The sequence below is a fragment of the Lepisma saccharinum genome, chromosome 22, assembly GCF_977018435.1.
Source record: "Lepisma saccharinum chromosome 22, izLepSacc3.1, whole genome shotgun sequence".
NCBI lineage: Eukaryota > Metazoa > Arthropoda > Insecta > Zygentoma > Lepismatidae > Lepisma > Lepisma saccharinum.
The window spans coordinates 29,652,380-29,940,737 of record NC_139250.1 but is presented as its reverse complement, the minus strand read 5'-3'; the positions used below and the strand labels follow the sequence as shown (position 1 = coordinate 29,940,737).

Sequence of the window (288,358 nt, the reverse complement as noted above, 5' to 3'; positions counted from 1 at the left end):
TTACGAGGGGCATGTCAAATAAAAGGGCAGATTGGTTATTACTAGAGTTGCAAAAAAGCCTGCTTTTTTGAATGGACAATTTTTTTTCGATTAAGAGCCGGCTTTTTTTGGGGAAAAAATCGGAAATTTTGGCTTTTTTCTAATTACAGCTAACCTATTTCACTTGAAGTTACTGTTAGGAGTTTACTGGTTTGTAGCGACATATTTTACAACTAGGTAAAAAAATTTACATGATGTAGCAGCGAAGAGACAGATATTGGCCAATCCCAGTTGACAAATATTGCATAGTGGTTCAGATACAATTTTAACCCTAGCTTACAGAGGGAAGAGGGGGAGGGAACTTGCAGGTCCACCACATCTACTTTTTTAGATGTTTGAAAATAAATTACATTGTTCTCTAGGATGCTACCCATGTTTCTGCATTACTTTTGCTCATAAAAACATAAATGGAATGTAAATAGGAGGCAAAGTGCACTTGGTGGGCTTATCAGGCGCCATCTTTGAATGCATCTCATTCGAAACACTCATGCCAGTGACAGTGTACAATTGGTTGGTAATTATGATAATTATTATATTTAATAAACAACTGCACTTTTAGACAAAAAAGCATTAATAAAAAAATATTATGGATTTTGAGAGTTTTAGTGATTGATAAAATACACAGTCCATCCAGTAGGAAAGGTGACTGATTTTTTTGCCACGGAACTACCAGTGCCATCTATGGAGAAGTATATATAATACGTAGCGACACATTTCGACTTTCTTCCGGCAAATTTGCAAAGCACTAGCGTCGACTGTCGACGCATATGGATCTTGTGACTGACAGTACCTGTTGAACGTCTGTCGGAAATGGAGCAATGTGCCAACATTAAATTCTGTTTCAAGTTGGGTAAAAGTGCAACAGAGACGTTTCAAATGATTCAAACTGTTTACGGTATTGAGCAATAAGAACGTGTTTAAGTGGTATGCAAGATTTCGTGATGGTCCAGTGTCCAGGCTCTCCAAAACCGAAGAAAGTGCGCATGCAGAAGAGCCGAATCAAAATCCTGCTCATGGTTTTCTTCGATTCCAAAGGCATCATCCACAAGTAATTCACTCCAGACCATCACACTGTGAACGCTGAGTGGCTGTTTGGCATCGTCTATTGGCCAGGATTCGTAGAGTTCGGCCTGAATATCGGGAACAGGGCTCATGGTCTCTGTTGCACGACAATGGACCCATGCACAAGAGCAGGTTGGTACGCCAGTTTTTGACCAAAAAAGGGATAGGGGAGCTCAAGCACCTCCCATATTCTCCAGATTTAGCTCCATGCAACTTCTGGCTATTTCCAAAACTGAAATTGGTATTGAAAGGAAGGCATTTTGACACCATTCCAGACATCCAAAAGGCTTCGACCACAATTTTGGAGGCAATTCCAAAACAGGAGTACCAAGACTGCTTCACAAAGTTCTACAACCGCTTCAGTGCATGTATTGACTCACAAGGTGTCTATTTTGAATAAACATTATTGTAAACTACCAATCCAAGTCTTGCCTTTCATTTCTCATTAGTCACCTTTCCCACTGGACGGACTGTGTATATGCAATAATTGGTTATTATTTTTTATTAATTTTAATAATTACAAAAATTACTAACTGCACATAATCAGCAAAGGAAACAGTGATTCAATAATAAAATGTCTTCTTGAATTTTAGTGATAAAGTATGGGCTTGTACTACAAGCTTTTACATGTTTGTGTCTCAATTTAAATGTTGATGTCATAAAATATGAAACAAATGTTAATATCAAAATATTCGAGGTTTCGGAATAATTAAAAATCTTTACTGTTCACAACACATATGCAGAAGTATACATATTACGTGAATGTGTGTATATATCCTGTTTAACGGAGCTCCGAGACTGAAGCAACACCAACCCTTAGAAGTAAATGCAACCTTTCGAAACGAAGCAACATAAGCTGCAAGTGTCGCTTGATCTGTAGAGTTTTCTCAGAGAACTTTCAGACCGAAGCAACAAGTGGCACGTGTCACTTTGAAGCAGACACTCAGTAATCCATTCAACCTTTTGAACCAAAATGCAACAAGCTACACATGTCACTTGCATCTTGCTCTGACTATACTGTTCTCTCAATGGTGTGCATCGTGCCACTTTGGTCTGTTGTTGTTGCATGCACGGTGTATGTCTTGCTTTATACTGAAGAAGACTGCATCGCTTGTTATCTGCAACTTCAGTCTGAAATTTAGCCTGTAAATCACACAGAACAAATTGCAAGTACTGTTGTTGGAAAAAGGCTGGCTACTGGGCCTCTGGAGTGAAATAAAGTAATGCTGTTGCCTTGTAATAAGAAGGGGTCTGAGGTTCAATGCTTAGTGGTCCGAGTGCTTCGGATCTCATTTCAATCTGTAGGTCCAGTCCAGATTTCTTAAATAGGATTTTTTTCCCATTTGCGGCAAGTCTTATTTGCTTCTGCTTCAGCTTTAGTGCCAGTGTTTTTCAACCACAGAGCTGCAAAAAAGGTCCATTGCACCAAGGGGTTGACAGCTAATTTAAATCTAATTTTATATTTGACAGCAAGGCTATATATCATTGAACTTTGGTTATGCCAGTTGATATATTAATATTAATTGAGTGTGCATATTAATTTCCATATAAACTTTAAAGATCAGAAATGTATTTATGAGTAATTGTTGGGATCAGGGCATTGACTTGTAAGAATTAAATTTACTGGGCTGTGGTCTCACAAAGGTTGAGAATTTTGCAACAAGCAGCCAAAATGCATCACTAGCTGCTCCGTGTCCAGGTTTAGCGGGCATTTAACCAAATTATACATGTACTGGAAAGCCAGAATACAAATAAATTTTACTGACAAAATTTAATGTAGAGAGATTTGATACTAGATTTTCAATGGTAGAGCAGTATTTTCTTTTTTACTTCATGTACGTGTTCGTATAACAAATTCAAACATCGAAAATCTTATAATATTAGGATTTATTAAAAACCCATGCAAAACTACTCTAGTTATTTGAATATGTTTATATTACATAGATGCATTTAATAAGCATTTCGAAATATGAAGATAACACTGAAAGAACCGCCCATTCAAAAAAGCCAGTTCTCTTTAAAACACTGTCTAGCTATGATTTGATTTGATTTTAGTTTATTTTACTTCGCGTTTTGTGCCTCTTGGCAAATTTGCGAAGATAGGGATGAGTGATGAAATGATGAAATTGATGAATGGACATTCACAAACAACCAAGCCCGACCGGGATTCGAACCCGGGACCCTTGGCGTCGCAGCGCGATGCGCTAACCACTCGGCCACAGGGTCGGGCATCTAGCTATGAATTTCATATTGTAAATTGTATTTTATATTTTGAAATGAATGTCTATTTTACAATAGGGAGATAAACGAAAACCATGGAAGAGGAAAAATACTGCTAACTACTGTATTTTCATTGATTTGAGACACTTTGTGAAAAAAACTGAAAAAAGCCCAACCCAAAAAGCCACGGAAAAAACCGACCACTTCCAACTCTAGTTATTACAGAATAAAAACAAGTGAGAAAATTTTTATTTTGATGCTATACAAGTGCATATCCTGGCTATTTTTCTACAGTCATCATGACGCTCCAAGCATTTTTGGTACCATGGAACAAGTTTACATAGACCCTCTGCGTAGAAATCTGCTGCCTTGGATCTCAACCAGTAGAGAACTTCAGTATCATCGAAACATTGAGAAGCAAGTCACTTTTTGAGATGAAGGAACAGAAAGTAATCACTTGGGACAAGATCGGGACTGTATGGTGGGTGATTAAAACGTTCACATTGGAATTTTTGAATTGTTGCAACAATAGTCAGCTAGCTGTGCATGGGTGGGTGTTGTCATGAATGAGCAGAATTCCAGACCGTAACATTCCTCTTCGCCGGTTTTGGATGGCACATCACAGATTAGACAGTGTTTGGCAATACACATCTGCTGTGATGGTTCGTCCCGGTTCCAGGAATTCCACGAGGTCCCAAAACACGGTTGCCATGATTTTGCGATGTGATGGTGTTTGCTTGAATTTCTTCAGTTTCGGTGAACCGGAGTGACACCATTGCATAGATTGCTGCTTCGACTCACCAGTGACGTACGATATCCAGGTTTCGTCTCCAGTCACTGTGAGAAAACATGTCATTCCAATCCTTCTCCCACCGGGCCAAAAAATCACGTGCGGATTTCATTCTTTCATCTTTGTTAGTGTTTGTCAACATTTTTTGCACCCACCTCGCGCACAGTTTGCGATAACCCAGATTGTCAGTTACAATTCAGTGGAATGTTTTATCAAGACACTTCAGGAAACTCCTTGCCTAGATCAGTAATGGCGAAATGGAGATGGATCCCACATTCTCATCAACACGTTGCACAAGGTCGTCCGTCTGAACACTAGGCCTGCCGCTCTGCTTGTCATCATGAACATTTGAATGTCATTCCCGAAAAGCACGGCACCATTGTCTTACCTTTCCTTCACTTATTACTGTTGGACCGTAAATGGCACACAATTCCCGATGAATGTCAGCTGCACTCTGTCCTTTTGCATTGAGAAATCTAATTACAGACCTCACCTCGCATTTGGCGGGATTTTCTATTACCAGCAGCCATTTCAACTTCCTGCTACTCGCACGTACGCACCTCCACACTAAGAAATATACCTCTGTTGCAGGCACAAAATAATAAATAAAGCATAAAGCAGTCCCAAGTAAAAAATTATTGGCCGTTTTTTTTAACATGCCTCGTATGTAGAATACCTCATCAAAAAGTTGGATTAAGGTTAAAAAAAAAAGGATTTATTTTCATTCACAAACCCTTATTAGTACAGTGGGATCCATAAGTATTACCAAGCAAATTGTCCATCACCACGTTTACTCCCTTTGTTTTATGCATTGATAGCTTCAAGAACTGACACAAAACACCAAACAATCTGCTTACAACCTCTGAACCAGTATAAGTAGAAATAAACTCCTTAAGAATATGTAGGAAGAAGATAAAAAACAACGAAAATAGTCATGGACAATGTGCTGAGCAATACTTATGGATCCCACTGTACAAACACCACTTGATGTCCTCCAAATTTTTCCATTCTTTCTAAAATATCTGAATTTGCAGGTCAATGGGAACCTTATGCAACTACATCAGTTAAAAATTGTAATTAAGAAACTTTTTAATGAGGTTATAAAGGTGGTGATTATTCCATTTAAAAAAAAAATCCATTTACAAAAACCATCCTCATATTTTATTTCTTGAAAGTGTACATATATATTTGTGACAAATATGTTCATCCTATAAAATTCTTTACAATGTACGTAGATATAGAGTTTTGATTTGTAAAGAAAGAGCACTTTATTATATTCATATAAAATCTTTTTTTTTTTTTTAGAATACTGGGATAGCTGTACAATGTAAAACAAAAGGAGGGAAACAACTTTAAAAAAAAATTCTGTTAAAATTAATTAGCAATAGATGAAATATCTAATGAAGTATCCAATTTAATACACTGTCATTAGCAACAAAAAGATTCATTTAAAAATATAGCAGATCTGTACTATGGAAAGAAAATTACAGGAAAAAAAATTACAAAGGTACAGCCTTAAAAAGATATGAAGCAATTTTTAAAAGTGAACACTACAAAGATGGCAGAATTAAGCAAATTATCGTTAACTTTTTTTCTCATTTTTGTTTCAGTTGATATATTTTGCAATGTACACCTTTGGTTTCTCTTTACAAATGTGAAGCATCCATAATTTCTCACCTCTGGATACGAACTAGACTAAATATCATACTTGCAGCATACATGCAAACAGTCGTTTTAAAAAAATAGTTCACTCACAGCTCCTGAACACGTACTCTATAACTTAAAATTACCACATTGCCATTGCAATGATTAGGCCCCCAAAAGATTTGCCCACAAATCTTGAAGTCTTTAAAATTCAGCATCCAAGGTGAACACCATGTCATCTTTCTTCGCCATTACACCACACTTCTGATATTCACCCACTTTCTTTTCGAAGAAATTGGTCTTGCCTTCAAGGGAGATGTGTTCCATGAAGTCAAAAGGGTTCTCGGATTTATAAACCTGGAAAAACATACAAATCCATTAATGACATGGAACTGCATTATGGGTATTGTCATTCTGTTCTCTTGTTTGCAGTATTAACTAGAGATGGCTAAATCCAGATAAAATTTTATCCAGATATTGGATATTTTGATATCTGAATCTACGGATTATCCACATATCAAAATATCAAAAATCAGAGTTGCCCAGCTATCAAAAATCAGAGTTGCCCAGCTATCAAAAATCAGAGTTGCCCAGCTATCAAAAATCAGAGTTGCCCAGCTATCAAAAATCAGAGTTGCCCAGCTATCAAAAATCAGAGTTGCCCAGCTATCAAAAATCAGAGTTGCCCAGCTATCAAAAATCAGAGTTGCCCAGCTATCAAAAATCAGAGTTGCCCAGCTATCAAAAATCAGAGTTGCCCAGCTATCAAAAATCAGAGTTGCCCAGCTATCAAAAATCAGAGTTGCCCAGCTATCAAAAATCAGAGTTGCCCAGCTTTCAAAAATCAGAGTTGCCCAGCTTTCAAAAATCAGAGTTGCCCAGCTTTCAAAAATCAGAGTTGCCCAGCTATCAAAAATCAGAGTTGCCCAGCTATCAAAAATCAGAGTTGCCCAGCTATCAAAAATCAGAGTTGCCCAGCTATCAAAAATCAGAGTTGCCCAGCTATCAAAAATCAGAGTTGCCCAGCTATCAAAAATCAGAGTTGCCCAGCTATCAAAAATCAGAGTTGCCCAGCTATCAAAAATCAGAGTTGCCCAGCTATCAAAAATCAGAGTTGCCCAGCTATCAAAAATCAGAGTTGCCCAGCTATCAAAAATCAGAGTTGCCCAGCTATCAAAAATCAGAGTTGCCCAGCTATCAAAAATCAGAGTTGCCCAGCTATCAAAAATCAGAGTTGCCCAGCTATCAAAAATCAGAGTTGCCCAGCTATCAAAAATCAGAGTTGCCCAGCTATCAAAAATCAGAGTTGCCCAGCTATCAAAAATCAGAGTTGCCCAGCTATCAAAAATCAGAGTTGCCCAGCTATCAAAAATCAGAGTTGCCCAGCTATCAAAAATCAGAGTTGCCCAGCTATCAAAAATCAGAGTTGCCCAGCTATCAAAAATCAGAGTTGCCCAGCTATCAAAAATCAGAGTTGCCCAGCTATCAAAAATCAGAGTTGCCCAGCTATCAAAAATCAGAGTTGCCCAGATATCAAAAATCAGAGTTGCCCAGATATCAAAAATCAGAGTTGCCCAGATATCAAAAATCAGAGTTGCCCAGATATCAAAAATCAGAGTTGTCCAGATATAAAAATGTATGCTTTATTCACACATTTATTGTTAATCTGTTTTACATGCTATCCACATATTCTTTTAGCAGTCATTTTATAATTTCACGGCATGGATTTTCTAGAAATCCTTCATCAAATCTGTTATATTTGGAAATTTCGATTATCCCGATATCTGTACTATCCAGATATCCAAATTATCAGTTGCATCCAAAATGGAGATTGGATAATTTGAAATAAGGATATCTATTATCCAGATTTTGTGGCCATCCCTAGTATTAACCTCAAAGTCTGACCTGCTTTCCAGCATACAAATTCAAATAATGTAATGCTCTAAATAAAATTGTATATCTCAAACCAGGGTTCTAATGGGTTCCGCTGCAGGACGGGAACCTTTTCTTCTCGCACAATTTAAATTTGGTCCAAGTTGCATATTGTTACATTGAAAAAAGGTTCCTGCACCGTATTTAAATTCTTCCGAAAAAAGGTTTCTGGACCAAATTGAAATTTAGTCTAGAAAAAAAGGTTTCCGGACCGAAATGAAATTCATTCTGGAAAAAAGGTTCCTGGACAGAATTGAAATGATTTAAATATGAAAAGGTTATACTGGCTAAAACTAGTTTAAGTGCTGATTTTCTCTCCCAGTCCGGGATTGAATTTATTTACAATTACAGACCAGACTTGACCGATTAAAAGTTGCCTTCAAAAAATGTCCGCTAGTACGTTTTACATTGGAATGTCACACTGCGGTTGTAGAAAACGTAGCGCAGGGAATAAATCAAAATGCTGTTGTTCTCTCGTCGATCAGATTCAAAAACTCCCTTGTCGAAGAGTTACTGTACATAACGCAATGGACTATATTAGTGTGGCGTCACATTGAGTTCAAACAAACCAGTCACGTGTTGGTCCGGCATCCGATCCAGGAACCGCAGCCAATAGGAGCCATCGATGAGGTAACGTGAAGTTGCTGTGTTCCCAGCAGATATTACAACAGGAAATGGCAGTGCTGCTACAACCAAATGAAGGAACGCACGCGAAAGAACGGGGCTATATGGAGAGCGGTAATGTGACTGCAGCGTTTGAGTTTCGCCCATTTCTACCTTAGATTCTCGAGACAGCCAGCACCTGGATTAGTCTTTCATGCTCACAAGTGGATAATTGTTTAACGTCAGGTCCGTATTCAATCCAAGTTGTGTATTGTTTCATTTCAATACAGAACTTGGACCCTATTTAAACTGATTCGGAAAAAAAGGTTCCTGGACCCTATTTAAATTGATCGGGGAAAAAAAGGTTCCTGGACCCTATTTAAATTGATCGGGAAAAAATGGTTCCTGGACCCTATTTAAATTGATCGGGAAAAAAATGTTCCTGGACCCTATTTAAATTGATCGGGAAAAAAATGTTCCTGGACCCTATTTAAATTGATTGGGAAAAAATGTTCCTGGACCCTATTTAAATTGATCGGGAAAAAATGTTCCTGGACCCTATTTAAATTGATCGGGAAAAAAAGGTTCCTGGACCCTATTTAAATTGATCGGGAAAAAATGTTCCTGGACCAAATTGAAATACTTTACAGATAAAAAGGTTCTTTACAGTCCAGAACCCATTTACGCTTGCAGATTTTCTCTCCTGAACCAGAATTGAATTTATTTAAAATTCCTGGACCTTTAACAACCCTGTCTTAAACTAATGATGATACAGTAGTCATTTCATGCGAAATCAACAAAGCACACAATCTGACCCCCTCCTTTCATGACATTTGGGGAGTTGAAACTATGCATGGAACTTACTATGAAAATTTTTAGTTTCGTTTGTATTGTAATTGTTAAATTATTCAAGGTCAGTTGCAGAAATTGCCCTTTCTGAGCTCGTTAACTATACTAAATGTGCTCTAACTCTGTCCCTATTTGACCTAGGAAGCTGAAATAAAGATTATTGTGTACGAATGGAACAAGCTTTCTAATGATATGTAACAAGCCTACCTTTGTATAAAAATAAAATAGTCACGTGACCTTCCCCTTTGACCTTTAATATCTCAAAACATGTCATCACCAAAAATCGTGAAAACATGTATTTCGCACATAATGCGAGATTGAACAAAGATTGAAGAGAGAACTCGCATTGATCTCTTCGTTCGAAAAGAGATACATGCTCGACATTTGTGACGAGAGTTTGTTTATTTCGTCACCAGAGGTAGCACTTGGAGCGTGTTCTACTCTGGGTACGGCTGGTATCGCCGCGCAGCGGGCACTATCAGAACTCTTTATATGATACATTCCTTGATACACTGTATGGGAACTATTTACGAGAGCCGGATTGGACTGTGGACTTTGGACTTGATGTGTCAATGGTGGGAGAGAAGGAGATGGACACTGGTTGTATGGTACAAAGTGCTGAGTCAGGTGTGAGAATTACTGGGGAGGGGGGAATAGACCTGTGCATGCGAACAGCTGTGAAGTGGTGACGGGGTGAATGTCTGGGGCAAGCTCGCCTGAGCGATTGCCTGATCAATTTCCAATTTCTCTTCCAACATACGTGAATTAATTAATTAACTCTAAAAGATATGAAAAATCAAAACTCTGACATGGGATCAGAAGATACAAAATAATATGTATAGCTGTGTGACAAAAGGCCTCATTACAATGTACTAGGGTGAGTCAAAAGTCCCTTAACAGTCCCTACAAAATGTATAGGAGTTATGCTGGGTACAATTGGTCATTACAGAAACATGTTAAGCCCAGGGGGAACCATAGTTGTATGTCAAGCAGAACTCTGAACTTTAATAATTTAACAAATACAAGACAAAAGAGACTAAAAATTTTCATAGTTACCATGCATAGTTTCAACTCCCCAAATTTCATGAAAATCTGACATGGTCAGGTTGAAAATTGAACATTCTGTGTTGATTTGGCATGGAATGAACTCAGTAGTTACAGATAATACCTAATTTTGATGAGTATCGATCAAGCTGTAAGGGGAAAAAAATATGAAATTTGAATTTTATAATGTGTAATTATTATTTCCCGTGGGTACCCCACCACCACATGCAGAGCGGAACATTTTTCATGATTGGCTACAGCGGTGCTGAGCATGATGCTTGCCGGAGCTAAACAGACATGCAGAATTACACAAGAGGGCATTTTGGGACGCAGCCAATGAAAATTTTCCACCCTAGAAACCTTGAAGTATCTGGCACTGAAATCCAGCTCCAATTTCAATACAAATCAATGGATGGGTCCAGTTGTGTCTTTAATCCCATTAACAGTTCAATAAGTAACCCCAGTGGCATATTTTGGCACACATAGGATATATACATTGTGGGTGACAAACTAGATCATGGTATGCCAAGGTTTGAGGGCCTCCCCAATGGAACAGTGGTAACGTTGTCAACTTGTAATCACACAAAGGGATGTGTGAAGGCACACAGTGGTTGATACCACTTTAAACTGCAGATCCAGTCCCGATTAGCTCTTCTGTACACAGTGAACTTAAAATCACCTTTCATTACATTCACAAACAAGTAAAAATAATAATTAACACACACCTTTGGACAATCCAGTTCAACAAGTAGCCTATCTGCAACAAATTCAATATACTTCTTCATGAGATCACAGTTCATTCCAATCATAGCTACAGGAAGGGCTTCAGTCAGGAACTCTTGTTCAATTTTCACTGCATCCTTGATTATATCTGTTATGCTCTCCACACTGGGCTTTTGCACTAAATGTTTAAACATCAAGCAGGCAAAGTCACAGTGAAGACCCTGAAAGTAAAAGGAGCATTTAACAAAATGAAGAAAAACTTAGGCACCAAAAATCTCTTGAAGATTGAGATCTGTCAAGCAACACTGATTTGCATTGTTTCTTTTGCAAATAGACAACAGCAAAATCTAACCATGTGAACGCTCTAGAACAGTGGTTCTCAACATTTTTCAGCCCAAGACCCACCTTGAAGGATATTACACTTCATGGGACCCATAAGCATGGGCGCTGACAGAATTACTTGTAGAGGTGTGCACCCAGTTAATAATTATACTAGCTGATTACACGGTGTTGCCTGGGTATTTATTTATCCCAATCTAGTATTAGACAGGAAAATAATGAATTCTAACTATAGTGTAACTCATTTTAAATGTGATCGTGAATGTCACCAATAAGCTTACACACTCCGAAAACTATGGATTCGACACTGATCTAGCTCATTTGTGGCATTTTATTTTTCACCTCCCATGACGATAGGTGATGAACTTGGAGTTGAACTGCATTGGGAGTGTCACGAAAACTATGGATTCCATTCGCGACACAGCCTGAATGTTAGACAACCCAAGAAACACTATTGTGCAGATTGCATCAAGTCGCGGATGTCTGTCTGTGCGGAATTTAATATCTGTGGTTCTAGATTATTTTCACACGTCACCCCTTCCCACCCCACCCCTAGGGATGCCAGGGGTGTCTTACCCCCAAAGTATTTATTTCCAGAATGCAAGTGATATGTGTACCAAGTTTGGTTGAAATTGCTCCAGGCGTTCGAGTTATGCCGGAACAAACAAATATACACATCCATCATTTGTTTTATATATATAGATAGATTTTTGCTAACATCAAGTACTTTAAGAAGCCCTTTTTTACGCTTGCTTAAAAAGCTGTAGCGCACGTGAAATAGTAAAATGAGCAAATTCCCAGTGAACTCTTAAAACCGCCGCAATCCATTTGTTCATAGGCACTTAGCTTTGTAATCCAAGTAGTCTCGCTAGCAATGTGAAATTAGGACAGTTGACACCTCTCTGCAACTCCCATACACAGGGCGGTCAGAAAAATCAAGCAACATCTTCAGTCAACATGCATGTGACACAGTAAGACAAACTAAAATGACATATCCCATTCACTTGAGTTAGCACCAAAGAAATGTCTGTAAAATCAATGGTAGTGTGAATAACAAAAATGTAGAGTTTAGACTATGTGCAATACGGGTTGAATTTAAATGATTAAAATAATATATCTTAGTAATTTAAGTGTAATAGGTTTTTAAGACACAGTAGTAGAAGAAAGCAAGACCAAAATTATGTTATGGATTTGCAATGCTCAGGAAGTTATTTTCTATTTCTTCCCCGAGAAACACATCCTATGGACGGGAGGTGTATGCACAAATTCCACTAGAATGGTGCGGTGTCACAAAACTTTCAGTTACAAAGTGAAAAATTATGGGAAACTGCCATTTCACTTTTAGTATTTTTTACAAAAATATTAACTAAAGAAATCCAACCTGGTACGTAATTTGTATTTGCGCCTGTTGATATATGTATTATATGCAGTGACATAGTGAAAACATGTGGGGTTTTAATATTGACTAAATTATTCCGTGCATAATACGCACTACAGTTTTTGGGGCAAAAATTTTGGAAAAAAAGTGTGCACATTATACATGAGTAAATACGGTATTTCAAAAGCAAAGGCAATTTCAAAAAGGCTTTGTAGCATCGGCCAGAGGTCCAGCTGACCCTTAAGTGCTAAGTTGTACTTGTTATTCAAGAGAATAAAGTTTACTCAACAATGATAAAAATAAATTTCAAGAAAAAAGGGAAATTAATTTTTGTTTCCTCCTGGCAAGTACAGAAAACACTTTATATTCAGACTTTTTCAAGGTTTCAGGACAGTGGAAACAGTGTTCGAAATATTAAATTAATGAAGAGATTCTTTCGGGATATTAGCCAGGCAAGTTCCAGAGAACTAACTTCACTCATCCTTAGGGATTGAAGTGAAAGCCTATCAAGAAGTAATGTGGCAGATATCCTAAGAGAATCTTCATTCCCCACCATAAAAGCTTCCAAAACTATTAAAATATGTAATTTTAATTATAAAATTCACTTGGGCCAAATAATGTAAACTTGAACAAAATTACAAATTTTGCACAATTTACTGGATAATTAATCAGCGAACGAGTTATGCTGTATTTTTTCACACTCTGATACCCAGAATTTGGAAAAGCATTTGAATTGATACTTCTGGTATCTAAATGATATGCAGTGACAATTTCACAAATAAACTTATGGTTCATTCTTCCTTGCATTTTTTTGTTCTTTCTTCTTGTGATAGATTTCACCACCTGTTCGGTAGCTTCATCAGGCATGTACTGTCCTGCTCCAGGTGGAGATATTCCTTTTTTCTCTGCTTCTTCAGCATGGGTGAAGTACTTCTCTTTTTGGTCATGCATCGGTATTTTGGCACTGTGGATTCCCGGTCCTGTCGTCTGCATCCGGGGAAAGGCTTTTGCTTTCACTTGAGTGTGCAGGCAGGCTTTTCATATGCGCTTATGGTTCGTGCTTGGATTTTTGAGGTTGGCGTGCGGGGAGAATAGATTGGGCAGGTACGCATATTTCTGATGGCAAGAACGCAAAAAACAAACCATAAGCACATTGCGATTGAAAGCAAACTCGTTCCATGGATGCAGATAAGACCAGGAACCCACAGCACCAAAATTCTGTGACCAAAAAAAGAAGCAACAAACCCATGCTGTAGGAGCAGAGAAAAAATTCCGCATCGCCACAAATGCAAGTGGGAGAAAAAGGAACTACACTACCTGCAGCAAGAGTGTACATACGTGACAAAACTAGCAGACAGATAGCAAAATCGATCACAAACAAAAACTGCACAGAAAGATGAACCATACGCTTATTAGAGTGATACTGCTAGCATCAGCTAAGCTCTAAGACAATCGATATGCATGTTATGCTGCTATAAATGCTCAAGACAAAGCTAACAAGATTGATATTTTTGGTTTGTTTCACTAAGCTTTTCGGCCATTTTGGCTAATTGTACAGATGAGGATGAGAGATGATAGAACACCCATGCTCAGGCTGGGATTCAAAGCTAAGGCACCTGACATCGTAGTGCACAGTGCTAACCACTCCACCATGGAGGCAAAAAGTTAACAAGAATGGCCAGATAGCTATGCAAGTTGGTTTTCCTTGAATCATACATGCAAACAATGTAAATATAAACAACTTACCTCGTCTCTTGAGATCAATTCGTTGCTAAATGTAAGCCCAGGCATGAGTCCTCTCTTCTTAAGCCAGAAAATAGCTGCGAAGCTTCCAGAGAAGAAAATTCCCTCAACTGCTGCAAAGGCAACGACTCTCTCCCCGAAGCTAGCCGATTCGTGGCTAATCCAGTTCAGTGCCCAGTCTGCCTTCTGCCTCACGCAAGGAAGAGTTTCAATTGCATTGAACAAGTACTCTCTGAAACAGGAAAGTCAACAACTCTCAGCACAAGCTCATCATCATGTAAGGAATGTACATAAAACAATCACATCTATCTAGCATCAAAATAATTCAAAAGAAAAAAAACTGTACTTTAGTATTATACAGACTACCTCATTTGTCTACGTTAAGTTAGGTTATATATAAATCATACAATAAGCAACCTAACCTAACCTAAGCAAATGAGGTAGTCCGTATAATACTAAAGTACCAAAAAAAACTATTAACGTAGTTACCAAATGTTGAGCAAGTATCAGTTAAGTTTTTCAGCACATGCTGGGATTCGATAAAATCATCAGAATTACACAAGATTGTATCTTGGAACATCAAAAAGTAGCTGATTAGTTTTATCTTCCTCAGGGTGGCCACCCTAGGGTCATTATAAAATTCAAGTATAATTCCCGGTTTTCAAGGCAAACTTTCCAAAAATTCAAGGGCACCAGCACATGTTTTCTCTATTTCAACCTTATGTATTACCGTCTCTCACCACACACACACACACACAAATATATTAACAATATAAAGATTCTGTGAGATTCCAGTGTATCAAAAAATTCTAATTCAATTCAATTGAACGGTTATATATTTAAGGTGCGGAATTTACATATGCCATTTCACATACTCATACTAGAAATTAGGAATGGGCCGATATGAAATTTTGGCCGATACCGATAAAGTACAGATATAAAATTTACCGATACCGATAACCGATATGCTACCGATCCGATTAAAATTAGAAATTGTCCTTGAAGAATCTGAAATGTTAATTGATCTACTTAATAAATGTGTGTTTCGAGGTGACCGCAGTGCAAAAGAGGTTGAATATTTAGACATTTACTTTTTTAGAAAGAAGGGCATTGAGATTATCCATAAAAATACAACAAAATGGCAGAATTTTGCACTAAAGTATAAGATATTTATTGATATATCAGATCGGTAAAATAATCTGTAATTTTACTGAAAAACTGATATGCCTATATCAGCCGATACCGATAGAGTACCGATTAATCGGTCCCATCCCTACTAGAAATACATCTACAAACACAAGTCACAAATGATATGGGATATAGTAATCTACAAAAAATTGTTACTTGTATAAGAATTTCAAATTTACCTAATCAACATCAATGTATTTTATCTTGTAATAATCTTCCATCAGATACAATTGTAGATTGTTCTGTAAAGGACACTAACACAGCAAACGGATTGAAAGAATTCTTTTTTATTTTCCAAGAAGCTTTTTCTTTTCCTTCCTTGATAAAAATAAAATCTAAACTGTGAAAAACTTGCCTCAGGGCATCAGTAAATATGTATAAATTCAATGGATTTGGAATTTTAAAAAAAAGTTGTAACTTTTCACGTCTACGGAGAAAAATTCAAGCAGAATTCATGCATCATTCCTGGAGCCAATAATTCACACAGAATTCCCAGAATTCAAGAAATTCCCGCTGAGTAGCCACCCTGTTACTATGCGTTTCAGCCACTTTTGGCTATCGCAAAGATGAAGATGAATAATGCTAAGATGAAATGACAATCACTAGGGGCATGCATTTTGTTTTTCACATGAATGTTCAAACAGTACCATTGAGCGAGTTGAGTGTGGTAAGAAAAAACAGAAAGTATCCCTCATAGTCTGAGTTGACTGATTTTCTAAACGGCAAGAAGGACGAAGATTTCTCCAGAGATGGTGGAGATACATCCTCCACTTGGTCCTACTGCCTAAAGTCCATGACTATACTGAAGAGGCAATTCGACAATAAATGGTTGTACAATAACAACAAATTCCGTAGATTAAATTTATTTGTCCCCCTAGTGGCAACCAAATAATTGTTGAGTCTTCTCGTAGATACCTTCAATCACTGCTCAGAAAAGCTGCCCAAAATTTTTCTTCGTTAAACTCAGGAATGTGAAATAACACATTGTAGTGTTAATTTTGCATGTTTTTAAAGGTGTGAGGTCAATTTTACAACCATGTCTTGTCAGAAAATTAGAAATAAACATGAAATTCAGTGTTTATTTACTGATGCAACACCTTCTGATGTCCGAATAATGAGTTATACAAATATCATAAAATTGATTAATTCTGATGTAAATATTTGAGAAGGAAAAATAGACCCCTTTACACAGGAATAAACTAAATAATTTGGTATGTAAATGTGCTCTTAGGAATGAAATGTTAATTTTGTGCAATAAGTATAGTTTTTAAATAAAATTTAGGTTTATGTTCAACATTTTAACACAAAAATGCCATTTTATATACCACTTTTAATCCCGAAATATGCAAAGTTTTTGTACCAAAATCTTTATCTTTTATTAACCTTAAATATTTGGCTCCAACAAATCTTTTATTTCACCACAAATACGTACGTGGCTAACAATCACAAATGCTCATAGACAGCACACAGGTCTCTCAGAGGATGTTAATGGGTGACAGCCCAGATGCCAGAGCCTCGTTATTCTGGAAAATTTTGTCCAGATTGCCTTCTGAAAGGTCACACCACTTACACCCTTACATTAAAAAAAAAAAAAAAAAAAGTTTTCCATTGCAAATTCACATTCTTATAAAAAAAAATTGACCCAGTCTTTTAGACTGGGTTTAGTTTATTTTCTTTGTATCTCCTGAACCTAGAGACCGATTGCCGCATTCCCCAAAGTACCTTCATATAGACTCCCCAACTGGCCAGGTTGTTGTTCCATTCCTTACTCAAAAAACTTTATTTCATCTTCCTAGGCCAAATAGGGCCAGAGTTCGGGCACATTTAGTAGAGCTAAACGGGCTCAGAAAGGGCAATTTCTGAGAACTTTGATTAATTAATTTAACTTACAAGACAAACATGACTAAAAATTTTCACAGTTACTAAGTTCCATGCATAGTTTCAACTCCCCAAATTTCATGAAAATCTGAGATTGTCAGGTTGTGAGCTGTGTTGATTTGGTATGGAATTACTCATAATTTGTTTTATATATTTGAGTATAAAAAATAAATAAAAAATATTCAAAATTAATTTTTTACAAACTTTTTCGATGCAAATCACTTCTAATTTTGCATAATTTCCAGGATAATTATACTCTCGAAAGTGTCTCACGGCATTCTTGCGGAGTCCGTGAAAAACCATTGCATTGATCAGCTCAACCCTTAACTTTTCACTTTATAAGAGAATAATGGCACAGTTATACTGGGTCTTTTAAAAGAGGCCCCGTGGAAAATGTGCTCCTTACATGTAGGCAAACCTGGTACACCGAAGAGAAGAGCGGGGTAGAGAACAGTTCAGGATATCTGTGCCAAGCAGTTTAGACAATTTGACATAAACGTAAATGAATTAAACATCTCTTCTGTCAATTCAGTACAGCGTGACAACAACCTACCTAGAAGAGGTGCTGGAAGTGTCCTCCGTTGACCTCGAGGCACGTGTGCAGACGATACCACATGTTCTGAAAAAGCACGGGCGAGGACATCCTGCGGGATGCCCTGGATAGCTGTGAAAATATTGTTCTGGAGTTCTTAGAGTGTGTGAGGGTTGTTGCTATACACTTGTCCCTTTAGAAATCACAGGGTGATAAATCTGGAGAACGAGCTGGCCAAGGTTGGTTCGTGCCACGGCTGATGACGCGATCAGGTGGGAACACTGACTCAACAGTCTCATGGAAGAACACTGGGATGATGCGGAGTGACAACACGGCACACCAGACACAGTTTCTGGGCGTGCAGTGGAACCTCCATGAACACGTGTGTATTGTCACCTGACCAGTGTCGCGTGTTCTGGGAGTTTATGTAGCCTGACAGATGGAACCATGCTTCATCGGAAATGAACAAGTAACCATCCTGCAGCACCTCCGGAGCAATATTGGACAGAAACCACTCACAAAACTGCACGCGAGCTGCGTTGTCCACATCCCGCACCTGATGCATCACTGTAACTTTGAATGCGTGCAAGTTCAAGTCCTGCTTCAGGATCCGCATAGCGGTTGACTGGGTCACCTGCAACTGTTGTGCCAAGCGCCGAGATGATTTTCGTGGACTGTGTATCATTAGCTGCGCTGCGTTGACCACCTTTGCCTCAGTGCAGACAGTCTTTGGATGCACTTTTGGCCTATTCAGCACGGATCCGGTTTCCTGCCATTTTGCAATCAGTTTTTGCATTACTGATCTGGTTGGGGCCTTCGCTGGAACTCCATTCACCGCGAAATCAGTCGTAAACAAATCTGCACACTGTTTCCAAGAACCGAGGAGTGCATACGTCTCGACAACAAAAATACGCTGCTTCACCGTTAACACCATGCCAACCCATGGAACCACACTCAACTTTCCTCGCTGCTCAACTACACTCAACTGACCTGCATGCTGCCTGATTCAAGGTCATCATTGGACACATTCTTTTCAATCCCCCTTTATGTCATGTTGTTGATGGCACCAATATCCTGGACTGTTCTCTACCCCACTCTTCTCTTCGGTGTACCAGGGTTGCCTACATGCAAGGAGCACATTTTCCACTGGGCCTCTTTTAAAAGACTCACCCAGTACAACGTTAACATTTTATGGCCTTTCCAACCACATGCACCATGAAAATGTCCTTCACCATCCATTCTGATTACATGAAAGCTTTCAAGAACAATGAACTGAATACTTATACAGGAGACATGGTGTTTGCATATGGTTACGAGCTCTTCTAATACATTTCTTGTAAAAAAAAAAATGCAGACAGGCTACTATAGTAAATACAGTATAAATAAACACTTTCATGAACCACATATTTCAGTGATTTAAATTTGAGAAAAATCAAGAACTAATCATTAAATTTTATTTAAAAAAGTGTGCGATAAAAATGCTAGAAAGTAACGGAAGAGCATGGTATAATCTTCAACACAAACCTTTCAGCTGGATCCTTTATGTATGTATCAATGAGGAGACTATACATTTCTGAATGTACATTTTCCATTGCTATTTGAAAACCATAAAAACAACGGGCTTCAGTAACTTGAACTTCCTGGCTGAACCTCTCCACCAAATTTTCATTGACAATTCCATCGGAAGCAGCAAAAAATGCCAACACGTGGGAAATAAAATGCTTCTCTTCTGGTTTCAGTGTTTCCCAATGCACCATGTCCTGGAAGGCAAAAAAAGTCTTATCCATTCTAAAAATATAGAAAAAGAGAGCTTTTAAACTATACGTGACGAAGATCAACATTTTAGCAATTTGAACTTGGGCTGAAAAAGTGTATTAAAGTAGTCCAATGAAATTATACTGTTTATTGATTTGGTTTATTCTACTTCGCTTTTCTGCACTTCTGGCTAATCATGAAGGTGAGAATAGTGATGGACTGAAAATGTGATGAAGGGACACTCGCAAACTAAAGAATTATTATTGTAATTTAGTTATGAAATTCACATTGTCACATCAGACATATGGCGCAGTGGTAGCAGCATTGCCTTGTAATCAAGGGGTCCCGGGTTGTGGAGGCACATAGTGGTTCGGATCTCACTTTAAACTGTAGGTCGTCCCGATTAGCCTGATGGCTGCAGACAACCACTCTCGGAGTAGAGTTGCACCACTCACAGACAGCGGTCTGGAGTTAATTAGAATGAAAGTGTCGACCACGCAATGCATCCTTCACTTTGTCGAACAGTGCATAATCCAAGGGGGCTAAATCTGGTGAATACGCAGGGTGTGGGAGCACCGTAAATCCCATTGTTGCAAATGCCTATTGAGTTTGGCGGCTCGTATGCAGCTTCGCATTGTCATGCTGAAGAATCACCCCGAGAGCCCATTTTCCTTGCTGCCTCTGCTGAACTCTGCGTCGCAGCTTTCGTAGAGTTTCACAGTAGCTGTCGCTGTTTACAGTTTGGGTAGTGGGAAGCCAGTCCACCAGCAAAATTCCATCTTCATCCCAGAAAACTGTACCCATTTGCTTCTTGGGAGTGAGAGTGGAATTGCCTTTTTTTCTCTCTGGAGTTTCGAAGAGGAACCAAGATTCGTCGCCAGTCACCAGTCTTTCGAAAAAATGTTCTCTAACGATGTGTTGTAACGACGCAACAATTCTCTGCACATGTCCACTCACTGATTCTGCTGATCTGTCAGATTGCAAGACACCCACTGGGCACAAATTTCCCTCATTTGCAGATCCTCATGAAGGCTTGCATGCAGAGTTGCTCGCCCAAAACCAGTTTCACGTTGCAGTTGTTCAAATGTTACACGTCGATCTCCCATAATCAAGTTGGAATGCTGACACCTTTGTCCACACTTTTGTTTTCCCTTTTGAAATTTTGAACCCACTCAAACACTGTACTCCGTGAAGGCGCTGACCCACCACAAACGGCCACAAGTCTGCGATAAATTTCAGATGCCGAAACACCCTATTTAAACAGGAACCACGTAGTCCACCTCTGACCACGAGAATCACCTTCCATTTCGTAGCTTGTCCAAGTATTCACTCACACCCGTTCACGTTATATGCCAGCAATTCTCTGGTAGTGGCGCTAGCAGACCCATCTTGTGGTCGAATGTAGAACTATGTCCGACCGTTAAGCAAAACAAAATTCGCTTGACAGATGTTATTTGCAATGCAGTGTTACCAGTCAAATTCATTTCCAAATGACCCATATGGCAAGCATATTTAGTTTCTGACGGAAGCACAAAATGTGAAATAACACACTGTAATGTTAATTTTTCATGCTTCTGAAAGGTGTGAGGTGCATTCTCCTACCCTGATTTGTCACAAAATAATACAAAATTAACTGCAAAATGCGAAATAGACTCAAACTGAAATTTAGAGTTTATTTACTGACGTGACACTTTCTGAAGTTTGAATTATCCTGAGAGTTATGCAATTCACAGAAAATTGTTTAATTCTGCTGTAAATATTTGAGAAGCAAAAATCTATTCCTTTACACAGAATTAAACTTAACACTTCAGTAACTACATAAATGTTATATTAGAAGGGATATGTTTATTTTGTGTAATAAGTGCAGTTTTTAAATCAAATTTAGGATTATATTCACAATTTTAAAACTAAAATGTCATTTTACATACCGCTTTTGATCAGATTTTTCACCACTATATCACCAAAATTTTATTTTATTTACCACTTTTGAACCCAAAATTGACTGTTTTTGTACCAAAATTTTGCATTTTTATTTACCCAGTACGGTCTACTTATAAGCTAAGAATCCAGAATCGCTGATATCCAAATATGTCCTATGAACCCATGGAGGTTTGAACATAAAATTTAACACATTTCCAATGCAACATTTGAATTTGTATAACTTGTTTGTACTCTAATATTTACTTCCAATTACTGGAAAAAAATCATTGTTTAGGTGTAAAAATGTGAAAATAAAATACAATTTCCTTAGAAAACTTGGACTAGCCATGCCAGGAACTGTCACCCAGTCAGGTTTTAATCTTTATTTTTAAATGAAGTCACATTCAGATTGCAATAGTTAAAGAATACAAGCTGACTTCCTCAAATGATTCAAATGACTAACCTTAGACAAGTCAACCTCTTCAACTGTCCAGAATGAAGCCTCTGCCTTCTTGTACATTTGCCAGATATCATGGTACTGGATCGGGAAGATCACAAACCTCCTTGGGTTGTCCCTCAACAGAGGTTCAATGCTGATGTCATAGTCTTTTGTGAAACAATTCTCCTTTTCTTTCTGCTCCTGCACAAAAAATATAAAAATTAAGCATTTTATATGTTGTACAACCAGCAGCAATGATACTACATATGAAATTATCCTTGAGATTCTCTACAACATTTTGATGGGCAACTTGCCTATTGCATTTACCACTGGCTGTGCGATTAGCATTAAACTGTTGTTTTCTAAGACAGTGGATTTTTGCCATGGCGTTCCATATTTACATTCTATGTACATCTTTGTACTGATTGGCTGCAAACTGCACGGTTTCTATCCTTCAATATACTGCAGACGATAGGGTACAAGCGACACATGAACCTTCCCTAATGCCTAACGTCCACCTTGACAGGGAGGAGCTCCCTGGTATATAAGCACACAGAGCAACTACGTGGGCACACTCTTGTAAGTTCTTACTTAACCTAGTAGTCATAGCGTTCTAGGACTACCCAGTGCTCAGGGGAGAGTCTTGGAGTTAGGCAAGGTGAGCGAGCGGTGGTGTGCCTTCAATATACAGTCCTTTACCATCCATTCACCTAAATAAAATACATGTGGAGAGATTATCAGTCATTGTGATTTCCTGCTTGCCTTATCCCAGTACGGTATTGGGTCTCCAAGTGGAGTTATGGAATGCAACGATCCAGCATACTCTTGTCCTGTAGCGCATGCCGTTACCTCAGGGAGAAGAGATACTAAAATACATTCACTTACTGTACTCTTTTCTTATGAAATCTTAAGTAAAAGGTGTCTCAGAAATATTTTAGTTTCTAAAATTTAATTTTTTTGTATAAAGATAAATTCATTACCAAAAGAAAGCTTAAACATTAAATTTTTATTTGTGGAAAAGAGTATTGGACAAATGTTGACCGTTCATGTTTTCACAGGGTGGAAATTCATATCCTTGCGAATAATGGCATGAACTGTCAACTTATGCTAATTTAAAGAAGCTGCTTTTTCGTATTGCTCAATTTAAATAATGCTGTCTCCAGTCTCATTGTCATAGTGCTTCCAGTGTTTGCAAACTTTCTCACCCAATATTTAATTAAATTTGCACTTGGGAAGTCTATCATTCCTGCCAAGTTATAATGATGCCAGTACAAACTATTCACCACAACATAAGAATCATCATTTTTAAAAAATGCACGAACACAAAAAGCACATTGCTGCCCCGTAAAGCGCTCCATGGCAATTAACTATTAACAATGTTGCCAAGCATTTGCGATCTATCTCATTTCTCCATAATGTGCGAATTGCTCCAGAGAACAGATTCAAAAACTAAAATATTTCTGAGACACCCTTTACATCAGCTTAGGTAACTAATGCAAAGAAAACTCATGTTCTGAGCTGAGGTTAGTCACTGCAATGGAACAAATAAGCATAATGAAAAAATGCGACATATTTGTTAAGAAAAAAGCACATTAACCATTCATACACATGAATTGCCATTTACCCCTTTAATGTGATTGTTTTTTCAATATTTGCCTTTCACTTGGCTGAGGTTACTAGAAGACAGTTATGAAGACATGTGTCCGACAGTCGATTCTTCAACTTTGATTCAACATATATCATTTTGGAAAAGAGGTGTTCACAGGCGTAAGTGATACCGAATAGAGGACAATGATAGGGCATAATTGTACAGAGAAGGAAATTCTGACCCTTTCACATATTTTGAGTTCACTGGTATGAATTTTTAAAAAACTATTCTGTTATTCCATTGCGGGCTTGAGCAGGCTGCTAAATTACAGCCAGAGTGCCAGACGACAATCCACATGCTTGTACAGGATGAATAAAAAATCACGTTTTTTTCATTGAACCCAGAAAAATGACTAGAACCACCACATCTCCACAGGAACTGTACCCATTTATAAAACCTATAAAAAATACCTTAGAAATTGTATTTCTTTAAAAAAACAAAATTAGTTTGTGAATAATGTATCTGCTTAAACTATTTTTGAAAGCTAAAGGCTTTGGAACATTTTCATTAAAACCAACGAGCAGTGTGCACTGTGTACACACATTCATCAGCCCAATCTAGATGGTTACACATTTCAACACAGACTCGTCTACTCCATCGATTTGGTGCATGCACCACGTTCTGGAGCAGTATAGCATGTGGTGTATGATCATGTGGTGAGTGCTAACTACTGTTTGACCAGCGATCCGAGAGGTCTCGAGTTTTCTGCGCATGATAGAAGTAGCAGAGTCCAGTCGTAAATTGGGGGAGTTTGTGGAGGCGCTTCTCTGAAACGCGAGCAGCGCGAGTGTCACGTGGGGAAAGAAAGCAATGTTGCCAACCGGAGAATATTGACACAAGATATTGGAAGTGCTCTGGCCGTGGAGAGGCATCTTTGCAAATGCTGGTCTTGAACATAGCGCAAGTTCGCCATCTTTGACCCAATCTCAGAGGAAGCCGACCGGACCCGTATCTGGTTTCGGGCCAGGTCTGGAAGGATGGGGGGGCATGAAAAATGAAAGTCAACCAAAAATGATGTATTTCACACATATAATTTCATTTTAGCCACAATAATGTGTGTTAATTATTGCATTATCACCATAAATTCACATTTAAGCAATGTTTTTTTCATGGAACTGCACTATTTTTGGAGAAAATGTGCCTTTTTTTGCCCCACTGGAAAAAAATACCTTGTATAAGTGAAACTGCAATTCTTTACCCTGCTATCGTTCTATTTTAAATTGTAAGAAGGACAAACGACATGATTGTGATACAAAACAAGTCCTTGTCACAATCCTTTACTTCTGTGCATGTCCCTCAGTTTTCGATAGTTATGTTCTGGTGGGTAAGCATCCTCGCAGATTGGTAACACTGTTCAACGTGCAACCCCGAACCGCATTCTCCCGCCTGCCTACCTCTCACGAACTTCTCCTTTTTCTTGGCACTTTGCCAACTGGAGCTCTCGGATCGCTGGTCAAACAGTAATCAAATGAATGTTGAAAGCAGTAGACAGGCATTTGTTGATTCTTCTGAACTTGAACACCGCTATTCGTCTAGTTGGTCGAACGTAATTTTCTTGCACCAGCCTGACACCGGGGTACATCTGCACTAAACAGTGTCAAAAAGTGCATCGAACTAGGAGCTGAACTTTTATACCACAAATAAAAAATTATCATGCTCAACTCATGACAATTCCACATTTTTCGAAAGGAAACACCCATCTCCAACTAGTAACGCAAATTTAGGCATAAGCTTCATTTAAAATTAATTATACTTACATTTCTATTTGTACTATGTACATTGGAATTACTTTCCCCTAGCACCTTAATGTTTTTCTGATGATCCTGCAATGAAGTAATTGTATTAGAACTTTCAAACAGCAAATTTCAAAATATAATTATGACATGAATATAATGGGAGCTCATGACTTGGAACAATGGCAGTTACAGTGAAAATAAAATTGAAACTGTGTGTGTGTGTGTGTATATTACGGATGGGTAAAATGTATCGTTTATCGGTATTAGCTACGAATCAGTAGTATAACCCGGTCATGGGAACCTACAACAATGACTAGGGGTTAGTCTTGCTGACCACACGTCATTCCGTAACTGGTTGGATGATCTTCACGCTGGTGGGAGTGAGGCCAACAGTCAGTAAGTATGTAGACCCTGACCCTCACTGCCTGTTGCACCATGGGTTATTTATTACAGACTTGATAGCAGCATAAACAGCCTGCAATTTACTGTAAATTTGCCTCCCCCTTGGAAGAATACAGTAGCAGGGTGTCTACCAAAATAACAAATAAAAAAATTCTTGACTTTTTCATTAATTTCTCTTAGGCCCTAACATTTATACTTTGAAATTAAGAAAATAATACATTTATTGGTAAATGTCTGTTATATCGGAGACACATTTCTATCTGATATTTTCAGTTTCAAATGGTTCATACTTACCAATTGTGCATTGCGGAACATCGTTGAAGGTGCCATTATACAGTGGCCGCGGTGGCTCAGTCTGTAACGTGTCTGACTACCATGCTAAAGGTCCCGGGTTGGATCCCCGGCCGGTTCAAATCCGGGAATTTTTCTAACGCTGGAAGCAGCCCCAGCACCCACCCAGCGTCAAATAACATTGGTACCTGGGGGAAACATTGGAACCTGAAAGAAAGTGTGGGGCATTACCCCCACACCCCCTACATGCCTTCATGGCATGGTGCTATACACAGGGGAGCACTTTACTTTTTTTTATTATGCTTTTTACACGAAAATAACTACAATTTTTCACATTAAGAGTAATTCTTTTGGGTCCTTTCTTCCGTTGCCGAACATGCAATATGACGTGCACAGCTGTGGAGCGTCGTGCTTGTGTTTCGTCGATTTGGAGTGGGTATGCAGTGTTTCAACGGTACTAGTTCACTATCCTTCGGACATATTTCTTCATTTCTACAGAAGAAACTACTTACCGTAATAAGTTCCTGTAGTATTGTCCAACATCTGGAAGGTGTTTTGTGGGAATGTTCCATAGCGGAAATTCAACCATTGACGCATAGCCCCACGAACCATTTCCGGTAAGGTTAGGTAGGGTCACAATAGGTTACAATAGTTAAAAATTGGTTTCGAAAAAAATATGCGTAGCCCCACACACCATTTTCGCATAGCCCCACAAACCATTTGCGGAAACGTACGTTCTTCAGTTACAAAAACGCTTTTTTTTTTAAAAAAAAAAATGATCAAAAAAACGTGAATACACGTTAAAAAATGATCCACGAAGCAGATAGGTAAGTACAAATGTCAAAAATTGACAAAACTCAGAAGTTATAGGTGTCCGAAGGATAATGAACATTTAACAAAAAAAAAATTGGGACTTTCGACGCTCTTGCCATCTGGAGGTACATAATTGAAACAACGGCATAATGTTGTAGCGGTGAGAAAATACCTCCACGAACTTTCAAAATGCAACAGAAACTCATTTCCGTAAGTAGTTGTGTCTCCAATATAACAGACATTTCCCCTTTTATTTAATGAAAAAACCCAACCACAAAGCCGGTCAAGATGAAAACTGAAGATGTACTTTAACAAGAGATTTAGACTTCCTTTAATTATTATAAATAATATAATAAATAAATAACTATGCTCTTCAGCCTTAGAAGGGCCTTGGCCTATCTCCCTCCCACAATCCTACCTATAGGTGTGAAGATCTTCAACAAGTAACGTGGCCAGTATGTCGAACCCTCAACCATTTAGGAGATTTCCCAGACAGGGTTATGCTTTAATTATTAATGCATGTAAAAATTAATGCTTCAGACTACTTCATCCTGGATGGAGAATGGTCACATTTCATTTAATATTTTTTACAGAATTTCACACATACAAGAATAATCATTAAGAAACCGTGAACAAATCTTCACAACTCAATACCATTTTATATTTCCTAATATTCAATTATATCAAAGGAGCGAATGCAGAATATAGAGAATATCTCCAATTTCGTTAATATTTGGTATACTAACTAAATTTGGCCTTCTAATCACAAATCTGTAGTTAAAATGCGTGGGTCACGTCTGGAAATCGTGAAAAAAGCTGATGTAAGTTGAGATCTATTTTTTTAAGCTGTATCGCATTGTTTTACTAACAAAATTTTAACTAAGCTTGCTTTACCTAACCGGAAATGGTTCATGCGGCTACCTGTTCATAATGTACTGATCAGAAAGCCAAAATTAGTTAATCTACCAAATATTAACGAAATTTCAAGATACTTTCTTACCCTAACCTTACAAGAAATCTTTTCCCAATGAGCACATATTGTAACAAAATATAAGTTTTGTTGCCTCACTGAGCAAGATGCTATTTTTCTAGAAGAACAATCCAACACCGTTGCCAAACCTACCTCTAATCAAAGTCCACATTCCACATGCTCTGCAAGTAAAGAAGGAACAGTGTGGCAATGCTGTAGACAGCCCAACGAATGCCGAACATCACTTGTTCATATCATCAAACATGGTTGTTATGTTTCTGTATGGAGAATGATTGCAGTAGTGAAGAATGTAATTTTGCAACATATATAGACGTAAGTGTACAATTTTTACACATGACCCTCAAATCTTAACTCCAGATACGTTACCAGGACTTCATATTTACAGAGTATAAGAAGTAGGAAAGGAATTTGAGACATTCTTTATATTGTGCATTCATACCATATCAAATCCCAGTACAGGTATATAACAAAGTAAATTCAATGTACTGTAAAAAAGAATAGGGTACCAGTTTCATAGATCACACATATTAAAATTGGATACTTTGTGTTTCGCATGGTTCGTACTTACCAATAGTGTATTGCGGAACATAGTTCAAGGTGCCATTTGCTTTTTACACGAAAACAATTCTTCACAGAGTAATTTTTCTTATTCCTTTCTTTGCTTCCTTACTGCGGGCAAAACTTGACTACTGAAGTGGGTATGTAGCGTTTCCAACCTTCACCGAAAAATACCTACTATCGTGTTAAGTCACGTGTGCAAATTGTACATTATGCACGGATCGCTTAAGGATAGCCCCACAAACCATTCCAATAAGGTTAGGCAAACAAAGTTAAAAAAAATTGGGTTCGAAACACTGACAGGGGGTTACGTCATCAAACGTAAGCAGCATCTGGTTCACGGGTAATGGTTCCAATTGTTTTATGATTTCTCCTAGCACAAAGACTAATTATCGTAGAATTTTGAAAATCATTGTAACACGAAATTTGAACCTGCCTTACAGTAATGAGCACTGTTTGGACTCGAAAAAAGTTATTTATGTTGAAAAAAAAAACTTGAAAATTACCTTACGCACTTCTCATGGACAAGATATTCTCAGTCGACAAGCGACAATAAATATCGTAGAAGCATGGGAATGAATGTACAAGTACATCGGAACCTTAGTAGAATGCATTTAGGGACTTTATTTTAATGCTAAGGGAACCTAACCTAACCACGAAAGCATATATTGAATAAAACCTTAATCGCTAAAACTCCACAGTATGTGTTAACAGACGTACATCGAAATCAAACCATGTAAAAATTGCATTCGTAGCATGATGAAATCGCAATAAAACAAAAGGAACTTGAGCCGATGAACGCTTTTGTATGGTTGGAACTATTTCAAAACATCACAGAAGCCTCCAGAATGAAATTCCTGTAAACGCGCGGAAATAATCTTCATGGGCCCTTCGTACTCTCTTCCACCTACAGGCAGCAAATATTACGGTAAAACTACATTTTTACCAATATTACAAACCACACTGTAATTTGTACCTAACTTAAAGTTAACATTTACAAACTGATAATTGAATGTAAACTATTAATACCGTACTTTCATTTCTTTTCATTCTCAAGTTTTCGGTCCAAGTTGTTTGTATACGAATTGGAATCTGTGTAAATGAACAAAGCTATATCGGAACGTCTTTCTATGTGGAAGAATATATCAATAAAATTAAATTATTGTCTTGTCGCAACACCGTTAGAAGTGAAATTCCGAAACAGAATGACGACCATGTGTGTACAATTTGCACCCTGTAATTGTTAGCAAATATTCTGAAAAGGAATTCTAAACATACAGCTTTACCTTGCTATCCAAAACAGTGAGCCCTTGGAATTTTGAGACAACATTTTCCTTGTTAGTGCCACGAATGGGAGACATGATGAACAGTACAAGTTCTTACAAGGTTCTTCCTTCTGCTACTTTTCAACTGCGACTGCTTGGATTTCACAAATTTTCCGCGCATATTGCGAAGTTGGCGCGTTTTTTCAAAACCAGCCACTCAAATTCAAGGACGTCAGCTGAAAGGTTGGTGAAAGTGATTATGACCGGAAACTCCAACTAAGGTGCGCTCAAAAATTGCTAACATCTGCTCAACAATGTTGAATCTAATACTGATCAGATTGTGGGGAACGGGATGAGAACGGGAAACTTTTAAAATCACAACGTTCGGGACATAAAAGAATCCTTAGCGAGAGTCGGGACAAAAAATATACAAAATACCCCGATATCGAATATCCTACATCATTCCCCACCAAGTCATTGTTTTTTAACAGGTGTGGACCAGTGGCGATTTCTCTGGGTGTGTAAGTCGTGTGTCAACGGTCAAAGGAAAATGAAATAAAGAAGAAAGTATCTGTACTTTTATAAATTACGATTTTGAGCGTTTTTCTTCAATTGTCAGTCTCGAGCGCCCGGTAGTTTTCAAACGCGGCGCAGCGCGCAGTGGTTGTCAGGCAGGCAGATCGGTCCCTGACTGCCAGGACGTTGGAGAGGAAATACAACGTCTTACCACTGCCAAAACATAGGATGACCGCGCATGCGCACCCTGCCACCCACCACCATGGTTAGCTTCTCAAGGCGTTGTATTTGTTTCCAACGCTTTGGCTTTCATTCATCCCGCGTTTTGCGTTGTTTTGCTCGTAATAGTTGTGCATTATTTTTTAAACGTGTGGTGTGAAGTGATGTGATTATTTTAAGATGGAGAATAGTGAAAGTGATGTGCAAAAGTATTTAAATAATTCATTTTCTTCGCTTTCGTATTCAGAGAAGAAACAAGTGATTGACAATGGTCGACCATGTCCGAATCTCACGATGTCAACATGTGTTAAAGGAAAAAGTGGTGCTGGAAAAGGTTTTGAGAGACATTTTCGAAAAGAACTCTATGAAATTTCAGTCTGTCTTTGCGGGTGTGATGTGGTGAATAATTTTTACTGTTGGACATGTTTATTATTCTAGACTAAAAAAGGTGTTGGGAATTATCAAGGGTATGCGGATTTGAATCATCTCAATACTGCAGTGAGAAAACATAGCGAGTCTGAATTGCATCTTTATAGTTTCTTTAAATTTAGTAGTTCTGTTGCCACCCCTACTAGAATTGACGTTCTTTTGGATACTCAACGAAAAGCTGAAATAGAGCTACACAATGAAAAAGTAAAAGAGAACAGGGAAATATTAAAGAGGTTGATTAACGCCGTCTGCTATTTAGCAAAGCAAGAACTGCCATTCCGAAGCCATGAGGAAAATGCAGCATCTCTAAATAAGGGCCATTACATGGAATTCCTTATTGCAAGTGCCGAGTTTGATCCCTCATTAAAAGAACATTTATTAAATTCTACAGTTTTTCGCGGTACTTCGGCAGGCATTCAAAATGATTTAATAAATTCAGTTTCGGATGTTCTGAGAGATGAAATCTACAATGAAATTCAAAACACAGACTTTGTGGCTATCATGGTCGATAAAACACCAGACATTAGCAAAAAATCTCAGGTGTCAACAGTGTTACGTCTCACAGAAAAAAAAATCAATGAAAGATTTCTTGTATTTCATGACATGAGCGCCGATAAAACTGCAGGAGCTCTTTTTAGTCACGTGACTGAAATAATGGATAAATATAAGTGTGGGGATAAATTAATTGCCCAGACATACGATGGATATTCTGTAATGAGTGTTCATTTGAATGGCCTTCAAAGTAAAGTTTTGGAAAATTATCCGAAAGCTTTTTATACGTATTGTTATGTTCATGTAATGAACTTGGTGCTGTAACAATCGTTAGAATGTAACAAAGAGCTTAAGGTGTTCTTTTGTGGTCTTAAATCACTTAAACCTCATTCTCCAAAGAGCTTACACGAACTTTCTGCTTTCATGTCCAGAAAGCTCCCGTCATTAGCTCCTACCAGATGGAATTTTACCTCTAGGCTAGTGTGGACAGTCAATGACAACAGAGAAGCACTGCTTATGTTTTTTGAACATGTTAGTGAAAGTGGAGACTTCGATCATTTGACTGCAATGACTCCAAGAGGATTTTCTAGCTTCCTGAAGGATTTCGAAAATATATTTTTAATAAAGGCTTTATCCAACTTGCTTGCCTTTTTCAGACGTATTATATATATATATATATAATATATATTGCAGTCTAAAAATGTTGATATTTTGTATTGTAGTAATAAAATAACTGAATTTCAACGACAGCTGAAAAAGGAAAGTGAGAATTTCGAAACACTATGGAATTCTATATATTGGTGCAGTAGAAGAGGAAGAGGTTGTTGAAATGAAAAGGAGGCGACTGAACAACGAATCACAGAAAGACCACTGCCGGAGGCTTTACTTTGAAATCATTCATAATATCAGCAACCATATAACTAGATTCGCATCATTTGAAAAATTACAATATTTTGATTTACTAAATCCCACAAAACGGGGCTACTTGAATAAAAGAGAAAACTTTCCTCACCATCTTATGTACATAAATTGCAGGAAATTTATGGCAGTCTGTTTAATTTAACCAAACTACAGAATGAACTTTGTTTGGTATGCTTCCACTGAAGGATCAGAGAAAACACCAATTGAGATTGTAAATTATCTACTGGACACGAATCTAGTGGGTGGGTTTACGGAAATATATAAATTAGCAGTGTTGATCGCAACAATTCCTTCCACGACGTCATCTGCCGAGAGATCGTTCTCATCACTGAAGAGGATCCACACATTCTGCCGATCTACTCAAACTCAGAACCGGATGACGAATTTAAATTATCTCCATCGAGAAAGGATTACTTTCTAAGCTGCGAAAAAGGGATAAATCCCAATTTTGTGAGGCGGTGATCAGCGCATTTCTCTCTAAAGAAAGAATAATAGAGCTGGAATTCAAGTAACTGTGAGCAGTTGATTTTTCACAATTTACTTTTTGGAAGGATAAATGAAGGGTAAGGGGGAAAACCGGGAATGCGCATTTTAGCGATTTTTCAAGGAACGGGTCATTCTTATGTCCACGGTGTTTTTTTTAGGGGTGATAGATAGGTAGGAGTTCCACCAACCCCTCTGGTTGCAAACTCGTGCTTTAAAAATTAATTGTATGGCGAAGTATTGAACATTAATTTTCTCCTTACCCTTCAAATACGAGTATTTACTTCATTTAAAATAATTTATGTAATTTAATGTTTTTCTAAATATTTATAAAATTACACCAAAAAGGTACGGAGAAAATTTGTAATATTGGTTCACAGAAATGAGAGGGGGAGGGGTTAACATTTCTTCTTTGCCAACGCCTGAAGTTCAGGGTCAGGAGACGCCACTGGTGTGGACAATGTGGAAAACTTATCTCGGCTCTTATTTGAATATGAAAAAGCTTGAGGACCCTTTGAAAATATTTGCTGAGAAGTTACATTTTAAGTTTAACTGTTTATTATGTAGCATTAAGGCATCGACTGGTTGACCAACTGAATCTTTCTACTGGATTCATAACTGTAGAAGGGGCCTCCCCGAAGAGGTCTCGGTCAGGGACGTCGGAACCGGGGGGCGACTTACCCCCCTCCTCATCATCGAGGGGGCAAAATAGTAATTCCCCCCCCGCTCGCGTGCTAAATACGAGGCTATATTTTTCCAACTTGTGTTTCGTTTTGATAAAAATTGGAAAAATATTTTTGCACTCAGCAAGAAGTACGTGAGAGAAAGATCCATGTGCAGATAAGAGCCACGTCTCCGCAAATCAAGTGTAAGGTGGAATTATACCCTTAGAAATTCGCCGCTTCGATTTTATGGACAGATGCGGTTGGTGTGAAAGAATAAGCCCCTCGTACCCCAATGGGAAGGGGGCAGAGAGCAGCCTAATTCTAAATCTCTTCGTTCCCATCTGCAACTACCGTGCGTCCATTTCGATCTGCAGCCGAGAGATCGGGAGAAGCGTGGCGGGCGGCACTGACGGAGATGCCGACATTTGCGGCCTGAAATGCCCGCTTATTTTTATGGACATATGCAGACATTTATATAAATATTGCAAAACGAGCACTAACCTGTGTTATAAGAGTATGGTTTTAATTTTAGTAGCTTAGTGACTGTATGTGCCGATGATTTTGACACGCCCACCTCTTGTGAAACACGGCGTAGAGGTTTGTTTGGAGAACGTTCTAACGCTGCACCAATATCATCGAGTTTTGCTTCGGTTAGAATCCGTCGTTTTTGCTTAGGTGTTTTAAAATTTAACGATACAGTTTCTCGTAATTTAAGGACAAGATATCTAACCGTATCTCTGTGTATCCCATCGTCACAAAACTCTTTCAAGGATATAAACTTAAGCAGGACGTTACTGATGAAAACCATGATTAAAATGCTTTTTTATCTGTGGCTCTTAACATCGTTTCTATAGCGTATTTATTTGTGTATATAAGAGCAGAACTTGGATGAATTACAGAAGAACTTTTGCGTGTTATAACACAGGTTAGTGATCGTTTTGCAATATTTATATAAATGTCTGCATATGTCTATAAAAATAAGCGGGCATTACAGGCCGCAAATGTCGGCTTCTCCGTCAGCGCCGCCCGCCACGCTTCTCCCGATCTCTCGGCTGCAGATCAAAATGGACGCACGGTACATTCCATGGATGCAAGGGCTCCGAACAAGGGGGCAAGTAGAGCTTGAGGCTTCTGGGTAAAAAGGAGGAGGTCCCTATACCTCGGGGCGGCTGCTACGCCACTGACACTAATGTAGTACATATTGTAATACGTCTCTGCGTAGTTTTTCAAGAGAAGGAAGATGATTAGAACAGATAATAATGAGGCAGTGATACAGGAATCGAGAGAATATGAGGAGTTGCGGAATCGAAGAGCGAACTCATCAAACGTACATTGTGAGGGAAATGCGTTTCAAGTTGTCAGGCACAGTGCGAACTCCACAAAAAACTTTGGAAATCACGCATGAAACATTCCGATCAGGGACGGCGACAGGGGTGGGCACGGGTGGGCAAGCGCCCACCCAAAAATTTCTGTGCCCACCCGATTGCCCACCCAATCAAATTCAATAAGTACAAATACTTGGGGATATATGAAAATAAGTGTATTCCGGTGTGAAAGTGAAAGTAATTATTAGAGCTATTGAAACAGAAACTTTGATCAAATGAATACTTCCATGATTAAAAGCAGCTAATAGGCTTAGGAGGCTCAAAATTATTCAGGGTATCATCAAGATTAGATCAGAATTTAGGGTGAACTTGAGGTCTTCTGCTCCGGGTCTTTACATACGTATATAAATCCCGACCTGAGTATGGTTAAAATAATCTCTAAATAAATAAATAAAAACATTATCTTAGCGTTACTTCCTCCAGCAACACAATCAATTATTTGCACTTTTTAATTATTATTAGAATAATTTAGTCAAGAAGACTTAGATGGGCAGACCATGTGACACGAATGGCAGAGGAAAAAATACTTTACAGGAATCTTGTTGAGAAACATGATGGTAAGATACCATTAGGAAGGCCAAGACGAGGATGAAGGGATGATGTAGCCATAAACCTTCGGGTTTAAGTATGCTAGAGAGTATAATATAGTTTTAATTACCTCTGCATTGAAATTCCAGAACTGTCCCTTTTTATTTCATTACAATTTTATATACTTGTCATCTTCAAATATCAATATGGTATGCGAAATATCAACTTCATATTCGTTGTACTAATAAGAAGGAATCATAATAATTACTACAATACCGAAGTGAATAAATTTTAATAAACCAGTTATGTATGGAAAAAGGTACAGAATTATTCAATTGCTAATGAATGGCTTGTCCTATTTAGAAATCCTGGTTCCACACATAAATTTTGCCACATGAATCAGCCGAAAATGTCAACAGAAAATGTAGATGCAGCTGAAATAAAGAAGAGAAAGTTATGTCAAGAACTACCCAGAAGACGATTTTGTTAGTTTGCTTTTAAGCCCACTTTTATGCTCAGATAGGGTAATCGGTACTAAACCTACAGTTTAACGTATAGTCCGAACCAGTGTGCATTGTGCTTCCACCAGAGGAGGGGGGAGTCGAACACAGGACATCTTCATTATAATGCAACAGCGTTATGCTATTGGGGAAAAAATACAGAAAGAACTCGCACCAAACGTGTCATTTTATTACCACAGAAGATGCGTCTATTTTAAGAGGGTGATTTCCTGAGACAAATATTTGAGACATTCGGAAAACAACGTCATTGTTCACGGAATTAGCTGCCTTGATCCACTAATGAAACGCTGTGCAATTGAAACTACCACCTCAACTTTCTAAGAAGTATGAACTAATGAATCTCCATTTTTGGAAGAGTAAGTTGTGGTTGATTTGTTGTAAGTCATTTTTCTGCTAATTTTGATAATGACGACGATCAATGGTGATTAGATTAAAGTAACGAAGGGGCGAAAACAAACACATGCTGATACTCAAAATGCAAACCCTCATAAATTATTACTTTGACTGTGGTTCCAGGCGCCAGGGACTCGTTGCCCTGAAAGATTAAAGTTTCCAGGGTATGCTGCACAGGATCGAGGTTGACATTTTAGTGTGTTGGAAATGGTCACGCCATACAACCCAAGTCATCTATGAAAAATAGATGAATTATTATTGGTACGGTGATCAACTTCGATGAATTCCTTGTGTCCTAATCATTTTGTTACCTCAAAGAATATGTTAATGTAACCATTCGTGTATTGCTTCTCTCGCATTAGTAACATGACAGTTCAGAAAACGAATAGCAACTTAGCTAATAATCTCTTCAATTCTGAACAGATTTTTCAATCTTACTTGTTTATTATTTATGATTGATATTTTGTCAAAATAGCCTTTCATTAGCCTAGGAATACTTCATGGACAATGAACAAAGAATTGGTTTTCCGTGTTTGTTTTAAATCATTCCTAATAAGACGTTCATTTTAATCCAAACATTCAGTGGCGGCGATTAGTAAGATCGCGAAGGGAGGGGAGATACAGTTCCCCGCCACATTTTGTCACTTTTTGCGGCCGCACTATGGTCTCTTTATGCTAAGCCTTTTTTACCAAGAAAAAGTATATTGTGCCTGCCCTTCAAATGTTGGCACCCAATCGCCGCCACTGAAAAAAATTAAGAAAAATTTGTCAGTTGTATAAACCTTGTAAGTTAAGAAAAGTGACCCCCAAAGAGTAAGAAAAGTCCTTCAGTCAAAAACTCATACGATGAAAATACTACACTCAGGAACATGTATTTAAATTACGAGAAACTTCACGATTCTCTACCATCTCACTTTCTATCACTGTCGCCGAATACATAAAATCAAATATGTGCCTTGTATTTGCAACACAAGCTTAAACCTAATTCACATATATTTTACTGTATTAAAATGCATGAAAGAATGTGATTAGAATGTATGGCTGCGCATGGGTAAACCTTTCCTTGAAATAATTGTGTGCATCAGAGACAAAGCGAAAGGAAATGGAACAAGATGCGACAATAGATTAGAAAAGAATAAAGAGGAAAACAAGAAAATGAAAGGGAAAAGAAGTAAGAGGAAAATCGGGAGTGTAAGAGAGAGGGGGATATATACTACATACACATAATATACACTATATATGGTCTTACATTTATACTGCCCACCCTAATCTATCACTATGGAGGTTCTGCCCACCCCGTCGAAAATTTCTGGCGCCGTCCCTGATTCCGATCTACTGTTACCAAGTTTTTATGGAGTTTGCACTGTGCCTGACAACTTGAAACGCATTTCCCTCACAATGTATAGTAGACGCGCTAGCTACGTTAACGAGCGGCTGGCTTTGAAGTCGACGGAGCACGCCCACCAGCTCCAACAATACATTCACAGCACGGTCGAGACTCCATGTGGACTGATTAGTTGATTTAGTTTATTTTACTTAACTTTTTTGCACCTTTGGCCGTTTGGTGTTTTTTTTTCATTAAATAGATATTTATTTTCTTAATTGCTAATTTCCAACTTTACGTAAGTAGGGTTCGAATAAATAAAGGTTAAGAAAAACGAAAAAGTAAAGAAAAAGACCTGAAGAACTCAAGAATATTTGTTATTCAACTAAAAGCTACGCAAGATGAAACTTCTGAAACCATTTCATTTACGGAAATTGTTGAATATTTGTTTGCCATTACAGGACATAATGCAAATGTTGAAACACTACTTTCATTACAATCAGCACAACGTACTTACGAGAATTTTTTTTCTTTTCATAAATTCTGTAAAAAGTTTGGTACTGGTCCACATAATTTCAAAGAGTTTGGGAGTCCAATCTCTCATAAATATATTTTGACTCAACCTGAAATTTTGAGAAGTGCATTGTTTAGTATGATTACAAGTTTGGAAGTTTTGCATTAAAGAATTCATTAAGAAATCTTTTTTATACTGAAAAATGTCAATTTTAAATTACTCTCTAACGTGTTTTATAGAATATATATTATTTATTGCGAATGTTTTGTGTCCTACATTTTCACTCAATGTCCTACATTTTGGGGCATTATGTCCTACATTTCTCTTATAGCGATCTGGTAACCCTATATAGTACCCCATGATCTAGGGCAGTGGTTCCCGAAGTGCGCCCCGCGCCTAGCTTACAGGGTCGCCGCGAAATGCGTCCCACTAATTACAATTGTAAATTCAATCAATTATATGATTGTTCCAAATATTTGCTGATTTAGTAGTACTTTTTACATGTAAAATGTTTCTGAATTTGAAATATGTGTTTATTTTTTAACTTAAGGCAAGCAACCTAACCACACTAACTGAGCATTGCAAGTGTTAGATAGGCCTACATTCTGACTTGGGCGCCGAGGAAAAATCTTGAAAAACTAAGGGTGCCGTGAAACGAAAAAGTTTGGGAACCCATGCTCTGGGACAAAGTGAGGAACGAGTAATCTTGAACGATGGTTATAGATCGGTTAATTCATTGAACCCTCCAGCCTAACTATTGCCTATTTTGGGGTGAGTATAGGAAAATGTTCTTAAAGTTCTTACCTTCACTTATTCTCACCCGACAAGTTGGTAGGTGCTTGAAGAAAAGTTTCTTAAAGACAAAGTGAGGAACGGTTGGGAAAGCTTCCTTTTAGTGGCGTGCCCAGGATTTTCGAAAGGGGGTTGCGTAGTCAGCCCTCATTTTGCCATCTTTTCCTGCCTTTGATGACTTTCTTTTTAAGAATTCTGGACCAAATGGGGAGGTTATGACTCCCACCAACCCCCCTTATGCACGCCACTGTCTATGAGAAACTTACGAAGGGTACAATCTCATTCCTAAAGGCCTAAATTTATTTTGTAAGATACTGATAAATAATTTGCAGCTAGAATGAAATGCAAATAAACGGTGTAATATTTTACGACACACGTGGCAAGGTATACCCGGAATTTTCCATATTGGAGGTGCAAGTTTGTGTTTAGGGGATGTAAGGATAAATTTAGGGGGGAGACAAACAAGACACCCCTCCCCCAAAACATTGTTTCAATTTTAAGTTGTGGGTTCTTGGAACGTGTGCAAGTCTTGTAATTTTCTGTAGTAATTAACGCCAATTACTGTTACTGGAATGAAATTACATGTGCGAAATAAATAACTTATATCTGACATACATTTTCCAGGGAGATTTGATTGATTGATTGATTTGCTTTATTTTACTTTGCTTTTTGTGCCACCTTTGGCTAATTTGCGAAGATGGGGATGAGTGATGATATGACGATAGGACACTCACAAACATCCATGCCATCGAACCCGGGACCCCTGGTGTCGTAGCGTGATGTGCTAACCACTTCGCCACGGGGGCCGGCTTTCCGGGGAGGTGAATGGCTCCTTAACCTCCTTTCCGGACTCATATACTGTATTATAACTATTGCAATTTCCCTACTTTAAACAGAAGCCTCGTTTTATCGAAAACGGAAGTGGGTTAAAAGTCTTATCACTGATGCATTCTGTGCAGAGCGAAACTGAATATCTTTCCCAAGGAGGAGGAAGTTGCTAGGGAGGTTATTTCAGTCGATTACCGCGCGAGCGTCGGTCGCTCGGCGCCCCCTTCATGCAACTTGTCCCGGCAAATTGCGTTACAGGAAGTCCGTAACAGAAACCGCTTGATTTGTAATGTTTCCACTTTTCACAATTACAGTTACAATTACAATTGAAATAAGAACGTACCTTGTCGCAAGGATGCTGGAAAAGGTGTCTATTCCTTGCGCTTCCTGAAGTGAATAATTTTTGCCATGGTGCAAAGAGATTGCAGAGTTTATAAATCAGGATGGTATATTAATTCCATCTTTTTCTGAATGAGTAGTACAGGAAGCTTGTTCCTGATTCATTTTTGCTGATTTGCCACCCAGTTCCAGTATCATCATTCTCATCAAACTCTCCCAGCTCCCTTGATCGCGTGATTATCTAATTGTGATAGAATTAGTCTGTTCGCGAATGAAGCGAACAACATTCGCCCGGGGCCTCTCATTTGATTAGCGCCAAAAGCTTTTCTCTGATTATACGCAGTCCGTCCAGTGGGAAAGGTGACTAATTAGAAATGAAAGACAAGACGTTGTGGCGGTGGCCGCGGTGGCTCAGTCGGTAACGCGTCTGACTACCATGCTCAAGGTCCCGGGTTCGATCCCCGGCCGGTTCAAATCCGGGAACTTTTCTAACGGTGGAAACGGCCCCGGCGCCTACCCAGCGTCGAATAACATGGGTACCTGGGGGAAACCCTGGGGGGTAAAGGCGGTCAGGGGCGTGATGCTGATCACATCACCCCCACTCACGACCGGATCAAGAAAGTGTGGGGCGTTACCCCCACACCCCCTATACGCCTTCATGGCGTGGTGCTATGCACAGGGGAACACTTTACCTTTTTTACCTTTTGTTTATTCACTGAAGCGGTTGTAGATCTTTGTGAAGCAGTCTTGGTACTCCTGTTTCGAAATTGCCTCCAAAATCGCGGTCGAAGCCTTTTGGATGTCTGGAATGGTGTCGAAATGCCTTCCTTTCAATGCCAGTTTCAGTTTTGGAAATAGCCAGAAGTTGCATGGAGCTAAATCTGGAGAATATGGGAGGTGCTTGAGCTCCCCTATCCCTTTTTTGGCCAAAAACTGGCGTACCAACCTGCTCTTGTGCACGGGTGCATTGTCGTGCAACAGAGACCATGAGCCATGTTCCCAATATTCAGGCCGAACTCTACGAATCCTGGCCAATAGACGATGCCAAACACCCACGTAATACTCAGCGTTCACAGTGTGACGGTCTGGAGTGAATTCCTTGTGGATGATGCCTTTGGAATCGAAGAAAACCGTGAGCAGGGTTTTGATTCGGCTCTTCTGCATGCGCACTTTCTTCGGTTTTGGAGAGCCTGGACCCTGGACTTTCACGAAATCTTGCATACCACTTAAACACGTTCTTACGGCTCAATGCCTCAATACCGTAAACAGTTTGAATCATTTGAAACGTCTCTGTTCCACTTTTACCCAATTTGAAACAGAATTTAATGTTGGCACATTGCTCCGTTTCCGACCTACGTTCAGCAGGTACAGTGGCGCAGGAACGTTTTTCATTTGGGGGATACAAAATTCAGCCTCCACAAAAATATATATATATACAGGGTGTTTCTAAAGGTCGTTTACAACGCTTGGGAGGTGATTCCTCACACGAAAACAAGCAAAAAGTCTAAGTTCCATTTTTACGACTGAGGCTTCGTTTGCGAGATAGGAGCCTCGCAAAAGGTGACAAAGTGAACGTCACACCTAACTGGGACGAATACTATCACAGATAGAGAGGCGGTTCCAAGGGAATCATAAAGGAATCGTATGTGCTCAGTCCGGAAGTCACTATGAAAAGTTCACTGCACGCATGCGCAATGGAGTCCTCAAAGGAATTGGGGATTTCCAGCAACAACAATGCATGGAAAAGGTATGTAACGCAGCAAGAAGGACCGTGACAATGAGAAATGCGTTCAAGACAACACATCCCGACCTCAAACATCAAAACATGACCACCGAACACAAAATCCGAAAAGTTGAGCACGGTTGCATACCCCAGTTACACGCGAGGAATGAACGAATCATGTCATGTGGCATACGAGAGACAGGAGGAGGGAAAGAAAAACACAATATCAGATGATTGCGACAACGTGTATTTTTACAAGCGACAACTACGTAATATCCCCCCCCCCCCCACACACACACAACAAACAACAAATGCTACAATATCTTACGCACAGACAGTCCGTGTCACTGTACACCAACTGAAGATGTCACTTTCACCACACAAAGGGGGTGGGGAGCAATACCAAAAGTGTTCGCACGCGATCATTGTGACGTAAAAGAGACCAGTTTTGGAAGCGCTGCACAGGCAAGTCTGGCTCTCGTAGTCTACGTTTGACCTTCATGACTGCTGTTCCCGCGAGAGGAGCTCGAAGGGTTGGTTCTCTCCGGCAGTCGTCCCAATCGTGTTGCAGGTGCTGGGATATGATCAGCAGTTCGCTCTAGGTTGTCATACGCATTGAAGAGTACTAGTATGTTGCATTGAAAGAAGTTGACGTGGTGGAGTGGGCAAGTCAAGTATCGCAACAATTGGTCTGTGGTGTTCGTACGGTGATACGGCCAATTTGTGCAGTGTGCCAGTGTTAAACAAAAACAATACTTTGCAGTTCCAGCTCCCTATTACACAGATGGCTGCGTATACGACCCAGCAGCTAGCAGACATGCATCTCATGTATGGGGAGGCACGTGGTAATAGCCGTGAGGCAAGGCGTCTTTATGGAGAACGCTTTCCACATAGACGTTTACCGTCTCACACCATCTTTCAGGTAGTGGACAGTCGACTGCGTGAAACAGGGTCAGTGTTACCACCGCGACAAGAAGTTGGAAGACCCCGAAGTGTACGCACACATCAGTTTGCAGAAGATGTGTTAACAGCGGTCGCAGAACATCCTGGCACCAGTACGCGAGTGCTCGCTCGGGCACGAAACACGTCTCATGTGAATGTTTGGCGAGTGTTGTCAGATGAAGGAATGCACCCTTTTCAACTGCAGAAAGTACAAGAACTGTTACCTCGTGACTTTCGCCCTCGTATGGAGTTTTGCCAATGGTTGTTGCATCAGCTGGACACAAACCCTCACTTCGGGGCAAACGTATTGTGGACAGATGAAGCCATTTTCACCAGGATGGATGTCTTCAATAGTAGAAACAGTCATGTATGGGACTTTGACAACCCACATGCACTTTTTGTGGCCCATCACCAGCACAGGTTTTCAGTGAATGTGTGGTGCGGGATAGTACATGATCATTTAATTGGACCATACATTCTCCCTGTTCGCCTGAATGGTCGCACGTATCATGCATTTCTTAGTGAGGTTCTGCCTGAACTGTTGGAGACCGTACCTTTGGCACTGCGGCAAGAAATGTGGTACCAACACGATAGTGCACCAGCTCATTTCGATCGTAATGTACGACATTTCCTGCATGACGTGTTTCGCAATAGGTTCATTGGTAGGGATGAGCCTGTGCCTTGGCCACCGAGGTCACCAGATCTCAACCCTCTCGATTTTTTCTTCTGGGGAGAAATGAAAACCCTCGTATACGACACACCTGTCACATCAGCTGAGGACCTCGTTGCTCGCATCAACGTCGCCGCCGCGACGGTAGCAGATACACCTGGCTTGTTTGCTCGTACTCGACAATCCTTGATTCGTCGCTGTCATCTCTGCGTAGAAGTAAACGGCAGACATTTTGAAAACCGTCTGTGATTATTGCCCTCGGCAAATACCAGTGAGAACACTTTTGGTATTGCTCCCCACCCCCTTTGTGTGGTGAAAGTGACATCTTCAGTTGGTGTACAGTGACACGGACTGTCTGTGCGTAAGATATTGTAGCATTTGTTGTTTGTTGTGTGTGTGTGGGGGGGGATATTACGCAGTTGTCGCGTGTAAAAATACACGTTGTCGCAATCATCTGATATTGTGTTTTTCTTTCCCTCCTCCTGTCTCTCGTATGCCACATGACATGATTCGTTCATTCCTCGCGTGTAACTGGGGTATGCAACCGTGCTCAACTTTTCGGATTTTGTGTTCGGTGGTCATGTTTTGATGTTTGAGGTCGGGATGTGTTGTCTTGAACGCATTTCTCATTGTCACGGTCCTTCTTGCTGCGTTACATACCTTTTCCATGCATTGTTGTTGCTGGAAATCCCCAATTCCTTTGAGGACTCCATTGCGCATGCGTGCAGTGAACTTTTCATAGTGACTTCCGGACTGAGCACATACGATTCCTTTATGATTCCCTTGGAACCGCCTCTCTATCTGTGATAGTATTCGTCCCAGTTAAGTGTGACGTTCACTTTGTCACCTTTTGCGAGGCTCCTATCTCGGAAACGAAGCCTCTGTCGTAAAAATGGAACTTAGACTTTTTGCTTGTTTTCGTGTGAGGAATCACCTCCCAAGCGTTGTAAACGACCTTTAGAAACACCCTGTATATATATATATATATATATGTCCAATCAAGTGTCGCAATGATAATAATTAGGATAATTATATTTAATTAAATTAATATATTAATTAATTAAATATGTACATTAATTAATATTGTATTGTTATTATTACATGAATAGGTAAAAGATAGTAAAAGAATAGAAATATAACAGCAAGTATTAATTATCTAGCGTACGTGTAGTTAAGATCGCCAAGATTTGCATAAAAACAACTGCCCTGGCAAGGAATTTAATGTCAGATAGAAAAAGAATTGAATATTTATTGAATAACACAAAAAGGAGTTAGATCCAATTAACGAAAAGTAACTGATTAATATTTTATGGATATTATCATTAGTAGTGTGCATAAATCTTTGGAATTCTTCAAAGCCGTATGAGCCAAATTCCTTGCCTTCCAATAAGTTCAGCGGAGAAAACTATCGAGTATACAGGGTGCAGCAGAAATAACTCCCGGATTTCATTCGTGAATAACAAAGCAACGATAGATGTTATGCAAAATTTTATTTCACAGTTGGAAAGAACAAGGATTACTATTTTGTTTCCCATATGTACCGAGACAACTCCATGAACGACTACTTTTTTGAGGAAGACTGCACGCATCTAATGTAACGTCTGACGCAAACCAAATCAATCAATCAAATATTCCCATCTTACTCCCAGACCTTGTAAATCCAATCCAAAATCTAAAGTCGTTTTCACGTTCAGAAGACACAACGGCGCTTATGGAGAAACCGCACAGTGTTGCCAATACAGCGCTAGCTCATGTCGCCGGGAAATGATGACCTTCCTTCACAATGAAGGTGTTACATATTTTGTATATATAATGATAATTATATGTAATTATTAATATTAATATTATCCTGTGAACGTTACAGTTACCCTTTTTACTATGATCCATTGCGATCACTACACACGCGAGTGTAATGCACGAATATGACACTTCAGAAATCACTTAACTGAGAGCTCACACAACTGAAAACGCTTTTTCGAGAGAGGGAAAAAGTCGAAACAGACCAAAGCAGATCTCTCACTCAAGTAAGGGGAACCTGGCACATGGGTTAGATTCAAGTTGCAACCCAAACAAACAAATGAGTTATGGGCCATGTGAACTGATAAGACGTGAATGACTCAAGCAAGGCATGTCATATTTCTATCTTGAAGCCCCATATTTTGTCACGTGTTGGAAAGCCTTTCAAAGATTAGTATGATGTCTACGAATTTATGTGTACGTTGGAAACTGAAAGGTGATCTTCATTTCAGTATTAATGTCGACAGTAATGTAAACAAAAACAACGTGTATTTGCGACAGCACTAATGTTGCTCACAACAGCAGCATTGGAAATAATTGTCAATTATTAAATTTAAGTAATTTTAATTCTATTATAACAAACTGCATGAAGTTCATATTTTTACTGAATGGAAATAAAATAACAACTCGAAAACTTGGTGCTGATTAGCCGGAATGCTGCGGTGAGTCAGCTCAAGATGGCCAGACAACGTCTCCTTACTTCGCGCGCGGTTCGGGTTAAAAAGAAACTCCAAATGCATGGAAGTAATATTTCTGGGAACCTTTGAGTCGTTATAAAAAATAATTTCATTATTTTCTCCACAACTTTGTCGCTGGAAGTTTTTACTTGGAATTACAGAACAAAAAATGGCCAGCGACGACATTTTCTACTGCACGAATATAAAAAATCTCCACATACTTTATTTGAATATTTTTTAATGCAAATATGCTTTAAAGTATTGATAAATTCTGAGTGCCACCGTCACCTATGACAATTAAAAAACAGTGTCAATTTTTTTAATAATGAATGCTTCAATTTTATGGCATGTTGGAATGAAAACAATGTAAAAATTGTGTTTTCACAGAAAATTTGCGTTTTTAATTTATTTAAAATTATGTAAGCAAGTTACCAGTTTTTTGTGTTCACCATCGTATTCTCTACAAAATTTCCTGCAAAACTGCAGGTACCGATTTTACTTAAGCTAAATTTGTAAATCCAGAAATTTCACAACAGCGCGCTCGTATTTCCCATAAGAAAAGCATTGCCTATAAGAGCCCATTGTGTCTCCTGAACGCGAAAACGACATACCAATAGAACCTGCAGTGAGTCTCATTTATCTCGTGCATTCATCTGCCTAAAATGGCGTTGTGTTTGTGTTGCATTCGATATCACAATTAGATTTTAAGCAATTAATGTCCAATTAAGTAGTATAAAAGTATATAGGATAAGGACAGAATTTTTCAGAAAGGAAGAGCCCCTCTCATGCAGATTTGGCCATACTTAAAACTTGCTCAACATGCCCATATGAGTTTTTTGCTCTAGTGTGGAACTCTGCCTAACCCAAGGATTTTGGAAAAATTCCCGAAGGGGATTTTTCAGAAAAGAAGAGCTCTTTTCATGCAGATTTGCTACACTTAAAACTTGCTCAACATGTTCATATGAGTTTTTTGCTCTAGTGTAGCACCCTGCCTAACCCAAGGATTTTGTAAAAATGCCCTCGGGAATTTTTCAGAAAAGAAGAGCTCCCCTCAGATTGATTTGCCTATACTTAAAACAGTGACAAGTTCCCATATGATTTTATTGTTTATAGTGTGTTTTTTCTGTCAAAATCTTGAATTGATATATAGCTCATAGGTATTGGGTCTTAGAACTTAGTGGAGTGTTGTGCATATCAGCTCAGCTATTAACTGCTGTTATGCAGGCAAAAATTGCCTGATCAATATAATAGGAGAGAGGCGGATAAATATAATTTATTGCTTCCATGTTTTTATAATTTTTTGATCAGTCCCATGTTTCGGCCAGCAATAAATTATTGCATGCCCGGGAGTTGTATGCCAGCAGATATAATCTATATTGTGTCTTTTCAGAGAGAAATAACATATTATTCATCATCATTAGTAAATGCCTGGGAGATTATATCTGTTGACATTACCTACACTGTGCCTTTTCCGAGGGAAATTACATGTCATTTGTCATGGAACTCAAAGAGAAATTCGTATCTACACTATGCTCTTTTCAGGAAAATTACTTACCATCTATCATATTGAGGAAATTCCTAGTATTGCCTTCTCGGATATTGTCATGCAAACTGGTTTGGTCTTGTCGCAACAAAATAATTGCAATATTTCTTTATTTAGGCTTTTTGGCAGATGTGCTGTGTTATTTGGGGGTAGGTAATATATATAAAAGCTTTTCTGCCACGAGCAGAGGTGCTATAAAATGGGTAGGTAATATATTTTCTGACGGTAAAGTGTTGTTTTATATCCAAAGGGCCTCTGTGTTTGAATCGGATCTCTAGAATTGTTCTGTGACTCTCTCATTTCTTACATCATAAACATATGATTTTTCACCTATGAGAATAACACTACATATAGTGTCATCAGGTAATGCCTCATGGAATTCACAGATAATTTTAATGTTTGTCCTGTCATTCACCACAACTTGTTTTCTTTTTGAAGTGTTGATTACAAACATGGGTCTCTGTGCTTTGAATTCATCTGGTGTGTAATACATGTCAATATTGCCAGTGGTGACTCTTTTGTATGATGAAAATGCCTCATATAATTTGAGGAAATCATCCTTGGAAATGTCTAAATTATAATTTTCTCTAGGAAATACCTCATTTCTGCCATTTTTAAGATATATATTCTTGATGTTGCAGTTATCAAATTTACTTGAATTTTTTCCCTGATTATTGTGTCTCCCAGTCTGAAACAGTACCACCACAAAATCCGGCATGTCATATTGTATACTGGAGAATGAATTTGTAGCATCAAACTCATAATAAGTACCAGATGCGGGCTTCTGTACACATTGATATGTATAAAATTGCAGAGGAATCTGTGGATTTTTTATTATATCAGCTTTGTATTTAAGAGCATAACTGGCCTCATATTCAACAACAGGGATTCTTAGCTCCATAGTCTGAATAATGCATTTGCCTGCATCAGGTAGGGTATTGGGCAGAGCTTCCCCTGTAGAATTTAATGTACTGTACCTCATCAAAGCATTATTATCATTGGCAGCTCTTCTAAATGTGATTCTTAAACCACCCTTCCACATAATATTTTTGTAATCTGAGAAGAATCCTGGCAACAGGCGCATTGGGAACAGCACTGTGTGGCTCTTGGATAATATTTTATCACCAGCCTCAAATCCACCTATTTTATAGTAAGAAGCCTCGGTTTTGGATAATTTTAATGTGGCCAAAGCTGTGGAGGTAATGCCGGGATAATCCACTCTGTTTATAACAACACCATGCTTTCTGATCTCAATTTCAGAGAACAGATGCGGCACAAAATTATCCACCAATCTTATATTTGAATTTGCCGGATAATCTGTTCCATCGAGCTTTACAACATCAAATTTGATGTATAGATCTGCTCTGTGGGGGTGTATAAAGCCATCCCCTACATCAAGATCAACCTCAATTTCTGTGTTAGGTTGATTTAAATTTGCAAATGTCCTCCTGTTTGGAGGGAATGATTGTAGCTCATAACTCTCAATATTTTCCATTTTCTTCTTGTATGTATTTTTATTTAAATATTAATCTCTATGATTGCAGTTGTTGTGGCTCCAGCAAAATCAACTAATTCTTCTTTTTCATTAGTGACCATCAATTCAATATAATCTATTCTATTATGGCACACAGGAAAATATAATGTTGGGGATGGAGTGTAGATGATTGGCTCCATAAATTCAGAATTAGGTTTGAATGTTGCAATGATGCCAGTTTGTTTGTGAGTGCCTATGCCATTTGATTTGGTGATCATACCCTCTGCCACATTACAGTGAATATTCAGAGTCTCTATGGCTAAGAATTTAGGTATATTAATAGCAGTGTGTTTGATTGCTGGTTCAAGTTTTGTGTTGTTCTCAAAGCCTAACAGCTCTCCTATAGTACCCAGATCCACTGTTTCTGTAGCAGATACAATCTCTACTCTGTGAGTGACAGAATTTTGAGTTAACACTATACCTCTGGGTAATTGAGCATTTAGAGTGGACAGATTATACTGCCCTGGAGTGATGACAATTTTTTGATCCCCTACTGCAATTTTGTTGTTGTGGTGTGTAATATTAGGGATCAAGTACATGCCATAAAATGCTCTGAGAGCTATTGTTTTGGGATATACTATGTCATCATGTAATTTGAGTTTCAATATTCAATTTTGGCTGGTGAGATGGAATACCCCCATGATGTTTCAGATACCACAAGGCCTTTTGAAAATTTTCAATTGATGGTAAAGAATCAGACATGTACACACCTCTAAAATTTTTGATGCCCAGTGGCTTGATTAAAGCTTCAATATCTTGGTTTGTAAGCGGCTCTTGTTTTTTTTAAACTTATTCATGGCTCTCTTAACACCTTTGCCTTGTTTCTCAATGGCCAGGTTATGGCGCTTCAATTCATCTAATTCTGCCTTATTTTTCTTGGCATCTATTACTGTTTTTGCTATGGCAGCTGATCCCCCAGCCAAGCTCCCAACAGCCCTAAGTGCTGCTAAGATGGCAGGGATGGTAAATATAAATCCCCCCACATGTGATTTTTTTCTTGATTGCTGTAATTTTTTTAATTGGGGGGTACTAAGCAACAATTTCATACCATGGCCCTTGGCAATAAAAGAATTTTTTTTCTTGCGCTGCTTTTTGGTTAAAAGGCTGTCAATAGGCCCAAGAGATTTAAGACCTGCATAAGATATTTGATACATAACACCCTTGGCCTTCATTCTAGGTTTATTATATACATATTCACAGCCCCCACCCCAGTTTTTGTTTGGTGTTCATAGCTATGGTGGTCCCCAATGCTGCTATTCTCTCACTCAAAAAAGCATCTTTGCTTACAAATCTACCAAATGCAGCGTCTTCTAATTTCTTGTCTGCAACATGTCTCTTGTCAAGATCAGAATGTGTGTTGTATGCTATGTCATGGTCTCTGCAAGCAGCATCTAAAGGATTAACACCAGGATCACTTCTGTTTAATCTATGGTCCAATTTTGTGCCTGGACCACAACACTGATAGCCTGGAATATGTAGTTCAAATGGCAGCTTGTTTATAATGTCATTAACCAGGCCCCGACCCTCAGAAATATTCCAAAATTTAGGTGGTAGAGTATTAATAATTTTTATAAGATATCCAATCCCCTTAGTGTCATTCACTATAAAATTAGACAATTTTGTGCTTATCATGTCCATAATTCCAACCTTTTCATTGTAAAAATTGTGGTTGCCAGCATTTTCCTCCCCAGCTATCACCAATAACCTATCTACAAGTTTCCTGACATCATCAACCCAGACAAATTCTTTAGGCAAGGTGTTGTATTGTTTGATTCCACTGCCAGTCTTGATCTGTGACCATATGGGCTTGATTAAATTATTGTATTTTGCTCCACTGCTAGACTTGACTCTTTTTTGTGTGGGATCATTGTTCTGGTATAGAGCATCTGATTTTATTAATATTTCTTTGTAATGGTCATAATCTTGATCTGTATAGCTGCCAGGCCTTTTCCTAGTCATCAGTTCCCACAATCCAGGTGTGCCGGGGTACTTAACAAAAGCACCTTTTTCTCCGAGACGAGATTCTGAATAAACAATCAGATCATCCCCCATAAATGTTACTCTGAAATTGCCAATTCTATGTATGATGCTACCATCACGCTCTGTGTCAGCATATAAGCCAAAAACCTCATCTTTGTTGTCTTTAGGTGTGCTTAAATATTTTTGAGCAAGAAGACCCAATTCAATAGGATCCTGTGTAGCTTCAATTCTTCGAGGAGCAATAGGACTAGGTGTATGAATGCTGGAAAGTGGGGTGATTGGATAATCTAATATGTTCCTGGCAGCTACAGGTACAAGCTCTGTGATCAAATTTTGATTTTGCTCTGTAACAGTTTTGATATTTTTACCTAATTCACTAATAGCATCAATGATAGGCTGTTCTGTTTGTTTCTGTTGTTCATAAATTCCTCGGTTCTGTGATTTCCATCCCTTAAATCTTTTTACAAGATAATCTCTTAATTTAAGATCATCAATGATTGGCCTTTTCATGGTTATTTATATATGTTTCAATGTCTAGAAAATTGTTGATTTTATTTCTGTATTTGCCACTATTGGGTGTTCTTGTCATATCAATTGTGACAAACCCATAACTGTCCTGGTTCCAGCACCTGCTGCAAAACTTAGAAAAATCATTGTAGCTCAAGTCCCCACCTACATATTCATCATGTATGTGTTTGAGGTTGGTATGGTCTTGATGAAACACACATATAAAATTGCTGTTGTCTCGGATCAGCTGCTTCGGTATTTTTGAAAAAGTCTGTGCCAGGTAGAAGCAATCAATGTTTTTGTGCCGGCCCTGTGTAAAAAAATTTCTAACCTTGTTTTGATTATCCAGTATAATGTCATCAAACACAACAACAGAATTATCGAGACATTCATGGAGTGGCTTAACATCTGGTTCAAAAGTGGCAATATCCAATCCATCATATAGCTTCATCAGCTGCTGATATTTTAATTGTTCCAAGCTCTTAGAAAAGACATACAAGTGCCTGTTTTTCCAATCTAACCAGTTGGGTGCCAATAAAAAATTATCAACCATTAGTGTAGTTTTACCACAAGCAGATGGCCCAACAATAAGACACCTAATATTATCAGGCAGCAAGTTGCCATTTCTCTTATTCTGTTGTTCAGGTTCTGGCAGCCTTTTTATAACATCCCAGGTGCTCATATTATTATTTTGTGTGCATCGATCCAGCTGTGTTCTGGAAGTCCTAGCCATTTGACAAGTATCTTGTTGCCTTTTCTGCGGATGATTTTTTCTATGAGATATGTGTCAGGCTGTTTAGTTTTGCTGAGTTCTTCTTCATAGAATCTGCCTTTGAGAATTTCTCCTCGGTGGTCTTTTATTATATATGTGTTAAGGGTCCCAGGTTTAATTTGAACCACTGTAAATAATTCAGTGCTCCAGTTTCTTGTAAAGTCTCTTTTGAATAAGTGCTTATATTTGCTGATTCTTACTTGATCACCCACCCTGTATTTGGCCTTTCTTGTTGTTGGCTGGTATCTAGGATAATAAACAGTCCTGATCAATTTTTGCTCATCAGATGAAGTTACTTCAGAGGGTTTCATGTTGATTGTGGAATGGACCGAGTTGTTATATTTATGTAGAAGTTCTGGAAGAATATTAATCCATTTATAATTACCTTGAAGTGTAAATTGTTTATACATAAGATTTTTTAGGGTTCTGTTGAATCTCTCTACAATTGAGGCCTTGAGATCACTGTAACTCGAATAATGTTGTATTGACTGGCTTTTAATAAATTGTTGAAACACTGAATTATAAAATTCTTTGCCATTATCTGTTTGCAAATAGCGCGGTGATCTTCCACTCTGATTGATGATTGTTCTGATGGCTTCTGTAACACATGTTCCAGTCTTGGATTTGAGTGGCACAGCCCAGGCAAATTTTGAAAATGTGTCTATTACAGTAAGTAGATACTTGTAGCTCTTGTTGATTTTGTCTAAGTTTTTCAGCTGTCCACTTGCCATCTCAATCAAGTCGCTCTGCCATAAATCATCTATGCCTTTTGTGACTACTGGCAGTCTCTTAAAATTATGTCTGGCCTGTCTGTGTAATTCATCAACAATAATTTCTCTAGACATAATATGAAAACAAGAATATTGCAACTATGGGGTGTTCAGCAGCTGATACTACAGGATTTTCTAAATATAATTTGTCCCCTATTTGTATTTTAAATTCCAGAGAGCCATCATCTTCAGCATAGGCTGTTTCTAATGTATTGGGATCTGTAAAATCCTCTAATTCTACACTGGTGATTTTTGCTTTGTTATCAGCATTTGTTATTGATAAGGTGGGGTAGTGGAGTGCCTGTGGTTGAAGCCAATATTTGATCTTGATTGGTCTCAATGTGCCCCCAACAAAAAACTGGTAATAAAATTGTGCAGGGGAAAGCATATATATTTTGCCACCTGGTGTAAATGGTGAATCATATTCTTTGTTGGGGATGCTGTACAATTCAAGAATTACTGTATGTTTTGGATTCTCGATTATGCCTGTTATTTTTTTTTCTGCTGTAAGCAATCTGCTTGTTACAGATTCAAGGTGCTCATTGATGGTTCTAACAACATCATCATGGCCTGGCTTTATTTTTATGTCCACAACAAGTTTCTTGTATTGTTGCACAATCTCTTGAAGCTGGGTGGCAAAAACAGACAAAGCATTTGCTTGATTGGATTCCATGGTCCCTAGCTGTTGCTTGATATTAGCTACAATTTGTTGCAAATTTTCAATAACTGCCAATTTTGAATTTTGAGCAGTAAGATCATGGACCTGTCTTCTGATATCCTCAAACAGGGCATGCAGTTCATTAATATGTTGATTGGTTGGTAGAGTGGCCACTGTCTGAGTGAGTTGTTTGATCTCTGTCTGGATATTCTTGATATCTTCTGATTTCAATATGCGATTCACTGCCCTCTTTATATTTTTAAGTTCCTGTGATGTAGGCAGATTTGACACAGTATTTTGCAAAGATTCAAGTGCCAATTTCACATTATTTAATTCAGAAGCATCAGCCACATTTTGCATAGCATTTTGGAGCAGGGCTATATCTGCCTGAGAGGGTGTTGATTGTTGTAAAATTTCAAGCTTTGTTTGGATATCATCGATCAAGTGATGAAAATGAGATAGCTCAGATTCGGTGTTGAGGTTTTCAAGCTTTGTGATCTGTTCCTGGACACTGACAAGTGTGTCTACAATACCAGGCAGGCGGGATTCTAGAGATTCTTGTATATTTGTCAAATCACTTTGCACTGCTGCTATTGTACCCTCAAGATGGGTTATGGTACTTTGAATATTTCCAAAATCTTCATATGTTTCAAGTTGCAGCTTGATATTTGCAACACTCCGAGTTATTGCACTCAAAGCATCAGAAGATGGCAAGTTGTTCATAAAATTTTCAAGTGTCTCAATTTTTTCTTTAACCTCGGCTATGGCATTGTTCAAGGGGTCCAGATTAGGTATTTGGAGTGATTGAATCTGTTCTTTTAGAGTGGAAATCACTAGATCAAAATCTTCTTGTGATTTTATGCTTTTGACAATTGTTTGGAGCTGTGCCTGGACATTATTTATCTGCTCTTCCAATTGTTGTTTCAATTGCTCAGAGTTGGTGGCCTGGCTCTTAAATTTGGCTTGAAGAGCTGCTACAGCTTCTTCTAAACTTTGAAAATTATCTAATGTGGCCAAATCAGTATATTTCTGAAGCAATAATTTGAGTTCTGAGTCAATTTTAAGAAGAGGGTCCATGCATTGTGATTGTAAATTTGTAATTTCTAATTGAAGACTGGCATTGAGTGTAGTTTGTAAAGCTTGTAAATCACTTCTCAATTTCTTGACTCTGACATCAAGCATCAGAATCTCATCACTGTGATCTTCATGTCTTGTATGGCCAAATATATCATTAGGCATTTTGTTTTAGTGGTTATTTATTATTGAATATCTGATTCTTAATTCTATAAAAAAGGGTATAAGCTTGTCATATGACCCAGGGACCTCAATATATAAGCAGTCACCAGCAGAAACAGTATATACAGTGCCAGAAATCATGTTTGAGTGCTTAATTCTATAAATATTTCTCCCTACTGAAATCTTGACATCACCCTCAGGGGTTGTAATAAATTGCAATTGACCACCTACAGGTAATTGGTAATGATTTAAATTATTGTTAAATATGTACAATATTTTGCCGGTTTCATCATCAACATCTGTAAGTATGCTGTTCAGATGAATAATTAAGAAACCACTCAGTTTAGATATTATATCAGGAGAGGCTTGTGGTGTTGGCAGGTCCATAATACCTTGTTTCTTGAACCCAAATAAGTTCATAGGCATGTTTATTTATTTCAAATCATGCTCTGTAATTGGGCATTGATTGCCACTTTTCAAATCACAATGCCCCCATGGTAGAGTATGTATGCCACATGACAAAATGCATCTCTTATCATCATGTGGGTCCAGGGCCACTTTTCTTACAATATTGCTAGTCAATAAGTGATCCACACTCTGAATTCTGGATTCTGATGTTTTGATTAAATTCTGGGATTTGAGGCAATTTTTATAATCTTCAAATTGGAGCTCTTTTTCAACAGTTACTTTGCCAATACCCTTGGCCTTTTTGGCAATAGCGCCACTACATGTTTCAAAACTGTACATCTTGGCACTTAACCCAGCAAATTCCACAATAACATCACCAAGTGTCTCATCTTTTAACTTGCCAGGCACCTTTTTGTTGTGGAGTTGAATCTTTGTATGTTCACTGGTATCAAAATATTTAAACAATTCAGGCTGTGTTATATCTTGATAAACATCTTCTGTTTTAATATCAAGAATAAAACTATCCGTGTCCATGTACATCAATTTTATATTATCACCATAAAAAGGTTTCAACACATCATAATACAATGTTAACATATGTAATTTGGCCAATTCCAATATCACAGCCCCTACATAAATAGGTTTATCAAACTTAATCTTTGTTTTTTTCATGTTGAAAAGTGCCATATTTTCATCATAAATTCTTCTGTAATTGAAATTAGGCTTTGCAACCAATTTTTTGCTCAGGCTGGGGTCAGTAATTATTTTAACATCGGTATGTTTTCTGACATTTTCAATAGTTTTGCCATATACAGAATTGACCATCAATTTAAACAAGCCCTTATCAAATTGGCTTTTTGCAGATGTTCGAAGCTCTGTGTTTGTATCAATGTATGGTTTCAACCATTCTGAGTGCCTGAACCTCAAAACTTTTCCAATTTTGGTCACTTGAACACCATGATTCATCAGGAACTGGAGGTTTTTGTAATATATGACATAGCCCTGTTTTGGCTCCAGAGTTATCATGAGCTTCTTCTGTTTAGAGCCAGGTGAGCACTGAACCTCGGGAATTGGGGGCAGATCAGAAAATTTATTGTGCAAATCATCAGGAATTGTCAGATCAACTTCTAAGAATAGGCCATAATTACTGTCATCAAAGTCCTGAAGATCTTCAATATTGAAATCTTCAACCCATTCAAGCCCTGCATATGGCAGTTTTTGCATCATGGCATAACCATAGAGGCTGTTTGCATCTACATACACTATATAATTTGATGGCCGTGCTGGATCATAATCGGGAATATATTTGTTATTTGCTCTGGCATATCTCTGGGAACATTGCACCATCCCTCCTCTTATACATTTCTCCATAAACAGATACGTATCTTGATCTTGGATCAGATCCAATGGCTTTTTGGTGTTAAAAAACATTGCGGACCATGCTAGGCCCGGGGCACTGAAAAAATATATTGGATCTAGTTTATAATTTTGCATGGAAGATTTTCTGAATGCCTGCAATATATCAGCTAAGAGGGTCACATCAAGTTTTAAATATGCCATGTGATAATCACCAAATGTCTTGCATTTTAAATTGTTCCACATCAATTGGGCATGGTGATAATCTTCATCAGTGATTCCAGATCCTCTGATTTTGCTGTAAAACTCTTCTTGTGGTGGCAGGGAACACTCATCAAATTTAGAAAAATCTGTAACATAGTCATATGGATATACACCCTTCCGCCTAATTAATTTCAGGTCCTGATTTGGAAACAAAGCACTTGTGATTTTGAATTGATCATCAGATAATTGAGTGGCCAGTGTAGCCAGGCTAGCCGATAAAATTCTGTAAGAATCAAGAAATCTTATGTGAATAGGAACACTATTAACTTTAATTATTTTGCTAATAGATATATATTTCTCATCATTTTCAGCTAAAATATTTAAATTCTGCTTGTCAAACCCCTCGTACCTGATCAGATGATGAAAATCATAATTGGATGCTCCATGGCAAAATATGGGGACAAATCTTGGTCTCTTGATCTTAATATTACAGCTATTACACAGGGCCATTTTGAATTTACCATCTGTATGAGAATGGTGTTTCACCTTGATATTTGTATCTGAAAATTCAGAATCACATACCGGGCATTTTTCTGCATTGTTGAAATCTTCAATCTGTTTCTCTGTTAAAGGCAACATAGGCTTTGATTTTAATAAAATATTAGATGCTATGTCACGGCACTCATTTTCTATTCTATCTGCAAATTCTTTGATGGCATTTGGTCCCATGTATAAGTGTGGCTCACTAGCTACACCATCCCGTATAACTATATAACAAAAACTGGAAGGTTCATGTAGCTGGTATGGTGTAATTGAAGATTCTTCAGGATCTGGATTGCAGAATGCAAGAGGTTTGAGGTTTGATTCAAAATCACAGACAATATATGCTGGGTGTTCCAACAAGGCTTCAAACTTTTTGAATTTGCAATTTTCACTTGGCATTGGCATCACCATATGAACAGGTTTATGGTTTTTACAGTATTTTAGATGCTCAATTAACTTGTTTTTGGCAATTTCTGCATTCACTTTACAAACCCCTTTTATTATTTTTTTACCATCAAATACACTTAAACAACTTAAATATTGTATTGGATTTGTCTAGTTGTGTTCTCACCAAAGCTTCAAGATTATGTATCAGAGTGTAATGATTTGTGTCATCCCCTTCAATTAAGAGCAAATCAATCGGAATAGCAGATTCATCATCAATTATACTGATTCTGAGAGGTTCTATCAAGCAATTGCCATGGCCAGTGGAACAAATAAATACATTAATAGATAATTGTTTGCCATTGATATGCTTGGCCCTTTTTTCAAATTTATCAATATTCTGAACAGACATTGGATATTCTAAACCCTCCATTGCCTCATCGAAATTGTGTTCATGTTGCTTATAATAAGTTATTCTCTCAGGATTCCTTGAAACTGGATACAAAGCAGCTAAAATACACCACAAAAAGCATTTCTGGTCATTATTTTTTATATTAACCACGGCTGTTTTGTTTTTGATATTGGCAGGTAATGGCACATAAGTGGAACCTTGTAATGGGTTGAATTCAGAAATATTAACATATAACTTGTGTGGAGAACCGCATAGGCTCCATCCAGACTCTTTTGCTGCAAATTCAGAGTGTTTAATATTCAATTGTTCCATCAACCTGCTTATTATTTTGTCTGAATTTGTATTTGAGTATACAGGTACAGTTTCTGTTATGTGGGGCTGTGTAAATTTTGTGCCATTTGGCTTCTTATATTGTGTAAACAATTTGAGGGATAGCTTATAAGAGCCATTTTGTGCATTTAGAATTGCCTGCAGATCAGAATTTATACTGTTCAAAAAATTCTCAATGCCACATCTTGGCTCTGATACAAACCGATAATCTCTTAATTGGCCGTTAAAACTGCTATGGATAGGTTCATAGCGTGGCTGCTTTGCAGGTGAAGCATTAACAGGTGTTTCATGCTTCCTTTTCAGACCAGATGTAGATGGTTGTGGGGGCAATGTTGATGACTGTGCAGAGCAAATACCTTTATGTGTATATGTGAAGTATTGCATGTTATATTTTCTATGGCATTTGGGGCAAATTTTTGTGGGAGTTCTGCATTTGTCTGGGTTACAAATCTTTTGGTGTCTGGCCCAATTAGAGCTAAATATATTTTTATTGCATTGGTCACAATATTTTTGTTTTGGCATTTTTCTTGTTGTTTATTATATAAGATTTTCTGGGCTTCAATTCAAAACTTTATACTTAATAAAAATATCAGTTAGGTTCAGCTGTGTGATTTGTATATTTAGTGTATATACTTAATATTAATATTATTAATATTATTATTAATTTTTATCCTCGGTTTTATTATATAATTTTTTGGGTTTTAAATCAAAACTCTATGCCTATCTTATGACAAGTTGTAAGGCCAATAGCCCACAAGTAGAAATATTGATCTAAACTGACCCTCCGCAAATACCTGCACGGACATGCATGTCTAGAATAGCCTTGTTATGTATTGATTTTTTGTATAACAGGCTGGGAGAGATATAAGCCTGACCCTAAATATGAGTGGATTACAATAAACAAGCTGGATGTCAGGCAAAATATTGTTCAATATACCAGAAATATAAATTAAAACAAACAGGCCTGTAAGTATGAGAAGGACTGTAACAACACATCTGCTCCCCTCAGCCACTCTCACAATACTGGCTGATGCAATACAAAATCTCTTTATATACCCTAAGCACAAATTAAAACTTCTGAAACAAATAAACCAATCAAAATATAACACATCATCATATTATATCATAATTAAGCAATTAAAAAACAATACATGGCTAATAATTTGTTGCATTGGATAATAATTTGTTGCACAGCATGATGCAATAGCTCTTGCATCATAATTTGTTGCTGAATAATAATTTGTTGCACAGCATGATGCAAGAGCTCTTGCATTACATGTGTGTGTGTATGGGTGTATATGTGTGTGTATGTGTGTGTGTGTGAGGGGGGGATATGTGTGGGTATATATGTGTGTGTGTGGGTGTTTTGCTTAATTTCAGGTGTAGCCAAAAAAAAATATCAATTTTTGACAAGTTTATGGACAAAAATCTGGCTGATGCAACTTTTGTAAGTGCATCAAATCAATCTGAGGGGAGCTCTTCTTTTCTGAAAAATTCCCGAGGGCATTTTTACAAAATCCTTGGGTTAGGCAGGGTGCTACACTAGAGCAAAAAACTCATATGAACATGTTGAGCAAGTTTTAAGTGTAGCAAATCTGCATGAGAAGAGCTCTTCTTTTCTGAAAAATCCCCTTCGGGAATTTTTCCAAAATCCTTGGGTTAGGCAGAGTTCCACACTAGAGCAAAAAACTCATATGGGCATGTTGAGCAAGTTTTAAGTATGGCCAAATCTGCATGAGAGGGGCTCTTCCTTTCTGAAAAATTCTGTCCTTATCCTATATACTTTTATACTACTCAATTATAAGTATACCTAATACATAGGTGAAAAATAGTCCCCCCTGATAAAATCGCAAATTGCACCCTGTTTAAATGTCTAGGAAAGATTTAATTTCACGTAGGAATGATATCGCGATGCGATGAGTCGAGAATTATCACAGCCTCATCTCGTCTCCTGTGTGGTGAGGTCCTTCTCGTTCTTGTTTGTGCTTATTTTTCTTTCGGTTTCCACTCTGAAGTTATGAAAACGTACTCCAAATTCACCTCATTCTCAGATAGGCTAATCGGTACTCTATTTTTTTAAAAGTATATAACTTAATATATAGGTTTAAGTATAGTTTTCCCAACACCCTCTTACAAATTTATGAAAAATATGGGTGAGGTACAGGAGTGGATTGTACCCCCCTTCAAGTTGGTCTGTCATGTCTCGTCTCTTTCGTGTAAGTGTTCCGTTTCGGAAAATTCCATTATAAATATTCAAAGGAAAATGGGGTCAGTCATATACTCTTCTGATGAAGATTTGTATCTTATCTTCGAATCGACCCGACCACTGCTTTAGAAATGTGTACCCCCCCCCTTACGCAAAGCAGCAATCGTCTGCAGCGTAATTGTCTGAGAGTCAATCTGATTCCATCGTTCCACACACATTTTAAACAATTTTCATCTCCTTAAAGAGGTTTCCAAGAACAAGGTCAATGAACTAACTAGTAGCAAGCACAATGTAGTATAATAAGTTTACAATTAAATGTTTTGAATTTCTGTGGTAAGGACTATAATGCTTAAAATTTATAAACAATAATACATTTTTTTATTGGGCGAATTGATAATAGGTAATTTTAACAGTAGCACCTTCCGTCTGCTTTCAAATTACCAAAGGGGGGTACAGGGGGTACAACTGGATTTACGGATTTAGGGGGGTACAGTACCCCCCTTCAAAAATGTGCGGGGGTACAATGTACCCCTGTACCCCCCCCCCCCCGTTCCTGCGCCACTGAGCAGGTACCGTCAGTCACAAGATCCGTATGCGTCGACCGTCGACGCTAGTGCTTTGCAACTTTGCCGGAAGAAAGTCGAAATGTGTCGCTACGTAGTACATATACTTCTCCATAGATGGCACTGGTGGTTCCGTGGCAAAAAAAATCAGTCACCTTTCCTACTGGACGGACTGCGTATAAGCGTGGTTATTTGTTTGTTTGAATTTATTTTAAGTTCATTTTATGCACAGAAAAGCTAATTTGGACTGGACCGATAGTTTCAAGTTGGGATAAGAATCATTATGCGTGTGGCTATATTTCTTGAAAAGAGATTATTGTTATTTTGATGTAATTATGTAGGTATTAAATAAACACATACCTACAATAAACGTGTTTGTCGACAGAAATGCTTAAAAGTATTTCTAAAATAATATATTTCGTCATTAAAACCGAAAATATAGGTACAGGGTGATTATAAAGTCTCTCATGCATTTTATTTATATCGTGACAAAATTAATTTATTTTGCATGTTATGTGAAGCATTGCTAACCATATAAGAAAGAACAGCCGTTGTTTGTGGTAATGCTATGGATGAGGAACGTTCTGATAGGTCAGCCATAACATCACAAATTGTGCAAAGTGTACAGGACGCGATCACACGTAGCACCATCGCATAGACCAGGAGAATCAGTATCCATCAGTGGCGGAGCGTGAGCTTTCCAACAGTGTAAGCCTAGCATGATGAAGGCTATTTCCCGTTGTGCTTATTTTGGGGCTGGCATATTGACACCCCCCCCCCCCTTTCCATTTTTTTTTAGTTCCCTAGAATTGTTCAGAAAAGCCTAATTTTTGCACTAAATTTAACCTTACACCCCTTAAAAACAAAGTGACACTACACCAGATTAAAAGTTCTGGAAACATCCATGAGCGTGGTGTTTTCATTGCTAGGCTGTGTTCTTCTACATTGAGAGGAATGGTTGGTTGATTTGGTTGGTTGATTTGGTGTTTTAAGTCAACTTGATGCACATTAAGGCTAATCGGGATTGGACCTACAGTTTAAAGTGGGATCCGATCCACTATGTGCCTCCACCAGGTATCGAATACATTGAGAGGAGAACTAATAATTACGTCAGTCTTATTCCTATCACTATGAGTAACCTAACAATAAAAAATACGCAAAGTTAGATAAAATATAGAACGAAAATAGTTCGATTCAGAACCTCTTATCTAAATGAATTTAAAATAAACATACCTCTTACATGCTACTGTTCCATTACAACTTGTAGTTCAAATCCAGGCGGCGATTTTTTTCGGCAAAGATGTCAATCACAGCATCATGGAAGGTAGGGCTCTTCTTTAAATCCTTCAAGAGAGTTCTCTCTATTGCCATCAGCGATAGTTTAGTAAGTCTCTCCTGGGTCTGTGTGCTGCGCATGTAGGTGTGTATCCTCTTCAAGGCAGAGAATGTTCTTTCAACAGATGCACTAGTTGCAGGTATGGTTAAAATTAAGGCAGAAAGCTTTGTTGTTTCCGGAAGAGCATTGCACAGGTTTGTTGAAATTAAATATTTATGGAGGTCTAACACTGAAGGTTTCAAAAACTCCTGCGACGAATAAATAGCAGTAAGTTTGGTTTTCAAAATTAAAGGATCAAAAAATCGTCCATATGATTTCAATAATGATTCGTAAGCATTTATTGGAAATTTCAGAGAATAATTTTGAAAATTATCAAAATCTAGCAAGGAGAGCAATTCTAGTTTCTGGATATCGGAGAATCTGTTGGCTAATTGGACTTTCATTGTGTCAATAATTTCATAGTTAAGTCTTCGATAAGAAGCTTTCCTCTCATTACTGATGAGAACAATTCTCTGTCTTTTGCTTGGCACCTTTAAGTGTTCTTCTCCCAACCTGGCACTGTCGCTTTCGGACCACACTTTTTCAAAGTCTTCCCTCTTAGTACTCAAGAAACTTTGATATTCTTGTACTTTTCGAGTACAGTAGCCGATGTCATTCACTCTGGTTTGCAAAATTTCGAAAAGTATTTTAGCTGGTGGAAGAATGGCCGAAAATACAATTAACATAAAATTGAAATCAAAATCATGGAGAGTAGCAAAATATCCACGAGAAGAGAGACGCGTTTCTCCATCCCACTGCTCTTGGTTCTGCATCACTGATTCAAAGAAATTAATTAGATCTGTTTTCAACTGGGAAACAACTTCAACCAATCTCTCTGCATAGAGCCATCGAGTAGGAGCAACTGATGGCAGACGTCTGCTTACCATTTTGTCCAGCGCTGCTTTCCTCTTTGAAGATTTAGAAAAGAATGCTGCAAAAGCCGACGAAGTTTCAAAAAATACTTTACATTCTTTGATGCCCTCCACAGATTGTTTGAGAACTAAGTTTAACTTGTGAGCATAGCAATGGACAAACAGCGCTGTTTCATACCTGTCTCTTATCAACTTTTGCAAACCATTGTGTTCTCCAGCCATGACAGCTGCTGCATCATAGGTTTGAGCGACTAATTTCTCGCCACACTGGAAGTCATTTATTACACCAAGAACATGGTCTGCCAGAGCAGCAGCCGTGCGATCCCCACTGACATCCTTAAAACCTATGAACCGCTCCTCTACGTTACCATTTGAAGTTACATAACGTAGCACCGATGAAAGTTGAGATTTCTGAGAGGCGTCTACTGTTTCATCTTCGATGACAGACACAAATAATGCTTCTTTCACTTCACTTTTTATTTTGTTCATCATCAAAGTTGCAATTGCATCAATCAACTCATTTCGGATATCGTGAGAAGTGCCAGCAAAAACTGTAGATGATTCCAAATGATGACGTAGTTTTTCATCATAGCTTACCCTATAATGAAGCATTTCTACGTAATTACCTCTATTGTTTGAATCTGAACCCTCCAAATGACCTCTGAAAGGGAGCTCTTGTTCCGCCAAAAAACAAGCAGTGTCGATTAAACAACCAACGATGTATCTATTTGCTTTGACTTTTTCGTTGTGTTTCTCTCGGTTTAATTTAAAGGCAAGGTTTAAACAATCTTTAATTCGCGTAGTTCCAAATTTCAACAACGCAATCTTTGCTACGTGTGCTACGGAGATCTCATGTCTTTTCTTTAATAAATGATCATTATTAGCGTCGCCGACACCTTTTGTTGTCCAAGCAGTTTTTTTCTGTTGAAAAGAGAAGGCAGGGCCAACAGAAAAGTGCTGAATACTTTTTACAACGACATAACCAAGTATCAGCTTCGTACCATGAGTCACAAAACCGGCGCACATTATTTTTTGTTTCCGTTACCATGCCTGCTAGAGAAGGAGTGGGCCTACCTACATCCACAAGTTTCTTCTTGGCAGCAAAATCCTTGCTGGAAAACGGCGTCTTCAACAAGTTCTCCACCACACAATCACACTCGTTTTCTTCCATAATGCACTTCGTATCACACCACAGTACAGGGACAACTGCACCACACCGCCCACTTTTCAATAGATGGAATTCGCAAAATAAAAAAAAAATTAAATAAAATAAAAACACGAGAAGTTAACGATGCACACAACAAGAAAGGGGAAACAAACCAAACCCAAAAGCAGCCACGGCCCAAAGCAGTGATATTCCGGAGTCAGAGTGAAATATCCCTTTTGGAAATAAATAAATTCCATCTCTGGCCTTAAAATTCCCTATAATTCGTAAAGAGAGAAAGAGAAAATAAATTCAAAAATAAAATATAAAATAAATGCTCACTAATTGTAGAAGTTTATCCAAACATTTCTATCAAAGGAGATGTAAGTGATTTATATGGGGAGTGTAAAAGAGAGACAGACCATAAATAAGCTTTCCGTGCATTTTCGGAGAGTGTTTAAATTACGGACTATGTAATTAATGAATGATATTTCGTTCACATTTGATATGATAATTTGTAAAACTGGTTCAATCTTAAGTTTTCATCAAACATTTAACTTAAAAAAACAACTTTTTGCACTATTTAGCTCAATTACTACAAGCAGAGTTCAAATTAAAAACAGAGATCTTAATATTTCCTATGTATATACTAATCCTACAAGCAAAAACAAGCGTTAAGCACATTAATGTATATATTATAATATTTTATCATTTTCTCGTTTTTTGCTCATTTTAGGCGTTTCTCTTTTTCCCATTCCTGTTAATTTCTTTGCTTCAAAATTCCCTTTTCCTGTAGAAAAAAAACCTCCTTGAAACACCACCGTCTCAAATTTCCTTTGCAACCACCTCTTCATACATAGTTGCCACATGCTGCAGTTACGATAGAGACTTAGAAAGTCGTCTGCTACTCTTTGACTGAGTGCACTGCATACAGTTCTTGAAGTGAGGAGGGGAGGTGGTGCGGTGGTTGCTAGCTAGCTTTCTGATCTTTCCTTCAGGGGGATGTGCTTATTGGTCTTTGTCAAGTGTGGTCTTGAACAATGTGAGTTGCTAAAACGCCAGCAATATCAAGATCGCTTTACTACAGAATGCACATCTGGCCAGTTTCCACTGTTTCCTGGCTAAAACCCGACAATGCTGTGGCTCCCTCCTCTTGCGGGGCAATCGGTGTCTCGCTGGACCGTATTCACGGTTAGCCAGTGATGCCACCCAAGCATAATGCTGCTAAATCTCGCACAAGTTTAAGAAGTCGTTGGACAGTTGGAGATATAATAAAACAAGAGGGCCGCTGTTCGTAGGGGTTGAATTTTCTCAATCATTTCACGTTAACGTCGAACCCATCCCGTTGGTTGAACCATTCTAATTTATATTATACGGAAAAAATTCCATATTTTACTTAACTATAGCATGTAGCTAATTAATAATGCAATTTTAAAACTCTAAAATAGATGCATATATTGAACTTGAAACTAATCTTAGGAAAATAATAAATTATTGTTTTCTTTATAAATTAATATTAATAATATATAGAGCCTAGAACAATATAGTAGCATGTAGCATAATTTCAGAGTATAAACGACACCATCGATGTTCGGTAAGGGTAAGGAGGGGAGGCCCTTCCTGGAAAATGAATGTCAACCATAAAATTATATATTTCACACATATAATTTCATTTCAGTCACAGCAAATTATGTTAATTATTGTAAGGCCATTGCAGAAAAATGTTAAACTTCAAATTGAATTAGTATCTTTTGAGGAGGCAACTCTATTAAGGGGTAAAATGCCTAGTTTACCCCCACCCTTTGGAAAAAATACTGCGGACGTCCCTGAACAACACTTTTTCTAAACATGAGGTTTGCAACGATGCTGTAAGCCTCTGACCGAAGTAACCGAAGGCTTACAGACCTAGGGTTCTGGCCCGCTCTTCTCCACGCAGATAGGGTAGGCAGAGAGAAGGAGGGTAGGCACTGCTCGCTCGCGGTCAGCAACTTGTAAGGCAAAATTCAGAAGGCTTACAGATTCCCACAGGCAGAAGGCGGGAGTTCCCATGTGCTGTGCCGCCTAGTGCTGAAGTGTTGCAATCTAACAAACAGGATCTTGAACACTGGTGTCGACCCAAGTTGAACTTTTAACTTGTTTACGAATTTTGCCACATAATTACATACATTTTACTGGATGTATTAAACTGTAAGCCCGGCTTACATGGCTTACATGGACGCTCCGCGCCAGCGGCGTATACTCTGGGTCACCTAGGTAATCGGAGATGACCCGACTATAATTTTTAAAAAAAGTTTTTTTTTTTATTTCTTCCAAATATTCTTCCGAACCAATCTTTGATTCGCATATTTCTTTACTTCCAGCGCGCGAATGTTTTTCAAACGTTTGCCGCTGAATGTCCGAGAGGCTTTCAGCCACTTTCTCCAGCTGGTGGAATCTGGTGACGTCAGGGTGAGATTCCACCGGCTCCCTTTAAATCCCTTGACGGGAGGGGAAGGAAACACTGCTTCTCAGGCGCGGTTATTCCGTGGCAAGGGTAAGCTCCTTCTGGAGAGAGTCCATCGGTCGCACTCTCCACCCCAGAGCCTTTGCCGTTCCCTCGGCTGGCACCCTCTTCTGCCATTCTTCCCCGGTGGCCTTTGTATCGTAGCAGGGGGTGCTATTCCGGCTTCCCGCGCTACGGCGGCACGTGAAGGTCTTCTGCTAGAGTGACGTCAAAAAGGGGATCCCTCAGCTGCGGGCCGCTTAATAACATGTAAAATCATACAAGTTTATCGCCTCATAGAGGCGATTATAACTCTTGGGAAGCAATGTTTATAACATGTAGTTCTTCTTCACTGCTTTCCCGTACCTTCTCAAGTTAACTGAAGATGGCAAACGAACAAATTCATGCTGAATTCAGCTAAAAGGGAATCCATGTCTTTGGTTCTTTAACACTATTTGTCTACACTTCTACACGCAGCAATAAAGTTGGTTGGTTAGTTTCTTGGTTGATTTGGTGTTTTAAGTCCACTTTATGCACAGTAAGGCTAATCGGGACTGGACCTACAGGTTAAAGTGGAATCCGAACCACCATGTGCCTTCACCGGGTATCGACCCCGGGACCCCTTGATTACGAGACACAGCAATGAAGTTAAATGATTATTAGATGAGAGTCTCATCTTGAGACGAGCACAATAGATAGAACACCCGAAAAATCGTAAAGTGAAACAATTTTAAATGCCTGTGTGTGCTGGAGGGGGGTGGGATTAGAGTCTCGTGCGCTTATTTTCATGCAAATAATTTACTAACTTAATTAATTATAGCATGGACATAACTGCAACAGGATCGAGAGAGTAAGATTGAACGGAAAGGATTAAGTAAGTTCCTCTACATGTATATAACGGGTCTCCATGACAGCATAACGCTTTAGGAAGCCAGAGGCCCTAGTTTGAACCATAGTAAGGCAAAAAGCAATGCTTGTCTCATTCTCCACTCATTAGTTCATCATTCATCCTCATAGTAGCGACCAACCCAGTAGAAATTCGTATTTAAATGAACGACACATACATACATATTGATTTATTATTATTTCGTTTTTCTGCTACTTCTGGCTAATCGCGAAGATGAGGATGAATCGTGATAAGATGAGGCGGATGAAGGGACAATCATAAACATGTAAGGACAACACAATACGAGCCCCACCAAGGATTATAATGGCCACGAGTTCAGACGCCAGAGCCTCGCTAGTCACGAGTATGTAAAATGCAGTCCAGGGTGTATTACGTGGAAATTAATACAATTGGGCACTCAGGATATATATATATATATATATATATATATATATATATATATATATATATATATATTGTGTGTGTAACGACCCTATATTTAGGCTTTTTTGTAGTCTTTGGGTCCTGTCGAGTTGCATCCACGGGAAGCTCCAAAATTTCGGTGTTGTGTGTGTGTGAGTAAAACTATTATTATTATGAAGTTACAGTTACGCAATAATAAACTTCTAAGCCGTATGAATGCAAATATTGCCATCAGTTTCAATAATACGAATGTCTATAACAGTATCCTTCTTATTTAATTTTTATTTAACACGTAGTGTTTTTTTTGATACGGAAGAAACATGCATCAAATTATGTCAATATATTGTACATATATTCAGGTAGTGTTGTATTTTAAAAATTTCCAGCAGTAGAATTTCAGCAACTTCTTTGCAGGGGCGACTTATTGTTGAGAAGAATTAATTGAAGTTACTGCTGCATAACATAATAAGTACGAGTATATTGCAAAATCATAGAGAAAATGCAGTGGGTGGAGGATGTTTATGCAATTTATCCTAGTGGGGGAATTTTCTTTAAGAGGATTTTCTGAACTAGAGAGATAACATTCCAAAACCTTTCCCTCTTTGAGCACTGCTGCCTCTCCTGTGAAAACATCTTGCGGGCGTCCTTGTCAAATTGCGTCATTACGAGGCAAATATTTTTTTTCTTATTTTTGGGTTGCTTTCCTGTAACTTTTACCTAATTGAAAGGCGAGGATGAGTAATGAATAGATGAAATAGATGGACACCCGCAAAGGGACACAATGTCCAGGCGGGACTCGAGCCTTAAACCTTCGCTGGGTAGCGAGATCGTTACTGAACCAATTAACGTTCTCATCTATTTCTATTTTGAGGGCCTCCCGATGGCGTAGTGGTGGCGTCATCGCCTTATAATCAAGGGATCCCAGGTTCGATACCCGGTGGAGGCACATAGTGGCTCGGATCCCACTTTAAACTGTAGGTCCAGTCCCAATTAGCCTCAATGTGCATAAACTGGACTTGAAACGCCAATTCAATCAATCTGTCTTATTATTTCACGTCGCTTTTTGACATATAGAGCAAACTAGGGCAATGAAATAAAATGAAAGATGAAATAGATAAGACTCACAATGATACACACCCATGCCTCAACCAAAGTTCGCTTCTGAGTCCATAGAGCGTTACGCTAGCGATTCCTCCAGGTAAGGGATATACGATAGACGATTTGACGTACACCGAGGGGGTTCATACCTGCAGTTGGGAACATTCAAATGGAAAGTAATTGCTTCCAGTTTCCGAAAGCGACATGGCTTTCATTGTTCGGTATAAGCCAACTTCGAGGCACAGATTTCTCCCAGATGTCAGAAAAATCTGCAGGTCCAGTAGTAGCGATCAGGTATTCGTTTGCAGAAGTGCTTGTGCTGTTTGTCTTGAATATTAAAGCGAGTAATTTTAGGTCGTATTACGTGTACCATGAATAAGCGTGACAAAGGTAAACATTCTTGTGCTGTTGCAAAGTTTACCAATTGGGGCTTTAAGGAATCTGGCACCACATCTATTTCTATTTTGAGGGCCTCCCCGATGGCGTAGTGGTGGCGTCATCGCCTTATAATCGAGGGATTCCGGGTTCGGTACCCGGTGGAGGCACGTAGTGGTTCGGATATGGAAAAAGTTATTCAATTTGAGATTGTGTTTGCATCCTTCCATGGGTCAACTGTTTCCAAGCAACATAAAGTTATGGACACTCTAAAGACAGTACTTCAGTCAAAATTTCCTGAAGTTAACGAAAAGATGATTTCCCTGTATGTCAGAACAAGAACTTTTATTAGAATTCGACATTTGAATAAAGTAATGAAACTCAAGTCCATGGAAGCAAGTGCAGCGAGAAAAAGATGACAGTGGGTAGCATCGTCTTCAAAATCATAAGTCTCCAGGAAGGGTAAGTTGTAATGAATTATCATTCTTACTGATATTTATTTCCGCCTCGGCGTCCACCGTATAGTGATTAACAAATCACATTGCTAAACCAAGACAGAGGCCAGGCCTATTGTTTATGTATTTGTTATTTGACGTCGCTTTTTTACCACTTTTGGTTAATCGCGGCGATGAGTGTTGATCACATAAAATTGATGAAAGGGCAGGCACAAAGAACATCAATGCCCACGACGTGACTCCAAGTCGGGAACTTCACTGATGGGATTCAAAGTCGAACACTCGGTTGACCAGATTCGCCATCGAGCTGGCACGAGATTCTTTGAATTTATTAAGGGATTACGCTTTCCCACGACACTGCATTTTATCCATTTATTATTTATTTATTAATTTCTAAAAAACATATTTTGATGTTACGGTATTTTAAACACAAATCAGTTTAGGTAGAATATTTCTGCAATTTTACCATAGTGTAAACTTTAATGTAAGCGAAAGCATGTGTGCATCACTAGTTAAAGATTTTCACATCTACAAAAAGAAAATATCCAAAACCCATTTCCACCTCACTCAAGGATTGTTAATTCAATTCAAATTGTACACGGGTTCAGTGCCATGAATCTAACCTTTACTGAACAAAATGAGATTGGTTCATAGAATGTATCGCCGGAAATCAATTTCGCTGATATCCCGTTGTCGCTGTTCTATTTTCATTAAATACGAGCTCCAATTACCATTTTAATCCTTCGTTTTAAAAGTTATTCAAACAAAAAAATAGTTATCGGGGGTCATTTTAAAGTTGTTTTTTTTACTTCATTACTGTCTTCATATGATTTTTTTTATTTTCTAAGAATTTCGGCGGGCTGCAGCCCCTTAAGCCCCCCTGAGTACACCAGTGCTTGCCACACTCATCTAGCCTACGCTCCCATCAAATTTATCATTTCATCATTCATTTTTATTGTTGCGGTTACCCTAAACACGTAGAAAAGCGACGTCATATAACAACAGCGACAGCGACATCCTATGTATACTAGATATATAAATTATAATGAACCAATTATTAATAACAAACATCTGTGAAAATTTGAAGGTGTGAAGGATAATAAGTATTGGTGTGGTTGCGAAATATTTAATACGTAAAATTGTATTTATTTACTCATATGCAACTTCAGATTTCAATGTAGGGGCGATATAAGAGGATAGTCGTGATTACTTTTTGTTTGATTTGTATAACGCCATTTATTGTAATTGCGTGCTGTAAACTTCTTCATATTATTGCATAGGTCTTATTCCTTGCGTTTTGCTTATTATTCTGCTGCAAATGGTTAATAGAACCAAGATATGGACAATGAAAAATGAAAATATTTCCCGTAAGCTTCCATTGCTACGCGAGCCTCGCCACTTGACAGATCCCCTTGGTCACGTCAGAGCTCGTTGCGGCTTCTAGCCAATGGGAGAGCTCCGTGTCTCGGAATGCTCTTCCTAAAATACCTCTATATTCCTTGGTATCGTAGGAGCTGTGTTGTTTACGACAGGGAAATTTCTCAGGAAACAGAATTCTGGGTTCGCAAATTACGTACTGAAAAGAAAAGTAAAGAAAATACATCTGAAAGTGCTCGAGAAACAGGGAAATGTGAACAACATTTGCGAACCAATTCTATGTTAATTCTCATTTTACATTTGCTTCTGTCTTCCTGATATCTGCTATTTCAACAGATATTGTCATAGGAAAAAAAAAGCTTTAATATTGAAGATGGCGGTAATTAAATAAATTAAAATTTTAACTAGAAATTCAAGAAATTACACCGACCTCTCTGGCGGAGTGGTTGCCACAGCTCCCTACGACGTCAGAGCTCCAGGGTTCGAATACCGGGCTGGGCATGGGTGCTCTTTGTAAATGTCCCTTCATCAATTTCATATCATCACTCGTAGTGATTAGCCAAAAGTGGCAGAAAAGCGACGTCAAATAACAATTTAATAAATCGATTAATGAAGTAATTAAACTATTTATATGCTTACTTTTATTCATTTTTGTATTTTAAAATGCGTGATTACTTTCTTTGTAGCCTTCTAAACCAGTGAGAGTATTTCTTTCACAGTAATGAATAATTTTTAAAAGGGAAAGCTATCAGAAATAAATTATATATATACGTACACATATATTAGGTAATTTAAGTTGCTTCTCCCCCTCTCTAGATTAATAATGATCATAATGATAAAAGATGTTTGAATGTAAAATATATAAACAAAAAACGCAATGATTCCAACTTATAACACATCGCGCATCGCAGGGAATATAAAGCTGGGAAAGGGAATTTTTCAGCATCCATAGGGAATTTAATTCTGTGTCAAGCAAGAATGAACCACAATAGAAGATTGTCGCAGGGAATTGAACGCGTGTTGTAGCGATTCGAGAATTTAATATTTGTTTAGCTGTTAGTGGTTTAGTATTCGTGCTAATGCTGTGTTTAAAGTTAAAGGCAATGGATATAATATAATATTTTCGTGTGAAAATATTTGGAACGGGATCTTTTCCGGAGAAATTGCAAATAGTTAATGTAGGTAGGCCAGTAGAATCTATTGTACTGTACCACAGGTCTTGGACTCAAACTTCCGTGTATAAAAACAAAAATCAGGAATGCACGAGTAACTGGGTACTGGGGTAACTTGAATTTTACACTTCAATTAATATTGAGGGTTTTTATTTCACTACCGAATTCCTTTCATATTCTTTGTTACAAGTTTTTTCTTATAGATTTATTATATTATCTTATTTTATTGTTTGAAATTCTAAACGTAGATTAATTGCAAGTGCAATCACAACAATTATTCGACAGTGGTCGCAACAATAAGGTAACATTTTTCACACATACATTCGTAAATCCTGTATGAATGTTGAGGTAAATTTGCAGGGAGACTTCAGGAGTGGGTGGATGAATCAAGTGTCTGAGATTACCCACTAGTTAAAACCAGCATACGCCACTGCTCCGCGCCTGGTATCCATAATCCCATCAGGTACTAACTGTGGCTCATTGCACGATGAACTGGGGAACACCAAGCTCCCTAGTGTGAACCAGCAGGATGAGGCACCATCCAATTTTGCTATCATCATTCGGGATCACCTCAACTAAGTTTTCCCCGGTAGATGAATTTGTCGTGCCTCGCAACGGGGTGTTGCCCAACCCCCTCGTCCTGACCCCCTTAGACATTTTCATCTGGGGGTTCATCAAGTCTAAGGTGTACGAGCATTGTTGAGTTACGTATCATGCCGCAGGCGTGAGTCGTATCTACGACCCGGTCATCATAAATAAATAAGCTAATCATGTTATAAAAAGGGTCCCGCTGAAGCATTGAAAAAGAGCTTCTTCAAACAAAGCTCATAACGACAGCGACCTTCAGCGGAGTTGGAAAACAACCGCTGACATTGCATTAGGCCGACACAGTATGAGAATCAGGAAATCAGCGTTTTTCCTCAGAATTGCCGTTGCCAAAAGACGCGCCCGAGTCAACCGTCGTAACGGCCGATAGTTCGAATTACATTTAAATAGGTCGCGAGAGAAAATCTCTTTCAAGTTGTCTTCCGTTTTCCGTCAGATGAAGTAGTTACAGGGTGTACCAAAAGTCCCTTTACCCGCCCCCTTTGAATTGTAGACAAACCTGCAAAATGTTATTTTAACAGCATGTGCATGATGAGAGGATGGTATATCATTAAATCACACAAATAACTACCACTTACTCCAGAGAACTGTGTGCATACCGCCATTTTCATGGCACAGTATTCCTGTGGCCGAGTGGTCAGCACATCGCGCTGCGACGCAAAGGGTCCCGGGTTCGAATACCGGTCGGGCTTGGTTGTTTGTGAATGTCCATTCATCAATTTCATCACTCATCCCCATCTTCGCAAATTAGCCAAGAGGCATAAAACGCGAAGTAAAATAAACTAAATCAAACCAAACCAAATCATGGCACAGTATTGGTTTGAGTTGGTGTTTTAAGTCCACTTTATGCACAGTAAGGCTAATCGGGACTGGACCTACAGTTTAAAGTAGGATCCGAACCACTTGTGCCTCCACCGGGGATCGAACCCGGGACCCCTTGATTACAAGGCAATGACGCTACCACTGCGCCATGGGGGAGGCCCCCATGGCACAGTATTATTCGCCTCCAGGTGCGATGTGAAATCCTCCGTAACATGGCTGGCGTGATGGATGCAAACGCACAGCGAACAGCTTGTTGAAGTGCCTCAGTTGTCTGATAACGATTATGGGCGACTTTCTGTTTGATGCAGGCACGTATCCAGAGGGGGGGCTTAGGGGGCTCGAGCCCCCCCAGAAAGTTTTAGGTTTACACTAGATAAAATGAGGTTTTTGGTTTCTTGTGGTGTGAAATAAAATAATGTGACAATAATTAAAGGAAATAAATAATTATCGAGGCAAGACGGAGAATGTTCCGTAACCCTGTTATTGATAATAGCACATATCCAAGATGGGGCACAGGGGGCTCGACCCTCTCCCCAGGAAATTTTTCAGTTTACGTTAGATAAAATTAGGTTTTTGGCTTCTTGAATAATGTGAAAATAATGTACGGAGAGATATAATTATCGAATCAAGACGGAGCATGTTTATACCCCTGTTATTGTTAATAGCACGTATCCAAGGTGATGATGAGGTGGCTCGAGCCCCCTCTCAGGAAATTTTTCAATTTACACTAGATAAAATTAGATTTTTGGCGTCTTGAATAATGTAAAGATAATAAATTTATAAATCTGAGAGAAATAATTATCGAGACAAGACGGAGAGCGTTCTATAACCTTATTATTGTCAATAGCACGTATCCAAGGTGGGAATCAGGAGGCTCGAGCCCCCCTTCAGCAATTTTTTCTGTTTACACTAGATAAAATTAGGATTTTGGCTTCTTGAATAATGTGATGATAATTTGGGAGAAATAATTATCGAGAGAAGACGGAGAATGTTCAATAACCCTGTTATTGTTAATAGCACATATCCAAGGTGGGGTTGAGGTTGCTCGAGCCCCCCCCCCCCTAGGAAATTTTCTATTTTACACTAGATAAAATTAGGTTTTTGGCTTTTTGAATAATGTGACGATGATTTAAGGAGATAGAAAATTATCGAGGCAAGACGGAGAATGTTCTATAACCCTGTTGTTGATAATATTGCACGTAAACTTTTCTTACGCTTTCGGTGTTGTCGCAGCGCACTTGAGCACTATGTAGAGACTTGTCAGCATTTGGAAGCTGCACAACAAAGGTAGCGCCATACGTAGGGCGATTCGTTGTAATTTCTAATCTCTGGAAGGCGGGAGAGGGTACGTTCTTGAATGAGAGAAGGATTCAACTACTGGCAATATTAACGAATCGTTTTATCTGCGGAACGTTCTAGAATATAATGAGGATATAAATACGCGGATTCAATATTTCGGTTGATCTGTACAAAGAATCGTTAATGAGATTTCAGAGGTAAGACAATTCATACAGTCGATTAGTGATCAGTCAGCGTCCTCTGGTTGCTTTATAAGATATAGTGATTCGAAAATGAAGACATTGACGACAGCAGAACATCCGGGGCCTCAGAGTAGTGCTAGCTCGGTTCGAGGGCCGAAGAGACAAAGGCCTCTCTCTCTCTAAAGTGAATATTTCACCAGTACCGGATATTGGAGTGGTTTATTAAAACAGAAATGAGCTGTATAGATCAACTGAAAATCAAAGTTTTGAGTGATGATTTAGTTATGCCAGAACTAAATTTCGTATATGCAGTCCGAGAATTTCATGGTAAAAAAACAACAACTTTTGTTTAAGCCTACTGGGTTCGAAACACATTCAAACACTTAACTACCATAAAGAGACAGCCGAAAATTGTATGAATGTCGAGAAGAGAAAGGAAGATGTTGCATATGTAGACATTTTAGGCGGAAATTGCAGGCTCTACCAGGACCCAAATCAGGGCTCTACCAACTGAGCCACCTAGCCATCCTTGACTTCAACCGATTTTTCGTTAAAATGTCTACATAGTACATGTCCTGTGTATATCAAATCGTAAGGTGTTGCCTGTATAGTGAATAAGCACAGAAAATATAGGAGAGAGAAGAAAACTGAGGAGCATTCCCACCGGTTGAGGATATTTTTTTTCTGTGGTCAACAAGAGCTACTACTTCGAGGTGACAATGAAAGTGGCCTAATAAGGGAGATTTCACACCGTGTCGCCTGAGGATTTCACAAGTCGAAATTAGGTTTGTGCGGCCTTTTGTGTCGCTACGGTGTGGAACGTTGCTGTTGATTGGCCCATTCAAATTGACATGTATTGCGTATCCCTTCAGTCTGAAACCTTCCTAAGTCTTGAAAATCCAAGTCACAAGGATGGAAAATTAGGGCCTTGTTAAGGTTAGGCGTGAAGGCAGGCAGACGACAGCACCCTAAAGGATCATATCCAAACCTGCAGGAAGAACGCATCTTACTTCAATCTCCAATATGGAATGATAAAAACTTCTGGTGAGTTGATTTTAAAAAAAATGTGTCCTAGATAAAGAGAGGCGTGCCCAGGATTTTCGGAAGGGAGAGGGGTTACGTATACTATTTTTGGTGGTCAGTCCTGATTTTGCCATTTTTTTCCTGTTTTTGACGTTCCTCTTTTTTTTTTTTTAAAAAAAAAGGAATACTGGGTCAAATGGGGTTATGACCTCACCAACCCTCCCTTGGGCACGTCACTGGAGATAAATGAGTAAGCATTTGATCATACTGGGAAACGAAACATTAGATGTGTTGGGAACGGAAGGGTTTTCACTGTGCATTAATTGTTTCGTGATCCACCTGTATTCGAGTAGACTTCCTTTTTTTCGTGCCGATATATGACAAGACAGCGGAAGCTGTGACAGGCATTTTTGAACACTTGTGAGTGCTAAGGCCTGAATCTGAACAATTTGGTGGGTTTTGGCTTTTATACGAGCTGCAAACATGGGAGGACAAGACAAGTTAGTGGTGTTCAGGCTCGAATCAGAGAGAAATATTCGAGAACTGTCTGTGTCCAACTCGCAACCCACAGTTTGAATCCCGCGTTGTCGAGTGGATTGTCCATCCCGTGCATGTGTAACAGCTTCGTAAAAACACTCAAAGACACCATAGATGTTTTTATGCCAGATGAGAAGAAATGGACAAACGCACATACCGAGATGGTTCCGGCACACAATGTTAATGCATGGAAACAGAGGAGTCGAGTGGTAAAAAATGTTCCGATTTCACATTCTGATTAAAATGACAGCCTTACAGTGGCGACGATTTAAGGGATAGTTGCTCCCTATTGCCTCAACATTATGGCCTCTTAATGTTAAGCCTTGTCTGCCAAGATAAAGTAAACTTTCCTTGCACCGCCCTCCGCACCCCCCCCCCCTTTTTGGAACCCAATTTGCCACCACTGGTCTTGAACACACAATTGTGAGGTTCTTACTATACCCCTTAAAAAAATAGTGTTGAGCCCCCCCCGAAAGGAATTCCTGGATACGTGCCTGGTTTGATGTGCCCTCATAGCGCATTATCACAAGATGTCAGATCTGTACTTCGGGGTGGCCATTTCAGAGGTGCTGGCAAATTTGGCGATCCTCGTCCAATCCATTTGTCTCTGAACACATCATTGAGTACATACCGGAATTGGAACGTTTGGGTCTTCTTGGTCGAATCTGATTCCAACAGGATGGGGCGAAAGTGCACTTCGCAATACGTGTAAGAGAATACATGTGCCATCAAAATGGTGGTGTGCAGACAGATCCTCTGGAGTAAATGGTATACCATCCTCCCATCATACGCATGCTGTTAAAATAATATTTTGGAGGTTTGTCTACAATTCAAAGTAGCCTTCCCGATGGCGCAGTGGTAGAGTCGTCACCTTGTAATTAAGGGGTCCCGCGTTCGATACCCGGTGAAGGCACATAGTGGTTCGGATCCCACTTTAAACTGTAGGTCCAGTCCCTATTAGCTTTACTGTGCATAAAGTGGACTTAAAACACCAAGTCAACCAACCAATCTACACTTCAAAGGAGGGGGGCGTAATGGGACTTTTGGTACACCCTGTACAAAAGAACTCCGTTTCTAGTTGTTTTCAGTTTACGTTGAATTCAGTTATCGCGAGAGAGCTCATAAGTATAGAAAAAGGAGCTAACGAACGATCGGGAAGTTAAAGTTTATCGTTTAGAATATCGGTCTACGAAAGTACAGAGTTTGGAGCCCGGAGTTGCTCCCTCGTCCGTTTTATTACAGAGTAGGGCCACATTGCAACGAGGACCAGCGGAGAAGAGATTGCAGCAGAACCAGTAGCGAAGCGTAGTCTTAGGAAGGAGGCAAGCAATGTTTCAGTATAACAAAACATGTAGTACAACGACATGCCGAGGGGAAAGATTCAAGGTTTATAGCCTCATTTACCCAGTCGCTGGATTTGTCAAAATATCGTAATAAAGTGACTGTACTAAAAATAAACCATATGATCCGCAAACGTCACATTTACTTTTTTAAAAAAAATCCAGGTAACGTTATTAATATGATATTAAACGTTTTGCATATGCGAACTTTCCGCATACGACTAAAGGGAGACGGAATTTCTTACTTACTTATTAGTACCTTTATTTGTTCATTATTATTTAATATGGTCAAACGGTGACCAAACCGATTTAGATAAAAAAAAAATGGGAATCATTTGTTTATTTTACGCTGCATGATGTAATTTAGTATTTTTGGGCACCCTAAAAACCGCATTGGAGTAACTTAAACACTAAATAAAAAGTTAAACACAAACAATAAAAAATTCATTTCAAAGCAAAGAAACACATGCATAGACGATGTACTCACCACAATAAATTTCAAACTCTTGGTGTTGGTCGACCCCCTTCCACGATTTTCATTTTAACACTTATCTCTCTCGAGCTAAACGAAGCAATTTTCAATTGCTCAATAATACACCCGCACTTCACATCAACCGTTCCTAAATACGCGTTCATTCCGATAAATTCACAGCACAAAACACGAAGCAACAAACACTCACACTATCCCACGCGCTTTCCACAACTGCAAATACAAGCATCCACACAAGATCACTTTGAAAATCTCTGAAACAACAGAAAGTGATACCAACCTATTTCCTTAATTTTATCCGTCCCAAAGGAAAGATATATCAGTTTGGAGATAAAAATTACGCGGAGGAATCAGAATCATTTCAGCAGAACGAGTATGTACATTAATATTTAAGTTATAAAGTGTCATTCAATGGCGTGCCCGGGGCGAAGGGGGGGGGTGGATGGTAGACATAACCCCCTTTTGGCCCAGTATATCTAAGAAAAAACGTCAAAGGAAGGAAAAGATGACAAAATGGGGACCGTAAAAAGACCCTGGGAACACCACTTGCGTCATAATAATAGAACTTAAAACATATTCGGGCCTCCCCGATGGCGCAGTGGTAGTGTCGTCGCCTTGTAATCAAGGGGTTCCGGGTTCGATACCCGGTGGAGGCACAAGTGTTTCAGATCCCATTTTAAACTGTAGGTCCAGTCCCGATTAGCCTTACTGTGCATAAAGTGGACTTAAAACAACAAATCAATCAATCAATCATTAAAACATATTCTTGTGCTCATAATATGCAGAATGTATACGATTTACTTCTATGCCATGTACAAATATCAGTAGATAGTTCTTTCTCAGATAACTTTATTTTCACCCCAAGTTTTATTCAAAAGCAGTCAATTTATTGATTGTAAAATTTGGGAAAGAGCTCACTTGAATTACTGCGTAAATAATTTGGCAGTTGCAAACACTGGTAGCGGTCAACATTTCTGGCGTAATTTGAGCTGGACCGACCAGGAAGCAGGGTGCGGGACCAAGGTCCGTCCAATCTTCCCTCCCTCCCTGAGAAAACTCTTCACGGGGGTGCAGAAATTCCACTGCCCCAACTCCCAATGTCAACTTTTTTTACGCGTTTTACATTTCGCGAAATCTAAAATAATTTGTAATATAATATGATATATATGGAATTTAGAACAGTGATAATAACTTCTTTTAGTTATTTTATGACTAACAATTATTATTATATTTGCGATCTTGTTTACGTGTTCATGAAGACAAATATTCGTTACTAGTTTTTTGCTGGCAACGTACCCATAGATGAATCCTTCTGCTTTCGGTTGAACTCGGCTATTTTCGGGAATCACGCAAGCTCGGAAAGCACAGCTTTTTGTAGAAGCTTTGTGGACGGGTTCCACCAAAATTTCACGCTTCGCCATGTGACTCCTTCGGAGGCCTTATTTTCCCGCAGAACGGCCGCAAGCATTGAGGCTGGTGCTTGCTACAGAGCTGCTGGGGGAGTTTGCGGCCGCATTTTTTCGCGAAATCGAGTGCGATGGAAACTAAATACGGTTAGAACATTAAGTTCATTAAATGATATTCGAATTATGCAAGCAGTGCATAATAGTCCCCTCCCCTTGCAATTTGAGTGTAGACGTAGCTCTTAAGAGCTACCCCCTTTTTCTTACAACGTTCCTCTCGCATTACGGCCGCCGTTGCTGAGATTTCTCCAGCTATATTGGAGGAGGTGTTCCAGGCTGTGGTGGATCACTGGCATCTGTGCTTAGACTTGAGGGCTGTTCACATTGAGTTACAATGATTTTGTGTAATTCTGTGATATGTTTCAGTACATCTGACATCTTGTGATAATGCGCTATGGGGACACATCAAACAGAAAGTCGCCCATAATCGTTATCAGACAACTGGGGAACAGGGGTTTATCCAGGATTTTTCCCTTGGGGGGGTGTTGGAAAATTTTGGGGGGTGTAAGTTTGGGGAAGTTAAGTGCATATTTTGGACAGTTTTAAAAATGTTCGCCCTAATTCAGTTTGTTCATGGATGTTTCTAGAGATTAAACCCCCCTCCCTTCTCTTCACGTAACATTTCAGAAGAAAAAACATGGAAAATAGATTAATGTTAACATTTCAGTTTAACGTTTCGAGTATTGCTTTTCTTCCGATAATGTTCAGTACTTGATTTAATCAATCGTTAGACAAAACACAAGGAATGACATTAAAAACACAACATTTTAACATGTTATTACAAGGAATCATTTCATGCAATTCTGAAGCTAGTTATAAAGAAATTAGGAACACTTGCGCAATATTTTATCTGTATTTGTATCGTTCTTGCCGTAGGTGTAACTCGGAGTTCAATTTGGGGCTGCCCAATTGAAATATCAGTGAGAATGCATTGCATGGGTGTGAGTTGACTTGCCTGTCTGAAGTAGTAGTAATAAATTCAGATATAATATGACTTAAATAAATTATGACACTGCCAGCGAAGCGAGCAAGGAAATTTTTAGAACTATTTCTTTGCAAACTGATTGTGCATATTATTATTTAAACATAGCGACAGTATCCCATGATGTTTACTCTTTACAATCTTGCTTTGCTCGTTCGTTGAAGACTTCAATATGAAATTCCTTGACAGATTCCATTCAAAAGCAATATCAAGTATCTATCAAACGTGCATCCCAACTTCCCACTATATTCTAACGTCTTCATGTACATGCTCTAAATACGTATATCGAGTTTCATTACTTTATTTCAGTTTTTGAATCATCGTTTAAACAGAGATTTGAAAACACCAGCAGAATTTGGAACTCACTCGCTACATAGAACTACTCGTATTAAAAATTATACATGCATATTTTTTAACTGTTAGGACAGGAGGGAGCAGGGGGCATGTTGAGAGGTAAAGAGGATGCCGAACGAGCAAAGCAAGATTGTAAAGAGTAAACATCATGGGATACTGTCGGTATGTTTAATTAATAATATGCATATGCATTATACCCTTACAAAACTTTGGAAAATATGCTTGGCGCTTTTGAGAGTTTATCTTTCAAATACTAAATGAGAGACTCTAGGGAATTAGGAGTCACGTGCCTCTTTGCCTTAAAGAAAATGAAATAACATGTGCAAATGAACGCATGGCATGTTAACTGCAAAAGGAAGGCAAGGAATTTTTCACTTCTAAATTGAGGCAATGCTTTATTTTCAATTATTTAAAAATTGAATAGCATTTATTTCACTATCCAACACAAAGAGCACAAATTTTCTCTCTCCACGTTTTCCAGCAGGCAGTGGCAAGCGCCGTTGTGCCTTCACTGGTGCGCCTATGGTCAGATATAAATTTCGGACTTTATGTAAATTAAATTTATTTTATGTATAAGGCCCGTAGCCAGGAATTCTTTGTAGGGGGGCGAAGTCACTCCTAGAGGGGGCAATTTTTAAATATATTGTGTCGCATTGGCAGTTATAGCAGGGTACATAGAGGTACTTGACCCCTCCCCCAAAAGAGATAAGTAACAGAAATGGGATGATATCTTGAAACAGTAACGGACAAAAAAACAACTTCGAGCAACATCAAATGGCATTTTTTCGATAATGACCTTTCCAGATTGCCAAAGAATATAAAGTTTAACATAAATAGGCTAATAGGGACTGTATCTACTTGATATTTACAGGTTGATAATGTTAATAGACGATTAATGGGCCTCTCTACAGAACTGATTAAGGGAGCCCTTTATAAATCATGCTTCATAATGATTTCCTCTAGTTTCCAGTATGCAAGATTTTTCCGCACAAAGGAATCTAACGAGAATCCAACAACACCATTGTGTTGTGTTATGCAAGAAAAATGGAATTAATTAAATAATAATGGTTACATATTATCTACACTTTGATGAATTGTGTAAAAAATTGTAATAATTTTTTTTTGTAGTGGCTAAAACATTGGTCCCTTAGTCCACCATGGACTCTATTTCCTTCAAAGGGGAAACTCTTGCATCACTACATACAATGTTTGCCTACTGGTTACGTTAACCATTTTGCAAAATATTGTGTGAATTGTATTATATTATAGTTGAATACATGTTTTGACACCTGCCAAACAATAGGGCCTCCTCGATGGCGCAGTGGTAGCATCGTCACCTTGTAATCAAGGGCTCCAGGGTTCGATACCCGGTGGAGGCACATAGTGGTTCGGATGTAACTTTAAACTGTAGGTCCAGTCCCAATTAGCCTTACTGTGCATAAAGTGGACTTAAAACACCAAGTCACCAATCAAACCTGATAAACAAATAGGAATACCTTGATTGTTCAATGACTTCTTGGATTACAGTGTCATCATTAATATTTCATATTAAGTTTCATAGAAAGAAATTGTTTTAATAGGGAGCAAATAATTGTACAGGATGCCATGGCATTCTCTTTAACATTTTTTTTTTTCATATAGATCGTTTGGCTCCCAGGGCTGACTCTCACCGCCCCATAGCTATGGCTCTGAACTTGGACTATAAGAACACAAGAGATTTCGAGCGAAGCGAGCAATAAAATTTTACGAAATGTATTTTTATTTGTAGAAAATTTGAAATCGAGAGGGGGCAATTGCCCCTTGCAAGTGCCCTTGGCCGTCTCGAAGAAAAATGCAAGGAACTCGTAAAAACTAATTCCATCATGAGTATCCCATTGTCCTACTATTCTTAGATTCTGCTAGTCTTATTTTTTTTTTACTTCAATGTTTGCTTCCCCTAGAATGGATGGTGGGGGGGGGGACAATGCCCCCTGCCGCCCTGTGGTTGCGGCACTGATTATGAGTGTCTCTTCATCAATTTCACATCATCATTCAGTGTTGCGATTAGCTATAAGTGGCAGAAAAGCAACGCCAAGTAATAAAAATCAAATATCCACTCCCTCTCTTTAAACACATGAATCACTATTACTAAAAAGGAAATTTTTGCCCCCCCCCCCCAATCCTGATACGACATTATACTGAATCCCCCACACCTTCATAAATCACAAAATAAATGTCTTTGTGATGTTGCTAGAAAAAGTTAAAAAGAAAAGTGCTCCCCTGTGCATAGCACCACGCCATGAAGGCGTATAAGGGGTGTGGGGGTAACGCCCCACACTTTCTTGATCCCGGTCGTGAGTGGGGGTGATGTGATCAGCATCACGCCCCTGACTGCCTTTACCCCCCAGGTACCCATGTTATTCGACGCTGGGTGGGCGCCGGGGCCGCTTCCATCGTTAGAAAAGTTCCCGGATTTGAACCGGCCGGGGATCGAACCCGGGACCTTGAGCATGGTAGTCAGACGCGTTACCGACTGAGCCACCGCGGCCACACGATGTTGCTAGAGTAATTGTAAAGATTAGTGAGAATTCCAGGTGTTCTGTATTTTTCACAGGGGGGCAAAGCAGACTCTCAGGGGGGCAGTTGCCCCCTGCCCCCCTCTAGCTACGGGCCTGCTTACACTTCCTTTGTTTCCTCTGAAAAGTTGAATAAAATTAAACATGTCATTATGTCAGGGAACCGACTAGATACAAAGAGAAAGACATTTTTTACTAAAGCTATATCTTTGCAAACTGACAATAACTTTAATTTAATAGGTTGCCAGTAATTTCACAGGGCACCACGACGTTAACGCTTTTCTATTTTTATCTGTTTTGCTTGTTCGGTACCCCATTTGTACTTAGCGCCCAGGCAAGCACCACACGTAGACCCTCCCCCTTTTACAACTCTCTTTCTAATAGTATATAATTTCTTTTACAAAGGTAAGAACTCTTGGAGCCACAAAAATGGTCATCAACTATAGACGTGAATGAATCACTTAGGTTCTTCATGAAATACTTGCCATTTTATATCGAATACTCTGTCAGTAAATTTTATATTGGTACTTTATGAATAACGGTTGGAAGAAATTATACCTACATATAGTGTCACTAATTTTCTACTCACCACTTTTGGTTTCTTTCTATCTGGTTTTCCATTTTCTCTATCTTCTTCAGACAGTTTTGCAGTAAAGTTTCAGACATTGTTATACACTAAACAGAACGACAACACACAAACTGAGATGCTACACTGAGACTGAGCTAAGGCCAAAGGCATTTGACTGTTCTTTTCTCTACCACTCCAAAATCATTCATCTCGCCAAGTTACAGAAAAATAGTGTTGCTAACCATAGTAACAGAATTCACTACAAGGAGTCGAACCTGTATCTCTGAATTTCTTCCCTTACTTTTATCGTACATTTTTCACATGAAAGAATCGAAAGGAAAATGCAACAAAATGTCAATTTCATTGACTCAGGTCTTGAATAATTGAATTTACGAATCTGTAACGTATTTAAGAAATATATAAGGTATTCAAACGCTCAACTGTCAACACTGTGCACGTAATGTGCTCCCTGGAAGGAGGGCGAGAGGTCAGTTTGACATTTTCCAGATGGCAGTGTTCCTTCCCTAGAGCTGACCAAAGCCTTGTCAAGGGAAGTTAGTGTTTACAGGAAATCGCCATGCTGCACATTCCACCCTCCTTCCTTGACACTTTGGTTTTAGTTGATCGAAAGGTCCATTGGACTACGCTTCTTCAGCTACAAATGATTTAATTCTGTTAATGTTGAAGTATTGTTATTCTATTGTTGATATAAACATCCATATTTACACCCCCCCTACATGGGGGTGTTCCACTTTTCTGCTTGGGGGGGGTGTTCACCAAAATTTGGGAGGGTGTTGGGGGGGGTGTTAGGGGTGTGTGGATAAATCACTGCTGGGGAACTTCAAGAAGCTGTTCGCAGTGCATTTGCTTCCCTCACGCCAGCCATGTTACGGTGGATTTCACATTGCACCGGAGGCGAATAACACTGTGCCATGAAAATGGCAGTGTGCACACAGATCCTCTGGAGTAAATAGTGGTCATTGGTCTGATTTAATGGTATACCATCCTCTCATCATACGCATGCTGTTAAAATAACATTTTGCAGGTTTGTCTACAATTCAGAAGGGGGGGGGGGGGTAATGGGACTTTTGGTACACCCTGTGTGTGTGTGTGTGTGTATATATATATAGCTACACACACATACACCTGGAGGCATAAGTGGTTCGGATCCCACTTTTAACTGTAGGTCCAGTCCCGATTAGCCTTACTGTGCATAAAGTGGACTTAAAACAACAACTCACACATACATACACACTACTTTGTGTGTGTGAGAGAGAGTGAGTGAGTGAGTGAGTGAGTGTGTGTGTGTGTGTGTGTGTGTGTGTGTGTGTGTCTGTCTGTCTGTCTGTCTGTCTGGTCCTTCCCCGCACCCAATCTCCAGTTATTTTGCACCCTGGCTTAGTAAACCTATCTTTGTCCATCCAGAAATAAAATGTGCACACTGGTATGCGTTTAGATGTTCGCCTGTTAGCATGGACGTCCGCAGGATTTTTTCCAGGGAGGGGGCAAGGAAGGTATTTTTTTTCAGCGGGGCAAACAAGACACATTTTCCCCCAAAATAGTGTTGTTCCCTAAGAAAAACATTGCTTAAATTTGAATTTATGGTGTTCATGCAATAATTAACACATATTATTGTGGCAGAAATGAAATTATATGTGTGAAATACATAATTTTTGGTTGACTTTCATTTTCCAGGGGATACAAATGCTGCATGTGCTAATAAGAGCATGAATTAATTATCTCGTTATCAAGCGAAGGAAGGAAGATGAACGTCATAGTACACCCAAAGGCAAAAGTAATAGTAGGCGAATTGTCCATCGTCATTGTGATAATCATAAATTGTAATTAAAGCGACAAAACGTAGAGAACAATATCTGCTTCGCATCAACAGAATTCCATTCCTTTCACCAACACAGGATGCAGACTAATAAAGAATGAAAATAGCAATGGACAATTTAATTTGCCGACCATTTTGCCGCTGGCTGTGCATTGAGGTTCTTGAAAGTACACAAGGGATTTGATGACGTGGGTATAATAGGCCCCTGAACCAGGCCCATAGCCAGGCAGGGCTGAGCCGCCCCTGGAACTGCCATCAGCCCCCATTGACATTAGGTAAAACTATTTTGTGTAACTTGTTTGTAGTGTAGAGTGAAAATGTAGAGTGCTCACAACTTTAAGGATAAATGCACAGAACAAGAACAGCAGCTATCACATTCGCTCATCTTGTTTATGAGTTGAAGAACAAGTAGATGCAAGTATTTAGAAGATTCTCTATACTTTAGAAAGTTCTTTCATAGGGGAGCTTCTTTATCTGTACCTTCGCTGCGCCTGTTGCGAAATCTGTGACTTTCATGTCATCATCCAAATTCCTTCCACATCTGCATCAAAGGCCAACAGCTCCCAAGTTTTGGGAACGAAGGAGAGTTTCATTGCTACGGCCAGGGTGGAATGTATGGTAGGCATTTTTCTTGTATGATATAAATATCTGTATCATCAAAAGTAGTATGGAAGATAAGAGCAGTAGTCCACTTCAAGAGATGTCTTAGAAGATATAGATATTTATATAATTTTATATAACTTAATGATCCCCCGACACACACACACACATAATTTACCTTCATTTAATACTGATAAATTATTCAAAAATGGATTTGATTTACAAAGCCCCCCTGATAACCCGTGAGCCCCCCCTAGAGATCAATTCTAGCTACGGGCCTGCCCTGAAACATTTTCCCGCTACCTGTTTGGATCCGAAATGGAGTAGCTGGTCGTGTTTGACGCTGCGACTTGCTTATTTGCGAACTTCCAAAATTCTGTGGGCCACGCCTTTGAGAAACATGTCCTCGACAAATTTCCCCTACCTCTTTCATATACTATATTATAGTCCAGTCAATAAAAGAAGCTGCGGTGGTCTAGTCGGTATGACGTTTGACTGCCACTCGGGAGAACCGGGTTTGACTACAGGGGTGGATGATTTATGGTAGTAATTTTTCCGGCTTTGTCCCCGCAGCTCACCCAGCCTCAAATCAATGGGTGCCTGGGGCAACCTTGGGGGGTAAATGCGGCCGGAGCGTGGTGTTCATCACATCACCTAAAAATAACTGAGATTGAGAATGCGTGGGGCCCTACCTCCACATCTCGTAAATGTGCCTTCTTAGCACGGTGCTATATGCACGGGGAACTTTACCTTACCTTTTACCCCTTCCATAAGAGCACAAGTCAAGCCTCCATTTCCTCATCCATTAGTAAAAAGAGTTCAGATGGTCCTGAAATGATGTTGGCCTCTCATATTGGCTGATTGAATATGAAATTTTGGGTGCATCATCACTTAAAGGCTATTTTGCACCCGTCATGTTATACGGGGTCCAGCCCCTTACCTTACCTAAATTAACTGTAATGTCGTTTAAGAAAATATTAAAACATTCCGACTTCTGTTAATAGCCGAGGCTGCAAAGGAGAGGAGCACACATATGAACAAAACATAAACGCCAGAGCCTCGTTAGTCTGCAAAATGCAGTTCAGTGTGTACTTCGGGGAAGTAAGGTTGACAATTGGAAGTCTTACGTGGAAGAATCACCCCTTACACCCCTCTCATATTGGTATTTTCACTTCTCCTCTGCTGTGGTTGGTGCCTTCGAGCCATTTTGATCCAAGGTAGTGTTTGGAAGTAACTGGCTACTGAATCCCTACCTGGGCATGAATGTTCTTGGCGAGTGTCCCTTCATCAATGTCATCATCACCATTGTTGCGATTAGTCAAAAGTTGCAGAAAATCGACGCTAAATAACAAATATCAATCAATCAATAAGTAAGTAACAGTTACTTTCTTTTAGGAATTATAATTGCAACTAGATGAAAGTAAATAGCTGTAGCTGTAACAGTTACTTTTTTTTGCAATAGAAGTAGTATTATCAACAGTTACTTTGAGTCTTTGTGGCACTAAATTGTTAACTTAGAAGGCTGTAATGTGGGGAAGAGCTAAATTTTTGCAACCCCGTGTCTTCTCGCCTAAGGCAAAGAAGTTAGGTTTCGTTGCATGCTAAATGTATAATTTTATGTACAATTTTATGTATAATTTTATATAATTTATAAATGCACGCTTTATCGCAATTCATTTCTAATTTCCCTTGAAGACTTCAGCATTTGGTTCCATCTTTTTTTGTTATAAAATTAATATATGAAGACATACTATTATGTGAAAGAGACATAAATAAGTCTTCATGTATTTATTTTATTTCAATTAATGATAATTGATTGTTCACTATTGGCTGATATTGGCCTTCTAATTTCAGAACTGTTAATTAGATCACAAATGTAATTTCAAAAGCTATGACATTCTCTCTGCATTTTAAGAGAGAAAGTTAAGGAAGTTGTAAATAAGTTTAAAATATTGGTCAAAGGACAGTGAAGCCTGTTATGGAAGAATACTAGGGATGGTACTGAGTGAGATGAAAGGTTTCGTCCTCTTGAATTTCAGATACGAGTAAGATTAAAGATTTCGTCTTCTCAAATTTCAGATAGTTTTTTTAAAGGGAGAGAATGACAAGACCGAATCCTTCGAAAGGACTGAGACAGAATTCTAAAAAATTGAGACGAGACCAAGACTTTGTGTCCAAGACTCTCGGTTTCATTCGAGACTCTGATATGATATTTGAAAAATGTACCTAAAATTTACTTTACTTTGGGACTTCAGATACACCAATTGGATATATACGGTGAGTCATATAATTATTCAGACAGATAAGATTTCTGAATATTTACTGAGTAGTCGTGATATAATACGATGATAAATGTTTAATATTTATTTAACAAACAAAACACAATATGAGCACACTGTTAATTATCTTCAATTATGTTTAATATAATATATTAGTAAAATATTTTCATTAAACAAAACAAACATTTTTTGTGGGTTAAACAAAATTATTCGGACACATGGAAGGAGAAACAGGAAAACACGCTTGAAAAGCAACGAACAGAAATGTCAGTATCTGGTAGGCATCCCTTTCATTTTTAACACCTCGGATAAACGATTTTACTTTCTACCAATTTTCTGGTGTACACTGGCGATATGTTGGCCCATTCATGTTGAAGTCTCTCCTTGAGGTCTGCCTTCGAGGTTATAGGTGTTTTCCTCACTTCTTTTTCCAACTTACACCAGAGGTGCTCAATGACGTTCAAGTCTGGAGACTGCGGTGGAGGATGGAGCACTTTTGGGCAGTTGTACAATAACCATTCTTGTACTACGCGGGAAGTGTGCTTCGGGTCATTATCTTGATAAAACATAAAGTTACATAGAATGCCCATCATTTCAGCACTAGTCTTTAGATTTGACTTCAGAATGTCAAGGTAACGGTACCTGTCCATTGTCTGTTCGATGAAAGCCAATTTACCAACGCCTTGGGCCGACATGCAGCCCCAAACCATTACGTGACCACCCCCGTGCTTCACTGTTGCTTGCAAATTTTTCCCTCGGAGCTCCTCATTTGGTTTACGCCACACTGTTACCCTCCCATCTGACTCACAAATATTGAATTTACTCTCGTCAGTGAAAATTACCCGATTCCACCATGTCTGATCCTTTCCTAAGTGTTCCTTTGCGAACACCAGTCTTCTTGTCTTGTTTGGCTTACTTACAAATGGCTTTCTCCTGGCTACATGGCCATGATAGTTTGCCCTTCTGAGCACTCTTCGTATAGTTTCAGGATGACTATGCTTTCCACACTCCTCAGCTACCTCAGCACACACCATTGGAGCACTCATCTTTGTTTTTTTTTTTAATTTTCCTCACGATTACTGTCTCTTCTCTGGGGGAAAAAATTCTTGGTCTCCCTGTATGACCGTGGGACTCGATCCTGTCTTCATCTTTAAATCGCTTAATAATATTTGCAACTGTACTTTTTTTTCATTTTCAACATTGAGGCAATTGCACGGTAAGTTTTACCCTTAGCATGGTGCCATATCACTAACTGACGTTGTTCAAATGAACTTTCCTCTTCGCCCCATTTTTACATAGAAAATTTTCTTATATCACAACTTTGTTAAACAAAACGCGATCGTAATTGCTATAGAAACCTACAGGAAACTAGAGTTAATATACACTGCTCTCCATAAATTAAGCAACAAATGGTGATCATCCAATAGAATCAAACACAAGGCCGGAGGGTGTACTTATTTTATTTGTAACGAAAGTGACTGTTGTCTGACACTAATAAGGGATATGATCCCTAACGCATTCATTGCTTTCTTTCAGCGTGCCCAGCACTCTTCTTCTCTTTTCTCCAACTGTTTTCTCTTTTACCTCACATTTTCTTGTTGTTGCTTAATTTCTGGAGGGCAGTGTATATGAACAGAGTATACATACATTAATCAATCCGTAAATCAAAATTGTCACTGTATCGCAAACTTACGTTAACATTTACTATGTGTCCGAATAATTTTGTGGCACTATTTTTGCAACGGTAGGGATTCATCCTTCGTTATATTGTTGCTGATGTTCGTTTTTTAACTTTTTATCGTCCAATTTTGTGTTAAACATGACATTTTTTAAACGAAAATCAACTTCAACGCTGTACACAGATTTCACTCCCTTCCCGCTCTTAAACGTTAGAAATTTACTGTGTGTCCGAATAATTATGTGACTCACTGTACTTCATTTACCTCTTGTATATCAGGATGGGCTAAAACTGCTAGGTGTGTTTGAGAATTTGTTGAATAATGGCATATAACAAGCTGTTGTTTATTGTTCTATATATCTAAAATAAATTGAATTTGAAGAATAGAGCTTTTGGCAGATGATTTTTGCAACACTATGCAGAACTTAAAGCATATAGCTGCTCGAATGAAGATTTAATACCATAATGGTAAGATGTAATATGTAGTGTATATTATTTTCTCTTAGGTCACTAACATGTTTTGTATATACTGTATATTGGGAATGGTCTATCAATATCGGTATCAACCTGCATACGCATATCAATAAAATTGCAAATAATTTAATCAATGCAATATTTGTATTATTAGTCTGAATATAGTGCAGTTCTTTCCATTCTGTTACTTTTAATGAACATAAATATGTGATCAATGTGCCCTGGTTTCATAAAGTAAATAATAATAACTGTGGCGCAATATCCCTTGAGAGCCAGGGCATACCTACTGACTGCAAGCCTCACTCCTACATTCCCCAGCAGATGTGGGAGATCATCTAACCAGTTACGGATGGGGTGACCTGTGGTCAGCACAACGAATCCCCAGTTGTTGTTGCTGTAGGTTTCTGTGACTGGGTTATGCTACACATTTGTACCTCCCCCCATTTCCTTATGATGGAGGGTTGCCACCGGTCCCATACACAGACCAAAATCTCAGGAATAGAGTTGTCACGCTTCTCCCAGGAGACTCGAACCAGTGTTCATCCCATAGCCGGAGCCCAAAGTGTGATGCCTCAGACCGCATGGGTACATATTACATGAGCAACAATATGCACTCTGGTTTGAGTGTCTTAGGGGAAGCATTACATCCATGGGATTTCGGATAGGTTCCAGATACCATGTACAGCAGTTAGTGATGTAGTGGTAAAAGGAAATGTGAGGGTATTATAAAAAACCAAAACTGCAAGCTGGGAAAAAAATGACTGATAGGGATTGGTGAGTGCTGTGACGTGTGGTGAAGTCAAACCGATAGGTTTCATTAAACACTATGGCCACAGACTTTTGAATGGCATCGAGAAGTGACACCAGTACTCGTACCATCAGGCAAGAGTTGGTGGTACTGGAATTCCATGGGAGAGATGCAGCACATAAGCGAATGATTACTACCCGGAACACGGCACGTCGATTACAGTGGTGCACAGAATGTTGCCAGTGGTCCTTAGAAAAATGGAAAACCATCGTGCAGAGTGACAAATCACGCTACATGTTGTGCCGATCTGATGGACATGCGTGGGCATGACAAATACTCAGGGAGCGGTTCTTACCAGAATGTATTGTCTCCACAGTGAAATTTGGCGGAGCTGGAATCATCGTAAGGGGTCGTTTCTTTGTGGTATGGTGTTGGTCCCCTGTTTTGGTGCCTGGAACTCAGAATGCTTATGCCTAACCTGCAATATTAGACACCTCCATGCTCGCCACCTTGTGCCAACAGTTTAGAAGTGACCCTTTTCATTCTCCAACATGCCCATCCATAAAGAAAGGGGCATAACCGAGTGGTTTGACAACACAGCAGTGAATGAACTCAACTGGCCACCTCAGAGCCCTGATCTCAATCCCACTCAACATCTGCGGAATGAATTAGAGTGCCCGTTGTGATCCAGGCCAAACCACCCAAACACCAGCACCGAAAAGTTCGCTATATTGCAGGAGGAATGGAAGCAACTAACAGCCGATATTTACCACAACCTGGTGGAAAGTCCTCCATGAAAGGTAGAGACTGTGAAAATGGTGAATGGCGGACCTACGCCATACTGACACCAGACCAGCTCCAGGTAAGCACATTCCTACGGGTATCCGGTCATTACTGGCAATATGGTGTATCTCACGCTTACCAACATCCCTGTGCATTTCATATACAATTGGATTGTGGCACACTGACTTACCACTACAAGAATGACCTTTTATTCCTGTATTAACTGTCTGCTTTCATTTCAATCACTATGCAAAACTGTAGGAAATATTAAAGTCTATTATCCAGTGCTTCAAGTGGCAATTGTTAGAAACAGATAATTGCTCCAGTCTTGAGAATATGTGGGGGATGTTTCATGGTTTAATGTAGTGGCAACAAGAAACAGATGGGGAATACAACATTTCTTTTCTTTCAGAAGTGACCCAAACCTAACATAAAATGGAGGTGATTGGAGACAGATATCAAATAGCATCAATGCAAACTTTCAATGTGCAAGAGACTCAATCAAATGTTCAGTAAGTTTATTATTGCATTTACATAATTTGTAAAATATATAACCAGAGGTTTAAAGGTAATAAACAAATGAATTGGTTTCATTCTATTTATCTTTATTTCTCATGATCCTTGTGTTCTTATCAATATTGGGTTATCTTGAATAATAATAATAATTAGGACTGAGCAGATAATCTTACCGATTCCGATACTTGAAAATTGTAATAATTAAAATTTGTTCAAAATATTAACAATATTTGTGTGTAAATGTTCTTCTCCAATTGTGTGCATCAATTTACAAAGAAAATTGCTTTAGAATATTCCAGAATTAATCAGAATATTAAAATAGATGTTGTATAATCACAAAATTCAGTTTTTCGTGAAAAATTGTTGCAAAATAAGAATAATGTTCAAATTTTGCATAATTTCCAGGATAATTAGACTGCGAAAGTGTCACGCAGCATTTTTGCGGACCCTGTGAAATACCAATATTCATGAAACGTATCGGTATATTAATACCAACCGATACTGATACCACCGGCCGATACCGATACATGGTTATCGGCTCAGCCCTAAAATAATAATAATAATAATAATAATAAATGAAACAATGCATACTTTATACCCAGGTCCACATGGTAGTTATTCTCATGGAGCTTAATGCACAGCAGATAAATAAACTTAACTACTACACTACATGAATACTGTAATTAATGTTGTTTTGTTACACACTAGATGATCAAGATTAGGGTTTGATTTTATAGGCACTAAGAACTCATACAATAGGCACGAAAATTTATGAACTATAAAATGAAAAAGGTACCAAATAGTCAGTGAACACTGGCTATTAATTTTCTTAGTTGCAAACTTATTGGATTCAATTTTTTGCATTCTATAGTATTTTTCTTACTTTTTTGGATATTCTTTTGTTACTTTTGGCAATCACTGAGATGATGAGTTGTGTTTAAATGAAACCGATGGAGAAACACCAACAAAACAGGAATGAATTAATTAAAAGTTTTGGATGCATTGGCACATATGGTCATCTTGCACCCTTCAAAGTTAACGAGGAAAAATCATCTTATGTAATAACCTGACCTTAAAGTTAAATAAGGAGTGTAAGGAGCCTCTTAAGAAAGGTTGTAAAGTGAACTGTATACGATGTACACAACACAAGGTAAGGAGATACTAAAAACTTCCTCAGAAACAGTGTAAGAGGCCTGTTCTACGTAAAAAGCTAAAAACATTTGTTAAAACACTGTCATCATCTCCAAACATGGTTGATAAACAGTTTGGAAGGTTAAAACTCAGAGGAAAGTAAAATCGGCACAAAACAGGAGATTACCTTCCATAATGTACCAAGCCAAGGGAACAACCAAAGTGAATGAATGAAAGCAGAAATAAGCAAAAAATATTGCCCAAAGTGGCATTTTTAAGCAAGATCATAAAAAATAGGCATTTATAAATTTGTTCTACGAATATGAAAGGAAAACATTATAGTTTATGTTTTAATGCTAGGGAATAATAAGTCAACGAGGCGAAAATTCACACCCTAATCATAACATCGAATGCTCCACTCACAGAGTACTTAAAATAAAAACACATCCTCTCACTGCAGTAAAGTAATTCCATTGCAACCAGATTTCAGTAGCTACACTATCCATGTGCTCAAAGGTATCAATGAAAGTCTGCGGAATTTGTCGCCACTCTTCATTTAGGGCAACCTCTAGCTCTGGAAGGTGTGATGGAGGTGGCCACTTAGCTGCAATACATCTTCCAAGTGCATCCTAGACATGCTCAATAGGATTTAAGTCAAGTGAGCATGCAAGCCACTCCAAATGCTCGATTCCGTCATCCTCTAGCATGCTGTCCACCAACACAGCTCTATGCGGACGGGCATTATCATCAATGAAAAGGAACACATCACCAATTGCACTTGCCTATGGAATGACATGAGGTCTGAGGATCTCGTCTCCTTATCTAAGGGCTGTCAAACTGCCATTTCGAATGATGTGGAGATCCGTCCATCCACCACTGCTGATTCCAGCCACACCATCAGTCCACCACCACCATACGGGGATGTTGCCTTCACAAATGCAGGGTTGTGTCATGTTCCACGTTCCCTCCACATTAAAACACCTCAATTGTCACTCTGAAGACTGAACCGTGACTCATCGGAGAACAGCACCTGCCTTCATTCAGCATGCCCTTCAGCCCAGTTTCTATGGGTCCTATGGTGTCATGCGGTTAATGGCACACACGCCATGGGCCTACGTGCATAGAGGCCATCTTCACGAAGACGACTGTGGATGGTTTGAGATGAAACTCACTTCCTGTAGCTGTGAGCAGGGAATGTTGCAGCTGCGTTGCATTCTGTTGTCTGTTTCGACGGATTGTCAACAGGAGGTACTGATCATCTCTTGCTGTTGTTGCTCGCAGACGGCCTTGACCTTGCCTTCATCGCACATTTCCTGTCCTTTGGAACAGAGGCGGGAAATGACACTTTGTGATACTCCAAGGGCAGCTGCTACCACTCGCTGTGTCTGTCCAGCTTGCATCCTTCCTGCAGCCCTTCATGCCATGGATTCTGGCATTGTACCACTTGCCCATGTTCCTTCACAAACTCCTACACTGGCTGGCTGGCTACTGGCATTCGCACAACTGCACACTTCTCCCGTCTACCACCCTTTCGACCCACCTGCAGATAGCACAAATGCCTGCGTCACGTGTCTTCATGCAACAATCTTGCTGTCAAGGAGCACTTTCATGCCAGCTTCATTCCTCATGTCATTGATGACACATAAACGTACGGATATTTCCCATGATCCCCTAACTGTTTTGAGCAGTGTATGTCATAATAATGCAAAACTGGTGCATTGAAAAGAAAAACATTGACTGCTTTGGGAACTCAAGAAACCATGCCACAACATAGTGCACAAAGAGTTCTAATAACAGTCATGTTTCAAGTTGAAACAGCCAATGTAAAATCGAAATATTTTAAAACAGTGTCCAAACTGGATGTGTCTCATGGAATTGATGAAACTATGGTCTTTCGACAACTGTAGTTGTTTTGCCTGTAATATATGATTATATTAATAAAAGTACTTGCAGCAAGCTTGTCTTTTCACAAGGAAACATTTTTATATGTAGTAATTTTACAGGTCAATTGCTAATATTCAGCAACCTATAAATCTACAGTCTGTACCTATAATGTCACAGCAGAATTGTTGTATCTGTATAGAGGAAGCTAAGTTTTATGTAAGTAAAGAAACACAATTCCAGTAAGCAGTGATTGGTAATATGCACTATTTGTAGTGTTATGGTAGCTATTTACAGAAACTGTAGCCAGAGACCTGCACGAGACCCAGAAGAAACCCGTCACAAGGAGTCGTGCCTAAAATAATATGCAACATGCGCGTGTCAAGCAAGGCGTTGGACATTGCGTAAGCAATCTTCCCTGAAGAAGAATCCACAGGCCTCGATGTCTGGTAGGTTTTTCTCTTCACAGGGAACTAAGAAGTTGCGTGAAACCTGATGTAGTTCCTTCAGTCTGATGCAAGCAACACTGCCAGTGATGTGAACAGCAATTAAATTTCACTATGCACGGAGGCATTTGAATTCACGTTAGTTGCAGGAGCCCTGAAGTTGCATAACTGTTAGATTTTGTAATTTCTCAAATTAATATTTTTCTATAAAAAAATGTTACATTATTATGACGAACCAACGACCACATATTCTCCAAATTTGCTTTGAGGGTCTTGACATACAGGTTTTGCGTTTTGTTCACTTTATATAACTTTTCTGATCATGAAATCACAAATCTTCTCGGTTTCATTTTTACGTCGTTTGATTTGTTAAAATGTGTGGGCCAACATTGCCAGCTATTTGCACCAGGGGCGGTTACTGATATTGTTGCAGTGTTGCACAACAACCGGATATTTTATAACAAAATTTCATAGTTTTTGTTAGTATATTTTTTTAATTTGTTTTCCTATTAAATATATTGAACATAAACAAAGAATTTTGCCCTTCATTGCTTCATAAAGCAAATTCCATTATGATGTGTTAAAAAAAAAAAGGAGGCAACCTTCGAGATTTCACAGTATATGAGTAGACGCACAGGTACGCTTAGCAAAGCCAGAGCAATGGCCTGATCTCTACAGCGAGGAGTATTGGAGCGAAGTTCAACGCTGTTCTTCCTATCCCCTGCTTCAGTCGGCTTGGTCGTTGCAATGGGTTTACAACACATTAAAGTCAGGCGACCCATTTCGGATCCCCCAGTGGGTGAGGGAAGAAGAGGATGGACCAACAACAAACGCTTGATTGCTAATTCTTTCATACACTGTTCGAGAGCAGCAGCCAAGTTCTCACTGTTCTGTGTCGTAAGAGCAACAGACAAAATGTCCACGTTAAGCAAAGATAAATATTTTATTTTGGGGAGAATCTTAACCTAATTTAAATTATGCTTGAAACTTGTAACAATTTGATTTGATTTGTTGTTTTTTAAATCCACTTTATGCACAGAAAGACTAATCGGGACTGGATCTACAGTTTAAAGTGGGAACCGAACATTAAAGTACTTCTTATGTAATCACAAAAAACACAATTCTGCATGCTGCTGAATAAATGGAAATTTCAAATTTTGTATGATGATTATTAATTGTACTCCTCGAAAGTGTCACGTGTCAGTCACATATAAAATTATAAATACATATAATTACTTTATAAATATATACAAATTAAAGTTATATAAATATATTATATATATATTTGCTGCAACCACTAACATTCTGAACCACGAGCCCCCACTGATTTGCACCCATGTCAAGGTACTAACAATTATTTTCCATTGTGTTCAGTGCGTGAGGGGAGGGGGTCGATCTGTAGAGAGAAAACCTGTAACAAAGGTTTTTCAAAGTTCTTCGAAAAATAGTTTAATGTAGAACAACCACCAGCCACATGAGGTTCTAAATATTTATTAATGATGGAACTTTTGCGTAACTTGCTTAATACTCTGTTACAGATGTCATTAATACAAATGTTTTCTACCATGGAAGAAATCTCTGCAATTTCAAATTGATTAAACATGATGAATATTCCAAGTGCTCCTTCAACAGTTTAGAATCTAAAAGTTGGCAACAGTGAATGCATGACTCGTGTATCTGGAGACAGTCTGGTGCATACCTGGGATGAGAGTTCGCTGTAGGTAAATCAGCTGAGTCCTTGGAGCTTCAAAACCCAGGCAAACAGGTCTTACTCGCTAGGCGGAAAGAGGAGGAAAACTCGGCCCGACGACCAGGCAGGCATAGAACGCGAAACTGGTTTCGGTGTGCAGGGCTCTGACTGTAGCAATGCCATAATTTTAACTTTGTGGTTAAAACAGCAGTTTTACAACATAGTGGTTCTGTTTTAATGTTTGAATTAACCTAGATATGTAGAAAAGTAGCAAACATGATCTCTTCACTTGGTTTCATCAAGGAGGATGGAAAATGTAGGGTGTTGGTAGCACATAATAGCAAGGTATTACCTCAATTATATTAATTATAATGATTAATTTTTACTTGCACATGAGGAAATAATGAATGGGGGAATAGGAACAGATGAAACATGGAGAAACGATAGAATGTTATTTATAAATCACAAATCCCGCATACTCACATTCCCTGTGCTTTGTCTGCATTGTCTACAAAATCTCAGCCTTATTGCTTATTATCAGCAATGAATTTATATACAGGGTGAGCAATAAAACAGTCCCTGGTTTTGAAAGTGTATAACTTTAATACCAAAAGTAGTATTCAGCGGAAATGTTCACACTGGTTGCATAAACTCGTAAAGTTTTTGGTGGTGTTCATTGGAATTACAAACACTCGATGTGCACGCCACCTGTTACGCGGGAAACATCGATACGGTAATCCAGCTCCAACCACACATTCTCAAGCGTATCCGGTGTGATGAAGTTGACAGCTGCACTGATGCGTTCCTGAAGATCATTCATGGTTGTGCGTAGTGGAGATACATAGACCTGGTCCTTCATGAACCCACAAAGGAAAAGTCACAAACTGTCATGTCCGGTGATCGTGGAGGCCACTTGCATAGATTTTGATTTTTGGGTTCAGCTCATCCTTTCCATCGGTGTGGGAGGTTGTTGAGAAAGCTGTGTACAGATTGATACCAGTGTGGGGGAGCTCAATCTTGTTGTAGAATGTAGTCAACTCTCATGGAAGGTCGCCTAATCACCAAAAATTGTCAGAAAGGTGTCCTCGTCCTTCATTAAAGTTTAGATAGTCTTGCAAAACTCACGTCGCTTTACCTTGTCTTGTGGATATTACGTTTGAACCAATTGCAGCAGGTACGGGTGAAACCGCAAACGCTTCCGTAAAATCTTGCTTACGGTTGTTTGTGGCACCTGCAACTGCCTGCTAGCTTGACGTGTTGATTTCCTCAGGCTGCGTACAAAGGCTTCTCGCACACACTCCACAATTTCCTCAGAGACGGATGGTCGGCCAGAATGTTCTTTTCTTTGATCACAAATGTTTCAGGCCACTTCAAAATGGATTTGTGTGTTGGTGGATCAACATCAAAATTCTGTTTAAATGCACGCTGCACTCTCACAACACTGCTTGTTTTGGCAAGTTCTAACACGCACTAGCTTCTTTGCTGCAGGGTGAACGCCATTTTCGATGTCACTGCCCTCTAGTTGCTGAAGTCGCAACTAGCAATTGTGAAAAGAAAGATATGAAAATATTTTGAGTTAACTAAGCTTTGGATATCAATTTTATCAACATATTCAAGTAACTATTAATTTTATGACATCTTGAAATCAGGGAGTGTTTTTATGCTCATGCTGTATAAATACATATTTATGTATGAAGCTGAAATAAGTCATATTTTGTGTTATCTTTGCATATCATGGCATGTAGACACGAAAATTTAGTTTTTATTTTCCATATTTGTACATATATTAGGTTTTGGTTTATATTTTACATATTTTAGTTATTTTAATATATTATTTCAAATGTTTCTCAACATATACTCCATATTTGCACAATAACTGCATGTCCCCGTGTGACTGAAAGAATTGGGCGAATTTCTTCTGAATAACTGACCAAGTCCAAAGCGACGTTAAACACACAAAAGTTAACAACCTTTCTTATACCCTCCAATTGCATTAATTACAAGTTTTCTGCCATCCAAATATTTTTGATGTAGCTCATGTAGTGTCTTGTGTATTATTAAAATTGTATTTTTTTTCAATTTCAAGTCGAAATATTGTGGTTAAAATAACTAAATATGTATTTACATTAGGGCTGAGCAGATACATCGGTATTCATCTACTGATACTTTTACAGAATATTGGTGTTTCACGGGGTCCACAAAAATATCGGGCGACACTTTCACTGTCTAATTATCCTGGAAATTATGCAAAATCTAAACTTGATTTTCATTTTGCATCAATTTTACATGAAAACTATATTTTGTGATTAAAATTATTGCAATTTTTCAAGTATCGGCTCAGCCCTAATTGACATATTTAGCATATTTTTACTATATATAAATCCGTTCCATGCTTATTATGTTCCAGTTCCAACTACTATGCCAGGAGATGGAACAGCTCTCTCTGCTTGAACTTCAAGAGCAAAACTTCAGAGAACAATTTGACATAATAGTTGGTACAGTTAATCAAAAGATTCATTGTCTTAAAGAGGTGGCACATGAATTGGAGAGAGAACTCAGAAATAAAATTGAGGAGTTTGTCGAAAGAATGATTTCATCTTGGGAATCAGGATGCTTTGAAATTTCGAGAAAATTTGAAAATGTTACATTGGTGAGCTTCACATCACCAGGTAAGGTTTACAATTTCACCAACATAAAATTTATTGTTTGTTAATAGTTTATAGTGCTTCTGATTACAAGAACATTTTAGCCCATTTATTAACCCTTAACCGGGCAACCAGTGTCTATCAGACACTGTTGATTATATTTTTTGTCACATCCTCCAAACGATACTTTCTGCGAACATGATATTTTTTTACTTTGTTTTTCTCTCTTTTTCTCATTTCACAATATTTGACTTTGTTTGATAAAGGTGGTCAGGCGTAAAAAAATATTTTCCATTTCAGTTACGTAAACGGGCAAGCAGTGTTTGTCTGACACATTGTACAATTGATATGTAAAGAAGTCTACTTGAATATGTATTAACAAATGTTTAATAAAAAATAAAGTATTTAATAAGACACCACATAAAAATATTATTAACACTAAACTAGAAAAAATGAAAAATATATGAGCAAATAAAACAATTTCCTCACGCTACCTTCCAGCCTAACATGTTTCATATACTATGCTGCAAAAATTACAACAACATGCAATTACGATGATGATGATGAAAACAAGAATCATGGACATAACAATGATGATTAGGTTAAATATCATGTTACTCGCTTGCTTTCACAGCGATAAAACATACAAATCTCGCATTAGAAGGGCAAGATCCATTTGGAACAATGCAGTAGGCTTACCATACGTCCGGGATTAGCCCGGACAATCCTGGTTTTTTAGTGTTGTCCGGGATTGCAAAATGTACGGGGTTTTGAGAACCTGAACATGAAAATAGCTACGGGTATTGAATATTCACGACCAGAATTTATGACCGGCAAGGATCGATTATACTTTTTCTTTCTTCAAGATATCTAATTCCGAGCGGTTCAGTTTCCGTACTTCCATGAGCATCTTGGTGGTTGCAAGCGTGTGAAGTAACTTGTCTACATGTTTTTGATAATTATAAGTATTTACAAGTGCTTTGCATTTGGCAATGGGCAAAAGAAAGTGTGTGTGTGTGTGTAACGTTAACAAAAAAGTATTATCCCATAGCAGCACAAGGTTTCTTAGTTTGTTGCCTGCAATAGAAAAAATTCTTGCCATTTTTGATGGGCTAAACTCATACTTCCTCTCTTGTGACAAATGCCCAAAATTATTATTTGATTTTTTTGAAAATCCAGAAAGTGAGTTGTATTTGAAATTTTTGCATGGTTCTCTACAGTTATTTAATAATGTAGTTTTGAAATTGTAAGCTAATTCTATCACAGCAACAGAAGCATTTCAGACATATTCTCAATTAATTTGTCAACTTCAAACTTCAGGAAAGAAAAACCCATAAATTTATACCATCTTCTGCCAAAGAATTGCTATACACTCTAAAAGAAAATAATGATGTTCAGGAACAAATATTTTTATTAAGTGTAGACAATTTTCATAATTCTAGTATATAATACTTAGAGTTGTGGAGAAACAATAATAATAATTAATAACATTAATAATGTTCCAATAAAATGTTAAGTAATTTCAATTTATTTTTGTAAAAACCCTGAAATTCAGCAGTAATGAGTTGATCGCGAATATGTCCTGGGTTGGACCCAAGAAAATATGGTAAGCCTACAATGCAGTGTCCGAGAGACACTGCTTGCCCGGACACGTTACAAAAATAGCTTGCCCGGATAAGGGTTAAACTGATTAATAATAACCCATGCTGCAACAGCCCAGGCCTATCTACCGAATGCCGGCCTCACTCCCACCTGATCCTATTCACTCACTCACCCAAGATGGACGATCATCCAACCAGTTACGAGGTGATGTGTAATCAGCATGACGAACCACCAGTCGTCGTCATAGGTTTCCAATGACCAGGTTACGCTCCTCATTCGTAGCCTCCCAATGGTGGGTGGGCACCAGTCCCATACACAGGCCGAAATTTCAGGAGAAAAGATGTTACACTTCTCACAGGATTCTCATCGGCACGTGTCCCTTAGCCGGAGCTCAAAGCATGTCATCTTAGAGCGTACGGCCACGGTGTGGGTCACTAAATTGATTGGTTTGTTTTACTTCGCTATTCTGCAACTTCTGGCTAATTGTGAGGATGAGGATGACTGATGAAATCGAAGAACACCCATGCCCTGGGTGGAATTTGAACCTAGGACCCCTGGCATTGTAGCTGCTATGCTAACCACTATGCCATGGAGGCAAGCGGTATTTATTAAAGCCCATTTTCATGGTTTCTTGCATGTATTACTCACTATAAAGAAAGTTGAATTGAAAATGGAGCAAAAGATTAGATAAACCACACGTTTAGTATCCATAATTTCACTGTAACCAGGTGTAAGTACCACCACTAGTTAGCAGAGTACCACTGTAGCTAGGTGAAGATAAGCAATATGGTAACCCCAGTCACAAAGGGCGGCAGGGTACCAAACAACTAAAAACAAAATCATGGCAAAAAAGTAAACGACGCAGTGCCTTTTAAAAGTAATTACACCCTTTCAAATTCATGTAGTTGTCCATGATCCCTCATACTCATTTGAGTCTATCATGCTTGAGTATTAACCCTTCCGAGGCAGATGACGAAATATTCATCATCCATGGAAATTCCTCAAGGACGGGGTTTTTTAAGCAAAATGTAACATGTTGGAAAATGTTTTTTTTAAAAAAAGTTGTAATAACACGATAAATGTCAATGAGGGCTAGTTTTATTCAGAATTTCCAAGGCTTTCGTTTGGTAAGGTATACATGTCGATGTGTACCCACTTTTGGAAGCAACAGAGGAATTTCATTTCTTTTTTTTTTTTTTTTTTTTTTTCAAAGTTTGGCTAGCTCCCATCCGGTAGCACTCATTGATCTGGGCAAACCACCACTTGTTGCTGATTGCCCCAAGTTATGTAATGGCGAATACATACAGAGCATTCCCTGACATTCGCTACGAGACTTGGCGGCAAGCTGCCTGGCATCAGCACTTGTCTTTCCCGGTGAATGGGTCAGTGACAGTCGCTAGAGTCGGCTATTAAAATTACAGTTTTCATATTGTGTACTAACCTTGACTACAGAAGGTTTTGAAAATGATGTCCCTCTGCTGCAACACATTCCTGGCATCTTCGAAGGAAATTGGCATTTACACGTGCAAGTTCGTCTACTGTAATTCTCCCGATTTTTCATACAATACTCTCTTTTAACTCACGGATGGTGTGCGGATTGTCTTCGTATACTTTATTTCCCCATTTTCTTTCCACTTTTATTCAGAACTGACCGTTACTCTAAACCGCCACTAGTTGCTGATTGCCCCAAGTTATATAAAGGTGAATACGACAGCACAACAATCAGCCTGGCGACGTGAGAATGACGTCAGAGTCTACTCGGCGATGACAGCAGATGTGAGGTGAAAGCTTGGAGATTAAACCCAAAAAGATTCCGTGTGCTTTTTAAATTCGGTTTCCTGTTTATTAAACTTTTATTATCAAAATATTTGTTTGACGAAATATTCGTCATCCGTCCTTGAGTTACTTCTGACATCTATAGCCCCCGCCCCGAAAGGGTTAATGGTACATCATTTAAATGCGACAATAATCATACACACATAAATAGATATTGACAAAAATCCCTTCTTTGCTTCACATGCAACGCAACCATTTCTGTTTGTCTCGTCAAGTTTACGTCTAATCTTAATAGAGTCACTTGCAGTGTTGCCATTTCTATGTTACCAAATTTTATGTTCACATAGCAAAGTGAAACATTATTCAGCCTAGCAAGAGGAATATAATAATAGAAAATGATCAGAATCGGAAAATACATGTTTTACAGAGACGCACACAAGTAAATGCTTACATAGATATTTCAAATATGAAGGGGTAGGTGGTGGGTGTTTTGTAGCTTCCGCTGCATCTCTTCCAAAAGTACTTGCCATTGTATTTGTGGGACAAACATTATATACAAATCATCAATATTTCTCTGATTGTAGCAGGCTGTTCTTCATTCATAGAATTGTGTATATTGTGAAAATTTGCATCCCTCGAAGAAACACTGAACTGTACCAAAAACTGTCATCATTCATGTTAATTATCATGACCACAAAATTTTCAGTGTTATTTAACACAAACATAAAATAACATGTAATAGTTAACAAATTGAGAAATTTATTTAGTATAATTGTCTTTCTACTGCCAGGACAGGCCCGTAACCAGAATTGGTTATCAGGGGGGGCTTTGTAAATCAACTCAATTTTTCAAAAGTTTGACAGTGTTAAATTAAGGTAAATTATGTGTGTGGGGGAGGGGGTCATTAAGTTACATAAAGTTTAGAAATATCACACAAATACTACATTTTTTCTATATCTTTTAAAATATCACTTGAAGTGTTAATTGGCTGCTACTGAAATCATCCCTTACTACACACTCCATACTACGTTTGATGATACAGATATCACACAACAAAAAAGGGGCAATATTCAATCATAGTGCCTAGCGTACATCCCACTCCCCGGCAGAAACAATAAAACTCCCCTTCGTACCCAAAACTTGGGAGCTGTTAGCCTTTGACGAAGATGCGGAGGGAATTTGCATAATGACATCAAAGTCACAGATTTCTGTATAAATGGGAGGTTGCAACAGGGGCAACGAAGGTACAGACAAAGAAGCTTCCTTGTGAAGGAACTTTCTGAAGTCTAGAGAAGAGAATCTCCTAAATACTTGCCGCTACTTAAGACTTCTTCTTATAAATAAGATGAAGGAATGTAATAGCTGCTGTTCATGCTCCCTGAATTTATCCTTCACCAAAGTTGTGTGCAAAATAATATCGGCTGTCTACATATTCTCTTCACTGCAAACAAATTACACACAATAGTTTTACCTAATGTCAAGGGGCTGATGGTAGTTCCAGGGGGGGCTACGGGCCTGTGCCAGGATCGTAAAAAATAGCACAGGTTTTTGACCAAATAACCAAACACTATGAAAATATTGTATAACATATTTCAGTGATTTTTCTCGATATTTTGGTTACATAAAATCCATGGCTTTAATAATTTCCAATTTATATCGAATCTTAGTTAAGAAATGCAAATGTCTAAGTTTTAAATCACTATTTCAAAGCTATGGTCCTATTTGAAGTTGTAGGTCCTGTCCCAATTAGTCTATCTGAGCATAACGTGAACTTCAAACAAACTTTTAAAGCATAGCTTGTGCCAACATTATTCAGAATAATGAGTGATTTATTTCACTTAATTTTTTCATTGGAATTGTCACACATTTGATTTCCACTGTCTCGACATTCTTCTCCAGGTGATATAACCATCATCATATTCATTATCCATGAAGAATACTGTAACAGTGGATATAGTCTGTTAACAATCAAATGTGGCAAAAACCCCTACCCCTGCCATCATGAGAGAAGGTTTGGGTGATGAGCGCCATGGAAGATTTGGGGAGGAGGAGGGCAAAAGCTTTTGTTTATGGATTAAAGGTGCCTGTAGATTTGCCATCATTCATAAGTTCAAGCAATGCCTTTGTAACCACACAACTTGAATTTATGTAGCACAAGACTCATTCTTTGAGAAACTATTTTTTTCCCAGTTTAAAGCTGGTTTTAAAGTGTTTTTTTTTCTTTTTCAAAATGGCATTGTCTCACCTCTTATAACTAATCTGTTTCTCTCACAGTTAAATTTTATTTTTACACTTAAACCCTTCCCCACCAGACACTTTTCTATTGAATATTATGTTAAGAGTAAATTTTAATAATCTATTTCATTTTCACCTATCACTGTGTATTGGTCAGATAGACTAAGCTACATTTTAATATCCCTCCATATTTGAGGACCCACCACCGCAGACCAACTATGGTTATACATGTACAGTGGGATCATTGAGTATTACCATGCAAATTGTCCGTGACTATTTTCATTTATTTTTCTCTTACATTTTCTTTTGCAAATTCCTCTCCCTGCAGCACTCTGGAGGATGCCATTTCTAGAAATTGCATTTCTACAATGGCAATATGTACATGAGCATACACACATCATAGAAACAATTACACCTGAGTATCTATTCACAAGCAGTTGTGTGAATACTAATTTGTTGACTACTGATAATCCTTTAGCTGTTATTTACTTTCAATACCACCATTGCAGTCCTCTAAAAAGACATTTGGACACTGAATAGTAATTTCTTAAAATTTGAAGGGGAAATTTGATAATTCAATGTTGAAATACATGTCTGTTGATATGCTACATGAAATACAGAAGGTTGTTAGCTTTATATCTGACCATTTTTGACGGGTACTCACCTTAAGATATACCGCGCCACCACCACAGATCATGTTATACTGGACCACCAGCATTGTGGACTATCGCCCGGCATCTCAGTTTCCATTGCAGCAAGCTCCGGAGCAGGACAGGTATGGTAATTCTGTCCCACTCCTCCCTGCAAGCTTTCCATAGACCATCCAGGGTGCGCAGGCAGCGATGTTGAAGACGTCGTTTCAACAGTCCAAATGCGCAAAAATCCATTGGACTGGCATCTGGGCTTTTCACAGGAATGCCTTCAAACGGAATGACACGAATTCCTAATTACTCTGCCATTACCTGATAAAAACGTAGTGATGTTCTGGCGGTATGACTCGAAGCCTTCTCCATATGGATCATCACCTGGTTCGCATCCATTCCATACAATTTTGGGATGTCTCTCCGATAGATAGGTGTCAGAATGGAGTTTTGGAATTATCTGGCATTCACCTTCACGTTTTTGTCCACCGTGCGTATCATCAACTTACCCTCATATCCGAATCCCGTCACAACCATAAAGCCACGAGGGAAACTTTCCCTGCACTGACGAACAAAGTTGCTGCGCCCCTTGCCGTCCATGTCACGTTATGTGATACTTTGCAGCCCTTCTCCTGGTGGTTTTCGTGGGTGAATGTTTCGCAAGGAGAGCCTGTTGTGTGTAACGGGCCACTGTAGCTTTCGCAGTAGTCACCCCGAGTGTTTCACAATGCATACGTATGAAAACTTAGCATGCAAAATGGCCATTATGTAACCCTCCCAATAACGGTTGATTTTCGGCACCATTTGATAACATTCATAACCAACACTCACGCACCTACAAGGTGCGACACAACACTGCTCCCGCCAGCAGACCCATAGTTCCAGCATGATACGCCAGGTGGCAGCACCGAATTGAAAATGGTCGGATATAAAGCGAACAACCTCTGTATATATTGTTTTATGTGCAGTCTCATTTCAAAAATTTTTGTAAGATGAGTGGGATGTTTTCTACTTTTAGATATTTCTCCCGTATTTTCCTGGACTGTTCACTTTTCTATTAGGATAACTTTGCCAAAGGGGGGGAGGGATGATTAGATTTTCATTTCTCTTAAATAATTGGAATTCATGATTTTCTTTATATGCAGAGACAACACTATCTGCACTTGTGGAAAGCGTAAATTATTTCATTGAATCACTGCAATATTACCATCTGAATTTCGCCATGCACTCCAACTGTATGATTTCAGCATCAGAACTGAAAAGACAGGTATAGTGTGTTGGTTAATATGAATAGTTTGATGTAAATGTATTAAATTCCCTTGACACACATTAAATATTCGAAACAACAAATACTATGACCCTATTCCTGCAGTGTTCAATTATACTTTTAGCCTTTGGTTTTCCTGAATCCACTGCTGCATTCAGGGAATGCATATATATACACCCCGTCCCAGCTAACTTTGGAGCAAGGCCATGCATAGCGGCAGAGGAGGAGCAGGGAAATCGAGTGGTGAAAGCTCAGTGTTGCCAACCATATGGTCCTGATCGTACATGTATGGAAATTTCATGGCATGTACAGACGTACGGTCCACACCTTAGTCCGTACGCTAAATGTACGGCTTGTCAAAATTTGTACTTGCTGTTGCACTAATATTTTCCTAAGAAATTCTTAAACCTAGTGTATTGGACCGGAGACAAAAATACAGTCAGTTTGCCATGTGCATACGGGATTATCCTTTTCAAAAGTTGCCAACGCTGACAGAGTGAAGCAGGGGGAGCGAGTAACTCCACTCGTCCATTATGCAATTCTGTTTCTCTCACTGTTCATTGGTGGAGCCGTCTCACGTCACTACTTGCGCAAAGACTTGTTCTCGTTCGCCTGGTCTACAGTTAGCTGGTACAGGGTTTAGTTGGAAAGAAATATGCTCATCTTGTAAGGAGAGAAATGCCCATTATTATTATTATTATTTAAATTATTAATAAGAACAACTTTTCAAGGCTGAAATTCTTTAATATGTTTGGTGTTCTGATGTACTGCATGTGCATATTTTCCAAGAGAAAATGAAATGATATGTCAGCTTCGAAAGATAATAATTGTAATAAAGTTATTACATTGTATTTAAATATATCCATTTGGTGGTTACCAGATATGTAGCAAAATCAATTGTGAACATAAACTGCATGGAAAAATGAAACACGAACTTATTAGAGCGAAGAAAGTTATTATTATCATTATTATTAACAGTATTAAGTACAGTGCCTTATATGACAGTAAAAAACTTCTTACGTCACGTGACGGCAACATATTTGTTTAAAACAATAAAAAACACACAAACAGCACGATAAAAAAAAGTTCTTCCAAGCTTTCCATTCCATCTTGGAATCATCATCAAGGCTGAAGAGATGACGAAAGTAATGCTGTTGAAGTTCTGCTGGCGCTACTCGCTGTGTCTGCCTGAGGATGTCATTGCAGTCTTGCATGTTGAGATTGTTGGTGGGGGAAGATGGATTTTTAAGTTTTACTGTGTTGTACCATGATAAATAAAGATTTCCACATAGATTGTTACTAAGATTATTTGTGTTTTTGATCATGTGTACACCTTCCTTAACATCCTGTTTAATTTTTTCCTTTGCCTGTGCCAGGAATTGGTAATTAGTGGTTGGTTTCTATGATATGTTTGGCCAAACCGGAAGAACTTGCTTTCTCTTTACTTTCCCAGAGACAGCAAGTAGCACCATGTCACTTTCATCATCTCTCGACCAGCCCTAATGATGATTTCGACATAGAATCGAAAGCTTGGAAGAACTTTTTTTATTGTTCTGTTTGTGTTTTTTATTGTTTTTAACAAATACAGTGCCTTCATTTGCTTATTGAGCAGCTTGAAATGCAGCTCGTGTAGTGCCTGGAACTTACCTGTGAAATCGGATGTTTATAACCCTTCAAGTGCATAGTACAGGTAAAGTAGTCACGTACTTTTGCCACAAATAAAAAGTTTACTTTAATAGTCAGCTCCTAACACTTCTCCACAAGTTTATTTCACTTAAGAATCAGCATACAAATTCTTTGTTCTAAAGTGTACTCATGTTGCAACAGTATAACAATGATGATAACACTTAACTGTCTTGCACTTACTTTGCAAACTACACAGAAGTGAATATAAATCTTTCTTCAACATGACACATCAGGCCTCCCAGATGTCACAAAGGTTGCGTCGTCATCTTGTAATCAAGGGGTCATGGGTTTGATACCTGGTAGAGAGTGGTTCTTATCTCTCTTTAAACTGTACGTCCAGTCCCAATTAGCCTCTCTGTGCATAAAGTGGACTTAAAACACCAATTCAATCAATCAATTCATTCATTCAATATGACACATCCACCAGTGTGAAAGCAAACAGTTGACACTCATGCCACAGAGTTGCAATGCTCTGACAGTATTGTCGATGACACGTTGTTGATCAGAGTTAGTTTTATTGCAGTTTTCCATCATGTGATTATTGAAGAAAAACTTGACAAAACACCAGTTTGGAAAACTACCAAATGCGCTCGAGTTGAAGTGTTACACTGATCTGATTTTGCCAGCAAGTAGCACACTTCCACCTTTCGAGTGGCACTATAGAAGAAAATTTAGAGCCGAGGTGGTCCAGTCAGAAAGGCACCTTATGCCATATGGGAAACTCAGTTTAGATTCCCAGAGTGGATGATTTCAGATGGGGTTTTCCTTGGACACACCCTTGTATTTTAATAATTTCTAAAACGTAAAGCTTCCTCTGCATATGGTGTGTGGAGTTAAAACTCACACATGCACAATCTTGGTAATTTCTGCCATTTTTGGTTAATCACAACGATGGCAATGAATGGTGATAGGACGAGAAATGGATGAAGGGCCAAACATGACATGAGCTGCCCTAGGATTATACCGACTGCGAGTCATGACGCTAGAGTCTTTTTAGTCCGCAAAATGCAGGCTACATGGAAGAGAGGTAGACATTAGGGCATTTTCAGAAAATGTTACCCCTTACACCTCATATGGTATAATCAATTTAAGAAATGACTTGAGTTTCTTCTTTAACATGTTCTCTGCCATGTCAGTCATAATGACCGAAACTGGCACATAATCAATCACGCCATGTTGGTCATTATGACCGAAACATGTGGCTTGACTGTGTTGTTCCAAGGGTGCCGTCGGTCGCAAGTATAACAATGATGTGCATTAGGCATGACCAAGGCATGGGAGTCGAGTGCACATTAAACATTTTATTCACTGTTTTGCAAAATAAAATCCAATAACAACTTTGGTGCAGGAGGCAAAATTGGTGAAACCACCCTGGCAGGGAACGTGTTAACCACTTTATGCACAGATTCGCTAATCGGGACAAGACCTACAGTTTAACCACTTGCCTGATTAACCTGAGTTAACTCAGAATTTGTTTTTGCTTTACATATTATTTACCCGAGTTATCTCGTTAAAATCGTGCAACTGCAGTGCAGTTTTCTGCCTACCCGGACAGACTCGTTTGAGCTTTAAAAGGTGTTAATTCCCATTTTGGCTACTAGATGGAAGGTGTAGATAGCTTGCTGCCATCTACCGGATTCCCATGACACTACGTAGTTGTCACCTTTGCAGTGGTACTTGTGGTCGTTGTGTGAGTGTAGTGCCAAAACTTACAGAGCGTTTTTGTGTTGTGAATACATTCTGTTCATGTTTTAGTGTTTTCCATTGTGTGGAGAATGACAAGATGAGTGACGACAAGCTTAGACAACAGTATAGAGGAGGAGGAAATGGACATGAGTGGAAGTGATACAACAGTGGACAGTGTGTGTACTGACGAGACAGATTCAGATAGTTGTGGTGGTGTACAGTCGCCTTCCAAAATCTTTGCTTTGGTATATGATTTGTTGGTGACAATGGACAATTATTATAACTCACCACAACTTGCAGATCTGTTCATTTCGAAAAAGACTGATGTATTTGGAACACTGAAACACAGTAGGAAAGATGTACCACAGGCTCTAAGAACAGCCAAATTGAAGAAAGGTGAAGAAGTAGGGTTGCAATGCGGCAAAGTGACAGTCATGAAATGGAAAGATAAGAAGGATGTGACATTGTTGTCAACCATCCATTCTGTTGAAATGATGACTGTAACACAACGTCACAAAGCAAAAATTAAACTACGAGTGGTGGTCGATTACGATGACAAAATGGGTGGTGTTGATCAGCATCTTGCTTCGTACGCCACACCAACGAAGCGTGGCAAAAGTATTATAAAAAGATTTTCTTTCATCTGTTGGATCTGCCTCTTTGGAATTCAACATTAAAATGTGAAGACATTTTATTTTCCACAGTTTATATGCTATTTTGAAACATTTGTAGTACTTTCCATGTATGTACGAGTTAACTCGGGTTAATAATTATGGAGTTTTTTTGAATAGTTTGGTAACCTTAATTGACCCTAAAAATAGAATTTCATTACTGTTCCTTAATTGCCGATATCTGTACATTACAAACACACAATACAAAAATGTGTAAAATATGGACCACTTTTGGGAAAATAATGTGTCAGGCAAGTGGTTAAAGAGGGATCCAAACTGCTATGTGCGTCCACCGGTAATCAAACCCAGGACCCTATGATTACAAGGTGACGACATTGCCACTGTACCATTGGGAAGGACCAAAAATAATTAGAAAATACACATGTAGTGTCAGATACATAAAATAGATTTGTTTTAAAAAAAAAAGGGCATTTACTGTGCAATAACAAGTTGATTATTTCTTCCAGACAACCACCTTGATCCTTCGCCTTTCATCCTGTAATCACACCTTGCAAAGAATCATGTCTTACCAAATGGAAATTCCTTTCCTCCAAACCATAAATGCATTGATAGAGAAATTTATTAATTGTGAAGACATATTTTCTCTTCCGAGAGAACACATATCTCCTTCAGAGGCATCAAATATAAACGCTTCTAGAGATACAAACATTGAAGTGATTCCACAAAAGAAATTGCGTGTATCAGTGGTAACGCTTGACAAAGAGTATGCAAATTCTGAGAATCACAAACTTTCATCTCTTAACTTCGTTATAAAATTATTAACTGGTGAGCTTCTTGGGCATGAAACAGATGACAATCAGGTCATTGTGACCGATATATTGGAAGAGGCTACTGCAACTCAACAGCAGCAAACTTGTCAAGATACAGCGAGTGTTCAACCTGAAACTGTGCAATTTAAAGAAAACATGCAGGCCTTTAATGTGAATCAGTATGCAGCATCAACAAGTGACTATCAGTATGAGTTGACTAATAGATTAAATCAAACTGTTCCTATGGTATTATACTTGCCTACCAGCTATGTTCAGTTAAACTCATCAGCATTTGGAAATGCATACCAGAATGCTAATGAAATTTCTATGATCAGCTCTGAAAATTATGGCTTAGAACATCTACAGTCTAGCGAAGATGTCGAGGGAAGAACAAGTAGATATAATGCTCGAAGAAATTCTGGACGGAAACGTAAAGCAAGGCAAGTTTCTTACTTAATGACACGAGGTATAGTCAAAAAGTTAGTTTTACTAGCATGAAACAAACAACGTATGGAACTTTTTAGGCTATGTCAGAGGTAGTTTTCTACATAATCACAAAGTAGATTTCAACACTTGCCATGAGTGGGTGACATGAATTTTCCTATGCTTTCTTTCAAAAATTAACAAGAGAACCATTCTCACATTACATTTTGGACTTCCCCCAATTGAACAATATCGCCACTTCACAAGGTCCTTTTTTATGGAACTGAACTTTGGAGAAACGTCTGGACTGTAGGGAGGATGTTTCTCTACAATGTGATTGGGATTTATGAGCCTCATCTTGAACAACATGCAATATATTGCAATTGTCTGGCATGAAATTGCTTTGTCACCACACAATTCATGCAACTGACATTTCAATTGCAATACTGCTTGCAACAGATAAGATTCCATGGCTCATAAAAGATAAACTGTTCTTGTCATGGCGATAATGGGTTCGTTCCATAAGTTTTAACAAAATGCACAAATCAAGCAAAAATAACCAGCCTCTTGAACCTGGTGAAACCAGTTATTTTACCATCTGAAAGAAAGCACTAGGCCAGTGGTTCCCAAAGTGTGTGCCGTGGCTCACTGGGGCACCGTGACTGGCTTTCAGGGGTGCCGCCAAATGTTACAATATTTTCACTGAAATTCAATCGATGTGCTTATTTAGTACTTTTTACACATAAATATTTTTGAATTTGAAGTATGTGCTTATTTTTTTAACTTAAGGCAAGCAACCTAACCACATGAACTGAGCGTTGCAAGTGTTAGATAGGCCTACATTCTGACTTGGGTGTTGCGGAAAAATCTTGAAATACTAAGGGTGCTGTGAAACGAAAAAGTTTGGTAACCCCTGCACTAGGCCAAAGCTTCAGTTGCAATGTTTTGTTTATGGAAAGTTTCCACATCTAGTGAAAGGCATGACCTTCTGTCGGAAATAAACACTATTGCAGACATTCACATTAATATAAATTGCCTTTTTAAAACAGTTAAGGGCATGAGAGACAGTCTCCGCCCGGCTTTTCCCTCAGAGTCAGTGTTGCTAACTTAGCTCTCTTAGGGCCAGATCTGACTCTTTCGTGCACTCGTTTGGCTGTGAACAGGGGCGCCCACCCCCGTGTCTCACTATGATAACATCACTGGTTCCATTGACTAACTTTTGCCATGATTATACATTGTGCACGTGACGTGATATTGTTATATTGGCTGAGTTGCCCCACCCTCTCTTATACCTCCAGCTACTTTTTTTATAGCGCCGTGTTGATGTGAAATTGGCATGATATTGTTATCAGGGAATCCTTTATTTTTCGATTTCATCGACCATGAAACGAGTTATGCCGCTGGATCTAGATGGTGAAAACTAAGAATAAATTGTCATCAATTTAGAGTTAACGGTGCCCCCTTTGACAACTAACATTATTCTAGGAAGCACTTCGTAAATCTAGCTCCTTGAAACAGATTTAACTCCATTTAAGGTGAAATTTAGCTTTTTTATGTGCACCAGGTTTGGCAACACTGCCAGGAGAAATTCATTTATTGGGCATATGGGAGAATTATTTGATTTGTTCTCTTGCGAATATCAAACTTCCGATGGAATAGTAAATTATATCAACGGGAAGAGGGCAGTTTGAAGAAGTAATTGCCAAGCTGAAAAGTCGAAACTCCCATTTGATTAGCTGTAACTTGATGTTGAATTTGATTCCCCATAAGGAATACATGAGATTCCGAAAATTCTTATTCTTGAATATTTTTCAAATATCGTGTCCAGCTTAATAATTAACATAAAAATAACGCTTCCACTTGCAACATGGAGAGAAATTCATACTCTTGATATGGCCAGGGTTTTTTTTTTAGTAGAAGTGCCCATTCAGGCGACATTGAAATAAATGCACAATTGGTGCCTTACTGTATCTCCTCCCCTTGAGGCATACAGGTCTTGTACATGATGCTCTATATCACACACTGATACAGTCCAGGTATTAAGCGTATGGCTACAATGCATGACAGAAGAAGAGATATCATAAGCAGATGTATTCTGTGTGTATTCTTGCTGAATCAGGATTCAATGTACTTGAATGTTTCGGACATAATGTCCAGTTTATATTAAATATGTTAATTGTACACCGTCTGGTATTTATCTTGTGCGACTTATATTAATCTATATTACCATGTCCTTCACTCCGAACCTATCACACACTGTTCAAATTGTGTTATAATTTCCGAACCGGTGCAGTTTGAAGCCATCAAGCACACACATTGTCTGCAAGTCACAGATGACTTTCACTGAACAAACCAGCATCCTTGTCAGTGGGGGAACAAACTTCATGAATCGCACAAAAATTAACTGAAGGAATGTAATAACAAATTCTACGATCTTCTCACCAGGCCAATGGCTATAACTTGTTTAACACATTAAACCCATGCAACTTTCAGAACACACTTTTAATGTATCTGAAGTATAATCATGTTTCCAACAACTTACATCAAAATCTCTCCTTTTAGACCAAAAATTATGGATGGATACAACTAACTTTTGACTATCCCTTGAAATATCAAGAACATGTGATTTAAGTTAGTGAGACATCAACATAGAAAGTTGAAGCAAGTTCAAAATTAGTTTTGTATTTGTACCATACTGTCAATGGGAACCCAGCAGCTTCTGCGTAAATCTCCAACATTGGCTGAAATGATACGTTGAAGTCTCTATCCTCCTCTCTAAGAGCCATTCTTCACAAGCCGAACACCCAATTCACCTTAGAAGAAGGAAAGGAAAGCGTTGCCACCATGTTGAAAGCGTTGCCACCATGTTGATATTAGCAACAGTCACACAAAAACTATTTTAATTAACATTTCTCTTTCAAAGGACCAAATATACATCCAGGCAAGAAGAACAAGTGGACAAAGCAATGAAAGTGTCTGAGAATGAAGTTGATGACCTTCTACCAATCAAGATTCCATGTCTGCAAGGAGGACTCTTTGAACCACTTGCATAAAAAATATTACTTGTCCATGTAAATGAGATCTGTACATGTTATTCATTATCACACATTTATTCCAAGGCAAATTCCAAATAGGTAAAAGGCAATAAGAAGTTCAGCAAAAAAATCACCTGTAAATGTTTACTATTTGGAACACTGTATTTCAACAACCTAACAATGGTTCTTAAAAGATAAGTTGTGTTGGAATAAAGGTATGAAAAGTGCATAGTTAAAGCTCCCTACTTTTCAACATTTTTTATTGAGATATTGTAAAAAAATTATTACAAATACTGAAGTAAGGCTATATATGTATCCTAATTATTCACTGAAAAATAGCACCAAAAAAGTCTAAAATCATGTATGTAAAAAACTATATTTGTATCTGAAAGATGGTGTTTCACTTTCACTGTAAATATTAATTAAATTTGAAGACTGTAGCAGTTTAATTTCTTCTCTTAGTTTTTAATATTAATAAATTGATCAATTTGTTTGATTTATTTTACTTTTCTGTTACTTTTGGTGATTTGTGAAGATAAAGATGAAGGGTTACGAGATGGGAGGAAGGAACAACCACAAACATTCAAAGACAGCACACAACATGCTGCCCATCTGTGCGTAGATGGCCACATCCTTGTCAGTCTGCAAAATGCATGATGTACTGTGAGGAAGGGAGGTTAACATTTGTGTGTCTTGGCAAATGATCACCCCTTACATCTCATTTCATTGTAATAAAGTAATATACAAGGTTGTATCAAAAAGTAAGGTGAATTTGCCTGTAAAACCCAGAGTTTTTGTGTGGCTAATTAAATTTTTTGTATGTGTCAGATACCAATGTGATGCAAGTCTGACGGCAATTACAGTCTTCTACGTCAACCCGTCTGGTACCTAGAGCAATTCAAAGATGGCGCAACGACTTGAACAGGAGGTGTGTGGTGTTATTCGTTTTTTATGGGTCAAGGGAAAGATACCATCTGAAATTCATCGAGAATTGTTGGAGGTCTATGGAGAGAGTGTTATGTCGCAGAAACAAGTAGTGTAACTCATTTGCAAGTGGTAGGAGTAGTGTGACAGATGATGACAGAAGTGGCAGACCAGCAACGTCCATCACCGACAGAAATGTGTGAGACGTGGATGCGATGATTCGTGAAGACAGAAGAGTCAGGTTGCATGATATTGCTGATGCATTGAACATCTCATGGCTCAGTGAGGAGTATCGTCCATGACCAACTTGGCTTCAAGAAAGTGTGTGCACGCTGAGTGCCCAAAAATACGAGTGAGGACCAAAAACACCACCGAATGGACATTTCCCTGACCCACCTCACACAATATGCCCACGAAGGCAGTGGTTCCTATGTCGAATTTTAGTGTGATACCATGTATCAAACATACTACAGTTTCATATTTTTTTCTATGCACGTTTTTCAATAAAACGAAAATTCACCTTACTTTTTGATACACCTAGTACATTGGCCTCCACATGAACTGCAATCCCACACTGCTTTAATGTCAATACCACCACTTCAAGCAATACTAAATCAGGGTGGCCACTCTAGGACCATGATAAAAGTCAAGTATAATTCCCGGTTTTCAAGGCAAACTTTCCAAAAATTCAAGGGATAAAGCCGATGTTTTCTCTATTTCAACATTACATATTATACCGCCTCTCACCACCAATATAAAAGGTACGTGCAATTCCAAAGTATCCAAAAATTCTAATTCAATTCAATTGAACGGTCTATATATCTAAATTAAGGTGCAGAGTTTACATGTGCCATTTCACATACTCAGACTCGAAATACATCTACAAACAGAAGCCACAAATGTTACGGGATATAGTAATCTACGATTTTTTTTTTAATTGTATAAGAATTTCTAATCTATCTAATCAACTTCACGATATCTTGCAATAATCTTCCGTATGTCAGACAGATTGTTCTGCAAAGGACACTAACAAAACAAACGGATTGAGAGAATTCTGTATTATTTTCCATGCAGCATTCTTTTGTTTTTCTTCTTCGATAAAAATAAAATCTGTGAAAAACTTGCATCAGGGCATTAATAAATATGTATAAATTCAATGGGATTTGGATTAATAAAAGTTGCAATTTTTCATGTCTACAATGAAACATTCAAGCAGTATCCACACATAATTCCAGGAATTCCAGGAGAGCACCCTGTAAATGTCATGTAGGCCAACATGGTGGCCGAAATGTGCTAGAAATTGACATTCATCCGAGACTGAGGGCATTTTATGGCGATGAATGTATAGACATCAGTACTGTGCGATCTTCAGTTTATCAAGCTCTTAAAGAAAAACCCCAGCTGAAGAAATCTCAGCTATGTGAGAGAATGGAGTGAAAGGCCGCGAACTGCAACTGATGGAGGTCATCGGAATCGTGTTTAGCTTGGGTTTACTTTACATGCATTAACAGCCCAAGATCGAACAGTACTGATGTCTATACATTCATCCCCATAAAATGTCTTCAGTCTCAGATGAATATCAATTTCTTTCACATTTTCTGCGGTTGGAAACTCTATCATTGCACGCTACTTCAGGCGCTTCACCAACATTGCATGGTTACATGCTGCCATTTTCCTTGCAATAGTTCAGCATCCCTTGGCGATAGAAGTTTGAAACCTTCAATGGAGAAGCTGGAAAGTCTTATAAGTGCAATGTATGGTTGCTCAAAATTCAAAATGCGTTTACAAGGTAACAAAGAAAATAAAAAACATAGGAAGCTTTACTTTTCAGCATGCCCTCGTATATATACTTTATTGTAGATCCATTTCAGGATTGAAATGTTGTTCATTGACATTCCAAATTACAATTTGCAAAATTTTAACATAAAATGTTAATAAAAAATTAAATTAGGCATACCATATTTAATACAAAATATTGAATTTTTCACGAGTTTTGTATCTCTTAAACCAATTAAATCTCAAACTCAAAATTTTTACTGAAGTTACTTATCATGGAGTACTGTATTATGTACAAATTTCAGATTTTTAAACAACTGCCCACCAGAGATATTTAACCCTGAACTTGGAATTTTTTAACAAAAAGTACATGTTTATGACCCTGTAGAAAAAGAAATATTAAAGTCTCAAGCTTCAAATAATTTTGACATACTCTATTGGTACACAGGTACTTGCACCAAAAAAATTCAAGTGTCAAACAAACTGCCTTCACCCCCAACAAAATGTTAGAAAATGTCATTTTGAGCGATTAAAATACACAAATTTGACCTTAAAATTTATTATGAAGGAATAATATTTAGAAAATTACACAGAAATATAATTGCAGCCTATAATGTGCTTAACATCACAGATTTTGTCTCATTGTTGTAGGACTTACCAGAGCTGAGATAGAAAAGTTGCCGCTGATGCTTACGAATGGAGAAAATGACGCGCGCCATGATAAAATAATGCCCGCCATCTTCAAATCGGTGATAGTAAAAATAAAATAACAGGGGTCCTGAACTGTCAACATATGAGGCTCACACCACACAAAAAATAAACTTTTTTAAAATGGTCAAGCAACCGTGTTGTATGACTTCATATGGATTGACCCATATATGAACACACAAATATATTAACAAAGGGTCTGGGTGATCCAATGTATAATTAAACGATACATATTTTTAAAATATTTAATTTAAAGTACGGAGTTTACATTTGCAATTCCACAGACTCGAAATGCATCTTGAAACACAAGTGACTGATGTTACGAGATATACTAATCTACGAACATTTGTTAATTGTACTTCAAACTCAAATTTGTCTGTTTTGCAAAAAACACTAAAAAAGTAAATGGATTAAGAGAATTCTCTTTTATTTTCCTGCAGCTTTCTTTTCCTTCCTCGATAAAAATAAAACCCATACTGTGAAAAACTTGCCTCAGAGCATTTATAAATGTGTATAAATTCAATTAATAAAAGTTGCAATTTTTCATGTCCAAGGAGAAAAATTCAAGTACGAATCACGCAGAGTTCCCGGACCCAATAATTCACGCAGAATTCCTGGTGAGTCGACATTCTGACTAAAGGTTAATAACATCATAATGAGGTGTCCCTACATACAATTTCAATTGTGACTCTTCGGCAAGTTATCTAGGACTGTTAGTTATGATTTTCTAATATTTTGACTACTTTTTAAAAATCTCTTTTCATTCTGTGGTCATCTGCAAATCTTTCCCAGTTTAGGCCCACAACTGTAAGAATTTCATCCACTCACCTCTCCAGAATCGATTCAGTCTTTAACTTCTTCCTAGCTATAGTCCGTCACAGGGTTCCCTCATTACGCAATTTTTCATCTCCGCATCTCTTGTCCTTTCTTAACTTACAAACTGCTTATCAGCGACGTTTGCAGAATGATTTCAGTTACTTATACAAAATTGTGAATGGAAAAATCCGCTGCAACACACTCCTTGAGGAATTCCACTTTAGAGTACCTATGCGCACAACTCGCAATACAAGGTTATTTTATACAAAAAAACCTAGACTGGAAATTCAAAAAAGATCTCTCTTTTATAGACTTGCCACACAATACAATGATCTCCCCTCAAATATTGATATATTTTTCTCCGAGTTTGCCTTTCGGTCTTCTATCAGAACAAATACTTGTAATTAATATCACATAGTGCCATCTCTTACTTATTTTTTTGTTCATTTGCTACTCACTTTTATGTTGTTTTGTTACTCTTAATTATTTCTTATTTATTTATTTTATTATATTTTTATCTTTATGCTTATTATAATTATTGCTCTCATTGTTGACAATTTCAGTGTAAAATGGCCACCTGTGCTGTATCTGAAATTTTCTCAAATAAATAAATAAATAAATAAATAACATCATTTCTGGTAACAATTGACATTTTTCAATGCAACCACAATCACAAAAATTGATGGTCTGTAGGCTTTTCCTCTTGTTATACTATTCGAAATTTAAATTTGTCATAGGAATTGAAGAATTTAATACATATCACAATTTTATTAAAAATTCTAGTATTTACATTCAGAACAGTACAGTTAATTGAAAAAATTATTATATTATTTGTAACTACACACTGTTCATGTTCATTATATTACCTACCAGTATTCTGCCTTCAGCCACAACAATTATCAAATATAGACTCAAAGTATTACACTTAAAATGCATAAAACGTGTGCAGACGTCTTCCAGTTTGTTTGAAACATCACAAAATATTCTGTCCAAGTCATTCCCAATGCTCTTCTGCTTGTTGCTCACACAGGTCACCATCCAATACATTCTACAAGAAGAGTAAATAAATTTGACAGTAGAAAACTTCTTACGTCACGTGCCTGAAACATATTTGTTAAAAACACTAAAAAACACACAAAGTGAACGATAAAAAAACACTTTAGGAGTTTTTCCAAGCTTTTCATTCCATCTTGGAATCATCATCAGGGCTGGTCGAGGGGCGACGGAAGGGACCCGGTTGAAGTTCCGCTGGTGCTTCCGAGATGGAATCGAAAGCTCGGAAGAACTGCTAAAGAGTTTTTTTATTGTGCTGATTGTGTGTTTTTTAGTGTTTTTAACAAGTAAATCAATTGTTGATATATATTGAAATTCAGATCTACGGAGCATTCCCTGACATTCGCTACGAGACTCGGCGGCAAGCAGCCCTTGTCTTTCCCGGTGAAAGGAGTCCGCGACAGTCGCTAGAGTTGGCTATTAAAATTACAGTTTTCATATTGTGTACTAACCTTGACTACAGAAGGTGTTGAAAATGATGTCCCTCTGCTGCAACACATTCCTGGCATCTCTGAAGGAAATTGGCATTTACACGTGCAAGTTTGTCTACTGTAATTCTCCGAATTACTCTCTTTTAACTCACGGATGGTGTGCGGATTGTCTTTGTATACTTTATTTTTTAGATTTCCCCATAAATAAAAATGGCAGGCTGACAAATCGGGGGACCTAGAGGGTTTTTGAAACACCCGTTTCTTGTGAGAGGCGGCGGGTAGATTTCCGAGGAGACTGTTCTAACCTTTGTCCTATCTCATCGAGTTTTTCCTCAGTAAGTACACGTGGGTTTTTCTTTCCACTTTTATTCAGAACTGACCCTGTTTCTCTAAACGTTTTTACAAGGTTTAATATAGTGGTCCTATGTGGAACGGGAGCACCAGGAAATTTCGTTGTAAAATGTCGTCGCACTTCTCCACAATTCCTCTTTCCGAAGTAACACTCGACAAGATAAATCCTTTGTTGTAATGTAAACTTTTGTGGTGCCATTATTAAGAGCCACAATCTTCAAGACACGAACACGACACAACACAATTTTCCGAGGGAGGATTATACTGGCGTCAGTCTGCAACGTCAACAGAAAGGGAAAGAGATCGAAAAAAACAGACTGTAGCATGCGACTGTCACGGACCCTGTTCACCGGGAAAGAAGCCCTGATGCCGGGCCGCTTGCCGCCGAGTCTCGTAGCGAATGTCAAGGAATGCTCTGTAGTAATACATGAAAGAGAAGACTACTGAAAAATACATAGAAATTGGATATTCAGATCTAGTATCATAAAAACTCATTCAAATTGTAACTACAGCTGAGACAATATTGATACTAGAGTAGTTTTGGTATTGCAAAATATCAGTTTGAATTCAACAACTGTTACTAGCTGACACATTTGCAGAGCCCACAAAAATTCTATTCACAACTGCATATGCCATAATTAATCATTCACAAAATCCATTTATTTTCAGTGTTGTAAGAATAATGTAAATTACTCTGCAAAAGGTGTCTTGCAGAATTTCTGCAGACTCTGTGAGACACTTGGATTGGGTATCAATATTGGTTCTGCCATATTCTTAGGATAAGCACTGCATGGAACTATGAGGGCAAATCGAAAGGTCTTTGCCTCTATTTTTTTGTAGCCAAAATATTAGTGTGATTGAGAAACCAACATATACATTCAATGCAATAGGTTTTTCTTGGAACGGCCCAGAGTTAACTCTCGGTTGCTCCCAGGCACAGCGCTGCTGTCAGCTGTCAGTTTGCAAAGATGGCTGTAGTACTCAACATGTCCACATCGTATGAGCAGCAAAGTGTTATTTGTTTTCTATGCAGCAAGGAATGAACGCCCATCGAGATCCAAAGGGAAATGCAGCTGACGTATGGGGACAGTGTCTCGCTTTGAGAAGTGGGTCGTGCTGGTGTTGTGAGTTCGACTGAATGCAAAACATTGCTCACGGTCTTCTGGGACCGCCGAGGACCACACCTGCTGGATTTCATGCCACGAGGTGACACCATCAACGCTGATAGCTATTGTGGCAGACTCTCATGTCTGTCTGCGAGCTGCCATCAGGAAAAAGAGCCATGGGATTCTCGATGTGAACAATGTGGTTACTCTCCACGATAATGCCAGGCATCATGTGGCAAACAGGACCATCGACAAACTTCAGTCATTCGAATGGGAGATTCCATTTTTCAGGTTACGTGCGACTTACTCACTTGATAAACAATAAATAAAATAAAATACTTATTTTTACTTACGTTGAGTGAGTATGTGTTGAGTAATTGACAACATTTCGGGGACCACTGTACCCTTCTTCAGGTTGGTTTATCGGCTTCACGGTTGCCCACGAAGCTTCGTCAATAGCAATGGCAAGGATTAGGTTCACATGGATAGGATAAAATATTGGGTTTCCATTACAACTGACCTGTTCTTTTTAAAAAAACACTATGTACAATTTCCCCCTATTAAAATCTATTAAAACCCCACTGTTACACTATTAAAAAAGAATCCCTTCGGCCATTTGCCGATCACATGTTAACAGTTAATGTCTTCCTTGCGAATGCATGAGGTCATGAGCGAGTTAGATCTTCCCCCCTCTCTTTTTCCCCTCTGCATTACATCATTCAAAAGTGAAATCGCGTACGACTCGAGCTTCGCGCTCTACGTCTGGGGTAACCTTGAATCCGATTTCCTCATATTCCCACTTTTCCCATTTTTTTCAGCATTCCTATCCAGAGTTCGTCAATGTTACCGTCTTCCCTAATAAAGTTTATTTTCTCTATTCCTACATATAAACTAGCCATGGGGAACCTCATATAGGGATAATATCAAGTATTTTTATTCAATTCATTGAGAACGCAGCACTGAGCACATAAGAGAGTAAGGTCAAATTTTACGGGAGGTATGTGGATGACATTTTGGTTATCGGGAAGGAAGGACGTTTGGACAGTCTATATAAAAATCTAGGGGATGAAGAAGCAAGAATTAAATTTACTAGGGAAAATATGAAGGATAATAAAATTAGCTTCCTAGACTTAGAGATTCGCAAAATAGGTACAGAAATAGGAACAGGTGTTTTCCATAAGCCCTTAGGAGGAAAAATGTACATCAATAAGGAATCTGCCCGGGCAAGTAGGATTATATATAATGTCTTCCTAAACTTCTTCATATGTGCTATTATATTATGCAAGAGTAAAGAGAGTTTTTAAAAAGGAAATAGATTGGATTTATAACATAGGTAGAAATAATGGGTATAAAAATGAGGAAGAATTTACACAAAGCAAGAAGGATATGTTTTAAGGAAGAAAGTAAGGAAAATAGTAATGTTAGTAACAAAATTGAAGGGATAATGAAATATAAGTATGTGGCTAAATATGAACTACCACAGAGAATATGGACCTGATGTAAAATGATTTGATGCATCAGCCCTGATCCTATTTGCGTAGCTTCCTGGGGGAAGCGTCACAACTTTTCTCCCGATATTTCGGCCTCTGTATGTGACTGGTGACCACACACCATCGTGAGGAAATTGGGGAGCTACAATGAGTAGCGTAATTTGGCCATGGAAACCTACATCAAGTTTTCCTGTACGTATGCAACCACGCGTCACAGATTCAAGGTTGCCCCTGACCGATTGTCAGTCGGAAAGCAACGTTCGTAGTTTGCTGCGTATACCAATATACGAAATTCGTTCCCAACTTCTCTGTCCAGGCCGAGATTCGAACACGGGAAGCCTGGCAACATACCGTGGCGTGCTAACCACTCCACCACGATGCAGGATAGTGCAGTTTTTTCTAGGGCTCGTAGCGTCGATACGAGAATTCACGCTGTGAAAGTTTGTCGGTACTGACGACAACCTGTAATCATAAATATGAACTACCATAGAGAATATGGACCTCATGTAAAATGATTTGATGCATCAGCCCTGATCCTATTTGCACCCTTGACTCATTCAGGGGGGTATCAACAACATAATATTATTCTAGTCGTCAACGTATATACAGGGTGTTGCAAAATACCTGTTACAACGCTTGGGAGGTGGTTCGACAAGTAAAAACGAGGAAAAAATGTCATGTGAAAAAATGTCGAAATCGGCACCGTTTGCGAGTGACAGGCGTGCGAAAATCGCCTCACACCATGCGTAAAGTACAATAACTCAAGAAGGAAGAAAGATATCAATGTCGGAATAAAAGAATACAAACAAAATCGTGCCTGACGAATACAATGGTGCAGCAATTGAGGCCCAGTGTAAATTGCGCAAGGTGACTCTCAAAGAAAGTGGGGAATCCCGATGGAAAATATAGGAAATTTACTACTATTTTCTACATAATGTTGAGATCGGAATGTAGGCAGTAAAAAATGACGACGTATGTCCACATGTCCCACTACTGCTGGGACACCGTCCCACACTCGGGAAATAGGAAATTCACTCGAAAATGACGCTATGCCGTCAAATTACGCTCAGATTGATTTCAGCTAATTGGTACAGAAAGCTCCACTAGAGGCGCTGTGAGTGTAGGTCACCTGTTACGTATTAGTGTTGGTGGATACTACGTAGAGACTGTAGTCGACCGTTGTTTTTCCTGTCTTGTTCTGCGTCTCGCAGCGTGGAGTTTAGTCTGGCGTGTGTGTATGGTTGAATTGCGCTAAGGAATACTGTACGTAGAGTACGTATTCCCGTGTTCTTTCTCGGTTTGCAACAACTGCGTGGACACCTGTGTGACATTACGTGGGTGCTAATCACGGTAGTTGTGATCCGTCACTCGGAGGGAAAGTGCCCCTGTTTCTGGGCAGTTCTCGAACAAGACAATGGTGGAGTACTCTACCCACGAGCTTGCTGATATGCATCTCGTTTATGGAGAGGCAAACCGAAACAGCCGTGAAGCACGTCGTTTGTATCACGAACGTTTTCCCAATAGGCGATTACCAGCACATGCACTCTTTCAAAGACTTGATGCTCGACTGCGTGAAACTGGATCTCTACTACCCCGTAGGTGGGATTGTGGTAGACCCCGCACTGTGCGCACTGTGCAATTTGAAGAGGACGTGTTGGACGCGATACGAGACCGTCCTGACACCAGCACACGTGTCATTGCTCGTACTCAACAAACCCACCATAGCAATGTGTTCCGCGTTCTTCGAGAGGAGGGATTGCACCCATACAAATTGCATAAGGTGCACCACATACTGCCCACGGACTTTCCCCTACGCATGGATTTCTGCCAATGGTACGTGCAACAAACTCTTTCCATTCCAGAGTTCCCAACAATAGTTTTGTGGACCGATGAGGCAATGTTCACCAGGGATGGCATGTTCAATAGCCACAACAGCCACGTCTGGGATATGGACAATCCGCATGCAATCATTGTGCGCCATCATCAACATAGGTTCGCAGTGAATGTGTGGTGTGGCGTAGTAGGTGACCACTTGATAGGCCCGTACATTTTGCCATCTACTTTGTGTGGTGGGAATTATCGGGTGTTTCTACATGACGTATTACCTGAACTTTTGGAAAACGTGCCACTGGCAGGTAGACAACGTATCTGGTTTCAACACGACGGCGCCCCCGCACATTTCGACCGGGGAGCCAGAGCCTTACTCAACGATATTTTCGGCGATCGTTGGATTGGCAGGGGTGGACCTTTACCGTGGCCACCTCGTTCCCCCGACCTCACACCACTGGATTTCTTTGTGTGGGGAGAAATGAAAAGGCTCGTGTATGAAACCCCTGTGGAAAGTGCTGAGGATCTCGTTGCTCATGTTAGTGCCGCTGCTGGGACAATTGGTGACATGCCAGAGGTATTTGCACGTACCAGACAATCAGTGCTTCGCCGATGCCGTCTTTGTCTTGAAGTCAATGGCGGACATTTTCAACAACGTCTCTGAGTATACCGGTGTTTGTGTGAGCCCCTATCAGCACCACATAGTGTCCTTTAGTGAAAGGTACGAGTGAAGATGCTGGATATCGCTGTACTTCATACCGTCGATCTGCATGTGCGGAGGTTGTGCGCTTCTCAGTGGAATCCCTTCCAGATGTGCTGTGCCTGGAAATGTTACATGCCATTGTGTGCGTTTTCTCGCCATTCTCCGTCTTCATTCCTTCGAGGATTACCCACTTTCTTTGGGGAGCTCTCTTGTAGTATATGTACAGCCTAACGACATGTGGCCATTGTTTAACTTTTGTTTTTCGTACTGCAAAGTAGTGTGTCAACATTAAGGGATTGAAAACTTTTTTTTATGATTTTCCAGTATTTTTTTCCATTTGGGATGGTGTCCCAGCAGTAGTGAGACATGCGACAAATTGGTTTCTTTTCTTCGAACCGCAATGTGAACCGTGTACAACAGGAGATTTGCAGTTATTTTCCTATTTCCCGGGTGTGGGACGGTGTCCCAGCAGTAGTGGGACATGTGGACATACGTCGCCATTTTTTACTGGCTACATTCCGATCTCAACATTATGTAGAAGATAGTAGTAAATTTCTTGTATTTTCCATCAGGGGATTCCCCACTTTCTTTGAGAGTCCCCTTGCGCAATTTACACTGGGCCTCAATTGATGCACCATTGTATTCACCAGGTACGATTTTGTTTGTATTATTTTATTCCGACATTGATATATTTCTTCCTTCTTGAGTTATTGTACTTTACACATGGTGTGAGGCGATTTTCGCACGCCTGTCACTCGAAAACGGTGCCGATTTCGACATTTTTTCACATGACATTTTTTCCTTGTTTTTACTTGTAGAATCACCTCCCAAGCGTTGTAACAGGTATTTTGCAACACCCTGTATATATATATGTATGGGGTGGGGAGAGTACATATGTATACAAGGTAACAGTTTGATATAGGGATATGGTTTGGTTGTGTAATGTATTTAAATAATATTTGTTGTAGTTGTGCTGTCTAATTTGTTTGTGTTTGTCTTGTGTAGTAGTTGTGGTGTGTAGTTTGTTTATGTTTATATTGTGTAGTAGTTGTGGTGTGTTTGTGTTTATATTGTGTTATAGTTGTGATGTGTTTGTGTGTGTCTTGTGTAGTAGTTGTGCTGTCTAATGTGTTTGTGTTCGTCTTGTGTAGTAATTGTGCTGCCTAATGTGTTTGTGTTTGTCTTGTGTAGTAGTTCCTCCATTCATATTGGGGGTTAGGCGTAGAGCTGACAACTCTGCACTGTAAAAAAAAATGTCAAGAAACAGCAATATAAGGCCATGGATGTTCCCAAGGTAAAATATTCCGGAGGTAAAATAGTCCCCCGTTCGGATCTCCGGGTGGGGACTACTTTGGGAGGTCCCTGGACTAAGGATAAGATCTACATTAGGAATAAGGATATTAAATTAGACACCTGGAATGTTCTGAGCCTTTACCGGCCTGGGGCATTTCAGTGTACAGTTAATGAGATAGTTAAGTATAAATTAGATGTAGTAGCTGTCCAGGAAGTTAGGTGGCCAGGAGAAGGGAATTGTAAAACTAAAAATTATACTTTTTTCTATGGTGGTACTGAAAATCATAATTTTGGAACAGGGTTTTTCATAAATAACAGAATTATCTCGGCTCTTAAAACAGTAGAATTTATTAATGATAGGATATCATATGCAGTTTTACAGGGTAGGTGGTGTAAAATTATTTTAATAAACATACATGCACCAACGGAAGATAAAGATGATAATACTAAAGATGATTTTTATAGTTAGAACAGGTCTTTGATAAATTTTCTCAGTATGATATGAAAATTCTGTTACGTGACTGTAATGCACAGATTGGCAAAGAAGAGACATTTAAACCTACGATTGGTAAAGAAAGTCTTCATGAATTAAGTAATGATAATGGTATAAGATTGATTACTTTTGCAACCTCAAAGAATTTAATTGTGAAAAGTACCACTTTTAAACATAAATATATCCATAAATATACCTGGTCTTCTCCAGATGGTAAAACTCATAATCAGATAGATTATATTCTCATTGATAAGAGAAGGCATACTAGTATAATTGACGTTCGTACACATAGAGGTGCTGACTGTGCCAGTGACCATTATTTAGTAATTGCTAAATTAAGAGAAAGACTCTCAGTGATAAATCATAAGCAACAAAATCTAAAAGTTCTAAAATTTGATACAGGAAAGTTTACTGATGAAAGAATTAAGAAAGATTACCAAATTAAACTGTCAAATAGATTTGATGTTTTGCAGGATTTAAATGATGATGAAAATATTAATGAAACAGACGTAAATAAGAATTGGGAGCACATACGTAATGCAATAGAATCAGCAGCTAAAGAAAGTATAGGATACCATAAACCGAGAAAAAGTAAGCCATGGTTTGATAATGAATGTCATAATCTAATAGAAATAAGAAATCAGGCTAGACTTAGGTGGTTAAATAACTCTGATGATACAAATCTAAACAATTATAATAGAATAAAGCGAGAAGTTAACCGCACGTTTAGAAGTAAAAAAAGAGATTACTTGAAAAGCAAAATTAACGAAATTGAAACAAACAGTAAAAATAAAAATATCAGAGATTTATATAAAGGTGTAAATGAATTTAGAAAGGGGTGGCAACCTAAAGTAAACTTGATAAAGACGGTGATTTTCTAGCTGACCCAAGCGATATTCTAAATACGAGGGCAATTCGGAAAAAAACCTCCGTTTGGTTATCAATGACAGACACTCGTAGATACAGAACTTTTTTTTATACACATTAGAAAAGTACATAATTACATTACTTTTCGACATAATCACCATTCAAATTGAGGCACTTGTCTTAATGTTTTACAAGGTTTGAAATTCCTTCTGCAAAAAAATTTCCCGCCTGGGAATGAAGCCACTCTCTAACAGCACCGTGAAGCGCATTGTCATTGTCGAAGCGTTGCGACGCAAGCCACTGTTTCATGTGCCCGAAGAGCAATTGTGTGACTCTGTTAGTGTTGTGGACACGGGTGTCATTAGCTGGAACAATGTTGTATGTATTTGCTCGGTGCCAAATCTGGGCTATAGGGGGGATGATCCAAAACGTCCCAACGGAACTGCTCCAAAAGTTCTTGTGTGTGTCCAGCGGTGTGTGGGCGAGCATTATCGTTAGAGGCACACATTTTTGGTAAATAAAAAGGCAAAATTTCGGTACAAAAACTGGGTCAATTTCGGGTTCAAAAGCGGTAAATAAAATAAAATATCGGTGTTATAGCGGTGAAAAAATGGATGAAAAGTGGTATATAAAAAGACATATTGGTTTTAAAATTGTGAAAATAATCCTAAATTTGATTTAAAAACTACACTTATTCCACAGAATTAACATTTCACTTCTAATAGCATATTTATGTAGTTATCAGAGTATTAAGTTTATTTCTGTGTAAAGGAGTCTATTTTTGCTTCTCCAATATTAACAGCAGAATTACTCAATTTTCCGGGAATTGCATAACTCTCAGGATAATTCAGACCTCGGAAGGTGTCATGTCGGTGAATAAACCCTGAATTTCGTGTTTAAGAGTTAATTTCGCTTTTTGCAGTTCATTTCGCATTATTTCGTGACAAAATATGGTCACAAAATGCACCTCACACCTTTCAAAAACATGAAAAATTAACACTACAATGTGTTTTTTCAAATTTCGTTTTTTCGTCAAAAACGAAATATGCATGCCCCTAATTATCGTGAACCAACACCACACCGGAAGTCATCATCCCCCGACGCTTGTCAATTTCATTGCTTACTACAGATGGGCGCCAACTTGTTGCCGCATCGGTTCGTCCATCTTTAAACATGCGACACCATTCATGTACGACACTGTCACTCATCACGTTTGGTCCGTAAACATCACACAGTTCACGATGAATCGCAGCCGCCGAAAGATTTTTCGCACACAGAAATCGAATTACGGCACGCACTTCACATTTGGCGGGCTTTGCTATTGGAACGTTCATTTTCAATTGTTGTAACGGACGAGTGAACTGCAACACAACCTTCTCCTTCCACTGCTCACTGTCTACTGGACTACTGCACATACTGCCACAGGACTGACGTCGCTCTTCCCGGACATTTCTCGCGCATGCGCAAACGGAGGTTTTTTTCTGAATTGCCCTCGTAGATGGAAGAACTACTTTAATGACCTTTTAAATGTTCATGTAGGAGATAAATCAGAAGTAAATGAAGTCCACACAGCAGAACCTTTAGTTCCAGAACCTAACTTGACTGAAGTTAAAGATGCTATTAAAAGGCTAAAGAATAACAAAGCACCTGGCATTGATTTAATACCAGCTGAGTTAATTAAATATGGTGGAAATTCATTAATATGTCAAATTCATAAATTAATTTGTTTAATATGGAATAAAGAAGAAATCCCTCAACAGTGGAAAAAATCCATAATTGTTCCTGTGTTTAAAAAAGGTGATAAAATGAACTGCAATAATTACCGTGGAATTTCTCTACTCTCAACAACATATAAAATATTATCTAACATTCTTTTAACAAGACTAACACCATATGCTAATGAAATTATAGGTGATTATCAATGTGGATTTAAACGTAACAGATCAACTACAGATCAAATTTTTCACATCAGACAGACACTTGAAAAAAAGTGGGAATATAATCAAAATGTCCATCAGCTATTCATTGATTTCAAAAAAGCATATGATTCGGTCAAAAGAGATAAATTATATAATATATTAGTAGAGTTTGGAATACCTAAGAAGCTTGTTAGTATGATAAAAATATGCACCAGTGAAACAGAAAGTAAAATTCGTGTGGGTATTAATATGTCTGACAAATTTACAATTCATGATGGGTTAAAACAAGGAGATGCATTATCTCCATTGCTCTTTAATTTTGCCTTAGAATATGCTGTAAGGAAGGTAAAAGAAACTAAGGAAGGACTAAAATTAAATGGTGTGACTCAGTTGTTAGCATATGCAGATGATGTAGACTTACTGGGGGATGATGTGAATACAATTAAGAATAATGCTAAAATATTTTTCAAAACTGCTAAAGAGATAGGGTTGGAAGTTAACAAAGAGAAAACTAAATATATGCTTACAGGCCGAAACCAAGTGTTAGGTAATAATCAAAATCTAATTATTGACAACAACTCGTTTGAAACAGTTTCCAAATTCAAATACTTAGGAGTAATATTAACAAATGAAAATTATATTAAAGAGGAAATAAAAAGTAGGCTGAATTCAGGAAATGCATGTTACTTCTCTCTTCATAAACTTTTGTCTTCTCGTTTAATATCTAAGAAACTAAAAGTTAAAATATACAAAACAGTAATTTTGCCTGTAGTATTATATGGGTGTGAAACTTGGTCCCTTACTTTGAAAGAGAAACATAAATTGAGAGTATTTGAAAATAAGATCCTTAGGAAAATATTTGGACCTAAAAGGGATGAGGAGACAGGCGAGTGGAGAAGGTTACATAATTTAGAACTACATAATTTGTACTCATGTCCAGATATTATTAGAATGATTAAATCAAGAAGACTTAGGTGGGCAGGCCATGTGGCACAAATGGGAGAGGAAAGAGGAGTTTACAGGATTCTTGTTGGGATACCTGATGGTAAGAGACCTGTAGGAAGGCCAAGACGAAGATGGAGGGACAACGGTGAGATGGACCTAAGGGAAATCGGTAGGGATGGAAAAGAGTATATAGAACTTGCTCAAGATAGGGACAGATGGAAGGCCTGTGTTGCTGCAGCCATGAACCTTCGGGTTTAAGAAGGCTAGAGAGTTAGTTAGTTCGCTATTCCCTACTTTAGGGGAGTGTCTGAGAAGATAGAAAGAACATTGAAAAAATAATTTGGCATTAATTGTAGGATAAAAAGCACCCAGGAGCTTGGAGAAATACTTCACGAGTTATAAAAAAGAAGGAGGGAAAAAGGAAGAAAATGAAGAAGGGAAGAAAGGGATGTATAAGAGTAAATGCCAATGCAAGAAAGAATACGATTGACAAACTGGCATAAGTATGGGTATACGTTGGAAAGAACACAATAAGGATATCAGGGAAAGGAATCCCAGAACTGGGTTATCTGAGCACATCTTGGAAGAAGAGCATGAAATTGAGGATCGGGAAGTCCTTAGAGAGGAAGATAAACTACTTAGAAGAAATGTATATGAGGCATAATTTATATGTAGAAATAGAGAAAATAAACTTAATAGGGAAAACGGTAACATTGACAAACTCTGGATAGGAATGCTGAAAAAATGGGAAAAGCGGGAATATGAGGAAATCGGATTCAAGGTTACCCCAGACGTAGAGCACAAAGCTCGAGTCGTACGCGATTTCACTTTTGAATGATGTAATGCAGAGGGGAAAAAGAGAGGGGGGAAGATCTAACTCGCTCACGACCTCATGCATTCGCAAGGAAGACATTGACTGTTAACATGTGATCGGCAAATGGCCAAAGGGATTCTTTTTTAAAAGTGTAACAGTGGGGTTTTAATAGATTTTAATAGGGGGAAATTGTACATAGTGTTTTTAACCCTTTACTGCATCACGTGCCATATATGGAACATACTATTTTTTTCGATGCGGAACAACAGTGAATTATCGAACACGTCAAGTTTGTGTTTTGTCTGCTGGCCGAAGTGATGACGTATAACCAAGCAGTTTTTCTGCCCTCTGGTGTTTGTTTTGCGAGTTGAATTGAGCGGGAAGTAGTTGGCATGTGCTTTTTGTGGACGAGTGAGTTTACATTGTAAAAAAAAGTTGTTTTGTCCGATGAAGTGAGTGCAATTTCGGTGAACAAGAAATATCATAATCAAGGTAAGTGCATGAAAAATATATGTTGCTTTTATATTCATCATTTTGTTGGTTTGTCTTGAAGTTATGTGAAAAAAACGGTATGTGCCACATGTGTCACGCCATGCGTTTACGGGTACTTTTGTCTTCTTGTGAAGTGTAAAAGTGAACAACTACTGCAGTATTTCTTCAATTCTATTACAGCAATGGATGCAAGGCTTTTTTATGGGTCGTCGTCAGTAGGTGTTAGGGAACTGCCTAACGGTAATGACAGTGAGGCGTCTGATTTATCTGACGACGAATCAGCACTTCGTTCAAAAACTGTTTTGGCTCCAGACTCGGATGAAGATTCAGTTTCTCGTCTTACTGAAAGGATCGTGATACCAGATTCAGAAGATGCACTAGATTCAGATGCAGATGATGTTCCTCTCTGCCTCATTCGCAACTCTCATGATAAAAAGTCTACATCATTAGGAGATTTAAAAAAATTGAAGTGGAGGCAAAGAAATATGGAAAAGTCCAAAGAAGAAGTAAAGTTCAAAGCACATCAGGATCTACCTGAAGAAATACAACAATTATCAACACCTATTGATTATTTCAAGTATTTTTTTACATATGAGATACTTCAGTATGTAGTTGAACAATCCAATCTCGACCAACAAAACCATTGTGTCTAACCATAAATGAACTTGAACAGTTTATTGGCATGACTCTCTATATGTCTGTGATTCAACTTCCAGCTACTAGGCATTACTGGAGCGGCAGACTTGGTCATCAATGTGTAAGTGAAGTGATGGACTGTAATCGGTGGGAAGAAATCAAACGATTTATTCACTTTAACGACAATACGACGTTTGTTCCTGCGGGACATCCTGGCCATGACAAACTTCACAAAATCAGACCACTTCTTGAACGGATAGTTCTCGTACCTCAAGAAGAATTTTTGGCAGTGGATGAGCAAATCATTCCAACGAAGTGCAGGTCATCTATCAAACAACATAATGCCAAGAAGCCTCACAAATGGGGTTATAAAGCATTAGTTCTCAGGTATTTCTGGATATAGTTACGATTTTGAAATATTTTCTGGGGCTCAAAGCAATGTTGTCCCTGCTGGTACACCAGATTTAGGTGCTAGTAGTAATGTTGTTGTTAGATTGTGTCAAAGTGTATCTCGTAATGTAAATTACAAAATATTCTTTGATAACACAAGTATGCATTTTGAAACTTTTTATCTGCTTCACTGCAAGTAAGAACTGATTTACATAAACTTATGTGTGCTGAATTCAGACCTGCTTTCAGTTTTCTCCTATCACGTCATTTTCTTTTGTAATATCGTTTTAAAATTAATGTACATTAATCAAGTTGGGAGTATTTTCAATGAAACTGAACTATTACAACAAGTCATAGGAATTAATATTTTATACAAATTTTGTCATTGATGTCAGTGCACCATCATAGAGTGAAGTTCATAGAGTGTGAGTGAACCCTAACAGATCAAACAGAAGATGTTTTGCACCGTTTCACTGAGCTTCTATTGTAATTGACAGAAGTAGAGGCACATATTTTTGGTAAATAAAAAAAGCAAAATTTCGGTATAAAAACTGAGTCAATTTCGGGTGCAAAAGCGGTAAATAAAATAAAATATTGGTGTTATAGCGGTGAAAAATTTGATGAAAAGTGGTACATAAAAATACATTTTGGTTTTAAAATTGTGAATATAATCCTAAATTTGATTTGAAAACTACACTTATTCCACAGAATTAACATTTCACTTCTAATAGCACATTTATGTAGTTATCAGAGTATTAAGTTTATTTCTGTGTAAAGGAGTCCATTTTCGCTTCTCCAATATTAACAGCAGAATTAATCAATTTTCCGGGAATTGCATAACTCTCAGGATAATTCAGACCTCCGAAGGTGTCGTGTCGGTGAATAAACCCTGAATTTCGTGTCTCAGACTTAATTTCGCTTTTTGCAGTTCATTTCGCATTATTTCGTGATAAAACATTTCACAAAATGCATCTCACACCTTTCAAAAACATGAAAAATTAACACTACAATGTGTTTTTTTCAAATTTCGTTTTTTCGTCAAAAACGAAATATGCATGCCCCTAGACAGAAGTATCTCTCTTGAGGCACCAGCAGTAATCAGCCATCATGGCCTCATTCCACCGCCCTTGATATCTTGTTTTCATGGTTCTGATATCTTTGTGGAATCTTTCACCTTGCTCATCACTTTTTGCACCAAGATTCTCAGGGAAGTAATCAATATGACTATTCAAGAAATGCAACTTAATACTCATTCTGCACCCTAACAATTTCAAGTTTTGTAGCATTTCGTCAACAATCTGTTTGTAGTTTTCTGATTTCTTATTGCCCAGAAAGTTTTCATTTACACTTTTGAATGACATCCAAGCTGATTTTTCCACTTCATTCACGCAGTTAGGGAAATGTTGGTCTTTCATAAGAATGCGTATATGTGGGCCATCAAATACACCTGCCTGAATTTTGGCTTCAGATTTATTTTGAAACTTTGACCTCAGATATTGAAAGACATTGCTTTCCTGGCTTAGACTTGTTATGAATTGCTTCATGATGCCTAACTTCATATGGAGTGGAGGAAGGACAGCTTTATCTCTAGGAATCAAAGATTCACTCACAACAGTTTTCTGTCCTGGTATAAGATCAGTACATTTTGGCCAGTGTCTTCTCGTCCAGTGTTCATTTCGTGCTCTGCTATCCCAGAAACACATAAAGCAGGGATACTTAGTAAAACCAGTTTGTTGACCAAGAACAATTGTTAACACTTTTAAATCAGAGCAAACATTCCAGTTATGCTCGTTGTACTTTATCTTTTACAACATGAACCTCAAGTTTATGTAAGTTTCCTTCAAAACTACTGAATATCCTAGAGGTATTGAGGGCAGCAAGTTGCCGTTATGAAGCAGTACTGCTTTCATGCTCCTCACCGAACTGTCAACAAATAACCTCCAATCAGCAGCATTATACTAGACTCCAAGGGCTTCAATCAAACCTACCACGTTATTGCAGTACACCAGTTTATCCACCTTTGAAAAAAAATGTACAAGTTCATTTTCCCTATGTCTGTACCAAGCAAACGTAGTTCCCGGAGCAAGTAAATTATTTTCTTTGAGTCGCGATCCAAGAAGTTCAGCACTAATTTTGGGTAAATAAAGATCTCTAACTAAATCGTTTAACTCACCTTGTGTGAGAAGAAGGTCCACTTGTTTGAAATGAAGGATCATGTTCGTGTTCAGAGGTCTCTTCTGATTCACCACTGTTATCCTCCAGCTGCGTAGGTACAGGGATTGGCAGTTCATCACTGTGTGGAAGGGGGCGGATGGCTGATCTAAGATTGGGATATTTCACGGATTTCTTGTTCTTGTTTATGCCTTGCACGTTACATAAACAGAAGTAACAATCACTTGTCTGATTTCGAGGTTCCAACCACACCATTGGACAACCAAACTGCAGTGAAGCGCATTTTCCTTTCACCCACTGATTCATGTTCACTGAACACATACTACATATGTAATGAGATGCCCAGGCTTTGTCTTAATCACCTAGACGGACACCAAAATATGCCAAGTAGGCCTTTTTGTAGAAAGAAGTAATATTTCTCCTCTATATATGTTGGCAACATGTAACTTCCATAAGTGTAACAGAAACTATCAGGATGATTTCTACACGCCCGGTGAGATATTTTTCAGCACCACTTCACACTACAATCTCAAAACTAGGTGTCCTCGATAAGCTCACACACAAACACATACAGACCACCTGAAAGCAGTTAAATCCAATACAGAAAAACAGTTCAACAAGTGAGCAGTGTTTCCCAAATGAAACTAACAAACGCCAGTGAAGAAATGAGTATTTTCTTCACGTGCATTTTGAAACAACAGGTATATTGTTAATATATATTATAGATATTGTTGGAAGCCAATATCAGGGCATTATTGAAAGTCAATATCAGGCCATTGTTGGATGCCAAGTTTCTTAAAACAAAATTGAAATTAACTGCAAATTACTTAAGTAGATATATCCTAACTAATTGTCTTATAGTATCAAAAAGGCGGTTTCGTTAGAAATAGAAAAAGCGTAAAAAAAAAAATCCTGACGTGATGAGAAGGAACGAAATGTCATTTCTGTCATCACTGATGGTAAGCTTTCTGAAAATGTAATTACTTTCGCTGAAGCAAATTGGTCACATACTTGTGTAATTGGTTCACGAGTGTACCACTACAAGTTTATCTCAAGAAGGAAGGCATCCTATCACTAGGAACAGTGCGTGCAACTCGTATTCCAAATTGCGATATTCCTACAGAATCTGAAATGAAGCGAGAAGGACGGGGATCCACGAAGGAAAAAGTGGCTATAGTGGATGATGTCGACGTGGTATGACAACAAAGTCGTAAATACCTTGTCGACATATGCAGGGAGCAGACCAACAGGGGAGAAACGGAGATATTTCAGAAAAGAGAAGACCTACAAGTTGGTTCCATGTCCATACTCTATCTCACTTTATAACAGTTATATGGGGGGTGTTGATCTTCAGGACTCAATGCTTGGATACTACAGGATAAATATAAGGTCCAAGAAGTGGTAACATAAAATAATGTTTCACACATTCGATTTAGTTTGCGTCAACAGTTGGCTTCTTTGGAGGAGAAAAACAGGAGACGTGATGCCCCTGGTGGACTTCAAATTGTCGGTAGCAGATGCTTTGTGCAAGAGTAACAAGTCAGTTTCAAGGAAACGTGGGAGACCCAGCAATGAAGTTGAGAAGCAGTTGAATGAGAAGAAAAAAGGCAAAACAGTTGCTGTCCCAATTCTTGACGTTAGGCTGGATGGCATGGGTCACTTCCCAATTTGGATGGAAGAGAGACAACGATGCAAATTTCCTCAGTGTGTCAGCAAATCTTTTATTGTGTGCCAAAAATGTAAAGTCAACTTGTGTCTAAACAAAGACAGAAATTGTTTCTTCAGATTTCATACACAGTAGAATGCCCATAAGAAACAAGAACTCATTTCATTTATTTTTCGGCATCTAGAATGATGTGACTATGCAGGGATTTTTTGAAATTCAAATAAGTAATGGTCATTGTAAGCACTTTAGTCAGTGCAGTAGATATTTAGGAAAATATCAATTGTTATTTTTTTTTTTTAGAAAGTGTCAAACAGAAATAGGTTGCAATATTGCCCTAATATTATTCACAATTTCAATTCAGAGTTGAAATAATTAGCATACAAACAACAGAGACTAATCAAAATATTATAAAGAATAATATTTACAAAACATGTTATTTTACAGAGTAGGTAATCACAATTACAATGTAAAAATATGCAATAAAAATGAGGTTTAACTGAAATCACATTTATAAGAATTTTTTTCTCAAACATTTCTGTTTAGAAATAAGTATTTGTGTATATTTCACATTATTGTTGCATTCCATTATTGCCATTTAATCTAGTACAATACAGCAATAATATAATAATAATGGATAACTGAAAGATAAATGTAGACATTAGTGCATGATGTGACACATATGGCACAATTTATTTTATGTGTACTTGGATGAAAGTTTACCTTACTGCATGAAGTGCAAAATTTAAAATTCAAGTTTTATGTTGTATTTTAAGTTCTTGTGAAACGTTTATCACAACAAATGTTTTTTTTTTTTTTTGCAATAAAACAAAAAATCATGCAGTAAGGGGTTAAAAAGAACAGGTCAGTTGTAATGGAAACCCAATATTTTATCCTATCCATGTAAACCTAATACTTGCCATTGCTATTAACGTAGCTTCGTGGGCAACCATGAAGTCGATAAACTGACCTGAAGAAGGGAATGGGAGATTCTGGAGCATGCACCATATAGTCCACACCTCGCCCCCGGGTGATTTCCATGTGTTTGGTCCACTGAAGAAGTTCCTGGCAGGATTGAGGTTCATTTGCAACAATGAAGCGAAGACCGCTGTCCGGCGGCAGTTCCACGATGAACGGGCCCAATTCTACAACAGCGGCATCTGCGATGGGACAAATGCCTGAACCGCTGTGGTGACTATGTGGAAAAATAGTGCAAGGTACATAGGACAATTCCTATATTTTGATTTCCCTGCATGTTTATTATTTCGGCTGAAAAAAAAAATGGGGCAAAGACTTTTCGAATTGCCCTTGTACTTCTTACATCACTTGAAAAGAAACAGGAGATTCCAGTCTAGAAAGTCAGATATTAGAGGTAAAGAGAATAGATCAATTGACCACAGTTTAGTTTTACACACATATTAATGAATTTACAAAACATGAATGAATCAATTCCAAATACCTTATTTTCACACTTTCTCAGCAGTTTCTTCTTCCCCATGTCATACAATCTTAGCAGATCTTCCACACCCACAAGAATTCTCCCTTGAAAAGTACAGATAGCTGTGGGAACCATCTCTACAGAGTTTTATGCAGTAATTCGAGATTAGTGCAAATAAATTCACCCTGCAATTGAAATATTATGCATTTAATATTCAAGCATTAATACACAAGAAGATTGACAAAATAATTACAACACCAAAGTCAGCTCTGCAAAACTTACATCATTAGTTTCATATTACAATTTTGTCATCATCCTTATAAAATATTGCAATGAACACCATCTTATAGATATAGGAATATTTAAAAAGTCAATCAGGGTGGCTACAAACAAGCAGAAATGAAATTCCTTGACTTTCCCAGGTTTTGCAGGACAAAATTTACATTTTTCCCTGACAATTACAAACTTAACTAAATCGATGTTTTTGCAAATGGAAATAATAAACTCATGCAGATCCACATATGGTTTTGTTAAGTACCAATATTATGTTGCAGTCCATGCAATTTCTGTCGCATGTTGTAGTGAGATACTTTGTCGGGTGGTGATATTCGACAAAAATCGCATGCATCAATGGAACCTATTTGTTTCCATGTTCCTTCAGTTTGCCCAACAAAATGCCTTACTACGATGTCCGACAACTATCGGACGGCACCACCCACTCTTATCCCCTCCATCTGTTGACAAGTACCCTTACTACTACTAATATAGAAAACTACATTAGTGCTAAATTGCCTTTTCCCCCTTTGCTTCGGCAGTTTAAACCACCAAACAACAGATTTAATTAAATTATTCAATGAGTCTTGTAATTTATGAAAAAAAATAAAGCTTTCATTTTAAGAGCAAAAATTATTTTTAGGTCATTTTTTAATAATTTTAAGCTCATTCTGTAGGCCATTTTTTGCGATTTTTTAGGTCATCAACTTATCATTTAGTGCAAATAAACCATTTAAATTCTTCAAGGACCCTTTGGAATTTTATATCGAATCGGTAAATTTTATATCAGTACTTTATCGGTATCAGCCAAAATATATTCCTTAGTATATACTATATTTGTGCATCCATCAAAGACAGGAATAAATAGGATCCCAATCTTCTCAATTTTAAGGTTCAGGTACTTTCAAGTAAGTTTCAAGGCTATTTTGTAGAGTTTTAATGAACTTTTTTTGTGTGTGTGTGCAAGAAACAAGGATTCTCTTTACACAGTAACATTGGTTGTTTCAAATTTAGTGCTTACAAATATGAGAAAATATAGACCCATTACATGAACAACAAACATATTAATAGAACTTATTAGAACCTCTACAAGTAAGTTTCATGGAAAGACTTGGTAATTTGCTTATGTCCAATTATTCGAGACCATTTTCAATACACACATGCATGACCTTGTACAGCACAAAAGTAATATGCAAAGGCGCAACCACCTGGCAAGTACCAGGATAAACGTGCCAACAACAACAATAATAATGACATTATTATTATTACTAGTAGTAGTAGTAGTAGTATCAAACACATTATTATCCTCATAAATTATGCAAAAAGGGGGTAGAAGTCGGTGCTATAGCATTTGTTTGGTCAAACGATTTGAAATATTTTTTCACCACCGTCAATTTCACATTAGCTAATGATGGAAAACAAGCACACAAACTGTATTTTTGAATGGCAGAAAATGAATGAGAAATGCATTCCGAAGATAATTCTTTTTGTACATATAACATGTTTAACTTTCATGTACAAGATATGATTTACACATACGTGGGCGTACCCAAAAGAAACCGAACTAATTTTGTGGTTTTGCCGCTAGGAGAGCATAGAGCGAACCTTCCTGAGTATGTAAGCCGAGTGCGATCGCTGAAGCAGGTGAGGACACGTTTCGGCGGAGTTTAAAGTGACAGCTGTTTTGTGTGATCGTCGTTTTTCTAATGGCTGATTTTCGGGAACAGCGTGCGGCGGTGAAATTCTGCTTTTTGCTCGGAAAGAGTGGAACAGAAACTCTTGAAATGTTAAAAACTGCATGCAAGGACGATGCTATTGGGAAAACTCCAGTGTTTGAGTGGTTTTCCTGTTTCAAAAATGGTGAAATGTCAATTGATGACAAACCTCGTTCTGGTCGTCCTTCCACGGTCCGAACACATGACAATGTTGAAAAAATTCGTGAAATCATCAACGAAGATCGACGACGGACCATTGAACAAATTGTGGAGCTGTCGGGAATGACTTGGAGTTCAGTGCAGCAAATTTTGACAGACGATTTGGGGATGAAAAGGGTGGCTGCCAAATTCGTGCAACTGCTGATTGCTGAACAAAATCTAGGTCGCGTAGAAGCATGCCGTGCTTTGAAAAAAGAGTCCCAAAATGATCCAAACTTTTTTCAAAAATTATCACAGGTCACGAAACGTGGTGCTATGCTTACGATCCCGAATCGAAGCAACAATCAAGCCAGTGGAAGACTTCAAGACCCCAAGAAAGCTCGTCAGGTGAAATCAAACATTAAAACAATGCTGCTTTGTTTTTTTGATGTGAGAGGAGTCGTACATTCAGAGTTTGTTCCACAGGGTCAGACAGTTAACCAGGCTTTCTACTTGGAAGTTTTGAAACGATTGCGCAACAGTATGTGACGGAAGCGGCCCGATTTGTGGCAGTCGGGTGACTGATTTTTCCATCATGACAATGCCACGGCTCACACAGCCCTGTCTGTATGACAATTCTTGACCAAAAATGGTATGACCCCCATACTTACCCGACCTTGCCCCATGTGACTTTTTTTTGTTTCTTAGAATGAAAGGAGACATGAAAGGAAAGCGTTTTGCTGATGTTGCTGAGGTGAAGAAAAAAACGATGGAGGCGCTGTCACGCATCACAAAATATGACTTTAAAAAATGTTTTGAAAAACGGAATCAAAGATTGGACAAGTGTCTTAATGCAAGTGGAGAGTACTTTGAAGGGGATTGAAGGTTTGTACTTAAATTGTGAATAAGTAAGTTCACAAAAAAATTAGTTCGGTTTCTTATGGGTACGCCCACATATGCAACATGGAGCGACACAAAATAAGAAAATTCAAATGCAACATGCTGACACTAAATTGTGTACGTATTCAATATTTATTCAATATATACAAGAAAGTAAAGGAATTGAGAAATTTCTGTTATATTTTCCACGTCGCTATCTTCTCTTTTCCTTCCTCGATTAAAATAAAAGCTAAACTGGGAAAAACTTGCCTCAGGGCATTAATTAATATATATATAAATTGAATGGGATTTGGATTAATGAAAGTTGCAATTTTTCACATCTACGGAGAAAAATTCACGTAGAATTCACGGATAATTCCCATAATTCAAGGAATTCCCGGTGAGTAACCACCCTGTAGATATAGGAATATTTTAGAAGTCAATGTACAAGCAGTAAATACTGTAATTATTCACATATTGAACACAGGAATAGAGTGGACTCCAGTTTTATTTGATGTGCCATTCATCAATTTCCTGAATTTTAAGGTTTAGGTATTTTCAAATACGTTTCATGGCTATTGGTAGTACATAAAATTACTTGAACTTTTTTTCTCTCTCTCTTTCTCTCTGTGTGTATATAGATAAATGAAAATCCCTTTTTTTTCAGCTACAACAACTATTTTCAAATATTCCTTATACATAGTAATACCTATCGTCTCTTTGATTTTGATGTTTTAAGACCACTTTATGCACAGTAAGGCTAATCGCGACTGGACATACAGTGGGATCTGAACCACTATGTGCCTCCACCCGATATAAAACCTGGGACCCCTTGATTACAAGGCAACAACACTACCGCTGCACCATCGGGGAGAGCCCTACCTATCGTGTCAAATTAAGTGTTTAGAAATATGTGAAAATCTAGACCCATGACATGCACAACAGTCAATTTAAAAAAAATTGTATCAATTTAGATACCATTAAATACATGTAAGAGAATTACTAACTGTTAGAACTGTTCTGCGAGACTTAGTTTCAATGGTTCTATCGTTAACTTTGGTGGCACCTACCGAAATTAATAGAACCAAGTAAGTCTTGTGGAAAATTTAGTAATTTGTTTCTTACATGTATTTAATATATAATAGGGAAGTGACCGATTAATCGGTACTCTATTGGCATTGGCCGATATAGGCATATTGGTGTATCGGTTTATCGGTAAAATTACCGATCCGATATATCGATAAATATCTTATAATTTAGTGCAAAATTCTGCCAATTTGTTGTAATTTTTATGGATAATCTCCATGCCCTTCTTTCTAAAAAAGTAAATGTCTAAATATTCAACTTCTTTTGTACTGCAGTTACCTTGAAACACACATTTATTAAGGAGATCAATGATCATTTCAGGTTCTTCAAGGACCATTTCTAATTTTATATCGGATCGGTAGAATATTGGTTATCAGTATCGGTACTTTTATCGGTATCGGCCCATCCCTAATATATAACAACATCTTTTATTCCCTAAACATGAATTAAAGAGACCATTTTTCAACACCTACAACATAATGTATGAACTAAGATGTCCAAAACTGCTTAATGCATGAGCTTGTATAGCACCAGAGTAATACCCAAAGCAATGCTCTCGTCACATGCATGGGAAGTCAGTGGAATTTTTAAAAATAAATGATGATTACGTTGTGCCATCAGTACAACAAAAGATACTTTGGGCAATATTCATAACTTTAGATGTTTCTACAAATGTATCAACTAAAATATAGCAAATTGTTTTTCAAAACTACTTCTACAGAGTTCTCATTAGTCAACCATAATGTTATATGACTTCCAAATAACTCATCACACAAATAAGTGGTACACAATCAGCTTTGCATGTACATCAAATGAAGGAAGTTTATTCAACACTGTTGAAAACAAATGAAAAAATACTATGTTAATTTAAATAAACTGCTGAAAAACAAAGTTAGTTGGGAAGAAAAGGTGACTTGTTTACAGTTTCCAGTCTAGAGCATAAATTAGTTTTATGCACCTATTCAAGAACTTACAACATGAAAGAATTCTAAATACCTTCTTTTCACACTTTCTTCATAGTTACTTCTTCCCCATGTCATACAATCTTAGCAGCTTTAGAACACACAGATGGCTGTGGGGACCTCATCTACACGAGTTTTATGCATTAACTCTAGATTAGTGCAACCACTGTTCCGCCTGCAATTGAAACATTATGCATTCAATATTCAAACATTAATATACCAAAAGACTGACAAAATAATTCCAACACCAAAGTCAGCTCTGCAAAACTTACATCATTAGTTTCATATTACAATTTTGTCATCATCCTTATAAACAATTGCAACGAACACCATCTTATGCATATTGGAATACAGAAAGTGAATACATAATCTGTATACACTACAATTGTGCAATCATCAACATTGATATATGGCGGAACCCGGGTTTTCCACTTTCCCACTACACATTCAACCTTCATGGTATTTTCCACCTTGAATTTTTGGAAAACATACAATCAAGACTCTATTGGCTTTGCTTTTTTATCTAGCACAGATAGTCAATAAGTTCCAATAAGTTCCTTTTCATATTTTAGGAAATGGGAGATGTGGTAGTAAATTACAGAGAAACTTAGTACTCACGTTTTCAGCGAAGCAGTTTTTAGCTAGATCTATTACTTTAGGTGGCCACTGCCACCATACTTGTTAGAACTTGTTGCATTGCTGCTTGGCACGTTACTGTTACAGATGCACCAAGCAATAATGCAACAGTTCCATGGCGCACTGAAATTAATAGAACAAACTAAAAACAGCTTCACGGAAGCCGTGAGTACCAAGTTTCTCTGTAATTGTTTACAAATTTCTGCAAATCAATACTTGATTGAAGTGGTTGAAATTTGCAGGTAATTTGGATACTCAGGCATGAAGTTTGCAACCATGAAATTACCAAAATAGCACATGTTTTTCATTGCTGCTGCGTGGAACATGCTTCTTGCGATTTGTTACAGAAAGGAGAGGTAGTATGGAGAAATTTTGGCAAAAAATGCCAGGATTCGAATCTGGGTCCCTGGCATGTTTACCGAACTGAGCTAGAAAGCCAGCTAGCTCTGATTTCGCCTCATTTTTCGCTGTTGATGTTTTATCATAATAGAATTGTATCAGGTTTCAGTCCTGGGGTGGAAGGTTACATAATTTTGAACAATATAATTTGTATTCATGTGCAGATATTATTAGAATAATTAAATCAAGAAGACTTAGATCGGCAGGCCATGTGGCATGAATAGGAGAGGAAAGAAGAGTTTACAGGATTCTTGTTGGTTAAGAGACCTGTAGAACGGATTTATTTTTTAACCTTTTGAGTCCCAAGGCCATTTTCACATGTAAGCACCTCGGTCCCGAGCCGGTTTTGAGCAAAATGCAGTGTTTCAATTAAATGAGTGTAGATCTGAGACTAATTGCCCTAGAGAGATGAGTGATATACCGTTGTACGCAGAATGAACCAGAGATTCAGACTATATGAAATTTATGCAAATTTGGCGTATATGTGGCAGGGGGGAGGGGGCTAACTCTCAAAATTCCAAAATTTCGGAAAAAAAAATTTGGTTCCCCCACCCTCCCCCCAAGAAAAAAGTACATGACAGTGTCGACATGCACATGGAAATGATCGCTGACATGTGAGGAACACAAAAATATTTGCATTATTATCATATGACCAATGTAACTTGAGTTGTACCCCCAAAAGGAATGGTCAGCACGCCACTGATCAGAGCTTCAAAATGCAGCGGTACCTTGAAATGACTATAGCTCAGAAACTAAATGCCCTAGAGATATGAAAGATATACCGTTGTATGCAGAATGAATCACAGATTTAGACGATATATAATTTATGCACATTTGGCGTATATATGGAGGGGGAAATCCCCTGAAAATACTTTTCTTCTTAAAAAATGGGGGTTTGCCCCCCCGAAAAAAAGGATATGAAAAGTTCAAAATGCACATAGAAATTATCGCTGGCAAGTAAGAAACAGAAAAAAATTTGCATCATTGTCGTATGACCAATGTAACTTGAGTTGTACCCCCAAAAAGGAATGGCCACTGATTCAAGCTTCAAAATGCAGCGGTACCTTGAAATGACTATAGCTCAGAAACTAAATGCCCTAGAGATATGAAAGATATACCGTTGTACGCAGAATGAATCACAGATTCAGACGATATATAATTTATGCACATTCGGCGTACATATGGAGGGGGAAAGGGGGAAATCCCCTCAAAAATACTTTTCTTAAAAAAAATGCCCCCCCCCCCCCCGAAAAAAATGTCAAAATGCACAAAATGTAAAATTTATGCAAATTTGGCGTATATATGGAGGGGGAAGGGAGAAAACCCCCAAAAAGTATTTTAAAAAATTGTCATTTCACCCAAAAAATGTCCTCGCACTTGGGCACAAAACGACACCTACGCACAACATTCACGGATGAAAAGCTAGAACGCAGTGAAAAATGAGCACCGATTCTTGCAGCTGCTTGAAATTCTATTTTTAGACAATGCAGGGTAACCCATGTCGCAACTTGTACTAAAAAAACAAAGGTTTCCTTCAGCATGCTTCGAAATTCCATTCTCACAATGCAGATTCAGCAACCAGTCTTCCCCCTCCCCCCACCCTCACGGAAAACTTTCATTTTGACATTGGATACTGATAAACAAGCTTCCTTCGAAAGCAGTTCACAGGCGGGAGTGAAAAGCTTTGCTTTAGAACAACAAAGCCGGTGTTCCTTTGTCTGCAAAAATTTGACCTTGAAAAGAGACGCAAAAGAGAAGTCCCTTTTCCCACCTTTCCCCCTCCATTTTCATGAAGACAAAAAAAATGCAAAAAAACATTTCTGTTAAATACATGTGTTAGGAACACTATAAAAAAAATCGAAAAGTTATAACGTAAGAACTACGACCTTGACACAGCATCTCGATCGAGACGCTTGGGACAGTGAGGGTTACATTTGGGTATCTCGATTGAGACGCTTGGGACACAAAAGGTTCATGAATTTACTAGATATGAAAAGGTAAAGTGCTCCCTTGTTCTTAGCACCACACCATGAAGGCATATAGGGGTGTGGGGGTAACGGACCACACTTTCTTGATCAGGTCGTGAGTGGGGGTGATGTGAGCAGCATCACGTCCCTGACCCCTTTTACCCCCCAGGGTTTCGCTCAGGTACCCATGTCATTCAATGATGGGTGGGTGCCGGGGGCGCTTCCGTTAGAAAAATTCCCGGATTTGAACCGGCAGAGGATCGAACCTGGGAAACGTTAGCATGATAGTCATATGCTTTACCGACTGAGCCACCGCGGCCACTACTAGATATGCATAAATTCAAAATACCTTGATTTCACACTTTCTCAGTAATTTCTTCATTGCCATGCCGTACAATCATAGCAGCTTTCCAACATCCACAAGAATAATCCCTTCAAAAGTAGTTTTATGCAGTAACTGAAAATTAGTGCATTCACTGTTCACCCTGCAATTAAAACATTAAACATTCAATGTTCTAACAATAATACAGTAAAAGACATTAAATAATTGCATTAATAACCAAAGTCAGCTCTGCAAAACTTACATCATCATTATTCTCATTAAAAGTTTGTCATGATCCTTATAAAATACTACCATGAACAACAACTTATACACAGAAATATTTAAAAAGCCAATACACAATGTATACTATAATTGTGCATTCATCATACATACTTCATGTGCTATTCATCAATTTCCCAAATTATAAGATTTAAGTATTTTCAACTAAGTTTCAAGGCTATTCTGTAGTATAAAATTACTTGATTCTTTTTGTGTCAAGATTGGAAACACAAATCTATTCTCTCAGTTGTAAAAACTTATTTTCAAGTAATCCTTTTATATACAAATACATATTGTCTCCAATTAAGTGCTTCCAAATTCGTGAAAATCTAATCAGGGCATGAACAACAATCATATTTGGTATTCCCTAGTTCTAACAGTTTTCAATAGTTTTATGAATTCATTGATTTTATCATCTTTTCTAAGTTAATGCGTTTCTTGTGCACACAAGAATTTGAATCAATTTAAAGATACCATTTCCAACACCCACAACATAATGAGTTCATCAAAAACTGTACAACATTGCTTAATGCATGAGCTTGTAGAGCACCACAGCAATGTTCTCTCAAAAGACAGACAGCGGTGTTTGGAAAAAGAAATTATGAAGCATTACACTTACAATTACCTTGTGCCACTAGTACAACAAAATACTTAAGGGCAATATTCATAGCTTTTAACAATTCAACAGATGTATCAAATTATAGCCAAGTGTTTTTCAAAACTAATTTTACAGGGTTTCCTTCATTTTCAGGGTTGCTAGGATTTTTTTCATTATTAAATTCCCTGATATTTGCAGGTTTTCGAGTTCATTCTACACATACTGGAACACGTGAAAATTCTAAAAGTAAAATTACAATTGGCATCAAATGTATTGGGTGCTACAATCACTTGCATCTAGCCTTCAGGCTAAGGAAACAGAGGTACATTATTTCACCATAACAGATCTCTACAATATAAAAACAACAGAAAAAGTTCATAAACCATACACTTTTTTTTTCATTTTCTGGTGCAGATTTATAGTGTCATAGAAAATGCTCATTTTCTTCTTACATTTATAAGTACACAGCATCTGGAGAATTTTTTGTTCTAATAGGAATTCTATAGGAAATGCCAACAAGATTAGATCTATAAAATAATAGAAGATAACCTCATCTTCACCAACCTTTCCGATAATTATGATCAGATTGTCAATGTACTTCAGTTATCAATCGGATATCTGAACTGCAAGTTTTACTTTGATATTCTTTCTAATATCTAGTATTATAAAAGCAAAAATTTATTGCAGAAATTCGAAGGAACCATAATTTTGCACAAGACTAAGAATCATAAGAACGAAAGAAACAAGTTTTAAACGTGAACTGCTTGTTCATTTTGCAACTTCTTCTCTTGCAGACTCCAAAATGCACGTATATTCCAGACGATCTGCAAAATTCCATGATAAGCCAAATTCCCTGACATTTCCCTGTTTTCCAGGTTACCCTGAATTTCTCTAGTCATAATCCCTTACTTTTACACAACTTTCAAATAACTTTACACAAAAATATATAAGTGGTATATCTTCAGCTTTGCATGTGTGTCACATGAAATAAGCTTATTTAACACTGGAAAATAAATTAGGAAAAATTAAATAAAATATAATCTTTACATGAAATATTCCCAAAACACAAATATTCATTGAGCTTCGGTGGCCTAGTTGGTTGGGCATCTGACTGCTGCACAGAAGAGCATGGTTCAATTCCCAGGGTGGGTGATGTAAGGTCGGAATTTTTCCAGCGTTGTCCCCACATAAAGCAGCTCGGGGGCTCACCAAGCAACAAATCAATGGGCACTGGGGGGCAACCCTGGGTGGTAAAGACAGCTGGAGACTTATCACATCACCTCCAAAATTGCGGAGATCTAGAATGTGTGATACACTACCTCACATTCCCTATATATCCCTTCATGGCATTTACCTATTCCCCCACCTAAAAAAAAACTAACTGGGAGGAAAAAGAGTTCTGTTTCCAGGTTAGATTTACGTAACTACAGCAAAACGTAACGGAAGTCTGAATTAACTGAAATAACCTAAAAGAACAGTAGAAAGTGCATTAAAACTCAGTTTATAGCAACAAAACATTATTATTATGGTGTATTTAAAGGGCATAGGCCTAAATAAATTATACAGTACGAAGCCTGCGGGAAACCGAATTTCCATCAGTGGTTGACTGCCTTTTCTTTGGGAAGTTCTCTTGTTGACTCATGCCACATTTAAAACCATGCATTCTGATGCTGTTTTTTTTGGCCATTTACCTGTACAGATTAAGCAGTCAGGCTTATCAGGGTCCGGATTAACGAGGTTTTACTGTATTCAAAAATATAGAACACGAATAAATTCCAAATACCTCATTTTCACACTTTCTCAGGAGTTTCTTCTTCCCCATGTCATACAATCTTAGCAGCAAGACCTCAACTACAGAAGATGCATTAACTCTAGATTAGTGAAATCACAGTTCACCCTGCAATTCAAGCATTCAGCATTCAATATTCACACATTAATAGACCAAAAATTGGCAAATAATTATGTTAACACCAAAGTCAGCTCTGCAAAACTTACATCATTATTCTCATTTTTGAAATTTTGTCATCATCCTTAATAAACTATTGCAATGAACACCCTTGTACATATAAGGACATTTGAAAAGTCTATACACGATCAGTATATACTATAATTGTGCAAGAATCAAACATGATATATAGGATCAGTATATACTATAATTGTGCAAGAATCAAACATGAACAATACTAACTTTCCCAGATTTTACTAACTCCATGGTAACAATATCAAAGATTTTATCTTCCATTAATAAGTTTCTGCACAACAATACCTAATTCAACTGGCTCAAATTTGCATATTTAAAATGACAATTTGGATTCTCAAGATAAACTTCTACCAAGGCATCTGCTACCCACATTTCTTCAATATTCTTAAATATACTAAACTTTTAAAATCAGTCATACACATCTTTAAATATAACCTTTTTTATTTTTATGAGTTCCTCTTTGTTTCATTTCAAAATTTGTAGGATGTAAATATCACAAACCATGACCATACACTTAACTTGGTGGAGAAATTTCAGCAAAGCATGCCAAGTCTCGAATATGGGTTCTCTGGCATGCTTACAGAACTGAGCTAGAAAGTCAGCTAGCTCTGATTTCACCTGATTTTTCGCTGTTGCTGTTTTATCATAGTGAAATTGTATCAGGTTTCAGTCCTGGGGTGAAAGGTTACATAATTTTTGAACTATATAATTTGTATTCATGTGCAGATATTATTAGAATAATTAAATCAAGACTATGTAGATGGAATAGGAGAGGAAGAGCTTACAGGCTTCTTGTTCGTTAACCTGATGGTAAGAGACCTGTAGGAAGGCCAAGACGAACATGGAGGGATAACGTTGAGATAGACCTAAAGGAAATTGCTAAGGATGGAAAAGATTGTATTGATCTTGCCCTGGATAGGGACAGATGGAAGCTTGTTTTGCTTCGGCCATAAACCTTCGAGTTTAACAAGGCTAGAGAGTGAGTGAGTTAGTTGAGTCCTGGGGTGGGCCTCCATTTTTGGCTGAAATCTCTACATAGTGTAACTCCTGTGTGTGCTAAATTGAAAGGCAATTAACAATTCTACACTTGGAGAAAGTAGGTACCATTTCACACAGATAAAACAATGACAGTGAAAAATCAAGTGAAACCAGGCCTGGCTCAGTAGTTCAGTTGGTAGAGCAATGGCATGTTATGCCAGAAACTGTTTAAAATCTGCATTTGTTTCACTGAAATTTCAAATAACAAAAATTAATCAATTCTGTACCTATTAATGAATTTACTAGATATGAATACATTCAAAATACCTTATTTTCACACTTTCTCAGTAATTTCTTCTTAGTCATGCCGTACAATCTTAGCAGCTTCCCAATATCCACAAGAATACTTGCTAGAAAAGTAGTTTTATGCAGTAAATGAAAATTAGTGCAATCACTGTTCATCCTGCAATTATAAAACATTAAACATTCAATGTTCTAATAATAATACAGCAAAAGACATTAAATAATTGCATTAATAACCAAAGTCAGCTCTGCAAAACTTACATCATTATTCTCATTAAAAGTTTGTCATCCTTGTAAAATACTACCATGAACAACATCTTATACACACTGAAATATTTAAAAAGCCAATACACAATACATACTATAATTGTGCTTTCATCATACATGGGAATACACTGGACCTTATTTACTTCATGTGCTATTCATCAATTTCGCAAATTATAAGATTTAAGTATTTTCAACTAAGTTTCAAGGCTATTCTGTAGTATAAAATTACTTGATTCTTTTTTGTGTCAAGATTGGAAACACAAATCTATTCTCTCAGTTGTAAAAACTTATTTTCAAGTAATCCATTTATATACAAATACTTATTGTCTCCAATTAAGTGCTTACAATACGTGAAAATCTACTCATGACATGAACAACAATTATATTTGGGATTCTCTAGTTGTTACATAGTTTTATGAATTCATTGATTTTATCACCTTTTCTAAGTTAATGCATTTTGTCCACACAAGAATTTGATCAATTTAAATATACCATTCCCAACACCCTTAACATAATGTGTTCATCAAAAAATGTCCATCATTGCTTAATGCATGAGCTTGTAGAGCACCAAAGCAATGTTCTCTCAATAGACAGACAGCGTTGTCTTGAAAAAATAAATTATGCCAATGAAATTATTAAAATTACCTTGTGCCACTACAACAAAATACTTAAGGGCGATATTCATAGCTTTTAACAATTCAACAAATGTATCAATTATAGCCAAGTATTTTTCAAAACTAATTTTACAGGGTTTCCTTCATTTTCAGGGTTGCTACGATTTTTTTTTATTATGAAATTCCCTGACATTTCCAGGTTTTCCAGTTCAAAAATGAAATTTTCCCAGACATATTTATCCTCATGATCTTTGCTTCTGAACCTTGTGTTGTTCAATTAAATATATAATCCGTTAATTATTATGAATATTCACTTTCACATTTCTTCTTAGCAAATTTCATTCTACAGACACAAGAACGCATGAAAATTCCAAGAGTAAAATGTAAAATTACAATCGGCATGAAATGTATTGGGTGCTATAATCACTTGCATCTAGCCTTCAGGCTAAGGAAACAGAGGTACATGATTTCACCATAACAGATCTCTACAATATAAAAACAACAGAAAAACTTCATAAACCATACACATTATTTTCATTTTCTGCAACATTTATAGTGTCGTAGAAAATGCTGCTTTTTTGCTTACATTTATAAGTACACAGCATCTGGAGAATTTTTTGTTGCATACAGGAATTCTATAGGAAATGCTAAGAAGACTAAGATCTATAAAATAATAGACGATAACCTCATCTTCACCAACCTTTCCGATAATTATGATCAGATTGTCAATGTACTTTAGTTATTAATCATTTATCTGGACTGAAAGTTTTTCTTTGATATTCTTTCTAATATCTAGTATTATAAAAGGGAAAATTTATTGCAGAAATTCGAAGGAAACCTAATTTTGCACAAGACTAAGAATCATAAGAACGAAAGAAACAAGTTTCTAAACGTGAACTGCTTGTTAATGCACGTAAATTCCAGATGATCTGCAAAATTCCATGACAAGCCAAATTCCCGGTTTTCCTGATTCATAACCACCCTGATTTTGTCTAGTCATAATCCCTTACTTTTACACAACTTTCAAATAACTTTACACAAAAATATATAAGTGGTATATCTTCAACTTTGCATGTGTGTCACATGAAATAAGCTTATTTAACACTGGAAAATAAATTAGGAAAAATTAAATAAAATTAATATTTTCATGAATTATTCCCAAAATACAAATAAATATTCATTGAGCTGTGATGGTCTAGTTGGTGGGGTATCTGACTGCCGCACAGAAGACCCAGGTTCAATTCCAAGGGTGGATGATCTAAGGTCGTAATTTTTCCAGCCTTGTCCACACATAAAGCAGCTCGGGGGCTCACCAAGCAACAAATTGATGGGCACTGGGGGGCAACCCTGGGTGGTAAAGGCAGCTCGAGCCTTATCACATCACCTCCAAAATAGCGGATTGAGAATGTGTGGAGCCCTACCCTCACATTCCCTAAATGTCCCTTCATGGCACAGGAAACTTTTTCATATGCATATTCCCCCCACCCCCCAAAAACTAGTTGGGAGGAAAAAGTGTTCTCAGTTTCCGGTTTAGATTTACATAACTATTCAAAAATGTACAACATGAATAAATTCCAAATACCTCATTTTCACACTTTCTCAGTAGTTTCTTCCCCATGTCATATAATCTTAGCACCAAGACATCATCTACAGTAGAAGATGCATTAACTCTTGATTAGTGCAATCACAGTTCACCCTGCAATTGAAGCATTCAATATTCCAACATTAATAGACCAAAAATTAGCAATTAATTATGTTAACACCAAAGTCAGCTCTGCAAAACTTACATCATTATTCTCATTTTGAAATTTTGTCATCATCCTTAATAAACTATTGCAACCACAATTCTTTCACGCAAGTGCTGCAAATCTCTAACCGGTGTACAGTAAACTTTGTCCAACACACACATACAACAAAAAATCACACAGAGTGAGGTCTGATGACCGTGGGGGCCATTCAATAAAATCTGAACCTCTTCCTATCTGTTGTTTCCCAAATTAGTAGTAATAGCAGAGCGTATAGAAGGAATAGTGTGTGCACTCCCTGAGTTGCCGTGGTCCACCGCCTAGATGGCAGTGGTGACGTTTGAGACAGCGCGGAAGATGCTCGCGTTGCTTACATAACTAACTACATAAGAAACAAAAATGCATGTTACTTACGTTTGGAGAAAAGCTCAGCAGCTGGATAGTTTGAAGAATTTCGGAGATGATTTTGCTGTCTTCGAGGCACTTAATTCCTTTCTTATCTCCTTGGTGCGGAAGAAAAATCGACATTTCAGATAGTGAAATACGAGTTTAGGTAGCGTACGCAGCTCATGATCTTCACAGCATCCTAATTGCGAAGTTTTTACAGCAATTATATTTAAATTGTCCAAACACTCAAAAAATATATCCCCCCATAAACTATTAGCACGTGATAATTTCTCTGCAACAACATCTTCCACTCGTAACAGCACATCATAAACACTTTTCGATGCATAGGTAAGGTATTTACAGCCATCACCCGAACCATAGTCTTGGACAGGGTCGCCGACTAGTCAAAATTATTGGGGGGGGGGCTCTGATCACTGAAATAAATTAATGAATGAATCACTCTCCCTTTTTTAAGTTTTGGCCTCAGTGTTCGGAATCTCATAAAAGCCCATGAATTTCTCAAAAATATCAATTTTAACAATACTCATAATTACATACTTAGTATATAATAATAAGTCATGTGTTTTGCTGTCTCTGGTCATAGCCCCCCCCCCCCAAAGTTGATGGTTTAGCGGTCTCAGCCCCCCAAAATTGATGGTCTAGAACATTTCAAATGTGAATTTAAAGTTAAGTTCATGGGGCACAATTAAGCCCCATGGAGTCGGCGCCTATGGTCTTGGATTAGTGTAAGTGAGGCAGGTACGTTAGTTGGTTCCCCGTGCAGAAAAGTTGTACACAGTTTACAATGCGTCACTTTTGAAATATACCGCACTGTGTATCCTGCCAAATGATACACCAAGTATTCTTTACCAACACTTTGTTCATTTAAGTACGGTATGTTGCTTTCCCAGTCCGGTATTTGAATTTCATCTTCAACAATGGAAATTTTTTCCCTTATTTTATTTTCAGGTTGCTTCTTCACCGAAAGATTTTTATTTTCGGTTGCTCTTCCCAGAGTTCGCATTTCATTAACAAAAGACGTCAGAGGACACTGTATTCACAGTTTCCGCCCGAAAATCAAGCAAGTTTTGCTGGTACGTAAATTGATTGCACATATGTAAGTGCAGAAAATCCACAGTGGAGGGATGATCACCACAAGTGAACGACCGCAATATACCAAAATGGCGTTCTAGAGGATCTTGATTAAATTTTCGTCAAAACGTACTTGTAATTGTTCTTCCACAAATATTCGGACACTTCTAAAGTACTTTCTAAAGTCACTCTTAAGGACTCTAGCATTTTTTTTCTGAAGCGAAGGAATTTCGATTATCTCTAAGGACAGCATTCCATTTTATTAAAGTTGTATGTGCTTCTGATCCTTTATATATTGCCTGTGCAGGAGTCATATCCAGATCTACAGCCGGGTACGAAACACGTAGGCATCTTGTAGTTTTCGCTCGCTGCTGTCTCAAACACAATAATAATGCGTTGAACACAACACAAACTAGTCACAACGGATCAATCACAAATCTAACGACACTAAACTGAATAACGTAACAACGTTGTCATTAATAAAAGTACACAATGTTATACTAGCACAACACAACACAACGCTCTACATAATGCGCGGCCGCACTGCAAGCAGAAGACGCTCGTCGCAAGCAAAGGTGCTGCCAGTGTTTCGGTGGGGCACCGCTCTATTCACTTGGCTTACGGCAAGAAACCGAAGTGCGCACACTTCCTCTTCTATACGCTCTGGTAATAGTAAGTTTTTAAAGATCTTCTTCTGACATAACCAAAATAGTCTTAAATATGCTAAACTTTTAAAATCAGAAATATAAATTTTTAAATAAAACTTTATTATTTTTATGAGTTTCTCTTTGTTTCCTCATTTCAAAATTCGTAAGATGTAAATATCACGAACCATGATCATATGCTTAACTTGGAGGTAGCAGGGGGAGGGGTGCACTTGCCCCCCAAAATTTGCAGCTTTAATAACATTTAGAAGTTAATGTTACTTTTGTCAACCTCCTCTGACCTGAGAAGCAAAGTAATCAGTATTTTTTCATGATTTTGCAAATTTTACAGTTATTTAGGAAAAAGTCGTGGGCGTTTTTGTTTTCATGGGATACAAAAATTTTAAACCCCCTCCCAATTTAGATCCTCCGTCCCCCAACTCCAGATTAGGTCCGAAGTTACGCCCATGACCAGTGCATATCACAGGGGATGGGATGGTAACAAACCACAGTCCTGCCTAGAGTGCCAAAATATCTAGCTACAGGTTTGGATTACGACACGAAGGATAATAAAGAATAGTGGTGGACAATTTACCTAGTGATATTTGTGCATTCCTCTCTACTAGTTGTAATATTTATAAATGTTATGAATTTGCCCCCTGAAGTATCTGCAAAAACTTCATACAATTCAAATGGAGAAATTGTAGCATGGATGAGAGGTGTAATAAAAGACAGGAGACAAAGAACTGTTCATCAACAGGCATATGATTATGAAATGGAAACAAGGAGAGTCCAATTTCTATTTGAATAATAGACTCAAGTCTGAACTTGAAATGCCAATGTATTGTTAATTCAATTCCAATTCTATTTGTAAAAAATTACGACAAACACTGCTGGCCCCCTCGAGAAAAATCCTGCTAGTGCCCTTGGACCCAGGCTCGTCCCAAAGGAAATAAACATCAATGTAAAAAGTATGTATTTCACACACATAATCTTATTCAAATCACAGACTTTGCATTTTAGACCAGTGCAGGCTGGCACGGTCATTTTTTCTTTCTTTAGGGAATAGGATTGCTTTGGTTTTAAAAAGTGTGCCCTCCGGGAATGATCCCTAACATATCTCGGGGGGAAAAAAAAAAAAAACACCTGCGAAAGCAGAAGTCTGTGATAATAGACAATTAAAAATTGTCGCTATGCTACATTTCCATTACATTTAGAAGCAGATTAAAATAAATAGTAGTTGCAGAAATGAGACAATAATTTTCTATTAAAACACATACCTGCTTGCACGTCTATTCATCATCATCAACTGATGAATCGCCGATTTCCACTTCAATAACTTCATTGTCGAAGACGGGTTGAAGCTGTCAGAAACTATCTTCAATTTTCTCGACACGCCGTATGTAATGTTGCCACTTGTCAGGAGTAGTCACTCCCTTGAATACGTTGCCCAGTATTTGGTTAAGTTCGTTTACAGAAACCCCCTTTCAGGTTCTGTGATGCCACACTTCTTGTCACATGTAACCATACCATTTCAATTGGGTTGTAAATACAGTGAAAGGTGGTGGTAACTGCAGAACTTTGTGCCCGTACGAATCTACCACTTTGTCGACTGAAAACACTTTTATTTGGGAATTATCGGAATGGGAATGCCATGAAGTATCATTATCTCTTGCTTTCGCCCGCCACGATGAACTGGGTTTTTGGGTTGATGACAGCTGTGGTAGGGAGCATTGTCGAGTACAATTACCAATGATTCTTCCAGTGTTTTGAGAAGGCCGTCTTCGAACATTTTGGCGTTCCCGCTGCCATGGTAATTGGCTGGAAAAGTCTCCATACTCTTGGATGTAATCAACAACGCTCCTTCAACAAACTTGAAACAACCACCACAACGAATTATGACAATCCTCTCACCTTTAGATCCAGAGGCAGTCACAATGCAGTTTTCGAAATCGTCCACCCAGTTCTTCACCTGGCAGGTGTTGCTGTCGTACCACGTCTTGTCCAGGTACACATCGCTGTAACCCTGCAATCAGTAGCATAAAATGTCTTCCTACAAATACCGATATCGTCACACAACAATGTTAGCGGACTCTACCTTGGACGTCTTCCTGGTTACTACCTTATGTCAGAATCCCATGCTGTGCAGAAGTCTATTCAACGTCCAACTTCCGTACAGGAACTTGTAATCTGCCCCTTGCATGTTCTCTTTCATTGCTTGTAAAAAGAGTACTCACATTGGGAGACATGCCATTCCTGAAACATTTGTATACTGTTCGATGAAGCAAGTCTCGCATAAAATCAGCAATTTCGTGAAATGGCAATTTTGATTTATTTACGTGTAATTTCATGGGATAGTACGATAAAGCACTGTGTCGCTCATCCGCGAACTTTTTTTCACGGTAGTCATCCCAATTCCCATTGCTTCGGCAGTACCAAATTTACATTGTTTATATTCAAAAATCCTCCACTACTTATAAGTCCCTGCAAAATTTTTTTAACATTTCTCACAATGCTCACAGTTTGTTTATGCAATTTTCCACCACTTCCAACCACACACTCTCTTTTCGTGGGAGTCCTCTGCTAGGGGACGGATAGGGGATCAGGTTCCTCTCCAGGCTCTTCTGCGCAATCAACACTTACTCACGGACGGTAGAAAGTCTCAATTTTCACTGCACAGCCTAACAAAAATAACTAAATGGCTACCAGGAGTGAACATTCATTCACTTTAGGCTGAGGGTAATGGTGTGTGTTGCAAGGTGTTCTGTCAAGAATGATTCGACTGTGAAACATCCAGAATTCTTGGAAGTCAGATGCTTTTCTTTTTCTCATTCACCTATAACATCCTCTTTCATTTCGCTTTATAATAAACACAAATACGTTAAAATAATAATATATTTTTAAAATAGATGTAATTAAACATATTTGTGGTACACACATTTTAAAAAAGAATTAACATCCATGAATTAATTTTCCAGTGTATAATAATAATTAATAATTTTATTTCTGTGCAGTAGACTTTTCAGTCTACTCTTGGGCGACGTTAATAAGCGTTTCTGCCATTTTTATCTAACCGCAATGATGTGAATGTGCGGTGATTATATGAAAGTTAGGAAGGAACACTCTTGCCCAGGCAGAGAACTGAACCCAGAAACCCTGGCATTGTAGCACACTGTACTAACAACTCTGCCACAAAGAGCGGTGGAAGGCAGCATTTTGAGCAAAGCAGAAATTAAGTTATTAATATTATACAAAGGCTGTCGCAGAGAAGGTGAGACTAATTCCTGTATAGGAAAACTGCGACCTCCATTGGCTAGCAAATGTACAAGGGTGAAAATTTGGTTCATTAGATGCCGATTGAGACCAAAATGAGCGCAATAGGTCAAAAAGTCGTGATTGCGTAGCAGTTAAAAGACAAGCATGTACATGGACCCCTCCACGAATCATTAAAATGAAACAAAAAAATTACAAACCACAAGATTTTTATTCAGAATCAGCCATATTTTCATTGAAGATGATGTTATGATTTGTGAAGACATGTTACAATATCCGACTTTAGTCTATAAGTGTTTTTCACCTACATCACAAACTGTTGCATTGTGGCTTCATAAAGACATTTCTCGTAAGCAAATGGAATTCAAGCAGATGGACAGAAGATACTAACACAGATATTCGTGATTTAAAACAAACGTGTAGTTTATGCAGATGTAACGAACGCTATGTGGTGGATATTTCCTTGCAAACGACAAATACAGTCAGCCTTAACATGGCAGTGGTGCGCACCGTGACGTCACATGAAACACACCTTTAGCTTAAGGGAATCTTATCCAACTGTACAGTGTGGTAAGGATCACTGTCTATGATAACAGACTGATGAGATACATTTGGTACAAAGCATCTCTTTCAATCACTTTTCAAAGTTATCATATATCACTGTGGTGGTCTTTTACAAGGGGGAAGGGGGGCATGACTTCTCTCATTGTTGACTGATCTTGATGCTCCTGCAATTCTCTCAGAATTCGATTGAGCATTGGTTGAGATGAACCTGTTGTCATAGACACGTACTCTGCGTAATTACTACCAAATATTGATATTTCTGCAGATTCACGATCACAGAAATCAATTACTTTTGCTTACAATCATACATGCTTCACTCACTACTGAGCACAGAGGCACCTTTCCTTACACAACTCCTATAGCACCGTGAAAAGAACCATAGCACAAATCGACTCCCCCCGCCTCCACCAACTTCCAGGACACTGACCACAGTGGAAGACTCCTTTCCACACCTAATATCTGCAAAAGGATTCATCTCTCCCTTCACCTCACTCGGAAATCTTCCCATGGACCCATTGCTGTAGCTATACATCTATTCATGCATCATGAAGATTGTAAGGAAGAATTAGTACAATCTTTATATCTCTCAAATATGTCAGTTAATTCAAAATAATATTTTTTCAACAGTCATAAGTAAAGGAGATGATCAGTCATTAACAATCTTTATCATTATAAATCAAAGGTTGTCGCATTTTGTCATCATTTCATCTCCCAATTCTCTCAATCTGAGCAACACAATTTTTAACACTTTTAAACATGAACACTACTTTTGAGTCTCAAACACTCAACAAAAGCTACTACCCTCAACATGCAGCTAAATATGCAAGAACAATTAAGCACTAAATATAATGAAGAAAGTTTCCTGGAAGGAACTGTTAACTATTTATCCCTTATCTGACTCAGGAGATGGATAGGTAACCATGGCTCTGAGCTAGTGAAGAAAAGCACCAGAAATAAATCATGATCAATATTGGAAAAAAATACTGAAATATCTTCATTATCAGAACATGGTACAATATAAATCAATTTATCTCACATGAAAATTTCATAGCATTTCTTATTCTTAAGTGTTTGCACAATTCACAATATATTTAGTTTCCTTCCTCTTCAATTTCATGAAAATTTCAATTGATGTACTTCTTGTTGCTAGTTCAACCGTATTCACACTACTTTCAACTGAAGATTTTTCTTTACATATTAAAATAACCACTTATAATTACGGACACTATCTTTCCAACAATCTTGACAATGCTTGAAGACTGCTGTGGCCAGGGAATAAACCTTGATGTTGCCAATTCTTGTAAGGACATACACATGGACATATTGTGGCCACTTGTCTCTTAAATATGTAAAGATTGTCAGAAAGATAAGATCCAGGCCCTTTTGAAATATACCAGTTAATTCACAATAATGACAATTTTAACTCATTCTTCAGTAGTGACTATAATAAGTAGGGACAATCATTTATGGTAAATAAAGCATCAAGATTTTGGTACAAAAAAGATCAAAAACAGTATATAAAAATGGGATTTCAGTGTTAAACATGAATATAATAATATAATTTAATTTAATTTAAAAACTGTACTTACAGAAAAATAAGCATTTCCTTTATAATAGGCCCATTTATGTAGTTATTACGTAGAATATTAGTTTGTTCCTGTGTAAGAAGTCAATTTTTGCCTATCCATGTTTCTAGCAGAAATAATAGATTTGTCATGATCTTGAGTAACACTCAGGATAATTCAGATGCCACAAGGTGTTGTTGGTAAATGAACTAAATTTCTTGTTTCTGAGTTTATTTCACATTTTGCATCATTTTGTGACAAAACATGATAGAAAAATGCAACTACCTTATCAAAAACAACATCCCAGTATGTTATTTCCACATTTACGTATGGTGCGAGTTACTCACTGTATAATATAATCTAAACAAAATTTGTATAAAATAGTCTTACGTGAGAGTATAGAATTTCGAAACTACGTTTCGGGGTTTGACTGCCCCTTCCTCAGGTTATTTTTCCTCTAGGCACAAATCATTTTATGCTGCATCAAGTGTGTTAAAAGGATTGGTTAAAAAACACTTGTTAAAAACAGGTTGCCATTCCTTAAAAATCCTGCTTTAAGGTGTTACCCATTCTCCATAAGACCTCTTTCCGGGGATCCTATTAAATTGACTAAACACATTCTGTTGTTCTGTTCAGAGTTTAAAGTTTAAAATTTGAGTTCATCCAACATCATGAGGACAATTGAGGAATTGATAGGAATAGTAGCAGATTCATCTCTAAAAAGCCAGAAATAACAGGGATGATGCAACTTGATTCATGCCCTAATGAAAAGTCCCAGGACAACAGGGTCACACACGGATTTTTTTTTTGTATGGGTATGTCCAGAAAGTAGTACCCATTTGAAGTATGATAAAGAGTTTCATTGCCATGGGTACCTATTTAGAAAGATAGCTCAAGGTATGTATTTTCAGAGTAAGAAGTTTTGTTTAACTTCCTTCCTTCTTTTTCTTTATTACCAAATGAGTACTACTTTTTGGACGTGACACACATTAAACTGTAATACTGTAAAAAATTATTTGTGTGGCACGGTCACAAGTTGTGGTACATCTTCAGATGTGTGTTATTTAAAAATTATTGCCACATTTCTTTATTTGAACAAACAGTATGATGCCATTTCAAGATTTGGTGTACCTTCCACAAGTCCTGTACCGTGTTGACCTTTTGTTCAAAACATTACATTTTACTTACCAATGCAGTGAAATAACATTACCATTGCTTAATACCAAATGAACTGAAATAAGTAATACAACTATTGTGTAATGCATTTGGTACAGTAAACAGTGCGCGCTTTCTTTCATTCACCCAATAAGATCGAAACACTCCCAGACTTGCCATGGCTTGAAAAAGCATGTTTGATCAAATAAAGACATGAGTTCAGTAATAAATTAGATAGTGTGATTGTAATAAAGATCCTTGATTAGATGCATTTTTGGACTTCAAATATTTATCAAATTCCTGGGGGATACAACAAGATACTTAAAGGAAATTATGATAAATAGAAGGTTAAGAAGCATGTTCTATTAATTTATGTAACTCTCACATCATGCAATTGGAGGCATGTTCCTGGGGCTATACAATTTTCACTGCCCCTACTCACCAGACCTGGCACTAATTTCTACCTTCACTTTCTCCTGATTGAAGATCCTAATAACTGAGAAGCAATCAATTGCAAAATCCTTTAAGAAAATTGAGCTCATAACAGTATTAAATGAAAGTAGTACTTGAAGAATTGTCATCACGAGGTGTTCTTACATGTATTTTCAATTGTGACTTTTAGACGAGAAGTCATGAAAACTTTTTAATTTGTTGGTCCTTTTGAAAGCAATTCTTCCCTAGTTGACACACCACATAGCCATTCAGGTAGAAGATCTTATATTATCTTATATTCAGGTTTCCGGGAATAAAAGATGTGGTAGCAAATTAATATGCTAAAATTAGGTATTCAAATATTCACCTTGCCAAGTAGATGGCGGCAGCGGCCACAAATTAATAAATCAGAAAAAAAATTGTAGGTATTTGAATACTTTCATTTCATTATATTAACATTTTTTACGAACGTGAAAAACCATATCAATGAGGTTTTCTCATAAAATTTTATCCACAAACAAATTTCATGTAATAATTTATATTATTCAATGTAAGCATGATCGCAAACACTTAAGGTCTCTAGTCATATGTATTATACTTTTGTTACTCCTGTTATACTATTCCAAATTTTAAATTTCTCATAGGAATTGAAAAAATTTAATACATATCACAATTTTATTAAAAATTATAATATTTACATTCACAATAGTACAGTTAACTTATAGAAATTATTATGCATTTGTAACCACACACACACTGTAGTAGTAGGAAGCTCATGTTCATTAATGAAATGAAGCATCACCTAACAGTATTCTTTCAGCCATGACAATGATCAAGAACAGACACAAAGATTTACACTTAAAATGCATAACGTGTGCGAATGTCTTCCAGTTTCTTTGAAACTTCACTAGAAGTCCTGTCCAAGTCTTCCCCAATGCTCTTCTGTTTGGTTGGTTCGATGGAGTTGAACTGTTCACATAGGTCACCATCCAACACGTTCTACAAGGTAAAAAGAAAAAAAATATTTTTGAAATTCAGAGGCTAGTAATAAATGAAACAATAAACCGAAAAATACATGGAAATTTGTCATTGAGATCTTATACTATTCTAACTCATTTGATTCTGTACAGAATGGGTGTAATAAAACATGTTGAACACTTGTTCGAATAGCGTCACCAGGAAAGCTACAATTCCTATATTGAACACCTCAGTTGCATTTATACAGTTCCATAAAATAGAGCTTAGGCAATTTAAAACTTTCATCCTGTGTCAATATAATCCAATTTCACCGAAACATTTCACGGTTTATACTATTTTGGCTTCATCACATAATTATTATAGTATTTTCACACTCATACTTTTTACACGAATAAAATCCTGATGAGATAATTCTGCAACGTTAGAAATATTCATAATTGGGAAATGAGACACATGGTAGTAGTGCCCACTGCCACCATCCTCGTTGGAAATTAATAGAACCAAGAAAAAACAGTTTCGCGGATATTAGCAAAACAATATAACACACACTACCAAACAAAATAATTAACATACTGGTAAATATAGATCTGCAATTTAATAATACTGACAACTAGATACAGTAGATATAAAATGATAAAACCCTTCATCAAGAAGCTAGTCAAGTTATTCCCTTCCATGTACTTAATGAACTCTCTTATAGCTGAATGGTTAGCTTTTTGCCTTTGCTGCAAGCAGTCCTGGGTTCGATCCCAAATCGAACCTCAAAAGTTTTAGTGTTGACCAAATATCACGAGGACAATCTTAAAAAGTAGCAGGCTACAGTTTTGAAAGCTAGTAATGGGAGTGAATGCACACACCATCCAACAGGTTCTTTGTACAACTAGGTTTAAATTTTAATTGAAATATGGAAATGATTAAGTAGAGTGGAACCACGATTTTAGGTTTTTCAGGGGCCAGTAAATAAAAAATAAAATAATGGAAATGTAAAAAGCAGGAAAGCATAAGGGTAGGAAGCAACTTGATTGTGGGTAAGAAATGACTACAATACTGGGGAGTATATTGTAATTTAACAGGAAAGAAGTAAATTCATAACTGGGAAAAGAGAGATGCGGTAGTATATAAATACGGAGAAACTAGTACTCACTTTATCCGCGTACTGTTTTTTCTTCTTCGTTCTATTAATTTCAGTAGCCGCTGCCACCATCCTCGTTGGACTTTGCTGTACAGTTTTGCAGATAAAGTGAGTACTAGTTTCTCAGTATTTATTTAAAGAAGTAAAATTAGGATATCCTAGGTTTAAAAATAAAAGGCAAGTCATGCAGTGAAAATCCATGGCATGCCCCACTTTTGTGGATAGGGGTGGCTGTCGTCCCGCTTCTTCAAGTGTTAAGATGTTAGAGTTAGATCTCCATTTATTCCGTTACTTGACAATTTGTTGCTAGATTTAGAAGTATCGCGTACGGAAGTAGATGTCAAGGGATGATCATCTTTATATAATGCAACTGTTGTCCTGGATTTCGTTCACATTGCAGATATAGAACAGTATTGCGATTGCCCCATCAGCATAAAGTGGACTTGAGATTTATGATACTTGCATGTTTTTAATTTTAACAGGGGGATTGTTATTTGCTCCTATGTTAATTGACGATTTTGATGTTGGATTTAGAAGGCTTGTGGAAAGTAAACAACCTTTTCATGAAATAGTCTTCCTGTGAAGATTTTTCTTTCATTGGTCTGTCAATTATCCATTCCTATGTTGAACATTGCAAAATATATATATTCCATTTTAATGGTCCTGAAGAAAAGCAGTGATTATATTTGTGTGTATTTCCTACATGCGCTGCTCCAAATGTTCTGAGATTTTTATTCTTGTGTCAGTCACAACGTTAAGTCGGTTTTGTTTATCCGACGGCAGCAAACCTAGTTTTGTGTCTGGTGCTCATATTTCGTAAACATCAAAGCAAGACTACAGATTCAAATCAGTCCTTCTCCTTGACGTTGGATGAGTCATTGATGTTAGGAGGTAAACTGCTTTCTTTTTTTTTTTAACAGATATACATAAATGTACTGTTAACCTCTTAACTGGGTATGACGTAATACTCCGTTCTGGCTCTACTGATTTATAATGGGCATGACGGGATACTACGTTCTCATGTTCTTACTGCTGATATCTGTTGTGTATAACGAGATACTTCGTAAAATTACTTTCTTCTTTGTTTCACCAGATGGCTCTGACTTCCAGACTGTTGTAACAGTTAGAGTTAGCGGGAAGCAACGAACACAGCCCGACGTTCAGTTCTATCGCATATGCAATAATGGCTCACGCAAATCGGAAGCGACGGCGTGTTTTTCCTGCTCAGGAAATCCGAGATATATTGGATTGTGACGACGAATCGGAAGAGTTTTCGGGTGAATCTAGTAATGATGGCTGGTGCAGTTCAGATAACGATTATTCCAGCAGTGAGGCGCATCCTGAAAGTGGGACAGACAATGAAGAAGAGGAAGAATTGGAACCTGCATCAAAGAGTTTCGTAAGTAACGGAGGAGTTAGACCAAAGTTTCCATTTGTTGCAGTAAGTGGTTTGCATGCTCAATTTGATGATGAAAAAGACGTTGTAGAGTACTTTGACACATTTATAGGCAGTGATATGTGTCAGTTGATTGCCAAGCAAACAAATACGTATGCGAGTTAGTTTTTGTTGGCGCATCCCAACTTGAAGGATCGGTCTCGAGCAAGAGACTGGGTTGATACAAATAAAGACGAAATAAGAACTTTGATTGGTTTGTTGCTATTGCAAGGAATTGTTCACAAACCAGAGAATGGCATGTATTTTTCTAAACGTGTTTCTATTATTACACCATATTTTCTAGAAATTATAAGTGAAAAGAGATTTCATTTGCTTCTGAAGTTCCTCCGTTTTGCTGATAATTCTAAATTTGATCCCCTTATGCACAACAAAAGGCTGTACAAGATTCATCCTATTCTTGACCATGTAAAGACAAAATTTTCATCTGTATACACTCCTGAACAAAACAAAACATGTGTCGATGAATCGCTTCTTCTCTGAAAAGGGCGACTGGGATGGAAGCAATACATCCCTTCAAAAAGAAGTCGCTTTGGAATGAAAGTGTACAAGCTCTGTGAAAGCAACTCAGGATATGTGTGGAATTTCGTAGTGTACACTGGAAAGGACACTGATTATGGACAAAGACATCCTGGTGAACAAACTTCTTCACGAATTGTGTTGGAACTTGCCAATAACTTGCTTGACAAGGGATATTGCCTGTACCTGGACAACTGGTACACCAGTCCCAAACTAATTGACACATTATGTGCTCCAAACACTGATGTTGTTGGGACAATGAGAACCAACAGAAAGGAGTTCCCTCTGTCAGTGAGGAGTGCCAGATTGAAAAAAGGAGAAACAGAGGCAGCATTTCGAGGTAAACAGATGATCATGAAATGGAAAGACAAGCGGGATGTTACACTGGTCAGCACATTTCATGATGACAGCATGGAAAATGTAACATCAAGAAAAGGAATTGTACAGAAACCATCTGTTGTACTTGATTATAACAAAAACATGAGAGGCGTAGATAAAAATGGTCAAATTGGCATCTACACAATGGCTAGAGCGCGTTTGAAGAAATATTATCAGAAGATGTTCCGCTATTTACTTGATCTTGTGTGCCTGAATGCCTTTATATTATACAAGAAAAATGGTGGACAATTGTGTAGGCTTGATTTTCTTGGTATTAGCTGAAAACTTATCCTCATCTGGTGGGGTACAGAAGTCTGCCAGCAGGGGCCGTCCGTCTAGAAGTCCAGCACCAAGTCGACTCATGCAACGATGTTTTCCAGACATGCTGCCTGCAACTTCTAAAAAGTACCCTACAAGAAGATGTGTTGTATGTTGGAGCAATGGAAAAAGAAAGGAAACATCGTATTGGTGCCCTGACTGTGAAAAAGCTCTGTGCGTTGTGCCATGTTTTCGTGCATATCACACTGACAAAAGTAAAACTATGAACTATTTTAGGTGTAACTATTGTATTTGAAAGCATTGTAATTGTAAACATTGTAGTTGTAAACATTGTAACTTTATAATTGTAAACAATATATTTGTGAACATTTCATTTGAAATCTCGACATTGTAAAAACATAGATGATTTTAAGAACTAAATATAAACATTCCTTTTGTAACCATTGCAATTGTAATCATTGTAGTTGTAAATCTCGCATATTGTAAAAAGTACAAGGACCAATAAAAGAATAAACAATACCTAAATGGTATGCCATGGAGCACAGAAATATTAACTAAAATATTGGTTTACGAAATTCATCAATTTATCAACAAAAATTCCCAGGGCAGATTGGGCTTTCGACAAGGAAATTACCCAGTTAAGAGGTTAAAAAGGCACTGTCATGAGAAACTTCATGCTGGAAGTAACTAAGTGACAAACAAGAAAGCTATTAAATACAAGGGAAAATTCACAGTTGTTCTCAGGGAAAACAGTTTCAGCAGAGATGTGCCCTCTGTATTTGTTACCTAGTATGGTTTCTTTCTGGAAAATAATTATTGTTATAATCAAACACTGTCCTACACAACATCATTCATATCACTTTATTTCCCTAAAACATCAAACCCAGTAAATTTGATATTAACACCAAGAGTAGTACAAATTTACATGGACAAAACTTGAAAATAAGCTCAAATCTTTTCCAGCCTCTCTTAATTTTAGATCTCTAACTGGACAACTGTATTTGAAATGAATAGTCAACTGTCGATTCAACAAACTTTCACAGTTCCCGGGAAAAGGGTCGTTATTGGAATTTGCACCAATTTTCAGCTTAAAGGGAGCTCAAACGGACACAAAGATGCCTAGGAGATGGTAACACCATTTATCCTGGTAGTTATACAACCTGTTATGCACAGGATGCATGTTGTGAGAAGGAAAATAGAACATGAAAAAGTTTTCACATACGAGAATTTAAAATAATGTTACTTTGTTTCAATTGTGCACAGTCGTTGCTTTTCCAGGAAATTCTTACAATTCTAGTTCATGAGAAACCCGTTTGCACTGAGACCAATGGAAAGGAAAACAATCTCTCGCTTATTGCAAGCGAAACTCGAAGAATCTTGACACCAGTCAGACTGGTGCCAGCAAAACTCTGGAGATAATCGGGCCTAATGAATGTTGGATTTTATACGGGTTTACTGGAGCATTGTCTGTTACAAGATTAACTGGTAAGATTAGATCTCTCGGGAGAAACAACACAACCTCTCTAGGTACCAGACAAAAAAAATAAAGGCAGGGCTGTAATTTTCATTCTGGTTCGGCTGTGTAAAATACATCGTAAAAAAAAAGTCACTTTTCTTTGCTTCAACCAACTTCATTCACCCTCCTTCCCCATTCAAGGGAGCAGTCCAAACACCTTCCTTGACTTGCATTGTAATCCAGCGTGAAAAAGGAAATGCGCAACTTGGGATCTATTTTCACCCAATGCGTATTGTAGGACAGGTCATTAAACAAGGTGGCAGTTGATAATCATTCGGGTTTGGAATTGAATTTCACTTTAAACTGTATATTTAGTCCCAATTAGCCCATCAGCATAAAATGAACTGAAAACAAACTTTATGAAACCCCATTTTCACATATCAAAATGGTAGATCCTTATTTACTCGTTAATCGACCATTTAATGTTGGATTTAGGAGTATTCTCGATGTCAAACACCCACCCCTTCCAACCTTTTCCCCTTGAATAATGTCTTTTTAATCAGTCTCAGCGACCATTCCTACATTGAACACACATTTTTTTTCCTCCACATGAATGGTTCTGAAGAAAGGTAAATTAAATTTACAGTTGTGCTTATCAGAAGGCGCAGAACATGAAGTTATTTTAACTCTTGTTTTGCTTTCTGGAGATCAAATTTTGTAAATCAAAACAGCTTTGCGAGATTCAAAACAATAACTTTTTTCCTTGGGCTGGATGAGTCATCGCTGTTATCGGCAAGCAAGGGCTTTGCAGACGCTAGACAAAACACTGGCGCCAGCTGCATCGTAAAAGGAGACCGGCTGGAAGTTCGAGCAACAGGTGGCGGAAGAGAAAAGTCCCAGCATTTTAAAGATAACTGTCCAAGCCGGAACTTTTAACAGCAGTGTAAAGAAGAAAGAAATGACCCTTGCTTTACATTTTACCACGCAACAGACAATAATACAATATTTCCTATGCAGACAACAGCATTAAAAAAATATATAATAAATAAATTTAAAAAAACAACTGAATTCTGCAATTATCAACATTGCCGTGCACACCAGTGGCGGAGAATGAGCTGGGGAAAGGGGAAGGGGTCCATTTTTGTTTTACTTGTTCTATGGTTTTTGTTAGTTTTCAAGAATATATCCAGAACTGGTTGCCCCATTTTAGACGTCAAAGGAAAGGAAGAGGGATGGGTCCTTTTCCACCCTCGCCTGTAATCAGCCGGCATCAGCAAGAAAATCGTGGCTGAAACAATCTGCATCGCACCCCCCCCCCCTACGTTTCCTGACGGGAAAAGAGGGAGAAGTCAGTAAGCCAACGGAACACTTTTTTAGCAGATATTACGACATCGACACAATTAGGAAAACATATGAAGTGGGAAACGGGAGTTATGATGCACGTAAGATCGAAGTAAACTTTTGTGGAAACCTGGATGACAACGCATTAAGCGATTTGACGATCTTTAGTTCACCTTTGTGGTTTTGATTATCTCTAACAGTTTCGCTTTATTATGAAGTGTTGCAGGGAACAAAGAACACATTTTGAATGAAAGCGGTTACCGGAAGTTGTCGGCTACAAGGCCGAGACGTAAAATAACATCCAAGCACATTCGATCTTCTCTTCTCGCGTATCCAAGAGAAAGCGTGGCAAAACAAGCGTGGCACGTTGGGTAGCGGCCGTCGGGTGCGGGGTAACATTGGTGCGCTTGAGGGAGGGGAGGGCAGAGGTCAAGTGCTATTGGATATCACTCAAGCATGGTGTGGTGGTGTCTATTTTTAGTTCAGACCTAATTGTGAGCGGTAGAGCGCTCCTGAAGGAAATGAGTGGGGAAAAAAACAACGCATTTTTCGGCCGATTTCCTTCAATTTTTCAACTTTTTTTTTTTCAAATTTTTCTATCCTTTTCTCAATTTTTCACGGTTCCCGGGAAAAGGGTCGTTACTTCGAGAAGGTCGTTATACCCGGGGTCGTAGAATCGAGAGTTGACTATAACAAAGGCCAGGTGCACAAATTATACCTTTGTACGGATAAAATTAAACAAAATGGCATAATAGGTCACTCACAGACTATTGACAAAAATATCAATCACTACAATTAGTGGCAATTTTACAGATTAACAGATACCGTATTTACATGTGTATAGTGCGCGTGCGTGTATAATGAGCACTCTGGTTTTGGATGGGTAAAAGTGACAAAAAATTATATCTCGTATATAATACGCAGTACAATCCAGTTTCAGGAAATGGCTTTCTTAGTTGTAGGTTGTAAATCTGTTGCTATGCTGATCAAGAGTAAATGACGTCATACTTATTCAATTGCTCATTCCTTCTTTTTCAAAATATATATATTTTTTTCCGTGACTAATGTAACATTTATACGAGGCAAATTCAGGACCTTCCAAATAGCAGTTAGCAGCACAAGATTTCTTCCATTAAGGAATTTTACACACTCCATGTATGTATGTCATAATTTAGCCAGCAATACATTTTAATTTTTATTATCTTTTTTCTTAGGTTTTCTTTCATCCAAAGTACCATAAAAATCAGAACGTTTCTTCATTTTTTGATGAACTTATTTCAACCGCATTTCACATTAGTGTCGTTATCTTGCATGGAATACTGTTTCCATATTCAGAAACTGCAAGATTCAAGCTTTACAACAATATATAACATGATAGGGTTCCATAAACATGAAAAATCAATGCGAGTGTCTCAAAATCATGGAATGACCCTGTACGGTTTCATGTTGGCTGTCTGAATTATTCTGTGCATAATACGCACCACAGTTTTTTGGGGCAAAAATTTTGGAAAAAAGTGTGCATTATACACACACGAGTAAATACAGTATATACAAAAGATGTACATACAAACATTCTTATATTGAAAGTACCACTTAAGCTATAGAATTGTTACAGGAAGAACTACTGTAAAATGGCAACATTGTTACAGGAAGAACTACTGTAAAATGGCAACATTTCTTATGAGTCACAGTGGTTCTTATTGGTTTTATGCTACAAGTGGCATTACGCTTACCTTGACTGGGTAATAGTATGACCTGAAGGACAGGTGGTCCCTTCCACACAATGGGGGGTTTTCAGACCTCATGTGCATCTCAAGATGCTGGAAGAAGTCATGATCCTCATGAGAAGTGAAAGGGACGAGAACTCCCACTGTCCCAGACAAGGTTGTGTAGACCAGTGACTCACTTCCTCCAGGAATCAGGGTTGCTTTCTGAAATACAAAAGATGTAAATTATGAATTAGAGCTCTCAAATTGGCATCTTCTCTTTAGTTTTTCAGGGTTCAACTGTATTTGCAGTATTGAATCTGAAATTCTCAGCTGTACTGGTAACAATATTTAATAGCTGGTTTCAGAACAGTGAAAATATTCTACCAATAATTTCATGTGTAGCAAAACCAGAGACTTATTAGTAAACATCAAACTAAATATGTATATGTAATTGGGATGGGACCGATTAATCGGTAGTCTATCGGTATTGGTTGATATGAGCATATCGGTGTATCGGTAAAATTGCAGATTATTTTACCGATCTGATATATCGATAAATATCTTATAATTTAGTGCAAAATTCTGCCATTTTCTTGTAATTTTTATGGATAATCTCGATGCCCTACTTTCTAAAAAGTAATTGTCTAAATACAGTCAACTCTCGATTCAACGACCTTTCACAGTTCCCGGGAAAAGGGTCGTTATTTCGAAGGGGTCGTTATTGGAATTTGCCCCAATTTTCTGCTTAAACGGAGCTCAAACGGACACAAAGATGAATAGGAGATGGTAACACAATTTATCCTGATAGTTATACAACCTGTTATGCACAGGACGCGTGCTGCGAGAAGGAAAATAGAACATGAAAAAGTTTTCACAAAAAATAATGTTACTTTCTTTCAATTGTGCACAGTCGTTGCTTTTCCAGGAAATTCTTACAATTATAGTTCATGAGAAAGCCGTTTGCACCGAGACCTATGGAAAGGAAAACAATCTCTCGCTTATTGCAAGCGAAACTCCAAGAATCTTGACACCAGTTACACTGGCGCCAGCAAAAGTCTGGAGATAATCGGGCAGAATGAATGTTGGATTTTATACGTGTCTAGTGGAGCATTGTCTGTTACAAGATTAACTGGTAAGATTAGATCTCTCGGGAGAAACAACACAACCTTTCCAGGCACCAGACAAAAAAAAAAGGCGGGGCTGTAATTTTCGTTCTGGTTCGGCTGTGTAAAATACATCGCAAAAAAAAAAACACGTTTTCTTTGCTTCAACCAACTCAATTCACCCTCCCCCCTTCCCCATTCAAGGGAGCAGTCCAAACTCCTTCTTTGACTTGCATTGTAATCCAGTGTGAAAAAGGAAACGCGCAACTTGCGATTTGTCGAAGTCGAAAGTCATTTAGGTTTGGAATTGAATTTCACTTTAAACTGTATATTTAGTCCCGATTAGCCCATCAGCATAAAATGAACTGAAAACAATAGTCCCGATTAGCCCATCAGCATAAAATGAACTGAAAACAATCTTTATGAAACTGCGCAGTTTTACATGTCAAAATGGTAGATCCTTATTTACTCTCACGTTAATCATTAATGTTGGATTTAGGAGTATTCCCGATGTCAAACACCCACTCCTCCAAAAGTTTTCCCCTTGAATAATGTCTTTCTAATCGATCTCCCCGACCATTCCTACATTGAGCACTTTCTTTTTCTTCACATGAATGCATGAATGGTTCTGAAGAAAAGCCGATGTGAATTAAATTTACAGTTTTGCTTATCAGAAGGCAATTAAATTTACAGTTTTGCTTATCAGAAGGCGCAGAACATGGAGTTGTTTTAACTCTTGTTTTCCTTTCTGGAGATCGAATTTCGCTATCCTCAAATGAAGATTCAAAACAATAACATTTTTCTTCCCGCTGGATGAGTCATTGCTGGATGAGTCATTGCTGGATGAGTCATTGCTGTTATCGGCAAGCGAGAGCTTTGTGGACGCTAGACAAAACACTGGCTGCATCAACACTGGCTGCATCCTAAAAACAAGGAGACCAGCTGGAAGTTCGAGCAACAGGTGGCGGAAGAGAAAAGTCCCAGCATTTTAAACATAACGCAACTGTCGAAGATGGAACTTTTAACAGTAGTGTAAAGAAGAAAGAAATGTCCCTTGCTTTACGTTTTACCATGCAACAGACAATAATACAGGTAATATTTCCTATGCAGACAACAGCATAAAAAAATACCTGAATTCTGCAATTATCAACATTGCTGTGCACACCAGTGGCGGAGAATAAGCTGGGAAAAGGGGGGGGAGGTGCCGTGCACACCAGTGGCGGAGAATCAGCTGGGAAAAGGGGGGGAGGGTTAATTTTTTTATTCTGTTTTTATTCGTTTTCAAGAATATATCCAGAACTGGTTGCCCATTTTAGACGTTAAAGGAAGAGGGGTGGGTCCACTTCCACCCTCGCCTGTAATCAGCCCGTGTGCGCACACGAGCAAGAAAATCGCCCCTCCCCCCTTTGCTGACAGGAAAAAGGGGAGAAGTCAGTCAGCCAACGGAACACTTTTTTGGCAGATAGCAGATATTACGACACAATTAGGAAAACATATGAAGTGGGGAAACGGGAGTTATGATGCACGTAAGATCGAAGTAAACTTTTGTGGAAACCTGGATGACAACGCATTAAGCGGGTTGACGATCTTTAGTTCGCCTATGTGGCTTTGATTATCTCTAACAGTTTCGCTTTTTTATAAAGTGTTGCAGGGAACAAAGAACACGTTTTGAATGAAAGCGGTTACCGGAAGTTGTCGGCTACAAGGCCGAAAGTTGCTCACTCACGGGAACCTGCTGAACTCTAGGTCAGAGCTGGACAGATGGGCCAGACTTCCAGGCGCCACGCATCTGTATTTTCGAACATTCCTGCGATCTTATCTCTCAAGGTGGTGTATTTATCGATGAAAGAGCTTGACCTGCCATACACATTGGCAAAGACTGCAAGTCCAGCAGTCATTTCGGGCTGCTCCCCCCCCCCCTCCTCACCTGCGAGTTTTCAGCAGCTCTTAGGACAAGGAAACAAGTCAAGGTCGATTTAAAATAACATCCAAGCACATTCGATCTTCTCTTCTCGCGTATCCAAGAGAAAGCATGACAAAACAAGCCTGGCACGTTGGGTAGTGGCCGTCGGGTGCGGGGTAACATTGGTGCGCTTGAGGGAGGGGAGGGCAGAGGTCAAGTGCTATTGGATATCACTCAAGCATGGTGTGGTGGTGTCTATTTTTAGTTCAGACCCAATTGTGAGCGGTAGAGCGCTCGTGAACGGAATGATTGGGGAAAAAAATGCATTTTTCGGCCAATTTCCTTCAATTTTTCAACTTTTTCCAAAATTTTCAACTTTTTTCTAAATTTTTCACGGTTCCCGGGAAAAGGGTCGTTACTTCGAGGGGGTCGTAGAATCGAGAGTTGACTGTATTCAACTTCTTTTGCACTGTTGTCACCTCTTAACACACATTTATTAAGGAGATCACATGAACATTTCAGGTTCTTCAAGGACCATCGGATCTGTTGAATATCGGTTATCAGCAAATTTTATATCTGTACTTTATCGGTATTGGCCAAAATTTCATATCGGCCCATCCCTAATATGTAAATATACAAAGAAGCTGAAACGAGACCCAAAGTGAACCAATAACTTAGGAAGTTCACTATGACCAAAAACAATAATTCTTGCCGAGAACTTAGGTAAAACTGGAGCTCTACTTGGACCCACAGTGTCGTGGCAATAGCACTAGCTTTAACATGTCTAAAGATGAAATCAGCAAATTCATCCACAAAGAACATAGACAAGCCTGGCCAGGAAGCTTATTAAGAATTCGGGTCTGATCCCTGATTTTCATTATATATAATATGCTACTCTAAAGTAACTTCAGGCTGCAACACTTCCTTCTGAAGGGTAATCAAAAATTCACTCATACTAAGAAGTTCAAACATTCTCTACAAAATTTTAGTTACTTTGTTTTCTTGACAATTACTACCACTAAATGTTAACAAAAAATTAAACAGATTTTTACCTGTAGTGACATACATATTTCTCCCACATGAAAATTTGCTACAATATCTGACTTTTGTGATGCTCCATTCAGAAGACCTCTGTCCCATAATGCCTTGTTGCCTGTAGGGTCTTCATCCACTTCATCTGTGATGATGGACGAGAGCCTAATCTGAAATAAAGGTATTGGATCATTTAGTATATCTTGTAAAGCAATTATAACAGTGTACAACAGGAACCTTGAGATTTTTAATGCTATTTTACCCAAAATGCATCGTTTTGTTTCAGACCAAGGTCACGAGTATTTTTTTTGTACAGCATTATCATTACCCGTGATAAAAGAACGTGTGTTTAGGAGTATCACCGTTGTGTGGTTGAGGAGCAAAATGCACAGGAAGTCTGCACCCTGTACTAAGGGAATATGTTAGTAATGAGCCACTCGCTTATGTAGAGTGGGATCCATGAGTGCTAAAGTGTAAATTGTCCATCACTATGTTCGTGCACTTTATTCTGTCCCAATAAGAGCTTCAAGAATTACAAGAAAACTCAAAACAAGCTGTTGACAACTTCTGCACCAGCATACATAAAAATCCATTGCTTTAAGAGAGAGAGAATGTCAGAGAAAAATTAATGAAAATAGTCCTGGACAATTTAGCATGGTAATACTCACAGATCCTACTGTACCCTGGCTGATAAGTAGTTCCTGGATTTTTATGCAATTCATTTCTCTATTTTTCATTGAGTAACCTAGATATAAATACGTGATCTGTAAAAATTGTGGAAATTTAAATATATATATTTTTTTACACAAATGATTGAGACAGTAAACACTTACGAGGGGGTATCAAAAAGTTTTAATTATCCCCATGAAATAATTGAGACAGAAAGTTGAGTTTTATATCCTTTTATTGTGACTTCTCTACATAGTCACCATGCAGAGTTACACATTTCTCCCAGCGTTTTTTGATCTGTCGAAGACCATCATTGTAGAACTCTGCAGATTGCATGGCAAACCAGCGCTCCACCTCCAATATGACATCGTTAGTGTTGTCAAAATGGCGACCCCGAAGTGGATTCTTCATATGTGGGAAAAGGAAAAAGTCACTTGGTGCTAGATCGGGAGAATAGGGCGGGTGCGGTAATAATTCATAGCCACAACGGTGAGCTTCAAGAACCGCTGCTTGCGATGAATGAGCGGGTGCATTGTCCGCAAGGAGACGGATCCCTTTGGAGAGCATGCCGTGACGTTTTTCCTTCACAGCATCTCGTAACTTCCTCAGAAGTGAGCAGTAGTATGTCCCAGTGATGGTTTCTCCCTTCCGAAGGTAGTCTGTAAGGATGACCCCATGACAATCCCAAAACACTGAGAGCATGACCTTCCCAGCAGACTTTTGCACCTTTGCTTTTTGGGGGGGGGAGGGGACGAGGGGTGCTTCCATTGTTTGCTCATCTCTTTTGTCTCAGGATCATATAGGTAGATCCAACATTCATCCATAGTTATCATACGGGCAAAAAAATCTTCCTCGTTTTGTTCCAAAATGTTCAACATCTGACTCGACATGTCACGCCGTGTTTGTCTCTGAAGAGGAGTGAGCAAACGCGGAACCCAGCGGGCCGACACCTTAGACATATGCAATTCCTTACGAATAATATTCCAAACACTACCATAACTGAGTCCACTTTGTCGCATCATGTTTTGGATAGTATGCGTCGATCTTCCAGTATCAGATCCTCGATTTTCTTCACTGTGGCGGCGTCCGTGGATGATGGGCGTCCAGATCTAGGTTCATCTGTAACAGACATGTGACCTGTTTGGAAATGTCTCTTCCACCTCACAATAGTGTCATAGGATGGGCAATCACCACCATACACAACTTTCATTTCTTCATGAATTTGACGGGCGTTGTGACCCTTCAAATGCAGAAACTTAATAACGCTGCGAGCTTCGATCTTCTCCATTTTGCACTTCACTGACAACTAGCACCACATATAAAGAACAGAAATAACCCACATTAATAATTTTCACTACAGAACAAATAGAAGGTCTAATGACTACAGAAGCAAAGTTTCTTCGAAATCACTCAATAAATTCTGGGGGATAATTAAAACTTTTTGATATCCCCTAGTACCACCCGAAAAGAAATAGTTTGATATTTCGCGGTATTGTCCACATTGTCATCAGAGAAGAAAGAAGTCGCGTCATGAAGTGCAGGGGTACAGAATACTGTATGGTATTGTCAGAAACAGTTGATAGTTGACAAATGTACTTTCACCAGTGTTTACTGCACGGTGGGTGATGGGTGGGTGGTTTAGGGGAGGATGGGAAAGGGTTATTGGTTGGCTAGGTTGAATCTGAGGGGGTATAGTAGCATTCATGCCTGATATATAGGCCCTTTCCAATCGGCTGCAGAAAAAACATGTCTGGGGGGGGGGGGTTAAAGATGGATGATGGCCACACGGAAACAGTTGTTGGTGATATTATGGCTGTTGGTATGGATGGCAACAGTGAAATCTGAGTTTTGGGTGGAGGAACGGTGGTTATTGATCCTAAAGTTCAAGGGGGTGGAGGTTTCGCCCAGGTAGAAGTTGCCGCAGATTTGGCAGATGAGGATGTAGTGAGGTTGGATGAGTGGCAGGTGGCCTTGGGGTGAAGGCTGAACTCCCCTGCAACAGTGGGGATCTGGAGAGTGGGGGAGGTGATGAGTATGGGGCAGGTCTTACACCTGATCTGGGGGGAGTGGTGTGGAAGGGGTGGGATTGTTTTCGATCAAGATGTTCTTGAGGTTGGGGGACAACAGAAGACAACCCATTGTTTATCTGCAAAGATGTCCCTAGTGTCAAGATCACTGTGCAGGATGGAAGGAGGGAGTGGAGGTTTTTTTTTTTTGTATCCAAAGATACCTGTTTGGCAGTTCACTAATAAATTTAAGGTTCCATTTTCTGCACTGTTTTTGCTCGCAATCGATTTTGCCACCTGTACATGCCTGACCAAGCCAGCAGACAGGTGACGAAACCGATTGCAACCAAAAACGGTGCAGAAAAATGAACAGTGAATATTAATGTATATATTTCACATGTTTTGGCACCCACAAGCAAGATTGTATTTCATATAATCCAGTGTTAGTTCAGAAAACTTGATCTTTTATTTGCAATAAATGTGTGCTCCTACTTATTAATCAATTTACATAATTTTCTGAGATTTTAATTGTTAACAAAAAATTCCAAGAGAGTTCCAGGTTCATGGGAACTCTGCCCACTGCATTTTTGCAGACTACACAAGTTGTCCTGACTGGAAAAATACTGGCTTGTACAGTCTCAGCCTAAGAGCTTGGATTTACTGTGTTACCGCACCATCCAAGTCCAATGATCAACATGATTGGACAAGCCAACCCCTGTCATGCATTCAAACTTCTTCGCTTGTAGGATTGCCTCGTCGTCGTTGTCGATGCACCTGTATTTCGGCACCGTATGCTATTGTAGTAGTCATCATTGCAGTCATAGTCTTCATCGATATCATTGAGGTTTCAGAAAGAAAGAAATTAATCCGCCGGAAAGAACTAACATCATAACAATCAAGATAGTCTCGATCTGCAAATGTGAAGTCAGCGACTCCAGCCAAGAATGATCAACAAAATGGTCCATTACTGAGAGTTGTTGGAAGGACATCTAGAGATGTGAATAATTTAGCCCAACGTGCCATTTAAAAATATTACACAACTCTGGGTCAGAGTTGGTTGGTCGAGTTGGTGTTTTAAGTCCACTTTATGCACAGTAAGGCTAATAGAGACTGGACCTACAGTGGGATCTGAACCACTTGTGCCACCCGGGACCCCTTGATTACAAGGCGGTGACGCTAAACTCTGATGCAAGAGTCCCATTACAAGGACTGACACTCAGTAATAGACAAAATCAGACATGATAAGACCTTGACATTACTGAAATGTACATTGTTATAGACAGAACACTTACAATACTGATGTTTCCAAATTTGTCAGCTGCAGCAACACTGTCATAATCTAGAACTGTTGATGTGGTAATCCAACGTGGATGCGTGTCATCAGCAAAAATGATCAACTGGTTCTCCTGCCTCTTGTAGCGTACAAAGTACATGCTTTCCTGGACATCTGATACATAAATCCTGTGTCCCAATGCGTGAATGTTCACTATCAAATTTGGAATGTGCTATAAGAAAGAAGTAGTCAATGTAATGAGACATATCAATATTTAAAATGTAGTTAAGATACAGACACACTTCAATTTTAGGTTTTCCGAAACAAAACAATTCACAAGAATGACAGCTGCTACCCAAATTCACACCTTGCATTTTGATTCAACCGTACTGCTAAGCTGCCACAAACACCAGAAACTACCTTCATCTCCCATCAGAAATGGCATAACACATAACTTACACCACATGCAATCTTTCACCAAGTAGATTAAGTCCAGTTTTGGGATGTATTTATTTTACTACTCAAGCTTTCGCCAAATCATGTGGCATCTTCAAGAGTTAAGACAAGAATAGTCGAAATTTATAACATGAGAAGACAAGATGGGTTAAAGACAAATTGAAGGTAAAACACAATGCCCTGTGCCCTGTCATAGCTTCGTACTCCATCTTAAACTGGACTTCAGCTACTTACATATCTTCTATGTTCAAGCTGTATCATATTTATCTACCAGAATATTGTCTCTAAATACAGTAAAACCTCGTTAATCCGGTCCCTCATCAGCCTGACTTTGCATAATCCGGAAAGGCAGAAGGCCAAAAAAAAGCATAATGCAAGGTTTTAAATGTGGCTAGAAGTCAACAAGAGAACTTCCCAAAGAAAAGGCAATCAACAACTGATGAAATTCTGTTTCCTTACTGTGCTTTGGGCCTATGTCCTTTAAATACACCATAATAAACGTGTTTTGTTGCTATAAATTGAGTTTTAATGCACTTTCTACTGTTCTTTTAGGTTATTTCAGTAAATCTGGACTTTCGTTAAACCGGTCAACTTATCCCCCCCCCATCAGTTTGGATTAACAAGGTTTTACTGTACTCATAACTGCTCAAGATATTGTATAATCAGTTTCTTCTCACAATGTTGTAGTAAAAATAATGTAAATTACTCCATGGAAAATGTCCTGCACTCCTCGACAATCTTGAACTTTGGACAGTATCTGTGAATTGATTCCAATATCTGTATCAGAATGGGCTCAGCCATATTGGTTACGACAAATGCTGCATGCAACATGTTCTACCTCAATTGAAAATAAATATTAGGAGATTCCAGTCTAGTAATTCTAATATTAGTGGCAATGAGAACTGATGCACTGACCAGGGAAGGTAAGTTTTATGTTTAGGGTTACCAGACTTCTTTTAACTGGACATGTCCTCTTTTTTAGGTCCCAAAAATAGTCTGGGTGGGTTTTTAGGAAGATGAGGAAATGTCCTCTTTTTTGGGGTACAGACAACTGCTTCAAGATTCGCAAAAAAAATTGTAAGTCTACAACATGATTGCATGGAATTTACTCGTGTACAATTTCATAATTATTTGTTGCAAAAAAAAACTACTTTCAGAAATTGGGTCACCAAACAAATACCTTAATACTTCTGAGCTTAATGATGTAGATGAAGAAGATTGCCAGTGATAATCTTGTCCCCTTAATAGTATTGTACTTGAACATGAACAATGTTATTTACTAATTTACATATAAAAACCACAGGAAGTATGTTCATGTATGATATGATTGTAATATAAAGAACTCTACAGCTATAGATTAAGGGTAAGTTTAAGAATTAACATTGTGAGAATAATGATGCACAACACAAAAATTCAAAGTCTAGTTTTGTGGTGTTCTTTTAAAAAATAATTTTTGAAATACTGAATGTTTAAATAAAAGGTGATGAAATACAGAGCATTCCCTGACATTCGCTATGAGACTCGGCGGCAACCGGCCCGGCATCAGCGCTAGTCTTTCCAGGTGAACGGAGTCCGCGACAGTCGCTAGAGTCTGCTATTAAAATTACAGTCTTCATATTGTGTACTAACCTTGACTACATAAGGTGTTGAAAATGATGTCCCTCTGCTGCAACTCATTCCTGTCATCTCCGAAGGAAATTGGCAATTACACGTGCAAGTTCGTCTACTGTAATTCTCCCGATTAAGAATTTTAGCGACTAAATGCTCTGGTTTTTTAAACACCCGTTTCTTGTGAGATGGAGCGGATAGATTTCCGAGGAGACCTCTAACCTTTGTCCTATCTCATCGAGTTTTTCCTCAGTAAGTACACGTGGGTTTTTCTTTTCACTTTTATTCAGAACTGACCCTGTTTCTCTAAACGTTTTTACAAGGTTTAATATAGTGGTCCTATGTGGAACGGGAACACCAGGAAATTTCATTGCAAAAAGGTTGTCACACTTCTCCACAATTCCTCTCCCTGAAGTAACACTCTACAAGATGAATCCTTTGTTGTAATGTAAACCTTTGTGGTGCCATATTAAGCCACAATCTTCAACACACGGACACGACAAAACACAACTTCCGAGGGAAGATTATACTGGCGTCAGTCTGCAACGTCAACAGAAAGGGAAAGAGAGACTTTAGCGTGCGACTGTTCACCGTTCACTGGGAAAGTCTCGTAGTGAATGTCAGGGAATGCTCTGTATTACATACATAAATTTTAATTGCAAATTATACAATAGATGTTGACCTTAAACACTGTATTAATATTTTCGTAATCTGTAATGTAAGAGCTTAGTTGTTTAATTATAATTTCTTGCTACGTATTAATATTTTCGTAATCTGTAATGTAAGAGCTTAGTTGTTTAATTATAATTTCTTGCTACGTCTTTTACATAGTCAAGTAGTACAACACTTCTGTACAATATTTTGTGAAATTCAAAGACTTCCAAATACCTTATTTTCACACTTTCTCAGTAGCTTCTTCTTCCCCATGTCATACAATCTTAGCAGCTTTCCAACACCCACAAGAATTCTCCCCTGAAAGGCACATATGGCTGTGGGGACCTCATCTACAGGAGTTTTATGCATTAACTCCAGATTAGTGCAATCACTGTTCACCCTGCAATTGAAACATTATGCCTTCAATATTCGAACATTAATATACCAAAAGACTGACAAAATAATTACAACACCAAAGTCAGCTCTGCAAAACTTCCATCATCATTTTCATATTTGATACTTGATCATCATTCTTATAAAATATTGCAACGAACACCATCTTACGCATATTGGAATATTTAGAAAGTCAACACAATTAGTATATAATGCAATTGTGCTTCCATGAAGCACGGGAATACAATGGAACACCAATTTTACACACATTTCCGCATTTTACATTTGACAATTTCACACGTTCAACCTTTTTAGTACCAATATCAGATTTAATTTTTTTTTAGAAGGTTCCATGAAAACTCTAAAATCAAGGTTCTACTGCATTTTTTTTTTATCTATCACAGATAGTCAATAAATTCGAAGTATAAGTTTCTAAAAATCAATAATGAAATGGTCAAAATTTAGCAAATTTAAAATGGCAATTTGGAAGTTCATGTGTGTAGTTTTCAACAATGTAATTACAAAGATAGTAAATGCTTTTTAATTGTTTATTGCTTCTTATATGTATTGTTAGTTTATGTTTACCTCGTTGATCTTTTCCTTTCTGTATCTTCTCCATATTGATGTGTCATAAATTTCATAACTTTTAAATATTAAGGTTTAATTATTTGCAAGAAAGTTGCAAATCATTCTATATTATTTCAACTCACAAACTTGTGTGTGTAAACATAGTAATTTTCTCAGTTGCGAGAAGCAACTTATTTTCAAGTAGTCTTTTTACATGTTAATACCTAACGTTTCATGTTAAGTACTTACAATACATGGAACTTTAGACTCATGACATGCACAGAAATCACATTAAATATTATCTCCTTTTTCAATGTTTGTAAATAGTTTTATGAAATTCACTTATTTTGACAATTTTTTAAATCATTAGGTCTCTGTGTAAACAAGATTTTATATGAATTTAAAGAGACAATTTGCAACACCTGCAGCATATTGTATGAACTAAACAAGGTTCAAGAGTGTTTAGTGCAAGAACTCGTCGAGCATTGAACTCGCACACACGGATGGGATTCATTTGACAAAACATGGTGACACCTTTCTAGCAATTGTGTGTTTTACAGGGTTCCCACTCATTATGTCTAGCCTAATTGCATGGACATTTAAATAAGTTTCCAGGTGACCTCAGTGGTGAAGTGGTTAGCACAGCATGCTATGATGGCAGGGGTTGCAGGATTGAATTCCAGCCATAGGCTCACTCATCCTCATCGTTGCAATTAGCCAGAAGTGGCAGAAAAGTGATGCTAAGTAACAAGAATTAAAATCCAAAATAACTTCACACACAAATAAATAAGTCTAGTTTTTTTAGGCACATTGATCTGAGGCTGGGTGAGCTCCAGAGCTGCTTTATGCTGGGACAAGACTGGAAAATTCCGACCTTAGATCACCCGCCTCAGAAATCAAACCCAAGTCTTTGGCATGGCAGTCAGATGCTCTACCGACTAGATCACCACGGCTTCTCTTACATCATTAGCTTTGCATATTCATCAAACGAAAGATTATTCAACAATGCTAAAAATGAGCAAAGGATAATAAAATGCAAAATTCATGTGAAATAATCCCCAAAAACAAATTACAGATTAACCAAGACAAGAATGCCCTTGCGAACTAAAGTGCACAGTCATTTGTTATCTTCTCTCTTCCCCTTCTCTCACACCTGGGAGCCTTGCAAACTACCGCAACCTAGGAGCATTCTTAAGTCTTGTTTAGACAGAGCTATGACTATATGCACAAACAAAAAAATAAATATATATATAAAATGACAATGTAATTTAATTAAACCACACTTACTTGTAAGTATACAAGAAACCTCCAGCCACTGACCGTGGATTCAGCTGGTAATCTTTGGCAACTCCAATCACAATGAATTGCTGGTTATCAGGCTGATTAGCAAACTTTACAAGAGCAATACTGAAAAAGAAAAAAATATTTATACCCTTTGGAAATGAAAAATATGCATCTCAGGAATTGATACTTTCTACTAATTTTAAACATGAAATCTTAATTTTAAAATAACATACCATAATAGAATTTACTCATGTATAGGATCAAGTATTCATACAGACAGACATTGTTCAATACAGGTCAAGTATTCATTTCTCATGTAACTTACTAATGTATTATTATAAACAATTCTGTTTATCTTCACTCATAAGAAATGACAAAACAAATTAATTTAAAATAGTCCACTGTTAGCTAACATTACGAGTTAAAACGGAAAATAAAATTTACCAGCTGTGGTGCACTTATCAATTTTTAATGATACATGTATTCATAAATATATTAAAAATAAAATTTGACGAAAAACACATGACAGTGGATATTATTATTACATAATACTGAATTTCATATTATACATATTCAACTTTGATATTAGTAAAATAATTAAATCATTAAGACCCTGTTGTGCTGGCCACACAGCAGAGAAGACTATAGAAATGTTTACACATCCCTTGTTGGGAATCCTGAAGGTAAAAGACCTGTATTAACACCATCAGATTATGTATTGAGTAGGGCAGATCACATCCCAAGGTCAACGTATCAATAGATGCCAGTGGTATCTGTATTACCTACACAATAATACTGCTATTCTGACCAACTACATTTCAAACTCTGTATCAATATTGCAGGGTGTCTACAATTTTGTTAAAAAAAATCCCCGACTTTTCCAGGATTTCAGCCGACGAACCAAACATTTTCCGAACCACGACATTAACACAATTCAAGTATTTACACGTGTGTAAGAAGGTCACTACATTTTAGCTAAACATCACACTTACAATCTGATTAACCAAGCGTTTAGAATATTCACTTCACATGCTAAAAGTAATGACAAGAAGGTAAACTGAACAGAATTGTTCTAGAGGCATTAGGGGTAAGCTTTTACTTATTACTTGCCACATTTTGAGCAATAGTAAAAGAAAGAATTCTTTTTCATAAAAAAATCAACAATTTTATGCCATAAATAACACAATTTAGTAACATATGTATAATCTTAATATCAACCAAACACAGCCTAAAAATTGCAATAAGAAAATAGTAAATGCCAATAGCCACATACTGTAGTAGGTTTCTACTTGAAAATAGTGCAAAACATGACCCCTTTTTCTGGAGCATTTAATATGCTATTTCTCTACTTGTAATACTCAGTATAGCAACTGAAGTACAGTTTGTCTGCAATAAATTTCTTGTCATTTTTCTTCGTTTGTAAGCTTACTTTTTACTGCACTACTCCAAAAATATTGATTTATTCCAGAAACCCAGTAAATTTCCCTGACATTTCCAGAAAAAGTAAATTCCCTAACTTTTTCAGGTTTTCCAGACTGGTAAACACCCTGTACTAGTGAGAATCTGTAAGAGGCTATCAGTTCTAAATGGTATCAGCTCAGCCATAGTATTGAGTTTGTCATCAAGTGAATAACTGATTCTAAAGAAGGAAATTATAGCTTTCGTGTCTTAATACTAGCAGGCTAAGCTTCCTGGAAATTCTAGTGGCATTAAAATGTTTTCAATATACAATAACTAGCCAGTATATCATTGAATAAACTAGCTTTATGAACATTGAAATTTTATCTTGTCCACAAGCGAAACCAGAAAATTATGGAATAATGATCTGGTACTAGGATGGACGTGGCAAATTCCTCTATTCCAAATTAAAAATATATACAGTGGAACCCAATTTGAGTTCTCAGATTTTACACGTTTCTGCATTATACATTCATTCTTGATGGTCCCAGTACAGCAAAATATTAAGAAATTTTCACACATTTTTCAACTTAGCTCCATGAAAAACGTAAAATTGAGTTCCACTGTACCAAGGCCATCTTCCTGAAACAAACTGATGGTTTCCATTTGGTTGTCCTCTGAACACACCATTGTCACATGTATTTTCTATGTTAAAGTGTGATTGAAATACATATCTAATAACTAGTATCACATTATTTATGGTGACTAACAAGTTCAAGATTTCGGTACAAAAAAAAGGCACATTTTGGAATCAAACGTGGTACACAAAGGGCTTTTTGGTATTAAAAATCCTAAATTTGATTAAAAACTACACTTGTTAAACAAAATAAGCATTTCCCTTCTAATAGCACATTTATGTAGTTATTGGAATATTAAGTACATATTCCTATGTAAAGGTGTCCATTTTTGCTTCTCAAATATTTACAGCAGAATTAATTTTCATGGGTTTGAATAAATTTCAGGATAACTCAGACCCGCAAAAGTGCCACGTCGGTGAAGCAACTAATATTTTTTCTCAAGAATTTATTTTGCAGTTCATTTTGTGACAAAGGTTGGTAGAAAAACTTGCCTCATACATTTCACAATGAACATTACAGCATAATTCAAATTTCATGTTTCCATCAAAAACAAAATATGCATGGACGCTCTAGAACCCATTGAAAAGAATGAAATTACTGCATTGCAGTGTTCAACCTTGAGAGATAGTAGGTACACTTGAAGTGTACCATTCAAATGTTTTCATTGTATAACCAACCAGTATATCATTTGAATACACTAGTTTTACGAACATGAAATTTTATGGAATAAAGGTCTGGTACTAGGATGGACACTGCAAACTGCTAATAAATTCCTTTATTTCAAATAATCAATATATAACTGGTGTCCCACTAGCTTTCGAACCCAAAAACAACGTTATAATTTCCGAATAAACATACATAGGTAAATGAAATTCACACTACACGTACCTTGTTTCATGCTGAACACGAGGCAGAGTTGAAATAAACGCACGCGTCAAAACAAAGACGGTAGGTGGCACCAGGGGAAGTGATGCGTGTGGGTTAGTGTGATGTGCGAGTCCCTGCATCGCGAGAATGGATCGGTACACCTTACCAGAATGCGTGTTCATTGTAAGAAATATTGGATATCGGGATCGTATCACACCGTTCAACGTGAATTTGGACGCCGTAAAGAACCATTGAAGGTGGGAGTTTGGTGTTGGTGTGAAATTTCCCGACAGCGTATCATTGGACCCATTTTCTTTGAAGATACAGTAAACACACAAGTTTACTGACACATCTTCAGTGCATTTGTGAATCAGCTGGATGATGAATAACCGCATCGCGGTTATTTCCAACAAGACTAAGCGACATGTCATACTTACAATGTGTCCATGGCAGAAATTGAGTACTTTTTTGGTGACAGAATCATCTCCAAAGGATTGTAGCCACCAAGATCCCCAGATTTGACACCTCCAGATTTCTTTTTATGGGGTTTCCTTAAAGGTTGTGTCTACAGAAACAAACCACGATCACTGCAAGAGTTGCGAAACAACATCGAGAATGCGATTCACAAGATCACACCAGAGACTCTACATCGGACTTTTCCCAATATGGAACGCCGTGTATAAACATGTCTGGACGTCCAGGGAAGACATTTGCAGCACCTGCTGTGACGATCATGTATTCAGCATGAAACAAGGTATAAGTATTGTGAATTTCATTTTCCTATGTTCGTTCGGAAATTACGTTTTTTTCGGGTTCGAAAGCTAGTGGGACAACCTGTATTACTGGAACAAATTGATGGTTTCAATATTCCAATGTTCAACCTCCAAAGAACTATCAATGGTTTCCAATATTCCAGTGTTCAACCTTTAGAGAACTATCAATGGTTTCCAATATTCCAGTGTTCAACCTTTAGAGAACTATCAATGGTTTTCAATATTCCAGTGTTCAACCTTTAGAGAACTATCAATGGTTTCCAATATTCCAGTGTTCAACCTTCAGAGAACTATCAATGGTTTCCAATATTCCAGTGTTCAACCTTCAGAGAACTATCAATGGTTTCCAATATTCCAGTGTTCAACCTTCAGAGAACTATCAATGGTTTTCAATATTCCAGTGTTCAACCTTCAGAGAACTATCAATGGTTTTCAATATTCCAGTGTTCAACCTTTAGAGAACTTTCTCACTTGAAGTTCCACTCACACTAAAATGTTTTTGTTGTACAGGAAAACCTCGTTAATACGAAGTTCAAGGGACCAAAAAATGTTAACTTCGTATTAAACTACTTCGAGTTATCCAAACTTTTCAAGATGGCGCCTGTTTTCAAGTGTAAATAAAGTAGACTATAAATTACCCCCACAAAGGATGTTTTATACTTGGTGGTAGCTCAGAAAATAAGCTTTATATGTAAAAAAAAAAAAAAAAGGTAAAGTGTTACCCTGTGCATAGCACCACGCCATGAAGGCGTATAGGGGGTGTGGGGGTAACGCCCCACACTTTCTTGATCCGGTCGTGAGTGGGGGTGATGTGATCAGCATCATGCCCCTGACCGCCTTTACCCCCCAGGGTTTCCCCCAGGTACCCATGTTATTCGACGCTGGGTGGGCGCCGGGGTCGCTTCCACCGTTAGAAAAGTTCCCGGATTTGAACCGGCCGGGGATCGAACCCGGGACCTTTAGCATGGTAGTCATACGCGTTACCGACTGAGCCACCGCGGCCATGTACTATATAATAATATTGTACATTTTAAAGAAAGTGTAAAAAATGTTACACAAAATGAGAACACTGAGCTTAACGCGGACACAAAGATTCCAAAGAGACCATTAACACCATTTATCCTGCCAAGTTATACAACCGGTTATGCACAGGATGCATGTTGTGGCAATAAATCTTTTAAAAAACGGTATTTTTTTAACACCAGCACGCTAATGGTTCTGAAGAAAAGCAGGGATTATATGGCTTTGCGAGATTCAAAACAATGACGCTTATTCCTTCGCACTGGATGAGTCATTGCAGTTGTCCGCAAGCGAGAGCTTTCCAGACGCTAAACACTGGCGCCAGCTGCAGTGGAAACACAGTGAGACCGGCTGGAAGTTGGAGCAGCAGAAGGGAAATCATCGGCATTTTAAAGATAAGGCAGTTGTCGAAGACCAAACTTTTATCAGCAGTGGGAAAAAAAAAATGATCCTTGCATTACCTTTTACCATGCAACAGACAATAATACAGGCAATATTTCCTATTCAGACAGCTGCATTCAAGCAAGAAAGAGGGACCTGAATTCTGCAATTGTCCCATTACCATGCACACCAGTGGCGGATAATGAGCTGTTGTAGGAGACGGAAGGGGGTCACTTTTCTTTTACTTATCATGCGGTTTTTGTTCGTTTTGAAGAAGGTATTCAGAACTGTTTGCTTTTTTTTAGACTCCAAAGGAAAGCAGTCCGTGTGCGCACACGAGCAAGAAAATCGTGGCCGAAACACTTAGATACGGACCTTGACCTGCTATGCACATTGACAAAGAATGTCAATGTCCAGCGGGCATTTCGGGCTGCTTCCCTAGAGTTGTCAGCAGCTCATGTCAAGTTAAAATAACGTCCAAGCTCTCTCCACATTCGACCTTCTCTTGTCTACTTACGCAGGTGTCTACTTCAAATTAAGCGAAACCAGTTTTGCAAAAGGGTCTTGTAAACAACTTCGTATTAAAAATTATCCGCATTTCGATTTATCCGTACTGAAATACATTTTAAATCCTATTATAGGTTGGGGCCCCAACTAGTGGTTGCAGGACCTTGTAATTGGTGGTGGGGTTGCGTGCTCTGATGATTCACTAGGCTATACCGGCGGTATCATAGCTACTGGCAGGGTCTCCCAGGCCGGGCAGGCTAGTGAAGAGGAGCCAGACTAAGAAGCAACCTATTGGTCAACGGCTCCAAAGGCAGAAGATTGACGATCATCTCAACGGCGGAGGAGGCGGATGAACGAAGAGGAGTAACACTTTAAAAAACCATGGTTCAGCTGGCTCCGGCTGATAGTACCATGTAAGGGCCCCTTGCCAGGGTTACGGTTAAGTCCTCAACGGCAGATGCGGCGGAGAAGGAATCCTTCGGTACGGCGCAAACGGCGGAAGAGGCAACCCATTCACTTGGGAGTAATGAAGAGAAAACCACTGCCTTGTGGTGAAGAGGGATCTTCAAAGGTTAAGGGAGAAAACCCCTACAGAAAATCGTCCTGCTTGGAGGTCTAGGTAGCAGCCCTATCACCAAGATCGAGTGCTGTGTGTTAATAACCCGCACACCTTAAACTTCACTATTAAAGAAACATCCACGAAGAATAGCCGGACTGACTCTAAGATGACGACTTTTGGCATGAAAGGGAAAACAAGAATTGGGTGTTGGAATGTGAGAACTTTAAGAGAGAGTGGTAGACTTCAGCAAACAGTAGCCCAAATGCAGGCCTACAGGTTGGACAAGATGGAAAGGATTTGGAGAGATGAGAACTAAAGACGGATTTACATTCCTATATTCAGGAAGAGAAGAGGAGGAACAACATCGGGATGGTTAGGTATTCTCTTGAGTAAGATAGGAAAGAAAAGCTTATTAGAATGGAACCCTGTTTCTGAAAGAATTATAACTGCGAAGTTCAAAGCAAAGGTGAGAAGCATTAAAATAGTACAATGCTATGCCCCAACAGAAGTTTCAGACATAACAGAAAAAAGGGAATTTTATTCAAAATTGCACCAAGTACTAGTTCATAATAAGAAAGACATATGCATCTTGATGGGAGATATAAATGCAAAAATTGGATAAGATAATGAAGGAATAGAGCATATTATGGGTAGACATGGACTGGGGGAAATGAATGAAAATGGCCAGTTATTTGTTGACCTTTGTGCAGAAAATGACCTGATCATAGGTGGAACTGTTTTTCCCCACAAAGATATCCATAAAGTGACATGGGTATCACCTGATCATGTGACAAAAAATCAAATTGACCATGTTTGCATTACCCGTAAATGGAGAAGATCCCTTCTAGATGTAAGAAATAAAAGAGGAGCCGATATTGGTGTAGTGATCACCACTTGGTAATTGCAGTCTTTAAACTTCGTATAATGGCAGCATGTAAAAAGTTTTCAAAAATGGGAAAGAAATTTGATTTGAAAAAGTTAAATGATAAAGATACAAGAAATAGATTTGTATTGGAACTTAGGAGCAGGTTTGAAGGTTTACAAATGGAGTAAGATGAAGATATAGAAGAAAGAGAAGAGAATACAATAGAGAGAAAATGGAAGAAGACCAAAACTAATTGGATAGAAATAAGTGAAAACATTTTAGGATATAGGGAAAGTAATCAGAAAGACTGGATGTCAACAAACACATGGGATAAAATTAAAGCTAGAAAAATGAAGAAGGAAGAATTAAACACTGCAAAAACAAGAACCCCAAAGAGTTCGCTACAAAGACAATATAAAGATCTTGATAGAAAAGTGAAGAAGAGTGCTCGAAATGATAAACTCAATTGGATAGAACAGCAAGCAAGAGTAGCAGAGGAAGCAGCAAGTAAGGGTGATTTAAAACAACTTTATCAAACAACACGCTTACTATCAAAGCGACAATTTAAGAAAAATATACCAGTCAAGGATAAGAATGGCAGGTTGTTAGCGGATAAACAAGAACAAATGAAGAGATGGAAAGAACACTTTGAAGAGGTATTAAATAGGAACATCAGAGAAAATGACAGAACGAGAGAAAGAGAGAGTGAGGCTGACGAAACTGAAGAGCGTACAGAGATGAGAATTTCAGACCTTCCTCCTTCAATTCAGGAAATCAAACTAGCACTTAAGCAACAAAAGAATGGGAAAGCAGCTGGAATAGACCAAATTCCACCAGAGATTTTGAAGGTAAATGTGAACTTGATGGCAGAAATAGTATATGAAGTGTTCGCGGCAGTTTGGGAAAAAGAGAAAATGCCAGAAGATTGGAAAAGGGGTCTTATAATAATTCGAAAAAAAGGCGATATGACAAATTGTAATAACGAGAGGAATCACGCTGTTATCAGTCCCAAGTAAAATACTAACTAGGGTTATATTTAATCGCATTCAAGATAAAGTAGAAGCCAAGATTAGGAGAGAGCAAGCAGGATTTCGTTCTAGTAGATCCTGCACAGATCAAATCTGTACATTAAGGATTATCATCGAGCAATGTATAGAATGGAATACTAGATTGTATACCATCTTTGTAGATTTTGAGAAAGCCTTTGATTCTATAACAAGGGAAAAAATGTGGCAAATATTACAGAAGTTTGGAATACCACTTAAGATAATAAGGATAATCCAGGAGTCATATCGACAATACAAGAGTCAAGTTATTCATGAAGGAGATGTTACAGAACCCTTTGGAACAGGATCTGGAGTGAGGAAGGGATGTATTCTGTTGCCCCTTATTTTTCTTCTCGTAATAGATACAGTAATGAGGGAAACCGTAAAGGGAAACAGAAGAGGAATGCAATTGGGGCCTTATGGATAGATTAGAAGATTTAGATTTTGCCGATGATGTGTCTGTTGTCAGAATCTTATAGAGATGCAAAAACTAAATTGGAAGATTTGGTTGTAGAAGCTAAAAAATTCGGACTGACATTAAATAAATCAAAGACTAAAACAATGCGAATAAATGCAAGAATCCAAGATTATATTCAACTACAAAATGAAATACTAGAGGATGTAGACAATTTTACTTACTTAGGAAGTGTAGTTGCAACAAATGGAGGAGCAGAACATGATGTAAAACAACGCATCAATAAAGCAAATGGGGCCTTTGTACAACTTTACCCAATATGGAAAAGTAGGATTATAACTACAGAAACAAAGTTAAAAATTTTTAGAAGTAATGTTAAATCAGTATTGCTGTATGGAGCAGAATCCTGGAAAGTCACAACTGAAATCACAAATAGACTACAAGTTTTTATTAACAGATGTCTCGGGAGAATATTAAATGTACATTGGCCAGAAGTAATCACAAATCAAGAACTTTGGATACGAGCATCAGAAGACCAGATTAAAAACCAAATTAAAAGAAGAAAATGGAACTGGATAAGACACACACTAAGGAAAGCAGACAACACAATTGAAAAACAAGCACTTTACTGGAACCCTCAAGGTGCTAGAAAAAGGGGAAGACCCAAAAGTTCATGGAGACGTACTGTTGAAGAAGGAAAACAACAGCGGAAAAGTTGGAAAGAAATGAAGAAGATCGCATGCAACCGAGTGAGATGGAGACACTTCGTGGATGCCCTATGTTCCAATAGGAACTGAAGGAATTAAGTAAGTAATAGGCTGGAGAATGGGAAGAACTTTGGATTAAAGGGTACTCCGTATTAACCAATATCGTAGTAACAGGGTTTTCTTGTATAACCAACCAGTATATCATTTGAAAACACTAGTTTTACGAACATGAAATTTTATCTTGTCCACAAGCGAAACCAGAAAATTATGGAATAAAGGTCTGGTACTAGGATGGACACTGCAAACTGCTAATAAATTACTTTATTTCAAATATTCAATATATATTACTGGAAAAAATTGATGGTTTCCAATATTCAACCTTCAGAGAACTATCAATGGTTTCCAATATTCCAGTGACATTAAAATGTTTTCATTGTATAACCAACCAGTATATCATTTGAAAAAAACTAGTTTTACGAACATGAAATTTTATCTTGTCCACAAGCGAAACCAGAAAATTATGGAATAAAGGTCTGGTACTAGGATGGACACTGCAAACTGCTAATAAATTCCTTTATTTCAAAAAATCAATATATATTACTGGAACAAATTGATGGTATCCAATATTCCAGTGTTCAACCTTAAGAGAACTATCAATGGTTTCCAATATTCCAGTGTTCAACATTTAGAGAACTATCAATGGTTTTCAATATTCCAGTGTTCAACCTTTAGAGAACTATCTCACTTGAAGTCCTAGACACATTAAAATGTTTTCATTGTATAACCAACCAGTATATCATTTGAATACACTAGTTTTACGAACATGAAATTTTATCTTGTCCACAAGCGAAACCAGAAAATTATTGAATCAAGGTCTGGTACTAGGATGGACACTGCAAACTGCTAATACATTCCTTTATTTCAAATAATCAATATATATTACTGGAACAAATTGATGGTTTCCAATATTCCAGTGTTCAACCTTAAGAGAACTATCAATGGTTTCCAATATTCCAGTGTTCAACCTTTAGAGAACTATGAATGGTTTTCAATATTCCAGTGACATTAAAATGTTTTCATTGTATAACCAACGAGTATATCATTTGAAAAACTAGTTTTACGAACATGAAATTTTATCTTGTCTACAAGCGAAACCAGAAAATTATGGAATAAAGGTCTGGTACTAGGATGGACACTGCAAACTGCTAATAAATTCCTTTATTTCAAATAATCAATATATATTACTGAAACAAATTGATTGTTTTTTTTCCAATATTTTGTCCACTATTATTATATTACATGTACAGATGTGCCTATGTTGCCAGATGGCATTTAATCTGTCCTTTCCTATAAAATAATGAACAAATACCAGCCTTGTACTAACCTTAATGCAGCTTCATTTTGCTCCAATCTTATAATTTGCTCAGTTCGGCCTTCCACTGGGTCCATGACTCGTATTATTGAGGCCCACATCCCCGGCCCTGCTTTAGGAGCACTGAATACACTCTCTGGAAGATCTTCATTCAGAAATGCTTCAGCCATCTCCCTCGCTAGTTCCTGCTCCTCTTCTCCGGCAGCCTCTTGCATCTCCTGCGTTTCACAATACATTATCACAATTAGTCATGTGATTACTGTGGAATATTTTTTTCAAGTTTATCAGTTCTAGAAATGTAAATTGTCTACAGAGATTAACAGAGGATTGGGGAAGTTGTAACAAAAATGTTATACAATTTTCCTACAAGGTTCCACTGTATATTGTTTTATAACATTTTATCTGCAGTGTGGTAATGAAAACACTACGAAAGAACTATTTGCTACATGATAATTCAAACAGTTTGTTTTTTCCTTGTAATCCTTTTAGAATTTATTGTAATTGATTATGCACCAATTTTTAACACCATGTAGAGAGCAATGTTAAGTAATTTAGTGTTAGTCGTAACATATATCCACTATGAATAAATCTCATATACTTATTTTGACATTTCTGGCACATATTCGATTTTACCAATACTTTAAATCATTTTCTTTGGATGAGATGAAGATGCAAAGTGTGATATCCTAACATCAGACTTAGTTTAGCATCCTTGCTTGACAAACAGTTATGTGGCAAAAATAAATAAAATAAAAATATAAACAAAAACATAAGCATAAAATCACCAATTAGCAAAGAAAGCTGAAAATTTCCTCAATTTTAAAAGTATAAAAAATCAAGGCCCTTTATTAAATTAAAAAGAATTACGTTAACAAAAATTTTATATGCCACAGTCAATATATGTAGAAAGAATTAGGTGTCTTATGTATTTCATTTGTTAAGTAATGCATAACTGATAAATATTTTAACTGCAATTTTACCATAGTTAAAATTTTCAGTCTACAATGTGCGGTCAAAACATGATCTTACCTCGGCCATTTGCACTCTTCTCTGCTTCTTCGTGTCTTCAGTATATGCATTGTGGTCAGTTTCAATGATTACTAAATGTGCTGATTCCTGGTGAATGATAAACTTCCTGGGTGTATATTCCAATGGAAAAGACACCTAAGAAAAAGAAATGATTCATCACATTGTAAATTGATATGGAGTGGCTAGTATAGCAATAAGCTCATATTTAGCTCCTACATGGTTACCATAGTAAACATAGGTTATGCTCATTATATATGTAAACAAATAATATTAAAGATTAATGTGTAACAGACTTTTGTGTTTTAAAATAAACCAGCTCTAGCTGGGAGCAATTACAATGTCATTTCTCAAAAACTACAGATGATATTGCAGCTTATTTTTATTTATATAAACACACAAAGGAATGACACACTAGAATGACAAAGCAGTCTACATTACTACATGGAAATGTCAATTTTCCAAACAAAAAATATAAAATATTATTTAAAGCTGAATACATATTCTTTCTGATATTACACGTAGTAATATTTTTTTTAAAAAAAAAAGTTCACTATGTATTTTTTTTTTGCATATACAATTTTGTGTTTTTTCTTGCAAGATTTCTAGGGATGGGCCGATATGAAATTTTGGCCGATACCGATAAAGTACCAATATAAAATTTACCATATCAATAACGGATATTCTACCGATTCATTATAAAATTAGTAAAGTTGGAAGTGGTCATTTGGAATAAAACCGGAGTTTTTATCCGTGGCTTTTTTGGTTGGGCTTTTTTTCACAAAAGTGTCTCAAATCAAGGAAAATACAGGAGTTGGCAGTATTTTCCCTGTTCCACAGTTTTCGTTTATCTCCCTACTGTAAAATACACACTCATTTCTAAATATAAAATACAATTTACAATATGAAATTCGTATCTACACATAAACAGTGTTTTCAAGAAATCCGGCTTTTTTGAATGTGCGGTTCTTTCAGTGTGTTATCTTCATATTTCGGTAGGCTTATTAAATATATCTATGTAGTATAAACATATTTACATAAGTAGAGTAGTTTTGTGTGTGTGCTTAATGGAACCTAATAGTATGATATGATTTTCAATGTATGAATTTGTTATACGAACACGTACATGAAGCAAAAAAGAAAATACTGCTATACCTTTTGAAAATCTAGTATCAAATCTCTTTACATTACATTTTGTGTTCAGTAAAATATATTTGTATTCTGGCTTTCCAGTATATCATGTATAATTTGGTTAAATTGTCCCCAAACCTGGGCACGGAGCAACTACTAATGTATTTTGGCTGTTTGTTGCAGTGGTTCTCAACTTGTGAGACCACAGCCCAATAAATTTATTTCTTACAAGTCAATGCCGTGATCCCAACAATTTCACTCCTAAATACATTTCTGATCTTTAAAGTTTATATGAAAATTAATATGCACCGTTAATTAATAATATATAAACTATGGTATAACCATAGTTCAATTATGTATAGACTTGCTGTTAAATATAACATTAGATAAGTTAGTCGTCAACCCCTGGGTGCAACGGACCTTTTTCAGACCGGCGGTTGAAAAACACTGGCACTAAAACTGAAGCAGAAGCAAATAAGACTGGCCGGAAATGGGAGGAAAAAATCTAAGAAATCTGGACTGGACCTACAGTTTGAAATGAGATATGAAGCATTCTGCCTCCACTGCGGATTGAACCTCACACCCCTTCTTATTACAAGACAAGGCAAGGCAACAGCATTACTTATGCCACTCCAGAGGCCCATTCATGATTATGAAAGGAATCTTCTCTCAAAACATCAGAATTTTTTTGGACAGTACTTGCAATTTGTTTTCTGTAATTTATAGGCTAAATTAAATCTTAATCTCTGATGAAGTAACTAACAATCTTGTTAAGTATAGAGAACATTCAGACCAAAGCAACACATTACAGTGGGGGTGTAACATTGAAGTGACAAGCGACATTGGCACCTACAGTCTATAAGCAAGCATTCACCGCACATGTACAAACAAGACCGAGGCGACACGATGTGTGCCACTGAAGCAGCTTTCAGACTGAAGTCACAGATGACAAGCGACACGGTTTCACCGTACATGCAAAGCATTCACCGTACATGCAAGAACAACAGACTGAAGCAACAAGATGCACACCATTGAGAAAATAGTATAGTCTGAGCAAGTGTAGTTTGCAGAAGTGTATTTGTTTATTAAATATAATAATTACCATCATTACCAACCAATTATACACTGTCACTGGCACGAGTGTCTTGAATGACACACATTCAAAGATGGCACCTAATATGACCACCAAGTGCATTATGCCTCCTAATTACATTACATTTACGTTTTTATGAACAAAAGTAATAAAGAAATATTGGGAACATCCCAGGAAACAATGTAATTTATCATTTTCAAACCATTGAAAAAATCTAAAAAATAGAGGTGGTGGTCCTGCGGAGTGCCCAACTCTAAAAATTAGAAATGGTCCATGAAGAACCTGAAAGGTTCATTGACCTCCTTAATTAATGTGCGTTTGAAGGTGACTGCAGTGCAAAAGAAATTCCATATTTAGACATTTACTTTTTAGAAAGTAGGGCATGGAGATTATCCATACAAATTACAACAAAATGGCAAAATTTTGCACTAAATTATCAGATATTTATCGATATATCGCATCGGTAAAATAATCGGTAATTTTACCGATATGCCTATATCGGTCGATACCGATAGAGTACAGATTAATCTGTCCCATCCCTCAAGATTAGTAAAAAAAAAATCTTAACAGTACACTATCTAAAGATAAAAAGTTCTCCATTTAACTGCCCAAATTCAAAACTTCATTACTTACATGAAATTTAGAAATTTCGCACTTCCGCATTGCACAATTTAATGGTTAAATCCTATTAATTTTGAAGATACACTGTCTTCGTTCACAACAAAAGGGTACGGCGTTTGAAGCGTTTAAACCGCACTTACCGCATACATCATGAAATCAAAACTTCAGCTGGGAATGATAATGTTTTGAAGCCAAACAGTCCTGTTATTTTTCTCGCAGACTTACAAAGACAGTTAGAAGAAATGTCTCTGTAGACATAAAACAGATAATTTCATAATTAAGAACCGATAAAAATGGGCAAATGGGAAGACCAGGGGTTCCCAACTTTTTCGTTTCACGGCACCCTTAGTGCTTCACGTTTTTTCCATGGTGCCTGAGTAGAAATAACACTTGCAATGCTCAGTGTGCTTAGGTTACTTGCCGTAAGTCAAAAATAAACACACATTTCAAATTCAGAAACATTTTATATGTAAGAAGTACTAAATAAGCACATATTTGGAAGTGTCATTTTAGTGGAAATATTGGAATATTTCGCAGCACCCCTGTAACCCTGGTGTGCCATGGTGGGAAACACTGACAGCCTAGTCGTTAAAACACTATCCACCTTGGCGAGTGCTGATTGTGTTGACAATTGGGAAGATGTTTTGACAAGTAGAGAGTTCCACATTAGAAAAGCAGATAATAAAAACAGTAATAGAGTACTGACAACACAGACAAACCACTTCACCATCAAAAGGCTCCTGAGCTATGAATTTTCTAGCATAAAAGCATCAGGGATTTAGACAGAAAGAAACAATCAACATGCAAAAATAGGCAATCTCTAATCTGTAAATTATACATACCTGATTAAAGACTGCACCAAGTTTTTCCAATGCCAAAATACGCAGGGTGTTTGTAGAAATAGCCACAATGCCTTCTGGACATTGCTCTGAAGAAAATCCAGAGGCATATTCCAAAGCTTCATATGATAACGGGGTCAAATGAAATCTGTTTTGGTAATAGTAACTCAACCATGATCTGCTTGACATAGCCAAAACCTAGAATTATACACAAATGCACCTCATTATTTTGTACAAGCTCTGACATGCAATAACATTTTTACTTCTCTCTATGTTTCAACACATGGAATACTTTTAAGTTTCTGTTCACTTCAGGTGAAATCCAGAGGAAAGAAGAAATTTGTACGTACACTGAGTAAGTAATGAATGTAATCAGTAATATTTGAAAAGTTTTATTCAAGATTTTGCAAGCTTTGAATATAAACATAAACTGCTAGATTATGCAGAACAGATGTCACATGATTCACTTCAACATAAATGGAAAATGAAAGCCAGACAATTACCCAAATAATTCAAAATATTATATCATGTTGCTCCCTAATCATGAAAACTGTGGAATCTAGTGCAGCAAATACATTTATATCACTGCTATCTGTGAACAAAGGAAGGTCCTATTCCAAGACCATACAATAATAATGTGAATACATTATGTTATTTGACAGTGTACTGCCTAGCTTTGAGTGTAGACCAGTGGTTTTCAAAATTTTTAAGCCTTGGCCCAGTAAATTAATTTTTAAAAGTCAAAGCCCCAATCCCAACAATTTTACTCAAACAGCTCTTCATTTCTAAACTTAATATGTACCCTTCAAATTTAATTGTAAGAATTATAGAGAGTACTAGATAGATTAACTTTTTTCCACCCAAGCATCTCGAACGAGATACCCAAATGTAACCCTCACTGTACCAAGTGTCTCGATCGAGACGCTGTGTCAAGGTCGTAGTTTTTACGTTATAACTTTTCTATTTTTGGCTAGAATTTCGATTTTTTTCTTTTATATTGTTCCTAACACATGTATTTAACAGAAATGTTTTTTTGCATATTTTTTTTTTTGTCTTCATGAAAATGGAGGGGAAAAGGTACTTCTCTTTTGCGGCTCTTTTCAACGTCAAATTTTTGCCGACAAAGGAAGACCGGCTTTGTTATTCTAAAGCAATGCTTTTCACTCCCTCCTGCTAAGTGCATTCCAAGGAAGCTTGTTTATCAGTATCCCATGTCAAAATGAAAGTTTTCCGTGAGGGCGCAAGCAGGGGGTGGGGGAGGGGGAGGGGGAAGACTGGTTGTTGAATCTGAGTTGTGAGAATGGAATTTCGAAGCGTGCTGAAGGAAACCTTTGTTTTTTTTAGCACAAGTGTCCACAAGTGGCAACAGAGGTTACCCAGCATTGTCTAAAAATAGAATTTCAAGCAGCTGCAAGAATTGGGGCTCATTTTTCACTACATTGTAGCTTTTCGTCCGTGAATGTTGTGCGTAGGTGTCGTTTTGTGCCCAAGTGCAAGGACATTTTTTAGGTGAAGTGACTTTTTAAAATAATTTTTGGGTGTTTTCTCCCTTCCCCCTCCATATATACGCCAAATTTGCATAAATTTTGCATTTTGACATTTTTTCGGGGGGACCATTTTTTTAAAAGAAAAGTATTTTTAAGGGGATTTCCCCCCTTTACCCCTCCATATGTATGCCAAATGTGCATAAATTATATCCTCTGAATCTGTGATTCATTCTGCGTACAACGGTATATCGTTCATATCTCTAGGGCAAATAGTCTGAGCTAAAGTCATTTCAAGGTACAGCTGCATTTTGAAGCTTGAATCAGTGGCATCCCGACCATTCCTTTTGGGGGTACAACTCAAGTTACATTGGTCATATGATAATAATGCAAATTTTTTTGAGTTCCTTACATGTCAGCGATAATTTCTATGTGCATTTTGAACTTTTCATATCCTTTTTTCGGGGGTCCGGGGGGAGAAACCCCATTTTTTAAAAAAATTCAGGGGATTTCCCCCCTTTCCCCCTCCATATGTGCACCGAATGTGCATAATTATATATCTTCTGAATCTGTGATTCATTCTGCGTACAACGGTATATCGTTCATATCTCCAGGGCAAATAGTCTGAACTGAAGTCATTTCAAGGTACCGCTGCATTTTGAAGCTTGAATGAGTGGCGTGCCGACAATTCCTTTTGGGGGTATAACTCAAGTTACATTGGTCATATGATAATAATGCAAATATTTTTGTGTTCCTTACATGTTAGCGATCATTTCCATGTGCATGTCGACACTGTCATGTACTTTTTGCTTGAGGGGAGGGTGGGGGAACAAATTTTTTTTTCCCAAAATTTTGGAATTTTGAGTTAGCCCCCTCCCCCCCACGCCACATATACGCCGAATTTGCAAAAATTTCATATAGTCTGAATCTCTGGTTCATTCCGCGTACAACGGTATATCACTCATCTCTCTAGGGCAATTAGCCTCCGATCTACACTCATTTAATTGAAACTCTGCATTTTGCTCAAAATCGGCTCGGGACAGAGAGGCTTACATGTGAAAAAGGCCTTGGGCGGCAAAAGGTTAAGTCTGGGCTTGTTGACAAATATAATATTTGGTTCAAATTAGTTGGAAATGAGTGAATCTAATGAAAACTTTTAGTTTCCTCTGGCCAATATAACTTAATTAATTTGTTAAGTGCTGCTTTTCATTGGTATATTCCATTTCGGACACCAAAAAATTTCAATTAATCAGAATATTTTCACTTCAATATATTTTTTTATGAAAATTGCAAAATTTCTGCACAAACTAAATTCACTGTTGTGTCCGTCCGTCAATCTCCAACTTTGGAGGCGGGCTGCAATGCAAAAGCATTTCCAGTTATCGCAGTCAAAACTCGAACAAAAGGGCATCTTTCCAGGTGGCTACCAGTTTGGACTGCAAATAGCATACCCTATTGGCTCAATATCGAAAAAGAAACCGTTAAAATTGAAGTTTGGAGGCTGCATGGGTTCCCATCACAAGAAGTCAAAAAAGAATTTTCTCTTATCGCTGTGAAACTGGAACAAAAGGTTATCTTTCCATGTAATTGCCAGCTCTGGCTGCAAGTCTCAAAACTTCAGAAAGCCCTCTCATGGCCCGGTACCAGGCTGCAGCACAGCAAATGAGGAACACTGGTATAAACCACTCACTCTGTTCACTTGCGATAACATGATGAGCAATCTCTCTACATCCTATACACTATTTAGCAGTTTCATATGTATGAGATTATTGAGAAGCTATGGTTTTACAGAACCAAAAGAATCTATTCTATCATCCATGAGAACTAACACGCATTCAATACCTCAAAGAGGATACTAGCAAGCATTCAATACATACAATTAACAAGAATGAAACAAAAACTTACAGCTTCGTTTCCTTGCATCTTAATACGGAACAATTTGACAGGTCGAGATCCTAAGTATCTTGTACGAGTATCAGCCAGGTCTCCTGTAACAGGATCTAATACTGTTCGTAGCAACACACCATTCTGGAGTCCAATATTCAGGTACAGAGCTCCTTGTTGCCCAGGCTCTCCTTCCTGTGATTCTCCTGTACCCATCTCCACTATGCACAGGGATTCGGCAGAAGCAGGCAGGGCTTGCATGCTGAGAGGTGATAAGCAATCCTGCAAATGGTAATGTTCAAATTCAAATTCAAATTTTCTTTATTAAAGGGCGAGGTTCAGCCTGTGGTTGTTCTCCCACCTATCATTCTCTTTTTTAAACCCTCACACTTTACAAAAGTAATCTGCCAGAAGGCTAGTAAATATAAAAATAGAAACTAGAAAAATGGAGATTTTGTACCCTGACTAAATGTTCGCAATGAAGGGCTAAGCTGATACTGATGTATGCACAATATAAATATCAGTAGCCACATATTCACATATTTATGGTGAAGAAAAGATCCAAGATTGGAGTACAAAAAAACTAGGCACATTTCGGAATCCAAAGTGGTTTATGAAAATGGAATTTCAGTGTTGAAATGCTGGATAAAAACTTAAAATTTGATTCAAAAACTAAACTTATTACTTCATAATTGGGAAAAGAGACACGGTAGTATATAAATATGTACAGAGAAACTGTTTTTTCTTCTACATCCTATTAATTTCAGTGGCCACTGCCATCATCATCATTGGAACTTGCTGTACTGTTGCTTGGCGTGCGTCTTTTGTTTGTAGTTCTTCAGCTGCCGCTAGGTGTGCTGCTGTTAACTGTACGTCTGCGTCCATGTCGTCCGCTATTCCACCAAAATCAAGGAAACACATGCCATAATGCATTTCCCGCACGAGCTGTAAACATCGATAGCGGACAGGCACACCACACTTGGATTCCCCTACTACAACAGTTAACGCTGGGAAATAGCAGACAACTTGGACGCAGACATAGTTAACAACAGCGCATCTAGCAGCAGCCGGAGAACTACGAACAGAAGATGCACGCCAAGCAAGAGTACAGCAAGTTCCAACAAGAATGGTAGCAGTGGCCACTGAAATTAATAGGACGAAGAAGAAAAACAGCGAGAACTAGTTTCTCTGTATTTAAACTTATTACACACAACATTTTCCTTCTAATAGTACTTTTTTGTGTAGCTTTCCGAGTTTTAAGTTTATTCCTGTGTAAAGTAGTTCATTTTTGCTTCCAAATATTTACAGCAAAATTAATCAGTTTTACATGATTCAGGATATTTCAGACTTCAGAACGTGTTATGGAAGTAAATTAAATTTAAATTCAATGTTTAAGAGTTTATTTCACATGTTAGGAACACACTTTTCAAAAACATGAAAATTAACATTAGTGTGTTATTTCCATAAAAAAAAACATGCCTCTTAAGTATCAGTTTCACTACGGCTACAATATTTGCACTGTAAACATGCTTACAATTATTTTATATCTGTTTACAGTATATTCTAGGAGTGGAAATATGAATAAATCATAAAATAGGCATAATCTTTTAAAAAACAAAATGTTTGTGCACCAAATTAATATTTTAAGATGGTTCATTCATAATATAGAGTTCTCCAGTCTTCTTAATATACTTTAAATATTCCTAGACTTTTCAAAGATTTTGAGTTTAGTCAGAACCTTCTTTCTGGTCAAATGTTACGATATATTTCCTTAGTAGAAGGGCGGCATAAATACAGCTGTGTATTAAAAGGGGGTTATGCCAGGCCATTGTTACAATACAAACTGGAGACAAATACAAAAAAAAAAAAAAACACATGGTTTCCTTTATCTTTCTCTTGTTTATTTTAATTCCTGTAGTGTTGCAGTATCTATACAAATGTAGTTACTAAGCATTCATCTGTGGAACTATATAATATCACACACAAAGAAGAAATTAATTTTTCATTCTGCAATTTTAAATGAACATATTCCACTATATTACAGGCTCAATCAGGACAAACTGGTTTACTGTTCCACCCACTGGGCTAAGAGTCAACCCGGATTTAAAAACTTTTTTTGGGGGCCTTCCTCTGTTTTCCATGGCACAATCAGGCAAAGGGACAGTATAATATGCTATAAAATCAGGTGCATTTTCTACTTCAATTTCTATATCTTCACAGCATGAATTTGACACATTTTGTTTATGATGTAAAGAATGATGAACAAGTTTCACAATGTTTTTCTGGGGACCAACCTGAAGAAACTTAAAATGTGGGAAAATCTAAAAATAGAGGAATATTTTTTCACACTTCACAAATGTTGTGACCATAAGGATTGAATTTATAATGCAGGAAAATGTCAAATCTGGTAACGTAAAACCAGGGTTTCACCATATTCCTTTTAAAATACATTCTAATGTCCTCTTCAGTAGAGATGTACAACGTTTGTCAGAAAAGTTCTTCAGGACTGATTTTTTTATTCTTTACCTGTGATATTCAAACACAAGAAATGAGTGTTATTCAGTCACCTGATGTGTGTTCTGAAAAGAAATGGCCTTGTAAATGTTTCCATGTAAACACACTAGGTGGCAGGGCTGTGCTTAGCAGCCCACTGTTTGGCTTGTTGGTGCATTTAGTTGGAAGTTACACAAGTGTCGTGATGGACGTGCATTCCGAGCAGTGTGTTATTAAGTTTTGTGTTAACCTGGGAAACCCCTAGTGAAACATGGAATATGATACAGCAAGCATTTGGTGACAAGGCATTATCGAGAAGCCATATCTTTGAATGGCACAAAAGGTTTCGGAAGGGCAGAGATTCAGTGCAAGATGATCCAAAGACAATGTTGATCCCATTTTTTAATGCTAAAGGTTTGGGGCACCATGAATATCTGCCTGAAGGACAAACGATAAACAAAAACCTTTATATTGACATCCTGAAACATTTGCGTCAAGCAATTCTGCAGCGCCGTCCTGATTTCTGGGCATCTGGCCAGTGGTTCTTATTGCACGACAATGCAAGGCCACATACTGCTTTATCAGTCCAGGAATATCTGGCCAAGCACCGTATCTCTGCTCTACCACATCCCCCAATATTTACCAGACCAGTTACAGTCTGATTATTTTTGTCTCCCCGTGTGCAAACACCGCTGAAGGGAAGTGTCATGAAGATATTGGTAGCAATCCAAACGGTTTTGTGACAGATGTGTTCAGAAGCATCCTAGATGAAGCTTTCCCTGCTTGCTTCCATAACCTCCAGAAATGGCGACAGATAGCTGAGAGGACTATTTTGACAAAACCTAGGACCATTAGTTCCTAAGTTGAATACATTATTTTTTACGAGCTCAGTACTGGAACATTTCTGATAAAGGTTGTACAAAATGAACCAACCATTCTCAGGTTGCATAAAACTGCCATTAGGACAATGCAAGTCAAGATATACCAGGATGAAAGTGACCTTGTTTGACAATACACACTGGTAATAGATGGATTCCTTTGTTTTTTTGTGCACGCTATCTCATGGATGAATTCTTAGAAATCCACAAAGCTAAACATAAAATACAATAGAACTTAAAAATAACTCAGAATTAAAAGTTTTACTTACAGATGGATCAAGTGAAATGATTCGTACGGTGTTGTCAGACAGACCCACAGCCAAAAAGCGCGATCTCTGCTCTCCTACAGGAACACTTGCGAGGGCCATGCAGATAACATCTGACGGCATCTCTTTCCTTTCTGTGTACTCGTTCAATTGTCCTGTCTAAAAAGTGAAAATACATGAGCATAGTAATAATTTCACATAACAGCTGTAAAATGTTCTTATGTTTAGAAAAGATGTTAAAATAACTAAAGAGAACACAAAAATTCACATTTTGGAGAACCTCATTAACACACTAATAAACTGATGTGAATAAAAACAATTCTAGAATACCATGTGAAGTTGTGTTCATAATGGTTCACCAAAAAAAAAATGTATTACACAATATCATTAAGTAATAAAGTGTGACAGATACCGATAAGTACCGCTTACGCTGGCCAAAAATTGTTTTATTGTAGATTCTGTGTAAGTGTGTGTTCGGTCACAAAATGTTTTTTGGCAACATGAGCTAAATGTGTCAAAGAGGCAGATGACAGTTAAAAAATGCAGTGGTCATTTGTGGTACACACTCAGGTAACAAGGCTTCATAGTCATTGCTTGTGCCAAGAGCCTACTTGACAACACTAGAATTTTGATATTGTGTAATACATAATTACTTTAATGACAAACTATGGAACAATTTTCAACTCAGATGTGTGTATTCTAGGCTATCTGCTAAGCTCGAGGCTGAGAGATTAAAATACAAAAGAAAAAATATGACTGGAAAATATGCACAAAATTATTCATTTCAACAAGATGTTGGTGGTTGCACCTCACGAGTTTGCAACCTGACATGAGTTGGCAATCTTCTTTGATGAATTTGTGAGATGAGGCAAGACTGCACATGCATTGAATGCAGCCAGACTTCTTGCAAAAATCTTGATTAGTGTTGCGAAGCCATTGTGCTCAGGATGGAATTTTCCCCAGGAAGCTGAACTATTACAGAAAACTGAAAAATGTTGGCATGTGACAGAGAAATTCCCCTCTGGGCTAAGAACATCACTGTTCCAATGAATACTTGTAAACGAGTAGAAAAATCTCTAAAACAACATGCGTACTTACAGGATCCATCTCGAAGTACACCAACTCTCCTCCAGTTAGAGCAATTACTACTTGTCTCTGGTTAACAGCACATTTGACAATAGTTTTCTTTCCAGGAGCTTTCCATTCATTAACTCTCTTATCTGCCCGAATGTGGCGGATTCCATCTGGATACACCTGAAAGAATTTAGAAAATGATGGTAATCAGTAACTAACAAACTACTGTATAAAAATCGACATTCTTACCTCAACGTGTATAATGATACGAAGTAGTTTACAAGATTATTCCTTGGTACAAACTAGTGGCACAGCAGATGTTCAGGGCGAAGGTATGCCAAGTTGCATGATTCGGTGATGCACGGTCAATGAATGAGTCCCATCACCGCTTTCTTTACTTACCTTCAAGAAAAGTCCGTTAATACTGCTTTCAAGTACTTCCACAGTTGTCCTCATGATGATGGGTCCGACCCATCCAAATGTTGGAACTCCCACCAGGAATTAAATCCAGGACCTCTTGCAAGAAAGGCAAGAGTACTAAGCACTTGGCTACATGAAGCTTCCAAATAATTATTTAAGATCAGTACTGAACCAAAAATTCCATTCATATAGTGAAGAAATCAAAACACTATAAATTAGGGATGGGACCGATCGGTATCGGCCGATATAGGCATATCGGTAAAATTACCGATTATTTTACCGATCCGATATATCGATAAATATCTGATAGTTTAGTGCAAAATTCTGCCATTTTTGTTGTAATTTTTATGGATAATCTCTATGCCCTACTTTTTTAAAAAGTAAATGTCTAAGTATGCAATTTCTCTTGCACTGCAGTCACTTTGAAACACATTTTTTAAGGAGGTCAATGAACCTTTCAGGTTCTTCCAGGACCATTTCCAATTTTATATCGGATCGGTAGAATATCGGTTATCGGTATCTGTAAATTTTATATCGGCACTTTATCGGTATCGGCCAAAATTTCATATCGTCCCATCCCTACTATAAATACACCATTTAAAGAACAATTAAAAGGAAAACAATAACTAGATGCTTTAGAATAGGCATCACAACAACATCTGGAACCAGATATACAGATAATCCGAACATCCAGATAGAACAGATTTGATGAAGGATTTGTAGAAAATCCAGTGAACAATAAAAATTATGAATAAAAGAATATGTGCACAACTCATAAAATGGATAAACGATAAAAATGTCCAGATAAAGCACATGTTCAGATATCTGGATAATCAGGACAATTCAGATATCTAGTTGAATTATTGACTGAATTACAATTGTTCAGGTGCGTTGGCACTTTAGGCCATTTTGCCCCTTTCAATGTACAGTGAAACCCCAATTTTACGTTCCCGCATTATACGTTTTCCAGTTTAATACGTTCATCTGGTCAGGTACCGGCAAAAAGCCAGGTTAAATAATAGGATGTTCAACTCGATCTTACGTTCGCTCTAACTCCCGTTTCCCGCATTATAAGTTTTCAGAGCCGTGACGATGTTTTAAAAATCTTGCAGGAACCTGTTCTGTTGACCACGTGACTTTCCCTCCTTGCATTTGTCCCACCTTCCTTGCTGGACAGGAAGGGAAAACTGCACATCTTACATTCCCGGTAAAGATACAATGGGCAGATTCTTCTCCCTCAGGATCAGAGAGCAAGCCCACTGTTGCCAAACAGATTCTCGCTAAATGGTGCCTTCCTTACAATTTGGACAAAACTGAAGTTCAACCTCTCCCCCTCAGGGGAAAATTGACAACAGGCCTCAGATCACCATTCACTTCTTTGCCAACACAGATTTACGGAATCCTTCCTAGTCGACGGGAACGAAAGCGAAAAGCGAGAAGGGGCTTGTTTGTGAAAACTTTTCTTTCTTCTCCTCTGCAGCGTTGGAGTGGAGAAAAAAATAAAGGTTTGCCAACCTCCGCTATCCGATACTCAAAAAGAACTGCAATTCTTCTTTAATGGGAAGTCATTTAGATTCCTAAGGAAATACGATTAGATCTGGTTTAGATTTCACTGTAAATTATTTTTAATCAGAAGTTTTTTCAAGAATGCTATGTTATTTGGTTATCACAATGAAGCTGAAAATGCATAAGCTAAAGTGATTACCTTTTTCTATGGGCAGATAAGTGATTTTTTACTCACTGACGGAAAAATACTCTTGTCAAATCAATTGTTTGGGGGTGGGGGAGGGCTGTGTCCAATCTGCAGTGGAGTCAGAAGAACTTCCTTCTCGACAAGAGGGACAGGACAAGGAATGCCATGCACCTATGGTGGGCTTAATAGAGTAAAGTTTGTTCCCCTTACCGCAACCCACTCTTCTTGCCAAGTGTCAAGGAGGCAACAACGAAAAGCATTCTGCAAGTCCCTAGCTGGCAGTAACCTGGACAATTTGGATATCCAGGTAACCTGGACAATTTGGATATCCAGGTAACCTGGACAATTTGGATATCCAGGTAACCTGGACAATTTGGATATCCAGGTAACCTGGACAATTTGGATATCCAGGTAACCTGGACAATTTGGATATCCAGGTAACCTGGACAATTTGGATATCCAGTTAACCTGGACAATTTGGATATCCAGATAACCTGGACAATTTGGATATCCAGATAACCTGGACAATTTGGATATCCAGATAACCTGGACAATTTGGATATCCAGATAACCTGGACAATTTGGATATCCAGATAACCTGGACAATTTGGATATCCAAATAACCTGGACAATTTGGATATCCAAATAACCTGGACAATTTGGATATCCAAATAACCTGGACAATTTGGATATCCAAATAACCTGGACAATTTGGATATCCAGATAACCTGGATAATTGAATAATCTGTATTTCCAGATTTGGCCATCCCTACTTTAAACATATGGCTATGGAAAAGAATGGAGCATGAAGACAAAAGTACATAATGAAACTGTGCAGAAAAAGAGTTAGTGAAAAAAGGAATGTTACCAAAAGTAACAAACACTGCTCTGGTTCAAGGACAAGCACTTTTTCTTAACAGGCTACTACTCTAAGATGCAATAATTGAAGTGAAATGTACTCAGAATTCTGGCATCTGCAACCTAAGATGGAAGTGCAAGTTTCGTATATTCGTATAAAGTCCACTTTATGAACAGATAGGTTAATCGGGACTGGACCTACAGTTAAAAAAAAGGTTATGAACCACTGTTTGCCTCCACCAGGTATCAAAGTTGGGACACCTAGATTACAAAGTAACTATGTTACGAACTACATCATTGTGAAGGTCCTAGGATAAAAGCACAAACAAAATTTTTATTATAAAAATAGCAATTGATAAGATAATAAGTAGGGGCATGCATATTTCGTTTTTGACGAAAAAACGAAATTTGAAAAAACACATTGTAGTGTTAATTTTTCATGTTTTTGAAAGGTGTGAGATGCATTTTGTGACCATGTTTTGTCACGAAATAATGCGAAATTAACTCTTAAACATGAAATTTAGGGTTTATTCACCGACGCGACATCTTCTGAGGTCTGAATTATCCTGAGATTTATGCAATTCCCGGAAAATTGATTAATTCTGCTGTTAATATTGGAGAAGCAAAAATGAACTCCTTTACACAGAAATAAACTTAATACTCTGATAACTACATAAATGTGCTATTAGAAGTGAAATGTTAATTCTGTGGAATAAGTGTAGTTTTTAAATCAAATTTAGGATTATATTCACAATTTTAAAACCAAAATGTCCTTTTATATACCTCTTTTCATCCAATTTTTCACCGCTATAACACCGATATTTTATTTTATTTACCGCTTTTGAACCCGAAATTGACTCAGTTTTTGTACCGAAATTTTGCTTTTTTATTTACCAAAAATATGTGCTTCTAATAATAAATGTTATCAATTGTGAGAATTGTAACTATTTCTGCCAGATAAACGTAAGTTTGCCTTCACTGCTTGAAATCAATCTAAGAGAACAACTAAAAAACAACAATAAGCCTGGAACGAAGTATGTACAGATAGTATGAAAGGGACACACTACCCTGCCAATTTTGCAGTAACTTTCTTTCCAACAACACTTGTAATTAGTGATGGGCAGATTTGAAATTTTGTCAGATACCGATAAAGTACAGATATAAAATTTACCGATACAGATATTTTACCGATCCGATATAGAATTAGAAGTGGTCCTTTAAGAACCTGAAATGTTCATCGACCTTCTTAATAAATGTGTGTTTCGAGGTGACTGCAGTTCAACAGAAGTTGAATATTTAGACATTTACTTATTTAGAAAGAAGGGCATGAAGATTACCCACACAAATTAGAACAAAATTGCAGAATTTTGCACTAAATTATAAGATATTTATCGATATATTGGATCGGTAAAATAATACGGTAATTTTACCAATAAACCGATACACCAATATCGGCCGATACCGATCGAGTACTGATTAATGTCTCATCCCTACTTGTAATATTGGTTGAATTTAATAGAATAATTTACTTTAAAAACAAAACTACTTAATATATATTGGAATTACCTGCACCAAGGCATCTTCACCTAACGCTGAGCAGGACAGTGTTGGTGTTGTACCCAAGAAACCAGAATCTGTAACTTCCTCTACAGTTTCTCCAATGGATAACACAAGGGTTGCATTGACAAAAGATACTATGATGTAGGCATCATACTCCTCTGCAAAGAAAAAACAGAAATTGCTTTTAACTTTTATGAAGAAAGAAAAGACAGAACTAGTGCACTGTGCACACTGCTCAGCAAAAAAAAGTTTGACAAATTTCAAAAACTGGTAGTGCTCAAAACACTCCTCACACCAGCAAAAATGTTGGTTCCTTTACTTTACTCCTTCAGATTTCAGGGGGAATCAATCAGTCATGCAACTATGCACAACAGAACACTTCAACTCTCTTCTGCTGATGTACATACATGTCTGATGGCTAGAGGCATGTATATTTCGTTTATGATGAAAACACGAAATCAGAAACAACACATTGTAATGTTATCATGTTTCTGAAAGGTGTAAAGTTGCATTTTACTATCCTGTTTTGTAATGAAATAATGTGAAATGAACTCCTAAACATGAAATTTCGAGTTTATTTACCGATGCGATACATTCTGAAGTCCGAATTTTCCTGTGAGGTATGCAATTCACGGAAAATTGATTAATTCTGCTGTAAATATTTGAGAAGCAAAAATGGACCCCTTTATACAGGAATGAACTTAATATTCTGGTAACAACACAAATGTGTTCAGTTTGTGTAGTAAGTATAGTTTTTAAATAAATTTGGGTTTATATTCAAAATTTTAGAACCAAATTCACAATGTATATGCCACTTTTTAACTGTTATAACAGCGACATTTTGTTTTATTGACCGCTTTTGAACCTGAAAATTACTATTTTTGTGCCAAATTTTGTTTTTTTATTTACCAAAAATAAGTGCCTCTACTAATGGCATACTTGCGGCTGAACATCCGCAAGTTATAAAGACAATGGGTAGTGAGCTATCAATACGTTCAAATATCACTTATCTTTCTCCAAAGAAATTTGCTGAGAATAACATGTCAACCTACAAGATCACTTTAAACCAACTTCTACACTGTTCATTCATCCACCCTGTAAATTATTGGTTAAGTTATCTTAGAATCTACTAGACTATTTGGTGGACTTACACACCTACAAAGTACAGTGTATTTCATCATGACAGACTTGCCACTTTACAAAGATTATTAACTTTTAATTGAACTTGGGTTATTTTTGAAAATAGAAAGCTGGTGGCATTTTGTATGGTTGTTATTTACATTAACCAAATAACCAAGGAAGTCATGCATAATAAATTGCCCTTAAAAATTTGATGAAAAGTGAAGCCTGACAAGACAGTGGAGTAACAGAACTGATTTTTGTTCTGTTTAAGGGAGTGAAGAGCATATTTTGAGCACTAACAGTTTCTGAAATTCGACAAGAGTTTTCTTTATTTTTATTTTCTTACCCTATTGCTTGGTAAATTATAAACGCTATAAAATACAAAATATCTGCACTTCTATTATGGAACTTCAAGTGTTTAGATGACAATCTTTCAAAAACATCCACATTTCATTTTGCATCAGTGGCTGAACATTGGAGAAGAGTCATTGACTCCAGCGGACTGTACTTCACGGTGGTTTACACAACTTAAAAGTTTCTTATCGTACGTACCATTTTTTGAATTTTCTTAGTGTTATCAATTTTCTTAGTGTTATCACAGTTACAAAAAATGTGACAAGCTTCACTAGATTCTGTGGTGCTTTCTCCTCACCAAATGATTAACTTGTGAATAGGTTCCTTCTAGACTGCAAAATTCAGTCAACACTAACTCAAGAGTAAAAGAAAGCATTATTTTACATTACTCGTTAATAATGTGTTCACTGATTCAAAACACCAAACTAACACAGTAAAAAGTGACCTATGTACCACTGCAATGTTATCCTTTCTATAATACATGCATGTATTGTAGAAACTTTTAAATTTGTAGGGCAGTTACTCTTGGACCTAAAATAACAGCAAGCAGAAAAACTGAACACACACATGTGAATGACCAATAAAAACATATGAAGCTGTTAATTTATAAAATATTCTGTCATATGGTCATGCATACATATACAGGACACAAAATGTTAACCTTTTAATATTCAGATATTTAAACCACTTGCAATAAGCAAGCTTTACCTCTGTGGTTCATAATGCAAAAAACACTGAAATGGGCTTTCTAACCAGTTACGGGGGAGACAAACACCCAATCATCGTCGTAGGTTTCCGTAACCAGGTTATGCTACTCATTTGTAACTTCGCAATTTCCTCACGATGGTGGGTGGCCACCGATAACATACACTCGTCGAAATCTCAGGAGAAAAGTTCTGTGCATCCTATAGACCGAGCATACCCCTTGGACCACATGAACACGGTGCAGGACACTTGACAATGCTAAAATCTGAGCACAACATATGAAAATTGTTGTATACTTTCAATAAAGTCATAACTATACACGACTAAAACAATATTACACAGTGAAATCTCCTTAATTTCCATTTTACTCATCTATATTTTTTTTGAAAATTGTAAAAACTCTACTTAAAACCCTTTAACGTCGATTTATTGGCATGGGTTTTTATACCCTATTATTTTCAGGTCTAGTTATTAGCATATGAACATGTACCACATTACATGTGTCAGTGCCTGCCCTTCCTAATGGGCATTACTTGCGACAAAGAATTTAATCAAACATGCCATTATGTATTTTTCATGGTCTGTGCATACAAAACTTATGAAAAAGACAACAAAATTAAATGTGCAGTATGTACAACACACAAACCTACAACAATACTACAGAGTTAAATCCTCGTAATTTCCAATGTATTAATCTATAGATTTTTTTGAAAATGCTAACATATACAAAGTACAATAAACTAGAGTTAAATTATACCTATCAGCTTGGTGGGTATGTGGAAGAATATCTATTCTCAATAATTTAAAAGTTACAAAAGTTTTTGTGTGAAGAGATAACTACAATGGAAATGAAATTTCTTAATGTACAATTCCTACGTTGGTGTGGGACAAGGCATTCTTACCCATATGCACAAGCAACAATCACAACTTCTTACACTTATTTCCTCCTCCAGATTCTCACGCTGCCGATAAGAAATTGACAAAATCAAATTTTCCCTTCCTGTTTCCTACTATGCAACTTTCTTAATGTATTCGTACAAGAAACTAGAGAAGTAGTTCAACCAGCGATTGGATCAAAGTCTTCGACATTCTTTGCCATTCCTCTACCACTCCACTACCAAGCCAACCTCTGCCTTCCACGTATTTTTTACGATCATTCTAGACACACTGCAACTTAATTACCACAAGACACCCCTTACACATGAGAACATTACTGCCATCTCCCTGTAAATGAGGGAACTAATTCACAGAACTAGAGAATAAGAGATTATAACATCCAGAATGTATTGCTAGGACCAGGTCTGTTAAAATTTGAATTGAGATACATATACCTAACAATGATGCAAGAATGGACGATTTATTTACACTCTTAGCTTAAATATATTTTATGTGTCTTTTGCACTCAAGTCTCTGTACTCTCATTTTTACTCATGGATAAACAGAGACTGTATGAATTTCTGTTTTCTGTTCCCAATAATTTTCAGTTACTTGACTGGATCGTGATTAGATATTTTACAACATGAAAAACACACTAGTGTTTTCTGATTGAGCAAGAACTCCATTATCAATTTATATCGATTTCCCCTACATGAACAATATTAAGGAGTACATTTGAGTTATTCTGTGAAACTTATCTGCCACTTTTGGCTAGTAATGATAAGGATGAGTGATGAATAGATGAAGCTGATGAAGGAAACACCTATGGTGGATGAAATACTACCCTCAGATAAAATGTCTAATCATGCTGTACCATTAGTAGGGTTCCCTCTAATCTTCATGAAGGACATTCAGAGACATTTCCAGATTTTCCAAGAAACTTCGAAAATAAATTTCCAGACGAATTAGTGGTGCTTTAACATAGTAAAACAAAGTTTGTTTCAAAAGTTGAACTTTTGTTTGCAGTTTCAAATAATACAGTTCATTGCACTTTGTTCAAAAAAAAATTAACAAAAATAAACTATACAATATTTCTATACAGAATATCCCTATTATTTTCCTGTAGTTTACGGTTATTACAAGCATAAGAAAACAGTTTTTTCTTTGTGACGTTTCAGGAGAACACACGCTCCTTTCATCAGACATTTATTTTCATTTTGACTAAAGATACAGTTATAACAATGGTTAGTTAGTCACTTGCGAACCCATGAATAACAATGTAATTTCTTTCCTTGATCCTCAAATTAAGACAACTGACTCAACAATTCAAACATCAGTCCATAGAAAAAAATTAGCGGGGGAAAAATACATCCATGCCAAATCAGAACATTCGCGTATAACAATGGATAACATATTTTTAAATTTTTTCCTGAGAGCACAAAGACTATGTTCTAATAATGAGGATATCAAAAATGAAGAAGAAAGGCTCTTTAATATAGCAAAAGAAAATGGCTTTCACACTAACAGAATAAACCAAATCAAAAAACAAGTTGCAAGAAAACTAAAGGAAAAGAGAAATACAGACAAAGATGAAAAATCTGTTGAAAAGAAATTTGTGTGCATTCCATTCCACAAGGGATTCTCACATAAAATTGCAAAAATTTTTAGAAGTTTTAATTTCAAAATTGTTTTTAAATCACCAAGAAGTTTGGAATGTACATTTAATGAATTCAAAATGAGAAACTCGCTACCAGATGTGGAAACCACAGGAATATATAATATAAGTTGTTCATGTTCAAAAGACTATGTGGGACAAACAGCAAGGAAAATGGCAATAAGATGGCACGAACATGATTTGGACATTATAAATCTAAACCCAAGAACAGGTTTGTCAACTCATATCATCGAAGAGAAGCATTTGATTAAAAAGAGAAGGGTTTTAAAAAGATTAACGGGAAACACAGAGTTGAATGTCTGGGAAGCCTCGTTCATTGCAGAAGAACACTGGAATAAATTAAATAATGAAAATGGTAACATAGATCCAGTGTGGAGTTTTCTTTTTCACAAATGGAGTAAGCCACCATCTTTAAAATTTAATGTAACAGAAAACATCAAGAGACTTTGTGAAAACAATGATGAATTTGAATTACCTGATGATATTTGGCATTCATAATTTAAAAAAAAAAAAAAATAGACTGCTTTTTTCACAGTTAAGTTGCTATATTACAACAATGTACCATTGACAACATCCATTATATAACAGATTCTTTTTGTTTAAAAATTACTAACCATTGTTATAACTGTATCTTTAGTCAAAATGAAAATAAATGTCTGATGAAAGGAGCGTGTGTTCTCCTGAAACGTCACAAAGAAAAAACTGTTTTCTTATGCTTGTAATAACCGTAAACTACAGGAAAATAATTGTATCATGCAAGCAATGCGTACATACAAGAAAAACTAGAATATCCCTAGTCACGAGGCTGGTTTCATTCCTGAAACCTGACAAGTACAAAAAACAAATTATTTTCCCTGCCTTTTCCAGGTTTTCAGCTACATTTTCAAAATTCCATCCTATTTCTTTTGACTTTCGCACGTTAGTGAGAACCCTGCATCTCATTATTTCACTCATTCCAGCTTGTAAGAATTTCACTAAGAATTTGTCACAGTACAAAACAATCCATCTTCTGAAAATTTATATTTCAAATGTTGCATTAGCTGCTACCTACCAATTATGTCTAGAATTAGTGCGGTGTATCTTCGCAATCACTATCTCACCTGTTGTCCAGCTTCTCACGACCTTCATCACAATTTAGACATCTTTCTTCTGTCCCTGAAAGTAAAACCAACTGGTGTTTGATAGAACCTTATCAAGCCACCAGTGTTTACAAAAGATTCCTGACTATCTTATTTTTTTACACTTAATCCTTGTGAAACTTCAATTCACCAATCAATAATATAAAAGTTTAACAGTTAAAGTATACCAGTACCATCAACACAAATTCACGATCTTAGAAAAAAATCACACAAATGTGAATGCCTAATAGAAACAGTGAACAAAGTTGTTAATTTATAAAATAATTCTGACAGAATTATGCAAGACACAAATGTTAACCTGTTTTAATATTTAGAAATTTAGACTGCTTACAACAACCAATCTTCAGTTCCAACTGTGGTTCCCAATGCAAAAACAAAAAAAAAATAGGCTAAGAAAGTGAAAGCATTTTGACTTAAATATTTTCATTTGTACAATTTCAGATTTTGGGAAGCTATTCCCACAGTATATATCAATAGAATAATAAAAAAACATTCATGGTGTAATGGTTAGAAATTCAAAATAATGGATTTAAATTTCAAATATGGTCGTTGCTATATACTTCAACAATTCATCATTCATATAAATACATAACCTAGATAGTAAATAAATTATGAATACACAACTTGGGAAAACATTATACTTCCATACCATCAATTCGCCTCTTCACTGTCCACACAGCATTGGGATTGCCTGGTAGTTCAGACACGGCCATTTCAGACACCTCCAGACCATGTCTCAAAACTCGAATTGAAGACCTGGGGCCTCGACCACACAGCATGTACAATTGTGGTGTATCCTCATTGGCTGTAATTATAAGCAGAGAAAACTAAACTTTAGAATAAGCAATGCATTATTCTGAGAGGATATGCTGAAAACTTACGACATTTTCACATTGTAAAACCAAATCTTCAAAATGCTGTTATTACTTAACTTGATCCGCAAACTGTTTTCTCTTCTTCGTTTTATTAATTTACAGCAAGTTCCAACGAGGATGGTGGCAGTGGCCACTGAAATTAATAGAACGAAGAAGAAAAACAGTTTCACGGATAAAGTGAGTACTAGTTTCTCTATATTTATATAGTACCGCGTCTCTTTTCCCAATTATGAACTCTATTAACATAAAAACAAAACTCATGCACACTTTATTTTTTAATGTAAAGTTTAATTTTGAAAAGCAAAACTGATCGTTATCACATTCATATCTTAATAATGTGATTACATTACATGTTAACATCAGACTGACATGGTATCAGTATGAAAACAAACTCTTGATAATAGCATGGTTGTTAATGTGGGACTCAGTCTCAATAGCAAAGCCTTCAACTAAATGCACTAACTAGATATGTAGCATTACCACAATTTTAACTGCTTCAGTCTTGTTATTTCCAAGGATACCACATTTTGTCACCACTAACTTGTATACAAATGAAGAAAAATTAACTACAGTATTTCGAGAAATGCCACCAACTCAACTTGAAATCTGATACTATTTGTATGCATATGATTATGATTTTCTCAGTCAATATTCAAATTTTGCTACCAGAACTCACTTCTAACAAGTATCTTCCAACTACTAATGTAATTATACGTATGAGCTAGCTTATGCACACAATCAATGCAAAATTTAAAAGTTATGACAAAATTAATAACTACTACGGATCCAACTTGTGCCTTGGTTATAAGGCCAACCTCCAGCCTAAACACAACATCCACACTTTGGTGGCAATCAGGTACACACATAAATTGTTCAGGCTTGAGGCTGATTTGGTAGCTCAGGGGTAGAGTACTAGCATAGAGTGCCAAGGACACAGGTTGGATCACTGGTAAGGAATTATTTGCACATAACACTTCAAAAAGTTATAACTTCTAATTTGAATTGTGTATCCATTTCCTTCTCTGGTGTATTGTTAACAGAAAGAGATGTGGTAAATGTGTTGAAGGTTGATAACCAGGATGAAAGACATTGCACGTGTTACATCCAACGATGCTTGGCCTTCATTTATCTTGCACTGTTGTTGCGACCAGTATGTGGATAAGGCCAGATACTGGAGATACCTTAGTGCAATGCATGTTTGAACATTGCCCACACAGCAGTGGTGTTTCAAAGAAAGGAAATTGAGAATTCCAATATACATACATGCACAACTTTGTAACAAGCCAAAAGTTTCAGAATGGGCAAGTTGCATAAATTCTCAAGGTCAATTTACCAAAATCAGGGTAGCCACTCGAGGACCATGATAAAATTCAAGTATAATTCCTGGTTTTCAAGGCGAACTTTCAAAAAATTCAAGGGTAGAAGCAGATGTTTTCTCTATTTCAACCTTACGTATTACCATCTCTCACCACCAAACACAAACATTTTAACAATATAAAGGGGGGGGGGTGTGATTTCGATGTATGCAAAAATTCTAATTCAATTCAATTAAACTGAATACATATATTTAAAATATTTAATTTAAGGTGCAGAGTTTACATTTGCAATTTCCCATATTCAGCCTCGAAATACATATACAAACACAAGTCACAAATTTTAGGGGATATATAAATATACAAAAAATTGTTAATTGTATAATAATTTCAAACTCAAATTTACTTAAGCAATTTCAACATCAACTTATCCTGCATTAATCTTTAGTCTGTAAGATAAGATTGTTCTGCAAGTAACACTAACAGAATAAACGGATTGAGAGATTTGTTTTATTTTCAATGCAGCTTTTCATTAATTCAAATCTCATCTGAATTTATCATGTCCCGAGGCAAGTTGTCACAGTTTACCTTTAATTTTTATTGTGTAAGGAAAATATGTTTTTGGATAACTTGCAATTTTTCACGTCTACGGAGAAAAATTCAAGTATAATTCATGCATAATTCCTGGAGCCAATAATTCACACATAATTTCCGGAATTCTCAGTGAGTAGGGTTTTCCTCTCATAGAAAATACATTATTGTATTCAAAAAATTAGAATGACTATGACTTCATTGTATTCAAGTATAAGTCCAGGTTTTCACGGTGAATTTTTTCAAAATTTAAGCGCTTCACCCTCAACACTTTTTACATGAATATTCAATGAAAATAGATATTCGGTTTGGAGTTATTCTGAAACATAATTGCCAAATCAGCCAAGTGTGTCTCCAAAATATTTAATAGCTGTCTTTTAAACCTTCTCAAATATATTTACACATTTTACTTTACACTTCACTGATCAGTTACTCAATGTAAACATTAAAAGAAAAAAATCACATCTCTGCAGGTAAGAAATCCATAGTTATACCATCATTAGTAACTATTAATACAAACACCGGATTGCAAGAATTATCAGCAATCTTATGGCTTATCAACAATTAAACTGGCCCATCCGTAACACACACTGATGCATGTAGTACCAGACTATAACACTCACCCAAGTCAGCAACCTGGCATGCCAATATTGGTGACAAGGAGTCCAGTTCGTCAACCAGAACAAGATTACGCAAGGGACGCGGTGCAAAGAAAAAAGTGTCTCCTTCCTCCAGGGGCATAGCAGAACTGAACTCTGGTTCGTCATCGTCATCTCCAAGATGCGCAATTTGATAGAGGTAACTGAAAGAAAATTGAAACTCTTATTAGTACATGAAAGTCTGTGATGGAAATAACATTAAAAACAAGAGACGTAAAGTTTCAACACAAAGGCTTGATTAGCTGGTATATCAAATTTTCGGATCGGTCTCAATACTTCTTCAGTGATGAGAGATAAATACACGCAAGGAGCAACAGTTAAAATATGGCTAAATCAAGGGGTAGGAGCCAGCTTTTTTCTTCTTCTTTCTTTTAAATAGAGGCTGAGCAGGCTATAAATACAACCAAGATCAAACTAAACATTTTGAAATGTGACCTCAAAACATCTACTTTATTAATAAATACAAGAGTAGATTAAAAGTAATTAATTCTTGTTCCAGAGTGGCCTTCTTGAAGAAGGGTAATACCATACATAACAATGCAAATTATTCCAATATATGGCCTACCCTATCCCTGCAGATTTTAAAATTCAACAGTGTAAAAATTTCTGCACTTGGTTAAAACTACTTCAACATGTTGAAAAAGTACACAAACTTGATCCTGTGAGCAAGAAGAAAACTATTCGATAGTTGAATGTGATCATGGAATGAAGATAAATATTTATGCTGGTTATGCTGTTTAACTCATTTAACCATGTTTTAACCACTGCAGAAAAACTTGGGTCCATCCAACAATTTGGAATCCCAACAAAACAAAGTACATGATTGGAAAAACATGATCAGACTGTATAATGTTGAATGTCTTTGGCATTTAGTTGTGTTGCACTGTTGGAAATCAATACCCAAAGTAAAAATACAAGTTATGAGAATTTTATCAACAGCAAGAGCAAGCCACAATCAGATTAAGTAAACATTCACTGATTCTCTCAGATGAAGCGCGGGTAATAATAGTTTCATCATATTGTGGCACACATTTGATTATACACTGACAATGAATGAACATTTTTTTGCACTATTTAATATTTAAGTAAATGTATTTCTCTAAATTGCCTTAAGAGAAGAAGAGCGGTTAGCTGGTTACCAAAATTTCAACCACATTATCAATAAAAACAAAAAATTCCACGTCATCTCAATGAGCTCAATCCATAGTGTAACACCAAGCACTTCATGACAAACAACTTTTAAAATCAGAGTGCACATAAATGAATCTTTGCAATATGAAACATATGTTAAAACTGTGTAATGTTGAATTTCTTTAGACTTTAGTTGTGCTGCAATGTTGGAAAACAATATCTTAACTAAAAATTAAGGATGGTACCGATTAATCGGTACTCTATCGGTATCGGCCAATATAGGCATATTTGTTTATCGGTAAAATTATCAATTATTTTACCGATCCGATATATGAATAAATATCTGATAATTTAGTGCAAAATTTTGCCATTTTGTTGTAACTTTTAAGGATAATCTCCATGCCCTACTTTCTAAAAAAAAAAGTAAATGTCTAAATATGGAATTTCTTTTGCACTGCAGTCACCTTGAAACACACATTTATTAAGGAGATCAATGATCATTTCAGGTTCTTCAAGGACCATTTCTAATTTTATATCGGATCGGTAGAACATCGGTTATCGGTAAATTTTATATCGGTATCGGCCAAAATTTCATATCAGCCCATCCCTACTAAAAATACAATTACGTGAATTTAATCAACAGAATGAGAATGCCACAATCAGATTAAGTACACTTTCACTGATTCTCTCAGATGAAGCGCGGGTAATAGTATTATCATCATATTGTGGCACACACTGATTATATAAGGACCAAGAAAGTATTGGAAAAAAATTTGCACTAGTTAAGCTTGGAATAAAAACACTGCTCTAAATTTCTTTAAGGAAAGGAAAGAAACCTAGGTAACAACAAAAATGTCTATCAGACTTAACATTAGTACAAAAAACAATCAATTAAATCGCAAGTAACTCAATACATTGCATAACACCTAGCACTTCGTACATAAGTGAACAAATATGCACCTTCTGCAATATGAATCTTCTTCCTTCATGAGGTTATGTTCTAAGTCAACTTTGTGCACAGATAGGCTAATCAGGACTAGACCCCAAAGTTTACAGTGTGATTTTAATACCAAGTGCCTCCACAAGCTATAAACCCCGGTTTATAGGGTTTTATGGTGGCAGTGGCCACTGAAATTCATTGAAAAAAAGAAAAAACAGCTTCGCAGATAAAAGTGAGTACTAGTTTCTCCGTATTTATATTACTTAACGCAAAATAATGACATTTACGAAAAAACACTAAGCAAGAGAGAAAATCAGTCATGAATAAGTTTAGTCATTATCAATCATTAGTCTAGCATGTTAGTAGAGTCGTCTGTTCTCTTCACTGAAGCAAAACAATTTGCAACACAAGATTTTGTGAGTATTTATGAGCGTATTAAACAATTGCACATGCAACAGAATTCATCTCCCTTTCCTCTAATTTATGGAAATTCAAACTCCAATATTTCAGTTTATTTTTTTTTAAATACATTAAGAATAGAGATGATCAGTCACTGATAAGTTTAGTCATTATCAATCATTAGTCTAGCACGTTAACATCATCATTTCATCTCTGTTCTCTTCGCTCAAGCCAAACAATTCGCAACAAAGATTTTTTTTTTAAAGCATGCCGATTATCTATTTTGAGCTTATTAAGCAATTGCACACAAGCAATAGAATTCATTTCCTTTCTTCTAATTCATGGAAATTCACACCCCAGTATTCCTTAGTTAAAATTTTAAAAGGATTGCACATTAGTTCAATTCCCAAGCAGATTTATATATTTACAAATTTACTCAATATATATTAGGTACTTTTCAAGTATAATGCTTAACTAATAATGTTCTTTTTTAAACATTAAGTAAGGGAGATGATCAGTTATGGACAAGTTTAGTCATTATCAATCATTAGTCTAGCACGTTAAAAACATCATTTCATCTCTCCATCCCAATCACCATAATACTGTACATATGTGAAGTATTAACACCACATTTACAGTGCCCACCATGACCTGAGCATTCTGTTTAATAATTTGTTCCATACATTCCCTCTTATTTGCAATACTGCACTTTGCATTAGGAAGAGGTACTGAATAAACACGTTCAATCTCTATTCCTAATATAATCAAGCTGAAATAATTTAGTGATTAACCTTTATTAGAAGAATCTTCATAAACTTCATGGTAATTTACAATCCAACGGGTGATTAAATATGGGGTATCCTAAATTTTACCAAATCAGAACAATATATAAATCATTTGTTTCTTCATATGAAACACGGATAAAGTAGTCATCATTTCATGGTATTTTACGTCCTTGTAAAGTTCTCAATCTCCAGGCAATAATTTTACATCTTTCCATTTCATGGGAATTTAAATCAAGTAATTTTGTTCACTAGTTAAACATACTACAATTGCAACCATCAACATTAATTTCACAGCAAGCTTAGCAGAATATTTACATGTTAAGAAATGTCTTCATGTGTAAATGGTGTTAAAGGATATTATCAGTCAGTGATGATTCAAATCATCATCAATCGGAAGTCTCACTTATCAATACATTCCATCTGTTCTTTTGATGTAAGCAAATTTCAAACACAAACACTACAAAACATGTATTATTTTATGTCCTCCAAAGATTAATGCAATTCTTGATCAAAATTATGGCGTAGAGGTTCACCTTACAATCACATTCTTATTATAACATTAACAAAAATATAACTGGCAGGTGAGAATTCTCTTCTATGTTTCAATCATTCAAACGACCAGGGCAGGTAAAAACTGAAGAAAAAAATTACACCACTTATTCAAATGATGTTGATAGGTATTAGTGTAAGCAATGCCTGAAAACAAAAAATATTCCCCAATCGCTATTAGCTCAATACATGGCATTATTATCAGCTACAATCAGAGTGCACAGAAATACACCTTTGCAATATGAAAACATGTCAAGAGCGTATAACGTTGAATGTCTTCGGCATTTAGCAGTGTTGCAATGATGAAAAACAAAAAAAAATACAAATGATATGAATAGTATCAAGAGAAAGAGCATGCCACAATCAGATTAAGTGTACACATTCACTGATTCTCTCAGATGAAGCGCGGGTAATACAATTATCATCATATTGTGGCCCACATTGATTATACACGAACAAAAAAGTTATGGATAATTGGATAATTTTCTTTACACTTCTTACATTAAATAACTGTATTTCACACTATCATTAAAACAAAAAAAATTCCCTTAATCGGAAGTAGTTCAATACATGGCGTAATGTTGATTGTAGCTGTTTTTGTTGTGGTGTCATGTGTTTTCAGCATGGAAGAACTTTACGTTCAGATGCTAGAGAGATTGTGATGAATGTGCAAAAGTAAATAGAAAAAGTAAAATGGGAAGAATTCTCACATGCTTCAAAGCATGAAACAGATGTCAACCAGCAAATCCATGGTAAGTTGGCCATTGCCCTATAATAAAAAAAAATGTTCCACTAAATTGCAATTGGCATTGCACCTAGCACTTCATATCACCCGATCTTTAATAAAATACATGCTAAAACCAAGAATGCATTGAAATGCACCTATGACTTATTACTTAGTGATTGACCAATACCCATCAGTACAGATACAAAATTTACCAATACCGATAACCGATCAGATATAAAATTCCGAATGGTCCTTGAACGGGAATGGTTGACCTCCTTAATAAATGTGTGTGTGAAGCGCAGTGCAAAAGAAGTTGCATATTTATTTAGACATTTAATTCTTTTAATAGTAGGGCATGGAGATTATCCATAAAAATAATGAAAGTAATTTTACATTAAATTATACCATATTTATGCCTAAATTGGACAATACCGATAAGACTCCTGATTAATCTGTCCCACCCCTACAATAACTGCAAGCAACTCCATACCTAAGTTTTATTAACGTTCTTTTTTACTTCATACAAAAACTTTTCCACACCTTCATAACCTTTCCCAACATTCAACGTTCATGTACAGAATCATTTTCTTCTCTAATGTTTTAAAAACATCCACATAGACAAAGTTAATACCTAGTGCAAAATCTATCACTTTTTGTACAAAAGTTATGTCAGTTCAAAGTCTTGACTGCATGACTTTTTAGACATCTTGTACAATCAAGCTTCGATAAATTAATGATGAATCAATTGTAAACATCTACAATTTTGCCATGATCAGAACGCGATACATATCATTAGTTCCTTCATATGAAACACGGATTAAAATGCTGTAGTAATCATTTCATGGTATTTCAGGTGCATATGAAGATCTTTCTTCAGGCAACAATTTCATATTCTTTCTATTCAACAGAAATTACATTGGTGTAAAACTTTATAATCTTTTCAACGATATTGGTTCATTCAAAATAAATACTTTTTGAAACACATTAAGGGAGATAATCAGTCACAGAGAAATTTAGTCATTATCAATCATTAGCACCTAAAAAACATAATTTCATCTCCGTTCTCTTTACTCAAACAAAACAATTCGCAACAAAGATTTTTTTAAAACATGCTGATTATCTTTTTGAGCTTAATCATTTCCATACAAGCAACATAGTTCATCTCAAATTCCTAAATTCATGGAAATTCAAACTCCAGTATTTCTTACTTAAAAATTAAATAGCATTGAACATTAGTATAAATTCCGAACAGATTTATATATTTACAAATTTGCTCCATACATATTTTGTGACTCAAGTATAATGGGTAACTAAAAATGACATTTTTTAAAAACGTTTAATAGGGGAGATGATCAGTCACGGACAGGTTAGTCATTATTAATCATTAGTCTAGCACGTTAAAAACAACATTTCATCTCTTCATTTCCTCGACTCCAGAAAAACAATTCATCATTTCATTTCCTTGACTCTAGAAAAACAATTTGCAACACAGAAATTTTAAAATTTCACAAGCTTATTTTGCATTTGCACACATCATGCAACAAAATTCATTTCCATTTCCCCCTAATTTATCGAAGTTCAAACTCCATTAATACTTAGTTACTGATTACACAGCATTGCACATTCAAATGAAAAGCAGATTATTATATTTACAAATTTGCTATATATATTTTATGTGCCTTTCAAGTATACTGTTAAAACTAAAAATTACATTTTAAAAAAACATTAAGTAAGGGAGATGATCAGTCACGGACAAATTTAGTCATTATCAGTCATTAGTCTAGCACGTTAAAAACATCATTTCATCTCAGTTCTCTTTACTCAAGCAAAACAATTTGCAACAAAGATTTCTTAAAACATGTTGACTATCTTTTTGAGCTTATTAATCATTTCCACACAAAGCACAGAATTCATCTCAACTTCCTCTAATTCATGGAAATTCAAACTCCAGTATTTCTTATTTAAAAATAAAACAGCATTGAAAATTAGTTTAAATTCCAAACAGATTTATATATTTAGAAATTTGCTACATATATATTATGTGCCTCTCAAGTATAATGGGTAACTAAAAATGATATTTTTTAAAAACATTAAAGGGAGATGATCAGTCATGTACAGTCTAGAATGTTAAAAACATGAGTGCACAGAAATACACCTTTGCAATATGAAAACATGTCAAGACCGTATAATGTTGAATGTCTTCAGCATTTAGCAGTGTTGCAATGATGAAAAACAAAAAAAAATACAAATGATATGAATAGTATCAAGAGAAAGAGCATGCCACAATCAGATTAAGTGTACACATTCATTGATTCTCTCAGATGAAGCGCGGGTAATACTATTATCATCATATTGTGGCCCACATTGATTATACAAGAACAAAGAAAGTTATGGATAATTGGATAATTTTCTTTATGCTTCTTACATTAAATAAATGTATTTCACACAAAGGAAAGCAAAGAAAGCTCGCTAACTACCAAAATTTCAACCACACTATCATTAAAACAAAAAAAAAATCCCCTTAATCCGAAGTAGTTCAATACATGGTTTAACATCTAGTACTACAAATATAAAACCTTTGTCAATAAGTTTTTTTTTTGTTTCTTTGTTCGTTCGTTCATGATTTCAAGTCCACTTTATACAGAGATATGCTCATTGGGACTGGACCAACAGTTTATAGTGGGATTGGAACACTATGTGCCTCGACTGGGTATCAAACCTGCAACTAAGAGCCACTTGCAATATGAAACAACAATTGTTAAGATTGCATAAGGTTGAATGTCTTCAACATTTAGTTGTGTTGCAAGGTTTAAAAAGAACACTAAAATACAAATTATATGATTTGAATCAACAAAGAGAATGCCACAATCAGACTAAGTAATTATGGCATAAATTGATTATATATGGTTCAAATTTTAAATAAATGTATTGATCTAAATTGCTTAAGGAAAGCAAAGAAATATATTTACCCCAATTCCAACCATGCTAACATTAAAACAAATATATATATATATATATATATATATATATATATATATATACTAAAATGCAATTAGCTCAATACATGGCATATTACCTAGAACTTCATGAGAAACTAAATATGCTGACCAAGGCAGTAAAATAAATTACTGCCTTGGTCAGCATATTTAGTTTTTCATAATTATGGAAACAAGGCTTAATGGTTTTATAATAGAACTTCATATGAAACATGCTAAAACCAAAGTGCACAGAAATGTACCTCCGCAATATAAAACAATATCCCATAAGACTGTATTGTTCATTGTCTTTAGTATTTAGTTGTGTTCTAATGTTCAAAAGCAATATTCGACAAAAAAATGCAAACTGTATAATTTGTGTCAACAGAAAGAAGATGCCACAATCAGATTAAGCTATCATTGTATCTCAGATGAAGCGCGGGTTATAATATTATCATCATATTATGGCACACATTGTAAGAAGAGTGTCATGGACTCTTTTGCACTACTTAAATTATAAATAAAGGCATTGCTCTTACATTACTTTTACCTCTATACAGGACAGAAGCCTCTCCTACCGGTTTCAATCTCTAGTAAGGAACATGTTGAGCATGAGCTTTTCAAACTTGCCACAATATACAAAGAAGATGCCTTCAGAGAATTAATTGGAGGATAAAATTCATTTTGTTTTGTTGCTGAATGATAGAACTCTTAGTGGAAGTAAAATTTGTAAATTATTACATCCAAAATCTCAGAAATTTCATGCCACATTCAGATTAAGTAATCTATCACTGTTCTCTCAGATGAAACACGGATATAATATAATCATCATCATATGGCACGAACTGATTAGATATGAACCATATTTATTGCACTCGTTGAATTTTAAATAAATGTATTGCTCTAAATTCCTTAAAGAAAGCAAATAAGGTTTGCAAAGTACCAAAATTTCAACCATGTAAACATTATAGGGCAAAAGTCAAAACTGTACGGCTTGTTATAACTTATTAGAAATGCATGGATAAAAGTAGATTATATGTGCAAGATGGAATGTTGATTGTAGCTGTTTTTGTTGTGGTGTCATGTGTTTTCAGCATGGAAGAACTTTACGTTCAGATGCTAGAGAGATGGTGACGAATGTGCAAAAGTAAAATAGAAAAAGTAACATGGGAAGAATTCTCACATGCTTCAAAGCATGAAACAGATGATGCGAGTACCGAAGTCAACCAGCAAATCACTGGTAAGTTTGCCTTTGCCCTATAATACAAAAAACATTCCACTAAATTGCATTGGCATTGCACCTAGCACTTCATATCACCCAATCTTTAATAAAACGCATGCTAAAACCAAGAATGCACTGAAATGCACCTATTAGTATTACTTAATGATTGGCCAATACCCATAAGTAGATACAAAATTTACCAATACCGATCTCACATAAAATTCCGAATGGTCCTTGAACGGGAATGGTTAATTGACCTACTTAATAAATGTGTGTGTGAAGTGCAGTGCAGTGCAAAAGAAGTTGCATATTTATATAGACACTTAATTCTTTTAATAGTAGGGCATGGAGGTTATCCATAAAAATAATGAAATGGCATAATTTTGCATTAAATAATAACATATTTATAGAAATATCAGATCGGTAAAATAATAGATAATTTTACTGATAAACAAATATGCCGAAATTGGACAATACCGATAAGATTACTGATTAATCTGTCCCACCCCTACTATAACTGCAAGCAACTCCATAGCTAAGTTTTATTAACGTTCTTTTTTACTTCATACAAAAACATTTTTACACCTTGGTAACCTTTCCCCACATTCAACGTTCATGTAGAGTATAATTTTCTTGTTTAATGTTTAAAAAACATCCACATAGACAAAGTTAATACCTAGTGCAAAATCTATCACTTATCACCACCCTCGGTTCCTTCTAGAAAACGAAACTCCCGTGAGGAAACGAGGCTGATGTGACCGCGCAGTGGAGCATGCTATAGATAGTCCTATGAGTCTCGAAAATGTTCATTGAAAAATACAGATGTTACAGTTGAAACCAGCATGTTTCAAAGAAACCAGATGAAGTTATATATTAACATGAGTTTTATTGCACGTATGAAACCAAATTGAAAAATATAATAAGGTTAACAAAATCTTTTGGAACCATTCTATCGTTCCATTAATTCATCTAAGTTAAATTAAAGACACATACCAAATACCAATTAGAATTAACGAACTCTACCTTACATGAATAACGCTAGTGTACGTGCAGAGTATCAGATCGGCATGCTACCCAGAACTCTAGTGCTTCAGCCTTCCTGTTCGCTCTTGAACACTCGAGCTCATCTGTGCAGCACCAATCAGATCACACCTGACGTCATCTCTACTTCTTATATTTAACCCTAGAGTTCGTTAGTGTACACATCATCTTGAAAGACCCGTTTATATAACAAAGTGGTCTTACACTTTTTGTACAAAAGTTATGTCAGTTCAAAGTCTTGACTGCATGACTTTTTAGACATCTTGTACAATCAAGCTTCGATAAATTAATGATGAATCAATTGTAAACATCTACAATTTTGCCATGATCAGAACTCGATACATATCATTAGTTCCTTCATATGAAACACGGATTAAAATGCTGTAGTAATCATTTCATGGTATTTTAGGTGCATATGAAGATCTTTCTTCAGGCAACAATTTCATATTCTTTCTATTCAACAGAAATTACATTGGTGTAAAACTTTATAATCTTTTCAACGATATTGGTTCATTCAAAAAAAATACTGTTTGAAACACATTAAGGGAGATAATCAGTCGTAGAAAAATTTAGTCATTATCAATCATTAGCACCTAAAAAACATCATTTCATCTCAGTTTGTTACGTTCCCCGGTTTAGTCTCAATGGAGCTACTAACTTTTATTCCTCCACGGCGAGCATGAGACTTATCAGCCTACAATGAAGCCCTCAGGTTGTGGGAATCAGATAAGGATATGCTTACGTAGACTTTAATAACTCCCACACACAAAAATATATTTAGATGTCAGTTAATGTAAATATATAACACTTGAACTCACAATTAAACTTCTTATTACAAAGAAAAGTGTATTTAGATCATAATACTTTTTCACTACACAAATTACACAAATTAACACATTCACATTTCCAAAATCACTTCCATTATTCCAGAAACATCCATAATCATTCTCTTCTTCTTCTTCTTCATGCCTCTCACCGCATGCATGGTAGCAGTCTTGGGCAACGGTCTGAAAACAGGGCTGGAAATTCGCGCACTAGTATGAACAGCACAATATTTTGTTACACTTCACTTCACTGCAATGATGAGGGATGATATCAAAAGCGGAGTTCACACTGTCGAGCAAATCCATAGAGAATCCACATAGTAGAGGGGGAAGGTGATGAAAGTAAAGAGGGCAAGGAGAGAGGAAAAGGAACCTTTTTTCGAAGGAGTCTGTGAAAGAGTGCCTGACGTTGTGTATTCCATACCGGGCATTGAAAAAATAAATGGGTGGGGGTTTGTTTATGTTCTCCACAGCTACAACTGGGAGAGGGAGTTTGGTGAATTCTTGCCAGATGATCGTTTGTGGTCACGTGTCCCGTTCTAAGGCGTAGGATACAAGTGATCACTTCACGAGGCATTTTTAGGTGATGAAACCAGGGTCGAATAGGAAATTTATCGATGAACCATTTATAAGTAGTGGTTTGTGCCACTGCGGCATGAACCCAATTTTCCCACTGGGAATGAATTTTTTTTTTGACCCGAGGTAAAAGATCAGTATAGGCAAGTCGGATAGGAGAGGGGGAAGGAACGTCCACAGCTGTTTTGGCATAAAGATCCACTAGGTCTTGATAAGGATTAAGGTTGCTATGCGCTTTGACATAAGTGAACTGTACGCGTTGGTCGTTGTGGTGGAGGTGAAAGTACTCCTGTAAAATTAAGGTGGGAAAGAGTTGCAAACGATAAGCTGCCTTACCACAACGAGCGATCGTAAATAATACACTGACGGCATCTGTGAGAATTAAAGTTTGCGGGTAGTGTGCTTCACGAGCGTGGAGCAAAGCCTGATAAATGGCATAGCACTCTGCCGAGTAAATAGACGCTTCTGACGATAAGGAAAATTGACGTACAACATTGTATCGAGGGACATAAAAGGCACATCCAACGCGGGCGGCATCTTTGGAACCATCTGTGTAAATAAAAGTGTAGTCGGGCCATAATTCTTTGTAGTATTCGTGTCGACCGAAATCGGTATAATTAATATTAGGGAGAGGGGCGGTGAGTATCGGTAAAGTGTAAATCAAAGGAGATGTAAATGTGAAGCTGAGATGATAGGCGTCTCGATCAATATTATAACAAGACAAAAAGAAAAGCCGAGGGCGAAAGCGATCGAGGGTTAAAGTTTCGTTCAGTTGTCGTTGAATAGCGAATACGGTATTGAAGGGGTGAGGGTGTCGTTCCCATGTTTTCAATATGTATTTCATGGTAGAGTATTGGTATCTGAAGGAGAGAGGCGGTTCAGCACTCTCTCCATAAACGCTAACATTGGGACTAGATGCCATTAAGCAGAGGCAAAGGCGGAGTGCCTGACGTTGTAAAATATACATTTTTTGTAGCCAGCGATCAGACATCCCGCCCAATACGGGAGCCGAATAATCAAAAAGTGAACGAAAACAATTCTTATAAAACAATAACATAATGGAGGGGTGACCCCCCCATTTGGTAGTGGCAAGCCCTTTCAAAATGTTTAACAATTTTTTCCCTCTTGTGAGCAAATATGTAAGATGTGGTTGCCAAGTTAATTTACGGTCAAAATGAATCCCTAAGTATTTACAGGTTTGGACCACCGGAATTTGATGTAAATTAGTTAAATTGTTAGGATAACGAGTAAGCATATACTGATTGAAAATAATGATCTGAGATTTCTCCGGGGAAAATGATAAACCGCGTTGCGATAATTGATCTTGTAATTGAATGATAAAGTTGCGTAAGTCTAAGATGCCTCGAGTGGCATCTGATGTACTATTATAGAAACAAAAATCGTCAGCATATTGAAGGATATGATGATTTGAATTTAGTGTTTGATGTAAGTACTGTGTATTAAAGAGGATTGGACTGAGTGGGGAGCCTTATGGGACACCACTCCGGATTAATCTTGGTCCCGTGACATTATGGGGAAACCAAAAAACCAATATGCGTTCTTGATATAAATGCCATATTAATTGTGCTACCACCGGATGAATATGAAGAGTATCAAGAATTTGGTATAATATTGGAATTTGAACCGAATCTTAGGCGTGAGCAACATCTATGAATAAACTAAAGCAATATTGTCGCAATATTTGGCTATTCTGAAGTGCCACTGTAAGGGTACATATAGCGTCTTGACTGCCAAGCCCGGTGCGAAAACCCATTTGGGAGGGAGGAAAAAAATTGGGTTTTTCTAAATTCCAAGATATTCGGTGTTGTAAAGTTCTTTCAAAAAGTTTAGCCATAACCGGTATGAGAACGATAGGGCGATAAGATGTAGCATGTATAGCTGGTTTATTCGGTTTTAATATCGGGATAACAACATGTTGGGTCCAACCTCTCGGGATTTTGCCCCTACGATAAACAGAGTTAAAAATCGCAGTGAGAATATTGAGTCCTTGTTCTGGTAAATGTTTGAGGATGGCATAAGTGATACCATCATATCCTGGGGCAGTAGATGGGCTGTTTTCTAAAATATGTTGGAGTTCCGGTATTGTAATAGGAGGGAAGTCTGCTGTAAATGTGATGTTTGTCTGGTCTATAAAGGGGGGAGGTAAGGTGACTGTAGGAGGTGTGAGGAGATCCATAAATTCAACTTCCCAGGCATTATTAATCGGTCGGGGGCGAGGAACATGGGGGTGTCGTAAAGAGTTGAATTTGCGCCAAATTGCTCCGATTGGGAGATTCATATCAAGGGACTGACAGAAGAGTTTCCATGCCTGTCGTTTTGCTTTGGTATATGTATTTTTTGCGAGAGTCTGAATATTGTGGAGTACCACCCAGGTTTCGGGCGTGGGGTGTTTGGCATAAAGTTTTGTGAATTCTCTCCCCTCACAACCCACAATCAAATGTTTTAAGGTTAGTCCATAACCATAACAGACTACCCAATTGAGCAAAACAAATTACGTCATAATAGACAATTAACATATTAAACATATCAAACACTTAAAATGATACAATAAGTGGGTGCGTATCAAGTTCTCTTTACTCAAGCAAAACAATTCGCAACAAAGATTTTTTAAAACATGCTGATTATCTTATTGAGCTTAATTATTTCCATACAAGCAACAGAATTCATCTCAAATTCCTATAATTCATGGAAATTCAAACTCCAGTATTTCTTACTTAAAAATTAAACAGCATTGAACATTAGTTTAAATTCCAAACAGATTCATATATTTACAAATTTGCTCCACATATATTGTGTGCCTCTCAAGTATAAAGGGCAACTAAAAATTACATTTTTTAAAAACATTAAGTAAGGGAGATGATCCGTGGTGGCTCAGTCGGTAACGCATCTGACTACCATGCTCAAGGTCCCGGGTTCGATCCCCGGCCGGTTCAAATCCGGGAACTTTTCTAACGGTGAAAGCGGCCCCGGCGCCCACCCAGCGTCGAATAACATGGGTACCTGGGGGAAACCCTGGGGGGTAAAGGCGGTCAGGGGCGTGATGCTGATCACATCACCCCCACTCACGACCGGATCAAGAAAGTGTGGGGCGTTACCCCCACACACCCTATACGCCTTCATGGCATGGTGCTATGCACAGGGGAACACTTTACCTTTAAGGGAGATGATCAGTCATGGACAAATTTAGTCATTATCAATCATTAGTCTAGCACATTAAAAACATCATTTCATCTCTCCATTTCCTTGATTGCAGAAAAACAATTTGCAACACAGAAATTTTAAAATTTTACAAAAAAATTCATCTCCATTTCCCCCTAACTTATGGAAATTCAAACTCCAGTAATACTTAGTTACTGATTACACAGCATTGCACATTACTTAAAATGACAAGCAGATTATTATATTTAAAATTTGCTCCATATATATTATGTGCCTTTCAAGTATACGGTTACAACTAAAAAATTACATTTTTAAAAAACATTAAGTAAGGGAGATGATCAGTCATGGACAAATTTAGTCATTATCAATCATTAGTCTAGCACGTTAAAAACATCATTTCATCTCTCCATTTCCTTGACTGCAGAAACACAATTTGCAACAGAAATTTTAAAATTTTACAAGCTTGTTGTGCTTTCGCACACATCATGCAACAAAATTCATATCCATTTCCCCCTATTTATGGAAATTCAAACTTCAGTAATACTTAGTTACTGATTACACAGCATTGCACATTACTTAAAATGACAAGCAGATTATTATATTTACAAATTTGCTCCATAAATATTATGTGCCTTTCAAGTATAAGGTTAAAACTAAAAAATTACATTTTTAAAAAAACATTAAGTAAGGGAGATTGTCAGTCATGGACAAATTTAGTCATTATCAATCATTGATCCAACACGTTAAAAACATCATTTCATATCTCCATTTCCTAGACTGCAGAAAAACAATTTGCAACAAAAATTTTACAAGCTTATTGTGCATTTGCACACATCATGCAACAAAATACATATCCTTTTCCCCCCTAATTTATGGAAATTCAAACTCCAGTAATACTTAGTTACTGATTACACAGCATTGCACATTACTTAAAATGACAAGCAGATTATTATATTTACAAATTTGCTCCATATATTATGTGCCTTTCAAGTATACGGTTAAAATTTAAAAAATACATTTTTAAAAAACATTAAGTAAGGGAGATGATCAGTCATGGACAAATTTAGTCATTATCAATCATTAGTCTAGCACGTTAAAAACATCATTTCATCTCTATTTCCTTGACTGCAGAAAAACAATTTGCAACAGAAATTTTAAAATTTTACAAACTTATTGTGCATTTCCACACATCATGGAACAGAATTTATATTTTTTCCCCCCTAATTTATGGAAATTCAAACTTCAGTAATACTTAGTTACTGATTACACAGCATTGCACATTACTTAAAATGACAAGCAGATTATTATATTTACAAATTTGCTTTATATATATTATGTGCCTTTCAAGTATAAGATTAAAACTAAAAAATTACATTTTTAAAAAACATTAAGTAAGGGAGATGATCAGTCATGGACAAATTTAGTCATTATCAATCATTAGTCTAGCACGTTAAAAACATCATTTCATCTCTCCATTTCCTTGACTGCAGAAAAACAATTTGCAACCGAAACTTTAAAATTTTACAAGCTTATTGTGCATTCGCACACATCATGCAACAGAATTCATATCCTTTTACCCCCTAATTTATGGAAATTCAAACTTCAGTAATACTTAGTTACTGATTACACAGCATTGCACATTACTTAAAATGACAAGCAGATTATTATATTTACAAATTTGCTTTATATATACCGTGCGTCCATTTCGATCTTCAGCCGAGAGATCGGGAGAAGTGTGGCGGGCATCGCTTACGGAGATGCCAACATTTGCGGCCTGTAATGACCGCTTATTTTTATGGACATATGCAGACATTTATATAAATATTTCAAAACGAGCACAAACCTGTGTTATAAGATTTGTTCAAACTGATGTCCACCTACATTCACACATTCCTGGCATCATTTGATGAAATTTTGATACACACGCAAAAGTTCTTCTTCCGTAATTCTTCCAAGTTCTGCCCTTATACTGGCTTTTAGTTCGTTGATGCTATGAGGGTTATTTCGGTAGACTCTATTTTTTAAGGTTCCCCACAAATAATAGTCACATATGGTAGATCTGGCAAATGTGAAGGCCATAAACCTCTAGAAATTATTCTGTCATCAAAAACCTCCCTTATAGCGTCCAAAGAATCAGCGGTGGTATGGGCTGTGGCCGAATCTTGTTGAAAATACCCATATTGTCTCTCATTACCTGGTAACTGAAAAAACGGCACGAGTATTTGTGTGCGGTACCTCTCTCAAAAAAATATAGGCCCTATTATTCTTTTTGCACTTACAGCACACCACACACCAATTTTTGCATCATGTAACTGAACGTCGTGTATTATTCGGAGATTTTCAGTGCTCCAGTATCTATTGTTCTGTGAACAAACATGACCACGCAAGTAAAACCATGCCTCATCCGAAAAAAATATTAACTGTGGATCAACAATACCATCTACAATATTCTGCAAAACCCAATTACAGAAATTTACTCTACTTACGTTGTCAGGGGGCCGTAATTCTTGCATATAGAAACTCTGTATGGTTTTAATTTTAATAGCTTAGTGGCTGTATGTGCTGATGATTTTGACACGCTCATCCCCTATGAAACACGGCGTAGAGGAGAACGTTCTAACGCTGTACCAATTTCATCGAGTTTTGCTTCGGTTAGAATCAGTCGTTTTTGCTTAGGTGTTTTACAATTTAACGATCCAGTTTCTCGTAATTTAAGGACAAGATGTCTAACCATATCTCTATGTGGATGTGAAACACCTGGGAATTTCTATACAAATTGTCTACACATGTCTCCACACGAGTTTGTTTTCACGTAAGTGTCATACATAAAAATTATTTGTTCTACGAGGGGGGGGGGGGCTGATAAGTTCTCGGCCTGACCCCCTTCCGCACATGTCATCCTGAAATCATGCATTGCATTTGAATCATTGATATTTTGGAAGTTTAAGTGCTAGCTGGGATGATCGTATCACTAACGGTTTTTCCTTTACAGGACATTGGTTGAAGCATGGTGCAGCCAAATGTGGAATTTACCAAGGAGAAGTTGCGAGGTGTCATGAAATTCTTCTTCCTGTATCAGAAGTCGCCGAAGGAAATCCATGGTGGCATGCTAGACACATTGGGTGTACATTGACCTTCACACTCCACTGTGAAGAAATGGTGCTCAAACTTTAAGTGTGGTGATTTTTCCACAGAAGATTGTGAAAGGTGTGGGAGGCCAGTGTCAGTGTGAACTCTGGAAAAAGTGGATGAGGTTCATGCCTGAAAGGTGTGGGAGGCCAGTGTCAGTGTGAACTCTGGAAAAAGTGGATGAGGTTCATGGCCTGATTTTGAGTAACACACGAATTTGTCTTGAAGCGATAGCTGAGACCTTGCACATATCCAAAGAACGTGTATGGTCAATAATCCATGATCAGTTGGACATGCACAAGCTTTCCGCGAAATGGGTGCTTTAACTATTCTATGCTTAAACGTTTGAACACCGATGAGAAACGCAAAAGTGTGGCATCTTCTCAGGTGATTTTGCTGTATTTTGCAAACTCTAAGGACGATTTTTTTGAATCTGCTTGTCACCCAGAATGAAAGTTGGTTCCACTACTTTGATCCTAAGACCAAACAGCAATCATGCGAGTGGCCCCACTCAGGATCACCCAGCCAAAGAAATTCAAAGCACAGAGGTCTGCAGGTCTGGTTGCCTCAATATTCTGGAATAAGGATGGTGTTTTGTTATCAGACTACCTTCCAAAGGGACAAACCATACATAACATCAGAGTATTACTGCAGTCTTCTGGCTAAGTTAAAGGACATTATTAAAGAAAAGCTCAGTGGAACATTGAGAAGAAGTGTGTTGTTTCTGCAGGCCAATGCTCCTGTTCACAAGGCTCTGGAAGAACAATGGACTTTCTGAAGGACCTAGGGTTTCAGTGCATTGACCACCCACCTTACTCACCAGACCTAGCACCCTCTGATTATTCTCTCTTCCCTACACTGAAAAAAGTTCTGAAAGGACAGAAATTTAGAAGTGATAACGAGGTTAGAGCAGCTGCCGAAATCTCTTTTTTTTTTCTTTTCTTTTTTTTCCGGAGGGGTTAGAGAAGTTGGAGCAACAAAGTGCCAAGTGTGTAGACTTTTGGGGAGAATACGTTGAATAGCCTGAAACTTTCGTGCCTGTAGCTAAAGTCCTTCTGGGCCGGGCCGAGAACTTATCAGCCCCCCTCGTAACGTGAACCTTGTGTCTGGCAATCCAATCGTCTCACTGACACAATACACACACACTGCAATAACACAAACAAGTAATGGCAAGTAACCAAGAATAACACTCTTGCGCACAGTATGAAATTAACACGCTCTTGGTTCACATCTGCTCGCCACTATATTCACAGCTCTGTTGCGAAGGAACAAAAAACTCGAGCTCAGAGATTTCGGATTGCAAGGAAGCTCACGAACACCATTGACTTTTAACCGTTTCGTCTACAGCGTAATCTTGATACAGTGTTGCACATTCGAAACCTCCAAACGATCCCCATCGGCACAAAACTCTTTCAAGGATATAAACTTAGGCAAATCGTTACTGGTCAAAACTATGATTAAAATGTTTTATTATCTGTGGCTCTTAACATCGCTTCTAAAGCGTATTTTTTTGTGTATATAAGGGCAGAACTTGGATGAATTACAGATGATAAATTATAACACAGGTTAATGTTCGTCTTGCAATATTTATAAATGTCTGCATATGTCCACAAAAATAAGCGGGCATTACAGGCCGCAAATGTCGGCATCTCCGTAAGAACCGCCTGCCACGCTTCTCCCGATCTCTCAGGAGAAATGGACACACTGTATTATGTGCCTTTCAAGTATACGGTTAAAACTAAAAAAGTACATTTTTAAAAAACATTAAGAGAGATGATCAGTCACGGACATATTTAGTCATTATCAATCATTAGTCTAGCACATTAAAAACATCATTTCATCTCTCCATTTCCTTGACTGTAGAAAAACAATTTGCAACAGAAATTTTAAAATTTTACAAGCTTATTGTGCATTTGCACACATCATGCAACAAAATTAATTTCCATTTCCCCCTAATTTATGGAAATTCAAACTTCAGTAATACTTAGTTACTGATTAAACAGCATTGCACATTACTTAAAATGACAACCAGATTATTATATTTACAAATTTGCTCCATACATATTATGTGCCTTTCAAGTGTACGGTTACAACTAAAAAATTACATTTTTAAAAAACATTAAGTAAGGGAGATGATCAGTCATGGACAAATTTAGTCATTATCAATCATTAGTCTAGCACGTTAAAAACATCATTTCATCTCTCCCATTTCCTTGACTGCAGAAACACAATTTGCAACAGAAATTTTAAAAATTTTACAAGCTTATTGTGCATTTGCACACCACATGCAACAGAATTCATATCCTTTGCCCCCGTAATTTATGGAAATTCAAACTTCAGTAATACTTAGTTACTGATTACACAGCAATGCACATTACTTAAAATGAAAGCAAATTATTATATTTACAAATTTGCTCCATATATATTATGTGCCTTTCAAGTATAAGGTTAAAACTAAAAAATTACTTTAGTCATTATCAATCATTAGTCTAGCACGTTAAAAACATCATTTCATCTCCCCATTTCCTTGACTGCAGAAAAACAATTTGCAACAGAAATTTTAAAATTTTACAAGCTTATTGTGCATTCGCACACCACATGCAACAGAATTCATATCCTTTTCCCCCCTAATTTATGGAAATTCAAACTTCAATAATACTTAGTTACTGATTACTAGGGGCATGCATATTTCGTTTTTGACGAAAAAACGAAATTTGAAAAAACACATTGTAGTGTTAATTGTTCATGTTTTTGAAAGGTGTGAGATGCATTTTGTGACCATGTTTTATCACGAAATAATGCGAAATGAACTGCAAAAAGCGAAATTAACTCTTAAACACGAAATTCAGGGTTTATTCACCGACGCTACACCTTCCGAGGTCTGAATTATCCTGAGAGTTATGCAATTCCTGGAAAATTGATTAATTCTGCTGTTAATATTGGAGAAGCAAAAATGGACTCCTTTACACAGAAATAAACTTAATACTCTGATAACTACATAAATGTGCTATTAGAAGGGGTAAGTTTATTTTGTGTAATAAGTGCACTTTTTAAATCAAATTTTGGATTATATTCACAATTTTAAAACCAAAATGTCATTTTATATGGCACTTTTGATGTGATTATTCACCGCTATAACACCGATATTTTATTTTATTTACCGCTTTTGAACCTGAAATTGACTCCATTTTTGTACCGAAAATTTTATTTTTTATTTACCAAAAATATGTGCCTCTACTGATTACACAGCATTGCACATTACTTAAAATGACAAGCAGATTATTATATTTATAAATTTGCTCCATATATATTATGCGCTCATGAGGTTTTTTTTTTAGTCGCTTTACTTGGCGTAGGGACATTGCCAAAAAATGGTTAGCAACACTGTCGGCTACCAGACGTAGTGAGTGTACCGTACCCTCATGCTCACTTCTGTTTGATTTTATCAGTACACGTGTTTTTTATACTGTGTTATTTAGTGCTAGTGCTTTATTGTGTGTTAATTGTTATTCATTCATTAGTTAAAAAAATACAGTCTTGAACAAAGAGTTTTTATGTACGATAATTACGTGAAAACTAATTCTTGCAGAAAACTGGTCAGGCCATTACCAGAGACAGGATCTCTTGAACCTAAGAAACGTGTTGTATTGCTGTTCAAGGAGGTCATTTTCAACATCTCTCATAACACAGGAGGTTAGTCATCATCATTATTACTACTTTTAAATATCATTTTACGCTTTCGGTTTGCTTTAGGCGCCGGGATGCTGTCTTCCCTTTCTGTCAACTGAGGATAAAGTAGCAATGTCTAATCTAAGATTAGATGTCAGAAATAAGGTGCCAGAAATATTTGTATTTGGGAGGACACCTCTTGCAGCATCCTTGCGACAAGGTACGTGCTTATTTCAATTGTAACTGTAATTGTGAAAAGTGGAAACATTACGAAACAAGCGGTTTCTGTTACGGACTTCCTGTAAGTCAATTTGCCGGGACATGTTGCATGAAGGGGCCGTTCGGCAGCCGACGCTGTGACGATAAACGACTGAAATAACCTCCCTGTATAATGGGTAACTAAAAATTACATTTTATAAAAAAATATTAAGTAGGGGAGATGATCAGTGACAGACAGGTTTAGTCATTATTAATCATTAGTCTAGCACGTTAAAAACATCACTTCATCTCTTCATTTCCTTGAATGCAAAAAAAAATTTGCAACAGAAATTTTAAAATTTTACAAGCTTATTGTGCATTTGCACACATCATGCAACAGAATTCATTTCCTTTTCCCCCTAATTTATGGAAATTCAAACTCCATTAATACTTAGTTACTGAATACACAGCATTGCACATTACTTAAAATGACAAACAGATTATTATATTTACAAATTTGCTCCATATATATTATGTGCCTTTCAAGTATATGGTTAAAATTAAAAAATTACATTTTTAAAAAACATTAAGTAAGGGCGATGATCAGTCAAGGACAAATTTAGTCATTATCAATCATTAGTCTAGCATGTTAAAAACATCATGTCTCCATTTCCTTGACTGCAAAAAAAACAATTTGCAACAGAAATTTTAAAATTTTACAAGCTTATTGTGCATTTGCACACATCATGCAACAGAATTCATTTCCTTTTCCCCCTAATTTATGGAAATTCAAACTCCATTAATACTTAGTTACTGATTACACAGCATGCACATTAGTTCAAATGTCAAGCATATAGTATATATTTACAATTTACTTGTACCTTCCAAGTATAATGGTTAACTAAAATGACACTTTTTAAACACATTAAGTAAGGGAGATCATCAGGTCAAGAAAAGTTCAGTCATTATCAATCATTAGCACATTATCATCATCATTCCATTTCCCCAATCCAAGCACTATAATACGCTACATGACCTGTAAAGTGTTAAAACCACATTTAAAGTGTCCACCATGACTTGAGCATACTGTTTAATAATTTCTTCCACACATTCCCTTTTAAGCAATAGTGCACTTGAAAAATAATCTTAAACTGTTATTTTTAGTAACCCTTTTTTTTCTGCAACGTTTCGTCCTGCTTTCCCAGAACTTCATGAAGTTTACACAAAGATACACATACAAGACACAACCTCACATGGCTAGCCACTCTACATTACTAAGCACACATCCTTCGAAGCGACTAGCCATGTGAGGTTGTGTGTTGTGTGTATCTTGGTATGAGCTTGAAAAAATTCTTGGAAAGCAGGATGTAACGTCTCAGATATAATAAAAACTGCTAAAAATAACGTGTGTTAGATTATTTTGCATCTACAAAAAGTGGTAATGCAAACATTTAAGAACATAAATGTTGCACTTTGCATTAGGAAAAGGTACTGTATAAACACATTCAGTCTCGGTTCCTAATATAATTAAGCTAAAATAATTTAGTGATTAGCCTTTATTAGAAGCACCTTCATAAGCTTAATGGAAATTTACAATCCAACAGGTGATTAAACATGCAAGTTGGGGAAACCTAAATTTATACCATAATCAGAACAATATATAAATCATTAGTTTCTTCATATGAAACACGGATAAAACTGTAGTCATCATTTCATGGTATTTTAGGTCCTTGTAAAGTTCTCATTCTTCAGGCAATAATTTCACATCTTCACATTTCAAGGGAATTCAAAGGAATTTTGTTCTCTAGCTACACATACTACAACTGCAAGCATTAACATTAATTTCACAGCAAGCTTAGCAGAATATTTGTGTGTTAAGAAATTTCTGTTAAAGGATATTATCAGTTAGTGATGCTTCAAATCATGATCGACCAGAAGTCTCACTTATCAACACATTTCATCTGTTCTTTTGATGTAAGCAATGTTCACACAAACACTACAAAACCTGCATTATTTTATTTCCTCCAAAGATTAATGCAATTCTCGATCAAGATTATAGCGTAGAGGTCAACCTTACAATCACATTCTTATTACAACATTAATATAAATCTAACTGTCATGTGCGAATTCTCTTGCTCTATGTTTCAATCATTTACAGGACCTTCAAACTCACAAAAGTTATTAAAAAGCGAGGGCAGGTAAAAACTAGAAAAAAAAAATTATACCACTCATTCAAATGCTGTTGATAGGTATTAGTGAAAGCATTGCCTGAAAACAAAAAAAAAAAATCCCCAATCGCTATTACCTCAATATATATGGCATCTTCAGCTAAAATCCGAGTTCACAGAAATACACCTTTGCAATATGAAAACATATGTTAAGACTAATATTAAAAAATATTTCTATTAAAAACACAATAAAAGTATTATATAAAAGCTATTCTACTTACGTATTTGTGAGTAAGACGCACCAAATCCAATATGAATTAAAGTTCCGATACGGGGGGAAAAAATGCAAATTTTTGAAAAAACAAGGATTAGGTTGAACAATACCATCAACATAATTTGGTTCCTTAAGAAATGCAGGAGAATGGAGGTTATCCCAAACTTTCTAAAATAGGGGTATAAACCAATGAGTGATAGGGGAGCCGAACAGAAAAGAAATTTACAATTAGGAATGTTAGGTAAATGCATCAGGGAAGCTGTAGAACAACTTCATAAATTATATTTACGTCTACACCTGGAATTAGGCGCGTCACTTGATAGGGTAACCTTTTTTCTCTTTTTGAGACTTACAAATACGTAAGTAAAATAGCTTTCATATGATATTTTTTGTGTGTTCTTAATAGAAATATTTTTAATATTCAATATTGTGAGTAATACGCACCAAATCCAATATGAATACTTGGTAAGACTGTATAATGTTGAATGTCTTCGGCATTTAGAAGTGTAGCAATGTTGAAAAACAAACAAAAAATACAAATGATATGAACAGTATCAAGAGAAAAAGTATGACACAATCAGATTAAATACACATTCACTGATTCTCTCAGATGAAGCGCGGGTAATAGTATTATCATCATATTGTGGCACACATTGATTATATATGGACCAAGGGAGTGTTTGATAATTTTCTTTGCAACCAGTTATATTTTAAATGTATTGCTTGCTCTAAATCGCCTTAAGGAAATCAAATAAGGCTAGCTACCACAATGCCAACCAGAAGATTTAAAAAGAAAACAAAAAAAAAACCTGCTTGGCACTTCATACAAAAACTGCTAAAAACAAAAGTGAACATTAAAGCATGTTTTGCAATGAAGGTTTCACTTTATCCACAGATAGGCTAATCAGGACAGAACATAAAAGTTTATAGTGGGATTCGAACACTATGTGCGTCCACCAGGTATTGAACCTTGGACCCCTTGGTTACAAGTTATGACCTTAGCACTAAGCTATTTGCACTTTTGCAATATGAAATATGATAAAACTGCTAATGTTGTGTCTTGTGTTGCAATGTTGAAAAACAATATTTAAACTAAAAACCCAAATTATAAGAACTGTATCTACAGATAGAGCAGGCCACAATCAGATTAAGTAAATTGATTCTCTCAGATGAAGCGCGGGTAATAGAATTATATTATGGCTTCATTATTATGTATGAACAAGAAAGTAACGGATAAAAAGATTTTGTATTACTTATGTAGTAAATAAACATATGCTCTAAATTGTCTTAAGGAAAGCAAAGGCAGCTAGCTAGCTAAATCAAAATTCAACCACACTAACAAAAAAATTCCAGATAATTGCAATTAGGTCAATGCATAAACTAACTCGTAGAACTTTATATATTGACATTTAAATACAAATTATATTAATTATATCAACAAATTCATGCCACAATCAGCTTAAATAATCCATCACTGTTTTTCTCAGCTTACCGACATGACATTTATACATCATATTATGGCAGAAATTGATTATATATTAGAGCAAATTTTTTGTATTCATTAAATTTTAAATAAATGTACAGTGCAATCCAGATTTTACGTTCCTGCATTACACATTTTCTCGCTTAATACGTTCATCCACTCCGACCCCGGCAAAAGGCCATATTAAATAATAGGATGTTCACCTCGATTTTACGTTAGCTCTAACTCCAGTTTCCTCGTTCTTGTCACAAAGTTCTACAACATTTCTCTACTCCTGAAGATCTGAAAATTTGAAGTTTTTCTGCATCCGGTGAGTGTTTCCTCTCTCCTCTTTCACTTTTATATGCGTCACGGCATTGTGCAAAATGCATGAGAAACTTTACCTTCACCTTTTTCTAATTTGCAGGGGGGGGGGGGGGGGGCATTTGCTTTCTCATGCCCCCTATTGTATCATCACTAGTAGTGTTGGGCGATATATCCCCATATAGAAAAAATATCGTCCCGGCGGTATCAACTAGACGATATATCTTCACGATATTTTAGCAATATATATCGTGTCTGTGATATATCACAGTATTTTGGCGATATATACGCATATCATGTCAGTAATATATCATCAGAATATTTGGCGATATATACCATGTCTGCAATATATTATTACAATATTTTAGCGATATATATCATGTCTGCAATATATCGTCATGATATTTGGCGATATATATCGTGGAGACATTACATCGCAGATATCACAATACGGAAAAATATAGTATGTCATGTGACTATTTTCTTGACAATATATCGTGATATCAAACTTCCGATATCATCCATCCCTAATCACTAGTCTTGTAATTACTGAAAAGTGTGAAGTATTTCTGCCCAGATTTTCTTGTTCATGAGGAAGTGAGCACCCTTACACGAGACATCTTAACCAATTAACAAAGGCGAAAAAAAGACTTTCCTCTGGCATCTAAAATTACGCAGTTGCTCTTCAACCTGAATACGTGCATTCAACAAGCAGAGTACTGCAAGTGACAAAAAAAAGATGCCCATCTTCCCCCCTCCCTCACATGAGCTCATTACTCCGGCACTGTGCAGAACTATGCAGTAATTGAAGGATTCAGCCCCTTTCTCATTCTTTAATGTCCCGTGTCAGAAATCTTGCTCATATGGGAGAGCTTCAAGCAGTGATCCTTCTCCCCTCCTCCCTCCTTCCTGCAAGTTGGCAGGGAATAAGCACACTTCTGATAAGACAATCAGCACCCCTCCACCACCTATTCGTGCCCCCATCCCCTCCCTTCCATTACAAATCGGTGGGAGGGGTGGCGAGTAACAGGCAGCTGGCAACCGGCACCACATGTTTAGTCTCGTGGCTCCAGAGCTATAACTCATCCACTCTGAAGGGAAAGTTTAGTCTCGTGGCTCCAGAGCTATAACTCATCCACTCTGAAGGGAAGAAAAAGGGCATTGTTTTGAATCTCCTCTTCGAAGGTTGTTTTGTTTTCACCATTAGGAAACAGAGTACCAGACATAAAGCGAGGAGTTAGAAAAAGAAAAGCTAATTTAATTGATCATGCAATATTAAACGTTGACGGGAAGAAAAAAGAAAAAAAGGGGAACACGTTATTTACGATAATACTATTGGTGGAAGGGGTGTTTGCTCTCAGCAAGTCTTCTGAATCCAATAATAAATCATCAATTAACATGGATGTAAAAATAACAATCAGTGGCGTGCCCAAAGGGGGGTGATGGGGGCCATAAGCCCCCTTCCTCTGGCCAGTATTTCTAAAAAAAAATATAAAGAATGTCAAAGGTAGGAAAAGATGGCAAAGTGAGGGCTGACTACTATAAAAAGTATACGTAACCTCATTCCCCCTTTCGAAAATCCTACGCACGTCACCAATAATTTATTGAGACGTCTAAAAATGCATAAGTTTGACAAAGCTTGTCTTGTTCACTTCATACTGTTGCACTGATCGGGACTGGATACATATGCAGCTCCAGTGGAATCTGAATCATTCTGCACATCTTCAGGACACTGATTACAGTATTTAAAGATGCTTGGCATTCAGCTATAAATGATCACCCCCCACCCCCATTACCCGTGACTTCTAAAAATAGCAACTAGTTACCACTTTACAGAGTAAAGAGAGATCTCATACGATCAGATGCATAAACTGAACTTAATAGGCAACTGTAAGAAGCAGTCATCCACCGTCCCTATTCTTGAAAGTGGGTCCCGTTAATCCATCATTGACTCTCACAGCACGTCTTGCTTTTGTCATTAGAAATTAATTATACTTCTTTCCTGTTGTTAAATAATTTTTGATACAATATACACCCTAAAAAGTCGATTGTAGAGTAATTTCTTACAGACACTTGAGTTTGACCCCTTCCTTATGCTTTCCCCCTTTTTAAGTTTCCCACATTTTAAATTTTTTTATTTATGGACCCCTGAAAAACGTAAAATCGGGGCTTTACTGTATTGCTCTAAATCACCATACAGAAAGCAAAGGAAGTTTGTTAAGTACTAATATTCTAACCCCAAAAGCAGAATAGGGCAAAGGGCATAACTGCTGCCTTCTGGCCTAAAGAGCCACATTGTAGACACAGCTACTGCTTGCTGCACCCAGGGACGGCCCTAGTCATCTTGCTGCCCTGGCCGGTGGGGCAGATGCTGCTCCCTTTCGATTTCGGCCCTGTACAGTGTTGCCTATCTTGGATCATCTATATCTAAATTCGATGCCAATTCTTTATCATCAACCGGGACTCGCAGGTCACCGCCTCCTGACACCTCCACGAATGGAGAGAGGGAGGCCCTGCCAGGGTGCCAAGTGGCATCTTATGAAACTTTGAAATTTTTCATCGCTCCTGCTTTTATCAAACCACCGATATATTTGCAAGAAATCTAATAGCATCTAACACATCGTAATTTAATGTTTTGAAGACATTTGCTCATTACATTACGTGGAGTAAAAAGTCATACCAGATAACTACTGAGCAAAGGAATGTAATGTCACAATGAGCTTCACATGCGATCATTTCGACAGTTTTATTGTCAACAATTATTTGAAGGAGCGCATCATAGAACTCTCCCACTTGATATATCAACAGAGTTAAGGCATCGAATCTGCTTTCCCACCTTGTGGCACTTGGTGGTTTTAAAGTAAGACTACTGATATGTTCCTTCAAAATGGTGGGTTGGTATATACTAACTTCCAAGTTATATAATATAATAACTTCCAAGTTTTCAATAGGTCTATTTTCCTCTTCACTTCAAATTTTGCTGCCCTGAGTCGTTCTAGGTGGTGGCATGGTTCACCCCCCCCCCCCCTTTTTCCACCGGCCCTGGCTGCAACTCTGTGAATAGTGCCAATCGCCTCTGCATCTTGTAACATTACCACCTTATTAATGCTGCACCTATACAAGTAGAACAGGTGTGCAACATGGGAGATTTGTTAGTAGCCGTTTTTGTTTTCAAGTGTGTGCAGTGCTTCTAAGAGGTTTTCGGCATGCAAGAACATTCTATTTGGATGATGAGCAATGAAGTAAAACAATTTACATAACTCATTTAATACACAGTCTGTGTGTTCATCTTTGTATTCATTCCTGAAACAATTAAGACGCTTATCTATTTCTCCTCTAAGCCAATACAAGAGGAGGCTACACTTTCACTGTTCATGTTTCTGTGCATTACAAAATATAGCATTATAAACCACTGTGATCTTGTGGTGATTCTCCAGACAAAATTCTGCAAGTGTGTATTATTTACAGTAATTGACCACGTGGTTGACTCCAATACAGAGCATGAGCCATTTTATATTAAATGTTAGAAAGTTTATTTAGATTCTATACATTGTGAACAGACATAGTCTATCTTTTACACCATTTCTTCAAAACTTATCATCAGCAATAAACAGAAAATGAGTTTCCCTCAAAAGAATCACATTACTAAAAGTGAACATCCTGATATTTACCCGTTTTAACCCTGTAGAATTGTGCTATAAAATAGATATGGTTTCACTGTGATGTGCATTTCAAGTAAATTGTGATTCCAGGTCCAAAAAAATGTTAGATAAGGTTACTCGGTATGTATTAGGAAAAAACTATATTACTTACTGGTTTCCAAATTCAGATGCAACAAACAAGAATCCAGTTTTTAACACACACATTGCCGATGCCACTGGGACAGTATCGAAATATTTCAGTTTAATTTCCGTGACCATGTCTTCATCGGTTTCTAATGTGATCTTAAATATATCCCCCTGCTCAGTTTGGGCCAAGAAAAAGTACATGGATTTTGTTTTATGGGTTGCGGAGCACACAAATATCATGCCACGTTCAGGATCATCCAGGTCATTCTGAGGAAAAAATGAAATAACAATAAATTACATTACGTGGAAAATACAAAAAGATGGCAATATTGTCAACTGTTACCTACCTCCGAACACAAGATAATAAAAACAACGAAGACTACGGTTAAGCTAATACCCCTTTGAACCAATACCAATCACTGACACAGACTCCCACTGATAACGATGATTGGAAATTGCAACAATTATAAACTGCTCCAAATATTTATTTATATAAGTGTGTAAGTACCCCACTCCAATTGTATGCAATAATTTACCAAGCATTTTCCTTCAAAATATTCAAGAAGTACATCAGATCACATTTTACTGGTGACCCATGTGAAAAACTAAAAATGCAGGAAAGTACCATTTTTGTGGCAACGAGACATTGAAGATTGTATTTATAATATGGGAAAACATATAAAGCATGTTATGTAATCACATAATACTGGTTCCAAATACAAACTGCAGCAGAATTTTGTAAAATCTCCTAAGTAAGTTAGAATCCTCAAAAGTGTCATGACGTTTCTACAGATGCTGCAGAAGACCGAAAATACTGGAAATTTATCTGCCGGTATTGGTAAATACCGTATTTACACGTGTATAATGCAACATAATATGCACCCTAGTTTTTGATGGGGAAAAGCAACAAAAAATATATATCGTATATAATGCACAATTCAGGTCCCAGAAATGGCTTTCTTAGTGTCGGACTAACATTTACGTATTTCATTTACAATTAATCAGTAGATCATAAAAACGATCTTTTCCTTGCTTTCGTACCTATTGCATTCACCACACGACATTGAACTTCCAGATGTTAGGCTTTTCATAGGAGGGGAGGGAGCAAAGTTATCAACTGCTCCTTCAAGGTCGCAGCGCTTGATGCTTACAATAGATGGATGACATCAACGCAGCGTGAACTCTCACCACGCGGGAGCGGGAGGGTGAAACGTGCGTCGCTGCCGATTGTTTGTGAATGTGTTCGTGAGGCATGGAACTCAATCTCCGTGGAATTGTGATCAAAAGTTTTCAGGTAACTGGAATATTGGACAAGATGGATGCAAGTGAGGACATTTCAGAAAGTTTGTATTAGTAACTGAGAGTGAATGACGAAATTAAGTGTAAACATTATTTATTTATGTGAGTCAAGCTGCAATAGTGCAGTAAATATACAGTAGCTATTTCTATTTGGTTAGTGTTGACGTAATTATTTTACCTTCATATTTGTTACAGTCAACTCTCAATACAACAACCTTTCACAGTTCCCGAGGGAAAAGGTAGTTATTTCGAAGGGGTCTTTATTGGAATTTGCACCAATAACAATTATCAGAAGATAATAGGGCAGAATGAATGTTCGATTTAATACGGGTCTACTAGAGCATTGTTTGTTACAAGATGAACTGGTAAGATAAGATCTCTCAGATCTTATTTTTCTAGCAACAAAAAAAAGTGGGCTGTAAATTTCGTTCTCGTTCGGCTGTGTAAAATACATCGTAAAAAAGTCACGTTTTCCTTCCTTCGACCAACTTCTAATTCACCCCCTCCCCCATTCCAGGGAGTAGACCATACTCTTCCTCGACTTGCATTGTAAGCCAGCCTGAAAAAGGAAACACGCACCTTGCGATTGACATTGAACATTTTGATTTGGAATTAGATTTCACTAAAGTGAAACTGTAAATTTAGTCCTGATTAGCCCAAAAGCATAAAATGAACTCAAAACAAGCTTTATGAAACTTGCGGAACTCAAAACAAGCTTTATGAAACCTGCGCATTTTCAGATATCAAAATGGGAGATCTGTATTTACTTTCACATTAATCGACTATAATCGGGTGTCAGCTTATACATTGAGCACTTTTTTTTAAATAGTTCTCAGCTTACACATTGAACCCCCCACTTCAAGAATGCATCCAGAACTGGTTGCCCATTTTAGAAGTCAAAGGAAAGGAAGAGCGGACCACTTCCACCCTCACCTTTAATTAGCCTGTGTGCACACACGAGCAAGAAAACAATCGGCATCCCCCCCCCTAAACTTTTTCTGAGAAGAAAAGAGGGAGAAGTCACTTGGCCAACGGAACACTTTTGGCGAATATTACGACATCGGCACAGTTATGAAAATGTATGAAGTGGTAAACGGGAGTTATGATGCACATAACATCGAAGTGAACTTTTGCGGAAACCTGGATGAAAATGCATTAAGAGGGTTGACGATCTTTAGTTGGCCTATGTGGCTTTATCTCTAACAGTTTCGCTTCTTTAAGAAGTGTTACAGGGAACAAATAACACGTTTTGAATGAAAGCGGTTACCAGAAGTTGTCCGCTACAAGGTCGATTTAAAATAACATCGATCTCTTCTTGCGTATCCAAGAGCATACGAAATCGCAATGGCAAAACAAGCCTGGCATGTTGGGTAGCGGGCATCGGCTGGTGCACTTGGGGAAGGGTATGGATATCACTGAAGCATGGTTTGGTGTTTATTTTTAGATCAGACCCACTTGCGAGCGGTAGAGTGCTTGTGAAGGGAATTAGTGCAAAAGCGAATTTTTTGCCCGATCTCTGTTCATGACAGTTTCTAAGGCAAAAACAATTTTTGTGGAAGTTATTTCTCCTGCGAAAAATACCGCTTGATACGCCTCCCGTGTGACAGGAGGCACGTGCTTTAATGCTGCCAGAACAGTGCTGCTTTCTCAATGTCACAAAACTTTCCAATACTAAGTGAAAACTCATGGAAAACTGCCATTTCGCCTTTAAAAGTTATTTTTTAAAATTATTATTGCTAAAGAAAGAGAATCTGTAGATATATACATGTTATACGCAGTGACAGTGAAAAAAAATGTGTGATTTCATTTAGGCTGTCCGAATTATTCCGTGCATAATACGTACCACAGTTTTGGGAGGCAAAAAAAAAAAAGAAAGTGTGCATTATACACGCGTAAATACGATACTGTATTTACAGGTGTATAATGCGCACAAGGAATGTAAGAACTACAGAGGAATAACACTTATGTGCCAGCCAAGGTGTGAGAAAATATTAGAGAAAAGAATAAGGGAAGTAACAGCACTGAACATGAGAGAGGAACAGTATGGATTTAGAAGAGGCAGATCAACAGTAGATCTGATATTCATCATAAGGCTAATGTAGGAAATGCACTCCGAATATCGAAATGTCATTCCTAGATATAGAAAAGGCATACAATACCATGGACAGAACAAAGATTTGGAAGGCTCTAAGAGAGAAAGGAGTCTAGGAAGAGAGAGTGTGTAGAGTGCAGAGCACATACAAGGCCAACCAGACCTGTGTGAAGACCCCAGTGGGAAGAATGGAGTGGTTCAGTATAAGTAATGGACTACAACAGGGAAGTCCTCTTTCCCCACTGCTCTTCATAATTACAATGGATGCAAATAACAAAGAGGTGGGGAAGAGGAAGATAGGAGATGAGATGTAGGCCATGTTGTTTGCTGATGACTTAGAAATATGGGGAAACGGAAGAAAAAGTACAGACCGAGCTTGATAGTTGGAAAAGAAAAGACTAAGAGCAGGAATGAAATTCAGTGCTAATAACAAGAAACAGAGCCAAAAATGAACCAAGAATAAAGATGGACATGGAAGAGTTGAGGGTAGTGAAGAGCTTCAAATATCTAGGAAGCATAATTGAGAGAAGTGGAAGAATAGGTGAGGAAGTAAACAGAAGAGGACAAATGAGTGGTGGACTATATCAAAGCATTCAAAGATTTGTATGGAACAGGGATGTACCTATGAAATGCAAGAAGGTAATATATAACACGTACTATGTGCCAAAAATTACATACGATACGAGCCAAGACTTTGACAATGAGTGAGAGAGAGACAAAAGAAAGATGCAGGCAGTGGTGATGAAATTCTTGAGGAGTATATTGGGGAAGACTAGAAGGTATAGAATAAGGAATGAGGGGATACGACAGACAGTGGGGGTGGTGAAGCTTCAAGACAGGATAGATCTGGCAAAGATGAGATGGTTCGGACAAGAAGAGGATTGGTGCAGAAAGGCTACCAGTAAGAGCTTACAATGCACAAGGAGTGGGAATAAGGCCAAGGGTGTGACCAAGATGTTGGTGGAGAGGGCAGATAGTGGAGTGTTAGGAGAAGAGGACAAGATTGGAACACCATGGAAAGAGGAGTAGTGGAAGACCAGGAAAATATGGGAGGTGCTTGACTTCCAAGCCGACCCAGCCAGAGGCAGGAAACTGCGAAGGATGATAATGCACACACTGATATTTGATGAGGAAAAGTGACAAAATTATATCTTGTATATAATGTGCAGTACAATTCAGGATCAAGAAATTGCTTACATAGTTGTAGGTTGTAAAGCACTTGCTATGTCAATCAAGAGCGAATAACACCATACCTATTCAATGAGTCACCTGTTGCTGTGTGGACCAAGATGAGAATACCCTCTGTGTATACAATGAGTCACAAACCCACACCACCCCCTCCCTCCATTTTACATCCCAAGGGTTTCACTTCTGTAACAACCTTGCTTATTCTGAAGTAGAAGAAAGCGACATGAAAATGTGAAAAAGGGCGAGTTACACTGTCGATTTCACATTGTAAGTTATGTGGTATATGCTGGAAGCAACAACAGGGTTGCAGCTCAAAAATTCAAGATGTAAGTGTAAGTGAATGACTGAAGAAAGAAAAGGCAGCCCCATCCAAGGAACAGGCTTTTCAAAGGTGTAGAAGAAATTACATAACTACATTGTGGCTTTGCAACACTCAGGAAGATATTTTCTATTATTTTTCACATGGAAAATGCAGATCTTATGCATCCTGTATCAAAATGCTCAGAACCAAAGTTCCAAAGTGGAAAATCATGGGAAACTACCATTTCACTTTCATACATTTTTTTAAAAAAATATTACTACTAAAGAAACACAACTTGGTAATTTGTATTTGCGGCCACAGTGACAGTGAAAACATGCGTGGTTTCACGGCTGTCCAAATTATTACATGCATAATACGTACCACAGTTTTTGGGGCAAACATTTTGTTTAAAAAAGCTAGCAAATAGGGTACATTTGAGTGTCAATTAGTGTGCCCCTTGATAAACAAAATTCTTGTCCTTTTCTTGATACAAAACCAAACCATTAAAATAACTTACAAAATTTCACTTCTAAAAATACACTTGTTGAAGGGGTTTTTACCAAGTTGATACAAATGACACATGTTTCAACCAACGATGCAGTACCTCCATTTATCTTGCACTGTTTTTGCGACCAGTACGGAGATAAAAACTAGATACTGGAGATACCTCAGTGCAATGCATTGAAATATAGTTAAAGTAACAAAATGCCTAACCTATGGGCTTTATAATATTCCTAATACCTGTAAAGGTAGTACATTGTTACTACCCCACTTATTATTTAAAACTACATAAAATCTCAACAATTTCCTACATTTTAGACGGACTCCTACCCTGTTTTGTCACGAAATGATGCAAAATGAACTGCAAAATGCGAAATAGACTCAAACACGAAATTTACTGATGAGACACTTTCTGACGTCAGAATTGTTCTTCGAGTGATGCAATTCATAGAAAATTGATTAATTCTGCTGTAAATATTTCTGAAACAAAAATGGACCCCTTTGTACAGGAATAAACTTAATATTCTGGTAATGATTTAATGTGCTATTAGAAGAAATATGTTTATATTGTGTAATAAGTGCAGTTTGTAAATCAAATTTGGGATTATATTCACATTTTTAAAACCAAATTTTCATTTTATATGCTGCTTTTTCACCGCTATACCACAGAAATTTTGTTTTATTTACCATTTTTGAACCCGAAATTTTGCTCTTTTATTTACCAAAAAGATGTGCCTCTACTCATAAGCCATTCTTAGTAGCTAGCTCAGAATGTTCTCATACCATCAGTTGGTGTAGGCTTTTCTGCAATCGTCTGCACCTGCCATCACACTGATGTATACTTCCTAGTCCAAGACTGGAAGTGTTTATGCTCTTCAATCCCATTCTATCTTAACTGTTTCAAACACTTCAATAACTCATTCAAGTCTCCTATTCGTGAGAAGGGTGGAAGTTGGTCCAAAAACTCTAGGAAATAAGGTACATTATTCTTTATCTCATTTTTATTATATTCACAACACGTGGACATAAAATACGAACTTTATTCACAATGTCTGTGTTGCAAGATGGCTGGAGCATTTTTTAACCAGATATGGGATGATTGATTAAGTTTATTTTACTTTACTTTTCTGCCACTTTTGGCTAAATGTGAAGATGAGTATGAGTATGGACGGACACTCACAAAAAAACACCCATGCTCAGGCTGGGATTCAAACCCAGAACCCCTAGTGTCCTAGCATGCAGTGCTACCCACTATGTAGATATGGAATAAAGAATTACTAGAAACTAAGTAAGACAAGACATTATTAGGGGCCTGCATATTTTGTTTTTGACGAAAACTCAAAACATGATATAACACATTGTAACATTAATTTTTCATGTTTTTGAAAGATGTGAGGTGCATTTTCCTATCATGTTCTGTCACCAAATCATGGAAAATTAACTGCAAAATGCGAAATTAACACAAAATTTGGAGTTTATTTACCATCGCAACACATTCTGAAGTCTGAATTAACCTGAGAGTTACGAAAATCATGGAAAATTGATTAATTTTGCTGTAAATATTTCAGAAGCAAAAATGGACTCCTTTACACAGGAATAAAGTTAATACTCTGATAACTACATAAATGTGCTATTAGAAGGGAAAATGTTTATTTTGTGTAATAATAATAATCCATGGTGAGACAGCCCTTGAAGTGACTTGGCCTATCTCCCAGCTGACAGCCTCCCTCCACAATCCTACCTGGAGGTGTGGAGTTCTTCAACCGGTAATGGGGTGACATGGGGACAGCACGTCGAACCCCCCCCCCCCCCCCCCCCCCGCAGTTATAGGAGATTTTCGAGACCAGATTACACTAGTCACTCATACCTCCCCAATTTCCAAACGATGATGGGTTGCCACCGGCCATATACACAGGCCGAAAATTCCCAAAGACTGTACCAATATCCTGATCTTTTATTCACCATAAATATGTGACCCCTAGACATTATTAATGCTGGAAGCTAGCTGGAAGTCACATAAAAAGGATATTAACAGGGAAAAAATATGTAAAGCATGTGAAATATGAGAAGAGAGGAGAAAATAAACATGAAAGAACAAGAGAATTTATGTTACGACCAGTGGGAAAGGTAAAACAAACTCATGACTACACTAAATTAGTAGTCAATCGCACAGCAAGTTTAAATGAATCATATAGAAACCAACTTACCCTTCGTCTTGGAATTGGACACCGTATATCATGCTGATCACCCAAATTCTTGTACGTGAGATAATTCTCGGAGCAAATAAGCACACCACTTGGGCCATCAGTTCCTCCAGGTACAGACATTAAAAAGTTAGCATGTTCTTCTAAGGGTTCACTGTATTTTCTCACCACATGGTTCAAACTGAGGTCCAATTCATAAAATGTAAGAGTTTGTTGGGTCTTTTGTGCAGCTTCTCCAGTAGGATCTGTATCCGCTTCCTGTAAAATTTTAGAGTTTCTGCATTATACTGCCGCAGGAAAACTACATGAAAATATTCATAACCACAGAAGCACCATTTTAAATTCACAACACAAACACTAAGTTTATTTTCACATACGTAAATTTCCCATACCCATAGCTCACTTACATACATACGATTATCTAATTATCTTTTAATGTTTAAATTTCACCAACTTCCACCTGCCCCTGTTTGATGATGCAATTCATTAATCCCTTCATCTGAAACACTTAAAAAGGCTGTAGTCATCATTTCATGTTATTTTAAGTGTAAATGTGCTATTACACTGATTAGGCAATAATTTCACACTCCTTGCATTATGGAAATTATATTGGTGTAAAACTATATATATATAACTATATATATATATTATTATAACTATATAAGTATATTGGTGGTTGTTCATAATTGGTAAAGGAGACGCGGTAGTATATCAATATGGAGAAACTAGTACTTACTTTATCCGCGAAACTGTTTTTTTCTTTTTTTGTTCTATTAATTTCAGTGGCCACTGCCACCATCCTCGGAACTTGTTGTACAGTACTGAAATTAATAGAACAAAGAAGAAAAAACAGTTTCGCGGATAAAATAAGTACTAGTTTCTCCGTATTTATATTAGTTAATTAAAAATAATGACATTTACGAAAGACACGAAGTAAGAGATGATCAGTCATGAATAAATTTAGTCATTATCAATCATTAGTCTAGCGCGTTAACATCATCATTTCATCTCTCTCCTCCATTCGCTCAAGGAAATCAGTTTGCAACACAAAAGCTGTTGACTGACTATTTATGAGCTTATTAAGCAATTGCACACGTGCAACAGAATTTCTTTCCCTGTATGACTACTATTTAGCACAGTGTCAAAAATAGCTGTGACAGTAGAACGAACATATGTACAACATACAGTATCAAAAATAAATCAATGTTTACTTACCATACTGCTGGACAAGGGTACTCGCTGGCATTTATCATACTTTATTATTTAATTACATTGTGCAATACAATTAAATTATTTTGGATGAAGTATCAAACTACGATGGTTTGGGCATAAGTCATAGCAATATTGTATTTTTTCCTTAACGAGAGCGGCACAAAAAAATCAAAATATTCAAATGGAACATGACACTGTATGGAACAATGTGCGAGTCAACCTTCGTGCAGTATGGAAGTCACTTGGCATAAACAGCGATCGTATGAGAAAATAGCAGTTTTTCGTAGTACATATACGAAAAGCATTCCCTTTGAAACCTCTCAGCATCTGAAGGGGTTAAGAGGTATAAAAAAATGATTCAGATTAAAAAATTTAACACATTCACAAAGAAATTAATTTTCTCACCTCATAGTCTATTTCAAGGCACGCAAACATTGGGTTTTCATACTCAATGTCCACTCCAACCATATGATAAACCAGTGTGTTGCTTTTATGTGCCTCCAAAGGAGATGAAATGGTTAGTCTTGCTTGGGCATCACGATTAAGGATATAGACCAGCTTCTGTTTCTCAACAGCACCTACAGAAAAAAAATACATGACTTAACTTCACAACAATTAACAATCTTAATCCTAATTAGCATCAGAACCAACACATAAAAAGTGATTTAACTGCATCAAAACTGTAATCAATGAATCTTATTAGTTTCATGAAATACTGCACCTTTATATTTTTGGTTTTGTTCAGGAAAGAACTAACAAAAAATATCCTAAGTGGAACCCAGATATTACATTTCTTGTAATCAAGGGGTCCTGGGTTTGATGCCCAGTGGAGGCACATTGCACAGTGGTTTGTGTCCCACTTTAAACTCTAGGTTCAGTCCAGAAAGTGGAATTAAAACAATAATTCAACTTCCTCATGATAATTACACTTCCACCATATACCGTGGAACAATATTTCAAGAGGGAATCACATTCTGCAATATTCGAGAATCATTACCTCTCGGGCAGAAGGTTTATCCTGGTACAGGCCACATCAGTATGTAGTCTGCTGGAAAAGCTTGGTACCTTATGCGAGTGCTGTGTGCATTTTGATTGATTGAGTTATTTTTTAAGTCCACTTTGGGCACAGCAAAGCTAATTGAGATTGGACCTACAGCTTAAAGTGGGATCAAAACCACTATGTGCCTCCCCTGGGTATTGTACTGGGACTCCTTGATTACAAGGAGATGATGCTACAACTATGTTGTCGGGGAGGCCCGGTGTAGACATTATTCTCTGCCAGTCAGAGATCCCCATTCATCTTGTGAAATGAGGGGAAACAATCCACATGGAATGAAAAGGTATTATAGATGACAAGCAGAAATAATATTTTTTGCTTGCCTTTCAAAGGACACTTGCTACAGCACTGTCACCATGTCTGCACAAAACATACATTTGGCAATAACAGCCTGCAGGCAACACATCTTTGCATGGCAGCAACTGTACAAGAATAAACATTAACTAGCAAATTGAATTTCATTTACTTTTTTACTAATTACAGTTTATAAATAGCAAATTTCCAGTTCAGGCATGTACCTAGTTTTCCAGTTACTCTAGCTTTTACCACGTGTGGCATCTTCAGGAGTTACAGCAATAACAGTCCAAGTTTGTGCTTGGGTTAAAAAAAAAAAGAAGTTAAAAATAGAAGGAAAATGATAATGAGTCACTGATCCCTGGTGACAGACTCACAATTTAAATTTAATGTTATCCAAACCACCAAATCATATCTGGATTTATTTCCTTGGTAGCTCGTCACAATTACAAAATCAGGAAGCATATACAGGGAATCAGGTGATATCTGCTGTGGGAACGATATTAGGCTCTGACCAGGAATTGAAAACGTGCCTCTGGTGTAACAGGCCATTGATCTAACAAGATAATCTAGCCTGGCTTTGCATGATTTTTTCACTGCTGCATCACCTGCGTGAAAATTGTTTCAACCAGTGATACTCCCACACGATAAGACCAAACAAAAAAAATTAAAATACAAGAAAGTATATTTCCAACCACTAGCATCAGATTAATACCACCAAAAATTAGGATTTTAAAATAATCAAGCAACCAGTGCTAGCTCATTTTATGTTGAACTGTATAGGTAGAGAAACATGCCGGTAGGGTTGTCATCCACTTGACCTTAAAGCTGAAGCTAATGGTGATTTGAATATGAGTTCTGCAGGAGTAAATACAGCAGTAGTCATGTAAAGTCTGATTACAAGTAGTGGACCAGATGAAGTTGCCATCTTAATAAAAAAATACTGACTGCCTACAATGAAGTGGAAAGCCACAATACCATTAGCCCACCGAAACTGGTGCAAAATAATTTTGTCTCACCAGCCACCCAAATACACACAGAAATTTGCATTAAGTGAGTACATACCAATCATAACTGCCCTTCCCTTTGGGTCAATTGCAAGATATTGTCCAGGTACTATTCTTCTGCACCCACTCTTCCCGAATGTCTCCTGGTGCACTTTTTCAAATACATTCTTCGAGGGGATGTATTCCAAAATGACAATTCTTCCCGAATCTGAACCAACTACAATGTAATCTGGAAATAAGAACTTACATGAGCACATATATATACCTGCATATAGTTTACACATCAAATTATTTTCATTATAAAAAGAAAACATGCACCTCATAAAAGTAACAGCCTGCAATAGACAATAGACCTAATAGGCACATATTTTTTGTAAATATAAAAGCAAAATTTCAGTACAAAACAGTCAATTTCGAGTTCAAAAGCTGTAAATGAAATAAAATTTTGCTGCTATAGTGGTGAAAAAAGCGGTATATAAAATGACATTTTATTTTTATTTTTGATGGAAACACAGAATGTAAAACACATTGTAATGTCCATTTTTCATGTTATTGAAAGGTGTGGGGTGCTTGTCATGTTTTGTCTCGAAATGATGCAAAATAAACTCTTAAGCATGAAATTTGGAATGTATTTACTGATGCGACACTTTCTGAAGTCTGAATTACCCTGAGTGTTAGGCAAATCATGAAAAATTGATTAATTCTTCTGCAAATATTTGAGAAGCAAAAATGGACCTCTTTACACAGGAATAAACTTAATACTCAGACAACTACATAAATGTACTATTAGAAGGTAAATGTTCATTTGTGTAATAAGTGTAGTTTCTAAAATGAAATTTATGGTCATACAGTAAAGTCTCGTTTATCCGAAATTCCATATTATCAGACATACCACTGGAAAAAAAAAATAATCGGCAACAAGAACTGCAAGTTGTGAGTGTTGTCTATTTTTAGATCTCCCAACTCTACCACGTGGCACGCCCACATAAACTATGACTCATGTATTTTTCTGTATTGTTGTAAAACATGATTACTGTATTAGGTTAGTAATGTGTAAAATTATAACATTAGTTTTGAGGGTTTTCTTAACACTTCCCTATTATCAGACATTTTTGCTTATCCGACGTTCTGCCAGCCCAATTATGTCGGATAAGCAAGACTCTACTGTATTCACAATATAAACACCGAAATACCATTTTATATAAAACTTTTGATTCTGAAATATGCCCAGGTCTTTTTCTACCAAAATCTCTACCTTTTATTCACAATGAATTTGTGGCTATGAAAGTGACACTGACAGAACCACCATGCCCTGGATGGAACCTAAATCCAGGAAGTTTGTTGGCAACGTTGAAAGTAGACCTAACAAGCTTTAATAACGAGCACACATTTTCTAGCCAGGGTTCGCCAAGGTGGGTCAACCCCAAAAAAAACACATTAACTTTGGTATTTCAATGATTTCTGAAATGAAGGAACGTCATAGAGGTGTATATTAATGAATTTTAGATTCTTAGAACGCGATCACGACTGTCATTAGAACTCAAGATTAATTTTGCTATCTAAAATGCACAACACTTCTAATATTGAAATGAAGTAGAATGAAATATCAGAGCTACACCAATACAAACGTTAAATCTTTATTAAGAAATTACATAGGCCTATATTAAGCTGTAGATTCTGCAGGTACTTTAGACAAAAGATTCCAATGTGTGTGTTGAACAGCAATGTATTTATATTTGCTCAATATTGAATACATTCGTTACTGCAGTTTGTATACCAAATAGCATAGTTACATGATTACTACATAATTACAATAACACAACTATTACGTTCTATGCAACAGATTTTTTCTTGAAAAAGTCTACTATCGGGGAATACTATGTATAATATATGCTATCGCTATTTTATTATGCTTGTGACTGAAGATAATGGTACACCTGCAAATGATCTCTTGATGCTTCTGACAAAAGTCTTAATGTATCCATTATTGCAACATCTGCTAATATCAGTTCAAACATACACACTTGCTGTCCACAGAGGAACGTAGGTAACCAGGAAATCGTAAGAGAATAAAGGATAAAAAATAAACATTTCTATGGTTTAGCAGTTTGTTGTGGTCTGCTAGTTGGTGTGCCGGGCTGCGAAGTGCAGTGGGTAGGTTGAGCGGCAATTACAAATTTGAATCATATTACATGTATTCACATTATATTTATAAAAGCTTCACAAACCCCCCCCCCCAAAAAAAACTATTAAACCACCTGGGCCCAGGTATTTTGTTTTTTTTTAAAAAAATCTGTTTTTTTTCAAACCCTGTTTCTAGCAAACAAGTAATTTTTCTTCCAGCATCTTATGCACTTGACACTCTTTTCTTGGTTATGGGGTAATGTGGGAGGAAAGGGGGATTGGTGGTTGGGTGATTGTACTGGAATTTCCTGCCTTGTCAGTACAGGTTCTTAACTCTATAATGTCACTATCAAAGAACCATACATTAAGACAACCATGTATAAGCATTCTGACTATTTTAGTAAAACTTTGGTCTCCATTTGTTCAGTATGTGTATAATTTCTTCTTGTAGTAATCCTGTATTTGGAGAATACAACATCTAGTTCAATACCAATAAATTCTAGTTTTATTGAAACAGCTCAAGAAATCAAGAGTTGATCAGTGTAAATGCTTTCATCACTCACATTCAGAGTCTAGCACGTGGAAAATATATTCATCATTTCAACTCCCAATACACAATGTTACTTGCATGACAAAATCCACACGCTGGAAGTCAGTAACACACAGACAACTGACCTGCCTTGTCAGTACAGGTTTTTCACTTGAAAATGCCAGTCAAATGACCATATATTGAGAAACCCATATAAGCATTCTGACTATTTTAGTAAGACTTTGGTCCCCATACATTCAGTGTGTGTATAATTTCTTCTTATAGTAAACCTGTATTTGGAGAATACAACATCTTGTTCAATACCAATAAATCCTAGTTTTATTGCAACAGCTCAAGAAATCAGGAGTTGATCAGTGTAAATGCTTTCATCACTCACATTCAGAGTCTAGCACGTGGAAAATATATTCATCATTTCAACTCCCAATACTCCATGTTAATTTCACGACAAAATCCACTGGCTAGAAGTCAGTAAAACACAGACAACTGCCGTGCCTTGTCAATACAGGTATTTGGAGAATACAACATTTAGTTCAATACCAATAAATCCTAGTTTTATTGAAACAGCTCAAGAAATCGAGAGTTGATCAGTGTAAATGCTTTCATCACTCACATTCAGAGTCTAGCACGTGGAAAATATATTCATCATTCCAACTCCCAATACTCCATGTTAATTTCACGACAAAATCCACTGGCTAGAAGTCAGTAAAACACAGACAACTGCCGTGCCTTGTCAATACAGGTATTTGGAGAATACAACATTTAGTTCAATACCAATAAATTCTAGTTTTATTGAAACAGCTCAAGAAATCGAGAGTTGATCAGTGTAAATGCTTTCATCACTCACATTCAGAGTCTAGCACGTGGAAAATATATTCATCATTTCAACTCCCAATACACAATGTTACTTGCATGACAAAATCCACACGCTGGAAGTCAGTAACACACAGACAACTGACCTGCCTTGTCAGTACAGGTTTTTCACTTGAAAATGCCAGTCAAATGACCATATATTGAGAAACCCATATAAGCATTCTGACTATTTTAGTAAGACTTTGGTCCCCATACATTCAGTGTGTGTATAATTTCTTCTTATAGTAAACCTGTATTTGGAGAATACAACATCTTGTTCAATACCAATAAATCCTAGTTTTATTGCAACAGCTCAAGAAATCAGGAGTTGATCAGTGTAAATGCTTTCATCACTCACATTCAGAGTCTAGCACGTGGAAAATATATTCATCATTTCAACTCCCAATACACAATGTTACTTGCATGACAAAATCGACACGCTGGAAGTCAGTAACACACATGCTGGAAGTCAGTAACACACAGACAACTGCATTCTCAACATGTACCTTCTCTTCTACTTTCCTTCACTATAATATTCATATGTAGCATATTCTCAGAAAACAGCAATATAACATTACATAATGAAAGGCCTTCAGTTAAGGTATGCACTATTGTACGCTGGTAAAGTAGTTTGCTAGTCCCGCGCAATCGTGCGGCAATGTTGGCTGTATACAACCGGTTGCTAGGGTGGTTGCTAATGCGGCCAAATAGAGAAATGCTATAGTGCGTTCGTGCAGTTTGGAGAGATGAACCGAAAACAATGAACACGTTAGAGTTAGCACATAAGGAAAAACCACTTGCATAGTTTTAGATAAATAGGATAAGGAGGAGTCGTCAAATGAAGAGTGCAAACATGCATGAAGATAAGAATAATATATGATCGGAGTAGAACTTTCCTTGACATCGCACATGTTGTGACTAGTACTTTTTCAAAATGTCTATAGCACTTTTCTTAATAACAACTTTGTGTTTGAGCGAAGAGATGTTTATGGGAATTAAATATTATTTAACCAATGTGGCCTGTTTCACTTTGTTGAGGTTATCACAAGGACAAAAGGGTTGAACTCAATTACTCTATTCGTAATTACTTTGTTGTTCCTCTTCCAATTTATCATGCTCTTTTGAGCAAACTAAGCAAACTAATGAGGCCGATTCTAATTGACTAAAAAAGGGGCGAGTTTATGTAACTCGGCAATTTATTTTTCATGAGATTATAGGAAGGGGGAGAAAATATTGAAATCCAACAAAAATATCAGCAGTATTGATAACTTTCATTTAGTATTCTTGTCTTCACTTTCCTTCCAATAGAAAATAAGTAGAGAGAAATTACTAGACTAAAAAATATATATTTGCATGAATTATGGGCATCGGGAAGGGGAGTCGAATTGGTTCTTGGACACCCATGGATATTGACATTCATTTCAAGTTACTACAAAGCAAGAAGGTTATTGTTAATAAGAGAAATAGAGATCAAAATAACCAAAATAAACACTGCATTAGGTTGGAAAAATACAGGAACCATTTCATTCAAGGAATAATTGGTTCCACGGTTTCCAAAAGTCCAAAAATTAGAGTTATATATGAGAGGCCACACAACAAATTTTAGGACTAAAATTTCACCTAATTTTTAGTGTAAAATTTAGTATCGAACTAGAATAACTATGCATTTCAGTATATCAACTTTACAACAAATGTGAAAAAAATTATGAAATACAGTTGTGCTAGAATTCACTGATCTGGTGGATCGAGTAAAGGCCCACTTTTTTGGCGAAAAAACAGAAATTTTGACTATTTACCAATTACAGCGAACCTATTTCACTTGAAATGACTGCTTACCGAGTTTACAGGTTTGTGATGACATATCTTACAACTCGCTAAAAAAATTAAATGATGTAGCAGCCAAATGACAGATATTGGCCAATCCCAGTGTACATACATTGCATAGTGGTTCAGATGAAATTTTAACCCTAGCGTACAAAGGGGGACAGGTTTGCAGGCCCATCACATTATTTTTTTTAGATTTTCCAACTGTTTGAAAATAAATTACATTTTTCCCTAGGATGTTCCCAATATTTCCGTATTACTTTTGTTCATAAAAACATAAATGTCATGTAATTAGGAGGCAAAATGCACTTGGTGGGCATATCAGGCGGGTCATTCCACGTCAGTTCAACCAGGCCAGGGAACCCACCATCTCAGATTTTTATGAAGCTTGGTACATTCAATCCTTCCATGGTTGTAAGAAACCACATAAAATTTTTCGCCTCTAACTCATCTGGTTTCAGAGTTATGGCCTCTCAAACTTTCAGCCAACTCTCGTTGTCCTTCATTTCTGAAGCCCTCATTGAAACCTGCAGTGCTTTGCAAAAAAAAATCTATCTCGCTCACACATGATTCAATCCTTTTGAAATTACACAACAATATTAACCAAACAATAGGCATTTCAGAAAAAAATATGACATCACATGATATCAATTTTTTAGTAAAACAAAAAATTAATAAAAAAAATATTAGCGGGATTTTGTTGCCGAAAACATGCCTCGCTAAAATTTATATTATCATTAAAAGGGAATGAATTAATACCAGCATAAGTATTTTTAAAATTAACCTGGATATGTATTCTAACTTACCCAGTAATAAAAGTTATGGTTATTTTATTCCTTCTATAAATATAATATACTTATGTCTAATATTTGGATGAAATGGCTTCCGGAGTATTAAAATATTTTGGTTAACTCAAAATCATTCAAATAATGTGTTATAAATTAATCAGTGAAGCAAACTCGAAATTCTACACTTTTGTTTATTCTTTGAGCATTGTTGTATTATTATTTCCTTGCTTATTTATAAAATAATTTATCCATATATAGGGTGTTTTTTTTAGTGATAGAACTTTGAATTGAAATAAAACACATAAAAAAATAAGTTTGAAGCCAATTGTGTTTTCAATTGAAAGATAACTTTCTGACATTTACTTTTTGAAAATAATTTCCGGCATATGTCCACCACGACTAGCTGTGATGAACCGGATTCGATCAGTCCAATTTTGAACCGCTTTTTCAAGTAATTGGGGACGTATGTCGTTAATGACACGAGTTATGTTGGCTTCCAAAGCGTCAATTGTTGCTGGTTTATCAGCATAAACCAGAGACTTTAGATATCCCAAAGAAAATAATCCAGTGGCGTTAGGTCCCATGATCTTGTGAGGCCAATTTACTGACAGCACCGATATTTCCGAAGTGCTCTATACGTTTGGCAAAGAGAAGATTGATTTTGGAAATATATTTCCACAATTTGTAAACGTTGTTGCGGCGTCAGTCTTTCCATGATCATTTGCCAATGCTCACTGATATGAAATGACAAAACAACATGTCATCAAAACAAAACAAATGACAGCTATCCCTATCGAAAGTTCTATCACTCTTAAAAAAACACCCTTTATAAGCAAAATATATATGGTTCAAAAAAATTTTTGTTTAATGTTGTGTTCTTTGTAAGCAGCAGTTTGATGATATGTCAACATTACCTGAGACAGAATAGCAATGAAGATGACAATAATGATGATAATAATAATAATTTATATTGTTTTATTAATACGAAATCATCATTGAACAATATCAGTTATTATGGTATCCCCTCCTGCTTCAACATTTGGTGTTTGATGATTTATCCATATAGATATTTAAATGTGATTGACCAAAACACAGGTTTAAAAATTACTGAATATTCCATATATTGCCTATATATATTTTTTACCTTTCCATATATGTGCATGCAATATATACAAAAATTTACTTTGTGGCACAAGTTGTATACTTTGAAACGTTGGATTATCTTGTCCATTGAACTTAGAATCTTTTGCCATCCAAATGTATGCTTCTTTTCTGCACTGACGTCATGCAGATGTCTGAGAAGTGGTATGTCCTTCCAGATATTGTTTCTGGTGGATCAACAACAGCCAGCACATGGGGAATTGGTACTGCACATGTATCTTCATGTCTTGGCCAATAGAATGATGGGGAAGGGGCATGGGGGTGAAGAAACTTTACAACAACATCTCCTTGATCTTCATCCACTTGAGATACCATTCCAAAATACCACAACTGATCATACTTACAAGCAATGTAACATCCAGGAAAGAGTTCATCTACGGTTACAATAAAACATCGAATCCAATCTTTTACAATCCAAGATGAGGCTCAAGGTTACCACTGGACTTCTGAGTCATGTACTGTACATCCTGTGGTAGTCTACTGTAAGAACTCTGTTGGGGAAAAGATTGTTTCATCACACTGCATCATATATAATGACCTGAAGCATGATGTGAACATGGTTTACAAAATTCAAGGAATAGTTGTGAGATTTCTGAAAGAAAATTTTTCACATGTCAAAAAAATACACTATTTTCGTGACAGGAGTGCTGCTCAATACAAAAAACGAATATGACTTTCTCAACTTGTGTCTGCATGAAGAGGACTTCCAGCTAGAGGCACCATGGTCATTTTTTGCAACAAGCCATGGGAAATCAGAATGTAATGGGATTGGCGGAACAGCACAATGCTTGGCATGAAAAGAGAGTTTATAGAGACCATGTGAGAGACAGATCACAACAGGGGATTTTTACAATTTCTGTGTGGAAAAAAATACAAATATTGCATTTCACTTTATTGAGAAAGGTGAAGTTGTTTAACCCATTTGACACTTCAAAACCGGTTTACAGATGTACAAACAGTTCCAGGCACTAGAAGTTTCCACAATTTCAGACCTCTGGATTCTGCAGGGACCATTGTGGCTAGAAGAATCAGTCAAGATGAGACCCCTTCTTTCACTTACAGTCTGAAAAACTGCCAATCTTTTATTGTAACCGTACAAGAACTCTTTCCTGGATGTTACATTGCTTGTAAGTATGATCAGTTGTGGTATTTTGGAATGGTATCTCAAGTGGATGAAGATCAAGGAGATGTTGTTGTAAAGTTTCTTCACCCCCATGCTCCTTCCCCATCATTCTATTGGCCAAGACATGAAGATATATGTGCAGTACCAATTCCCCATGTGCTGGCTGTTGTTGATCCACCAGAAACAACATATGGATGGCAAAAGGTTCTAAGTTCAATGGACAAGATAATTCAACGTGTCAAAGTATGCAACTTGTGTCACAAAGTAAATTTTTGTATATGCTGCATGCACAGATATGGAAAGGTAAAAAATATATATAGGCAATATTTGGAATATTCAGTAATTTTTAAACCTGTATTTTGGTCAATCACATTTAAATATCTATATGGATAAATCATCAAACACCAAATGTTGAAGCAGGAGGGGATACCATAATAACTGATATTGTTCAATGATGATTTCATATTAATAAAATAATATAAATTATTATTATTATTATTATCATTATTGTCATCTTCATTGCTATTCTGTCTCAGGTAATGTTGACATATCATCAAACTGCTGCTTACAAAGAACACAACATTAAACAAAGATTTTTTGAACCATATATATTTTGCTTATATATGGATAAATTATTTTATAAATAAGCAAGGAAATAATAATACAACAATGCTCAAAGAATAAACAAAAGTGTAGAATTTCGAGTTTGCTTCACTGATTAATTTATAACACATTATTTGAATGATTTTGAGTTAACCAAAATATTTTAATACTCCGGAAGCCATTTCATCCAAATATCAGACATAAGTATATTATATTTGTAGAAGGAATAAAATAACCATAACTTTTATTACTGGGTAAGTTAGAATACATATCCAGGTTAATTTTAAAAATACTTATGCTGGTATTAATTCATTCCCTTTTAATGATAATATAAATTTTAGCAAGGCATGTTTTCGGCAACAAAATCCCGCTAATATTTTTTTTTATTAATTTTTTGTTTTACTAAAAAATTGATATCATGTGATGTCATATTTTTTTCTGAAATGCCTATTGTTTGGTTAATATTGTTGTGAAATTTCAAAGGGATTGAATCATGTGTGAGCGAGATAGATTTTTTTTTGTAAAGCACTGCAGGTTTCAATGAGGGCTTCGGAAATGAAGGACAACGAGAGTTGGCTGAAAGTTTGAGAGGCCATAACTCTGAAACCAGATGAGTTAGAGGCGAAAAATTTTATGTGGTTTCTTACAACCATGGAAGGATTGAATGTACCAAGTTTCATAAAAATCTGAGATGGTGGGTTCCCAAACCTCTTTTTTTTGGTTGAATTGATATGGAATGACCCAATTTTTGAATGCATGTCATTTGAGACATTAATGCCAGTGACAGTGTACAATTGGTTGGTATGATGGTAATTATTATATTTAATAAACAACTGCACCTGTACAAACAAAAAAGCATTAATTAAAAAAAATATTGATTTCTGAGTTTTAGTGTATGATAAAATATGTGAGACTGATGCAAAAATTGGTTATTATTTTTGTTAATGATAGTAATTTTTGTAGCTAATTATTATAATATAAATAACTGCACATATATAATCTGAAAAGGAAACAGTGATTCGATAATAAAACTGTTTCTTGAATTTTAATGATTAAATATATATATATCCTGTTTAACGGAGATTTGAAACAGAAGCAACAAGTGGCTCTTTGAAACGAACCCTTAGAAGTAAATGCAATCTTTCGTACCGAAGGACCATAAGCTGCAAGTTTCGCTTATCACTTAGACTGTATAGTTTTCTTAGTGAACTTTCAGACCTAAGCAACAAGTGACATATGTCATTTGGAAGCAGACCCTCAGTAATCTATTCAACATTTTGAACTGAAGTGCAACAACGAACTGAACATGCATCTTGCTCAGACTACACTGTTTTCTCAGTGGCGTGCATCATGTCGCCTCAGTCTTGTTTGTGCACATGCGTGGTGGATGCTTGCTCACTTCAATGTGACTCCCCTTCCACGTATTGCTTCGGTCTGTATGTTCACTATATTTAACAAAATTGTTTGCTACTTCATCAGACAGATTTAATTTAGGCTGTAAATCACAGAATAAATTGCAAGTATGTACTGTTGTTGGAAAAAGATCAGCTTTTTAATAGAAGGTTCCTTTCATAATCATGAAGGGGCCTCTGGAGCGGAATAAAGTAATGCTGCTGGCTTGTAATAAGAAGGGGACCAAGTTTCAATCCTCAGTGGAGGCAGTGCTTCGATCCCATTTCAAACTGTAGGTCCAGTCCAGATTTATTATTATTTTTTTTCCATTTGCGGCCAGGCCAGGCTTATTTGCTTCTGCCAATGTTTTTTCACAGCCGGGCCAGAAAAAAGGCCTCTTGTGCCCAGGCGTTGACGACTAATTTAAATATCTTTTTTATATTTGACAGCAAGTCTATACGTAATTGAACTATGATTATACCATAGTTGATATATTAATATTAATTAAGGGTGCATATTAATTTACATACGGCACAGTGGTAGCATCCTCGCCTTCTAATCAAGGGGTGCCATGTTCGATACCTGGTGGAGGCACATAGTGGTTTGGATCTCACTTTAAACTGTAGCTCCAGTCCCAATTAGCCTTACTGTGCATAAATCAATTTAAAGATCAGAAAAGCATTTGGAGTGAATTTTTTGGGTTCAAGGCATCTACTTGAAAGAAATAAATTTACTGGATTGTGGCCTCTCAAAGGTTGAGAACCACTGCAGCAAGCAGCCAAAAATACTTCACTACTAGCTCCATGACCAGGTTCAGTGGCCATTTAACCAAATTATACATCATGTACTGGAAAGGCAGAATACAAATAAATTTTACTGAACACAAAATTTAATGTAACGAGATTTGATACTAGATTTTCAAAAGGTAGAGCAGGTTTCTATTTTTTGCTTCGTGTACGTGTTAGTATAACAAATTCAAACATTGAAAATCATATCATACTATTAGGTTCTATTAAAAATACATACAAAACTATTCTAGTTATGTGAATATGATTATACTACATCAATATATTTAATAAGCCTACAGAAATATCAAGACAACACTGAAAGAACCACCCATTCAAAAATGCCACCTTTCTTGAAAACACTATGTCTAGCTATGAATTTCATATTGTAAATTGTATTTAGGAATGAATGTCTATTTTACAGTAGGGAGATAACTAAAACCATTGAACAGGAGAAATACTGCCAACTACTGTATTTTCATTGATTTGAGACATTTTTGTGAAAAAACTCAGTTTTTTTTTCGAGCACTTCCAACTCTAATAACAACAATCACAACCGTAATAATAATAATTATTACTAGTACTAAGGGCACTGAAATGTGTCAGAACTCCATTCTGGCAAATCAGTTCCTGCTGCGACATTGGACTATTTTATTTATTTAATAACTGTACAAAAGCCAATCCTTTGTTACGTAAATTCCTGTTGTAAACAATAGATGAACACTTCTTGTACTAAATTTGTCTCATGAGAAGTCATAGGTTCCAGGCCAGGCATTTCTAGGTGACAGTTTACCATATGTTTCATCTTCTGTTGGATAGTCCTGAAATGCATACCTCAGAAGAGGGGTGAATTTCCCAGAAGCTGGAAGATAAGCTTCTAGAGAATTCTTTCTTATTGCTGTCAGTTGCATACTATGAAAAAATAATGTAATTGTTTCTAAGTGATTTTATTTATATCAATTCTTGATAATCTATAAATGGAAGTAAATATTTCTGGGTAGAATTAATTCTCTTATTCACAAGTTACTATGACGGTTCGTGCACCCATGTTGCCTCGAAGCACCTTATTTCACAAGCCCAGCAATTTCCTAATACTTCAATATAGAACAAAGCACGCAAACTCAAACTTTTCAAAACTTTCTATATTTACTTTGACAAATCCATTAGCTTGCGAAATAAACATCATGTAACGCAGGGTGGTAAGCACTAGGTTAGTCAGTGAAATATAGTAATGTGCACTGTTATGCCGATGACACAATTGTATATATCGACATATATTTAATTTACAAAATGCGATTGCACTATTAAATTCGGACTTGAAAAATATAAGGAAGTGTTGTGAATCAAATGGCTTAGTTCTAAATTCAAATACATCTACATTTACTATTATCGGAAACAATAATCTCCTGATATAAATTAATCTCAGCGAATGTAAAATATTAATTGAAACGCAGAACGCAATATTCTCACAAACAATATGAAATTTGGGCTTGACCATGGATCAAAATTAGACTGGTCTGAACATGTACTGAAACAGTGTGGTAAAGGATATTTAGTGCTAAAGAGCCTTTACACGCTTGTTGACTTTATTTCACCCAAAATTAAATTAAATTTGGTCCAAAATCTTTAATGTATTCTCTTTTCGATTATTGCGATGTTGTTTACAGGCCAAGAATCGCAAAAAGGCTCTCAGGCAAAATTCAGAAAGTCCAAAATGCATACATGAGGTATGTCTACAGATTTAAAAATCATGAACACGTTCTCCCTGTGCTTAATCAGCACAAAATTCTCAACATGGCAAGACGGAGAGAACTGCACAAGACCTGCATTACTTGCAATGTTATAAATAAAAACATCCCGGACTATCTGAGTGTAAAGCTTAAAGCCAGAAGTGAAACGCACTCATACCCCACCAGAAACGCCGCTAATCTCCATATACCTCGCTGCAGAACATCTCTTTCGCAATCTTCATTCAGTTACATGGCACCTAAAATCTGGAATGCACTCCCGACCGAAATAAAACAACTGAACTACAAACACTTTCGTAGGGCAGTATATGATTCACCGATTGATTATCAGAAGCAAAGTAACACTACATATGATTAAAAACAGTTTCCTGTCAATTATTGAAAAAAAAACAAAAAAAAAAAAACTGGACCGAAAAAGCACCTCTCACCTTTCAGAAACATGAAATATTAACATTACAATGAGTTATTTCAAATTTTGTGTTTTCGTCAAAAACTAAATATGGATGCCTCTAAGTATTATTTCTTTCCAGTGAAGAGTGAAAATGTAGACAAAGAGATATTATTTGCTCAACTTTGGTGAAGGATAAATTCACAGAGCATGAACAGCAGCGGCAAGTATTTAGAAGATTTACTTCTGTAGGCTTTAGATAGTTCCTTCATAGGGAAACTTATTTATCTGTACCTTCACTGCCTCTGTTGCGACCTCCTGTTTATACAGAAATCTGTGAATTTAACAGCTCCCTGTTTTGCGACTGAAGGGGTGTTTCATTGCTTCAGCTGGAAATAGAACGCACTGTAGGTACTATGATTGAATATTGTCCATTTGGAGCGAATTTAGAATATAATATTTGGTATACAATATTTGGTATACTAACTAAATTTCCTTCTAATCACGAATCTGTTGTTAAAATGTGGGGGTCACGTCTGGAAATCGTGAAAAAAGCTGATGTAAGTTGAGATTTTTTTTTAAAAAAAAAAAAGCTGTATCGCATTGTCTTACGAACAAAATTTTAACTAAGCTTGCCTAACCTAACCTTAACAGAAATGGTCGTGGGGCCATCCGTGAATGGTTCGTGGGGCCTTCCATCAATGTTTTGTGGGGTTACCCATGCATGGTTCGTGCGGCCACCCCTTCATAATGTACTGATCAGAAGGCCAAAATTAGTTAATCTACCAAATATTAACAACATTCAAGATACTTTCTTACCCTAACCTTACCGGAAAAAGTTTCATGGAGATATCAGTTAAATCTTTTCCCAATGAGCACATATATATTGTAGCTTTGTAGCACAGCGGAAGACGCAATTTTTCTAGAAGAACGCTCGAACACTACCTCTAATCGAAGTTCGCATTCCACATGCTCTTCTATCTAGTCATTCTCACTGTCCAAGCAACTACTAATGTCTGCAAGTAACAAAGGAACAGTGTGGCAATGCTGTAGACAGCCCAACGAATGCCAAACATCACTTGTTCATATCATCAAACATGGTTCCTATGTTTATGTATGGAGAATGATCGCAGTAATGAAGAACGTAATTTTGCAACATATATACACGTAAGTGTACAATTTTTACACGTAACCCCCAAATCTCAACTCCAGATAAGTTACCAGGACTGCATATTTAGTGAGTATAAGAAGTAGGAAAGAAATTCGAGACATTCTTTATATTGTACATTCATACCATCCATTTTTCTTGCATGATATAAATACGTATCTGTATTATTGAAAGTAGTAGGGAGTGTGTAGTACAATTTCAATAGCATTCAATTAACACTTCAAGTGATATTTTAAAAGATACAGAAAAATGTAGTATTTGTATATTTCTAAAATGTATGTAACTTAATGACACCCCTCCCCACACAATTTGCCTTCATTTAATAATGTTAAATTTTGGAAAAATGGACTTTGATTACAAAGCCACCCTGACAACCCTTCAGCCCCCCCCCCCCCCCCCCGGGAGATTAATTCTAGCTACGGGCCTGTTTTCTAAGCTCATGTCACCCACAGTGGATGATGAAGATAATGTTTTCCAGATGGAGCTCCTAGCTCATTTCGACAAGATCGACGATTCACCTTCATATCAACTTCAAATATTAAGTAGAATATTCACCAGCCTTCCGTAACTTTACTGGCTTATTCTACCTGATATTGACAGGTTTTAGTCTACAACAGTATAATGCATAACATAGCTACATAGCATTCAGTGAGTGTTTAGTTACATGGCCAATGGAAGCATACAATAAAATTTAACTATTATACCTGCCGCAAAATTAGTTTGGTATTGAAAGCTGAAGGAACACGCGTCACGCTGTTGCCATATCATGCGGTACGGTACGCAGTGCAGCCTTCTGACGTTGTGTCGAGGAAAACGTGTTATGCAAAGGAACAACAATGATGAAATGTGTTATTGTTTTTCGAGGAAATCGGAATAACAATTACGACAACAATGATGAATGTGTTATTGTTTTCTCTCTTCATTTCCATCTCCGTTACAACATGAACGAATTAACGAAACGAGCATTGTTTACAGGTTACCTTTTCAATCAATTCTGAAAATATTGAATATATACACTTGCAATAACCATTTCTTTCCGAAGTCGCCGTTAAAGTCTGCCAATCTTTCAATTATACCGCAACTGAATTGCACAAAGTCCAGTTGGTGAGGCGTCTGACTTTTACGCGGGAGACCCGCGGTGTTTTGGGGAACTCTTTCAAATATCCTTAGCAGGCCTCCCCGATGGCGTAGTGGTAACGTCGTCGCCTTGTAATCAAGGGGTTCGATAGCCGGTGGAGGCACATGGCACAGTGATTCGGATCTCACTTTAAACTGTAGGTCTAGTCCCGATTAGCCTTCCCGTGCATAAAGTGGACTTAAAACAAGAAATCAATCAATCAAATATCCCTAGCGGCTCCTGAGCCCAAATGAGTACCTGGGGCAAACCTGGGGTAAAGGCGGTTGGTGAACCACATCACCGCATCACCTCCATAATATGGTCGAGGTCGAGAATGTGTGCAGCCCTACCTCCACATCCCCATATGCCTCCATACTTTACTTTATTTTGCGTCCATTATTTGTTTTTGTATGAGAATCCCAGAGATTTTATGACTGTCCTTAAAGATGTTTTCCAACCTTGAATCTTTCCCGAATCTTTCAACGAAACGCGCTGTTTCCCTACAGTGGGATGAACTTTCCTCCTATAATAAGAGTAAATATGGCGACGAATAGCGTCTTGCTGAAAGGTATCTAAATTTGTTACGCGTTTACTGATATTCCTCTTCTTTCCTGGGGTTTCCAGTTTTGAAGCCTCGCATTGATTTATTTCTACCACATTATATTCTTCTTTCCCTATGGTAACAATAGTGTTCTTAGACACGCCGACAGCAGCAGCAGTCCTGTCCAGAACTTTATTTACAGAAATGATTGGACCACCATTGTTTCTCTCTTACTCAAAATATTTGCGCACAGAACAAACGTTTTCCCGCGTTTGGCCTTTGAGAGGAATTCCTCGAGTATTGCCTCCTCTGCTTGACATTCTTCACACAAGCACACGACATACTCAAGCAGAAAATTATGTACAAAAAAATAACATACTAAAACAACACGCTATATACAACAAAGAATACTCTAAATTCAGTAAACACTAAACAAACGGACCGGTTAAAATATCACAGCAACGCAACAAACAACACGTCCTGATCGCAAGAACAATCGCCCGATAAGCGGCAACACCGTGATAAACGTTTTCTGTTGCTAGGTAACCAGAGCTTGGGTGAAGCACTGGGACGATTTTGATTGGCTCGCATACCAGCAACCCACCCTGCCGCAGTAAAGTAGACCCGCTTTCTCCACGTGCTTCCCAAATGTCAATACCAAACTAATTTTGCGGCAGGTATAGTCACAACCACAAATCAAAAGAACACGTACCTTTCGTTCCACCAGTGAGCCTAAATGAAATCAGTGACCGAATAATGCCGAACACTTCCACAGTTAGCAAAGTGTGAACTTTCCCAGTGTTGGGGTCTGGCCGTAGCAACTCCAAAGTTTTTCCTCTCGATACAAGAATTTCCTGCATCTTACTGGCACTGAAATTCCCATGCACAGCATGGGTAATTCCAGTTGCCCTTTGCAAAGTTAAATTATACAAAAACATCTTGCATGTCTAGCAGAGCAATCCGTAATGGACATTCACTCCATCCTTACAGCACCTGCAACAAAGAATAAAGATTCATTATTATGTTATACTTAGTGTTTGAAATTTATACATAAATGTTAAACAGGGACAGGCTTCCCCGATGGCCTACTGATAATGTCACTCTGTGAAGGCACATATTGGTTTGGAATCATCTAATAGCATGAATGACTATGCAATCAATACATTATAATATATGGCACAGACTACCACATCGCTGAGATTTCAAAATTCGGCTAGCAACAGTGCAAAAAAGTTACAATGGCATGCATATTTTTCAATTTAATTATACAAATGATACAGAAAGCACACAAACATTTATTTCCCTCACCTCAATTTTGCTTGATTTTATAATTTAGCAGAGTGCTTTTAAACTGTCCGTGTGAGTATGATTTACAACCTGACCAACTATATGGATGTGGGCATTCTTTAGTTGTTCATGTGTGTCAAGCTAACATTGGTCTGCAATTATTTTTTGTGCGGGCGACAAAATATTTTTTGTTCATCACAGTATGAAGTTGGAAAAATACTGCAGGGTTCCAATATGGACTGGTGTTGCTAATATGTCACATGACAAAAGCATGGAGTTGTATTATGTCCCTAAAACCTAATTTTGTTAGGTTAAGTAAGGTTTAGGGCTGTTAGTATTAAATTTACTTCTTTAAATACTTCCCAACACCTGAACGTGTAACTTCTGGTCTTCAGAACTTTGTTATTCTCACTAAATGGTGACAGTAGACTGGAAGCCTGTCAATGACCAGCGTTTTTAGATAAATTGAACCAGCAGAATAGTTTGACCTATTCATCATCATTTATACACATGATTTCAACAGAAAATAAAATAAACGTCGTAAACATAATTTTTTTATTGTTAGCAACACGGTAACAGTCTGTTATAGGGGAAAACATTTCTTCAATTTTACAGGAGAAAGTACTTACGGAACCAAGTTTCTGTAGACTTATGAAAGGTCGTGGAAGTGTATTCTCCATTCGATCAATTTCATCAGCCAGTAAAACATGTATTTTTCAACATTAATGTCTCTGCGATGCACAAAAGCTCTTGCATCCATTACCTTCAACTATGTGAACAAAATGTTCCATGCTTTCGATGACGTAACCCCTGGTCAGTGTTTCAGATGCAATTGTATTCCCAGAACATGACAATTTTAACTGTTTATCTAACCTAACTTTGCCGTGGGGCTATTTATGAATGGTTTGTGGGGCTATGCATGCATGGTTCGTGGGGTTCTGGAGCTCGGGAAAAAAAAATCTAACACGAAAGTAAGAATTTTTCGGTTAAGATGGTTTGAAATACTGCATACCCACACTAGTCAAGATTTGCCCGCCACATTGCATGTAACAGAAGCAAAAAAGCAATGAACAATAAATACTCGCAATGTGAAAAATTACAATTATTTCAGTGAAAAAAGCAAAATCCCACCTTAAATAATGTTTCACAATGCATAATAGTTAAGTACGAATGTAAAAAAAGACTAATGGACAAGTGAAATGTGTTTTCCCTATACCAACAACACTGCTGTACAAATACTGTGGATCACAGAGGACGAAAATTTTACATGTGTAAGTTATTTCATGTTCTCTACCATTCTACCTAATTTGAGGCTGTTTACCTCGAGAATTACGCAGAATTTGATTTATTTGGTATGACTTAAAATGACTGGACCCCTCTCAGATTCTCTTCATATTTGACATACTTACTAATTGAGGCCTGCTTAATGACGAATCTGAAGTTAAAATTTGTCTGAAACGTCTAGAAATTGCAAAATAATTGCGAACCATTGACGCTAGCCCCATGAACCATTGACGTGTGGTTAGGTTAGGCAAACATAGTTAAAATTTGGTGTCGTGGTAGTATCAGGTACATATATATTTCCTTGTGAAACAAAAAATTTCGCGAAAATCGACGGTTTCCATTCCGAAAACTAACACCTTATTAACAATCCTAACATCAAATTTGGCTGCTGTTGTGGAAAGTCGTTTTGGGTGCTATATTCACTTGCACGAAGCCTTCGGGCTGTTCTGGTTCACAGTAAAGTAACAAGTAAGATAACAGATTTACTTTACTTCGCAATAACACATTTCCGAGAGTTAAAATCAACTGAAAATGTTCATAAACCATGCAAAATATTTCACTTTCTCTAGGGGGCACAGAGGGTCAAGGCAGTGGTGCTAAATCAGGCAGGGGAACAGGTGACCTGCACTTGCCCCCTCCCCTCCCATACCCGTCGTAACATAATACAGTACACCAAGTACTGAGGCCGGAATCTGTGGGAAATTTGGAAATCGAGGGTGTAGAAATAAGAACTTAATTTACATTATTTTGCTATTTCCACGTGTGAGCGCCAAATTTGAACTGCAGATTTGTGATTAGGGGGCCAAAATTAGTGAGTATGCCAAATTTCAAACAAAATGGAGAAATTCCCCGTATTGTAAAATTTTTTTTTATTGAATTTTATATTATTTGAAGGGAACCTGCCTGCCCCCTCAAAAAAAAATTCTTGATAGCACAACCTGAGCCATAATAATCCCCCTTGTTGCCACCCCTCCTCACCAAATAAACATACGATACATATGTTACAAATTTGTGAGAAGCACGTTAAAATTTGGACAATAACAATGTTAAAGCAAATATGATACTATAATGTAAAAATAACATTAAAAACATAATTGTTGATGCGCAACAAAGCAATTTATGAGTGATCAGAGAAAAAATGTTTTGTCGAAACCTGTTTCATCTCTCTCTTTTGTAGATTAAGTTGACTTTTTTCTACAGTTGAGCATTCTTGTAATTCAAACGTCTTCAATGCAATAATGGCATTCAGATGGCAGAGTTTTTTCATGACGTCCGCTAGATTTGTAGAAATTGTGACAAAACCCGAACTGTTCCAAACTCACTTCTCGTAAACAAATAAGGACAACAATAATTTGCCACAGGAAGAGTATCCAGTTAATCATTTTACAGAGTTGCAGTAACTTTTTATAAAATGCTTTGTTTAAGATTTAGTTTTTGTTTCTAATTCGGTTAGGGTAGGTTTTGGTTTGCTGTCTTTTCTGTCATGTTCAATGAACTTTAAGCTTTAGTCATCAGCCTCTCGATCATACATTCTCAGCCCTACGCTCGCAACATTCGCTTTCTTGTCCTGCCTCTGCGTGTGCCTGGTCTTGGGGCTGTTGGAACACGTGGATGCGAGCTGTTCCCTCGGAAGCTATTTCGCAGAATTTAGCCAAGGCATTTAGCAGACGATTAACTGTAGAATATTTTTCCAGTTCGTTATGAATATCAGACGCAATTTTGCAATGAGATTAGGAAACTATAGACTTACTACACTCAAAACTATCACTACGACGCAATTAAACTTTAGCACATAGCAAAAACTCGAAGGAAAACGAATTCGCTCTCTCTCGTAGGGAACAGCTATAGAGTTCACCTTCTGTGGTGGGGGAGGTGGAACCATGAAGATCGTTTAGCTTCGTGCATGGTCGGAAATACTCTGCATCAGGCACTAGAGGGTGGAACAACGAGGGCAGGTGAAGTAAACAAACGTCCAGTCACGGTGAGTTTTCTTCGGCGTGTTGATTTCGGGAGAAAGAAGTGTTCTTATTATGTTAATATAGATAATTAAAATAGCTTAAATGGGCGATAAGTAGAGGGAACAGCCTGTTCCCTCCGTTCCATGGAGGGACGCCACTGGTCAAGGGTACTCCAAATTTCATTAGAATCTGAGATTGCGACCTCTGAATTTGATATGGAACGATTGATTGATTGAGTTGGTGTTTTAAGTTCACTTTAGGCACAGTAAGACTAATCGGGACTGGACCAACAGTTGAAAGTGGGAACCGAACCACTATGTGCCTCGACGGGGACCCCCTTGATTACAAGGCAACGACGATATGGAACGACCCAATAGCGAATTCATTATATACAAAACACGCACACAAACAATAACGTGGCAATCTTTCAATTCTCATGCATAAAAACGATAAGACATTTAATTTCGAAATACAATTTGTGTGGATGTGGATTTGCTAGTGCGCCATATAAATTATAAAAATTCAAGAAACCCTATATTATCGTTACTATACTTATGTAAAATAAACGGGTAATCCAAATCCGGCTTTTCATCTGTGGTATCAACTTTCCCTTAAACATTTCTGTATTGTTAAAAATGAACCTTTTTTTGGTAGTGAAATCACTGCTTATAAACACCAGAGTGCATCAGCAGTAGATACCAAATCAACAAAACAGACAATATTTCAAACAATATTTTAATATAAAAGTAGCCGGTAAAGGACTTACTTTCATATCGACTCCATTCACAGAAACATGGGTAATAAAACAAAGTTAATGATTTTAAAAGTGAAAATACACTGGAGTGTAAGTTATTCTCTTTACTTACGTTAAAGACCACGCTCCTCGATTAAGGATCCAATCGGATACGATCATATTTAACAACATACTTGCAAGGCACGCCACGCCATGTTTCTTCTTCCTCCATGCATGCGCAAGCGCACATTTCCGCCAAAAAAATTCCGCTGGCGTCGAGTGTTTCAGGCACAGATTAAGTATCAGGTTTCACAAAGAGTCTTCTTCTTTTTCTTTCTGACCCTATCAACTGTTAGTCGAATTTAGTCATTTTTCTGAGTTTTTTGCAAAATATATTTAGTTCACTATGCACTTATTTTCAGGGTTGGCATGTTTAAAACAAAAGTGTTTAAAACACTTTGTTTTAAACGTTTAAAACACACGGCTTTGTTTTTTTTACAAATGTTTTAAACGTTTAAAACAATCTGTTTTAAACATGTTTTTTTTACAAGTGTTTAAAACACATTTTGGTGGTAGATATTTTATAGTCTGTGATAATTTTTTTGTTTGGCAACCCTGTTTTTCATTGAATCTGTGTCAATTAATCCGTTCTTTACAGGTCTCACTTATCGCACAACACTTGAGCAACCTTATGTTCTGACGTCACAGGAGAAAGCTTTATAATTTTAGGCTAAATGCCTATGTTGTTAGGTTAGGCAGGCT

General features: G+C 37.3%; 6 protein-coding genes across 7 annotated transcripts; 2 read left to right on the top strand and 4 right to left on the bottom strand.

Moving 5' to 3' along the window:
* Positions 1–5,737: 5,737 nt before the first annotated feature.
* On the bottom strand, positions 5,738–30,037 carry RnrS (ribonucleoside-diphosphate reductase subunit M2). Its single transcript, XM_083143576.1, has 7 exons — positions 29,804–30,037; positions 25,484–25,549; positions 22,103–22,279; positions 19,489–19,724; positions 14,370–14,598; positions 10,909–11,127; positions 5,738–6,112 (listed from the first exon to the last, which is right to left on the bottom strand). Exons 1-7 carry the CDS (start codon positions 29,876–29,878, stop codon positions 5,960–5,962), a joined length of 1,155 nt encoding a protein of 384 aa, XP_082999702.1. The 5' UTR covers positions 29,879–30,037; the 3' UTR covers positions 5,738–5,959.
* A 32,563-nt stretch (positions 30,038–62,600) lies between these two features.
* Positions 62,601–64,082, bottom strand: LOC146004796 (zinc finger MYM-type protein 1-like). Its single transcript, XM_083143819.1, has one exon. It carries the CDS (start codon positions 64,080–64,082, stop codon positions 62,601–62,603), a length of 1,482 nt encoding a protein of 493 aa, XP_082999945.1.
* A 27,869-nt stretch (positions 64,083–91,951) lies between these two features.
* LOC146004711 (uncharacterized) lies at positions 91,952–118,222 on the top strand. Of its 2 annotated transcripts, XM_083143666.1 has the most exons (7): positions 91,952–92,088; positions 94,038–94,137; positions 97,276–97,372; positions 101,697–101,958; positions 109,334–109,455; positions 113,966–114,708; positions 117,615–118,222. In XM_083143666.1, exons 2-7 carry the CDS (start codon positions 94,061–94,063, stop codon positions 117,742–117,744), a joined length of 1,431 nt encoding a protein of 476 aa, XP_082999792.1. In that variant the 5' UTR covers positions 91,952–92,088; positions 94,038–94,060; the 3' UTR covers positions 117,745–118,222. The 2 variants fall into 2 exon arrangements, with proteins under 2 accessions (XP_082999792.1, XP_082999793.1); XM_083143667.1 differs by lacking the exon at positions 97,276–97,372 and having other exon boundaries at positions 92,074–92,088.
* Positions 118,223–122,620: 4,398 nt separating this feature from the next.
* LOC146004749 (splicing factor 3B subunit 3-like) lies at positions 122,621–163,825 on the bottom strand. Its single transcript, XM_083143721.1, has 8 exons — positions 160,579–163,825; positions 157,013–157,126; positions 154,574–154,709; positions 153,071–153,184; positions 150,438–150,573; positions 147,121–147,261; positions 142,055–142,218; positions 122,621–122,998 (listed from the first exon to the last, which is right to left on the bottom strand). Exons 7-8 carry the CDS (start codon positions 142,166–142,168, stop codon positions 122,945–122,947), a joined length of 168 nt encoding a protein of 55 aa, XP_082999847.1. The 5' UTR covers positions 142,169–142,218; positions 147,121–147,261; positions 150,438–150,573; positions 153,071–153,184; positions 154,574–154,709; positions 157,013–157,126; positions 160,579–163,825; the 3' UTR covers positions 122,621–122,944.
* LOC146004795 (protein GVQW3-like) lies at positions 144,013–144,708 on the top strand. The gene has a single exon (XM_083143818.1). It carries the CDS (start codon positions 144,013–144,015, stop codon positions 144,706–144,708), a length of 696 nt encoding a protein of 231 aa, XP_082999944.1.
* A 2,932-nt stretch (positions 163,826–166,757) lies between the features above and the next one.
* On the bottom strand, positions 166,758–287,852 carry Sf3b3 (splicing factor 3b subunit 3). The gene is made up of 21 exons (XM_083144100.1): positions 287,730–287,852; positions 283,047–283,327; positions 266,232–266,402; positions 264,221–264,393; positions 262,607–262,861; positions 255,044–255,285; positions 225,622–225,800; positions 222,869–223,024; positions 216,355–216,506; positions 211,842–211,997; positions 210,747–210,902; positions 207,128–207,388; positions 203,742–203,936; positions 200,058–200,192; positions 199,041–199,246; positions 188,484–188,603; positions 186,471–186,636; positions 183,538–183,750; positions 179,591–179,740; positions 175,557–175,754; positions 166,758–167,286 (listed from the first exon to the last, which is right to left on the bottom strand). Exons 2-21 carry the CDS (start codon positions 283,270–283,272, stop codon positions 167,146–167,148), a joined length of 3,651 nt encoding a protein of 1,216 aa, XP_083000226.1. The 5' UTR covers positions 283,273–283,327; positions 287,730–287,852; the 3' UTR covers positions 166,758–167,145.
* Positions 287,853–288,358: the final 506 nt, after the last annotated feature.

What these genes read in the sequence shown, in the direction of transcription:
- LOC146004749 (XM_083143721.1), bottom strand. Translation starts at nt 142,168, where the DNA reads ATGGTTCCCACAGCTATCTGTACTTTTCAAGGGAGAATTCTTGTGGGT. An exon ending in TGAGAAAGTGTGAAAATAAG is followed by an intron (nt 122,999 to 142,054) that starts GTATTTGGAATT and finishes CTCTTCTTGTAG; the next exon opens with AATGTATTGGATGGTGACCT.
- Sf3b3 (XM_083144100.1), bottom strand. Translation starts at nt 283,272, where the DNA reads ATGTTTTTGTATAATTTAACTTTGCAAAGGGCAACTGGAATTACCCAT. An exon ending in TCATTTCACTTGATCCATCT is followed by an intron (nt 207,389 to 210,746) that starts GTAAGTAAAACT and finishes TACCATTTGCAG; the next exon opens with GATTGCTTATCACCTCTCAG. An exon ending in TGAGAAAGTGTGAAAATAAG is followed by an intron (nt 183,751 to 186,470) that starts GTATTTGGAAGT and finishes TCTTTCTTATAG; the next exon opens with CACATTCCAAATTTGATAGT.
- LOC146004795 (XM_083143818.1), top strand. Translation starts at nt 144,013, where the DNA reads ATGGCTGATTTTCGGGAACAGCGTGCGGCGGTGAAATTCTGCTTTTTG.
- RnrS (XM_083143576.1), bottom strand. Translation starts at nt 29,878, where the DNA reads ATGTCTCCCATTCGTGGCACTAACAAGGAAAATGTTGTCTCAAAATTC. An exon ending in AAGAGGTTGACTTGTCTAAG is followed by an intron (nt 19,725 to 22,102) that starts GTTAGTCATTTG and finishes TTTGCCTTCCAG; the next exon opens with GACATGGTGCATTGGGAAAC. An exon ending in TTGAACTGGATTGTCCAAAG is followed by an intron (nt 6,113 to 10,908) that starts GTGTGTGTTAAT and finishes ATGTTTTTCCAG; the next exon opens with GTTTATAAATCCGAGAACCC.
- LOC146004711 (XM_083143666.1), top strand. Translation starts at nt 94,061, where the DNA reads ATGGAGGTGATTGGAGACAGATATCAAATAGCATCAATGCAAACTTTC. An exon ending in GAGACTCAATCAAATGTTCA is followed by an intron (nt 94,138 to 97,275) that starts GTAAGTTTATTA and finishes GTAATTTTACAG; the next exon opens with GTCAATTGCTAATATTCAGC. An exon ending in CATCAGAACTGAAAAGACAG is followed by an intron (nt 109,456 to 113,965) that starts GTATAGTGTGTT and finishes TATTTCTTCCAG; the next exon opens with ACAACCACCTTGATCCTTCG.
- LOC146004796 (XM_083143819.1), bottom strand. Translation starts at nt 64,082, where the DNA reads ATGAACAAAATAAAAAGTGAAGTGAAAGAAGCATTATTTGTGTCTGTC.